The 288,358-nt window shown below is 39.7% G+C and overlaps 14 protein-coding genes across 27 annotated transcripts; 8 read left to right on the forward strand and 6 right to left on the reverse strand.

The window, feature by feature from the left end:
- Nucleotides 1-3,197: 3,197 nt before the first annotated feature.
- fahd1 (fumarylacetoacetate hydrolase domain containing 1) lies at nt 3,198-4,380 on the reverse strand. Its single transcript, XM_017705867.2, has one exon. It carries the CDS (start codon nt 3,989-3,991, stop codon nt 3,332-3,334), a length of 660 nt encoding a protein of 219 aa, XP_017561356.2. The 5' UTR covers nt 3,992-4,380; the 3' UTR covers nt 3,198-3,331.
- Nucleotides 3,304-11,699, forward strand: hagh (hydroxyacylglutathione hydrolase). 2 transcript variants are annotated; one of them, XM_017705866.2, is made up of 9 exons: nt 3,304-3,434; nt 5,900-6,075; nt 6,159-6,223; nt 6,376-6,493; nt 7,050-7,158; nt 7,431-7,534; nt 8,538-8,639; nt 8,712-8,791; nt 10,460-11,699. In XM_017705866.2, the coding sequence occupies exons 2-9, from the start codon at nt 5,971-5,973 to the stop codon at nt 10,557-10,559; spliced, it is 783 nt and encodes a 260-aa protein (XP_017561355.2). In that variant the 5' UTR covers nt 3,304-3,434; nt 5,900-5,970; the 3' UTR covers nt 10,560-11,699. The 2 variants fall into 2 exon arrangements, with proteins under 2 accessions (XP_017561355.2, XP_017561353.2); XM_017705864.2 differs by lacking the exon at nt 3,304-3,434 and adding an exon at nt 4,637-4,776.
- A 991-nt stretch (nt 11,700-12,690) lies between these two features.
- On the forward strand, nt 12,691-17,924 carry LOC108432196 (hydroxyacylglutathione hydrolase-like protein). Of its 2 annotated transcripts, none has more exons than XM_017705870.2 (9): nt 12,691-12,792; nt 13,036-13,170; nt 13,263-13,327; nt 13,599-13,716; nt 14,689-14,797; nt 15,282-15,385; nt 15,532-15,633; nt 16,365-16,455; nt 17,506-17,924. In XM_017705870.2, the coding sequence occupies exons 2-9, from the start codon at nt 13,066-13,068 to the stop codon at nt 17,808-17,810; spliced, it is 999 nt and encodes a 332-aa protein (XP_017561359.1). In that variant the 5' UTR covers nt 12,691-12,792; nt 13,036-13,065; the 3' UTR covers nt 17,811-17,924. The 2 variants fall into 2 exon arrangements, with proteins under 2 accessions (XP_017561359.1, XP_017561360.1); XM_017705871.2 differs by having other exon boundaries at nt 16,376-16,455; nt 17,506-17,789.
- Nucleotides 17,925-18,170: 246 nt separating this feature from the next.
- narfl (nuclear prelamin A recognition factor-like) lies at nt 18,171-27,436 on the reverse strand. 2 transcript variants are annotated; one of them, XM_017705869.2, is made up of 11 exons: nt 27,327-27,436; nt 26,338-26,433; nt 25,644-25,787; nt 24,941-25,070; nt 24,651-24,785; nt 24,325-24,443; nt 23,437-23,566; nt 23,272-23,344; nt 23,062-23,199; nt 22,763-22,920; nt 18,171-20,992 (listed from the first exon to the last, which is right to left on the reverse strand). In XM_017705869.2, the coding sequence occupies exons 1-11, from the start codon at nt 27,390-27,392 to the stop codon at nt 20,751-20,753; spliced, it is 1,431 nt and encodes a 476-aa protein (XP_017561358.1). In that variant the 5' UTR covers nt 27,393-27,436; the 3' UTR covers nt 18,171-20,750. The 2 variants fall into 2 exon arrangements, with proteins under 2 accessions (XP_017561358.1, XP_017561357.1); XM_017705868.2 differs by having other exon boundaries at nt 24,941-25,073.
- A 3,216-nt stretch (nt 27,437-30,652) lies between these two features.
- On the forward strand, nt 30,653-50,063 carry zgc:113333 (beta-N-acetylhexosaminidase). 3 transcript variants are annotated; one of them, XM_017705873.2, is made up of 15 exons: nt 30,653-30,703; nt 30,844-30,894; nt 36,969-37,052; nt 38,646-39,027; nt 39,115-39,224; nt 39,438-39,525; nt 43,373-43,537; nt 44,401-44,584; nt 45,467-45,538; nt 45,690-45,894; nt 47,994-48,076; nt 48,172-48,247; nt 48,416-48,514; nt 48,652-48,741; nt 49,487-50,063. In XM_017705873.2, the coding sequence occupies exons 1-15, from the start codon at nt 30,657-30,659 to the stop codon at nt 49,674-49,676; spliced, it is 1,926 nt and encodes a 641-aa protein (XP_017561362.1). In that variant the 5' UTR covers nt 30,653-30,656; the 3' UTR covers nt 49,677-50,063. The 3 variants fall into 3 exon arrangements, with proteins under 3 accessions (XP_017561362.1, XP_017561364.1, XP_017561363.1); XM_017705875.2 differs by lacking the exons at nt 30,653-30,703; nt 30,844-30,894 and adding an exon at nt 31,215-31,234; XM_017705874.2 differs by lacking the exons at nt 30,653-30,703; nt 30,844-30,894 and adding an exon at nt 35,109-35,252.
- Nucleotides 50,064-54,161: 4,098 nt separating this feature from the next.
- Nucleotides 54,162-71,086, forward strand: e4f1 (E4F transcription factor 1). Its single transcript, XM_017705872.2, has 14 exons — nt 54,162-54,399; nt 56,066-56,175; nt 57,412-57,499; nt 58,392-58,564; nt 58,712-58,832; nt 59,703-59,855; nt 60,073-60,194; nt 62,964-63,173; nt 64,045-64,159; nt 64,860-65,077; nt 65,650-65,848; nt 67,628-67,794; nt 68,403-68,465; nt 68,770-71,086. The coding sequence occupies exons 1-14, from the start codon at nt 54,306-54,308 to the stop codon at nt 69,121-69,123; spliced, it is 2,187 nt and encodes a 728-aa protein (XP_017561361.1). The 5' UTR covers nt 54,162-54,305; the 3' UTR covers nt 69,124-71,086.
- A 3,226-nt stretch (nt 71,087-74,312) lies between these two features.
- On the forward strand, nt 74,313-150,202 carry grid2ipa (glutamate receptor, ionotropic, delta 2 (Grid2) interacting protein, a). Of its 3 annotated transcripts, XM_017705876.2 has the most exons (24): nt 74,313-74,724; nt 76,002-76,043; nt 78,692-78,945; nt 79,923-80,255; nt 81,189-81,343; nt 120,058-120,330; nt 126,065-126,150; nt 128,720-128,789; nt 129,327-129,614; nt 131,148-131,299; nt 131,531-131,671; nt 132,773-132,879; nt 133,039-133,207; nt 133,806-134,188; nt 135,126-136,778; nt 138,408-138,495; nt 139,152-139,241; nt 140,562-140,758; nt 140,880-141,035; nt 141,320-141,406; nt 141,707-141,836; nt 142,038-142,156; nt 146,532-146,696; nt 147,994-150,202. In XM_017705876.2, the coding sequence occupies exons 1-24, from the start codon at nt 74,637-74,639 to the stop codon at nt 148,075-148,077; spliced, it is 5,310 nt and encodes a 1,769-aa protein (XP_017561365.1). In that variant the 5' UTR covers nt 74,313-74,636; the 3' UTR covers nt 148,078-150,202. The 3 variants fall into 3 exon arrangements, with proteins under 3 accessions (XP_017561365.1, XP_017561366.1, XP_017561368.1); XM_017705877.2 differs by lacking the exon at nt 139,152-139,241; XM_017705879.2 differs by lacking the exons at nt 74,313-74,724; nt 76,002-76,043; nt 78,692-78,945; nt 79,923-80,255; nt 81,189-81,343 and adding an exon at nt 106,540-107,310.
- Nucleotides 150,203-150,262: 60 nt separating this feature from the next.
- slc5a11 (solute carrier family 5 member 11) lies at nt 150,263-163,324 on the forward strand. Of its 3 annotated transcripts, XM_017705882.2 has the most exons (17): nt 150,263-150,381; nt 151,009-151,078; nt 151,906-152,083; nt 152,381-152,452; nt 152,583-152,687; nt 154,153-154,212; nt 154,343-154,447; nt 154,575-154,680; nt 156,158-156,238; nt 156,348-156,553; nt 157,171-157,306; nt 158,072-158,179; nt 158,273-158,423; nt 160,267-160,435; nt 160,895-161,110; nt 162,016-162,157; nt 162,899-163,324. In XM_017705882.2, the coding sequence occupies exons 3-17, from the start codon at nt 151,949-151,951 to the stop codon at nt 163,123-163,125; spliced, it is 2,019 nt and encodes a 672-aa protein (XP_017561371.2). In that variant the 5' UTR covers nt 150,263-150,381; nt 151,009-151,078; nt 151,906-151,948; the 3' UTR covers nt 163,126-163,324. The 3 variants fall into 3 exon arrangements, with proteins under 3 accessions (XP_017561371.2, XP_017561372.2, XP_017561369.2); XM_017705883.2 differs by lacking the exon at nt 151,009-151,078 and having other exon boundaries at nt 150,269-150,381; XM_017705880.2 differs by having other exon boundaries at nt 150,338-152,083.
- Nucleotides 163,325-166,855: 3,531 nt separating this feature from the next.
- On the reverse strand, nt 166,856-209,864 carry arhgap17b (Rho GTPase activating protein 17b). 5 transcript variants are annotated; one of them, XR_001858211.2, is made up of 22 exons: nt 209,472-209,864; nt 200,879-200,918; nt 193,336-193,440; nt 192,995-193,071; nt 190,513-190,624; nt 190,210-190,286; nt 189,818-189,935; nt 189,024-189,092; nt 188,726-188,807; nt 186,857-186,984; nt 184,129-184,240; nt 183,548-183,629; nt 183,071-183,151; nt 182,879-182,992; nt 182,547-182,638; nt 181,278-181,434; nt 179,285-179,503; nt 177,186-177,325; nt 176,076-176,465; nt 174,420-174,439; nt 169,985-170,032; nt 168,412-168,550 (listed from the first exon to the last, which is right to left on the reverse strand). XR_001858211.2 is itself a non-coding variant. In XM_017705885.2 (21 exons), the coding sequence occupies exons 1-20, from the start codon at nt 209,522-209,524 to the stop codon at nt 170,025-170,027; spliced, it is 2,256 nt and encodes a 751-aa protein (XP_017561374.1). In that variant the 5' UTR covers nt 209,525-209,862; the 3' UTR covers nt 168,412-168,550; nt 169,985-170,024. The 5 variants fall into 5 exon arrangements, 4 of the variants coding, with proteins under 4 accessions (XP_017561373.1, XP_017561376.1, XP_017561374.1 ...); XM_017705885.2 differs by lacking the exon at nt 174,420-174,439 and having other exon boundaries at nt 209,472-209,862; XM_017705886.2 differs by lacking the exon at nt 169,985-170,032 and having other exon boundaries at nt 168,425-168,550.
- Nucleotides 209,865-217,563: 7,699 nt separating this feature from the next.
- Nucleotides 217,564-231,413, forward strand: LOC108432163 (aquaporin-8-like). Its single transcript, XM_017705827.2, has 5 exons — nt 217,564-217,856; nt 219,841-219,967; nt 220,273-220,487; nt 230,617-230,751; nt 231,295-231,413. Exons 1-5 carry the CDS (start codon nt 217,564-217,566, stop codon nt 231,335-231,337), a joined length of 813 nt encoding a protein of 270 aa, XP_017561316.1. The 3' UTR covers nt 231,338-231,413.
- A 2,290-nt stretch (nt 231,414-233,703) lies between these two features.
- LOC119265149 (aquaporin-8-like) lies at nt 233,704-236,993 on the forward strand. The gene is made up of 3 exons (XM_037544906.1): nt 233,704-233,927; nt 236,601-236,727; nt 236,960-236,993. Exons 1-3 carry the CDS (start codon nt 233,704-233,706, stop codon nt 236,981-236,983), a joined length of 375 nt encoding a protein of 124 aa, XP_037400803.1. The 3' UTR covers nt 236,984-236,993.
- A 9,133-nt stretch (nt 236,994-246,126) lies between these two features.
- LOC108432168 (meteorin-like protein) lies at nt 246,127-254,871 on the reverse strand. The gene is made up of 4 exons (XM_017705832.2): nt 254,756-254,871; nt 253,061-253,437; nt 249,561-249,620; nt 246,127-246,807 (listed from the first exon to the last, which is right to left on the reverse strand). The coding sequence occupies exons 1-4, from the start codon at nt 254,845-254,847 to the stop codon at nt 246,488-246,490; spliced, it is 849 nt and encodes a 282-aa protein (XP_017561321.2). The 5' UTR covers nt 254,848-254,871; the 3' UTR covers nt 246,127-246,487.
- Nucleotides 254,872-258,180: 3,309 nt separating this feature from the next.
- Nucleotides 258,181-260,513, reverse strand: cbx8a (chromobox homolog 8a (Pc class homolog, Drosophila)). The gene is made up of 5 exons (XM_017705833.2): nt 260,391-260,513; nt 260,156-260,199; nt 259,727-259,792; nt 259,545-259,611; nt 258,181-259,279 (listed from the first exon to the last, which is right to left on the reverse strand). Exons 1-5 carry the CDS (start codon nt 260,457-260,459, stop codon nt 258,629-258,631), a joined length of 897 nt encoding a protein of 298 aa, XP_017561322.1. The 5' UTR covers nt 260,460-260,513; the 3' UTR covers nt 258,181-258,628.
- Nucleotides 260,514-267,431: 6,918 nt separating this feature from the next.
- On the reverse strand, nt 267,432-273,726 carry cbx4 (chromobox homolog 4 (Pc class homolog, Drosophila)). The gene is made up of 5 exons (XM_017705890.2): nt 273,361-273,726; nt 273,202-273,245; nt 272,519-272,584; nt 270,994-271,060; nt 267,432-270,525 (listed from the first exon to the last, which is right to left on the reverse strand). The coding sequence occupies exons 1-5, from the start codon at nt 273,427-273,429 to the stop codon at nt 269,200-269,202; spliced, it is 1,572 nt and encodes a 523-aa protein (XP_017561379.1). The 5' UTR covers nt 273,430-273,726; the 3' UTR covers nt 267,432-269,199.
- Nucleotides 273,727-288,358: the final 14,632 nt, after the last annotated feature.

Raw genomic sequence — 288,358 nt, forward strand, 5'->3', positions numbered from 1 at the left:
TCCTCTGTGGAAGCTGTGCTGAAAGCCTGGTAAATCACGGCGCACTTGGGAACTCTAGCAGGACGAACATGGCGCATCGGATTACGAATGGCACCACTGACATATAACCAGCGATGGGGTGATGGATCTTGGAGACAGAGAGGCTGAGAGCAGATGTGTAACTGAACCTGGAGCAGATGTTCACCAGACTTAGACGTAAATACACCCTGGGAGGAAGCATAGCAGCACACGTTTAATTTACAGTAGAAGAGATGCACGACCAGGCCTGGGACCAAATTTATGACGAGGATTAGTACGAAGAATACGGTCTTCCATATGCAGCAAATGACACGAGGGCTAAAGTTTGGAGAAGACATTGTAACAAATGTATTGTTTCAAGTTCTTTAGCTGGAGCCAAAATCAGTTATGGAGTTAAAAGAACGGGAACAAACTTTGAAGATGGATTCCTGAAGTGATTCTCACAGCTAAGGCCCATGGTTTAAATTAAATACTGGGATGAAAATGCACATGAAGCAAAAACAGCTGAGGCCAAAAGGGCAGCAAGGCCTTAAAAGCACTGGAACTGACCCAAAAAAATAGTTTGGGGTCTGAAAATCTGACGTTACTTTAAAAAGCTTTTAAATGTGTGAATAACTAAGATAGAACAATGACTGTCAATCCAGTAAAACCCTCATACTATTAAACATTGATGGAAGATTATTTGACTCTGTACTTTCATCGCTGAACTGAATCCTGAAAGTATTTGGTACTGAATCGCACTGCCCTCTTGTGGCCAAATCATTCTCTCAGTTACTCCAACACATTGAAATCTTGGTCCACACAGGTTATCCTGAAGGCAGATGAGTCCTGACTTGAGGTTAAAGGAGAAACAGATTTTATAGTATTTGTGTGTTATGTATGTAAAAAAAAAACATTCAGAGTGGTTTGACATGAAATGTTCCATCCTAGAGAAATTTCTCCAAGACAGAATTGCCCACAGCAGTGGTGAAAGGAACCAGATTGTTTGAAGTGTTCAGAGCCTGTAAAAGCTGCCTTAAAGAAAACTATCACATGAAATGGTAATGGAATAAAATGTTGTCCTAATACCTGAGACAGTGTTCTACAACAGTTCTGAGGTAAAATGTATTTTTTTTAATCTATTCATGGTGGAGAGGTTTATACGGGGTGTTGTAAGGCAAAAAGTTGCCCTAAAAACTTTTAAGATTTTCCACTATTTAGCAATGCTGTAAGTAAATCTGGGTCCGTATGTTTCGCTATAATTAACCATTTCACGTCACTCTGAATGACCTTGTTTACATCTCAAGATTTTTTTAAAGTGCTGTACAAATAAAGATCAACTGAAAGGTTCAATCCCAGCACTCAGGCGTACATTCAGACTGCATGTTTATCCTATTATTAGCTTATATGTTGGCATAACTGTTGTGGAGTTTTGGCAATATGTCATCTATATTGGTATGTCATTATATTGTCATACTGCTTTTCAGTTTTATATATATATATATATATATATATATATGTGTGTGTGTGTGTGTGTGTGTGTGTGTGTGTGTGTGTGTGTATATGCATATATATATATATATATATATATATATACACACACACATTATGTCAATGATATAACACCTATAAATTAGCAGAATTCCTAATGCTATTTGCTATCCAACCTAACAGTTAACAGCTGTGTATCATTTACTGGGTAAAAGTATATTTTCTCTCAGAAAATGTGTCTTGCATCTGGTTAATGTTTACAATACTGCGTAAGCCTCCCTTTGTTGACATTTTAAGAGAAGAAAACAGAACAGAAGAGCACAAGCAAAACAAGTTATGTGAAAATTAGGGACACATTCATTTTGCATATATAACCAGCACTGAATAAGCTTGAGTCTATTAACGGTACTAACAAACTTAAACATGGTCTGCTACCATGACACAGTCAGGACTTTATATTACTGATATATCATGCCATAATATCTTATGATACTTGAAAATATCATGGTATTAAATTGTATTAATAGAAAGAAATACTTAATACCACCATAATCCAGAAGGGTGTAATACTTCCAATAAAATAAAGAGAAAAACTGAAGACACTTTAAGGAAATGTGAAACTCTTTCGCTCCTACGATTACTGATCTGTAGAATCAACATTTTTAAATACACAAAATATCAAAAATAGAAATGATCCTGACCTCAGAACAGAAAACCTGTGTGAGACATGTATCGTTACAGCCCTGGTAATCTGACAGATCAAGTATAAACACATTCATGACCATTACATGCACTGGAACAGGACCTGTGGGCCAATTCCAATATCCAGTATTTTTCATGAAAACATCTGCTGATGTTGACGCATAAACATTTATAAAATGTACCTACCTGCATTTGCATCACAGGTAAATGTAACTTATATTTCCCACGTAAAAGGAATAAAATGCCGACATTTTAGCATAAAAGCCCAGTGCTGCCCAATTAGAATATAATAACTGTGTCATTAAAGGGAAACTCCACTGATATTTTCAAAAATTCTCTATAATTAAAGAATTAAGATCAGAATCATTCAGGGTGGTTTGGTGTAAAATGCTCTGCTCTAGAGAAACAGAATTGCTCACAGTGGTGCTGATAGGGAACAGGCATCCACCTTTAAAAGCTCCGTCACAGAACGTTATCACATGAAATAGCAATGAGTACGCTGCCTGATGTCTGAGACATTGTTTTATGATTGTTATGTAATAAAGTTTTGCCGTAAAATGTAGTTTAATCAATGCCGGGCATTGTGAGGCAAAATAGTGCCAGAAGACAATGTTTGGTTTTTTTTCTTCTTCAGATTTATGACTAACTTACCATCAACTTAATCAACTTAACATATAAAAACCCAGAAGATACAGGCTTACAATGGTCCTTATGGTAAATAAAATGGCTATATTTGTGCTGTAGACAATGGAGATCCCTGGTTCCTAACACCACCACTGCTACAATGAACCATTTTACACCACATTACTCTGAAAGACTTAGTTTACACCATAAAAGATTCATTATTCACAAATTTTGAAAAATGGTGGAATTGCCCTTTAAACAGGGGGTTTGATATGTCAGTCAAATCTAGATATCACTCCGATATTAAGAGTTTGAATCAATGATCTGCTGATAGCGATGTCATACTGCGTCCCTACTGAAGAAAAGCATCAGACATCCAAAAGTTTGAATCAAAAATTGAACTTTTAATTAAAATCGAGACACACATACGGAAACTACACGGCAATGCCTTTAGTAAAACCTGAGATTAACGCCGTTTCACAACACACGGCCGCTGACTCAGCCTCACTTCTTCACGTCACCACGTTTTGTCGATTTGAAAAGTCATGGTGACGATGCCGTCGATGCCAGCCTGCAGCTCATCGTGCTCCTGCACGGCGGAGACTCCTTTGGGTGTCCCGGTGAGTATGAGGTCTCCCTCCTCCAGCGAAATGACCTCGCTGATGTAGCTGATCAGGTAGGGGATGGAGAAGATCATCTGAGAAGTGCTGCCGTTCTGCCGCTCGACGTCGTTCACTTTCAGCCACAGCGTGACGTTCGCCGGGTCCGGGAGGCGCTCCTTGGGGATGAACTCGCTGACCGGACAGGACGTGTCGAAAGCCTTAGCCAGGGTCCAGGGCAGGCCTTTGGACTTGCACTCGTCCTGGATGTCCCGGGCCGTCATGTCCAGGCACAGCGCGTATCCGGCAATGTGCTCCATTGCCGAGCTCTGAGGAATAGCCGTGCCCGCTTTTCCGATCACCACCCCCAGCTCCACCTCATGGTGCAGGCTGGAGCAGTAGCGTGGCACCAGGATCGGCGAGCCCTCCTTAACGTAGGCTGACGGCGGCTTGAGGAAGAGCACGGGCTCGCTGGGCACGGCGTTCCTCAGCTCTTTAGCGTGCTCCGCGTAGTTTCTCCCCACGCAGATAATCTTCCTCCCCCATTCCCAAAAACGAGCTATGTTTCTCGCGGTCATGCTGAACTTTGCGCGTTTGAGCTGTTCGCCTAACTTACAGCCGCGATGAACGGCAACGCTTCCCCAGCGGTTCAATGACCTCTCAGACTGCCCCTAACACACCACGGAGCGCGGTTACTGACAAGAAAAGACGCGGTTTATATCAGGAAAACATGCTAACCCGAGGAACTTTTTCTGCAAAATGATTCGGTTCGATAGCGTTTAATCGGCATTTGGAAGACATTTATTTTGAATTGACCGTTTAGGGCTCTGTTCGGAATTGCTACCTGTAAGCCATTTTTGTGGCCGCGTTCCAATTCTCAAACGCACCCGAGACAACCTAAATAGAGGGTGTGTCTTGAGACCAAGAAAGTAGACCTGACCGAAAAAAAACAGATGGAATTTCGCATATAAATATAAGTAGCTGTCATCATTCCTTTTTGAACAAACAAGTAACCAAGTAATGCTGCTTATCATTTGCTACTTAAAGAAGGCACAGCCAGCAGGTCTGCACTCTCCCGCTCCATAGGGCACAGTGAGAGAGTACACGAGTGAACCATTTGGAACAGGGCGTGCCACAGTCGCGCTTGACTTCATTGATTACGCGAGACACTCCCCCGCCTCTGATTGGTCAGTGCTAAGGTTAGGGTTAAAAGTGGGCCGGGCTGTGTCTCAAACCGAATATTCTACTTCCTCCGTATTCTGTTGTAGCTTTGCGAGCAGCTGCAGTGTTGCTATGTTATTCAGGTCACTGGTAGCGAGTGCCTGCACTCTCGGTGTATTTGGAGCGGCAACGTATAAATTCGGTATGTCCTTATAAGGCCTATATTAAGTCTTTAATATGTACGGGCACAGAATGCCACCGTAAATAAGCTGTTTTAATGTGTCCGCGCTGACACGAGTCCTTTCGGCTGTTCTTTGGCTAGTGTTTTGGCCAAACTGCAGAGGAGTTGTCCCAATCAGACGAAAAGCGAGGGCGCTTACTGGGAGTATTTTCGAGTGGTCTCGAGTCCCATGTAACTTCAGTGTAGGCGAATATATTTCGTCAGTAAACTTTGAGCACGTAGTTCTGTAATCGAACTGGTCTTCATCAACAGCAACCACCACGGTAGCACAAAATGAGCAAGTCTTACTTTTGGTTGGCGCATCTTGCAAAGCGTTCCGATATTAAATCGAGTGACTTCCTCGTTCACTTCTATCTTACACATTATCAATGGTGCCTTTATGAAGTCGAGCGTCTTTGGGGCGCTATCACGTTGGACGAGTTACAAATGAGAGGGCCTAGATACGAAAACAGGTTCTTCCGTGGTCCTTTAGTAAAGGGAATGGGTCTGTTTGGAACCATGAGTTCTGTGTAGAACCATTTACATAAAGGATTCATTGCATGACGCAATGTTTCTTCAGATAAATGGGGAATGTGTTGTATGAGGTTGTATGCAGAACCTTTTAAATGTGGTTGTGCTGTTGTGACAGGCTTGACATGACAATAGTAGATCATTTTTTTGGTGCTATATCGAACTTTTTTATATTATTTTTATAAATGCTCTCTATATAACCACATGTAACACAATCCCCATCAATCTGAAGAATCATTTCATCATGCAAAGAACCACAAAAGCATGAAATTGTTCTATATAGAACTTTTGGTTCTAAATACAACCAGTTCCCTTTTTCTAAAGAACACTTTAAAAAGTGCCTTTAACCAGAAACTAGGTGTTTACAGACACAATCACATTATAAGCTTGCGGTTAAGTCTGCACACGTACTGTTGAGCGCTAAATAGTGCACACTAGTCACACTACATGACTGCAGGTCATTAGATGCTCTGATAGCTTAGGGATGTTAACCTAGGTAGGCTTCATATAAAAAAGCTAAGCTGGCTTTAGACGTAAAACAATGTATGTATTATTGTTTCATGTTCCTTTTCAGCCCCTACTAAGGTTCAAGCAGCCTTCCTTCAGTCCATTGTAAGGAAATCGGCTCTTGTGGAGCAGTCCGACATGAGGATAGAGCTACTGCCCGCCCTCACTGATAACTACATGTACCTCCTCATTGACGAGGACACAAAAGAAGCTGCCATTGTTGACCCAGTGGAACCTAATAAGGTAAAAGAATTTCACATTTTCTGCAGTAAAATTGATTAGTTTTTCATATGGATGATGTAATTCTCATTTATTTGTGTAATTAGGTAGTAGAAGCAGTTAAGAAGCATGGTGTGAAGCTTAAAACTGTCCTAACCACACATCATCACTGGTGAGAGAGGCTTTGATTTGTTGATAAATTAGGAGACCTTTGTAGCATACTATTATAGATGATTCTGAACAAGGATCATGTCCAAATGCAATACTGACATTATTCTGAATCCAAAGAGACGCTCTAATGATTTATGCTGGCTTTGTTGATAGGGACCATGCTGGCGGCAATGAGAAACTGGTGAAGTTGGTTCCAGGGCTGACAGTATACGGAGGTGATGACCGGGTTGGAGCCTTGACTAAAAAAGTGACGCACTACAACACTTTCAAAGTAAGTCCTCTATTGTCCATGGATCCCGAGCCAGAGATAATAGAACACTTGTACACTGTAGTGTAGTACTTAATACATTAGAAAGTGAGAATGTGCCCTTTGCACTTAAGAGTGTAACCAAAAAACATTTTCTATACGATTTACATGTAATTTCATTATTAGGTATTTAATTCCACATGTAAAGTATTTTATTGCATATTCATTAAACACAATGAATTACGTGTACATTCTGTATAGACAGCTTCTAGTCTGCAGTTCAGATTTTTGCTCTGATGTCAAGAAACAACAAAAAACTTGGCAAAAAAGTTTCTTCTTTCCAGAAACAACAACATTTTAAATTATAATAAAACATCTTCTCTTCTTTTATTGAAAGTATAGCATTCACACTTTTGACAGAACTTCTCTTTTCCTTCCAATGAAGGACGAATGAGGACCAAAAATAATATCAATTCATGTTTTTTTTTAAATCCCAAATGTTATCTTCAGTTTAAGTTGGTTGACGTTACATAACTTTGACAGTTAAATTCACTGTGATAACTGCTTGTTGTCTGTTTAGGTGGGCTCACTTAATGTGAAGTGCTTGTTTACGCCATGCCACACCACTGGACACATCTGCTACTTTGTGACAAAAGAAAACAGCTCTGAACCCCCTGCTGTGTTCACAGGTATGACACAATCATATGATGCAATGAGGCATGCTTCAACAATCACTTGGGGGAAGAAAAATATTTGACACTAACCTTAGACAACATTATATTAACACAGTAACAGATGTTAAGGATATAAGCTGGGTCTCATTTCAATAAGGTCTACATTTAATAAATGAAATTACTTTGAAATTGAATTGTAGTTTTCTTGGTTGAAAAGTAGTCTCTTACTTCAGTCACTGTCTGTGTACTGCAACATCACTGTGTTATCTTGTGGTCACTGCGTGTAGGTGACACCCTGTTTGTAGCTGGCTGTGGGAAGTTTTTTGAGGGTACTGCTGACGAGATGTACAAAGCTCTGATAGACATACTAGGACGACTTCCTCCAGAAACGGTAATGTCTATGTGCATCACTCATGTCTGTGGAAGTCACTCTGTGTCACTTGATTCAGTTCAGATCAGTTCAGAATACTTTCAGTCCCAGGAAAAGGCAATTCACTTGGATCCTTCTTGTCCATACACACGACTGTGTGTGTGTGTGTGTGTGTGTGTGTGTGTGTGTGTGTGTGTGTGTGTGTGTGTGTGTGTGTGTGTGTGTGTGTGTATATATATATATATATATATATATATATATATATATATATATATATATATATATATATATATATATATATATTACACTCACACATACTTTCAAACCCTTTCATGTCAGACACCAAATCCACATGCATAGGTAAATACATAAATAAATAATTGCACAGAGACAACGGATATGACAATTATTTAAAAAGACTATTATTCCTTCTGCTATCAAGCTATTAAATGCGGATAAAAGACTTGGAGTAGCAATTTGTTTTACTGAAGGGCATAATATAACGCCGACCTGACAGCATTACAGTGAATTTGCTGGACAAAATATGATCAGATTGAGTGATAATTCCTTTTGCTTTCTGAGCCACTTGTTTCTCCCACAGGGAGCCCAGGTCTCTCTGTTGGACTCCAATTATCTCTGAACTGATTTTTACAACGCCCTTCAGGCTATTCTTGTCCCTCACCGACAGTCCATTGAACCAACAAATAAACGAGAAATACTTTCAATAAATGACTTGTAGAAACTGCACAACACTGTAAGGCAAACATGAAAAGCATTCAGCTTACGCAGTAAGTGAGCTCTGTATTGACCCTTCTTAACAACCAGCTCTGTATTCGCATCAAATTTGATTGTCAGACGTTTTATGAGTATAGCAGTTTTCAGCTCAGTACTTTAAACATTTCTGTACTTTTCAGGACTTACAGCATTGCCATGCAGTATTACTGTCATTTGTTATCAAATATCACACTTATAATAAAAGGCTCTGTGTCAGCAGTGGAGTCACGTGGTGTGCTTGTGTTTTCAGCGCGTGTACTGCGGTCATGAGTACACCATCAACAATCTGAAATTTGCACGCCACGTTGAGCCAGGCAATGAGGCCATCAGGAAAAAACTGGCATGGGCTAAGGTAATTTATCATGTTGCTTTTCTGTTATTTATACTGTAATGTATTTTTCTAACCTTGTGTTGTATTCATTAGGAGAAATACGACAACGGAGAGCCCACCATTCCTTCAACTGTGGCTGATGAGTTCACATTCAACCCATTCATGAGAGTGAGGTATTCAAATTAAAGCCCACCTGCACGTAATGCTGACTCACACAGTGTGATGCAATGTAGTTGTTTGTTTCTAACTGGGGGTTAGTAGAGTGTTTGAGTGGTTTGAAATTGATGGGCTACTTTTAGGTGGTTATTTTAAAGGCATACTTCAGTAAAAAAAAAACAAAAAAAAACTAATTTGCAGTTTTCCACTTACCCAGATATATTTGATCAAAGACATGTTTGATGTTCAATTTATGCCCCTGGAGCTACAAAATTAACACTGTAAATAAACTCTGTAAGTCAATAGTCACCCTAAACCTTTCTGTAAATAAGTCAGCAAACCTATCTAAACCTCATCTAGGTGTTCATTAAGGTCTTCCAGACTTGTCAGTGTAGTTTACTGCACAGTATGACTGATTTATGAGTTATAAAAACAAACAAAACGCTTGGAGCAGCTAATGTAGACAACAGGTGTTGTACTGAATTCCAACTCTACATAATGATGGGTTTTCACAATCAGAATCAGAATACTTTATTGATCCCAGAGGGAAATTGCAGTTGGTACAGTTGCAACCATTTCTTTAAAAGAATAACCACTTTAATAATTTAAGACAAAAAAGAGAAATTTGAAATATGTTCAAGTTTAAATTCTTACAAATACAGTAAAGTGGTAGTGACTGTGATGATAAATATGACACATACTGCATAAAACCTCAGAGTTATTGTACACTGAGGGAGGAGTTATAGATTTTGATGGCCACAGGTAAGAATGACGTCCTGTAGTCATTTCGATAGAATGAGTCTTGCACTGAATGAGCTCCTGTGTCTCATCACCTTGTCGTAGAGTGGGTGGGAGCCATTGTCCATAATGGCCTGCAGCTTAGACAGCGTCCTCCTCTCCGACACTGCCGTCAGCGAGTCCAGCTCCACAACCACAACATCATCTGTTGGCGTCTGCCACCCTCAGCCTGTTTCCCCAGCATGCAACAGCATAGAGGATAGCACTCGCCACCACAGACTCATAGAAGATCCTGAGCATAGTCCGGCAGATGTTGAAGGACCTCAGGCGCCTCAGAAAATAGAGACGGCTTTGGCCCTTCCTGTAGAGGGCGTCAGTGTTCTTAGCCCAGTCCAGTTTATTGTCAATATACACTCCCAAGAAGAAATTTCTCCTGAGGAACAGAAATAACAAACATGATCTAGCGTCCATATGCCTCCAAAGGAGAGAAGGGTTCTGTAAGGAAGTCATAATTTGGCACAACACCTGTGTCCTAAGCCACATATGGGTGGCCTTAATGAAGATCTGGATGCAGTTTGAGGGTGGTAAAATAATTTATGTATTTTAAGGCAAAATTAGCCTTGTAGCCCTAGCACTAAACTATAGATGCTAAAATTTGGACATCAAGCATATTATAATATGGCTACTACATGTGGGTTAAGTGGAAAATGAAATGTCAAATAAAAATGCTGCCCAGTGAAGTGCTGCTCATTTTAAAGCTAAAGAAAAATAATTGGTCACTCAAGGTTTCCTATTAGAATCGAAAAAGAACTGATCTTGTACCTAATCTTAATCTGTTGTAATACAATTTAACATGCCAGAACTGATGCAGTTGAAATGCCATCTCTAGGTGTGTTTTAAACTCCTAGTCATTACTGAAATGTTGCCACTTACTTTTTTGCCTGTAGAGAGAAGTCTGTTCAGGAGCATGCTGGGACAAGCAATCCCATAGAGACCATGAGGGTCATCCGTAAGGAGAAGGACGGCTTCAGAGTGCCCAAAGACTGAATTTACATAGGTGTGGAGCTCACGTTGTCTTAAGGATATCTACCACTACTATGCGTCTTAGTGCACTTCATGCTCTTTTGAAGAAAAACTAGCAAAATCTAAGCTGCACACAGGCAATAGATACATTAGTGTTAATCCAAAATTCGTAACACTCTTAAAGGGGGAAAGATTTGATTTGACAAGTTTTTTTTTTGGTTCAGCCTTGGTCAGCACTTCGTGAAAGGGTAGTGGCACTCCAGTCCTGGAAGGCTACGGCACACTAGTTATGTGTTTTCATAACTCTGACTGCCTGATTCCACATATTATCAAATGAACCAGTGATCAACTAGTTATCAAATGAATTTGTGAAATGAACTGGAAGTTTTCTAGATGAAAAAAACACGAAACTGTTCCATTTGGCCCCTCATGACTGGAGTTTGATTTGGATTAGTGTTTATGTGGTAGAAGACTTGTTTTCAAATAGAAATGGCAAGAAAGCTAGCAGATGAAACACATTACACTTCCGTTTTCTAAGTTTAAGGTACATATTACTGGCACCTGTAGAATCTGTGTAAGGAATAGAAGCATAGGTGCTCATTTTTCTGTTCTTGCTTTGATAACATTCAGTTTGGCTTTTTTTGGAAACATTTGTTCCAGCTGACTGCAACACGTATAGATGTGGTGAGTATAAGGTGAAATGTATTTAAATCAGAAACCTGCCAGGTGAATGATTGACAGCCATATTTATGTTGTGGTTTTGAGAGCAGGGATTATTAATTACTAAATTGATGACTTATTGTGCAATGTTTAATTTTGTAAATTAAAGAGAAGTATTTTTAAGAATAAGAGAATGTTACACTATTTGTGGTGTAAGAGAGATTATATATGAGATGTACAGATCTCTAAATACTACTAGCATGTCCAGATATGGCATACTTATATCTCAGTAATACTGCTTTTAATTTGATTTTAGGGGTGTTTGTAGATCTCTTTATTTGGAGTTGATTTAGAGCAGTACTAATTCAGCATTTGTGCATTTGTTTGAGCAGTTTACATGCTAATTTCCAGTAATTATTTTAGCAAGTTTTGCACTTTCTATCCTCAGAAGTAACAGAGTTATGATTGTATTTCATTGTGTCTAATAAAGCACACGGGAAAGTCGAAAGTGTCCATTTTCTTTATTAACCTTTCTTACATCATTGGCTAGAAACATTCATTTTCTTGTTAAAGGGAAATTTTACCCATGTTTAAAAATGTAATTCACTTTCTTTAAAACGTATACGTTAATAAAACTGTTAAGTTGTAAAGAGAGCCTTTAAGAGTGGTTTGGTATGAAATGCTCTGTTCTAGAGAAAATGAAAGAAGCAGAATTTTTCACAGTGGTGTTGATAGAAGAGCTTAAGGCCTCTAAAAACTCCCTCACAGAAAGCTGTCACACAAAAAGGCTATGAATGCACAGTCTGGTAGTTTGGTGACTAGGTTTCAGCCTAAAATGTATTTTAACACATTATTAAAAATATCTTTATGGAGCGGATTAAATATAGGGTGTTGTGAGGCAAAATGGTCCCCCAGATTTACCATTATGTTACCATCAAAAACATTACGTTTAAAAACTCAGTTCACCGGTGGTTTTGGAGAGTTTATGAAAAGGCTGTATTTGCATTGTAGTCATTGTGACTCGTGGTTTTTAATCACCACCACTGTAAAGAAAGAGTTGATAAATTTCTCTAGAAGGGAACATTTCTCATCGAATCTCTCTGAACGACTTTGTTTACCTCTCAGCCACTGATGTTCATTAAATAGGTAAGATGCAAAGTCTCTTACACACAAACACACACACACTTGTATGAAAAAAAAAAAAAAAAAAAAAATATATATATATATATATATATATATATATATATATATATATATATATATATATATATATATACACATATACACACACATACATACACACACTTGTATGAAATATATATATATATATATATATATATATATATATATATATATATATATATATATATACACACACACACACACACACACACATTATATATATATATATATATATATATATATATATATACATATATATATATATATATATATATATATATATATAAAAACAAAATTATATTTCACTCAATAGGCTGCGCAGAAATGATTGGCCATGTCTGCAGCGCTCTGCTAGTCAGCCTGGTGCATCAGCAAAAACATTCCCCGGTCGAGGCACGACGAAATCTGGTCAAAGGTAAAATAAAACATCCTTTTGCACGCTTCTGTACACATTTAATAACTCATACAACACACATTTTCAGATGGTACTTAGTTAAAAAGCACTTTGCTTTGTTCAGTGTTTTAATCAAATAATCAGGAATGGTGATGTCGCTCAACATCAGCATCAGAAACTTGAACCAAAACGTGAACGTGCGTTAGAAACACTCACTCATTTCATTTTACTCCTTTAAAAAATGTCACTTTCGGTTGTGTGCAGAGTCTGTGCCTTGAGAGTTTGTAGGGAGCGATGAAGGTGAAGGTTATTTCGGTTTTGGAAGACAACTACATGTACTTGGTGATAGAAGAAGACAGTAAAGACGCCATAGCTGTAGATCCTGCTGTACCTCATCGGGTAAGAGCCCGGGACGAGCTTTGCGAGCGGTTTCAGCCCTGTGGTTATTGTGTCCTCTGAATTGTAATCGATACGGGTTCCTTCATCAACAGCTGCTCGAGATAGTGAAACGAGAAGGAGTGAGACTTACGGCAGTGCTGACCACTCACCATCACTGGTACGTGTCATTCAGACTTGAGGCTGAAGTTGGCTTCTTATTCGCCAGGTTTTGTTCAAATGTTCCCGTTCCACCTTAAATGTAGCTGCAGTTATGCGAATATTACTCAGAGACGTTGACTGTGACGTCACTGCTGCACCATTTAAGGTGGACTGGGAAAATTCGAGTTAGATGCTGACCTCATTTAAACTACATCTCTTCCTGACTGTCCCTGAACAGCTTAAACTGAATGGCTGTCACCTCGTCTTTAGTTGTTGTGTGGTGTGTGCAGGGACCATGCCCGGGGGAATGAGGCCCTGGTCAAGGAGATTCCTGAACTGCGAGTATATGGAGGAGATGACCGCATTGCTGGACTGACCCACAAAGTCACTAATGGTCAGGAGCTTAAGGTATGATCAGAAGCATGAGAGTCAGTTTCACCTTTCCAGTAGGCATGACATGAGGGTAAAAATGCTGGACCTCTGCAGTACACAATCTCTTGTGGGTACTGGGGGTATTTCATGTAGCAGGATTTCTGAACCGAATCTGGAAGTTGGTGACCGATCTGATTCAACTCTGATTCAACACATTTGATTCAACTCAGCAGCCTAACTGCCATGTATAGCAGCCGTGTTATTGCAGAAAAATCACCAAAAATGTGCAGCACACTGGACCAGCTCTCAAGGACTGCTGTTTGCCACCCTTGACTTAAAGGCGAATTGCACAGATTTTTCAAAATTTTGATATTTGCTGAAATAATTAATTTCTGAGAAATTTTTTGACATATTTCTTTACAGTGGTGGTGGTGGTAGGAACCAGGGATCACACAAATATAGACATTTTATTTTTAGTCATTTTATTTGCTGTCATAGAACAAAAGTGAACTTTCATGGTTTTATATGTAATGTTGAAAATAGTGATAAATCTGAAAAAAATGCATTTCCTTTGGATACTAAAGTGCCTTGCATTGTCCTGTGAGTGGATTAAAAGAAGCCTAAAGTTTGTTACAAAATCAGAATCACTTTATTTCACCAAGTTTGTTACATGTAATAATTCTGACTTGGCCGGATTTCTAGAATGGAGCATTTTACGTCAAACCACTCTGAGCGACTTGTATTAATTTCAGCCACTGAATTATACAGAAAATTGGTGGAGTTCCCCTTTAAACCCAAACACAATGAACCATCCAATTACACAAACCTCAAGTTTTCTAGCCTCCTGAGAAGTCCTGCTCTGTGACATACCCCCATATCTTCTCAAATAAGCCTCAAATACTGCTTCACCTTTATTTCAGTGTGGATACTATGGACTGAGACTATGTCTCAGATTTTGGAAACAATATGAAGGCAATTTCATCTTATTTGTTGTCCCTTTGCCTCTAGTTTAACACTATAAATGTCAGATGTCTGTTCACGCCTTGCCACACTTCAGGACATATGTGCTACTTCATGTGGGAAGATGACTGCACTGATTCTCCTGCAGTGTTCACAGGTTTGTGTCTCTGTATTTTGCTGACAGTAGTTTTTCAGTGCAGTGAATCTTTATTTTATAAATTATTATTATATATTTTTACATATTACACTGCCTTACTGACAAACTTCAATGCCAATAACCACCAAGTCTATTTGAGATTACTTAACAACTTGATGCTGTAGACGTTCAGTTCACATGATGCCTCCATTACTTGTTAGCTACATTGGCCTCATAGCTCTAACTTACAGAGGACACCAACTGTGTAGTGGCTGATGGACAACATCTCAGGTGTTTGATTTGCATAGGTGTATATTAATGTAGAGGTGCGGTTAATGTAAATCATTTTTATTCGATTTGCATAGATGCATATTTTTTTCATAGGCGCATATTGTCTGTCCTGTTCTTTTGGAACATGATTAGGATTCACAAAGTACAGATTAATTTACAGTTACAAATGTAGTGAGACTACACTTGAATGTTTGCTTTGTGTCCTGTTTGTCAGGGGATACACTGTTTGTGGGTGGATGTGGGAGATTTTTTGAGGGAACAGCAGAGCAGATGTATCACAACCTGACTGAAGTGCTGGGGACTCTACCTCTGGACACGGTCAGTCACTGCCACATTTCACAAACTGAAAGAGACGGTCAGAATTGGCCTTTGTGTCAAATTACACAAAGCCAACTGTTCCAGATTCTGCTATCTGAAAAGCATTTAAGCTCAAATATCTACCTTTTTGAATTTTTGTTTTTCAGAAGGTGTTCTGTGGTCATGAATACACCATAAAGAACCTGAAGTTTGCATCTTTGGTGGAACCAGAGAATGAGAAAGTGAAGGAGATGCTTAGCTGGGCCAGGGTACAGTTACCTTTTTCTGTATAGAATACATTACACATTCATTGTGGACCTACAAAATGACATACTGAGCATTTGTTAAATGGAAACTACACAGTTTATTTCAGTGCTGATGTTGTTAAGTACTTCACACTATCTACTAAGAAAACAATACATTCTCCACAACCTGTGCAAAATGTGGTATAGATCCTAACAAAGACAAAACAAGCTTATGACAGCTGCTCTGGTTATCTGTATCTTTTAGGCTAGATTTTAAAGTTGTGCCACTAGGTTTAGGGCTCTGAATGACCTTAAAGCACCTGCTTACTTTACAGAATGTCTGCCTGTTTATGTTCCCGCACGTGATTTTAGATCTGCAGATAGTGGCATTCTGCAAATAGCTACTGTGAAATACAGACAACATGGAAAGGCCTCATTCAGTTATTATGCTTCTAAACTGTGGGACTCAATTCACCTTATTAGACAGTCAAACTTAGTTCACACTTTTAATAAACACTTAAAAATCATCTCTTTAACTTAATCATCTCATTTAATTAAAACTATGCCTCTTTGGTATTTATCATTTACTTGATCTGTGTCATTGTCTTATATGATTTTAAATTAATACTCATAGTTTCTTCTATTATTGTTCAGCTTTATCACCTGTCTGTACATAAATATTTATTATTATTATTATGAAGTAGTTGACACTTTCATATTTCCTTGAACGTTATTATATAGTTTTTACAATGCAGTTCATTTTTAGGCAAGAGATGATGATGACAAGCCAACAGTACCATCAACACTACTGGAGGAATTTGAATACAATCCATTTCTGCGTCTCTCGTAAGTGTAACTTCATTCATCCTAGTGCCACAATAAATAAACTAGCTATATAAAGTTAACACATGAGGTTTGAAACATTTTACTACTTTTAAATTCAAAACCTCTGTGGTGCAACGTAGCTGTCTTTAAAAGTCAAAATGCTTTAATCATTCTGAAGGTAAAACTTTTTTTTCATGTATTTATTAATGCAAAGTTCTGGAGTTTTACAGTATCTTGGGTTTGTTGAGTTGGCATTTTTTCTGTGTTTCTGAATAAAGCACAAACTAGAATGGGACAGCTGTGGGCTGGTGTCCTTCTTCCCCTACAAATCAAAAGTTTGGAATCACTTGCCATTTATAATTGCTATTCCAACTTATACTGTAGATTCAACATAGTAACAATGATATTAAAATTATGTTTACACACACATACATACATACAGTAAACCACATTTAAAATATGAGGCATAGTGTGATGATTTATTGTAGCTTAATTCCCAGTGTTATACAATGTTCCCAATTAAGGAATCAATATAAGCATCCTGGACACATCTATCTAACTTCTTAATTCTTTAGGACTCATTAATTTATGTAGTACCAGCATCATATTACAATTGATGATGCAATTGGAATTCCTTCATACTTTATTATTCTACTTATTTTGGCTCATCTGTTTGCTATTTCTGAATGTGAGGCAGGTAAAATTTGATTGCTGCTGGTAAACCTGTACCAAAATATCACAACATATTTCTGCATAACTCACTGTGCTAGTTGCCTCTTGCATCCCATGTAGCATTGTATTTGAATTTATGTATTAATATTTTAAATAGCATACATATTTATTTAATATAAATATTCAATTCAAGTCAATATTTTATGTTGCAACTTTGGCTTGCAGACCACTTACTTGGACCAACTGGATTAATGTTTAATATGTTCCCATGCTCACACAATGTGAGCTGCAGTAACCAAAAAAAAAAGGTGAAAAATGGCCATTGGCATTTGGCTGTGAAGATTTCACAATCATTTTTTACATGCATATTAATGAACAGCATTTTTTTCTTTTGTGCAGTGAGGAGGGCGTGCAGAAGTTCACAGGGCAGACGGATCCTATTGAAGTTCTCCGTGTGCTACGCAAAGAAAAGGACAACTTCAAGAAACGCAAGGAGAGAGTTCTTCCACATGCCATGCTCGCCCTGGAGTGGGGTCTGCTCAGACCATAAACACAGAGGCACACTTCAAATACATGAAGCACAGAGGCCATCTCAATGGACACTGTCAGCTGACCCTTTTTTGGTTGCGGTGCTGTTATTGCTGAACTGGTGTCTATGGTACAAACAGATTGAAAATGTTAATGTACAGACTAATGAAAAATGATGTCATAGGCCATAAGACCTTCAGCTATTGCAAGTTGAATACATTGCACATTAACCACATATACTGTGCAGACTGAATAGAATGGCTAATTTTGCAGATATTCACTTTTGTTAGGATGCACATTTCTGTACCTTTTCAAGTGGAGAAGGAAGCTTTTGTTTCAATAACACTTATTTTATGCTTGTTTATACTTTTTGCACACAAATGATATTGTAAATAATACAAAAATATAATGCAGTAATACAAATATTTATTGCATTTACTAATGCCTTTTCAGAGGCCTTAATATGATATTTCAGTTTACATATTTAGCTTTAAAACAGTTCTTAATCTTAACTGAAATGATTTAGTCAATAAATCCACTGTTTAACATGAAAATGCTTTATTTTGAAATATATCCATTCATGTTTTCCCATAATAAATATGGTAGGAATGATTATATAAATATGATCATCTACTAATACATTCTGAACAGACTGTGTATGTCATTTAAAAAAATAAATATGAATTAAGTGCACACACAAGTCACAGTGGACCAGTTACTTAAGGCAATGTATGCTTTGGTTTGATCCTTCGGACCACAAATACTTGATTTTAGAGTCAAAAAGTGTGGAAACTGGAGGGTTTGGCCAGTAGGGGTCACTCTTTCTTTTGCAGGGGAATCCACAGAGCTGTGCAGGAAATTGAGCGTTTGCATTCTTGCCTCAAATGTGATAAGATGGTGAACAACACTACATGGATGTTGGCCTAAAAATATACCTAACATTTTTTAAGGAAAAAAAAAGTTACAGCAAGAGTGCAACTTTAGCATACTAAATATGGTAATTAAGAAATGAATCGAATCAGGTGTTTGAGCAAGGAAATCACCAAACTGTGCTGGACTGGAGGAGCTACAGGAGTGAGGAGTTACAGTCTTTGCATTACTGCCAGTACTGTTTAAAATGGGGAAATGCAGGGCTGGGAGTCGATCTCAAAAAGAGTTGATTCTCTGATTTTAGCTATCTGGGACCTAACTGTGGATCCCAAAGCTTTGGATTCGAGTCCACACTATTGCCCAATCTAAATCTCCTGACTCAAGGTGTGTTGAGTCTAATGTGTAATTCTGCCAGTCTGTGAGGTCTCATGAGGGACAAATTGGCTTTCATGAATAAAATGGGATTATCTCCAAAACAAATAACACATAAAATTGTATTATTTAGTATAGTACATAGTAGTAAGTAGAACACAATATATGGGCAAATGTGCAGAATTGGTAAGAAATATGGAAGTGAGTTGCAGAGGCATAGGCAGAACCTTGCCAATGGGGTGGCCTAGTCAGACCCAGAGACTTTAGGTTGAGGTTACTTTAAGAGATCAATATTTGGTTGGGTAACACAAAAAACTACGATAGCATTCTCAGGAACTGAAATTATCTCTAATGAAATCTAGTCTGCGTCATTAAACGTCCTCAGCTGTAAAAGGAATACAGTTTACATGACAAATGAGACACAATACCATATCATAGCAAATGTCAGCGGTTACTAATTTTTGATAGTTACTTCATCATATTATTGTGTAGCCTGCTTAATATATAACGTAGTACACAGAGCAGCACTGCTGAAGTGTAAGGTATTAAATTAAATTAAAGGGCAAATTGTTAATGTGGTCATAATTCTAGGAAGATTAACAAAATAAGTGTTAATCGGTTAGCCCCATTTTTAAATACAGTCACATCTTAAAAACCTGAATGATTTTCTCCTGTTTTCATTGTTATGTGAAAAATCTTGCAAATTTTCTTCCCTGTACTATTTTTTCTCTGTACTGAACTATGCTGATGTAAACATTTATTTAGGGAGCTTTTAATAGTTTTTCTAATATAAAAGGCCAGCGCTAACTGCTTATGGAATAATGAACAGGAATAACAAACATTTTGAGCAGCATTCACTCGCTTTGGTTTTCATCAAAAAACTGTTCACCTAAAGCCGCAAAGCTTCATTGTTGACCGCTCTCTGTCTGTCTTTGTTTAGCTGGGGTAACCCTTTCCTACACCCTCTGTAAGCTGGACTGAGACTAATGCGATGGCGTTGAGCAATGCTTTGAACATCACCAAACATTTGTCTAAAGGTCTGTGAGACCAGTGAGGCCAGAGTCCAGAGATTGAGATTGGGCAAAAGAACGTCTGAAAAATGCAGTCTTTCCCAACACCCACATCAAAAGTCTGGATGTTTTACAAAATGTGAAATTTGTAACATAACATCTCCACACCTGAAGGAGCTGATAAATGAGAACCAGTAAGCATTACAGTTTAGCTATCCCCAGTTAATCAGCCAACAGTTAACTTAGCAAAAGCTCTTCAAATTGCCCTGCTAAGATCTAATGGGTCATATAATCATACTGATGAACAACTGAGGTGGAAGCACATTGTTGCTGTATCAATAAATTATTGTGGCATATTATAAACTACAACACTGCTTTTATATTGTTGAATCTCCCTCCTGTTGTCATGATTTTTTGATTTGACAATCAAGAAAGTTTTTTGGAATGGACCCAATAATTTGAAATTGGAATCTGATTTTTTGGAATCAAACAGCTCTTTGGACTGGTGACAGTTCCATAAGATGAAAAAGAGAACATTTTTAAAAACATCAAGCGTCAGTATCTTTCTGCTACAGAAGCATTCAAGTTTGGAGATTTTGGAGAGGCTGAATTAAATAGCTCCCTACACAGTGCACCGTGCAGGTCATGAAATAATAGCTTCTACACCCAAATAATGAATAATTCATATTCTGCCATAAGCTGTACAACTCTGGCTCATATTCAGGGCTGAATTGTGGTGAATGATTAGGGAACATCAGCCGAACGCTCAAGCAGTGTAACTGACTTTGAAGTTTCCATGTCCATGCTCCACGTAATATAATATGTCTGACCAAAATTCATGCGACAGTGGACTTTCTGCTCCTTTCACCACTTGATGGTGAGTCCGTTGGTGCTCTTCTCCACCGCATGGTACTGTGTGTGAAGCAGCTGTCGTGCTGTTTCCTCTCCTACACTTTCTAGCCAGGTCTGGTAAAGTTCAGCCACACGTGTGTCCTGCTCAGGTGCAGACAGATGCTCCGCCTTGTACAGTTCCTCCACCTGCTGCAGCAGCTCCTTGTTGGACTGATCTGCTACAGGCTTTAGCTGCCCTCCTCCATTAAGGCAACCTATATACACATATACATATCGCCACTGTCAGAACTAGGCTTTGTACCTACACAATGGTAACTTTACAGGAGAATGAAAAACATTCCTATTTTACAACGGAAGTTAACGTAACAAGAGTCCTTTAGGATCATTTCTCCAGGCCCGTTCATCAAGAAATTTCAACACAATGCAAAGGGTAACGGGAGTTTTTACATTATGCAAAATATATATATATAATGTAAATATATGTATATAATGTAAGATACACAGTACAGTCTTTTGTTAATGTGAAAGGATTACAGATTACTTCCAGCATTCAAATTTATCTTAATTTTAATATTTTCTAATATAGATTATTTTTCATAAAAAATACAGTCCTGACACCTAGAACACCTAGACATATATGAAGAGTTTCATTCCAAAAGTCATTTTAGGCCTCTTTAAAGAATTCTCTTTTTTCTTAATATACATTGTTGGGAGTGGGGTTTACACATACAGGAAATATCAATGCTATATTCTGTTTACCATCTTTATTAGACAAATATAAATGTCTTTTCCATTATACATCAGCTGTTATTCTTTTCAAAAACTTGTTACGTCCAAAATTATTCCAAATGGATATACAGCACTTTGGAATGAAATTCTTCATATTTCTCTGGTTTTGGTGTCTCTGTATTGGAATGTGGTATGTTTGCGTGGTGTTTGTTGACTTTGTGGACATCATGGAGAGAGATTGTTCTTGAGAAGGTTATTGTGACATGAAATAAGGACCCGTTTACACATACCTCCAAACTATCCTACCGGACATGGATTGTGACGACCAAGGAAAAATGAACTTTGTTTTTCCTTCATTGTTGAACTGGTAATTGTACGCATAATCAGTTTAAATTCATTTGCATAAAGATACAGTTAGACGGCACTCTCAAACATCTACTTTGCTGTAAGTTGGCTTTGGAGATGTGCCATGCCGATTTTGTTTTGGGCTTTTTACTGAGGTGAACCCTTTGCACCTAAGATGTTGCTTTTATGAGAACATGTAGACCTGTTTAGACTATAAGGTATAGTCTATCTGAGTCTATCAGCTCATCTGCTGTACAGTTTGTGTTGGTCATCCTCTAGATCTTCATCATTTACATCTACAGCATTTGGCAGATGCTCTTATCCAGAGCGACTTACAATTTGATCATTTTAGACAGGTAGGAGAAGGCGGTGTTAGGAGTCTTGCCCAAGGACTCTTATTGGTATAGTGTGGTATAGTGTGTTTGCGCAGGTGGGGATTGAACCCCAGCCTATAGCCTGGAAGGCAGAGATGTTAACCACTACACTATACCAACTATATATGGATATTTTTGGTTGGTGGACTATTTTCAGTCCAGCGGAGACACTGATTTTGTGTTTAAAACTCCAGCAGCACTGCTGTGTCTGATCCACTCATATCAGCACAACACATACTAACATGCCACCACCACATCAGTATCACTATAGTGCTGCGATTTATCCACCACCCAAATAATACCTGCTCTGTGGGGGTCCTGACCATTGAAGAACAGGGCAAAAGGGGCTAATGATGTATGCAGAGAAACATATGAACTACAGTCTGTAGTCTACAAAGTGCACCTATATGGTAAATGGAGCTGATAAAATGGGCAATGAGTGTAGAATGAAGAATATACACACACACACACACACACACACACACACACACACACACACACACACACACACAGTATACAGCATTGGTATTTGAAACTAACTTGGTAAGTTACAGTAGCAGTTTTATCAATTCTTACCGGATGGACATGCCATAACTTCTACAAAGTGGTATGGTGACTTTCCTCTCTTCAATTTCTGTACGAGGTTCTGAATGTTCCGGAAGCCGTAAGTGGCTGCAAAACGCAAAAGAATTATACCATCTTTCTCTAGGGTGACTTCCTGGAAATCCTTGTTCCTGTTGTAAAAGAGAACAAAACCAAAAAAAGGGCACATGAAATTAAGCAACATATCAGCATGAAGAGATATATGAATTTTTATATGAATCACTTAAGGACAGTGAAATTACCTGTTTACAAATCAGTGTGTGCACACTTACTTGAGTGTCTTGTATGTGAGTTCTTCCACTTCAACTCCAAAGAGCTGTTTGGCAGCATGTGTGTAGACATGATGAAGATAACCCCCTGAACCGCTCCCAGCATGACAGAGCAACTCCTCCCCACACACATTGCTGAGCCTAGACCACACAATTTATCCTTTAAATCCTATATTACAGCATAGTGTTTTATTATCACAGAAGAAAGCTTACATTGTGTCTAAAGGTGCTGGTTCTATATCACTCAGGGACACGCCTTCCTCTTCCAACATCCTGAGCACTTCTCCTGTGAACAATCAAAAATGCACAGCAGCACATACAGTTAGGGTTTCTGATCTAAAGAAGGCTTCAGTGTGTTCTACTCAGTGTGTTTCTCACCTGAGGTAATGACACAATCTACTTCTCTGGTCTCAAATTCGTTAATGTAGAAATCTGGTCTGGATGCTTCAAGTTTCTTGTCATAGCAAGGCATCACAGTCACATGATATATCTTCTGCGGGTCAAGACCCTGTGCAAACATAATTTCACATTTTACGATGCATTTCTTCCCGTTTTAATTTTACATCGTAATTTATTCTCCCTCCAAACTTTCCATGTCTTAACCCAATTTTCACTCTGGCATGCTGGCGCCACCCACTTGGTGTTGGTGACAAAATTTATTACTGAGGTCCACGAGGCCCAAACTCAAGAAAACCAATGGTACATAAATAAAAAACTCATTCAGAGGAGTACAGATTAGTATAGCCAAAAGGACGTGTCATTTCTTTGGCCAAACATATTTTTATATATTCAATATGTAATACACAACATGCTATATGTATAAAAAAAAAAATACAGCTTTAGGATGAAGAGATGAAGGCTCTCCATCCCCATCTATATCAAGCACATTATAAAAAGCTTAGACTAAAAACATTTGAATTTTGAATGGCTGACTGTTATAATACATTCATATACATGCATGATATATATATGAAAATTACTGTAATTTATACATGGCTAACCCAATTTTCAAATTAAAGCTGAAAGGCTGTATTGTGAGCTTATTATCATTGTTTATCCATGACAGTTATTATTCTCACCATACAGTAAATGTGTTTTCATTACACAAGGTTTTATTCATCACTTTGGGTGAGGATGGGCCGATTTGGGTCAGTTTCAGACAACTAAACTCTGTTGAGCTTGGGTCAGTTTCAGACTCAAAACTTGTCAGGGGTCAGGTTAGGTTTGGAAAATTTCAGGCCTCATTACAGATCTAATTTGTGCTACCTGCTGCTTGGTAAAGAAGCTCTTGACCAGAGAGCCCATGATCTGCTGTGGTGAGCGGGTTGTGCTGATGTAAGGCAGGATGAAGTCACCGTGAGTCTTTTCAGCATAGCAGATCCAACCTGTTCTCAACCCAAAAATACGTATCACAGTTCTGCATGCGTAACACTTGCATGTAATTGTATTACATCATTCATATTTACTGCATTTTATTACTCTGATATTAATTCCTTGTTGGCCCGTCATTCATTTAGTCTAAGTCTGTGTAAGGGGCAAAAAAAAGTTTGATTTTATTTTTTTCAGAATTTGCAGTAGTGCCAAATGTTTACCAGGGCAGGCAGATGCCAGCATGGGCAAGGCTTTCTTGTCTTCCTCTTTTCGAGCAAATCTCTTCAGAAACTCTCGCTGGCTCTCCAATAAACTGAAGGTGCGACTGAAGCCAGTGTCAAACACATAATGAACACCTGAAAATCAGCACAATTTTTATTGCTATTAGCTAAAATAGAGGGACTACAAATTCAACAATTTAACAAAGCTTAAAAGTACTTTTGTATACATAGTTTAAAACAAATACTTTGTACAATATGTGTACGGTCTTGTCTCCTCATTGGCCTCTCACCTAGGTTCTTGAAGAAGGCAGTGAGCCTCCTGGCCGTCTCACTGCTACTGAGGCTGTAGCGTGCAGCTAGGGAGGCTCGGGACTGAGGAGATACTGACACCACCACAACCTTCTGTTCCCCACTGCTGCTCTGCTACAAAGTGTAAGACTTGTTATACTGTCATACTTGTACTGCATACAAAACATTACATTTGGGCAGGGTTGCCCTAACTGGTGTCCCAAATTTGGCCTCAGCTGAAGAAAGAACATGTAAAGAACAACTTCTAAGGCTCGTTTTACATAGTTCATGCATCTAGTTACACGTTGTGAGATGCAGCATAATTTCTGTGCATCTTCACAATTACACAAAGCAATACATGACAACATGTCGTTTTCTAATGATCCAAACATCTTAATGAACATCATTTTCTGTTTTTTACCTAAAGGATGTAAATGCAACCAATTTACATTCTGCTTGTTGTAATCTAGACGTATGATTGGGAAAGCTAATGACAGTGGAAAACTGCAGTTAAATAATTGTGAACCCACTACAAACATTACACTCTGTTCCAACGATACAAAAGGTTTGGATAACCTATGGAAAAACCTTCAGTGATGATAACACAGAAATAAACCAAGTCATAACATCACTTGAAAGTGGAAATTCTGCGCTTGTACAGTCCGGACAGTGTGATAACTGGCAACACTCATTGGACAGCAGTACCTTATTGAGGCGCAGTACTCTATACAGCTCCTCATGGCTCTGTTGGGTGATTAGGACGCTCTCAGCAGAGGTGATGCAACCACTGCACGCCAGACAGTCATTCAGAGTAATCTTGGCTTTCTCCAGCTTCTGCCTTTGGCCATCCTAGGGACAGGAAAAAAAAGCTGAATCACATCTATCATGTGGAAATAAACAGGCATGGAAAACATAGAAAACATTGAGATAAAAAATAATTCAACATGTTTGATTCGCTTAGTGTTTCCCAAAAGGTCTGCCTCATAATGAGTGTCCAAAGTGATACTGCTTTTACATACAAAGGAAATCATACTCTGCAAAAGTTGTAAAGGATTTTTACAAAGTTCCCGCATAATTAGTTACCCTGTAAACATAGTCATTCAGAATGATATGTTATGAAATGCTTACAAACTCAGAACTGTTCACAGCAGCCGTGAGATGGAACCAGGAACCAGTGTTTATTGCATCTAAAAGCTACATGAACTTTGTTTACATCCTGAATTATGCAGACAATTTGAAAAAACTGCAGAATTCCCCTTTTTAAAACCAAGCTTGGACCAGTGCATCACCTAATTACACGTATAGATTCTATACCTCAGTTGAAAACCTGCAAGTTCTGCAAAGAAATAGATAGATAGATAGATAGATAGATAGATAGATAGATAGATATTTCACAAACCTGATTGACCTGAAAATAACTGCCATCATCTTCAATTTGGATTTTGGCCACAGATTTCCCCTGCTTCTTGTCCACTTTCACTGGCTTCACACATTCCTGGTCAATGCGGCAAATCATGCAGAAGAAAATAAACTTTTACTAGAAGTTAAATTTGCCAATCATCCCAAACATCGATGCAATAGCATAAACAGCCTCATCTCAATTAATGACATGCAGTAAAGCAAACATGACTATGTCTTAAAAACACTACTACTTCTGCAAAAAAAATAAATAAATGATAGCAATACATTTTTGGTATAACATTACGTTAAAGGGCCTATATCATGCAAACCTGAAGGCTCCTCCTCGTTTTAAATTAAATGAATTTGATGTACCATGCAAACATTAAAATTGTTCACAGGGCACTACATTTGTGATGAATGTAATATATATGTCTGTGTTGGATGGATGGATGGATATGTAGATAGATAGATAGATAGATAGATAGATAGATAGATAGATAGATACTTTATTGATCCCGAAGGAAATTTAGCATAAACAGCAGGTTTAGCAGTAACATAAACATATTATTTTACTTCTTTTTTATTCTAAGTGATAAAGCAGTTTGGGGAATTAAGTTTTACTGTTCTCGGTAATTTACTTATAAAACCCCACACACATAACAAGCCTTAAACTGAAGTTCTCTCTCCCTTAACTCACAAAAAGCTAAACCATGTTCACTATGAGGTTCAGTTTTGGCTTGTTTTAGCTTTAGAACTGGATATAAACTAACAGGCTGACAGAAGTGAAGAGTCGGTGAAGACGCAGCGCAGCTCTCCGGGTTAGCTGTAGCGGAGCGCTGCTGTCAGCTGACCGCTGAACACCCGGGAGTGCTGGGATACTGCTGGCTAGCTCGCTAGCTAACTCGGCAGCAGGCGACAACGCGGCTGTAAATGCCTGGGGGGAAAATGCTGTCATATTCAGTATCAGCGAGGATTTTCCAGCGTTACCTGTGACGGAGTGATAAAATCGTCCAAGTCTGTTAACTGCAGGACGCCGCTGAAGTGTGAGGCCATATCGACTCGACCTCATGCAATGAAAACACCACCGCCAAGTGTGACAGTGTCGTAAATCTGAACCGGCGCAGTTAAGCACGACGGGACGCCTTTACAGTTTGTAGTTCTTCTACACCAATCCTGTAGTCCATCTGCTCTGTCGTTTTTCGATGTTCTGTTCTAAACTACCTGATTTTTAAAGGGTCAGCAGACAACGATAGCATTTCACGGCATTCTCTTCATTTAGTGTATCCGTGTGAGGACCGTGTGTATCTTTTGAGGACCTTAGCGCTAATCCACACAAAGCTTGTTCGCTAAAATGACCTCGAATAAAAATGACACGATTTTAGTTTTAATTCTGACAATTACAGTATCCTCAACCAACCAATCAACTGTTGAGTTAGTTCGGATGTCTATTTAACTAGACACAGTGATGTAAAGCACAACCAAGTCTATTTTTTGCCCATATTAACGTGTGGGAACGAGATCCTAATGTGTGGCCATGACTTAGTAAGGCATGGGAATAAGATGATTAAGTCATGGCCATGACTTAGTAAGGCATGGGAATGAGATCACGGCTTACTAAGTCGTGGCCATGCATTAGGATCTTGTTCGCATGCATTACTAAGTCGTGGCTACGACTTAATCATCTCACTCCCACACCTTGCTAAGTCGTGGCCACACATTATTTTTATTTGTACAGGGGGGCTCCGTAGGGTTCTCTAAATTTTCAGATTTTTTTTTTGATAATTTCATTTAGCTACTGTTTAATTTTGAATTTGTGGAAACAATAAACTTCTGTGTTCCTTGTCATGTCTGTCCCTCCTGCTCTTCGTGTTGGCAGCCTGAACCTGGACCATTTTGACCACGACCCTGGATTTGCCCTTAATAAAAGTTGCTCATCTCCGCTTATGCATCCGCCTAATGCATTACACACCGTGATGTTCCTGGAGGAATGTAATTTCACTCCACTCTTTACTTGTACATAGACAGAATGGCAATAAAAGCCTCTTGACTTGCCTCTTGACTTGACTTGAGCATAAAAGTTGTGGTTTTTTTTGGGTTCTTTTTTTTAAATGTTTTTTTTTTAACTAGTCTCATAATCCTTAACCTCATGTAGGAAATTAGTATTATCCCATAATAACCCATAATATTTTAACACCTAATCTGTTCATTGAAAAATAAATAAAAACATCTGAAACGTCCAGTGTAATGCAGTGTCCAGTTTTTCTTCTTACATGATTTTCCACATCAATCCAAAACACTTTCGCACTGGTAAATCAGATGGACACTAGTTTCCTTTTCTAAACCACAAAAGATCAAATAAAATTCATTAATAATTCTAAATCTCTCCGGGATTGGGATTTGGTTTCAGCTAAGAACAGAACCTACACGTATTCAAGTGCACAAAGGTGTGAACAATTCTTTGACCTTCCTTTACCTAAAGGTGATTGCTCTTGAGGAACGCATTCTTTTTGGAGCCTTTCCACAATGCATCTCTCGCTGACCTGGACATGAATCTGACGATGGTGGTGTGGCTCCTGACTCGGGCTTTCTTTTTTGGCTGTGAACCACATAAATGGCAGCCTCACCCTCATCTCTCTTGCCATTTGGCTGGGCAGCTCGCCAGATGTCTTTTATATTAGCTTTTATATTTTCCTCCATACACTCGCAGGGTGTAGCTTCAGCTGTATCTGCCCAGTTTGGTCACTCATTTTTGCATCTCAGCAACTGTTTTGTGCAGCTGTTTGTGCTTAGTTTTTCTTTTCCTTTTTGAGTTCAGCCACCTGATGGCAGTAATCTAAAGATATTTTCAGCCCTTCAATTTGCATCTTGTTGTATTTCACCACTTCATCCATTTGAACTGCCCTTTTGTTGAGATGAGACAGCTCAGCTAGAGAAGGCACAGCACTCACACTTGAATTTCCATTGCATGCCTTCTTTGTTTACATGGTGTATTTGAGCTTTCAACTGTAGACATAATTCTCATTGTTATTTGCTTTGCAGGTGTAGAAGTGTGTTTCCTTTATCTTTGTCTTTTTTTGTTTTTCCAAGGTAGCGTTTATTTCCATGTCCTCAAGATCACTCACTCAGTTTTTAAGCTAACCTTAAGACAAATATCTCGGACTGTTTGATTCAGTACTTTATTGAGTTAGTCCTGCCTAAGGTTAAGACTTGACATGCAGAAGCAGTGTTTAGCGGCAATGCTGCTCATAAATAGAACCAGTGGACAGAGAATTTTAGAAAAGGCCCCAACACTGGATACTTTGAATCAGGCCTAAAACGTTTCTATTTGAGCAGCTTTTGTCTCAGTTTAAACAATGTTAGCATTTCTAGCCCTTTTCTCTAGTAACGACACTTTATTATCCTAATTTCCCAATTGAATTTCTGATTTGATTTCTGATTTAAATATTTTTTTCGCTTCCAAATCCATTGTTTTAATCATGTTTTTCATTTCTATTCTCTCTTACTTTACTTGTTAAATGACTCTATTGTCTCATTTTTAAAGCACTTTCAATGACAGCAGTGAATGAAAGGTGCTATATGAACAAATCTGCCTTGCCTGAAGTCCCTGTAGTTACTGAATAATAAGCCTCAGTGTGTAATAAGTCTGAGATTGAACTTACTATTATTACTAACTTACTTACTACTTTTAAAACAGACAGTTTACTTAATTTTATAAGTCAAAATTAGCTTTTTTTTTTACAGAAATTACAAGCACACGTTTTCTCCCTGTCTCTCTTATTCTCTTTCGTGCACACAACTTATGCATACACAAGCACTCTTTCTTTCTCTCTCTCTCTCTCTCTCTGTCTCTCTCTCTCTCCACATGGAGATATAGGGTCAACCTATGCATTTTGAAGTGCAGTTGCAAGTGGCACACCATAAATAACACTGTGAAAACAGCTAATAGCATCTTTAGTTCTGCAGAGTATGATGTGGAGGCCTTCATGCTTAAGGTGTATATTGAATTCAGTTGTTCTGAGATTCTGAGGCTCGTGTATGGTGATGTACTCATCCTGAATTAAATATTTCACACCATTCCAAAAGACCTTACCCCGACAGAAAGTGGGCCTAGTTCAGGCAACTGAATCCACTAAACTGTTGGAAGTAGTTGCCTTTGTTTTTTACATTCTAGTCAGGAATGCCTATGCAGAGCGAGTATTCAGTCACATGGAGGATGTTTGGTCTGATAAAAAAAAGCACACTGTTAGTTACAGTGGTGAAGTGAAGAGTCCAAGTTATTCATTAATCAGAGACCACCGGTAGCTACAGCAAAAGGAAATGCCAAATATAAATGGAAAATTCGGTAGGGATAAGGTCTATAACAGGTATGCTTTCGCATTAGCTACGAGTAATTCCAGCCTCTGACTGAGGCACACTAAGCAAATAAAATGAAATTGCATTGTAGATAAGGTCCAAGTATGGTAAAAGCAATGTTGTCACTACCCTGCTTATTTGTTGAGTCTAGAGGGAGTGAAAGCAAGCATAAGCAAAGCACACAGCAGTATCAAGCAGCCAGGTAAGCAGTTGTTTCTTCTCAAAGTTTCTGAAGGTATTTAAATCATTCAGGGCTATGCATAGCCCTGTTTCACAACACCTACTCTAATTCTGTTATGCTTGTCTAATGGACAGGTGTTTTTGTCTGTAGGGAAAGTGAACCATTGGTTGTTGGTATGACGGTGTCTAGTTTTTTGGGCAGACATAGTTGGCAGCCTTACCACCACTCACGCCGTGACACATGCTGAGAAAATCACTCACCAGCCAAATAACTCCTTCTCTGTGTGTGAGACTGTTTCTAAAAAGTAGGGCTATACAGTATTAGCACAGGTGACTAGTTCTGTTTATAGAGTTCCATGCAGGTGAGTAACATGTAATAACATGTTAACAAGTGTAAATGACATGAATGTACACTTTTCTGTTCATGTTCAAATGATAATACTTTTATTTACAACTTAATTTCCAAAAAAGTCATGATGTTGTTTAAAGTGTAAACAAACAAAAAGCAATGATGTGTGAATCATTTAAACCCTATATTTCATTGAAATTGGTACAAAGACAACAAATCAAATGTTGAAACTGAGAAAAGTTATTATTTTTTGAAAAATATAAGCCCATTTTAAAATTCATGCCAACAAAGGGTTCCAAAAAAGTTGGAACGGGGAGCAACAAAAGACTGTTAAAGTTGTCTAATGCTAAAAAAACACCTAGTGGTTAATTGGCAACAAGTCAATAACATATATGGGAATAAAAAGAGCATCCCAGAGATACTTTCTTTCAGAAGTGAAGATGAGCAGCGGTTCATCACTCTGTGAAAAACTGCATGGGCAATAGTGCAACAATACAAGAATAACATTTCTCAATGTAACATAGCAAAGACCTTTTGCTTTTCATCATCTGCAGTACATAATTACATTAAAAGTTTCAGAGAATCTGGAGAAATCTCTGTATAAAAAGGACAAGGCCAGAAAGTAATATTTGCTGGCCATGATCTTTGGGCCCTCAGGTGGCACTGGATTAAAAACAGACATGATTTTGCAGTGGAAATTATTGCATGAGCTCAGGAACACTTCTAAAAACTGCTGCTTGTGAACACGGTTCATTGTTGCATCCACAAATGCAAGTTAAAACTCTAGACCAAAAAGAAGAAATCCTATTTATACATGACCCAGAAATGCCACCACCTTCTCTGGGCCTGTGCTCAGTTAAAATGGACTGAAGCAAAGTGGAAGAGTGTCCTGTGGTCCAAAAAATCAACATGTGAAATTCTTTTTGGAAATCATGGACGCTGTGTCCTCCGGACTAAAGACCGCTTTGCTCAGCATACAGTTCAAAAGCCAGCGTCCATGAAGGTATAGGGGTGCAATAGTCCACATGGCATGGGTCACGTGCACACCTGTGAATGCACGATTAATGCTAAAAAATTTATCGCTGTTGTCAGAAGAAAACCTCCTATCTCCAAAATGGTAACTTTACAGGAGAAGCAAGAAACATGCTTTACTTTTAATCTAAGTCAATGGAACCAGATATTTCAGTTATTTCAGTTATTACAGTCGCTTTTGGGTCAGTCTGTTTAGTCCATTCATCACGAAATCTACAGACAACATAAAGGCCAACTGTTATTCTCAAATTATCCCAAAAATTGAAAAATGTAAAACATTTTTGTCTGACAGCAGCGATATACATATTTTGACAACATATGTTGCCATCCAAACGACGTCTTTTTCAGGGAAGGCCTTGATTATTTCAGCAAGACAATGCCAAACCGCATTCTGCATGTACTTCAACAGCAATGCTCCATATTTAAAGAGTCTGGGTGCTAAACTGGACTGCAGGACCTGTCACCAGTGGCAGATTATGAAATGAAAAATACAACAAAAAAGATCTAGAACTGTCGAGCAGTTGAAATCCTATATCAGACTAGAATGGGAAACATTTGACTTTCAAAACTATAGCAGTTGGTCTCCTCAGTTCCCAAATGCTTACAGAATGTTGTTCAAAAAAGAGGTGATGAAACACATTACTCACAAAGAGGTGAGTAAACATGACCTTGTCCCAACCTTTTTGGAACGTGTTGCTGGCATAAAAATCAAAATGGGCATATATTTTTCAAAAAACTTTAACTTAATTTTCATCCTGCATTTTAGAATGTAGTTGCTAATTACTTTTTGGTGTGAAATTAAAACCAGTTGTTTTGCTTCAGAGCTTGGACTGCTTTGTGGTTGTTCACATCTCTCCACGCCCAGCAGCATTTTTTATGATTGAAAAAGACCCAGACTGCTCAAACTGGTTAAACTTGTATAGTGGTTTAGCCTGTTAAGCAGCATATGCCTATCTCTGCCTGAGTTGGATGGTTGGGCTGCAGTGTTGTTTTTTCCTCCAACCACTTAAACAGCTTAAACTGGTCTTTGTTGAATTTTTCAGCAGGGTCTCTATAGCAATAAATTCTGGACTAAGAAGTTCCATTGTGGCTCTGAACTGATCATTTGAGGAGTCTTTTATTAAATAGACCACATTACATCAAATAATTGTTGAATTGAAGTACACATCCCTAGTGCATGGTTAACCTGGCCTCTAGTTTGCTTTCTGACATGTCACAGCTGTACTGTGGTAGTCAACTGGTACTTCTAGTTAAACGTTTACTTACACTTACACTAATTTCCATTATGATATTGTGACAGCAATAATCTACACAAATGAAAGTCAGCTTTTACCGGAGAATGTTTGTGCTGCACAAAATTTAATAGTCTGTATGGCTCCCGTCCTCTCTGAGTGTTCTCCAGAAACACATCTGTTGTGTTGTGACTTGCTTATCAGTGTTTCTGAAGCATTTCCCATATTTGCATTTGTTCATGAAATGTCGTTATTCTAGTATTTCATGGCCAAATCTAAAATGATAAAGCTAACAGAGAAAAGAAAATACAAGCTTCACTTTGGCTTTGGCTTTTCTTTGTGAAATGCAGAATACGTGTCAAAACTAAGATAAAATGCAAGGTTTACATTCTTATTTCTCTTTCATGGCAATTTGCTGCATATCTGACAAAATTAAAATGAAAATGCAAAATGGATAAATCAACAGCCAAGTGACAATTTGTGGTTCAGTTTCCGGCGTGGACGCGCTTTAACTGTCAGAATGAAAAGGCAAATGCAAACAAACATCGGCACCACCTCCTGGAGATTCACTTTTCATTTGCCACTTTATGTTTTCGTTTTCAAACTGACCAACATGCAAACATATGTTGATTAGCACTAGTTGGGGCTGCGGGGTACATTTTAGGACATCCTCAGCCATCCGCATCAGAATTGCCATCATGCCTCAAGCTAAATGACTTCGAGTCTCAAGAAAAATGAGGAGCCTGGCCACTTCCTATTCCCACTATTATATCAATAATACGACTGCTAAACAGTAGAGGGTGCTCGTGAGTGAGTCCTCAATGAATAGGAGTAAATATAGCTCAACAGCTAAAAACGAAAAGTTAAAATAGTTTCTAATCACTTGTCCAGAACATTTCTTTAATTGTACAAAGTATAATTTTTCGACAGCAAACGGGTTTGGGGCAGCAGAAGGCAGGCATGACTGCTAGAACATGATGACTGATTGATGAGCGGAGCAGCTCATTGGCTGTATGCGCTCACAGATGTCATGGACATATACTCCTATAATTCGAGTTTAAAAGCTCTTAAAAACATAACAGCCGTGTTAAAATGTTTTATGCTGTTCTGTGTTCAGGAAATGATTGTATTCTTTTACACTAAAAATGTTTAAGCATTTATAAACTATGACTTTGCTCAAATGCTCCACATCAACCCATTCATTTTGGACTCACTTGGGAGCGCCCTCTATTGTTTGAGAAAAGCAGAAGACACTGCAGATTGGGAATTCTCCTCCTTACAAGCTCTCTGGTTAAAGGGCAGCCACGCTGAAAACTGAATCACAAACTGTCACTTTGCTGTTGATTTATCCATTTTGCATTTTTATTTTCATTTTGTCAGATATGTAGCCAATTGCTATGAAAAAGAAATACGTTTATTTTTGACACATATTCTGCATCTGATGAAGAAAAGTCAAAGCCAAAGTGAAGCTTGTGTTTTCTTTTCTCTATTAGCCTTTTCATTTTAGATTTTTTTTTCTTGTTCTGATAAGAGAAAACAAAACAGTGGCCCTGCGGTGGGTGTGGCCAAACACATCCCAGCCATAGAACTGTCAGAGAGTTAAACCTGTTAAGCCACAGCGCAGTGAAGAGAGGAGTGATTAAACTCTTTTCATACAAAGAGTCTCTCACATTCAGACTTGTCTTACGGCTCAGCGTTTCATTCACAAGCACGAGGTAAAACCTTTACTCACCTGAGCTGACAGCACTCCAGCACAGACACCTCACAGTAAGTAAAACATAGTGAATAATTTACTATGAATGTTTGACTCGCACATCATTGCGAATACCCTCAGCTGTTACCAGTTTGAATAACAATGTAGCACATTTAGGGCAGCTTCACTTATAAAGTCAACAGTCAGTATGTTGATGTGATTGTAAACCACAATTACCAGTTCAGCTGTTGAAATCAGAGAGAGAAACTACACAGGCTTGTCTAACGTTGTTTATGAAAGAGAGTACATGCTTAGCAATAAGGGTCCTATAAAGATTCTATGACTTCTAACATTAGAGGACACTACTAGAAAAACCAGCATAAACCAACTTGGCTGACCACCTGCAAAACCAGCTATATTGCTGTTGTCGGAAAAAAACCTTGTATCTCCAAAATGGTAACTGTTCAGGAGAAGGAGAAAACCTACTTTACTTTTAATGTAAGTCAGTGGAATCAGACATTTTTCCAAGTAATTTTGGGCTGTTTCTTTCAGTCCATTCATCTTGAAATTTACACACAATGTAAAAGGCAACAGGTATTTTGAAATTATGTGAAAAACTGAAAAATACCAAAAATGGAGATACGAGGTTTTGCCTCGACAACAGCGATGTTTTTATAGCATATATGTTTTGGATGCTGGCATGCTGCTATCTAGACCAGCAAGAATCATCATAACAAAGCATGGAATTCAGGTTGGACTGTTCTGTTACTTTACCACCAGTTGAAGCGAATGCAAGAGGTTTCCTATAACATAACCACTGAACTATGCAAATACTATTTATGCAAATGTTGCTGGGTTTTTTTTGAGTGTTTACAGTTCTCCTCTGTAGCGTTAGTGCCAAAGAAGATGTTGGACTCTTATTGCTTCCCAAGTGGGCCACTCTCTATTTGAGGAAGCATACCTGGGCGTAGCAGCAACGTAGGTGTCAATGAATTCAGTGAGCTGGCTCCTGTCTATGCTGCACTTGACCCAAAGTCTGTGTCAACAGCAATCTTCCTAACTGGTTTATCTGCTGGCCTTGCCTGATGTGGTGTCGCCTCTTTTGCACCACCAGCACACCAGTCGCTCCACTGCAGCTCACTCGGGGGTTTGGCAGGTTGCTTCCTCCTCAAGCTCCTCCTCCTGTGTGTACTGTGCTCGTCGCAGTGTCTCTATGCCAAGAATGAGTTCTCTGTCTTGGTGGCTGCTGTTTGAGGGCTGACTGGTGTGCCTTCTCAGCTCCTCCAGCAGCAGCATGTTCAAGAAATGTCCCAGCACCAACTCTTCCTGCGCAGATTTCTTGAGGTTGACTGCCCAACCATCATGTTCATTTCTGCTGCCAACATGCTTATCCACTCTCCTTTTAGCACTCACCGCTCTGAGGGCAGCCACTTGACTGATTACACATCCGGCACCTGCATGACACCATTATGCCATTATGTTGTTCTGGTGGCAGATCCACAAGCACCTGTATAGTGCTTTCCTCTCCATTGCCAGCCAATTAAGGGGTTAAACAGTTTTGTTGAGGTGTGCTACTAACATCCCCTCATTGTTCTGTTAAAGTGCTACCAGTGCTGTAGATTTCAAATGGTGTTAGCAACCAGTTTTAATCCACCAGTCATGTACAAGCACTAAAAAAGCAAACTGCATCCTGCTCAACCAGTCTGTAGTCAGTAGAAAAGTTGCTTTATCTTGTTGTTGTCAGAGTAACTGCAATCACATGTTTTTGGGTTGTTCTTTTGTCTCTTTAGGGACAGAGCTATGAACAGCTTCAAGTTGTTGAAACTGATAGTTCTCTTCTTGGTGACTCTTGTCATAATGAAATTTTTCTCCAGGTGAGTCTATGATTAACACATTTTTCTGAAACAGAGTGATGCTTCGTATTATAGTAGTTTCAGTAGTTTCAAAACTTGGGTGGGAGTTCTACAGGGAGCGGTGGTATTCTAATAACGGTGTCACGATATGCAGGTTAACATTACATTTTTTTGATTCAGGGGTTGCTGTGAATCAAAAACAGTTCCATTTCATGTTGTAAAATGCATAATATCTGGAATGGTTCTATTCTATAGTTCTATTTAACACAATCTATGATCTTGCTAAAAGTAATAACTGTCAATTTAAAAAAAAATAACACAAAACCTCCACTGTCCAGCTCTTGAACTGAGTAAAGTGTTTAGCCCACGTTGAACAAAGTTGAAGTTTGCTTCTAATTTGCCAGTTTTTTTAATGATCTAGTCTATCTTAAGAGGTATAGTAGTTACATTCTGGTGCATCAGTAAAACATTAATAAGCTGGAGAACAAGAAACTAACTTCAGCTTTGTCTGCCTTGGCTGGTTGAAGATAGTCAAAGACAACATTAAATGCAGAAAGAAAGAAATGTTATTGTTTTTTTTTATTTTTTTTATTTGATGCTAGCAGCACATTTTTAAAAAGTTAAAATGTAATGCTAAAAAAAACACAACTTGTGGAACATCTTACAGATAATAAGGTTAACTTGCAACAGGTAACTTAGATGGGCATGAAAGGAGCATCCCAGAGAGGCTGAATAGCAACAATAGCAACAAACTTTAGGCTTTCATCATCTACAGTACATAATATCATTGAAAGATTCAGAAAATCCGGAAAAATCTCTGTATACAAGGGACGAGCAGAAAACCAGTATTGGCTGACCGTGATCTTGAATTATGGCACTATTTGCCCATGCAATCTTGAGAACCTTTACCTATCTTTACTATTTAGCCTCATTGAGATGCTCTTTTTATAAACGATTTAATAGCGCTGAATAGCGATGACTCCATAAGAATGAAGAAAGCTGTACAATATTGTGAATGATGTTACAATAAGACTGTAAGAAATGGTTTCCCTTGTCCATGTCTGATCTCACCTTGACCTCTCTATCTGGTTGCTCTACGTCGGAGCTCCAAGAGACATGCATGAATGCTCTGAATACACTTAGAAGCAGACCTGGCTGGCAGTTGGTCAGTGCAGAGATAAACAAGATTTCTAAGAACAATATGCAGATGAGCCGAGGTGTGAAAGAAACAGGACACCATGGCTGAGCAAGACGTGGCTGCCAGGAAATGTAATTGCAGTGAATGTAGCATCTGAGAAATTTGTTGTGGTTTCAATCAATGTTATAATAATATATAATATCGCTGCTGTCGGATCGAAAACTTATAGCTCCAAAATGGTAATTTTATAGGAGAAGGAAAAAACCTGCTTTACTTTTATTGTAAGTCAATAGAACCAGAATTTTTTCAGTAATTTTGGGCCATTTCTTTTGCTGTATTGCTTCGAAATTTACACACAATGTATATCAGTAAATTGCAATATCTCACTCAGGCCATTTAAGGAACTCGCCCAACACTTTACATGAACTTTTATGTTGTTGTCTCTTATTTGCAATTTTGAAACTCTTTCTTTACAGTTCAAACAAGGGAAGAGTAAAAATAAACTCAAAAATCATGGACATGGATACAAATATTTTCTGGTGGAACAATTATACTCCTGAGCCTGAGAATTTGGATGCACCAAAAGAGCCTCCAAAAGCCGAAAAAAACCTTGAGAAAAAAATCATCAAGAAGGAACCGGAACCAAATCCAGAAGAACCTCACAATTTAGATTCACCAGTGGAGCCTAAAGAGGCTAAGAAGAAGCCTGTGATAGAAAACGTCAAGAAGGAACCAGAACCAAATATAGAAGAAGAGATAGAAATCATAGAAGTCCCAGTGAAACCATCTACAGGCCCTCTTCGTCTAGTACACTTAGACCTTAAGGGTGCTGCCCCCAAAGTCAGTTACCTTAAGCAGGTGAGGAAGTAGTCAAAAAGTCTGTATTTGTTGTGTTTTGATTCAAATGAGTAGGCTGGCTCATTTTGTGGTATCTGGCTATTGCAGATTTTTCCACTGTTCTCCTCTCTGGGCGCTCATGGTATTTTGATAGAGTATGAGGACATGTTTCCCTATGAAGGAGAACTTGAGATTCTAAAGTCACCGTTTGCCTACAGGTGGGCTTGTGTTATTGCTAAATGTCAAATTCAAAGTTTATACTCAGTCAGTGGTTCTCAGTCCAGTTCCCAGGACCACCCAGATGAGCCACATCTCAGCTCTCAACACAGATGGAGCAAAAAAATGTGGGCCATCAGTGGGGCTTGATGACTGGTTTGAGAAGCACTGCTGTGTTATTGTGCTTCTGACCTGCATCTGATTAACTGTAACAGTGTGGAGGATATAGAGGAAATCAAGACTCTGGCGAACCTCAATAAACTTGAGCTAATCCCTCTAATGCAGGTATTTGGGCATCTAGAGGTAAGTGAAGAAGCTTTTTTTCATTTTAATAATAACGTTAACAGATTTTATTTATATAGTGCCGTGCTTAAACTCAGAGTGGCTTTACATTTCAGTTGGACAAATACATTTACATTTATGGCATTTGGCTGACACTCTTGTCCAGAGCAACTTACAATTTGATCATTTTACACAGGGAGGCCAAGGCAGTGTTAGGAGTCTTGCCCAAGGACTCTTATTGGTGTAGTGTAGGGTGTTTGCCCAGGTGGGGATTGAACCCCAGTCTACAGCGTAGAAGGCAGAGGTGTTAACCACTACACTAACCAACCATAAATAGTTACTGACTGAACAAAATCTATTTTTTTTTTGTTTTTTTTTTGCATTATTCCAAAAGCCAGATTCTATTCACATTGTGTAACATTCACAATAATTAGAGCAATAAAATGCTGCAGAGTTACTCAAAATAAAATCTTGCTACACTAACATGCAAAAACACATATTACAGCTTAAATATGAAGAGTACAATTTAAAGCCTGTCTCTGAATATAACTGCTACAGCCTAGCTTAGTTAGTAGCCTGTTGACCAGGTCAGCCTACACTAATGTCATGCTGTACTTAAAAAGTGAAATGCGGTTCTGAAATATGATGCCATCAATCTATTAGCTAGTTATCAGTGTTAAGTTTGCTAAGTTTGGCCCTTACCTGGACAGCATACGCATCTGTGCATCGTTACTACAGCAACCAATGTGGTTATGCAAGCAAATGTGACTACAGTCTGACCATACAAATCAGATTCGGTCACTAGTAGCTTAAAATCTATTGAGCCCCGCTGGTGACATCCTGTATAAATAAAAATAATGCGTGGCCATGTCATATTAACGTGTGGGAACAAGGTCCTAATGTGCGGCCACAACTTAGTAAGCCGTGATCTCGTTCCCTCACCTTACTAAGTCATGGCCACTACTTAATCATCTCATTCCCACGCCTTACTAAGTCGTGGCCACGCATTAGGATCTCGTTCCCACATGTTAATAAGGCGTGGCCATGCATTATTATTTATACAGGATGTCATCAGCGGGGCTCTGTAGAAATCTAAGCTGTCAATCTGAAAAGTCAGACAAAAGAAACACATCCAATTTGCCCTGGTGTGTACAAAACGTTGTTTTGTCGTGTTCTATAAACATCCTGACAGAACACAATTACAGATGCTTCTAAGTGCATGTGATCCAACAAATGTAAACAATTTTGGCCAAAAACACTGCAGGCCAACTGTGTCATATAGAGGGTTCTTCAGTGTGTTTTTATTATATTGGAAGGCACATCAAAATTGCAATACTGTTTAACAGTTTACTGTAGGGAAGTTTTTCATAAGGCTACATGACACATAAGCTCATCATGATAACTGACATACGTAAACAATTATATAACCTTATTCCATTAAGTGCCGTCTGTTATAAAGACGGCTGGTAAAACTTTCTGTTAGAAACATTGCCCCGTATCTGGCCACCACAATTCTCAAAAGTGAGACCACAGAAAAGATTACTTCCTTTAGGGCAGTTATGATCTGATGCTACATTGTTTTTGCTTGTTTTGCTCAAGAAAGCAGCCACCATTGGCTTTGTACATTTGGAAAACATTTAAAAGCACGTAAATATTATTCTCTTGAACATTACCACACACTTTTTCCCATAGCAGTTTGCCACCCCAATAAAAGCACTGGGTCAACCTGGGCACCTCATTCCCAACATATTATAATGCAACCATAAGGCATTATAATATGTGGCTATAAGAAGTTATAAAAAGGCATTAGATATTACAGCCATGTTTGTATTTAAACTCAAGTATTACAGTACTGTTTGCTTCATTGTTAAGTTTAGGATAGAAACAAAAAGGTTAAAACATCTTGAAACATCCAGTGGAAAATTGGCCAATCCGGAATCATATTTCTCTGTGATATCTATGTAGATATAGCCAAGCAAGCTCTCTTATTGGTTAGAAATTTGAGCTCTGAAGATAAGGTCAAACATGTTAGATTAGGGGTTCCCAAACTTTTGCAACCAGTGGTCTACAGAAACGACCACAAAAGCTTCCACGACCCAATCAGATCAATCTGACTCTGAGAGATGGTGTAACTTGTTGGGTTTCAAAGCCTCATGTGAAAAGACCTCTGAACAAACAGCACGTAGTGGTCCTCACTTGTTTTCAGTTCCCACTCACGTGAAGCCACTGCTGTATTTTCTCCGTCTTTGGTTTATGCTGGATTTTCTCAGGATTCTTAGTCTGTGACATGGTGTCCGTTCCACTTATAGATGGCCCAGCATCAGGATCTTTCACTTTGAAAGACCCTAATTTTAATCATTTGTCCATGGTGGTTCCATATGACTGAAATGTTTTATGCTGACTTGAACCAAAAATGTAAACATACCTAACTTGCACTGTGGCATAACAATCAATGAGCTCGATAAAACTATGATGCTTAATTTTTGCAAATAATCAATAACATCTGTCATATTTAAAGGGTAATTGTCCCATAGAAGTATCATAATGGCCCACTGGAGTTCTGCAGCTCAGAGGTTGAAAACCATTGTATTAGTTCAACCATCAGCATAATTATGAAGTGACTATGTTAAATATCAATGAATCACGTATTAAATTTTGATAAGGCAGGACTAATTACATTGAGAAATGTCATTCTAAGCCTTCTGGAAATCATAGATACATCACTGACTCAGTATGAGCAGCAGCTTAATCAGGTTGTTAGTGAGTCACTACAAGTTAAACTATATGCTAATTATAATCACACTCTTCAAATAAAACATGGGATGTCTGTGTTCACTCTTCATGTTCAAAATGTCAACATATTTGTTCCATCTTCAACGGTGTAGCAGATACATTTTGGCGCAAAGCTACTTTCACATTACAAGCCCTCATTGCTCAGTTCAGATTTTTTGCTAGATACATGATGGTTCACAGTCATGCAATTTGCCATTAATGTAAGCGAACCTGTGACCGATAATGACCTCCATGCGCACATCCTAATGAGTAATGAGTAATGTGTGAATGAACCATGTGTGTCATGAATAACAAACAAACTACCCAGCAGAACAAATCTTCATCATTAAGGTATCATTTGCTCTGAACACAAATCTGATCTTTTTACCTACAACCGGAGGCATTCTGATTTGAAAAGATTTGATTTGCCTGTCCACACAGATCTGAGTTTACACATTAAGGCAAAAAAAATCCTGATCTGCACAGGCACCAGAATGTAACTGCTGCACCAATTAAGGTGAAACAGGAAACTGGAGTAAGAAGCTTAACCAGCTTGACTTTGCTGTGCCATAGTATCAGCATGTGGCATACACTGAGCTACAACATCTATGTCATTTCACCCTAGAAAATGTCATGGCACCTAATATCCAAAAAAAAAATTATATCACTTGACGTATGACTTGACTTGGGGCAGTCGTGGGCTGGAGGTTAGGGATCTGGCACTGTGACCGGAAGGTTGCCGGTTTGATCCCCAGGTAAAAGTCCAGCCAACAGTCCATGACTGAGGTGTCCTTGAGCAAGACACCTAACCCCCAACTGCTCCCCAGGCGCCATGGATAGGGCTGCCCACCGCTCCGGGCAAGTGTGCTCACTGCCCCCTAGTGTGTGTGTGTTCACTAGTGTGTGTGAGGTGTTTCACTTCAGGGATGGGTTAAATGCGGAGGTGGAATTTCCTTGAATTTCCTTGATCTCACTTGAGTATTGTTCTACACATTTTGTCCAGTCTTTCACACAAACAGATAAAAAGAGTGCTGGAAAGCAATAACAACACCTACAGGTTTTTGTATCTAACTGCCTGAATCTTTTTTTCTGCTAGTTTGTTCTGAAACATGAGAAGTATGCCCATTTAAGGGAGGTGCCGAAGTATCCCAACAGCCTGAACGCCCTAGCCCCTGATAGCCTGCCGCTGCTTAAAAATATGCTAAAGCAGATCTTGAAGAGACACCCAGAGGCACGGTTTTTCCACATTGGAGCTGATGAGGTTTGCGAAGCCTAACTTTATACTTTTTTTATTCTATGTAAGATCACAATATGTGAATAATTTGCAATAGTATAGAATATATAGTGTATTTTCCCACCAAAGCATTTCTTTCTGTGATGAGTCTGCCCAACATAGCTTTGCTTTGGTCTTATAGTAATATGTACTGCCAAAGTAATCGTGGATTAAGTTTATAGAGATGATGGGAGCCTATCCCAGCTGTCATCGGGTGGATTGCTATCAAACACAAAACTTATTTAAAATTGTGTCAAGAAGCTTAACTGAATGTAACATGTCAGTGGCTTAAACAAAAGTAGACAACAGAATGGTCATTCCAAACACAAATGTTCTTCCGTTTAATGCTCTGCAAAGCACAACAGGACTAAACAGGGGAACATTTGTGTTGTAGAATGGTCACATCCACACCTTAGACCGACTGCAATGATGTGAAATGACTTTAAGAGAGATGCTCAGAATTTTTATTTTTACAAAATTTAACAGCTTTGTAAGAAAACATAGCCTAAGAATTTCCCAAACCATTGTGTTAATCTAACCAGTAGCTGCAGTTTGGAGTTTATTGCTGCTAAACAAAGGATCTCAAATACTTTTTCCATCCTGGATTGTGAAGGTTTAAACTATTTGTTCCGTGTTGAGAATAAGAAGTGCATTAGTGTGCGAGTTCTTAGTTTAAGTAGACTGCCTTCTTTGACACTTTTAAGATCAGACCTTATTTTTCGGAGTAATTAAAGCAGAAATTCAAGTGATTCATGTAGCTTCTTTTGTAAGTATTTCATCCAGGTATACTTGTTTTGATTATAGCCCTGCAGTTTTTGAGGAATGAGACATTGTTTGCACAAAACATTCAGGTTTACGAGCTTGGCGAGAGCGAGGACTCAAAACGCTGGTTGGAGAAGAATAATGGAGACGTGGGAGCACTGTACCTCAGCCATGTGTCAAACGTTTGCCATCTAGTGACAGAGATGAGACCTGGAATGAAAATGATCTTCTGGGACGATATGATCAGAAAGATCAGCGTCCCCACCCTGCAAAGTATGTCTGGGGAAGGCTGCGGATGAAATAGCTTTGCTACCCGATTAAAGTGATGATTTAGTGATAAATCAAATGTACACAGTTTCCCCTTTACCCCAAATGTGGGAGCTAGGGGTGGGTGATATGGAAAAAAAGATTTTTCATGGCATATGAAACATATTACAATATTTTGAAACTGTATAAAACTTGCAGTTGGTGAGTATCATGATGACATCAAATGCATATTATGTATTTTAACTTATATTATAACAATAACGATAAAATATCATCATATCAACCACTCCTAAGTTGATCAGTCAAAACATTTGGCATGTAAAGTTTACTTCTTTAGATTTGCACTAGATAGATAGATTGTAGCCCCCAATTTTGCACTGTGCAATGTGCCTTTAAACATGCTGAATTGACAGCCAATGTTTTCTGACGCAGTATGACGTGCCTGTGATCCATAAAAAACGTAAATAAGAATCAGGTTCAAAGATGGCAGCTACTACCCTTAGATAAAAGCATGTCATACAGTGTCAGAAACCATTTAAGAAAGTTTATTTGAGATTATTTAAGAACATGTTTTGAGGTATGAGATGAATTAGACCATTGGCACAGTAGTAACTAGTGTGGTATAAGTTTCCATTACTTTGAGCTGAATTGGCTTTGTAGCTCCAGTGCAAAACTATTGAAGAAAAGACACCAAACAGGTCTGGCTGATCAATATTTGGGTAAAAGGAAATTGCATAAATTAGATTTGTCGTGAACTATTAAGCCTACTTTACTGGTTACTCTATTGTGGAAGACATGAGTGCCCTAATATTGTTTTCCCTTGCTATTATCTCTCATTGGTTGTAATGTAATTATTATAATAACTGCCATAATTGTTGTATTTTCTAGCCTCAGATGTACCAAAACTTGCATTCCCTATGATATGGAACTACAATCCACAGATTGATATGCAAAGCCTAGGTAAGGCTTTTATGAGTGGGTTCAGTGTTTGTTCTGTTTTTACTCAGTTAAATAGATGTAATCTCTAGACTTCAGCATTTTATAAAAGTCTTAGGCCATTTTTGAAAAGTGCCATCAGACGATTGACCAAAAACACTTTGTTAATTTGCAGCAAAGCTACTGGAAAAGTACCGGGATGCTGGATTTTTAGGTGTTTGGTTTGCGAGCTCATTTAAAGGCACTTCAGGGGTTGACCAGAGATGGACTCCACTGAAACATCACTTAGACAATCATCTATCCTGGCTTAAAGTCATGGACTCCATGGATCAGTACCCTTCTCTAACTTTTCAAGGCATTGCCATAACAGGCTGGCAAAGGTTTGCATATGATTTTTTCTCATATTTGCGAGTGATGTAATTTGCTGTGATATAGATTTTCTCAATTTCTTTAGTACTCTTTGTTTGCATGTATATAATACAGTCTACACTTAAATGGGAATCTCGTCTGTTCAAAAGTTGTTTAGAGTGGTTTGATTTAAAATACTCCTTTCTATAGAAACTTCCAGAGCTAGAGTTTAATGCCTCTAAACGCTACCCCACAGAAAGGTTTTACAAGAAATTTCTATGACTATGCTGCCTAATGCCTCAGACCTTGTTTTACAATAGTTTTAAAATGAAGTTTTTGCAAGGTGCTGAAGCAAAATAGTCTGAAGCAAAATGATCTCCAAAGAAAACACATTTTTTCATATTTACCACTAATTTGCCATTATCAACACTACATATGGAAAAACTCAGAAAACATGTGTAGGTTTACTGTTAATTTGGGGTAATAAAACGATGGCTGTACTTGCTAAAAAACAGCCCTGGTTCCCATCACCACAACACCAGGAATCTCAGGGGGAAAGTTCCTCTGCAATGAATATTTTCATGTCAGACCACTCTGAATGAGTTTTGCAGAAATGCCAAAAGAATTGTGGACTTGCTCTTTAAAGGACTGCTTTATACAAGCATAAGAATAAAAATCCTAAAGGGGAATTCCACTGATTTTTCAAAATGTCTGCATAATTGAGTGATTGAAGTATAAACAAAGTCCACCAGAGTGTTTTGATGTGAAATTATTCATTGTAGAGGAACTTTCCCCCTCAGATTTCTTTACAAAGGTAATGTTAGAAACAAGGGGTTCTGATGTCTACAACACAAGTATAGCCATTTTAATTACTATCCAAAACCACCAGTGAAGTGTAGTAATACAGTTTTTAAAAAAATATGTATTATGTCCTGGTGTTTCCTTCTGCCCAATGGCTGCTGCAATAGGCCACAGCTCCCCCTGCGTCACAGGACGATAAGCGCCTTAGAAAATGTGTGTGTGTGAGTGTGAATATAATATTGATAAAATAGTGGTAAATTAAAAATAAATAAATCTTTGTGGACTATTTTGCCTTAGAACAGCCTTCATGTACTCCCCCCCCCCCCCCCCCGCAGATTAAAATAAATTGATTACAATATTTTTAGCCCAAAACTTAGTCACAAATCTACAGCAGAGCAATGTCTCAGACATCAGACAGCATATTAATAAGATTCCATGTAATTACTTGTAAGGGAAACGTAGTTTCTATCATCACCACTGTGAACAGTTCGAACTTGGCAAGTTTCTCCAGAAAGGAGTGTTTTATACTAAACCGCTCTGAATGACTTAGTTTACATCTTAACCATTTAATTATGCAGGAATTTTTGAAAATTTTGAAATTGCATCATGAAAGGATTCTTCAGATTGATGGAGAATGTGCTGAAGCTGGTTCTATGTATAGAGTGCTAAACAATAGCAAAACCGCTGTAAAAAGTTTTTTTTATAGAAAAAAGGGAGCTGGACCTGTGACCGGAAGGTTGCCGGTTCGATCCCCAGGGCTGACAGCTCATGACTGAGGTGTGTCCTTGAGCAAGACACCTAACCCCCAACTGCTCCCCAGGCGCCGTGGATAGGGCTGCCCACCACTCCGGGCAAGTGTGCTCACTGCCCCCTAGTGTGTGTGTGTATTCACTAGTGTGTATGTGGTGTTTCACTTCACGGTTGGGTTAAATGCGGAGGTGGAATTTCCCCGGTTGTGGGATCAAAAAAGTATCACTTAATTAAACTTAACTTAATCTGAAGAACCCTTTCTTGATGCAAAGAACCCTTTAATTATGCAAAGGGTTCTTTGAGTGTTCATGTTCCTATATAGAACCATTTTCTTTACTAAAAAACCCTTAAAGCACCGTCTTTTTTTAAGCTTGTAGGCTAGCAAAGTTCACTAAAGAGCTAACTATGCATCACTAGAAAAAAGCAAAGTAAATGAGGTGTCAAAGTTTTTTAAAGTTTAAAGAACTTTCACACAATGTAATAAAAGAGCACAGACCTTTATAAGAATTAATAACTGAATAACAAGCGTCAAGCCAAAGAGGTTAGTCATTAACCTAATGATGGGTGGAATTCTTTTTAGATATGAACACTTTACACGTCTATGTGAACTGCTGCCTGTGGCCATCCCTTCTCTGGCTGTCTGTCTACAGACTCTGAAATATGGTAAGTACTAGAAGCACAGACAAATCATCTCAATGGATATGTGAGGCTTAGTGAGTGAAGCACCATAAACATCAAGTTTTTTTTGTTTGAGTCAGGTTCATTTAACGAAGAGGCCGTAAAGGCAGTACATCATATTTTGGGCTGCAATATTAAGTTGGATCCTAATATATGGTAAGCAGTTTTGTACTTTTTTTGCACTTGAATCATGTATGACATGTAAAACTGGTGAATGTGTTACATATATGTATATATGTCAAGTTATATAAGGGTGCATACTATATATGTAATTATATTGATAATGCCTGTCTGCTATGTGTCCCTTCTCTACACGAATTCCAGTGAAGGCAGTGGGTCATTTGTGGGTGCTGAGATTTACCACAAGGTGCGAAAGATCCACACTGAACTGCAGAGCTCTATTGATTCAATGATGACAGACCAGTGAGTGCTTGTAAAATGCACTGTTCACATCCATAATCAATTACTGCTTTTTTCTTTATGTTTAACGGATAGACTGCAATAATGCCGCCATGTTCCTAAAACTTCTCTTGTTTGCTTGCATGCGTGATGTCCTGCAGCTTTCTACGAGGTTCTCTCAGCAATTACCTGCGGAAGTACAACTTTGCAAACCCACGGAATTTAAGACAATTTAAAACCAAATTGAGAAAGTAGGTTTGTTTACACCAACATACTTTTATTCTTGTGCAAAATGTAGCAGTTACACATTTAGAAATCACTTTTCTAAAATAGTCTAAATAGTTTGAAACTTTGGAGCCAATTCAAGAGACACTACTTCTGTAAAGAGAATTTTAACATGAATCTGTTCATAAGACTAGGTTTATAAATAACACAGATTTTAGTTTATAAAACATGTACTGTATATATTCTATGTAGAGAACACTGAGCCTTGTAGATAAAGCATTATATGGTGCACACTTTGAAACTTGTACTTAGCGTTCAGTTTCACATGAACTAAATCATTCATATTTATAAGTGGGTAGTTAAAAGCACATCCACTTTAAAATTAGTTTGGGAAGTTGTTTCTACTTTGTCTCCTTAACCCATCCTCTAAACCTTTTAGCTTGGCATACTGGATTATATAATGAGGCATAGGTTTAGTGCAATACAAAAGGAAGCAGCTGTAAGAGAAAACTATAAGCTCTTGCAAATGCTACCCAACAATATAATTAGGTAACCACAATATAACAGTACTAAGAGCATTAATACAGAATTAAAATGATTTGTGCAGTCATGTGTGCGGTTTTAGAGTATTTAACAACAGCTGTGAACATGAATTGGCTTACCAGAACGTGGAATTTGGAAACACAAATGTCCACTTTACATATGTTCTTGGACTTCTGCAGGCACAATTCCCTTGTACGATAAACTACGGGTTTGTCTTTCTACTGGTAGGCTGCAGGATGATTGGGAGTCCATGCTGGAGACGTTTCGGAAGGAGATGGAGGCCATCTTCTATCCAGACACTGTGGAGGAGTGGATGGAGGATAACGTCAACGAACAGATGACTAAACTCCGCAGCATGGTGCAAGACACAGAGCGCATTTATGACCTTGATGGCCGTAAAAAGAGTCTTAACACTTAATACGGCTTTGACTAGAAGGAAGGTGTTAACCTACAGTGTCTAATGGTCAACTGATTTTGGGGGAACAGATCGCTTGTCCCTTAGCCATGCCCAATCAGTGAACTGTGAAATGTTCCCCATCATCACAGAATGCACTGTACCAGGTACGGTATTGCCGGTACATAAATTATAACTAATTTTAGTGTTTTGCAGCTTACTAGGCTAGCAGGGTTTACCAAAGGGCTAGCTAGGCTAGCTAACTGATCATTTTTAATAGCTAACTGCATTAGTGTGTAGGCCTGATCTACTAAGCCCACAGTACACAGTCTAGAATATAGAAAACCATCCATACAACCATAACACAAAAACATTAACAAGGATTTAAGGGCCAGACTCAAATAAAACACCCCCCCCCCCGCAAAAAAAAAAAAAAAAAATAAATAAATAAAATAAATACAAAAAAATAAACACTACAAGCTTATTAAAGAAAGTCACCAAATAAATTAGATAAATATAAGTGAACACTACATTCCACAAAAGAAACCCTCCAAGCTTGTTCCTCAACTTAGTTTAAATTACTGTGGTGAAATGCAAGCTACAGTTTTCCACTTACTCGTTGGCTTTACACTGTCTGAACTTCTAATTTAAATAAATATAAAACACTGGCTTAGGAAAGGTTGGCACTCGACTCAAACAAACCCTTTAATACGGACTACATGAAAATAATTTCTTTGACACATCTCATATCTATTAAAATATTAAAGGGAAGGAAAGAACAGGGATTCCATTTCACTGGCCGGGAATACCACTCCTGTAAACTTTTAAATGTTTAGTGTATCTGCCATGAAGAGGCTCCACTCTCCACTCATTACGGGGGCCGCAGTCCAATACCGGGTACTGCTACACACCGTATCTGGACTTGAACAGTGCATACCGGGTTCACTGGCCTATACAGCAATTCACTTCTCCAGCTCAGTTTACTATAAAGCCTTAACTCCAAACTGCTTGAATGAAGTACTCAAAGCCCTTTCTGAACTTTAACAAAGCTGTTCAAATACAGAAATCTGGTTTTAGTCGCTGACACAAAAGGCAATCTAGGAAAGCTTGAAAGGTCTGGCCAATCATAACAAGCCTACGTCATCAAACATAATCTATCTTTATCATTAATACATCCATTTAAAGGGGCTACAGTCAGCTTGCTAAAAACATCTCATAGCAGTGAAAGAAACTCGAGCTTGCAACAACGGCGGCACTTTCCTCTCTTTTTTGTCTTTACTGCCACTCTGGACTAACATATGCCAGTGAACTGTAATGTCTTTCCACAACTGGTCATCACAAGCCACTTTTCTGTTTTGTTTATCACACTGCTAGCATTGTTAGCTTTTTGCCCGACATTGCTAGCCTAGTTAGCGCTAGTAGCTACTAAACTGAAAGATGTTATAGCTTAGCAAATAAACCTAAGTAATACACTCCAGTTTGCCAAATATGTTGTTTAGCTCTGACTCAAGCGTGTATTTCATTAATAATTTTAATGAAACATGAGGAAAAACAGCTTCAAAAATCAGCACAAGTGGAGAACAATGCTGCGCTCTACCATGTTGGGGGTATTTCACCCATCACTCCAAAATCAGTTGACGAATAGAACATACAGAGGAATTATCCCAGACATGGATAAAGAAGTATCCAGTAATGTTCACGTCTGTTGGCACAGGATATTAACATATGAAGACATAAAAAGTTCAGTATGAGTGCATGCAATGTTATAATTTACTTCAAACTCAAAAACTTTAGTCTGAGCACAGCTTTCTCTGATGAAGAATTTCTTGTGCTACCAGTGCTAATACTATCAACTACAGGCATATTATTGAGATATTAATGTCAAGGCTTAGTGTTCACTTGGTATTCTGATACAAGTGATACAAGTGTGACACTAATGTGTAGGTTGTGTAACACGAGAGAGGAATTGATGCGTGGATCTGCCCCTTATGAAGGGCTCCTACACCCCCACCTGCTAGAATAGATTAAGGACTTGGGAAGGTTGATGAAATAAGTGTATTCTTTGTCAAACATTACAGAAATGGCCAGCACCCAGAAAAGGAATATGAGCAAATTGTTACTATGTTTTGGTTTATTTGATGTGGTCTATGTGATGTTTAAAAGACAAAGTAAAAAAGTACCTTTGGTAGCCAAGGGTGCGGTTGTGGGCATTTTGCTGTTTTTTCCAGTGTTTGTGTTTATTATTTTTGTTGGTTATAGGTAGAGCTTGGCAATATGGCCAAAAATGTTATTACGATAAACAAAATTTATATTGCGATAAATGTCAAACCTTAATTTCTTTCCAGACTGGTTTTTGCTCCCGAGTGGTTAAAAACTCATGTTTTTTTTTTTTATGGTTAAAATCTTTTATGGTCGGAACATGACAAACACTCGCCAAACAGTGGAACATTTTACCAATCTGTCATGGGAGAAAGTTTCTGATGAGCTGTTTTTACCAGCTGGAAAAGCACGGCTGCAATTTTTGTAGTAGTCATAATTTAAGAAAGATCAATCTGTCTGTGTACAAGTGATAGAGCACTGCTTCAAGTTAGACCGCTGCTAAAAACAGCTAGCCTGGGAAGCTAGCGTTCTCCCACTCTCCAATACCTCACAGCTTCCTCAGTTTACTTTCGTTTAAATCAGGGCTGTAACTGGAATGCACTAATACTAAAATATGACTGAGCGCTGTAACACAGCGTTGGAGTTGTGTGGAGCGGACATGATTTAATGCTGCTAAAGCTTGTAAGGATGTACAAAAAAGGGGAGAGTTTGCTGTAGGATAGTAGTGATGCCACATATCTCGTCACTGGAGAACAGATCGCTGGTCGCTCCATGTTTCAGCTGTTGCTAAAGTATATTTTGCGGCCCATTTTTTACTTGTTTCCCCCTCCCTCTCATGTCGAATAACACGGAAGTGCGCCCTCTCCTGCCAACAGCAGAGTAGTAGTGCTTTCCTTGCAGTAGAAAAGGCCGCCAGGGCTTTTGCTGAATGTGGAAGTGTGAATGGTGAGAATGGTGTATTATATCGAAAATGTATCGAGGAAAAGTTATATCGCGAATTATCATTATCGTTTTATCACCCAGCCCTAGTTATAGTGAACCTATAGTATAATATAAGCTCTATTTAAAGAAAATTTCCTTACTAGGTACCATTAAGCATTTATTAAAATACTTGGAGAACAAGCTGAATTAAATATTTGGGGAATGTCTGGTTCTGGTTATTTATATTTGGGAGCTTGAGAGGATTTCAGCATCATATTGTATTAAATTTTTACTCTTATGCTGTACTGTTGGTTTTGCTTGTTGTTTCCTGACAAACACTGGAAAGATTTTCTGTAATTTCTACAATAGAAATTACAGTACATTCAGATTATACTGTATCAAGGATATGGCAACTGTAACATTATTGAACAAGATGGTAATAATACATCAAATCTTACAGTATCTTTAGTGTTACTGCAGCAAAAGACTGACATCTCCTCTGCAATTTCATTTTGCTTCTCATTTATCCATAATTTAAATTAATTTTAATACTTAATAAATTAAAAGTATCACTAAAATGAGCGTCAGTGATGTCTGTGAAACAGGGTCAATGCCACAAGTCTATAGTTTTCCCTTAAACTAGTAGTAAAGTTAGTTAATGTAAGCCTCATTTGTACATGTCAATTTTCTGTGAATCAGTAACTACAATGTCAGTGTGACTGTAGTACTGAGAATGACTGACCATACAAATAGTCCCCGCTCAGTAGTGGCCCTGTGGAGGTCCTCACCATTAATGAACAGGGTAAATGGCTAACAGATCATATGGATTAACAGATGTACTACAATATTTAACTGTAGCACAAACATAGAATAAACACCTACAATGACCCCAGAAAGTGTTTGTGCATTTGTAGCACTTATGTATTAAAGGGAAAGTACACAGACCTTTTTTTTAATGTCTGCATAACTCAAACGTAATCCATATTGTCACTGTCCAAAGAACATGTATCTCCATTTTTTTAAAAAATCTTTTGATCATGGGAGCTGTCCTTAAAATGAGGGGAAATTTCATGATGCATAGAAACGTCAACAGAAATGATCCAAAATCTCTTGGACTGAAACCTCTGTACTAAAACTTACATTGAAAGTTAAGACATTTTTCTTCAACCTCTGGTAAATTTACCACTTGGGGATACACGTTTTTCTCTGGACGCTAGCATGCGTTTGTAAGATAAATATAAAAATGTTGTTTTTTACCTTAATTTGGAAAAATCTCCAATCTTTTGAAAAAAGAAGACAAAAATCTAAGACTAACGGTTTTGACTGTCGCGCTTAAAGGAAGCCAACCGCTCTGTTTAGGCAGACTGGCCCAGCTGTCTGCACTCATAGGGATGAATATATGTAGTAACACTCGTTATCAGTCGTTGCCATGCAGGGCTTTTAGCGATTTTAGGTGATAACGATGTTTATCCTGTATTTCTACAGTAGAAGTGCAGCTCGTGTCAGAGTCTGGAGCTCCTCTTCAGGACCCTCTCAGTCCTCCGCCCTTTTGTTGTTATGACGACGAGGTCGTAAATCCGCCATGTTTTCCCCTGTTGTAGCGTTGCGACAGAGACGGAGAGCTCGAACGACATGAGTGAAGAAAATAATAATACGGCAGAAACGGCGAGCGAGCAGCCGGAGCGCGGCGGGGTCATCGCCATCCACAATGCCCTGGGCGACGAAGGTAAACACGGAGAAAAGGGTCTAAATCAAACACTCCGGCTTCAGTTTTTTTCGACCTGTGCTGTCTGGTCGTCATTGAGCTACGGACGTTAGCAGCGCTTGACTAGTGATACTCGTTCGCTAAGTGGCTAACGCTAGCTAGCAAACTTTCCGCGCCGTGTTAGCTTAGCTAACGTTAGCGACGATAAGCGGCGCTCCACGCTTTGGTTTCAATGGCCTCATATTTACTTGATGGTCCATCATGGACTCGGGAACTATAGCGTTGTGGCGTCTTTACGTGTTAGCTAATGTAGTGTAAGTTAGCTAGGTTATTTGTCCTGAAGTACTCGCAGGGGAGCTAACTGTACATTAGAGACGTCAAACGGGGAATCACAACAGTAGGTTGCCCACATTGTCCTCTGCGCTCTTACGGAGACAGTGATGTCTAACGTGGCGAAAAAACGTATTTATTTAATAAACGATTTATACGTTGAAATCCTTAGCGAAATATCTGTTGTTAAGTAGTATAATATTTGCACACTCGACTGCCTACGATGTTGCTCTTTCCGTCCTGGGCACAGTGTTTTCCATGACTGATGTTTCCAAATCTGCAAGGAGGGAACAAGCCACAGGGTCCTGTGTCTCAAATGAGACCCTACAGCTAATGTGATGTGCTGTGTGAGTTATGAAATTGTGTTTTCTACACACAATATGGACTTGGGCACCCGTGGCTGAAGTGTTTGGTAGATAGCTATCAGCTATATTAAGCGCTGTTTGGGTGCAAAGGCCAGTATTTAAAACTGTGTCCACTCGTGCTCTGTGTAGGCAGCCCTTTGACTTTCAGCTCTGTGTTGCCTTAATCATGTTTGCTTCACATGGAAACTATGCTAATGTCTGCACCTCTGACATATTTTACAAACATGCCTATTCTGTGCCTCCTTGGAGTAGTGAGAGGATTGAGTTAACCTGTCAAGCTGTTGGATTTGCTCTGTTGATACTGTACATTATGTAGTAAACAGTTTTGTGTGTCTGCTGATGGAAGTCTGTTATTTTACTGGGCTAGCTTGCAAGTTAGCAAAATATGCAAGGGCCGTGCTTAAACCAGACAAAGCGTATTTTGTAAATATTTATGATTTGACTCTGTCTTGTGTTTGACCTCGGGTGAACCAAAGGACCCAAAGCATGACCGCAGGAACTCTTTCAGAGGTTTCTGTAATGTAATGTATTATATTGAGGCATGAAGCATCCTATAAAGGGCTGAGGGAGCATAGGATCATGGGAATGTAGAACCCTGCAAATGTAGGTATGCCTCTGTTTCTGCTGTTTACACTCGCATTTGCAGTAATGAGAGAAGACACAAGGAAGCTAACATGGCTGTATTTTTTCAGCTAATATCACATCTGACATTGATTCTAACTTGACTGTGGTCCATAGCCAGTTGTAAAGCTTTTACACAAAGTGTGGACATTTCTGTTATCAGCTTAATAAAAGAGGCTTGGAATGTAAAATTAGACAGCTCTATAAGCAGAATTCTGTGTCACTGGCCACTGACAGTTCTGTCTGTAACCTCGTTTTAGCTGTTTTAGAAGTTAAAATAATCAGATTGGGTAAAGTCAATGATGTGACACGGCTTGTTTAGGTTTTATTATTTGTACCAATGCTGTGAACTGGTTCCTCTGTCTCTATAGATGAAGATATTCACAAATGTGGCCGATGTGGAGAAGAGTTTTCCACTCTGGATACCTTCATTCAGCATAAGCTTAGTCGGAGCTGCCAACGTCCTGTACAGAATTCACAGGTATGTTTCACTCTTGGTGAATGTGTATGTCTGTCTGTCTGCCCAGCGATGGACTGGCGGCCTGTCCAGGGTGTATTCTGCCTTTCGCCTGATGACAGCTAGGATAAGCTCCAGCACCCCCCGTGACCCTGAGGGAGAAATGGCTTAGAACATGTGTGTGTGTGTGTGTGTGTGTGTGTGTGTGTGTGTGTGTGTGCTTGTTTCACTCTTGGTGTGTGTTATGTATATGAGTTGGGCAAAAAAGCACTATGTACTGTAAAGTCTCTTTTTGCTGTAGATAGAGCTTAAATGTTTTGGCTTTAAAAATGCAGATCCTGTAGCTCAAGTGGCCACTTATTTTGGAGATTTTACTGTGTTATTTTTCCATTTTAACAAACATGTTTGTTTTGACATGGAACTAATGGCATTATCAGCGTTCATTAACTATAACCATTACGATAGCTAACATGAGTATGTGGTCGTTGTATTGTCCGACTGCTGAGCTAGAACATCTGCCATAATAGTTGATGTTCCACTGGCTGAAATGTTCTTATGTCACTCTGAAATAAGGTCTTTAATAAAATAGTGTTAACTGGACTAATGTTACACTAAGATATTATCTTGGGTGTAGCTAAAGACACAGCTTAGATCACCATAGAACCACTACAGTCACCACAGTGGCTTGGACTGAAATGAATTCTGTTTTGAGGGGAAATGTGTTGATTTACCAGATCTACTTAAATGATACTGGTGTTGTTCTGCCTTGCAATGTTTAAGGAATTGTGTTAAAGTATTTGAGGAGAAAATACTAGTAATGCAGCAGATACAATATTTAGTAAATAAGACTTCAGTTTAAGTTTATGAATTCTTCCAAAAGATATCAGCTTGGCCTTATAAAGAACCATCAGACAATAAAGTCTGCTAAAACTTTTTAATGAGATTTGGTTACAAAAACACTCAGTAAAATATACTGTCATGCCAGCTATCTGTGCAAATCTTAATCTAGCAAAATTTGATAATATACATAATTGGTATGGACCTTCATTGTCAATTAGTTTGTTTATAGCCCTGGTATGTATTGAGCAATTGAACGGGAGCAAGACAGAAGTGATATTATTAATGTAATTTTTTAAAAGAAATACTACCTTTTCAAAGCATCACCTTGCTGGTTTTTGGTGTTAAAGCATGCTAAATGTCCAAGTGGCCAGTGCAAATTTGTCTGAACCTGCTTATATTAGTCTTTTTGTTTTTTGTCAGTCAAATGGTTTCAGTGGTGGTGCTGCTCCCAACGTAAACGCCAGTGATGATGGCCAACCTTCAGAAGATCGAGAGAAATCCAAAACGGGTAGAGCATTTGTTTTTCTCACCATAGATACTTTGAATGGAGCATTGTACTGTACACTGTCCTGCCACTTCAGGAAGTGCACCTACTTGTATTTATAGTCATTGTTGATTTTATCGGCTCCCCGTACCATGTAGAGGTGACTTGTAGTTCTACAATTACATACTGTAGTCCATCTGTTTCTCTGCATACACTTTCATCCTGTCCCTCAGTGGACCACCATTGAACTGGTATACTTTAAGGTTGTGGATCATTCTGAGCACTGCAGTGACACTGATGAGGTGTTGGTCTGTTTGTGTGTTCTGTGTATGCACAGGTGGATCAGACACAGCAGTGGTGCTGGAGTTTTTAAACACATTTTTTTTAAAAAACAATTTTAAATGCATCTGAAGTAGTCCATCCATCAAAAATTTCCAGCCAACAGCATCAAGTGATCACTGATGAAAGACTAGAGGATGAACAACACAGCAACAGATGAGCTATTGTTTCAGACTTTACAAGATCAATGAGGTCCAGTAGAGCGGACAGTTGAATGACCCTACACCCAAATTTGACCTGCTTTGTGGTGGTCCTGTGAGGGTCGTGATAATTAAAGAGTAATGTGCAAGGAGGCTAAGAAAGTATGCACAAAAACAAATGGACTCTGTAATTGTGGGACTACGACATGGAGCTTTTCAAATAGACAAAGGGTGTAGATACGAGGAGGTGTGCTTGATAAAGTGTCTGGTCAGTGTAGTCCAACAGACTTTATTAGTTTCTTTCATAGTGGTCCTTTGTTTGCCTAAGCCTTTAGCTAAGACCTATAAGCAAGTCACCAAAATTGTTGTAATCTTCATCTAGTTAAGGTAAGCTGCTCTGCTAATGTAGGCATTTATGTTTGTCTCTCTGACTTTAGATGAGGGTGATGGAGTGGTGACCACCACCAGCAGAAAGAGAAGTCGCTTACCAAAACACCATGTTGAGTCAGAAGATGGAGAGGACCAGAGTTCGGATCCTACTAAACTTATTGTGAAGCTTACAGCAGACGGACGCTACATTTGTCATATATGTGAGAAGACTTTTAAAACGGTATGTTGCATTTGACACCATTCTGTACGACTGATGAAGCTTTGTTGAATTGTAAAAGCCTTACCGTGGTCATTTTTTGATTGGTTCAGCTTTAAAACTGTTGTTTTTCCTGTTCTGTTGTTTTCCCTGTTCCACATCCCCATGTAGACGAATATCTTGAGGACACACTTGTTTACTCACACAGACAGGAAGGATTTTAAGTGTGAACTGTGTGGAACTGCATTCAGAACCAAGGGCTCTCTGATTCGCCACAAACGGCGGCACACAGGTACAGATAGGGGCTCAGAGTGGGGAATGTGGTCTAGAAACATACGGGAAACCTATTGCTGTCAAAAGATAGTAATTAATCAACTTTGTCTTATTTACTCAAATTTGACCCTAAAGAAGAATGTTATCCATTTAAGAAGCAGTGTTTTTGGTCTTATTAGATTCTTGTTATAGTATACACTCCTGAGCAAAACTGTAGCTTTCTACTTTGCTATGTTTTTACTTTGCTTTTGTTAGATTGTCTCTGGCTGTTTAATCAATGGTTCTCCCTCAAGCATGGTTCAGCGTAGGCCGCGTGAAGCGTCCTCCAGTGCTAACGTTATCACTATTACTGGTATTTCTGGCATCAGTGGTATGTTGCTTGAAAATGATTTCTCAGCCTTAATGTACTGCAGTGGAAATTTTTTTTTTTTTTTTAACTATGGCAGTAACAGGAATAATCCTGTCAAAAGATCCAATATATAGCAAGTTTCAGCACTTGGACAGCTCTGTTTCAGCTGTCTACTACAGGTGGTGTAAAGTGTCAGACTGCTTTAATGTTTTGTAAACAAATATTTGATTTTAATAATTCAACAGTTTTTGACAGCCCTACAGAAAACGTAACTGTGGCCTGGGCTGTGACCCACCTAGTTTGGTACTATGGGCCAAAGGGCAATTAATGTAAACCGTAGGCTTACCGAGTCCACCTGCATGTATTTTGATGCACTAAAAATAAACTTTACCTCTGCCAGTACTTGGCCTGGACAATCAATTATACATACTGCAGCCAATGCATCAGATCATCATGTGGCCTCACTAGATAGTTCCATGGAATGTACAAGCAGAACTGTCATGATCTGCCTCTCAACATTGACATTATTTTGTTTTTCAGATGAGCGTCCTTACCGGTGCAATCAATGCGGCCTCGCCTTCAGAGAGTCTGGTGCCCTGACTAGACACCTGAAGTCCCTCACTCCTTGTACAGAGAAGATCCGTTACAGCCAGTGCCAAGAAATCCTGGTCAGCAAAGAAGGCATTCGCACAGGTAAATAGCCCAAAGTTAGGTTTCAGTTTGTAGTGTTCCTTTTTTAATTTGTGCCGTTGGGCCAGGCAATTAACCCCCACTGCCCCAGGCAACACTGCTGTACTGGCACCAAGCTGCTTCCAGATTGGACATGACGTAACATAATGCTGCCTCACCAGGAAACCTGGGTTGTCTTGTTCTGAATCAGTGGTGCATGTGTGTTGTTGTCTTATTGCAGAAGTCCAGCAGACACCTGTTCTCTCTCCAAAAGAGCAGCCGATACCCATAATGAGTGTGGTGGAGACTGCCCAACCTGGCATTCATATACAGGTGGTGGAAGACCTAGGACAAGTACATCAGGTCTTTATGTTATTTTGTTTTTCCATGATTTGATTGGAGTTCATATTTCACTCTGTTTGTTAAGGTCACTGAACAGGCATTCTCTTTCCTGCTGCCTAATGGTACTTTAATGCTCAGTAAAATCTTTGATCTTCTCCAGACATACAGATACAGCTGGGATCATGACCCACAATATGCTCGAGTTCGCCGTGAAAAGGGCATGTTATTCAGTCACGGCCACTTCTTTGGTTCATGACCTCTGATTCTTTAAATGCTTCAGCCTCACTCTCCTCCGGCTGCGTTCAGCCGTTTCGGTCGAAACTGCTCCATGTTTGAAGAGGTTGTGATGAGTCTCTTCTCATTTTTGGTACAGAAACAAAAGCCTGAATATTTGAGTCTCAGCAGCGCGAAATTATGACAAATGTTGAGTTGGACCGCCATAAAAGTCACATGAATTATACATACATATCGGATTTCAGTACCACACATGAAAGTGTCTCAAATCAGAATTGAAAATGTCAGATTCAATGTGTTTTTTGCTGTTCACACAGTCACACAAATGACACATCTGTGTCACATATAAGGAAAAAGATCGGATTTGGGCCACTTTTACCTGCTGTGTAAATGTAGTTTAAGTGCACATATGCAGACTTTGCTGTCACCATCATCCATGGAAGTGGGTTGAGCTGAAGTGCCCTCATGTTAGTGCTTTCTACAGTCCCTGACAAAAGTCTTGTTGCTTATCCAAGGTGTAGGAACAGCAAATAATGACTTGTAGTTGATCAATTGAAATCAGAAATGCTTATATGAAAGGCAAAGCCCTCTAGATTATGCTTATTATACCAAAAGAAAGTTTTGTATCATTCATTGAGTTTTATCATTTAATTAAGACCGAAAGGTCAGATTTTGTTTACAAGACCTATGTTGAAATTATACATATGCTTTATTTTGAATACACAAACATGCTACAATATCATTAGATCATAAAGTCATGGCGCCTTGGAAAAAATAATATCGTGTATGACTTCCATGAGCTCGGAGGACTGCATCCATACGTCTTGGCAATGACTCAAGTAACTTTTTGATGAAGTTATCTGGAATGGCAAATAAAGCAGTCTTGCAGGACTCCCAGAGTTTATCAAGATTTTTTGGTTTCATCTTCCAAGCCTCCTCATTCATCTTACCCCAGACATGCTCAATAATGTTCATGTCTGGTGACTGGGCTGGCCAATCCTGGAGCACCTTGATCTTCTTTGCTTTCAGGAACTTTGATGTGGATACTGAAGTATGAGAAGGAGCGCTGCAGAATTTGCCCTCTGCATCCTGCTGCAGAATTTGCCCTCTTGTGGTTTGGAATGTAATGAGCAGCAAGAATGTCTTGATACTTCAGGCTGTTGATGTTGCCACCTACTCTGCAGAGCTCTCGGACACCCCCATACTGGGTGTAACCCCAAACCATGATTTTTCCTCCCCCAAACTTGACTGTTTTCTGGGTGAATCTTGGGTCCATCCAGGTTCCAACAGGTCTTCTGCAGTATTTGCGCCAATTGGGATGCAGTTCAATGGATGATTCATCAGAAAAATCAACCTTCTGCCGTTTTTCCACTGTCCATCCTTTCTGCAAGCTGTGGGCCTTGGTAAATGCGACACGATTTTTTTTTGTTGTCTTCTGTTTAATGCTGGTTTCTGAGCACTAATTTGGCCATGAAGACCATTGTGTGAAAGAATTCGACAAACCGTTCTTGTAGATGCAGCGTTTTCTGGTGACTAGTTCTCATGTTGCTCTGCTGCAGTTGAAAAAGGGCTGGACCTAGACGGTCGAAGTAACAAATGGTCCTCTCAAACAGTTGTCTTAAGGCGTCTGCCTGACCTGGGCTTGTCATGAACGTCACCAGTTTCTTGAAATCTTTTTCTTATCCTCTCCAATTGATGTTTGGATACAGTAAAGATGTCTGCCATCTCAGCAGCAGACTTGGTCTTCAAGGTCTTGATGATCAGTACTTTTTTATTTTGTGGGTGAATCTTTAGCATGTTGTCAGAGGTCAGGTTGCACTTCACATGAAAGTCTGGTGTGCTGGGGTTCTTTTTATACACACCTGGGAATGTGTTAATTACATTATTAGTCCCAGGTGAAGCTCTAATCTCTGATTGGTTGAGTCATTTAAAGACACGACAAGACTTTTGTCCTTGCAAAAACATGTTATGGACTTTACCAAGCTGTGGACATCAGGATACTTTTTGACAATATCATTTTGCACCCAGTTATTAATGTGAAAGCCCTTGACGTTAAAGTGAACCATTTATAGTAACGATTGATGATAATAAAGTTATGTATCATTTTAAGTTACTATGTCCTTATGCGACAAGACCTCTGTCAGGGACTGTATATGTTTGCAGCCTTGCGGATACAATGTGATGTTAGTTACTTTAGTGAACATCATGGAATGTATATTCGAAATCAGTGAAGTCTGGAGATTTACTTGGAACGATTATGTCTTATTAGTAATTATTCATCAGTTTCCTTATAATGCCCTTAATACATCAGTTGCCTCAGTAATGAAACTAATTAATAAGATGAGGGAACATTTGAAACCTATCTTGTAGGGATGATTCACTGGAATAAAAAAAGGGACATAATGTTTCTCTTCCCCCAAATACAGTTTATTGGCCATGTGAAATTTGCTTCATTAGTTTTGTAACAGAACCAGTACCAGTACAAGGTCAGTATAGCCAAAAAGCTAATTATTTTAGCTTCTTCTATTAGCCTGTTCTTTGTTTTTCTCTGGGCAGGTAGTGTCCCAGTCTCAAACTGAAGCTGTGGTCGAGGGAGACAGTTTGATCTGCCAGGCCATCATCAATTCAGGCATTGCCCTGGAAACCGAGGCCACAGAGGCAGCAGTGCAGGCAGAGGCACGGTCACCTAAAGGTCCTGAGGCTGAGGCAAGGCTTGCAGAGATTCAGGTGACTGAGGAATGTGTGGAGGTGGAAGAGGAGACCGTGGTGAGTGGGGAAACTGCTAATAGTGATTTTTTTTTTTTTTTTTTTTGCATTCAGATCCTGTGCCTTCGTTAACTGGGAACATTGATACATTGCTCAAAAGCTAGAGTCAGAGATACCAAAAAAAAAGTTTGTAATATGACTAGCTTAAATTCCTGGATACTTGCAGTACCTACATTACTATGCAAAAGTCATACACCACCTTTATTTATTTATTTTTATTTCTAGTCAAAACGATTATAAAATACAAGTTATTTATATTTTTTTACCTTCAGGAATAAACCAGGCAGCACAAACACACCAAGCACTTTATTAGGTATGCTATACTAATCCTGGGTAGGCCTCCCTTTGCTCTCAAATCAGCCTAAGTTCTATGTGACATGAATTCCACAAGATTTTGGAAAGATATCTTTTTCTTTGTGACGTGTTGCGTTATGGTGGGAGTAGCCATTAGTAGATGGCTGAATTGTGGCAATGAAGGGAAGGGAAGTTGTCTCATTCAAGCAATTATTGATGGCCAAGAAAACCTTCCCCATACCATTACGCCACCTCCACCAGCCTGGACTGTAGACACAAAGCAGTTAGGTCCATGGATTCATGCTGATGGTGCCAAATTCTGACCCTGCCATCTGTGTGCCTAAGCACCAATTGAGATTCATCAGACCAGGTTTTTTCCCACTGCAGGCTCAGTTTTCTGTTTTTGGCTGACAGAGGTAGAGTAGAGTTGGATTTTATCGGTCTCACAATCCAAGTAATTGCCCTCACATCCAGCAATAAAACATGAATACCTTGTTTTGACTGTTAAACAAATCAAAGTTGTTTTGTTGTTGGCTTCTTTTTGTTTTTTAGTTGTATACTTTCTATTTGCTTGAAGGACTCTTCAGAGAGGGAAGGGGAAGAAACAGCATCTAAGTCACACAAATGTCCTCACTGCGATCGAGCTTTCAGAACAATGTCTCACCTGCGCATTCACATCAAAGGCCATGTTGGTAAGCTCCAGCCCAAATGAAAACACTTTCTGGCTGTGACCGAAATGGATCTGTATTTTCGTTTTAGGACACCATTAAGAATGTCAATCATTTTTCGTTTAGTGACTGATTCATAGAACAAACGGGTTTTGAGGGCACTACAATGTCCCACAATGCGGTACTTGCTGAGCCTATGAAAACTAAATCTGTCAGACCTTCTGGTGAAACATGCACTGCAAAAAACAGCAGCTCTGAAAAGGACCCTAATTATGTTCATACAGGATAAACATTGACTGTTAATTGTGCTCCACTGCAGACATGAGGCAAAATGTGTATCAAGGTCAAGTTTTATAGTTTTCCCATGTACCCTGCATTTTTCTAAACATTACACCCATTTTTATGGTCTTTTTAACCTTGCTTAAGCAACTTATGCTGGGTTGTTTATGCGACTTGGAGGCTGGTGAGAAAGTGTCTGAATTTGTTTGTTTGTTTTGTGCATTTTTAATGCAATTTTGAAACTGTATAATTCTCCACTATAAAGTGCAACACTAATGAGGGAGTAGGGATCCATTTTGGTTGCAGCCTCTGTTCTTTCACAGTGTCCTTACTTAGCACTGTTCCATATTCTGGAATTACCCTTATTCATGTTCTCTACTGTAAATTAGGCCAGGGTTGGTGGGTTCCAGAAAAAAATTTAAAATGCTATTTTCTTACTTGGCAGGCTACAAGCCATTTAAGTGCCTCACATGTCAGAAAGAGTTTCTAACGGGCTATATGCTGAAGAAGCACATGGAGGTGCATGTGAGCGAGCGCAGGTATAAGTGTGGCGAATGTGGCAAGCTATTCAAAGCCATTGGGCATGTGCGGGAACACATGCGGGCGCATTCCAGTGAGCGGCCTCACCACTGCAACCTGTGCGACAAGAGCTACAAGACAAAGGTGAGCTGAGCAGGCACCATCACAGCTTTTGAATGGTCAGTTTTAGCTGACCAGCGAATGTTCAGTCTTGAAGACTGATGTTATTGGCTATAAACAATTGAAATAAACAGTTAACAAATACAAACTAATATCACAAACATTAAATTAGAGGTTGGCAATAGGACAATATTTAATTACTTCACAATATGCTTTAAGCATTTTGTGGATTTTCTCAGTGCATAAATAACACTGATTAACTGTGTGTTACAATACAGAGAGAGTGTAATGAAGTCAGTTTAATGTAGTGCAGCACAGCATGTGAATTGTTGAATAAAAATAACTCTTCAGTTGTTTTTGAAAGTATTTTTTATATGATGCTACTGGTGCTTCTTTCTGTATTTCAATTTCAAACCTCACTCCTAAAGGTTGGGGTCAGTGCTGGCTTGTGTGTTTGATTGATTGATTTATTTATTTATTTAAATGTTTTAGAAATAGCTTGTGATGTGTCCTAAAGATCCATTTCAATACATAGAAATAAAAGAAATAAACAAGTTAACACAAGTCGTGTTATGGTTGTTCCGATCTTGCGTTAGAATGCACTCCAGGTCCACCATCGCACACACGGAGAAGATAAGCCGTATGTGTGTCCGCACTGCTGTCGTGGTTTTCGGGAAAAAGGTGCTCTGGTGCGTCACATTCGCCACCACACCGGCGAGAAACCCTTCAGATGTTCCAAATGCGGCCGGGGCTTCGCTGAACATGGCACTCTAAACCGCCATTTACGATCTAAAGGTAGGGCCACTGGCTACAGGTATCAAATCATACAGGCTTGAGTCTACTTCATGCAAGTCTGCAAATGTAGACACAAGCTGCCTGTTTTTAATTTGATGCCATCACATTCCAAAAAAGTTGGGGTGGGGGGCATGTTTACCACTGTGTTTCATCACCTCTTCTATTAACAAACTCTGTAAGCGTTTGGGAACTGAAGAGACCAATTGCTGTAGTGTTGAAAATGAAATGTTTTCCCGTTCATGTTTTTTTTTTTTTTTTTAATAAACCCGATTTCCTCCTCTATTTAGTTGTTTCTAATTCCACCTGCTAGTTAGGACTTCCCCTAATCACACTTTGCTACCAATGCTAGGAGGGTGAAGGTTAGCACAGGTTTCCTCCGGGACCTGTGAAATCAACCACCGCTTCTTTTCGACCTGCCGCTCACGCAATGTCACGGGACACCCAAACATGCTCGGAGGAAAGCATCAACTGCCAGATCCGTTATGTCAGCTAACAGACGCCTGCGCTAACTAGCATCATGTTGAGTGATGGGAGAAGAAGGGGGGCCATCCTACCCACCTAGAGAGAGCTCTATTAAAAACAATTTAAGAAGTGTCTGAGTGTCTCAGAATCAAAGATGGGTAGAGGTTCACCAATCTGTAAAAAAAACTGTCTAAAAAATGTGGAACAATTTCAGAAAACTGTTCCTCAGCGTAGAAATTTGACTTTGGATATCCCCTTTGGATATACAGTACACATTATCATCAAATGATTCAGAGAATCTAGAAAAATCCCCGTACACATGGGACAAGGCCAGTATTGGATGCTTCTGATCTTCGGGCCCTCAAGCAGCACAGCATTAAAAATAGGCAGGATTTTGTACTGGAAATCCCTGGATGGCCTGAGGACCCCTCCTAGAAATCATAGCTTGTGAACACAGTTCGTTGGGCAATCTACAAATGTTTAAAAAGTTTAACTAAAAAAAGTTAAAGAAGAAGCCATATGTCAACGCAATCCAGAAGCGCTGCCGTCTTTTCTGGCCTAAAGCTCATTTAAAATGGACTGAAGCAAAATGGGGAAACGGTTCTGTGGTCAGATGAATCAAAATTTGATATTCTTTTTGGAAACCATGGATGCGGTGTCTTGCGGACTCAAGAGGGAACATCTAGCTTGTTATCAGTGCACATTTCAAAAGCCTGCATCTCTGATGGTATGGGATTGCATTAGTGCCTATAGTGTGGGCAGCTTACACATCTGGAAAGGCACTATCAATGCTGAACTGTATATAGAGGTTTTAGAACAGCACATGCTCCCATCCAAAAATCTCTTCCAGAGAAGGCCATGCATATTTCAGCAAGACAATGCAAAACCACATACTGCATCCATCATAACAGCATAGCTTCACAGAAGAAGAGTCTGGATGCTGAACTGTCCTGCCTGCAGTCCAGACCTTTCACCAGTAGAAAACATTTGGTGCATCATTAAATGAAAAATCTGGCAAAGAAGTCCCAGGACTGTTGAATCGTAGATGAGACATGAATGGGACAACATTCCCAAAATTGGTCTATGAGATTTGTAAATCTATCTATCTATCTATCTATCTATCTATCTATCTATCTATCTATCTATCTATCTATCTATCTATCTATCTATCTATCTATCTATCTATCTATCTATCTATCTATCTATCTATCTATCTATCTATCTATCTATCTATCGTGTGTGTATGTTTACATGAGTATGTTTCTTTTTGGCCTTAGAACTGATCGGTGTTGAAAAATGTTTGCGTATGTCCTTCAGGAGGTTGTTATGCAGTGCAACAAAAGGATCCAGATCAGGTATCGAGCACTGAGGAGCAGCAGGAGTCCACAGACAGTGTGGCAGCCACCATCATCACTGAGGACCCACACACGGTGCTAGTAGAATTCTCCTCTGTGGTGGCTGATACTCAGGAGTACATCATAGGAGTGAGTTTACTGCATTCTTTGTCTTTGGGGTTCCCTTCCCCAGCATGGTGACACTGTGCAATTTTTTTAATTTATTTTTTTCCTGGCTCTAACTACATCATAGGAGCAACTCAAACTCTGAACAAAACTAAATTAAGACCCCCAACATTGCATGTATGATTTGTTAGATATGCCAAAGTCATTGCTGCAGTGCCGTTCTTCTGTAGCTCGCAGCGGTGTCTGGTTCATTACAGGTACACATAACGAGCTGTCCTTTTGAGGACAAACTCTTAGTTTGATGGACAGAACCAAGCACCACATGCAGTAACTGCTGTTTTTTTATGTTACCTCTGCACAGTGCAGTGCCTGCAGTTCACTACAAGACTAAACAAAAACTTGATTTACTTTCATGTCTCAGAGACTTGAAACTCAACCTTTTGACTCTTAACACACCTGACCCAACACAGGAGACTCGAATTTTTTAATTTTTTATTTTTTTTTCTCATTATTGTTGGTGCTTAGTGGTGCAAGACACATTTCTGCAACAGTGGACAACAGAATATTACCTTATCGTATTATATGTACTCCTTTTAGACATTTACCTAAAGATAAATAAACCTGCTTTCTAGGCACCAGCTGATGAAACAGCCCAAGGGGAGGAGATGTCCATCATTCAGGACAGTGATAGCCAGGTAAATATTGTGTTTAGCCAGACTAAAGTCAACAATGATCAGCTTTTTTGTATATATGATTTTGTATCTAGTATCATGAGTTACTTTCTTTTTCAATAGACCACTATTGCAGTTCCTTAGGTATTAGTTAGGAAAAAAAGTGTAATTTGCACACAATTTTCCTTTTATTCTCTAGGTAGTTTTAGTTTTTAAACGTTTCATAGCTGTAATTCAGTATGTATCCCATACTTTGTTGTGTACTATATGTTACCTGTAGTGAGGAAACTTCTAAAGTCAATGTAATAATCATATCATTATCTTGTAGATGGACAGCCAGATCATGAAGGTTGTGCAGCATATTGTGAGTCAGTCGCATGGTAGCCACCAGATCATTGTGCGGAATGTGGGTGCTGACGAGAGCCCCAGTGTGTCCGACTGCGGTGACACAATCACCATCGCCACACCTGAGAGCCTCACTGAACAGGTGGCCATGACGCTGGCCAATGCTATTGGCGATGGGACCATCCTGACCACCTCCACCACAGAGGACGCCATGGAGACGCAGCATGCTGCTGTCACCGTGGTTGCAGCTGAAGACATGGCGTTGATGCAGCAAGAGGAGCAGTACGTCATCGCATCACCTGAGGACATGGAGATTCAGACGGTGGTGGTGGTCTGAGGCAAAGGACCCAAAGGAAGTCACCCTCTCCATGAACTCTGGGAAAAGCAGTCTCCTATGGAGCTGCTCATTTTATTTATCTTACCTGTGGTAGCAGTTTGTTCTCCCAACATGCCTTATTGTCTTGAATATTCCAAATAAGCTGCACTTAAAAGGAGGAAAATTGGCTTCTTGAATTGTGCAACTGTATAATTGCACTTATTTTTATAATCAATGTGTTGTATGCAGTTATCTGCAGACAATGATACCAAATTAGCCTAATTATTCCCTTCAGACCTGGTTGGCAATGAACAACAAATTTACTCTGCTTTTGATGGCCATTGTGCAGGATACATTTCTTTAAGGTTCTCAGGGCAAAAGTGCTGATCTAAGATCAGTGTCAGGACAACTCAGACTTTAATGCATAGGAATTAAAAAACTGTCTAAACACTTTTTTTTTTCCTGTTACAATGCATGTTTGTGCACATGTTGTTCCATGTATTTGTTTTAATAGATAAAAGCTCTCATTGAAAGCTGTTTTATTTCAGTTATTGGACTCTAATGCTGCATAGACGTAGAGGTGCACTTCTTTGTAGCCAGTGAGGACTAACATGCTACTATGTGACAAGTAGGCCAACCAGATAAATCTGTGTACATTTGACAGCTTATGTTCATTAGTCTGCCTCTCAGATTTCTATAAACTATATTCTTTTATCGTTTGTGGGTTTGTAGCAGATGAGGTGACGATGGATTCATTGGATTTTTGGCTTATTCTATCTTCCAGCAAACCACTTTATGTAATGCCTTTCATTTGTGGGACAGACAGACCATCCGAGCTATGATTGATGCTCTGTGTGGCTCACAGCTGTGTTATCAGCAGGTGATAGATGGACAGTTGGTAGAATCACTTACCTGGCAGATCTGGGCCACACCACAGCCTGGTTCACTTTGCCACCATTTTTTTAACGCGTCCCCCCCAACCCTCCTGTCTTCCCTCCTGTCAGGTCATTACTGCACATGCTGTTGCCAAGGATACTGTGGACAGTTGCACTGTTTCTAAACCCTCAGGGTCCTCTCATGTGCCCTCACATTGTGGTGCCCTTTTGAGCAGAAAAAAAACGGAATGCTGCCCCAGTATACACAACCCAGTGCCTCATCAGTTAATCACCCAGTGTTATATTAATAGAAAGCTCCACATTTACTAGAAGAGTGAGTATAGAGGGATTTCATTGCTAAAGAGAACTCAATGTAAGAACCAACAGTCAGCCATCTGTAATCTGCATATCATCCTATATATTCAATAGGTTTCAAAAGACTACCAATATTTTCTGCCGTGCGGACGTAAATGATTCCATTGTTTGACAACTTAAACTGTGTGGCTGTAATTCAGTAACCACTATGAAGCTTTATATAAAGCGCAGGAGTTATTGGAGTTTTAAGTGGATGGGGATGGTGAGGTCCACGTGAGAGTTGCAGTTTAATTTCTTTTTGCATGGAAGCCTGCAAAGATTGTAAAACATGCTTTGATGAGCCCTACTGTCATTTTTGGTGGATGTCGTCGTCCCCCCCCCCCCCCCCCCCCCCGATCCCAGACAAGATTTAAACCAGGGTTTGTATTCATGGAACTTCTCAGAGGCGTGCTGATCTGGGATCTGTTCATGTTTAAAGTCATGGTAAATGAGGAGTCTAATCCCAGATCAGCGCATGTCTGAATGCCTCTAAGTTACCTCACAAAAAGGTATTACATGAAGTGGTTGCAGATATGCTGTTTCTTGTCTCAGGCATGGTTTTAGAATAGGTACAAGTCTTTTGGCATAGAACCTTTTAAAAAATTGAATCTGTTCATGGCAGAGAGGTACATCGAAAGTAAGTACCCAAAGAAAATCTTTGCTACTTTTTTTTATCGTTCTCAACATTGCATCTCAAAAAAGATGTGTAGATACACAGGATGTTTTGGACTGTAAATAAAATGACTGTATTTGTATGTTGTAGACATTCCCTGGTTCCTCTCAACACTGCTGTAAAGAAATCCGATCATGCCAAATAACTGTTTACATCTCAATTATTGAATTATGCAGAAATTATTTTAAAAAGTGGATGGCACAAGCTTTGTTTGTGCTAAAAAAATATATTGAGGGAAAAAGGGTTTATGTGCCTCTTGTGTTTGTAGCATAAAACAGTTTTCAGGGTATAAGAGGCCGGTTTCCGTGAGGCACTGCTAAATGTTAATTTTAATCTTTGTTCATCTAAACATTACTCGGCTATGCTGAAATTCACTCTGGCCTTCATCAACACACAGACCTGGGATTCAAAAGTGAATTTCTGCTGCAGAAAGTCCAGTGATTAGCTATCCAAGGTCATTAGGCTCTATGGGGTAAACAAGTTTCCCGCTGCCAGGATCATCCTGCCAGGTAAGCCTTGGGGGAAATAAACGTCTGCTCTGCATTTTTGTGGAGATACCTCTTTGAATGAACAGCAAGCAGAATACTAGACTGAGCATCATATTTCCCCCACAAAAATGCTCTGACGTGGCCATCACTGCCAGCAAATTAGTATCTGTTTCAGATGGACATACATATTCATCTGAGCTATACTGTCCTTATGTAACTGTGCTTCACACTTTTATTTTATTTTCATTGTCTGCATTTGTGTTGCTTATAGCAATGACTAATATCAGTAAGTAAATAGGAATATGTGTAAAAACTGGCTTGGTGGTGAAGAGAGTTAATGCCAAATACAGACTTTAAACTATGTTTTATTTATGTCTCCTAGGCTGTACATTTCTAAAATTATCTAAGATTATATGCATGAGATTATTACTGATTTGTCATGCAGTAAAATTTCTAATCTTAATCTATGGGATTTATGTCCTTGAAGGATATTTTTAGAATAATTTAAACATAAAATGGAAACTGATCTGTACAACATACTGACGAAGGCTTGACAAATGGTTGTCCATGGACAGACAGTTGAGTGCGTGGTGCCTGTGGAGGTTCAGTGGTATGTCCTGATTTTAGCCAGTGTAAGGGCAAATAACTCTTAAACAGAAAATACGCGTATTGTTTGTCATTTTCAGACATGTAAATTGTCTATATTGCAAGTAAATGTAAAAAAACTTTATTCTGGCCTGGTATTTTTTGTCACTCACATGAAGTGGTTAACTCTAAAATTAGCCATATTATGCTAACGCAGCTAACGGCGTTTAAGACAAAAAAAACGACAAAATATGTCTTCATATTAATTTCCATCGCATCGTGTTTAGTGGAGGATACAGTTTATCTTGACTGTTAGCTTTAAGAGTATGAGATAATGATATCTGCATAATTTGACTGAGAAAACCTATTTTTCATTGACTGAAAATGAATAGGCGCTCCCAAAATGAAGGTGTTGATATGGCGCATTTGAGCAAAATCATAGTTTATAAATGCTTAAACATTTAATGTAAAAGAATCATTTCCTGAACACTGCATATCATAAAACATTTCAACGTCACTGTTACATTTTTTAAGAGCTTTTAAACTCAAATTATAGGAGTTTAAAACGGCGCCTCATGTGTGTCCATGACGTCAGAGAGCGCGAACAGCCAATGAGCTGCTCCGCTCACCAATCAATCATCACTCTCTAGCAGTAAAGCCCGCCTTCTGTTGCCCCAAAGCCGTTTACTGTAGAAATAATATACGGGTAGATTTCTTTGTTTTTTTAGTGAAATACATCCTTCTACTTCCTACAATTAAAGAAACGTTCTGGGCGAGTGATTAGAAACTATTTTAACTTTTCGTTTTTAGCCACTGAGCTTCATTTACTCCCATTCGTTGAGGACTCACTCATGTGCGCCCTCTGCCGTTTAGCAGTCCTATTCTTGATATAACGGGGGAAATAGGAAGTGGCCAGGCTCCTCATAAACCGACTCTGGCCTCATAATGCATGCACAAGCATTAAATGTTGTTCTTTAAAAAAAACAAAAAAAACAATACTTGATATTTTATGATGGTCTACATAGCTAGCTAATAACTTATTAACTTATAGCTAATAAGTTTTTTTGCAAGATGACACAATTAGATTTTTTTAGCACATAGGTTAACGTAACGTATTTACACGAGGGGCAAAATGTATGAGATTAATCATTAAACATTTAAACCTTTGGATGGAATCAAAATATTTAATAGAACTGATATTTGGTATTCGTAACTAGGCTTGCATTGAATGGGAATGATTCATGACAGTGACTTTATATCAATAAAATGTCATTTACTTTATAAAGCAAATCAAGCTACATCATGTCTTATATCACATTAACTTAACTGATGAAGTGACCCTTATTAGTCCTACAATGGGGAAATTTAACATCCGCATTTAACCAATCTGTGCAGTGAAACACCACTTGCATACTAGTGAGCACACACACTAGAGGTCAGTGAGCACCCTTGCCCGGAACGGTGGGAAGCCCTATTCGCAGCATCAAAGGGGCAGTTGGGGGGTTAGGTGCCTTGCTGAAGGATGCCTCAGTCATGTACTGTTGGCTCTGGAGATCAAATCGGCAACCTTCCGGTCACAGGGCCAGCTCCCTAACCTCCAGCCCACGACTGCCCTGGTAGTAACTTGTCAATACGCATGTAAGCTGTGCATAATTATTCAATACTTGTGCGGGTGCCATAAAGCCCGTTTGTAGGTAGCCTTCAAAATAAAGTCTTACCAAGTTTTCAGGACTAAAGGAATGGGTAGTTTAGTTCAGTACTTGCCATCCTTTTAAGAATAAGCTCTAATTGGTTTTTGTCAACTACCTGCAACCACTGGTACCACATGGTACTGCTCGTATTCAAACCCTGAATCCAAGCACAAGTGCTGAACCCTCTACTTTTGGGTAGTGTTTTCACTTTGGAGGCCAGCCTAAATGTTGTGAACATAGATTAGTGGTTTATGACAGTGTTTGTAAAGCCAAATGTGTTTAAACTGTGAGCTGTGTTTGACCTTGGCCTGAGGACGGGCCTCCTTCCCTCACGTTGCTCACAGTGTCTCTCTCCGACGCGAATCAGTGAAGCGCTGTCCTTCACTAGAACGCCAGCATTCGTTTCTGGGTCAGCTTTCAGCCCTCAGAGAGGGCCTGAGCCACCAGAACGAGAGAGAGAGAGCGAGTGAGAGTGAGAGAGAGGGAGGTATTTATAGAAAAATAGGGCTCCACAGTACCTTTTTCCTTGCGAAAGAACCATTACAGGGACCCAGCTAGAGTGTCCCAGATTTCTGATCAGTGCTCTGCATGAGGGCCAGGGCTGGACAAACTTAGCAGAGATGCAGAGCCCTGCTTGGAAAGAGCTTCGTGTTCTCCCGCACTCTTTACCTCCTCTCCACCACTCTTTCTGGGCTGGACCCGCTGGTGTGATGGAGCTTTGAGAGCTTCTGGCTCCTGCCACTTTGCTTTGTTCTATAATGACCTGTTGAAGTGGAAGTTGAGGTGGTCTCTCAGCTGCATCTGGTCAGGCCTTCAGCTTCTCTCACTCACGCATTCATAAATAGCCACAACTGACGCACCTGCAACCATGATGAGGAGATTTCTGAAAAGCCAGAAGGGCCGGTTCTCTCTTCGCCAGAGCCGGTCGGGCTCGCGCAGCGCCTCCAAAGACTTCTGTGAGTTTTTCTGTGCCTTTTCCGTTACTGCCTCAGCCTCACCTTTGCTTTGAGATTGAGTAAAACACATGGGAGCTTAAGTTAATTGTGCTGAATTTACTCAATGTCCTTCAGGTGTACCTCACTTCCACATGAATACATGAAATGCAGAAATGATGAAAAATGGACCACAGAATTGTGTTGATTTTATTTAATGAAATATTGATTAAATGAAAATGATTTACATATATTCAAATACATCATCTTTTTTTTACTGAGTGCATTCTTCATGATTGTTGCAGCACTCTACATTGTATTGAAGTGATATTTATGGCTGTGGTAGACAGTAAATGTAGATTTTCTTGTAACAGTTTAATATGGTGTTGTTAATGTGTGGTTAAATTCTGAGTATAATGCTAGACTGTCTTTTCTCTTTTTGCCTGTGCTTTTATTTTTATCTAGTGCAAATCTTCACTCCTATTCCAGCAAATTACACGTAGCCCCTTTTATTGCCCCAGATAAATGCCAGTACTTTGCACAGTATTCATCCTTAAGAGTTTTTTTTTTTGGCGACTGTGCACGGCTTAGAAGTATTTGATTCACATTTTCAAAGAGTTAGGTTCGTTTTTTGGCTCATTGTACTGTGCATAAGGCTTACAAATACACAGAGGAGACATTTGAAATGTGTTTAAAGGATAAGCACAGAAAATAGGGTGCTCTACATGGGTTCAAATAAATCTCCGTCGTCATTTGCTGTTTATGTGCATGAATTTGCTCCTATTCTACTAGTCTGTTTCTAAGTCAGTCAGACTGAAATTGTTCAATAACTCATTGATGTATATAGAGACCTGCTCATATGATCTATATGGTGAAGAAACTACTGCTGCTACTGTAGCTGTGTCCCCTGAGACTGTGGAATGCGAATGGCCAATTAAAATGATTTAGATGATGAAGATTTAAGACTTGGGTTGCAGGATAATCTTCTGACAGAACCAGGCAGAGTGACTGCAGTAGTAGAATTAGGCCAGGGGCTCTGTGGAGCTTTAGAAACACAGCCAAGGAAAACAGGTCTATAAATGGCCTTTAGAAATGGAATCATACTTCAAAATGTGAGTAAATAACATACACTAATGAGCCTTTTCATTTTTAAAACTTTTGTGATGGATGTTGGATTAGAAAGTACTGCAATATTGTTTGGTTGAAAAATGACTTGTCATAATGGAGTCTGAAATATGTTTTGACTTGGGGTTGTTTTTATTATTTATTTGTTATATAATGTTTGTGCTCTCTCCTCACAGACCCAAATCCTCAAATTCTCAGGGACATTCCCTTAAACATTGGTAAGTGAAACCTGTCAAAGGCAATTTATGGCACTTTTCTTATTAAATGCAACAATCTTTAAAATGTCTTCACTCTAATATGTTTTATTTCTTAAAATCTCTAGTCCTCTACTACTAAAATCTTTATTAGAAACACCTACCAATTTTTAGGTGTACAGTTACCTTCTGTAGCCCATTTGTTGCTGTCTGATATATCAACCATCCTGTCGATCAATGTGTGCTTGACCACTTTTAGCACAGCGTTGACACCAATTTGGTAGTGGCATGGTAGTGTATGATACTGCTGAGAGTGTATCAGGTACACCAGCACTGCTGATGTTTTTTCTAAGGCTGTCACTATTATTTATATTAACAGTCAAATAATTTAATGATTATATTGATGATAAATCATCTCATTACATACATGCAATTCATTCATATATATATATATATATATATATATATATATATATATGTATATATATAATATTGTGTGTGTGTGTGTGTCCATACAAATTTGGAATTACAGTGGGTTGCAAAAGTATTCATACCCCTTGAACTTTTCCATATTTTGTCACATTACAACCACAAACATAAATATATTTCACTGGAATTTAATGTGAAAGACCAACACAAAGTGGTATACAATTGTGAAGTGGAAAGAAAATTATACATGAATCAAAACATTTTTTACAAATAAAAAACTAATAAGTGCGACGTGCAAAAGTATTCAGCCCCCTTTTCCCTGAGTGCAACCAATTGCATTCAGAAGTTGCCTGATGACTGCTAATGACTCAAAAGGGTCCACCTGTGTGTAATCTAATCTCAGTACAAATACAGCTGCTCCGTGACGGCCTCAGATGTTGGTTAAGAGAATATTGGGGAGCAAACAGCATCATGTCCAAAGAACACACCAGACAGGTTAGGAATATGGTTTTGGAGAAGTTTAAAGCAGGCTTAGGTTATAAAAAGATTTCCCAAGCTTTGAACATCTCACGGAGCACTGTTCAATCCATCATCCGGAAATGGAAAGAGTATGGCACCACAGTAAACCTGCCAAGACAAGGCCGTCCACCTAAACTTACAGGCCGAACAAGGAGATCACTGATCAGAGAGGCAGCCAAGAGGCCCATGGTGACTCTGGATGAAATGCAGAGAGCCACAGCTCAGGTGGGGGAAACTGTCCACAGGACAACAATTAGTCGTGCACTACACAAATGTGGTCTTTATGGAAGAGTGGCAAGGAGAAAGCCATTGTTAAAAGAAAACCATAAGAAGTCCCGTTTGCAGTTTGCCAGAAGCCATGTTGAGGACACAGCAAACATGTGGAAGAAGGTGCTTTGGTCAGACGAGACCAAAATAGAACTTTTTGGCCACAATGCAAAACGCTATGCGTGGCGGAGAAATAACACTGCACACCACTCTGAAAACACCATCCCCACTGTCAAATATGGTGGTGGCAGCATCATGCTCTGGGGGTGCTTCTCTTCAGCAGGGACCGGGAAGTTGGTCAAAGTTGATGGGAAGATGGATGGAGCCAAATACAGGGCAATCTTGGAAGAAAACCTGTTGGAGTCAGCAAAAGATTTGAGACTGGGGCGGAGGTTCACCTTCCAGCAGGACAACGACCCTAAACATAAAGCCAGAGCTACAATGGAGTGGTTTAAAAAAAAGAATATTCATGTGTTAGAATGGCCCAGTCAGAGTCCAGACCTAAACCCAATTGAGAATTTGAGGCAAGATCTCAAAACTGCTGTTCACAAACGCTCTCCATCCAATCTGACTGAGCTTGAGCTGTTTTGCAAGGAGGAATGGGCAAGAATTTCACTCACTAGATGTGCAAAGCTGGTGGAGACATACCCTAAAAGACTTGCAGCTGTAATTGCAGCAAAAGGTGGCTCCACAAAGTATTGACTCAGGGGGGCTGAATACTTTTGCACGTCGCACTTATTAGTTTTTTATTTGAAAAAATGTTTTGATTCATGTATAATTTTCTTTCCACTTCACAATTGTATACCACTTTGTGTTGGTCTTTCACATTAAATTCCAGTGAAATATATTTATATTTGTGGTTGTAATGTGACAAAATATGGAAAAGTTCAAGGGGTATGAATACTTTTGCAACCCACTGTATATGTGTGAGATCCTGCTGGTGTGGGTTTCCTCTCTTTCATTAATGGCCACAAAACTCACTTGCTGATAAATCATCACACTGCTGAACACAGCTTTATAATGACTGCATGGATACCATGTTCATCCTTCCAATTGAAAAGCACAAATTCATCAAGAAAGTAAATATTCTTATATTTACTGTCAACTTCTGTTGAACCAGTTACCAGGTGCACTGCAGAGCTGATACACTCCAAGCTGACCATTCCAGCGCAACGCACATTAAAATGCCAATACTACATTCGTGCCATTGGTGCCACTTCTGTGCTGCGAGTGCTCCACCACCTAAACAATATCTGGTCAACAGTGGTTTTATGGTGGCTTTTTCTATTAATGGATGGGGTAGAGGTGAGCTGACAAACTATGTAACAACAAGTGGGCTAGAAATAGTAACTGTAAAACAAAGTGCGCCAATGTGTTCTTCATTGTCTTGTTCTTTATGCTGCATGTCCCATTCAGTCTTCATTGCAAGCATTGTCTGTCTTCTTGGCTGCATACAGAGCTGGCCCTGCCAACAACTAACCAGGGCTGGCCTGAGGACTTTGGCTTCAAGCTAGGAGGTGATGGACCCAGCTACATCCTCTCTGTGGTGGAGGGAAGCAGTGCCTATATGGCAGGACTTCAGCCTGGTGACCAAGTGCTGGAGCTTGATGGGCAAAATGTTTCTTCCCTCAGCACCAAAGCTCTTATTGCCCTGGCCCAAACCTTAAAGACTGTGCCTCCCAGCATTGGAGTGGTGTCCCGCATTGAACAGGTCTTTATTTTAATTCAGGATTTATAGTATTGTGATTGGTGTGGTGTGAAATCAAGATCAGTATCAGAATTAAAGTTCATTTGTGCTGCAAGTTAGCATACATTTACTCTCTCTCTGTTTGGTCATAATTGCTACATTCAGCATAATTGATATCTTTAATTTATTCAAATTATATTTACAGGGACAATGCATATTGAATGAGCATGTCTGTCATTTTCAACTGGTGTCTCCTGACAGCTTAAGAAGAGATAACAGCAGTGACCAAGACGCATATAATTCCGAAAAAATGGAGTGATGCATATTAAGTCAATATATAAAATAGAGCACAGTGTGAGCTCAGTAGTAAATACAGAGTTGTCCATATCTTGCATCAATAAAAATACTTTGTACAAAGCATAGAGCGTAATCTCATGCAGGCATCTAAATAAATAAAGATAGGATTTAAAAATTGGTGTAGTGGTTGGTGTAGTGTAGTGGTTAACACATCTGCCTTCTACGCTGTAGACCAGGGTTCAATCCCCCACCTGGGTAAGCCCACTATACCAATAAGAGTCCTTGGGCAAGATTCCTAACACTACCTTCGCCTACTTGTGTAAAATGATCAAATTGTAAGTCGCTCTGGATAAGAGCGTCAGCCCAATGCCATGAACGTAGCTGTATTGCAGTTAGATTGTGCTTCACAGTATTTTATAATATACTGCAAAATATACCGTGAGATGCTACTGTGAAGACAGTGTACAAGGATGCTGTCTAGCCGGTTTGATTGAAAAGATAAAGGGGAAATAACTATTACAGGAGTATGCTGTTCTTTTTGTCCAGTGCCTTCCTAATGGTAACTTATTTAGCAAACTTTCTGTTCTGAAAGTATTGTGCTGACCTGATGCAAATGCCTCTGAAGTTGTTGTTGAAGGGTTTAAATGGAAATTTAATCTTCTGTTCTTAACTAATGTCGAATTGTTCCTTTGGTTTGAACTCAGGTGGACATTTCCCCAGGGCCTGATGGGCGCTTTGGCTTTACTATCGTTGGAGACTCCCCACTGTTGGTGGAGGACTGTCTGCCCAACTCTCCAGCAGGCCGCAGCGGTCTACGGGCGGGTGACTATGTGATGGAGGTGAATGGAATTCCGGTGAAGCAGCATGAGACGGCGGCAGCCATGATTAAAACGTCTCAGGGACGAACGCTGCGTCTGGGCGTGCTTAGAATGAACCGCTTCCAGAAGCGCACCAGCAGCAGTATGAAGGAGACCTATCATAGCGGAGACATGATCCGGCAGGACCGCAAGCACAAGGCCCTAGAGTTCAACAAGAAGGTCAGCACTGCATCCATTGTTTGGGTATTTGGTTTGTTGCCTCATAGTTCTGTTTAAGCTGTTGGAATCAAGGTGGTAGTTGCTTATTGTTTAATAACTCAGTAATTAAAAAGCAAAGTGCAGTATGTCTTTAAATGCAATATCATCAGCAGGTAATTGCTTAAAAATATAAATCAGCATCAGACAGATATTTAGAATTGACCAGTGTTTCAAAATAATGTTTGATGATGTATTTACTGTACTCCAGAAGAGCATATGTTTAGGCATGGCCTGGCTACTGTGCATTTGCATTTTATTCACGCTGCATTTTATTAAAGTTACTGTTGTAGCCTCTTACCTCTTTATTTCTGCATATATATGTATTTATATATATATATATATATATATATATATATATATATATATATATATACACACACTCACCGGCCACTTTATTTTATTTACGGTTGCTTGTTAACACAAATAGCTAATCAACCGCTGCAATTTAGGCATGTAGAGGTGGTCAAGACAACTTGCTGAAGTGCAGACTTTGAATGTGGTGTGGTTGTTGGTGCCAGACGGGCTGGTCTGAGTATTTCTGATCTACTGGGATTTTCACGCACAACCATCTCTAGGGTTTACAGAGAACGGTTCGAAAAAGAGGAAATATCCAGTGAGCGGCAGTTGTGTGGACGAAGATGCCTTGTTGTTGTGAGAGGTCAGAGGAGAATGGGCAGACTGGTTTGAGATGATAGAAAGGTGTGCATATATATATGCATATATAGAAATATATAATGCTAATGAAAGTGTCATTGTCTTACTAACTCTCCCACATTAGGTCTATAGTATTATGCTAAATTAATCCAACCTCCAAGAGGTGCTCTAATAAATATTCTCAGTAGTCTTGATATAGAGAATGGCCAATATAGCTTCTTCCACTCTCTGTGTTTCCAGGTTGAGGAGATCTTAGGAGATGAGCCTGTGGTGAAGGAGAGGCTGTTTGACCTGCTGAAACAGTATGCTTCAGAGAGGGACGTGGAGGGGCTGGCCTCGACCCTGCCTGAGATACTCATCACTGAGGAGCATCAGCAGCTGATTGACAGCATCAGGTACCAGTCAGATGGACTAATTAATGTTTTCAGCATCTCATTATAAAATAGAAAGGAGGTCATTGCAGCACTTACAAAATGTAAGTTGAAATCTCTGAGCAATCCGTTTTAGCAAGAATTTAAATTATTCAGGAAATATTTCTGAGGAGATTAGATCTTTTAATCTATATTAATCTAACATTAAGATTTGGTTGCTTGCACAGCCATCTTACAGTTTTTTTCTTTTTTTCTCGTTATCTCAGTTTGAAGTGTGCCTCTGAAAAAAATGTTTGGAGGGTCATGTAGCCCCATTGCTTTGCCCTTCCCCTCTATTTCAACACAAATTGGGTCACCCCACCCCTAAACATGAATGCACAAAATGGAGGGGTAGGGCTAAGTGGTAAGCGCCAAACAGTGCTTAAAGCCTTCATCTTTGGGAGATTTTAATCTTTTTTTTTTTTTTTTTTAATTTGAGGAACCAAACAGATACATCAATGATAAACAGTAAACAAAACAATGAATAGCCTCCAGTAGCTCAATTCACTGGCAACCTCTTTTTTAAATTACATATACCCTACACACACACCACATACACACACACTCGCACACACACCAACACACTAAAACAAACAATACAACTTTGTCTTTGAAGGGGGAAGAAGGAAAGTAAAAAAAAAAAAAAAGACAAAAATTCCATCTGCCGGCATAATCTGGAGGGCATCAAAATACAAAATAAAAGAATTCCATTTAGCATAAAATGCAGCAGTGTTACCTTTTATCATGAATCTAATCTCTAAATCTCCGATTTAAGAAAATGCATAACATCATGGATATATTACATAATTGAAGGTGGTTTTGAGGACTTCCACAATAATAAAATTCAATGTCTTGCTAATAAGGATGTGAATGCAAGGATATTGAACTGAAATCCAGTGTGTGGGGGCAGATCAGTGGAAAATCCAAATATTGCAAGAGAGTGATTCATACTAACTTTAAAACCTAAAACCTTTGTCATTATCTCAAAATAGCCAGAGCAAAATTTATTTAGAGAAGGGAAAAAAAATTACATCTGACTAAGATTGCACATTTATCACACTGATTGTTGAGATTTAGATAAAATTTTGATCAGTAGAATCTGGATCTATGAACACTGTAATATCTTAAATTGTATCAAATGAGGCCTTGTGCAACACTTGAACGTACTTTATATATGGCTTTGTCTCACCATTACTCAATGAAAATAGAGCCCAGCTCATCTTCCTATGCGCTTTTGATCCTGTTAAGGGAGAAAACATCTATAGCCATGAGTTGTGAATAAATCCTAGATATAAGAGATTTCTGAGAAGGGTCAAGAGTCAGAATGTTGTCCAGTAGGTGTTCGGTAGGAAGGTGAGTGTAGTCTAGAGAAAAGGAGGAAGCACAATGATTAAGTTGAAAATAACATAACAAATGTGAAGAGGGCAAATTAAACTCCTCTACTAATCGAGCAAAGCTACAAAACATGCCATCTCTGTAAAGATCATGAAAGGATTGTAAAGACTGTATCATTTCCATATCTGTGCCATATCTTAAAGACCATATCATTCAAAGCTGGGGGAAATAAGTGATTTATCCAATAACAACATCAAGGACGAAGGTGACATTAATTTAAAATAATGTCTGAACTGGAACCAAATGTCATCATCATCATTAACTGCATAGTCCAGATAGGATCGCAGTAGCAGTAGAGAGAGCAGAGAATCCCGAGATGACCCTGTCCCCCACAATATCCTCCAGCTCATTCCCGGGGACCCCAGTCCGCTCCCAGGCCAACTTGGAGATATAATCCCTCTTGGGTTACCGCCATGACAGGCACCCACAAGCTTTTGGCCACAGCTATGCCTGACCGCTTCAACAATGGAGGTTTTGAACATGGTCCGTTCAGACTCCATGTCCCCTACCTCCTCTGGGACATGAGAAAGGCTGTCCTGGAGGTGGGAGTTGATATCATTCTTAACAGGGGCCTCCGACAGTCATTCCCAGCACAACCTCATCATTCGCTTGGGCATACCTAGTCTGACCATCAGTCTTCCCTGCCATCTGATCCAACTCACCACCAGATGGTGATCAGTTGACAGCTCAGCACCTCTCTTCACCTGAGCGTCCAGAATACGGTCCCAAGTCAGATGAAACGACAACAAAGTTGATCATTGACCTTTGACCCAAGGAGCTCTGGTACCATGTACACTTATGAACATCCTTGTGTTTGAACTTGGTGTTCGTTATGGACTATCTATGCCTGGCACGGAAGTCCAATAACAATTCACCATTCGGGTTTAGATCGGGCAGGCCATTCTTCCCAATCATGCCACTCTAGGTCTCCCAGTCATTGCCAACGTGAGCATGCCATAGTCTCCCAGTAAGACTATAGAGTCTGTAGATGGGACCCTTTCCAGAACCCTGCCCACTTGCTCCAAGAAGGCCAAATACTCTGACCTGTTGTTTGGTGCATAAGCACACACAACAGTCAGAGTTTTCCTCTCTGCGATTTTAATTCATATTGAGGCAAATCTTTCGTACGCCGAGACAAACTCCAACTGCACGGCCGCCAGCCGGGGACTTGTGAGTATCAACACACCCGCCCAGCACCTCTCACCCTGTGCAACCCCTGAGTAGGAGAGGGACCAACCCCTTCCAGGAGTTTGGTTCCAGAACCGACACTGTGGGTGGAGGTGAGCCCAACTATATCCAGTTGGTACCTCTCAACCTCCTGCACAAGCTCCGACTCCCCCCCCCAGTGAGGTTACATTCCACGCACCAAGAGCCAGTCTCTGCCGCAGGGGCCTAGGCCACCAAGGGCCCCCCTGCAGTCTCCCACTGCCTATACGGTACTGCTCTGTTCCCCCATTCTGGAGCTTGTGGGTGGTGGGCCCATATGGTCTTCCTACGTTGCCTCTTCAGGCTGAGCCTGGCCGAGTTACGTGGGCTGCCCGGCCACCAGGCACTCACCCAAGAATGTTACCCCCAGGCCTGGCTCCAGGGGTAGGTCCCAGTGACCCTCTCCTGGGCAGTGTACACAATGGTCTGTGTCCTTTTATCATGAAGTGTTTTTGGATCGAGTTAGTCTGTGTCTTCACTCCAGACCTGTTCGCCCTGGGAGACCCTACCAGTAGCATATTGCTCCCGACAACTTAGCTCTGAACGTCCCTAGACCACATAACCCCTTCTGCCACAACAAGGCCCCAATCCAGGAAGGGGGAACCAAATGTGAAGGGTGGAAATTGTTACTGGATTATCCATGAAATTGGAAAGCTTAAATGGGACAGAGGAGGTAAGCAACCCCAGTGCAGAGATCAGAGAACAGAAATAAGACAGAGAACAGAGACTCAGTCCAATAAAGAGCCTTTTGAATAGGGGCAGACCAGTAATAAAATAGAAAACTGGGGCACGCCAATCGAAATTAAATATGTGTAAGGAACTTCCTAGGAACTTTTCCATCCCATAAAAAAGAGATCGTAAGCTGGTCCAACATAAAAAATTTTTTCGGCAAAGATAGAGGAATTGACTAAAAACAAAAAAATAATTCTGGCCACAATGTTCATAAAGTTCTACCAATCAGTGATAAAGGAAAAGATCTCCACCTCTGTAATCCAATTTAAGTTTGTTGATTAACAGAGAATAATTGGTATGAAATAGAGAAGGTAGCGTGCAGGGCACATGAATTCCTTGATATTTAAACCCTGTTTGAATAAATTTAAATGGGATACTAGGTTGGTTAAGAGACAATGCAAGTGAGTTCACTGAAACACTTGCTTTTTTGTAAATTTACTTTGTAACCTGAAACAGAACCAAATCTCTTTAAAAGCACCAAAATTGAAGGAAGAGAACTCATTAGGTTAGTTACATATAACTACAGGTCGTCTTGAAAAGATGAAAGAGATTTCAATGTGATCTAAAGGGGTTTGATAGCAAGGGCAAACAGTAATGGGCGACATTCCCTGTCTGGTCCCACAAGACAAACAAAAGTTGCCAGAACAAATATGATTGATGTAGACACTAGCTTGGGGGAAAGAGTATAACAGCCTTATTTAAGAGATAAATTTGTCTCCGAATCCAGATTTATGTAAAACTGCAAAAAGATAATCCTACTCAACTTGATTGAAAGCCTTCTCCACACCCAATGAAATAACTTCAGGAGCAGAGGAGGAATGCTTTGTGAAAATTGTATTTAAAGAGTGTGGACATTAAAAAAGAGATGACGCCCCCTAATAAAGCTGTTTTGATCTGGTAAAATTATACCAGGGAGAATTTTATCCAGCCACAATGCCAATACTTAAGCCAAAATGATCACATTTACATTTAAATGAGATATAGGCCTATAAGAGGCACAATAACTAGGGTCCTTATCCTTCTTCAAAAGGAGGGATATAGTCGCTTCAGTAAGAGTTGAAGGTAGCATCCCAGATGTCAGGCACTCATTGTAAACTGTTAAGCTAACTTGTCAATAAATTTCAGATTCCACTGGAAAGCCATCAGGACAAGGAGCCTTTTTGATTTGCATAGCTCTGACAGAGATGGAGATCTCTTCAATTTTAAGGGCGAATCAAGATAATTTACGGCTGTAGGATTTACAGAGGGAAACACAAGATCCTCAAAAAATGACAGCATCTCGGCATTATACAGACATAGACTCTGAATGATAGAAACTAGAACAAAAGGATTAAAAGAGATCTGAACACAGCACACCTGTAGAGTTCTTGATATGTCGAATGCATCTAGAGGCACTCTGACTTTTTAATTGATGTGGTGAGAGTCTAGACGGTTTATCACCATACTCATAATAATTACTGCGTGTCTGCAACAACAATTGTTCAGCCTCAGTTGTGGTAATAAGATCAAATTATAGGCAGTCATGGGCTGGAGGGTGACAGTCATGGGCTGGAGGTTAGGGAACCGGCCCTGTGACCGCAAGGTCACCGCTTTGATCCCCAGAGCCGACAATACTTGACTGAAATGTCCTTGAGCATGACACCTAACCCCCAACTGTTCACCGGGCGCTGCGGATGGGGCTGCCCACCGCCCCGGGGAAGTGTGCTCACTGCCCCCTAGTGTGTGTGCTCACTAGTGTGTATGTGGTGTTTCGCTTCACGGATGTGTTAAATACGGAGGTGAAATTTCCCCGTTGTGGGACTAGTAAGGGTCACTTAATCTTAAATTCAACTTGTAAATCAAGTTGACGCTTCTATTAAGCAGGTGTGGGATTAACCGAGTTAAGAAAATCCAGATCGGCAATTTCTTTTAATAGATCTTGCGACTTACATTTATGCAATCTACTTCGGTGTGCTGTAAAGGAAATAATTTGTCTGTGTAAATAAGCCTTGAAAGATTCCCAAAAGAGAGAAGAAGAAGTGTTATCATTCTTTTTTGTAGCAATAAAGGATGAGAAAATTGTTAAATGAAACGTCTGTTAATAGTAATGAGCTAAATCTCCACTATGGGACTGGGAACAAAATCAAATGAAAATTTGAATGAAAATAAAATGAAAAATAAATGAAAATTTAATATTTATAAAGAGAGAGGCATGATCATAGATAACTATTGGGTAGTACTTAGAATTATCGACAGAAATATAATAGATGTGGGAATAGGTTTGATGTGGATTAGGGGTAAAAAGAAAATTCCTTAACACCTGGGTTACAGAATCTCCAAGGATTGATAATACCATATCTAGTTATAAAATCAGAAACTGACTGGGGCATTAACATGTGTACACGCACACGTGCGCCAAAGGATCACCCAAAGGACTATGAAACACAATAATGAAATCCTTTGAAATGCTTCCTTCAAGAGCATAGATACTCCAGAACTCCAACAATACAGATGTTCTTTAAAACTCTAAACAGACTCTAAATCAGAGGTATGATGTAAATTAAACATTCCCAAAATTAAAATATCTTGTATTATGCAGGATAAAACATAAATAAATTACAATATGGCCTAGCATATTGGAACAAGTGCCTTAAAACAAGTTTCCTTAGTAGGGCATAGTTCTCAAGGCCGAACGGCCAAGATGGAAAAACACCAGCAATCATGCTAGGGTGTGCTAGGATGTGCCTGGTACATTGTCTTTTTAAAAAAAATGATACAGATCGGACTTGGAGATATTGGTTTCCACATGGTTCCATAATTGGACATAATGATTCCATACGTTAGACGTATGGGCATCAATTTGTACATAATGGTGATGTAATGAGATTAGGAGATAACAAAAAAGGGGTGGGGTGACACCACCCCATCCTTACTGAGGGTATAAATTATGTGTACAAACCCTGTATCTGTGTGAGTGTTGTCCGAAGGCCTTTGGGAAGCATTCTCCATGCTCAAGAAGAATAAAAGACCTGCACTTCTGAAATCCGAAGAGTCTTCTCGTATTTTTTAGTTCGTTTGATTCTTTTATTTTCTTCAACAAATCGTTAAATTCGTCTTATTTTACAAACCATAAATAATACCTAGGCTTAGCAGTCAAACAAGTGTCAAGCGACGACAGGTATTTAATTTAAATTCAGTAAGGTGCAGTTAGAGAACATCAGTAAGGTCCAGAACATCATATTGTTTAACTTGCATCATGATTTAGTGCTATATACTGTTTACTGAAGTAGTTTACTAGTTATATCAACTTCGTATGCAGTAAACAACTGAATATTTATTTATTTATTAACAATATTGCCAGTTTTCTCTTTTTAGAGTGCGCCATGTGAAATAACCTCCCTCTGACTCACTTTCTTATCTGAATGCTGTCGCGCCTCCCGTGTGTGGAGTGCAATGCACAGATCTGATTGGCTGAGAAGAGTCACGTGTGATATGTACAACACATACGTTTGAACTGTGAGTTTCCCAGGCCACTAAAGCCGGACTGTAAAGGCTAGAAATGATACACTGATTAAAATAGGACCACCCCATTGAAATTATTCCCCAGAGTTTATCGGTTGTAGGTCCAGCAACATTGCAACATTGCAACCGTTGCAACCGTTGCAACACATCATCCGGACAAGTTGACAGAGAGTGTTCTATGTCCGTGACAGTAGACTTGAGATTGGTAAACTCTGACCTTCATATCATGGAGCTCTGTTTTAATGTTGGAGTAGTGTTTGTCCTTTAGACCGTGGCGCTCCATCACCACTGCTCAAACAATCTCGGACCTCAGCGCAGAAGTGTGTAAAGTTATATTGTAAGTGGGGCCATGCTCGCCTCTATGGAGCGAGTGGCGTCACCCACAGGAGAGGATGCAGCTTGTACAACAATCCAAATAAGGGACTATGAATGTCCCGGTGTTTTGTTCGCTTTTGGGGGCATTTCGATGACCAAAGTTAGCGCGGTAGTGACAACCAGGTTAGACTTGAGACCAAAAGCCAAAGAAATAAAACAAAAAATAACTTATGTCATAGAAGGAAAAACTTGGCTCAGTGGAGAGCTCCGAGCATACATCTACTCCATGCCATAATGACCCGGAAGAAAATCTAACTCCACTTTAGCTTGAGAGCTAAGATGTGGAATAAAGTTTTATGGAGTGATGAGTTCATTAAGTGATACTTTTTTAAATCCCACAAACAAGGAAATTCCACCTCCACATTTAACACATCCGTGAAGTGAAACACCCCATACACACTAGTGAATACACACACACTAGGGGGCAGTGAGCACACTTGCCCAGAGCGGTGGGCAGCCCTATCCACGGTGCCCAGGGAGCAATTGGGGGTTAGGTGTCTTGCTCAAGGACACCTCAGTCATGGACTGTTGGCACTGGGGATCGAGCCGGTTCCCTAACCTCCACCCCATGACTGCCCCCAGATTATTTCAGTAGAATTAGGATTATTTTAGTAGAATTACTTGGACCATATGTAGCAATTGCAATGATGCATGGATTCTGACTTTTGCAGAGTGTTATAGAAGACAGAGAGCATGCCACCCCCTTGCATTTTAATGGTTCTTACTGAAAGTAAAGTGTCTCTCTCTACTTCTCTCTGTCTCTCGCTCTCTCTCTTTCTCTCGCGCGCTCTCTCTCTATCTCTCTCTGTCTCTCTTTTTCTCCCTCTCTCTAATTATGCCCAAACTCATGTCTGGTGCAACTGGCAAAGCCATCTCCTATTTCTTAGTAGTATAAGGTCAATAAGCTCTGCCTACATCAAAATATGAACAACCAGAAAGACAAAAAATATATTTTTGAATGTGAACAAAGTACTTGCCTCATATGTGGTGACAAAAGCTGTCAACAGCCTTGTCATAATCAGGCCAGTCTATAAATATTTTAGAGCATTAGGTGTTGTGCCAAGTCCAATGGCAGCAGCTGCAGAAAGATTTGATGAGAGAAGCTTGATATCCTTGCATCTCTCTCTGTGCTGGTAGGACTCCTGCTATTTGGACCTGGGGAGATGACTGTTTTGAGTTATTTTCCCTTCAGGAAAAGCAAGTGGAAAACAAAGAGGTTTGTTTTGTTGGCAGCAATGTCTACAATCTTGTCTAATCAGGCATTTGCTGTTGGAAGTACAATAGCCTGAATGTAGGCAAATGTCTCTGCATTCGAGTGAAATGGCTTCATTTATATATTTATTGTTTCGATAATCATATATATGATATTACAGGCTAGGAACACAATAGTGTTATTGAGCGATCATGTTGTGCCTTTTTTATCCTGGACAATGTATTTTCTGAGCCCTTGTAGAATAATAAGACTTCACTCTCACCACAATGAGACGGAGGTTGTTTTCATTGCATTAATAGAACAGTCGTGCTTGTCAAGTGGCTATTCAGTGTCCTTCACAAACTGTATTAGTACAGGCTTGGGTGGCTCTATTTGACAACAAGGGTGGTCACTGAACTTGCTCATTGGGAGGAAATCAATTTGTAGAGACAAAGAGCCTGTCTCTGCTTTTTCACCGTTTTCTTTAGTCTTTGTGGAGTAACAGTATCCCTGTAGGGAAAGGACCTTTATTTTGAAGGGCATTTTAAAGCATTTTAACCAGTATATTTATGTATATTGATTTGATTTCATTTGACTTGTTGCTGTAATGAAAACAAGTGAAAGCTAAAATTTAAATGGCTGAGATTTCCCACTGTATTACTAGAATAATAAATAAATAAATAAAATGCAAAAAATACCACATTTTTTTTAAGTCATCATATGTTTACACACCTCATTGTAACTGCATGTATATATATATATATATATATATATATATATATATATATATATATATATATATATATATATATATATATATATTTCTCTTTCATACGCACACACACACAAACACATGCATATACATACAATATCTCACAAAAGTGAGTACACCCCTCACATTTCTGCAAATATTTTACTATATCTTTTCATGTGACACTATAGAAATGAAACATGGATATAACGTAAAGTAATCAGTGTACAGCTTATATAGCAGTACAGATTTACTGTCCTCTGAAAAGAACTCAACACACAGTCATTAATGTCTAAATAGCTGTTAATACAAGTGAGTCCACCTCATAGTGAACATGTCCAAATTGTGCTCAAAGTGTCAATATTTTGTGTGACCATCATTATTATCTAGCACTGCCTGAACCCTCTTGGGCATGGAATTCACCAGAGCTGCACAGGCTGCTACTGGAATCCTCTTCCACTCCTCCATGATGACATCACGGAGCTGGTGGATGTTAGACACCTTACGCTCCTCCTCCTTCCACTTGAGGATGCCCCACAGGTGCTCAATTGGGTTTAGGTTTGGAGACTTGGCCAGTCCATCACCTTTATCTTCATCAAGGAAAATGTCATTTTGGAGGTGTGTTTGGGGGCGTTATTGTGTTGGAAAACTTCCATGCGGTGCAATTTCCAAAGGGAGGGGATCATACTCAGCTCCAGGATGTCACAGTACATGTTGGAATTCATGTTTCCCTCAATGAACCGCAGCTCCCCAGTGCCGGCAGCACTCTTGCAGCTCCACACCATGATGCTACCGCCACCTTGCTTGACTATAGGCAAGAGACAGTTGTCTTTGTACTCCTCAACAGGGTGCCACCACACATGCTGGACATCATCTGAGCCAAATAAGTTTATCTTGATCTAGTCAGTCTACAGGATGTGGTTCCAGTAATCCATGTTCTTGGACTGCTTGACTTCAGCAAACTGTTTCTGGGCTTTCTTGTGCATCAGCTTTAGAAGAGCCTTCCTTCTGGAATGACGGCCATGCAGACCGAGTTGATGCATTGTGCGATGTATGGTCTGAGCACTGACAGGCTGACCTCCCGCTTCTTCAACCTCTGCAGGAATGCTGGCAGCACTCATGCGTCTATTTTTTGAAGCCAACCTCTGGATATGACGCTGAACACTGGGACTCAACTTCTTTGGTCGACCCTGCCGAGGCCTGTTTGGAGTGGAACCTGTCCTGGAAAACCGCTGTATGACCTTGGCCATCGTGCTATAGCTCAGTTTCAGGCTGTTAGCAATCTTCTTATAGCCTAGACCTGGGTGGCCAACCTGCGGCTCTTTGCCTGCACATGTGAGGCTCATCTATTTACAATTATATATATATATATATATATATATATATATATATATATATATATATATATATATATATATAGTATAGAACTATATATAGAACTTTGAGGACAGATTCCATGATCTACAGCTGAAAACAAATTATGTTCCTTGTTAACCCTTTTGCTGCTGATTCAGACTGTTTGAAAGCCCCATTGCTGACAGATGAAGCTACATCTCAATTGAAGATGATTGAACTTTTTGAAGATGACAGACTCAGGTCTGTTCTGAGTGAGGGAACCCTGGAATTTTGGAAAATCGTGCCTGTGGAGAAGTATCCCAATGTAAAACAAGCTACACTGAAGCTCCTGTCAATGTTCGGCTCAACCTATGTTTGTGAATCAGTATTTTCCACCCTGAAACATGTGAAATCAAAGCATCGCTCTGTTCTTACTGATACACATGTGAAAGAATTGTTTCGAGTAGCACCAACTGAATACAAGCCAGATTTGAATCAGACTGTGGAAAACAAAAAATGCCAGAAGTCCCACTAAACTCATCTACATGACAGGTAGGAAAATAGGTTTAAAAACTATAAATGTCTGTGTAAATATAGCCTGTGGCTCCTAGTAGTAATGAGCATTTTGTTCTGGCTCTTGATGTCTGAAAGGTTGGCCACCCCTGGCCACCACTGACCCTCGGGCCGGTCCATAGCTTCAATGCCTTCATCTTGCAGGAACTGCTGACACACTCCAGCCACATGAGGTCTAGCATTGTCCTACATTAGGAGGAACCCAGGGCCAACCGCACCAGCATATGGTCTCACAAGGGGTCTGAGGATCTCATCTCTGTACCTAATGGCAGTCAGGCTACCTCTGGCGAGCGCATGGAGGGCTGTGCGGCCCTCCAAAGAAATGCCACCCCACACCATTACTGACCCACTGCCAAACCGGTCATGCTGAAGGATGTTGCAAGCAGCAGATCGCTCTCCACGGCGTCTCCAGACTCTGTCATGTCTGTCACATGTGCTCAGTGTGAACCTGCTTTCATCTGTGAAGAGCACAGGGCGCCAGTGGCGAATTTGCCAATCCTGGTGTTCTCTGGCAAATGCCAAGCGTCCTGCACGATGTTGGGTTGTGAGCACAACCCCCATCTGTGGACGTCGGACCCTCATACCATCCTCATGGAGTCGGTTTCTAACCGTTTGTGCAGACACATGCACATTTGTGGCCTGCTGGAGGTCATTTTGCAGGGCTCTGGCAGTGCTCCTCCTGTTCCTCCTTGCACAAAGGCGGAGGTAGCAGTCCTGCTGCTGGGTTGTTGCCCTCCTACGGCCTCCTCCACGTCTCCTGGTGTACTGGCCTGTCTCCTGGTAGCGCCTCCAGCCTCTGGACACTACGCTGACAGACACAGCAAACCTTCTTGCCACAGCTCGCATTGATGTGCCATCCTGGATGAGCTGCACTACCTCAGCCACTTGTGTAGAGTCTGTCTCATGCTACCACGAGTGTGAAAGCACCACCAACATTCAAAAGTGACCAAAACATCAGCCAGAAAGCAGAAAGGTACTGAGAAGTGGTCTGTGGTCCCCACCTGCAGAACCACTCCTTTATTGAGTGTGTCTTGCTAATTGCCAATAATTTCCACCTGTTGTCTATTCCATTTGCACAACAGCAGTGAAATTGATTGTCAATCAGTGTTGCTTCCTAAGAGGACAGTTTGATTTCACAGAAGTTTGATTTACTTGGAGTTATATTGTGTTGTTTAAGTGTTCCCTTTATTTTTTGAGCAGTGTATATTCATTCATTCACCTGCAGGGTTGTAGCTGCAATAATAACAAGTGATAAGACAGAGCACAGCCATAGTTACAGCTTGCCTACCAACATGGCAGTGTGGTCTTCTTAATGATGTAATCGAATACTATGAATATTAAGACATTCAGTGAGAACTGTGGATCTTTCACTGAATGCTGTTTCTCATGCGTTTCCTTTGACATTGTTGTCGAACTACTGACTGAGACGAAAATGCTGACTGCAAGTAAGAAACATATCAGGGAACCAAGGGTTAACTTAGCAAAGCTGGCAAACAGCAAGGAAGGCAAAACTAACTTAGAGCTGAACCCAGAGCACGTAATTAAGATAAAATAGGCTAAACAAAGCTAAAGCTGAACTACACAGCTGAGCGAGTGGCAGCAGATGGGGCAGTGAGATCATCAGCTAATTTTGCACTCATACTTAGGTTGTGTTTTTGTGGTTAGCAGCAGAGAAAACACAGGGAAATAAGGCTTTGTGTTAAATCTCAGTTGCACAATATTGCTTGCTGCAAGTCTTGTTTCATTCATTCATGCATCCTCTTTTTATTTACCTCAACAGCTGCCATTCTCAGCTCTTGCTTTCTGTTCAAACATCTCAAACTTTGGCCTAACAGCTGACTGGGACTCAGGAGCCATGACATTGCTGTAATTCTGAATCCATTAGGCCAGATCATTTGGCGCGATTTCTCCGCAGGCCACAGCTGCGGAGGATGTGTTATACCTAGCAATGGTCCTTTAAATGAAGCACACCCAGTGCACAGGTCGGCGACTGGCCAATTATACCTTTTTACTGGGCCAGGCCATCAGGCCATTGCATATGTTGAACGCTGATATTTAATTTTCTTTCAAACACCAAAGCCTTTGGGAATATCATGTTTCTTTATACTCAGCACTGAATTCAAACCTCCAAAGCAAACCCCTTTTGCAAAGTCATCACTGCCCATCCCCTCTCCAGTGTCCTCTTGTTCACTGATCTGTACAATTGTTCTCTCTTCCCATTTAAAAAGGATTATAGTTATATTACACACATTTCTATGGGATTCTTATAAGAATCTTACAGTTACTGTAAATAGAAGTCATTAGTATAGAAGTCTGTGGGCAAGTGTTTATAATAGAAGGCAACAGCCAGATACAGTTTTAAGTCACTGTTTTTTTTTTTGCACTTTTCAAGGTACGGGAAACAGGCTGAAATTTGTATCATATGCTTTCTACAGGATAGGCTAATACAAAAATATTTAGGTTATGATACACTTTGTAAGGGTTTGTTTATTCCACAGTTACTATGTCTTAGGTTTTTTAGCCTAATCTCTATCCACAGCATTTGCTCTTGTGCTCCACCTGCAGTTACAGGTTTTATTTCACTTTTACACCGTTGTACGGATCACGCTGTAAGCCCCACCAGAATCGGTCCCCCCTTTGCGTGCATTCATGTCATGCAGGCATATGGACGCTACATATTACACTTGTAAACATATTTACACATGTAAACAACTGAAATCTCGAATGTAATCTGTAGCACATATGCCTGCATGACGCACATGCACACAAAGGCGAGTCCGTGAGACACTAGCTTCATCTTGTAGCTGGCTAAAGACCCATAGTTTTTGATGCATGACTTGGTGAAGCATTGTACAGTTCACGCCAGAGGTTTCATGCCTGCTCCTCCAAAGTTACATAGGGCTATAGCAGGAGTTCCAGGCCTGCTGTGGCAATGACAAAGATGCCGTTCTCCTTATTATAAGACAGTGTACAATCAAAATGATTTTCTAGCTGTTATTTTCAGGTACAATTGTCACAATGTTGCTTCAAAAATATTTCAAGCTGAATTTCCATTATTTTGTAGCTATAGGGAAATGATTGCCCATGGTAATTAATGGTATGCAACAAATGCTGAAGGCAGAGATGAAGTTGAAAACACAGGAGTACTTAATCTGTTGCTTTCTCTTTATCTCCCTTGCCCTCTCCTTCCCTTCTTCTCTCCTATCATAAAAAAGTCACACATTCCCCTCCCCACTCTTTATCCAACTCTAAGCTCTTGTTGTCATTTTTTTTTGTGCTTCCAAATGTTGCTGCTGGCAGCATTTGGAAGTACAGTTTCCCAGCTCATTCGCTGCCTCTGCTTACCCTTACTGTACCGTGTGGAGTACTTCGGAGGGGGTGTGTTCTATGCTTCCTGCACCAAGCTGTGAAGTTTCAGTGTCTGGGATTACGGCAGACTATTCTGAGTGATGAATTGCTGTAGGTGAGTGATGCTGTACTGGGTTCATTGCTGCTGGAAGGTTGTGTATTGTGTAAAGTGGTGCTTTGCTGTGATGTCCTGTTTGTTATTTGGGTCAGGATAGCTGATTATATGTTGCTATAGATACTTATAACACCGATATACAGAACTGAGCTGCAGTCAGTTTTATGTTTTTTGATATTACTGTGTGTTTTTTTCTATCTCACTGGCAACCTCACATCTTTGAGATGCACCATCTGGAGAGTGAGTAGAGGCATTTAATTGGCCATTATTTGTAAAATGGCATAATCTGATTCTCTGTACTGGTAACGGGCCAATGCCAGCAGAAAATTTGGGATCACTTATTGGAGGAAAAAGAGAAAATTCCAATTTTATATCAAATCTAGCCTGAAAAAGCACATAATTACTGGTGGTGCAACATAATGTAAAGCGAACTAGGTCATGTGATAACAGCAGTGTCCACATGTAGCCTAACACTGACATAAGAACAATGAGCAGCTAGCAAAGGATTATACTTAAATTACAATTGTGGGGAAGAAAGGTGTAATATTGTTGACTATGTATTTCTTTTTGTAGGGTAGTAGAGTGATTGAGCAGTTTGGACATGATTTTGTCGGGTGGGTAGGGGTCATGTTATATATGTTTTTTGTGCTTATTTCCAGTTGTTATCACATGGAGAGACGTTTCTTCATGCTGGGTCCCTCCCATTTCATGAGCCATGTGAGGCAGACTTGTGTGTGAAACATTCAAGGCTGTCTGAGCTGAATAAATTCAAAGTGCCTAAGTAGCCTTTTTCACAACCATTTTATTTTTGCTGACCAGTCAAATTACATGTAAGGTGGGCCTTAGTGACAGTTGTAATGGAGGAGAGGTTTACTGTTGTAGTCACTGAGTATTTTATTCTGACATAAAAAGCATTTTTATTTATTTTAGCTAGTTTTTTTTGCCAACTGCATTATACTTGCTAGTTATTAGCTAATCACCTTGTAAAGAGCAGATGCCAGCGCTTTCTGTCTAGGCATTGAAACAATAATTAGTTTGCATAGCTGACTGAGAGTTATGATGCTGTTGTTGTAGTGTGTCTCATGTTTTTAGCGTTCAGAAAAATGCAGTGAACCCTTGCTTAGATGATCAAAAATGAAACACGGTAATAGTAACAGATAACAGAACTAATGGTAATGTTAACAGATAACCAGGTTTGTTGATTGTTCTGCATTTAAGAAAATGAGGGAGAACAGCTTAGCTAACTAATCCAGACTGAGGCTCGGCGTTCTGAATAACTAGTAGGGAAATTCTACCGATTCTTGAAAATATCTGCATAATTAAATCATTCAGCAAAGTCATTCGTAGTGGTGTGATGTGAAATGGTTAATTATGGGGAAATTTACTGAATTTCTTCACAAAGGTGGTGATTGGAACATAATAATGTCTAAAGTACAAATATAGCCCTCTTATTTACTGTCCACAACAACCAGTAAACCCCACATGTGCCTTCTGAGTTTTTATATGTACTTTTACATACTTTTTATGTACTAAACGTTCAATTATACACATATTTTGGGGGAAAAAAAAAATTAAAGTCCCTTTTAAGCCTCATACAATATTGCAAATTTTGTTTAGGCATCCAAGTCCACTGTGGAGAAAGTGTGCTCTGCTGGCATGGCCAGAACTGAATAGATCACTTTTTTGATTTCACTCTAACTGGCTTAGGAACGTTATGTTGTAATAAAAACACTAAACAATAATGTTCTTTTGGTTTTGCTCAGAGTGAGTTTTTTTCGTTTAATTTCTGGGTCCTGATGATCACTAATTATTATAATTTTTAGCACTGCTTTTAGCTTTTCTGCCATATAACTGACTGTTTTGTACCATTGTGCTTGGAGCTAAATCTAGTTTAAAAATGTACAGACTGTGATGGCTCTATTTATTGTAGGAACTTTATCAAAGCTTTTAAAACACTATTGAATGGTCGGGAGTGGACATGCGGAGCAGACGCAATTATGAATCAGGGGAGTGTCTATAGCTTTTAAATGCATGGGGAAGCAATTAAGCACAGCTTGATTGTGAAGCAAGGGCCATTGTAATAATAAATCTTTTGAGATTCAGTGTAATATGGAGATGTCATTAGAATATATTCCTTGTCAACATTGATGATTGGTTTGTTTGTTAAGTTCTTAGGGAAATTAGTAAGCCCATGTCTGACATTGACAGAAAGGAGTTGGCAACTTTAAAGTGCACAAAGAGATGGACCACTTGCAGCCTACTTTCTGGTTCCTTGTGCATTATGAAGCATCTAAGGCCAGGCAGTAACTAGCAGAACTGCTCTCCACATCAAGCCTTCATTAAAGTCAGCTTGTACTTCTGAGAACACAGTGCTTATCACACGGCACACGCTCCATCAGTTCCTCATGCTCACTGTAGAACAAGCCGTTCTAATGGGTGCTTTTAGTTGCAGCATGAAATAGTTCCCAAATTTGAGCAACTATTTCCTTTTCATCTCTCACTTTTGTCTTGGGCTGCAGTGCAATGCAGGATGGAGCTGCTAGTTACAGCTGTGGCTGATTGCATTTGATTTAAATACGCTTGCATATTCTATGTACTTCCTTTTCTTCTCCAAATTCTTTGCTGGATTTGTTCATGGTAATTGGGAAATTATAACTGCTTTCAGCTCAGCAGCATTCGCCTTTCCAATCTCAGAATCCCTTCTTCCAAGTGGAAAAAAGACGCTTTATCCACCACATGTGCACCAAATGCATGATGACAGACACACTATATAAAACTCTCTGTAATGTTTATAAGGTTGAATTATGAGGTTGAATAACTGCACAGTTCTCTCATTTAAAGGGTTACAGTCATGTTTGATGTGTCAGATGGTGCTGCATTATGCCAGAGATTGGGAAAAAAAGTGTTTTTTGTACTGTTGAAACCAATTTAGAGAAAAAGCAAAAAAAAACCTTTGACGTCTTCAGGCATGTGCCAAACAGAGAGAGGACTCAGCTCCCAAGATTCAGTGCAGCTGCGTCATGTGCATGGTCTACACACTGCCATTCACTAGCTCGACCCCTTCAAACGCTCAAACAGAAATGATTCAAAACAATCTATTCACAACCACTTACAAACACCATCCTTTCAGACTCCCTGACACACACAAGAGAAAAAATGTGTTCACCTACTTCCATCCGCAACAGAACCAGCAGCATAATATTAAGCTAGAATTGAATATTAATATTAAATATTAATATTAAACAAGAGCAGTACAAAATCAGCCACAGCAGTTGATGGAGCGTACTATTTACACTGATGAGACAAAACATTATGACCTCTCACAGATAAAGCAAATAACTTTGATTATCTCTTATCAGTGGTGCATGTCAACGTCTGAAATATGTTTGATGGTAAATGAACAGTCCGTTTTTGTAATGAATGCAGTCAAAAGTAGTGTTGGATGCTGAGGAAATGGTCAAGCATGAAGACCTGAGCAACTTTAACTATGTCGTGTTCTTCGTTAAGGCCAGATGATTAGGAGCATCTGCGAAACAGCAAGGTTTTGGGGTGCTCCCAGTCAGCAATGGTGAGTGCATTTTGACAGTGATCAGGGGAAGGCCAAACCGTGAACCAGTGACAGGGTGCTGGGCGCCCAAGACTCATGTATGCTCAAGGTCTGAGCTGACAGAAGGAGATCCAGGGAGGAGTAAAAATAGTGCATCACAAGCTACTGCATATGGGGCTACATAGCTGCAGACCTGACACAGTACCAGTGCAAATCCCTGTCCACCATTAAAAGCGCCTACAGAGGGTATGTGTGCATTGAAATTTGGCTTTGGAGCAATGAAAGAAGGAGCAGTGGACAGCCAGGTATATGTGGGCTGTTTGCCTGGGCAAGTGATGACAGTAGGATGCCATGTGGGAAGAAGACAAGCCAGTGGAGGGAGTGTGATGCTCTTGGCAGTGTTCTGCTGGGAAACCCTGGGCATGGACATATGAATGCCAACGTTGCGGACCAAATATCCTTTCATGACAGTGGTATTCTCTGGTGGCAGTGGCCTCCTTGTCCTTCAGCAAGATAATGTGCTTGCCACACTGCACACATTCTTTGGGAATGGTTTGAGGAACATGATGAAAAGTTCAAGATGTTGCCCTGGCCTCCAGATTCCCCAGACGTCAATCCTTTTGAGTATCTGTGAGATATGCTGCAACAAGTTGATCTACAGCAGCACAACCTCACGACAGGACTTAAAGTATCTGCTGCTAATGTCTTGGCGCCTGATACCACAAGTAGAGATGAAATGACATGAACATTTAGTATCACAGTTATAGTGACCAAAAGTTCAGTTCAAAAGAGTTCAACTGTTCACTGAACTTTAGACTAATACAAATAATACTATCGCCTCACATCTGTGCTGAAATATCCATACAGACAATAAACTGGTCTAAACGATAGCATATCAGTGGTTGGTTAGTGTAGTGGTTAACACCTTTGCCTTCTATGCTGTAGATTGGGGTTCAATCCCCCGCCAGAGTAAGCTCCCTACACTATACCAATAAGGGTCCTTGGGCAAGACTCCTAACACCGCCTTGGCTTACCTGTGTAAAATGATCAAATTGTAAGTCGCTCTGGATAAGAGCATCAGCAAAATGCCGTAAATTAAATGTTTCTCTGCTTCAAGATTAAGCAAATACAAAGCTTAGCTAGGTGGCTGAGGCAAAAAATGTGTTTTTAATCGTAATTCAATACAGACTCCACTTACTATCACTACTTACCCCTGATAAGCTGATTTAGGCTGTCTTATTTTTTTAATACAGGTGACATTTTCTGATAAGGGCCTTCCCCAGCTTCTTGAGGCCTGAGGTGCCAGGCCAGGTCCAGCACTGCTCTGTTTAAGGTGGACTGGGAAAATTTGAGCAATAAGCTGGCAAAAGTAAGATGATTGTAGTTTTAATGCTGGTAGTGTTTTTTTTTTCTTTTCTTTTGATGAGGAGATTTAAGCTATCAGAACATCTTACCTAGAGGTTTGTGTCCAGAGCTTCCTGTAAATAGGTGCAGAGGTAGGACATTTCAACAAGGTTGCACAATTCCTCAGAACACATTCACTATAAAGTAGTGGGTGGTGATTGCAAAGAGTATTTATAAGATTTTAAGTCTTGCCTCCTTTCGCAGTAATTGTTCTTTGTACATGTTTTGCAGACAGCAGAGGTCTGCACAGGACTGGTCTCACTCCCACCTGCTCCTGTAAGATTTCCTACCACTCCTGGCCCCTCCTGCAGAAAATTGGAATAAATTGTCCCGCTTCTGCCTGCAAATTAAACGTTTTGGCCTGCTTTCGCTGGCACAGTTTCACCAAGGTGAATTGACATCCAATATTTGGCACAGTCTAATCACAAATAGACTCATAAAATAACATGGTAGCCATGGTCATCAGGCTTACTGTGAAGTAACTTCACCATATGCCATTTATTTCCAGTGAACACAAAGCAAAAATGACGCCATATAATGGTTATTTTTGGTGTTTTGCCGGACAGCTGTGTTGTTCATGTAATCAGTTGCTTCACAAGCCATTTAATTTCAATTGTTTCTATTGTTATTTTATATTGTCCACATATGATTGTGATCATTCTACTTTGTTTAGGCTATTCATTCATTTGCTGGATTTCTCTTCATGCATGCTTCGTCGCACTTCCCCACTGCAGGGGGCTGATAACCTGCCTGCTCCTGTGCGCAACAGCAAAACCTCCCCTCCCGCACTGCTACACTGCAGTGGGCCTCGTGGGTCCAGCAGGAATCCTGCAGGAGTGCAGACTTCTAGTATTTAGGGTGACCATCAAGCATGTTTCCCAAAATATGACCACACTTCAGACATAGTCCTCATAGAATGTTGAAAAATCTCTTGAGTGCTGTTCCTGGCTTCTGCCGTTTTTCCACGGACACAAAACAAACCCACAATGTGTGCTGCACCTGCTTGCCTGCATCTGGGAGGCTGTTGCTAACTTAGGTTGATTGTGAACTGCTGCTAACACAATGTCACTGGACAGCTGAACACACTTGGAGATGAACGCTAACCAATTTTGCTAACAGAATCCTGCGATGGCTGTCATTGTGCTGAGTGATGGGGGAAGAAGTAGAGCTATCCCACCCACCCAGAGAGAGTGAAGCCAGTTGGACTCCCAGCCACATATGGCTGTAGCTTTACTAGGGTTTGAACTTGCAATATTCTGATGTACTTTTCAAACCAAAGCATTTTTAATAGTAGCTAAATCATGTACATATCTGTCAACAATGCTAACTCATTTATTAACAGTTACAGCACTTTCCTCAGCTCTGGTTTTCCCCTTTTGGTGATACTTCTGGTGATACCGTTTCTAGAAAGAATTAGTTAAGGATGTCTAAAATTTTCAGTTCTTCTTGAAATCTTCTGGCTTAAAGTGTTTTGTTCACAACCATTACATCTAATGAGATGTTTTGGTGGAGTTTTTTTACCAAGAGTAGAGATACAAAACTCACCATGGATGACGGAGCGTGCCCCTGACATGCAGTGCAGATGTAGTCATGTCTCCACGAAGCTGAACCAGTGCAGATGTACTCTGGAAGTTGTAGGAGTCAAGCTTTACAGACTCTGGAACAAAACCATTCAATATCTTTGGGACTGAAAAACTGTTTTTGAATTTTGTTCTGGATGTTTATTTGAAGGGAAAATGGATCATGACTATTTGACGGTGTAACTGGTGCCCATTAAATAATATAGGAGCAAAGGTAAGCAGGGTTGGTATAGTGTAGTAGGTGTTTGACAAAGGTAGGATAAGCAATTCAAATAGAAATAAGTAAATGCTTGTAGCTAATAACACTGATGAATTAAATTTGTTTGCTTTCCACATAAATAAAATACTTCATAGCAACATTTATTGCTAGAGGTAAGTAAACTGAAAGGCCGAAGTATGATGTGTTCATGTGAAACACAGTGCATGTTTCAAGCATTTCTTTTTTTCACTGTGTCCACTTCTGCAGATACATGTTCATTTGCTTCTTAAGAGCTTCTGCTTGTCTTTTTAAATGCTCTGCAGCAGGAGCCCCAGTTTTACCCAACTAGACACTGCTCTCTAGGTCTAATAGCTGCTGATTAAGTTGGTTGTCGGGGGATTTGGAGGTGTCTTACTGCTGCAGGCGTTGCTAGCATTACATAATTGGAGTGGTGTGAGTGTTAGCCTGTGGCAGTAGAAAAGGAATTAGTTGTGTTTTTGTCTCATTAATAAAACATTTTTTCTCATTAAGCTTTTAACAGCATGTATCTAAGTTCCATGAAAGGGGTAGCAATAACAATGTCATGGAGGTAGTTTGTTTAGAAACTTGCAGAAATGGATCACCTTATAAAGCTTGCCTGTCTTCAGAGGAAGGAAGCTAGGAAGTAGAGCACCATGCTCCAAATACCTAGATTCATGCTCCTCATCCAGATTTTCATGTTTAACCCCTTATACTTCCTCGCTCACGTCTTACGTAACTGCTCTGTAGTCTGTTTTTATCAGGTGTGAATGTTTTTGCATTCCCCTGTCATTGTAGTTGCTTATTTCATCATTACATTGTGTCTTTTCAGTCATTTCAGGCAGTGCAGGCGGCCCTCTAGGGAACAGCTCTATTGCAAGCCACACAGAGCCTGTCTGCGGAATGGTTTTTGAAGAGAATGTAATACTTTCAAGCCATTCTGTCAACAGAGTAGCTTAGAATATGGCAAATTATAAAAGATACCAACAAAAAACGAAATGAACAACAGGAATAAAAAGGTTGTTCCAGAAATTTTAATGAACAGTCAGCAGTCACAATCAAGCCTCCTTCTCAGACTTCGGTCATGATTTTTGATTGGTTTCATGCATATAAACATATAAAAACATAAAAAATGACATATATACTCATATATAGATTCACAACTAAAAACAGAACATTCTGTGTGTTTTTCTTATATGTTTTACTGGCTTCGTTAACAATATTGTAGTAGTTGGTTTCATCTGCTGCCATAGCCCTAAACCATAAGTGTATGAAATTCTAAGTGGGAAGAGCCAGCATTTAGCTGGATCCGGGATGGGGCTTTCCACATACGAATAGGTTCATGTCAACAGCTTTGCAACTTGGCTTTCCTTTACATCATGTGGACACTGAATTTTAAGTTCAATTTTTTTAGTATTTTGTATATCCCCCTTCTGCTTTAATGATAGCTGCATTAAAGCTGACAGTGGTCTCTAGTGAGTGATCTGAACACGTTTCAGTGGAAGGTATACGTTGGAACAGTGAACTATAAATAGTGCAGAATTGTAAATATTTCTTCTTCATTTTACTTGTCATAACTTTTCATAATTCTTTGCATTTTTCAAAATTCTGAACATTTCTGTTGTTTATTTTGAAGTTTAAATGAAAAACGTTCCAGCTTTCCACCGTGGACTTATGACCGGCCACTTCATTAAATACACCTCCTTGTACAATTACTCTGTGTCCAGTGTAATCATCTCCACTTACCATACAGGTGCATTTCTTCTGTTTTTGTAAATTTGTCATGTTTTAATGTTTCAGATCATCCAACCAATTTTAAGATAAATTAAAGACAACAAAGGTAAACACAAAATACAACTTTTAAATGTTCAATCCATTTATTGAGGGTACATTTAGAATCTGTTACTTATGTAAAAAAAGTAACTAAGCCAAATAACTGGTTGGGCCACCTTGGTAACAACTGCAATCAAACGTTTGCAATACATTGCAGTGAGTCTTTTACATCACTGTGAAGGAATTTTGGCCCACTCTTAATTGCAGAATTGATTTCATTTGGTTACATTGGATGGTTTTTGAGCATGAACTGCTCGTTTAAGTTTTTGCCGTCTTAATGGGATTCAAGTAGGGACTTTAACGGTCACTCCAAAACCTTAATTTTGTTTCTTTTTAGCCTCTCAGAGGTGGACTTGCTTGTGTGCTTTGGATCGTTGTCCTGCTCTCTATCAGAAAACTTTAGGGTTTCGTGATAGAGAGCACAGTTCATGGTTACATCAATTGATGAAGTGAAGCAGCCCCAGACTATCACACTACCCACACCATGTTTGACTGCTGGCATGTTATGGTATGTTATTGTGGAATGCAGTCTTAGCTTTACCTGAGATGTAATGGGGCCAAAAGGTTCCACCTTTAACTCCTCAGGCCACAGAATATCATCCCAAAAGTCTTGGGGGTCGTCTAGATGTTTCTTTGGCAATTTTGAGATCAGCCCTTGTGTTCTTTTTGGTCAACACTGGTTTGCACCTTGCAACTCTCCCATGGATGACATTTTTGCTTAGTGTCTTATGGTGGAATTGTGTACATTGACCTTAACTGAGGCCAGTGATCTCTGCAGTTCTTTAGATGTTTGTCTGGGTTTTTTTTGTGATCTCCTGGATGAGCTGTCGATGCACTCTTGATGAAATTTTGGTAGGCTGGCCACTCCTGGGAAGGTTCATGACTGTTTCAAGTTTTCTCCATTTGTGGATAATGGCTCTTACTGTGGTTTGCTGGAGTCCCAGCCTTAGCAACTCTTCATAACCTGATGTATTGTGATGTCCGCGGTTTGTTTCAAAATGGAGTTATTAAAGAACTGAAGTTTGGGAGACGGTCCATGCCAGTTAAAACCTATAATGATGATGTGACCACCACTCTATCTCCTCTCTGTTCCTCAGTCCTATCTCTTCTACCTCCCTTCATCAAAAAAGTGTCCATCTTTTAGTTTGAAGCAGAAGCCGCCCAGAACTCCACATGTCCTCTTCTCCCCCTCCTACAGCGTCTTCTCATATTACGACCATGTGTGGAAGGCATGGTCTGAACGAGTAAATTGTTTTTGGTATTATATTCCATACATTTGCTATGGCTGTCGATGAAATTGCTGGTTCTTAGTCAACTTTGTGGCATAGTCATGACTATATGTCATTCAATAAATTAATTTGAAGGCCTAGTCAGAGATAAAAAGGCTCTTTAGCTAAGTTCATAAGCACAGAATTGTGTAACTTGCTCTGAGTTTACTGCACTGCTGCCACCCCCAAGTCAGAGGGAAAATTGCATTGTTTTGGCTAGCGGGTTACCTTCTATTAGAGAAGCTGGAGGCCAATTAAAATCTGTCCGCAGGCAGCATTTGGTGCAGGAGCCAGACTTTGGACACTTACACAATTAGTAGTCTCTGTACTCAGTGGACTTTTCCGAGGAGTAAATTATAACTTGTACTGCTTGTAACTCTATTATTTAGCATGTATGGATCTCCTTTTAAGTTTTGGTAGTGCTCAGTGTTTTATCGCGTTCTTAGAGAGTTTTTTCTGCTGTTGTTTTCTGCCGCTGCACCTTCTGTTAAGCTGCTTTGAGACAATTTAATCAAATAATGACCCTGCAGTCCTTGTTCACCCATTTAGGTCAGCAATTGAAACTTCATCAGTTCATGCTAGCTGTCCTTTAGCTTGCTTAAAAACTTGACCAGCTGTGCTCTGTTCTGTCCCTGTAAATCTGCACAGCTCTCCCTCCGGGTGCTCTCTATTTTTAAGCAGCCTACTTCTTTTAATAAATGCTTTTAGGTTCATGACGCACTAGAAGTTTGCACAAAATCCTCATCACAACTTATGGAAGCTGAAGTTATGGAGTTTCACTTGAGGACTGTAGATTCAGGGATGAGGATTTTATTTTCATCTTTCTGGGGGAGATTCTGTAGCAATTATGGAGGATTTGAAAGGGTTTGAATGGGACTTCTTCATTGCTTCGGCTTGAGTTGCTGAGGAAGCATGAAGATGATGCTGGTTTCACGTCACCTGGCACATGAAGGAGTCAAGGAGGACATCTGCTGTACGAAGTGAGTGGAACAGTTCTCAGTGACAGCTGTCCATCATTCTGTGTCATGAAGCTTTTCCTTTTTTTGGCCTTTTGTTGGATCTCCCACGTGATGCCCTGCCTATGAAATTCCAGAGGGAGTTCCCTCTGCTCTTCACACTCCTCTCTCCCTCCTCTCTGGCTTTTCTCTCCTCCTTTCTCTTTTCTCTCTTTCCACCTCCAAGGCAGTGGCAAACACACCTCTCTCCTGATCCTCTGTGGGTGGCAGCTGATGTGCGAGATACGTGCTGGAGACCAGCGGCAAGCCATGAACTCCCCAAGGACCAAGATATGGACAAGCTGAGACTAAATATGGGTCAAAGCTGACTTGACCTGAGTTTGATTGAGCTTCAAGAACTTTTCGGCTGATAGTTTCCAATATGGTGCTAGTTAGCATGCCTACAGCAAGACATGCAACAACTACACTAAAACGTCTGGCTTTTTATGCGATTCTTTTGCTCAGTTATTAATTATTTATGGAGACCAACACGTGCCGACTGTGCATAATTGTGCTTCTGGTCCGGAGTTGAGTGGTGAACTCATCAGCCATGGGAAGAGACAGGAGCTTCTCCAAGCATTTTAGGTAAGAGGATTCTGTTGCAATGAATGTGTAGTTGTCTTTTAAGGTTATTATTATTATTTTTTTTACAATTTTCTACAATTTTGAAGAAATGTCTTTATGCTATATGTCTAAGTAATAGGTGCATATAATTTGTTTTGCTAATATGTAGTAGAGTATAAGCTAGTGTTTCCCAGTCCAATCCCTGGGGACCGGGGCAGTCCGTGTTTTCGCTCTATCCCATGTCTTAGCACTGCTAAACTAAGCAATCTTGTCACTGAATATCTTGTACTAAGCTGAGGTAGAGCAATGAACTGTCTAGAGGTCCAAGAAAGCTAGTCTGGGAACTACCGGTATAAACAACTATTGCATAGTCACAGTAAGCTCTGTAATGTAATGAATTAGCAGTTCTAACAGTTGCTGTGGATGTTTATATTAACCCATTATGTGCTCTTTCAAGACGCTACATTCTCTTTCTACTGCTATTACACAGAATCTCTTGCCTTCATTTGATACATCATTTTCCATGGATGTCAACAGACGTGCTGTTTATATGCTTTTTTATTATCTAAAAACATACTTCTGTGAATAAGTAACCTTGCTATGTCCGTTCCATGGGCAAATAGGTCTTACATATGATTTAGGTTCCGCGTTAATAAGTTTTCCTCTCAGTCGTCATACACTCCTTTGAGTAGCGTGTCCTTGTTCTGCAAACCCCCCGTCTCTAGGTTAATTTTAGTCTTCTCATGACCTCCTTCTAATTGAGGGCATCCCAGTCTAAATGAAAGTTAAACAAGAATAATCTGGGCTTGACTCATCTCAGGAGCAGTTTAGAAAGGTTTAAGTGTACATATGATGATAACACAAGTTTTCAGATCTGGCTGTGCTTGTGTTTTTCTTCTGTGAGATCAGAATGTAATTCAGACAGCTGGTTCCTATGTTGTATTTGTGGTATTTACTAACATACAGGACTGAATAATCATCTTGATTAGTTTTATGCATAATCATGTGATGATGTTTGATGACTACATGTGGCTACATTGTGTCCACACATAATTCTTTGATTACAGATTATATGGCCAGCACACTCATCTTGTAAATGTGTCTTCCCTGTGAAAGATCGGGAGAACACTACAAAAAGTTGTGCCGTGTTAATAAAAAAGAGTAATCATTTTGCCTTTGCTTTTTTTTTTCTTTTTTGCGAGTATCACTTTTGATATCAATCGGATCTCAACCAGATTCTTTGCGGCAAGACCTTCTGACAAACTGGAGTTGGGATGGTTTAAAGATTTACATTCTGCATGGTGGTATTTTTAAATTGTTCCTAGTGGGTACCATAAAATTAGCTCTAGATTCTAACGCTGCTGTCAGGCTGTTGCCTTACAATTTTATTCATTGCAGTGTAGAAAAAATCAAGTGAATATAAGGATATGCACAGGTTCTAAAGTACTCAGTAGACCATTTGAATTGTCAGCATTTGAATACTGAAATAGGTGATCAAATATTTGTTGTGCTCCATCTTAGGAAGATGGTGAAAATAAAAAGTACTTACGTTATGTTGTAATATAACTCTACAATATGATACAATGTTTTGCAGGTAAGGATATTATGCTTACTACTACAAAATAGGAGTATCTGAATGTGAGCGTGAGTTGTTAAGGACGTGTAAGAAGAGGCAGCTTCTGTTACTCAGTTGATCTGAACTCTGCCGTTTTCCCATTGCTATAAAGTAAACCTAAAGACTTTTGCTAATTTTGGCTGAAGTTACTTGCCCCTCTTTGTGACCTTTTGATCCGGTTAACTGGATATCTATTTATTAACTCTTATGGGTGCTTGAAAATCAAAAATAGTCAGAATGCACGGGCAGTCCAGATATGACGGCATTTTGGTCGAAGCATATAGTTCGGAGAGCAGCACGTTAGTTAACATGTTTGTTTTTGTGGCCGAATGACAACTGACATCCTGTGAATTTCATTTCCTCTATTTGTTTTTCAGAAAGAAGACGCCGCAGTGACCTTTTGTTTTTTAGTGGCGCACGTTTCTGAGGTTCACAAATTTGAGGGGTTAAAGTTCACCTAAGTGAACTTGGTGCAAAGCAAAATTAGCAGCTACTGGAAGCGAATGCCTTTTTCAAATTCCCATACCTTATCATTCAGCAGAATTTTTTGGCAGGCAAATTTTACTCGCTTTACTTGTGACTGCCGCTTAAGGAGTTTTCTTCCTCGTGGAATTGTATTTGAAGTTTGAAGACATTTTCTTGACTCCATAGTTTGCAACTAGCAAATTCGTCTCAAAAGTGAAACTTGCTGCCGTTATTGCTTTGTTACCCACATGGGTTTTGGTTGAGATCAGGCCCAGCATGAACACAGGTGATAGCTTTGGCTGAGATGTCACTCCTCTCACTCTGCTGAGGGTGAGGGTTCTCTCAGCTCTTTGGAAGTAAGCCAAGCTCACGATCTGTGAACAGAGTGAAATTGCAATGCAGAGTGAGAAGAAGTGTGAAAACATGAATCCATGTTATATGGAGGGCTCAGGATGAAGAACATGTTCATGTACTTGCATGCTTTAAGGTAACAAATTAGCATTTCTCCTGGATGTAGATTAGGCTTTTTTCCTACAATTTCTCAGAATGAAGGGCCCTCAGCTCTTTGATGAAATATGGTTCATCTTAATAAACCTTTTAGTGGGGATCAAAGACCTCACAATAATTCATGCAGTGTGATCAAGAACTCATGCTACCCATATTCCTAGTATACAGTGGAGTGAAATAATTCTGCAAAAAAAAACAACATTTTTTTAGTCGATTACTCATGTGAATAAATTTACTAATAAATAATTGATTGGGTAAAATGTGGCCATGTTTCAAGCTCTTACAATAGATGTTTTGCAGTGTTCTGTCAGACTGAGGTACTGTTGGCAAAGAGCGAAATCACCACCCTGGAAAAAAAAATAAAACGCATGGTGCTTTATTTAACCCCTTAAATGGCCAGGACACACCAGTGGACCCAAAGTTTTATTACACACTTCTATATCCTAAGAATAGCTCAGCCAGTTCACATTGAAGTCCCTCTATTCATGTAGTTACTGAATAATAAGTCGTAGTATATAATAAGCCAGACATTTTAAGGGGTTCATCCCTTAAAAATTGTGACTACTTTTTCCTTCATTTTAATAAAATGCTTTCAGACTTCTTTTTTAACTTTTAGCCATAATTGTTCTTTATCTTTTAACATGTAGTTATGACACTAAAAGAGAATAGCCACCCTCTTCGGTTTAAAATGGCAGAAAAAATTGGCAATGGGAATATTTGTTGTAGATTTTTTTATTCTCAGCATTAACAATAACTCAACAAACAACAACACCAGAGGTGTGCACCCCTGATTTAAGGCCTTCGTGTAACACGCAGCACGCATGCCCAGTTTTTAAAATAGGGATGTGCATTCTGACTAATTTTGCTTTTCAAGTTAGTGAACGGATATTAATGACTGGGCAACAGGGAAAAAGAACACGGTATAAGCTTCTTACAGGCTAAATGTGGTTCTTATTCATAATGAAAACATGGTAAGCTGATGTGTAAGGTCATTAAACATGCTAAACAGAGCTGCATTCTTACTTTTTCAGGTGACTGCACTGGTGCTAGTACACTGAAAAGTCAGGGGCACAGAGGAAACTTTAAAGCCTCACAGAGAACACTTGAGGATGTCATACAACCACCTTACCTCAGACTTCAGTGTTGTCCTTGACAGTGAGCCCTAGGCAATGTGCTCACATGAGGCACTATAGGTCCACCTAATTGCAAATACAAATCCAACTATAGCCCTTATCACCTTGCTAAAAGTTGCGGTTTTAAGCAAGGTCAAGGAAAGTGTGCTCATTTTTATGTTAACAATTTGTCCTATTAAATGACTCTGAAACATTCTGGGACAAAGCGCAAAGTGTGGCAGTCACTACGGCCGAAGGAAGATGAAATTTCAGATGGAACAGCAGTGTTACGAGCATAAAATGCATAGAGCTTTGGAAGACATAATGTCACATACTCACATAACATCACTTCATAATGCAAAGCCCAGTTGTTAGCACTGACATCTGTGACCAGTACAAGCAGGTGACAAACTGCCAGTTGAACATTACTGGTCATTGCTAACAGACTTTCTTTAAGCCTTTTACACTTTATATATTCTCTGGCTATATTTTGCCACTAAAGTAGGCTGAGATACAGAAAACTAACCCGCTAACAGGCTAAAGCTATGACATTAAAAGACAGACTGCAAATTCAAGGCTTTAAAAGAGTTGTTAAAACTGGAACATACAAAATAAATAATGTTACTTCCATGCATGTTGCGAGCTAAAACATCTGTAAATAAACTAGATCTGGCATCTAAATAAACATAGCTCTGAGCTAACCCAGTTAGCTTGCTTCTAACATACCATGGTGAACATATAAGGTGCATTATTGAAGCACTGGTTTAAAAAACACATTTCTGCATTAGACATTGCTGTGTATTGGTATTGCTTTATGGTTTTCTGCCTGTACCTGACTTTCAGGGTAAACACAATTAAAAAGTTGAGATGAAATGACTTGATTAGCATGAATAATTGGTGTAGGCTATAAATAAAAACCTCTGACTAAAGCATTTCTTTCACACAAGTTTAGGTTTCTGTTGACAGATGGATTGAAAACATAAGCACACAAGCATTGGAGCATCTTAACAGTAAAGATTATATCTTTATTTATCCCCACATTTCAGTCATGCTTGGAAGTTATAATTAATGTGTTGTCTGTTTTTGCCTATTCTGTCTATAACTCACTCAAAGCATAATGGGGCAAGGAATGAGTAATAAGGTGGATACAAGATGGTGCAGTACAATTACACTACACAACTATGCTTAAAGCCTATTAAAAACAGCATAGTAAATATGCACAGGACAGTATGAGACAGACGATAAAGTGTATAAGAATGTGGGTTGTGCAAGAGTACAGCCCTGAGTATATCAGCTGTGCAAGTTGTCATAGTGTCGTTTGTTACAGTATTATTGAAATGATGAGTTTAACCCTCCCAAAGCTCAGTACATTCAATTCAACAATTCAACAAATAATCATGTGTAAAAATTACACAGTTGTTTAATGATGATACCATTAATTAAAAAGTTTGCTACACAATGAGTTACATTAACATTTGTAAACGCTCAGTAGTTGTAGTAGAGAATCAATACCTCGCAGCTACACTAAAGGCCGGGCTTATAAACTAACGTAAACAGGTCATATGATACAGAGCACAGATGCAAAACATTAGCATTCAGGTGATTGTGAAGGTGACTGGATGAAAGAGGAAGTTCCAGAGTCATGTGTTCTCCACTTGGATTCTGGGAAACGGAGTCCAAGTGTGAGTCCGAGCTGGAGGGCTGTGTGACAGTTGACAGGATTGAGTCTGGACTGCCTTTTTCATTTATTTTGATCAAGAAGTCCAAATGTGACAAAAATGTAAAAGATGCTTTTTCTTTCCTCAGAACAAAACTGTACAATAACTTTTCATCGAATTCACATTCATAAAGAAATATCCCCATACAAAAACAAATGAGGTGTAGATCAAAAATTTTTAATCTTTGCTTTCAATAGAGGCTTAATGAGCTACGATCAAGAAATAATTAAACAAAAAGACAGAAGAGGCATTTAAAGCCTCGTGTGCCATGGGGAATCTAGGAGGATTAATACTGTACATTTTTTGTTTAGTGTTTTAGTTGAATAAGCTGAATAGGCTGAAATTCTGAACTGCTGCAGTGAGCAATGGGTAATCATAAATTTGGCTGATTTCAGGTTTTGCTTGGGTGGATCTATGTGGAACTTTAATTTTATTTAGCTCTGTAGCTTACATTAAAAAGCATCTGTGCTTAGATGGTATTAGAGGTGCCTGTTTTGTTCCCCACATGAGCCTGTAGGTGGCAGTGAAGAGAGCTTTGTTGCTTTGGTTAGAAATTGGTCTGTTTGTAGAAACTCATTTCTGATTGGTGGTGTATGAATATCAAGACACCAGAACTGTGGCAGTTCATGAACATGAACCCCTACTCCCACTTGTCTGAATTTATCACTCTGTTTCCATGGAGACGGCACCTGAAGTGACCAGCTGGGCTGTTCATAATCTAACTTGTGCTCGACAGACTTCAAGTGTGACTCACTCTTAAACTGTTTGATGTCCTGGTGGACTTCCTGGCCTGATGAGGCACACAGCCATTGTAAAGCTGCGAACACATTGGCTGATTTAAAACGAAATGCCCTTCAGGTCATACAGGCTAAAGTTGATTCTGGCTGAGCTGAAAGTGATAAAACTTGAAAAAAATACATGTGAGTTGTAGCTACCAGCCCCCCACCCCCACCAGCTTCTTCATTCATTGAATTCTGTGAACAACACTGTCGTAAGAAAAGCTGAGTTAAATTCGGGAGTGAATCAATCTGAGGAGTAGTTGTATAGGTCATTCATGAATAGAGTGAACTATATTACAATCACTTCCATGGCCACAGGTGTATAAAACCAAGCACCTAGGCCTGCAGACCGTTTCTACAAACATTAGTGAAAGAATGGGTCACCCTCAGGAGCTCAGTGAATTCCAGCATGGTACCATGATCGGACGCCACCTGTTCAGTCATGAAATTTCCTCCCTACTAAATATTCCACAGTCAACAAAGTGGAAGCGATTGGGAAAGACAGCAACTCAGCGACAAAGTTATAGGCCAAGTAAAGACAGAGCAGGGTCAGCGAATGCTGAGGCGCATAGCACGCAGATGTCGCCAACTTTCTGCAGAGTCAATCGCTACAGACCTCCAAACTTCACATAGCCTTCAGATTAGCTCAAGAGCAGTGTGTAGAGAGCTTCATGGAATGGAATGCAAAGTGTCGAATGCAGTGGTGTAAAGCGCCGCCACTGGGCTCTAGAACAGGAGAGACGTGTTCTCTGGAGTGATGAATCACGCTTCTCCGTCTGGCAATCCAATGGACGAGTGTGGGTTTGCAGGTTGCCAGGAGAACGGTACTTGTCTGGCTGCATTGTGCCAAGTGTAAAGTTTGGTGGAGAGGGGATTATGGCATGGGATTTGTATTTCAGGAGTTGGCCACAGCCTCTTAGTTTCAGTGAAAGGAATTCTTAATGCTTCTGCAGACCAAGAGATTTTGGACAATTTCATGCTCCCAACTTTGTGGGACCAGTTTGGGGGTGGCCCCTTCCTGTTCTCACCTCACCTCAACCCAATAGAACAGTTTTGAGATGAATTTGAGGTGAATTAGAGTGGAGACTGCAAGCCAGGCCGCCCATCAGTGTCTGACCTCACAAATGTGCTTCTGGAAGAACGTTCAAAAATTCCCATAAGCACAGTCCTAAACCTTGTGGAAAGCCTCCCCAGAAGAGTTGAAGCTGATTTAGCTGCAAAGGGTGGGCCGACATAATATTAAACCCTATGCATTAAGAATGGGATGTCACTCAAGTTCATGTGTGTGAATACTTTTGGCAATATAGTGTATCTACCTACATACTGCACTTGTGTGATGTACATGTGACGTACATGTACATGGGTTAGTTGTGATGTACTGTTACATCTAAGCCTCCCAAAATAGGCCATGAGAGTTCATACTTCTCCATGTGGATTTTAAACAGTCAGTTTTTTGAAAGTTGTTATATTTTAAAAATAACGTAAACATGCATTCGACACAGCTTCTTTTCACTACTCATATTTATTTTGATGTTACACTTAGCCCCTCTGTTATACAGGTAACCCTGACTATGGGGTTAGTTTGCATTTTTGGCTGAGTTGGTCATGATTGATAAGTGCTGGAAACGATATTTCTGTTTTTAGTTTCAGCAGAATTAAGGATATGTAGGCTAGTGGTATAAAAATTATTAATCTTGCCCAAAAACTTTTAAGAATGTTAGGCATGAAACATAATGTTTTAGGTTGTGCCCTGATCTCCCATAACTTATGTTTGAAAAATCTTATTCTCTCTCCTCTCTCTCACTGGTTTATCTGGTTTGTCAGTTCTGTGAACATTCTCTGGAGAACTGCAAAGATAAGAATGTCCATGTTTGTCCAATCTGTGCACTTGGACCCTTAAAGTAATAGTTCAAAAAATGAAACTTGCCCAGTTTTCCCCCTAACCCCAAATGTAGTCAATCAGCCAAGACATGTTTCATTTCTTTACTTTGCATTTTTAGCTTTCCACTGGAGCTGTGAGGTTAATATAGCTAACAAGTAATATAAGTCTATGTCACAAAAAATCTCTAATATATTAGCAACACAACAAGTGCAAAATTAAAGGAACAAACATCAGACATCAAACATGTCTTGGCAGACTGACTACATGTGGTGTAAGGGGAAAACTGAACCAATCAGATTTTTACAAACATTAAAACTCCTATAATGATACTGATTAACTCGACACCAACTTGCTCACTGGCTCCTAGGCTCAGTATTGCTTACTGGTTGTTTCTGACTGGTTGTTTCATTTGCACACGTCACCCTCAAAACCGCTCTTAATCTTAATCCTTTAGCTAAAATCCACTTTGCCTTGGTGCTGAGTTACCAGAATAACGCTTCCTTCGCTTTGTCTTCTGCCTACACAGAAGAGGCAGAACATTCTAATCCTGAGGTATGGGGGGAGCCCCCCTACCGTTTAATCAGCCTGTGCCTTTTCACGGCTTATTCAGACGTCCCCACTCCACTCTCTATGAGAGACAGCTGCAGAGAGGGAGGGAGAGAGAGAGGAAGGCAGTTTATTTGATTTCATATGAGTGTTACCCATAAATTGTTTGCTTTCTTCATGTGGTGTACACGCTTAAACTAAATGGTTCTTGGCTTGCATGGGGCATTCTAGGAATCTCTTTAATGGTCAGAGATACTTTACATTATGTGGAGGTTTGTTTGTGGTGGAAACCATTTTTTTTAAACTTTACACTTATTTACTTCATGTTAAATCAAATAAATGGACAGCTTTTTGATCAGATGTAAAGTGTGGTAAGATCACATAATATTTGATGTCAAAGCCACTAAACTCACTCTCTTTCTTAGTAAGACTGGAGGCTAAAGATAATTATGTAAGTAGCCTATGTTTCTTTTTGGAACAGGCCTAACGTGCATAATTAAATGCTTTTTTTCCTTTTTTTTTTTATATAATAACGTCCCACAATGAAATTACAGGAAATCACATCTACCCCTTAAAGTTTAGCCATAAGTTCATAGCTTATCTGAAATCGCTTGAAAGAATAGAAAGAGAGATGTCTTGGTTAAGTGACTAGCCAACTAGCTAATTAGAAAGCTAATGGTAGCTTAGAATGAATATAATAATTAGTAACTGATGTCTGATTAACTTGAAATTGTTTTGCTTTTAATCTTGTAAAAATAATCAAAATTTTAAAATCTGGTCATCTTTTAGTCGGATTATTCCTGTACTTTACATTTAGGTTTTGTTTTAGAAAAAATCTACAGGGAGATTCACTCGAAAGAGGCCCCGATTATTCTGTTGTAACTCCCATTAGGATGAAGCAATCTGAACCAAAAAATATGATACATACCTTGAACTATTTATACTCGATTGCATTACATGCAATGCTAAAAGTGATCTCAGTTTTCTGACAGACACATGAAGGGGTACAGGGGTATGCACCTGGAAGTTGTAAACAGAGGTTAAATGTTGCGACGGTTGTCTGGCACCTACCTTGTCGCCCTGACAGAGGGGTATCCAGCTTTTTGAGGCTCAATATACTTAGGAACACTTTCCATGTTGTTTCGTTCTGATTGCTTCATCCTAGGGAGTTATTACAGAATGTTTGGGGCCTATTTCGAGTGAATCTCCCTGTGTTAAAGAGTCTGAAGCTGAACAACCTTGGTTTTGATTTTTTGGAGGAGCCAATTAATGTTTATAAAGAACATTTTAAAAGGTACTTTTAAGAACGTTTTAAAAAACTCATTGATTATTTGCTTTCACCAATCCAAAGTGTCTTTTAAGGAGCCATCCATTAAAATATTCCTTAGAGAAGTGGTTCTGAAACTGGTCTTCAGGGACCCCAGACGGGCCACTTTTTGCTCTGTCCCTATATTAGGAATTGACATTGAAAGGACCGGCCGTTTTTGGTCCGTTTATGAAGAGGAACCAGAGAGTGGATCACCTGTCCTGTGGAATCTCTCAGTCTCAGCGAGCGCGCGGCCGGTCCTTTCAGACATTGCTCACACTGCAGGTAAAAGTGGCCCAAATCTGATCTCTTTCTTCAGATGTGGCACAGATTTGTTTAGTGTGTGATACAATGAATCTGACGGTTTCATTTCGGATTTGGATACTGAAATCTACTCTGTATCCGGTGGCAATGTGAATTGTGTCTGAACTAAAAGATCAGAATTAATGTGATCATCAATCCAACTCGATCTTCACCAAAATTTGGCATGCAGCGTCGCAAAAGTGCATCACTGTGGTTAAGCTTTGCATCTTCTTTTCATTTGGAGGAGCGAGACAGACGTGTACAGTGTAGTTCAGTTAGGTAGCATGATCTGTTTGGACTGATGTCAGATATGGGCTATGTTAAAAACTGTGAACAGCAAAATGAGATTTGGGTGTTAATTTGTTTTTTGGCCACTTATATATGCTGTCAGAACCAAAAGTGATTCTTATATGGCATTATATGGCAAAGAGGTTTATTTTTATGAACGTATACCCTTAAGTGGCTGCCTGACAATCCACACTGTTAAGAATGAAAACATTATGGATGCTTTTCTGTAATCATCTATAGCACCTGCAGACATGTTCTTTTCACCCTCATGACATTTGGCAGACACTCTTATCCAGAGCAACTTACAATTTGATCATTTTTACACAGGTAGTGTTAGGCGTCTTGCCCAAGGACTCTTATTGGTATGGTGTAGGGTGCTGACCAAGGCAGGGATTGAACCCCAGCCTACAGCATGGAAGGCAGAGGTGTTACCCACTTCACTATACCAACCGCTTCCTCGCCGCGTTCCTTTCTCCAGTGGAATAGTGTAGAGACTCATTACATAAACATTATATTTGCATTGTTTCCTGTGCCGTTTAAATAAGAGCTGTGTTTTTTTGCTTACGCTTGTCCGTCACGTATAGCTGTTCCTTTCTTTTTAGATCTTCCAAACTCAGTTTGAGGGGTGCATGTGAATGTTTTGTGTGTATCTAGGACGCAGACATGGTGGAAGCATTGGTAGAATCAAGGCATACAGGGAGAGTGAGAATAGCGCTGCATTTGCATCGAAACTGTGGTCAGAGTGAAAAATGAGAAGCTGATCTCTGGAGAGGTCAAGGAATACTCTCGCTCTTTCATCAGCAAATGTGGTTTTAGAGTAATTTTCTGTTTTTCTCTCTATATCTCTCTCTCTCTCTTTCTTTGTCTTTATCTATCTCTCCCCACAACACACATACACGCATGTAACAGCCTGCTGTCCGCTCCCTTGTCCATCCTGGATGAATGGGGCTATTTTTACTTCTCTCTTGTTGTCCATGAAAAAAAAGCATCTGTTTTTCTTGCCTGAGTGCTACATTTCTACAAGCAGGGATTAGTATTGTCTGTTGTCTGGTGCCCCGGAAACTCATTTTTACCACTGAAAATGCAGAGCCTGTGGCCCAAGTGACCATCTGCCTTGGATTTTTTTGTTTACCTGTTTGGTCAGACACCACTAATCAGAAAAATCTGATTTTGTCAGGATTCATTAACTGTAACCACTGCAACTGCTCATCATGCTCTTGAGGTGGTACTATCAAGATGGTGCTAAACAAGATGGTATGTAAACACTGTATCAAAATGTACCATTCACTCCCTCATCCATACTACACCTATAAGGAAACTAAACAGCAATGACTGGGATACCATAGCAATGGCTTTGTCAAGCCAACTTGAAAGTTTGTTCACAAACTTTCCCTTTCTAGTCCATTTGTTTTGATTTGTTTAATCAGATTAAGAACTGATGATGTAAACCTGTTTACAGTCTGAATTTTCAGCTTTGTTAGATCACATTCTTTACATATTAAAATAAATTTAACAGCACTGTTGAGGAATTGCAGTTGCAATTCAATGGCAGGATTGGACAGTTTTTGGAGGTGATCTTAAGAGTTTAAAAAATAAGGTTTTAAATATGCTGACATTACATTGAAAGGCTTAATTTAGATCAGATGATGTCAGGGTCAGATTGGCAGTTAGACCAATACGGTTACCAAAATGAAAATGTTATTAATGTATTAATTAATGTAAATGTTTTAATGAATACTTCCGTTTTCAAAGCAACTCCTGACTGTTTTTGTTATTGAATACACACATATTTTGATCTGGCTACATATGTAACAGCCTCCTCATAGCTCACTTGTCTATCTGACATGAAAAAGGCTATTTTTTACCTATTCCTCTCTGTCGATGAAGGAACATTTGTGTACTTGCCAAACCTGAACTTCATAACATTTCCTACCTGAATGATACGTTTCTACAGGGCTGAATTCATCACTTTTGTACTGTATAATTATGGAATGCTTTCTCTGTAGTACCTCCACACTCCTCCTCTACGTGTGAATGTGTGCGTCCAGCCTGTCTTTGGGTGTGTGAGTGTATTGTCTCTCTCTCTCTCTCTCTCTCTCTCTCTCTCTCTCTCTCTCTCTCTCTTTCTGTGCTCTCCCTTCTCTGCTCTGCTTCAGCTGAGATGACTGTGGCTCCCACCATCTCCAGTGTCTCCTCTCACACCGGTTGTCTGTGACTCTCATCCTTATTTTCTGTCATGTTTGTCAGGATCTTCATCCCCAAGAAGCACCGGCAGCGCTTTGACGACGTGGTCTCACAGAGCCTCATCAGCCGCCTGAGGGGGCGCAGCTTCAGTGAGCACCGGCACAATCGCCTGCGCCGCAGCCGAAGCGAGGACCACCCTGAGCGTCTGTTGGTGTCCACCCGGGCTAGCTCCGTGCCCCGCGCTGCCAATGAGGACAACGTCCTCCCCCCGTCCCGCGGCCTCCGCAAGACCACCTCACTCATCGCTGGTCACTCCAATGTCATCACCAACCGCAGGCCAGTGGCAACTTTGACAGATGGTTGAGAATGTGTGCATGTGTCTGTTTTTGATCTAAAGGCTTGTGCTTAAACTTTATGCCAATTATTGAGTTGTTAATTATAAGATTTACTATCTAGCAACTATTCTAAATGATACAGAAACTACTTGGAAACTAATATGTAAGGTATGTAGTTATATGAGTGAGGATGGAAGGTCTGGAACTACTAATAGGTTTTTTTTTTCCTGAGGTTCACTGTGAAAAACAGTCATAATTTAAGTTTACACTACTATTTTTTCAACCTGTCTTTATACTTTAAAATTCAGATTGCTGTTTGTTAGTATGCCTTTAAGAAAGACTGATGTATGCTAAGCATGTCTGTGCTGATTGTTCAGTTCAGGGTGCCTCGTTGCAGGCTGAATACTTTATGAATCCTTTTTGAATCCTGAATCCTTTTTACTTTAGCATGAAGTATCAAAGTTAAGGTCAGAGATACGCTATAGTGCCAAAAGTATTCGCTCGTCTGCCTTCACACACACATATGAATTTGAGTGACATCCCATTCTTAATCCATAGGGTTTAATATAATGTCTGCCCACCCTTTGTAGCTATAACAGCTTCAACTCTTCTGGGAGGGCTTTCCACAAGGTTTTGGAGTGTGCTTATGGGAATTTTTGACTATTCTTCCTGAAGCACATTTGTGAGGTCAGACACTGATGTTGGCTGAGAAGGCCTGGCTCGCAGTCTCCACTCTAATTCATCTCAAAGGTGTTCTGTCGGGTTGAGGTCAGGTCTCTGTGCAGGTCAGTCAAGTTCTTCCACAACAAACTCATTCATCCATGTCTTTATGGACCTGCTTTGTGCACTGGTGCGAGGTCATGTTGGAACAGGAAGGAGCCGTCCCAAGACTGCTCCCACAAAGTTGGGAGCATGAAATTGTTCAAAATCTCTTGGTGCTGAAGCATTAAGAGTTCCTTTCACTGGAACTAAGGGGCCGAGCCCAACTCCTGAAAAACAACCCCACACCATAATCCCCCCTCCACCAAACTTTTCACTTGGCACAATACAGTCAGACAAGTACCGTTCTCCTGGCAATTCCCAAACCCAGACTCCTCTGTCAGATTGCCAGATGGAGAAGCGTGATTTGTCGCTCCAGAGAACATGTCTCCACTGCTCTAGAGTCCAGTGGCGGTGCTTTACACCACTGCATTCGACACTTTGCATTGCACTTGGTGATGTAATGATTGGATTCTGCTGCTTGGCCATTGAAACCCATTCCATGAAGCTAATCTGAAGGCCACATGAAGTTTGGAGGTCTGTAGCGATTGACTGCAGAAAGTTGGTGATCGCTGCGCTCAATGCGCCTCAGCATTCGCTGACCCCGATCTGTCATTTTGCATGGCCGACCACTTCGTGGCTGAGTTGCTGTCTTTCCCAATCGCTTCAACTTTGTTATAATACCACTGACAGTTCACTGTGGAATATTTAGTAGGGAGGAAATTTCACGACTGGACTTGTTGCACAGGTGGCGTCTGATCATGGTACCACGCTGGAATTCCTGAGAACGACCCATTCTTTCACTAAAGTTTGTAGAAGCAGTCTGCAGGCCTAGGTGCTTGGTTTTATACAACTGTGGCCATGGAAGTGATTGGAACACCTGAATTCAATGATTTGGATGGGTGAGTGAATACATTTGGCAATATAGTGTATGTACATGCATGCCATCTTAAAAACAATTACATAAAAACAGGCTGTTTTTGCAGCCTAGTTTCCATATAGTCACTGTATGGACTGGGCTGTAAATAGTGTATTTTTGAATTTTAAGTGAATTTTAAGTCATACATAAAGATTTTATTTTAGAAAAGTAAGGAAAAAAGTTTGTTGAGTCAGTTACTGCCTGGCACTCTAGATTTGAGAATGATCCTAATGTTTTTGAGCCGTTTTTTGAACTGTACATCTGTGTGTTTTGTAAGTGGCCATTTAGCCGAATGATTACTCATCAATCACATGAGAGAGGAGGGTTCAATCCCAGTGTAGTGAAGCACTGATTAGGTTTGTGGCGGCAATGTAATGACATCTCTTTGGCACTGTGTGTATGAGGTAATTTGATCTGTTCCATCATCACAGCTCTTAAAGATGTGCCTTCCACAGAAACTCATATCATGATACCGATAAATATTTTTTGTATCCGTAGATGGCGGTAACAAACACATTCCACTTGTTTATATTTTAGAAGGCTCACTGATTGGTGGTGTGAGAGCTCAGCATTAAGTGGTGATGTTAATGAGGAAAAATCTGAGCCTGGAAAATCCTCATAAAAACTAAGCATGATAGCTACACACCACAGAACACATTCAGTTGACAAAAGTCACTTGACTTGAACAGGTGTCATTTCAGTGTCAGTTAGCTGGAGCCCATGCTAATGGTGTGGCACATTTGACCTGCTTACAAAGCTATCAGTAGCATAGCCAAAATTCTACAGAGCACGTTTGATTTCGGCTGTCTGTCACTCCAACAACGGTCACTCATCTTTGTGCTCTGCCATTTCAGCTTCATTTTGCTGGACCCAAGCCTGTGGTATGTGGCATGTTTGGCCTGCTAGTGAAGCTACCTTGGCATAGCCAAAATGTAAAAGTGGCAAACACCACTGAAAAAGGTTGATTGCAACTTTCTGCCACTCCAACACAAGTCTATTGACTTTTACTCTGTCAGACATTAGTTTTTAGTGTCTACGTTTGTTTCAGCAGAGCACCTTTTAGTACGAATCAAACATGTGCCGTTATCATCTGTGGTCTATACGCTGAGCAGGCATTAACTTTCAGGCATCAGATGCAGACACCACAAACATGTTAAATTTCCCCTTTAACCCTAGTTGCTCAGCTTCACTCCGATACATCAGTATCTTCTAAACGTCAATTAGTTCTTTGGTTCCCCTCCATTAAGGCATTTTCAGCTTATGTTGAACTTCAAGCCTGTTAGATAAGCTCTACTTCAAGCTCCATATAAAGTTTCTTGAAAAGATATCAAGTATGTACAATGCTGCATGAAGGCAAAGGGGGCTACTTTAAAGGTTATAAAAGTAAATGATTTATTTAATAATTTTAGTCAATGTAGAACTGCATGTGTGTTATTTCATGATGTGGTCATAGCTGGTGTTTTCACTATTGTGGTAAAATGTGAAATTTGTATCACTAGTGTATTCAAACTTTTGACTGGTGCTGTAAATGTAATACATTTTTTAGGACAACTCTTTAGAAAGCATACCTTTTTATAGAATATGTGCATGTAGTTTTTATTAGTCTTTTGGATAGGGGTAAACCAAAGAAAGAAAACCTAAGAAATCCAAAGTTGGGCAGTAAATAAAGTTACAGCATTGTGAATCCTGTCATTGTATAACTGTGTACTGATACATTTTCAGTTGTGGTAGTCTGAAAATGCTGCTAGCGTTTCTCTGTGTTTCTTGTGTTATATTTGTGCTAGTTTGATGTCTCTTTACAGATTTCCGGACTTTTGCATGTCAGGATTGTGTGACACATCTTGTTCCCATTGTGCTATAAATGTAGTATACTGTGTAGTTCCTCACTGTTTTCATTTGAGCTAGGCAGCCAAAATGTGTCACATCAGTTTCAATGTCAAATCATACTAGTTAGAGGCTTAAATCCCTGAAGTCTGATCATTATGTTCAATCTCTTGTACAGTGAGAAAGTGCTTGTTTTATATTCTTGTTAAAAAGCAATTACAGAGTGCTAAAATTGCAACAGACAGCATTTTACAGTAACTAAGAGAGAATTCTTACAAGCTTTTCATTATCTAAGCTCCCCTCTGGTCCATTATGGTTCATTATAGTACATCTAAGATGGGAAATGATGGATTGTTATTCACCCAGCAACTGTGAGAGTACATTTTAAGTGGTGTGAACTTGAGGAAAACTAGGGCAGTATGCACCCCTAATAACAGATTCAGAACAGCAGGTAAGTCACAGGAGCTAGGTTGATATGTACTTGTATTTGAAGTGAAGAAGGAAGAATCTTAATAAGATTTTAGTTCAGTAAAGTTGAAAACAATACACAAATGTGATATTTAATGTTTTAAACTTTGATGCCTGCATCATACATGTAAAAGGTTGGGACAAGAGCATGTTTACCACTTTGTAACACTTTGTGATTGTTAGGAGACTCAGAACACCAAACGATCCAGTTATGAAAGTGTAATTTTTTGCCATTCTTCTATTATAAAAGTCTTCAGCTGCACTATATTAGTCCTTTGTTTTCATATTTTGCACTTCGTAATGCATCACAAGTTTTCAATGGGACACAGATCTGGAGTGCAGGCAGACCAGTCTAGCACCCACACTCTGATTATGTGATTATGCAGTCATGTTGTAACACATCAATGCTGTTGCAACGAACACATTTTACTTTTAATGAAAGTCAATGGAACCAGGCTTTTTTCCCCCCAAGTCATTTTGGGCCATTTCTTTTGATCCATTGATTGTAAAGTTTACAATAAAATTTATATGTCAAAAACTGTAAAACTACAAAAAAAATGGAGATACAAGGTTTTGTTCTAACAGCAGCGACATGCAGAATGTGGTTTGATGTTGTCATGTTGAAATAAGCATTGATATACCTGGAAATGATTTAATCTGGAAGGCAGTCTATGTTGCTCCAAAATGTGAATATATCTTTCGCATTAATTGTGCTTGTAGCAATGTGCAAGTTACACATGCCAGAGTCTGGATTCAGAATTTTACACTTGTAACAAGCTGGATGATCTTTTTCTTCTTTATTTATTTGTCAGTTTCTCCATACACAGTGTGAAAGATTGACTTATTGGACCACATCACATTTACGCTGTGCAGAAAATCAACGTCAGCATGTGAGACGTCAGTGATGTTTATGGGTGTTGTTGACATATGAATACTGCTGAGTATAGTATAGTCATTACTTTAAATAGGAATTAACAGTTTTTATTGACAGCGGTTTGTTAAAGTATTCTTGAGCCCATACAATGATATTCATCACAGAAGCATGTTGGCTTTTAATGCAGTGCCATCAGATGCATTGAAGGTGATGGTAGACATGAGGGACATTGTTCCTGTTGGATTATTTACTGATGAGTTTTATTTGCAAGCATGATTGCATCGCCTGTTTAAAATGTATTATTTAAAATTTTTTACAGTGTTCCTAGTATTAAATTACCCTGTAAAGTTGCCCTTCAACTTTTTTGGAACATGTTGCATCAATTACAGAATGAGTATACATGTACACAAAACAATGATGTGAGAAAGGTAAAACATCAGATATCTTGCATTTGTACTGCTTGTTTAAATACAGGTCAAATTAGACATAGAAATCACTGCTTTCTGTTCTTATTAACATTTCAATTTTTTTGAAATTAAGGTTTGTATAGTATTAAGCTTCAAGTGTTTTTAGCATCACTCCTATGTGCAGACCAAATCTATTTTCTTTTAGAAAAGATGTGTTTGCCTATGGTTACTTTATGTAACACATCTGGTGGTGCCCTAAAGAGTTACTATGGTAACAGAGATGTAGGGAGGAGGGGATTTAATGGGGATAGAGATGGATGACTGTTTGTGTGTACATTTCCCTCAGGGTCCATAAACACGCTTGTGGTCATACAAGAAAGATGTAACCAATAACTCAAATATATTTTTAGAGTTTAGTTTATGGCTTGAGTTTACATCTGGAGGCTCATTTAACTCTCTCTTTCTTCTTTCTGTGCCCTTATAGGACCGTGCGGGTCTATAAAGGGAACCAGAGCTTTGGTTTCACTCTACGTGGGCATGCTCCCGTTTGGATCGACTCAGTCATTCCAGGTGTGGACTTGTTCCCAAAAAACAAGTTTTTTTCTTCAACTTCCGCTTAAAGTTCTACTTCTAGACCTCAGTATTTTACCACCAATTTTGGCCGAAAAAGGACAAGTGACCTCATCAGACATGCTCTACTACACCTGTCACTATATACGCATAAAGCATTACTAAATTCATCCAATAAGTCTTCAGTATGACCGTGCGGACTTGCTAGCATGTTGTGAAGTGTAGGGGAAGAGGCAAGGCTGGTGTAATGTGAGTCAGTTGAGCTGACATTTAAGTCTTGGTCCAATATTCTTTTGTGAAGGTGTTGTAACAGTGACATGCTGTTCTAGGTTTGTTTGTGTCAGGGCAAGTGAAATTATGACATTACTTGAGAAATTGCTGAATATATCCTTTAAAATATGCAAAAGGCCATTACTCAACTTTTAAATTTTGGGTGAATTGTGTGGGTGTGACATAAAAAATTCATATCAGTTATAGTAGCACTGGTACCAAAAGCAAAGACATCTCACAGAACGATGCACACAATTAGCAGTTAAGATCCCTGGTATTAGAAGATGCAATGTAATGTCATTTGAAACGAGGCTGAGTGCTTCAATCAGTTTTAGTGGCTTCAAATTGGAACTATATTAGAATGACTATGTTTTAATATTATGTAATAAGCAAATTATCAAGTGACAGTTGCTATGCAGCTTACAGTACTGTGCAAAAGTCAGTGACTTTGTTCTTTTTTGAGGAAATGCTTCTGTGGAGAATATAAAATAACTCCCTTCCAAAAGGAAGAGGGAAATCAAAGGAAAATGTTTCCCAAGTTTCTAAAGTTTCTGGACCTAGGGTTCTAAACATTATTAAGAGATACAGAGAAAGTGGAGCTCCTAACAACCGTGCAAGTACTTAAAGCTTTCATCTTTCAGAAATAGGATCAAATCAAGCACCACTGTGAGACAGCTGAACATAATGGGTCTAAAAGAATGTGCTCCTATCAAGAAGCTGTTATTAGTTAGAATAAAGAAGCTGCTGTTATCCTCAGAACAATGGACTGGCCGCTCCAGAGTCTAGACGTCAACGTCATTGACTGTGTTTGGAACTGCCTACATCATGAGAAGCAGAATAAGCAACTGATTTCTAAGACTGAACTTTGGAAAAATATCTTTGTGGATTTCTTTGAAAATCTAAAAGGAAGCCTTCCTAAAAGAAAGGAAACTGTAAAAGGGCAAAGAGTGAACACACTAAATACTAACAATTTTGAAATTATATTTAGTGGTGGAGGCTTCGGTGTAATTTTCTTTTAAATATGTTTTCTGCTTTTACTCTGATGCTGAAAAATTAATAACTCATACCTCTCTTTTGACTGGAATGAAAGATGATCTCTAACTTTTGCACATAACCTAATTCGAATGTAAGCCGCTCTGACTTTTTTGTTGAACTCTGTTTGGTGGTCATGATTTTATTTGTCTCTTTTATCTGACCCATCCTAAAGAGGATTCCTGTTCTAACTACAGCTTTTTGTGGCAAGTGCACCATCAGTGACGATGAAGACAGCTGAAGAGTGGTTTTAAAAAGTGTCTGAGTGGTAGAGTACTGTCTGAAGTGTTGATTTTGTGTGTGCATGTGTGAAACAGAGAAAGAGTGCTCGGGAAAGAGCTCCACTTGATCTTTAAGCCTGTTAACCATTTCTGGCATTCTTCAGTCATTTTGTTTGTACATCTGTGTATGTGTGTACGTAGTGCAAACCCTGGAGCAGTCACCCACGGCAGGGCTGAGTCAGAGGGGCACAGGTGGTGGAATTCTGTGTTCGTCAAATGTTAATCCTTCTCCATTTGCACTTCCCACAACCGTCCTTTGAATAAACAGCTTTCAGGGAGGAGGGAGAGAAAAAGAAAAGAGAAAAAGAGAGAAAGAAAGGGGCAGAGAGGAAAGGGAGAGAATGAAATGCCAACAGGATGTGTGTAACGCTTTCATGCTGGGACACCAACGCCTTTTTGTCAAGCCTCATGTCCCATCTTACAAAATCGTGTCTTACCAAAGAATACTTTTCCTACTTAGAAGCAGGTGAATTTGTTGATACTGCGTTCTTCTGACCTTGTAGTCTTAGAATAATGTTACTTGAGCTTTGCTACATATTTTTGACATGACACGTCATGATAAATGGGCGAAGAGACATGCTTGTATCAACTACCATTACCATTAATTGTCAAGACAGATGGCATAATGTCTGATGTCATGATAGCTTAATCATTTTTACTGTATAGCAATCATGACATCAAACATTATGACAAATGACAGTTAATGGCAATGGTAACATGAGATGTTAAATTACTGGACATAATCTGTCATGACAACTCCTGATAGCATATGATATGTTTGTGTCAGCATTAAATAGCAGGTTATAAGTGAAGTGTTACTATGTAATGTTGGGTCCAGATACAGCAGCTTAGCATAATGAATTGAAATCTGTGAGAACAACTAGCACATCTTCTCGAAGGAAATGGACCATCTAACCTCAGCTTAGTTTCATACAGTCTGGTCTGTGGTTACAACCTGTGTGACCTGTGTGTGTGTGTTTTTTCAGGTAGCCCCGCTGAGAAAGCAGGCCTCAAACCTGGAGATCGCATCCTGTTTCTCAATGGGCTGGACATGAGGTGGGTTGTTGTAATGCTGGTGGATTATATAGATCGTTGTTGCCAAGTCAAAACCTGTGCTCCTTTCAGTTCTGTTTTTTTATTGTTCTACATCATTCAAGAACTCTTGCTGGCCTTTTTACTGGGAGAACATTTCATCATGAATGGACAAAAACAGTTCAAAATCTATATTGACTCTAAGTGCATTTTGTCAGTAAAACAGTATATAACATTAGAATAAATACGAATAAACAAACATTACAATAAAAAAACATTTCAGAAAAGGTATTAATATTATTATTAATAGAAGAATACCTTGTTTTTGTACACTGAATATTGTTTCTGACTTGCTGAACTATGGAGTTTATATAGATTTATTAAATTCCGTCGGTGAGCACACCTGATTTAATTCAATGAGGAACTTGTTAGCTGAAGCAGGTATTGACTGGTAAATGTAAGTACTGGATTTCTTTGAGAAGAGCTTCAGAAATGGACAAAGGGGGTTATAAAATGGCAAAAGATTTGATATCATGGCATTCTGCACTTGTGTCTTGTCAGGAGTTGTTCCCATGAAAAGGTAGTGTCCATGCTACAGGGCAGTGGGGCCATGCCCTCGCTGGTGGTTGAGGACGGGCCTCCAGTTTTCACACTGGCAGAACCTGAGCCTCTGGAGGCGTCTCCGCGCTCTCGTTCTCCTGTGCTCAGCTCCCTGCAGTGGGTGGCGGAGATCCTGCCGCCCAGCATCCGTGTGCAAGGCCGCACCTTCAGCCAGCAGCTGGAGCATCTGCTCACCCTGCAGGAGAGATACACCATCTGCAAGGCTTTGGAGGCCTTCTTTCAGCACAGGTGAGAAGGCTGACCCTCACCTCTCTGATAGCGTCTGGTAATGTGATAGCCTTTAGTTGTGTGTCTTTAAATCACAGTCTCTAGCGATTTAGTGAAAGATTTGTCACATATTTCAAGCATGAATAAATGCATAGAGAAATAAAAGTATGAAGAAGCTTCCCGAAAGGTGTACTGCATGATGCAGTTAAACTATTAACATCCTACCATGCTGAGCAGGCCCAGCTGACGTTAATGATTGATTAAGCTGGAGAGAGGAAAAGATCTAAGTGTCTTTGAAAGAATTACTGGGGCACGGATAGCTGGAGCTTCATCACAATGACTGCTCAAGTGGCTGGTATTTCTTTGGGAACAGTGACTAAAGTGACTTCTACATGTAAATCTATGGAAAAGACATCAATGAATCTGAAATTATGCTTGAAAGTGCACATTCAATGATACTTGTACATTAGTGCAATATATAAGGACCAACTGTTCCTTCGGTCAGTGGTTGAGAACTACTGCCTTAGGTGACGGAGAATGCCAGTGCAGGATGTACTCAGATTATGTCAGCATGAACAGTACATCCACAAACACACAGAGAGGGATATTATAGTAGGGCTGCAACACATAAACCCCTCATTATAAAGATGAATGCTCATTTGAGAGTTCAGAAATGCAAAAAGAACTGGTCTAGTAAGATGAGTCATCCTTCCCCACCTTCTCCACAAGTGGCTGAGTGTGTGTGTGTGTTGTGAATAATACGGCTGAATATTTAATAGCTAAGCAGGGGAATCTGATGGACTTTGTTATGCTGTGGGGGGAGGGGGTGTTGCTTGCATGTTTTGTCCCTGTATAGGGAAGAATCCCTACAAATCAGTTATTCTGACTGATCACCTCCTGATCCTGATGGTAGTGGTCTCTTTCAGGATGACAATGCCCCCCGCGGTAATTTGTCACTCGTCTGTACATTCATATACTTCCTCAAAATGGTGGTTTATTTTAAATCTGTGCCTTTTCAGTTTTATGAGATGATTTTCATTTAGGTGTACACATGATGACAGCATTTAGAGGTTGACTTACTTAATATTTGACCTGTGCTTGTAACCATAAGCCAGAAGTGCCTGATTGGAAGGGCTAACACCTCCATCCTTACTGTTCTTGAGGATTACTAGAATTTTTGCTTTGATCTGGGCTTTTTTTTTTTAAAACAACACTGTATTTTTTTGGGCTCCAGCACCTCAACCCTGGCTCTGTATTTTCTCATTTGTAAAGCACTTTGAATGACAACAGTGTATGAAAGGTGCTATATAAATGAACTTGTCTTACCTTGCCCTGCTTGGCTTTAGGACTAAAGTCTTTGAAGAAGCCAGAATCCTTTTGGATATATGGGCCTGAGATTTTTATCTGGATGTTCAGCCAAGACCTTTACAGAGTTTATTGTTGGTTTCTGAATGCTTATATAGCCACTGAGGATATAGGTTGTCCAGAGATGTTTAAGAATAAGGCTGAGGTGATGTAGAGAAGATGAGTCTCTTGAGTTTTTCCGATTTGCAGGAATGTGGATACTCTGATCGTGGATGTGTTACCAGTACTGGATACTCCAGCTAAGCAGGTGATCTGGCAGTTTATTTACCAGCTGCTGACCTATGAGGAGCAGGAGCACTGCCAGAACAAGATTTCACGCTTCCTTGGCTATAAAGTCACACGTGAGTCACACCTCGTTTGAGGGCATGTGTGTGAGTCGCTATGTGTGTTAATGTGCGCTGCTAAATTTTGCAAATAGTTGTTCCTAACCTTTCCAAGCTTTAGTCAGTCAAGATTTTAATACCTTTGCAAGCTTCCACTAGTACCCGATAATATTATCAAGTATTCCATCACCAACTTATATATTTTACTCTCATTATGGTGTCTTTGTTTTTCTGTGTGTTCTACGCCAGTGTCCGTGGCAGAGCCCGAACACCCAGCCCCAGAACCCCACCGGCGCAGTAGCTCTATGAAGGTGACAGGTACCACCTACCGGAGCAGCGTGAGAGGACGCAGCTCAGATGACCTGGTCATTGGCACTCACCTGGGAATGGGTACCACACTGAACTTTACTACCAAATATTATGTAGTTGTACTGTTATGTTATATTGATGCTGTCTCAGACTGATCCTATGCAAAGATTTGGGCACACTGGTCAAATTGTTTTGTAGATTTGAAGTGAAAAAAGTACACATTCTCTATGAAGAACACACTTTTGCTAGACTCTGTAAATAAACAAAGTAAATTGTGTACTGAAATTTGCAGAAAAATGTCATATTTAAGTTTGTTCCCCATAGATGTGATGAACAAAACATGTGATTTGACTGAAGTTGTTCAAACATTTGAATACTGCACATAAGGTACACCTACCTCCATTTTATTAGATCCACAATAATACCAAATACCAAATAAGTGCACTTTGTAGCTCCACAATTACAGGCTGCATTCCATCTGATTCTTTGCAAAACTTGTTAGCCTGTTTGTCAGTTGTCAGGACCCCCACTTGACCACCATTCTCAGCACTGCAGTGGCACCGATGTGGTGGTGTGTTAGTGAGTGTTCACTGATATGAATGAATCAGACACAGCTGAGTTTTTAGACACTGTGTCTACTCACTGTCCTCTTTAATAGACACAGTTTGTGTTACTGAGCCTCTAGTTCATCAGTGGTCACAGGACACTGTTAGATGGATATTTTTGGTTAGTGAACTATTCAAAGTCCATCAGTGACCATGAGGTGTTTAAAAACTCCAGCAGCACTGCTGTGTCTGAGCAACCAGCGCAACACACTAACACACCACCACCACATCAATGTCACTGCAGTACTGTGGATGATCACCACCCAAATAATACTTGCTCTGTGGTGGTCCTGTGGGTATCCTCATCTTTGAAGAGCAAGGTAAAAGGGGCTAACAATGAATGCAGAAAAGCAGATGGACTACAGTCTGTAATTGTGGAACTACAAAGTGCACCAGTATGGTGAGAGGAGCTGATAAAATGGACAATGAGTGTCAAAACAAAGAGGTGTACTTAATGAAGTGGCCAGTTGGTATATTACACCATAATAAACTAATAAGCACCAAGCTATAACTTTAACTTTGTTTGGAATTTGCGCAGTTTGAATATAGATGACCAAGTGTTGCTTATCTGTTTCAGGGATCCGCACTGAGCCTGTGGAGCTTGCCCCAATGAGACTGGCTCCTGGAGAAAGACAGTCTGGAGATGGGACATCTCTACCAGAGACACCCAACAATCTCACTAATGTGAGCTCAAAAATGCACCAAATTACTTTTTAAAAGCAGCATTCTTTTTTTTTTTTGTTTAATTGTGGCCAGATAGATATGACAGGTATTTTTGTGTAATTATATTTGTATCTGTCCCTCATATTCATCTCTCATATCAAGTCTCTTTCCTTTATGTAGCTGTCTGCTGTGTATGCTGAGCTGGAGAATGTGTACGCAGGAAAGAGATCCAAATCCCTGAAGAGCCGCCCTCCTCCTGCTCCCGAAACACTGCTGGATGCCTACCCCCACTCTTCCAGCCAGTCCATCAGAGCTCACTCCTCCTCTCCTTCTGTACGGGCTACTTCAGGTACTCAAAAACTGCTAAAGAAAATCACAAACCTTCCAGGATACAAGATTTGTAATTAATTTCATAGTTCAGAAAAAAATATCTCATTTTCAGTTTTCCCTTTACCCCAAATATAGTTGTTTGGACAAGAAATGTTTGGTGTCTGAACTTCTTTAGTTTTGCATTGAAGCTGTGAGGCTGTACTCTACCAAGCATTGTTAGAACTGCATGCCTAAATCATCACACAGTTTACTCAAACCACATTGTGATAGTAAGAAATCTCTAATAGACTTGCTTAAGTATTTTCTGATGCTCTATGACGTACTGATATGCATAAAAATATATGAAAGATTTCAAGATTGAAGACAACTACTACTTGTATTTATAGCCATAAGATACATTTTGTCCACCTTATATAGAGTGTCATATAGCAAGTTTATTTGACATTCATTAACAGCTAGACGTGTTTTGAGATGAGTGAGATCATTCAGTCATTCAGTTTGCACAATGATAATAATGATGGGGTATAAGATTCAGTTACTAATCAGCTGTTCAAACCATTCCTTTAACACAAAGGATGAATGCTTTTACATTAGTTCTGTTCTCTTTAACATCACAGGCAGTCGTAAGGTAGTGACGTCTGTCCAGCCTCCCCCTCCTCCTCCTCCTCCGCCCCCACCTCCCCAGCCTGTAGCCTGGACAGAGCCCTTACCCAGTCCTCAGTGTCCCTGCTATCCTCCAGAGCCTCCGTCCCAAGGGAGTATAGAGTCCAACCCCTACATGAGCTTGGACAGCCCTCCACTCTCACCCCCCTCTCCCCCAGACTACCCTCCAAGCCCCCCGGACTATCCACCTAGCCCTCCCATACGTAAGAAGCGCTACACGTTCTCCCGTCCCCCCCGCAGTGCTGACACAGACCTGTTCATGGAAGCCCTCACTGAGCAGCTGGGCCAACAGCTGTCTGTGGACGACTTCCTGTCTCCTGAGAACGACTATGAGGAGGTATGTGTCACATGACATGTTCATCATGTGTTACTAAACATTCTTTAAGAACTATGAAATATTTTTTCACAGTTAAAAAGTTAAATAAAGCAAATTGAGCATCCTGCCCTGGTGATTTGTTGTTTAACCCATGTATCACTTGGGGAAAATACTGTCCCTGAATCTTAGGCTTTATTTACACAATAAAACATTTTTGATGTGAAATATATTTATGATCAGTTTTTGTTGAGTTTTGTTTACATGTGGAAATAATTGACCAGTAACAGGGGGAACAAGGAGTGGGAGTAAGGGGTAACCCCAAATAACAAAGCATTAAAAAAAAACTTGATGTTTAGAAACAGATACATGTGTACTGAAGCCTTGTTTAGTACAGCAATGACAGTAGAATCAAAATCTCTATATGAAATTTCTAGTAGAAGATGACATTTCATTGGTTAGCCTTGTAGTCATACCTTCAAGGATCAAAAATGTATTAAATGTAAAACTCTAAAATCTTTTTTTATTAAAATTAAAATGAGTTTTTAGCTGCAGTAAAACCAGAGAATATCTTCTGTGTTGATTACATGTGTTAATATCATAATTTGGTAAGCAAACATTTCATTAAAATGGTAGTAATGCACTTTCAAAAGTCTGTAATATGTGCACATTCCCAGAACATATTTAAAAAAATAATATGACAGTTAAGTAAAGCAACAAAAAAAATAAAGTCGCATGCAACACATTCAGTTATTCCACTTGTGAGCAAGATCAGTAGCTAATATTTTTATATTTCATTTTTATATTTAAGATGGTTTAATTAAAACCTACAGAGTTAATTTAGATTTAGTTTAACTCTGTAGGAGTTAATTAAACACGGATGATTTTACTGTGCAAGGTTAAAACAGGCCATCGGCATGAACTTTGAGTTGTGTGCCCATCTGCTTAATGATGACTCCAGGATGTGGTCCAGATGACTCTTCAGGATGAAGAAGAGGAAGTGGATGAGGAAGATGAGGAAGAAGATGAAGGCCCATATATCCCTCCTGAACTGAGCAGTGCCAGCGAGATGCACAGCAGCAGTGAGGATGCTAGCTCGCTCACCTATTCGTCTAGTTCTGAGCACATCCCTCCTCCACCTCTCACACCTCCTCCCCCACCGCCAGTCCAGTTTAATGACCCACCCCCACCAGCTGGATACACCCCTGATCATGCACCTCGACAGCTCACCTTCCGCCGTCACCCAGGACCTCCTCCTCCTCCCCCTCCTAGGGCTAATCTGCCCCTAAAACGGCAGTCTATTCACAAAGTGCTCCCTACTCGGGAGGACATCATGGCTCATCAGATTCTACAGGAGCACCAGTCTCTACCGGCTCAGCCCACAGCCCCCAGCTGCCACACACAGCACCCTTTACAGCAGATGCACCAGTCCCTGCCCCCATTGCCATCACCAGATTTGTCTCCATCATCAGTCCCTAGCCATGCGTTGTACCAAATGCATCATCAGACTAATCATAGTCAGCAGGCTCAACATGGTTATCAGATTCATCCAAGTCATCAGGCTCAACAGAGTCACCAAGCTCAACACAGCCATCATGGTCATCAGGCTCAACAGAGCCATCAAATGCATCAAAGCCATCATCAAAGCCATCATCAAACTCGCCATACTCATCAGACTCAGCTCTCCAGCTCCATGGACAGACTTGATAGGATTGAAAGGATGGAACGGTCTGATAGACATATCTATGAAATTCACCAACCTCAACCCATGCATCCTGGTCAGCAGCCTCAACATGCTCATCATCAAGGTCACCAAGCCCACCTCTCCAGCTCCATGGACAGGCTGGACAGACTGGAGAGGATGGAGCGCTTGGAACGGATGGAAAGAATGGAACTGATAGAAAGGTTGGAGAGAGCTGACAGACAAATGCATCAAGTTGACCTGTGTCAACCCACCTCTCAATTGAGTCACCATGCACAACAGCTCCATCAGGCTAATCAGCTGCAACATGTTCATCCCAGTCAAAAGCACCACCAAAGCCACCAAATCCACCAGACCCACCAAGTCTACCCACCAACCCAACCTCCTCCACCTGTTCAACAGCCTCATCACATCCATCAGATCCACCACATCCATCAGACTCAGCCTGTGCAGTCTGCCCCTCAGTATCATATCATCCACCAACCCCATCAACCTCAGCAACCCCACCAGATCCTTTCCACCTTCCAGCCTCAGCCACCACCCCAGCCCCCACCTCAGCAGCCACAACAACAGCAGCAGCAACATCAGCAGCAACACCCAACCCATCAGGTCCACCCTTCTGCCCAAGCCAGACAGAGTCCTCATCCTATGCACCACCAACATCACCAGCATCACCATGACACTCATCCTCAACCACAGGCTCAACCCCCTCCTCACCCCCAGCCTCAGCCTCAGCCCCACCACCAAAAAGCGTCCCCTGTGGAGCCCCCTCCACCTCCACCATTACCTCCTCCATGTGTGCCCCCTCCTTTGCCCCGATCTTCACCGCAAAAATCAGATTCTAGCCACATGAGTGTGAAGAGACTGCGTTGGGAGCAGGTGGAGAACTCTGAAGGAACTATCTGGGGGCAGGTGAGCAATACAAACACATTAGCATCTGTCAGTAGTTTCACAATGAGATAGCAAATAGTGGGTAGCAAATGAAACAGCTTTTACTGAAGGTAGAACACCTTTGTTCACACTAAGAATCATGGCTATAATTGGCGTAGAACTTTTTAATGTAACCCAGGGTTAACGGGTCAATATCATATGTTGTTTTGTTTTTTTTGTGTGTGTTGGTTTGTGTACCTAAAAAGTCATAGTTCACCTTGAACTAATGATTTTTCAGGCTTTTTTTATCCCTTATAATTAAACAGGCTGTTGATTTCTGATTGGCAAGTAAATACAAGCTTTTCATTTTTAGAATAGATATAACAGAACCCACTTGTATAAGGAATTAAAAGTACAAACATTATGAAAAGATTACAGAGAAAATGGAACTTAAGTGCCTGGGAGACCACCAACTTTCCCCATCAGATAAACAGTACTGAAAGCTTTCATCTTTGTGAGAGAAAATCAAGCTTCGCTCCGCTCTTGAAAAAGCCACAGGTGTTTCTTTCCATTCTTTCACTGTGAGAGGGATTCCACTTGTTAATGATTCTTTGTAATATTCTGTTAAACGTATTTTTCTGCTTTGTCCTGATGCTAAAAAATTAAACTTGGACATTTTGAATGGAAAGCACATGGAAGAAGAGTGGTCTCTGACTTCTGCAAGTCAAGTCAAAGTTGTTTATATAGCACATTTTACAACAGGTGTTGTCACAAAGCAGCTTTATCTACAATCCAGGTCCAAGCCAAAGCATATGAGAAACCAAAGGTTTCTGTAGAGTAAATGACCTCCTTTGGCTACCCTGTTATTCCTCATTCGGAAAGCAGGTTGAAATACTCCATATAAATAGGCAGGGCTAAACTGCTTTATGCTTAATATGCAGATAAATGTAAATGTGCTAGTTTTTGGTACATCACAAAAACAAAATGGGTTATTTTTATCATTATGCAGCTTAAGGAGTCTATGGACTGGCTATATTTGGAATTCTTAACACTGAATATTTATTTCTTTACACAATAAGGGACTTTATAATGTTCTTTTCCACTGTTTGTTTATACTCCATTCTATTATTTATCACTTATCGTACAAGCTGATGGAAAGCTTAAGAAGTTTCAGAATATTTCGAGGGAGTTTATCAAATTTATGACAGCTAATACACAGGAGATACACAACCTGTCTAGATCAACAGACCTTTTCTCCCTTTGAACTTTCTCATAGAGTTGTGTCCTTGTTAGTCCTCGTTGTGTTTCAAGTTCCACTCCCGGGACGCATGAGCCAGTGAAGGCACTTATACCCAACTCCACGAGCAGTCTGAGTGCGACATCCTGGTAAAATGTTGAAAGAAGAATAGTCTGCATCTTTTCTGTGTGTTGATGAGTTTGGGATTCAGTGACGTTAAAGGAGGAGCTGTTGAAGGGAAATAATGAGGCTTTTGGGACACCTGCATCAATGTAACACCTATAATAATAGCAAGTGCAGAAGCCCTAATGAAGTCCACTAGGACTGAAGGAATTTAGGCCCATTAGGACTATGTGAGTTGTCCACGAGGGCTGTATGTGTGAGTTTATTTAAGTCTTGAGTGTGCTAGCAGTGCTTTGCTTTCTTTATTGCAGCTGGGAGAGGACTCAGATTACGACAAGCTGAGTGACATGGTGAAATATCTGGATCTGGAGTTGCATTTTGGTACACAAAAGACCCCCAGTGAGTAAACAGATATGTATATTTGTGTGTGTATGTGACAGAGAGCAAGGTGTTTCATCCCCATCTTATAAATTATGAAAACCTAAAGTTTTAACTGTCTTGCTGAGAGTGAACAAGGAATCTGTGTTATTCCTTAACACATAACCAACGTTTTACTAGTTAAGAAACCCCTAAGTGCTGACCTTATTGTTGGCCACCTTGGGTACAGATTGTTGCTTCGTGCTGCTTTAAAAAGCCTTTGATTTATGTGTCTGGAGACCAGTTACAGCTTTGGTGCTGCCAGCGGCAACGATATGACACACTTTTGTTTTTCGACTTAATCATATTTTCATATCATCTCGTCATATTCCTCCCGGCTAATGCTTGACAGTTTGTTATTTCACAGTGTAAATTGGTCCCACTGTAAGTTACTGGGTATATCTAGCTGTTATTTTCAGTATTTTAAGTTGTTTTAAAAAACCCAGTTATTCGCAAAGTCCGTTTGAGGCCCTTTTGGATTTTTTTCTTTTGCAAGCCATGTTGTGCAAAGCCATGTTGTTGTGTTGGGCACTTCATCCATCCAGCTAACCATTCATCCATACATCCATCCATCCATCCAACTATTCACATGTTTTTTGGGATAGAGAGCACTCCCTCACTCTTTGATTACGTGTCAGTCTCTGTTCCAGAACCCACACCTCAGCCTGAGACATTCAAAAAGAAAGATGTGGTTGAGATTCTTTCCCATAAGAAAGCCTACAATGCCTGTGAGTAGGATAGGCAAAAAAACAAAAAAGTCTTATTTGTATGTTGAGCTTTGTTTGGTGGTGTCCAGCTTGTGTTACAGTTGTTCATGTAAGACTATCCTTATAGTTCAGTGCTGTTTTTAACATGCCCTTATCAACTTGACTTCACAATTTCATTTTAGGGGCTGTTCCATTACTGTATTAGTTAAGTTGACATTATTGTACACTTTTCCAGCAGCAGAAATCCAGAAATCATTGGAATTTGACACAGTTCCCTTTTCAAGCCCAAAACATTCCAGACAAAGCTTTAAAATTACAGTCAAGACTTTTCTGTTCTCTATATTTAAACTCAGCTAGCAACAATGTTTGCAATTTACTTACTCTGAATTTGAGACCTCCAGGTAAGAAAAAACTACTGCCGAAAACTTCCTACTGGTGACCTCCACACTCCTGCTCACTTTAAAAAACAATACTACTAACAGTGGTTGGTTAGTGTAGTGGTTAACACCTCTGCCTTCTACACTGTAGACTGGGGTTCAATCCCCCACCAAGGCAAGCACCCTACACTATACCAATAAGAGTCCTTGGGCAAGACTCCTAACACCACCTTGGCCGACCTGTATAAAATAACCAAATTGTAAGTCGCTCTGAATAAGAGCGTCAGCCAAATGCTGTAAATGTAAATAAAGTACTGCTTCTAATTTTGTTAATTAGATTTTAGTACCATTTGTTTTAGATCAGTCAACATACAGACAAAACAGTTGGTTAAATCTACAACACTGCTGTTTTGAGAAGGTAAATATATCATGAATGTTAAAGGTACCACTTATATCATTATTGTTATGTGGCTAAGTTGTTACTAATAATACTCTTTCATGTTTTGTCCCACTTTGTATCTGGAATGTGCAGAGATCGAAAGTAATGTAATTCTGAGCTTCTCACTTCCAAATAAAGTTGAATACACCATAAGTATTCCTGTTGAACTATCTACTCCTCATTGTCCAGCCTTCGCCTTGACTTGTGTAACATTGATGCTGTGCTCTTCTGAGTTGTGACTTAGGTTGAAATCAATGAGGGTGCATTGAAAACAGAAACATCGAAACAGAGGATTTTCTACATTTCTTTAGAAATCATAGTCTTAATAACCTTATTAGGCTGTATCAACTTCCTGTAGGCTTTGCTGGCATGTATCTAATGTTAGTCTCTGCTAGACTGCATCTGATGCTGTCAGCTTATGCTACCTTGCTGAATGTCTTAAGCACAGGTTAAGGGCTGTTAGACTTTGCTAGCTTGTCTAGTATGCTGACCTTTGTCCACCTTTCTGATCCACTCTTTCTGTAGCTATCTTGATTGCCCATCTGAAGCTGTCTCCAGGTGAGCTGCGTCAGGTGCTGATGACCATGTCGACCGAACGCCTGGAGCCGGCACACATCAAACAGTTGCTCCTATATGCACCGGATGAGGATGAGGTCAAACAGTATGAGCAGTACAGCGATGACCCCAGCAAGCTTAGTGAGCCTGATCAGTTTGTCCTTCAGGTAACAATGCAGATGGACTTGCTCGAATGAAGCAAATTGGATTTTCTTAGCAGTTGGGTATTTGCATTCTTGAATATTCTTCTGAGGTGAAAATCTTGTTTATGGTCATCTGTATCTCTAGATGCTATCAGTGCCTGAATACAAGACCCGATTGAAGAGCCTGCATTTTAAGAGCACACTGCAGGAGAAAACTGAAGAGATGAGAGGAGGCTATGACTGCATCTACAAGGCCTCCCTGGAGCTCAAGAACAGCAAAAAACTGGCAAAGATTCTGGAGGTAGAACTGAGTCCCTTTACTGCTACACTGAAATGTGTCCAAAAAAAACCCCCCTCCACTTTCAACATACCAACACATTATTCAAATGAGATAAGACTGATTAAAGATTTGCTCTTTAAACTTCATTGCTGGCTGAACACATCTAGTCTTCAGACTCATTTCCTCATCATAACTCAGCACTCATTATCATGTCCTTCAGATTTATGCTTTGATAGAATGCCACTCTGCTTCTCATTGGCTCTGAGTCTGTTTTCTTCCTATCCTTCCTATCTGGACTTTTTCAGTTTGTCCTTGCCATGGGAAATTACTTGAACAATGGCCAGCCCAAAGGTAGTAAGACTACTGGCTTCAAAATCAATTTTCTCACTGAAGTAAGTACATTTTCTTACTGAAGTGAGTGCATTTATTTGTTAGCATTTTTCTTCAAATGGTTTTGCCGCTTAACAAGCTTGTTATTTAGATCTGTGTTTGAATTTAAAGGGCCCATAACTTACTTTTTTCTAACTTCATGTAGTTTAATGCACAAACAACCAGGCCAAATTCAGTTTTCAAGAAGTTTCTAACCTCTCCAATCAAAATCTATGTTGGTTAATAGCATGGGCCCTTTAAAGAAACTGAAAACCTTTCACACTGAGGTATAATTAAGCATATGTAACATTCCTGCCTTGTAGCTTGGCACGACCAAAACAGTGGATGGAAAATCTACTTTCCTGCATATACTCGTCAAATCATTGTGCCAACACTTCCCTGAGGTAATGGACTTTGCCAAAGAGCTCAATACAGTGCCTCTCGCGGCCAAAGGTGAGCAGCTGATCTGTAGACGCAATTTAAGCCAAGTTACGGAGATCAGTTTAAAAAACCTTTTAATCAAAATCCTCTGTTGAGCTACTAATTAATGCCTATTCTGAATCTAAGGAGATTAAATGAGCAGACTTTCTGGCATGGGTACAGAAAGGATGCCTAAGTAGGCTTATCATTTTCCTTTTTCCTGTTTGTCTCTAGTGAATCAGAGGAACATCACCTCAGATCTCAACGACCTGCACAACACCATCCAGGACATCCGCTCAGCCTGCCAAAAGATGCCGGCCACTGCTGAGGACCGCTTTGCTGTTGTTATGAGCGTATCCTTCCACCTAAAAAACTTGAGGCACTGCGTAGAGCTGCAGTATAGAAGTATTGTATGGTGTTTGAGCATATCTGGGCACCTTATCACTGGATTTCATATCTCGGTAATAACAGCTTTAGAGCACTAGAACAAGACACTCATCTTTAATAAGTAGCTCATCATACTGTATTATAGTGTTCATTAGGCTACATGACGCTCTTTATGACAACTGAAATAAACTTTCATAAATAAATATGACTTATTAAATAAACATTTATAGCTTATTTTAATAGGTGTCGTCTGTCATAAACACGACTTATAAAATAAAACTAAAAACTTATATTACTGTCATAAAAAAAACATATTTTATTGTATTGCACTGTGTATTGTAGTTTACTTTATTGTTGAATGCACCGTGTATTGTAGTTTACTGGTATTGTATTGTATTGTATTGTATGACAGAGTTCTGTGTCTTTCTCTCTAACCTACTGGTAACTAGCAAAGATACTTTCTCTAGACAGACAAAGCGCTTCTTGTAAGTCACTCTGGTTAAGAGCATCTGCTAAATGCTGTAAATGTAAATAAAAGTTTCTTTTGACTACTTTGATGTCAAGTTGATGTAACACTTGTGTCAGGTGACTTTTTTTCTGACACTGGGTTGTCATGACACTTTTTTGGCTGAAATGACTTGGCATGTTATCAAAACTGACTTTGTAGTTTAGGTTATCACAGTAACATAACACTAATATGTGACTGATTCAATCTTATAAATGGTAAAATGATACTCACTTTACCTCTGTGTAAATGCCTTTCCTCGCATTCAATACTATCAGCATTATGTCACTGTGACAAACACTAAGCCAAAACACCTTTGTCATTTCACCCTGTGAAAAAAACACAACGGTATCACCAGACATACATAGATGTTATCTCTACTTGACGACAAAGCTGCCAAATGTAGGTGTTCATGTAGCCTTTTCAACTGTTACCTTCTAGTGTGTCTTAATATAATGAAATTTTATTCCGGGTAATTTAGGACAGTTTCATTCGGTATATTCAACATAAAATGATGCACCTGACACTTAAAGTGATGTTAAAAAATAAAAAGAGATAAAAGCACACTTAACAAACAACTTTAGACAGCAACAATCTGAGCATACCTATATTTAATAATGTGATGGAAGTTTGAGCATAGTGCGCAGACTCATATGTAAAAGAAATATGTATAACAAAACTAATAAACAATTCCCTTCAGTGCCCCTTCAGAAGCTTCTTGTTCAAATTTTCCCATTCCACCTTAAATGGTGCAGCATCTGCCAGAATGGAACTGCTGCACGATTAAGGCTGAACTGGAAAATGTGAACAAGAAGCCAATTTCAGCCATGTCAACTTTGGGAGGTCATTACACGGTTGAAACACCTCACTGTCAGTTCTCCGTGGATTCTCACACTTCTGCTATGCCCAAGTTGCATATAGGCTTATGTCCATTTGGGTGGAGTTGTATGCCATCAGATACAAAATTTTGTTACATATCTTAATTGGTGCGTACAGAATTTTCCGCATGTGTCATGCACATCACAGCCAAAATAAATGTAAAATAGTAGGTATGGCAGGCCATAGGGAGCAATAGACTACGCTTTGTACATTTAAGTGGATTTTTACAATTGTAAAATATATATGATGTGTAAAAGTCCCTGTTATTCATTTAAATTCCTGTCAAAATAGCCATTACATACAACTTTCTCATTGTTAAGAAATCCATCCATCCATGCATCCATCCATCATCTTCCGCTTCTCCGGGGTTCGGGTCGCGGGGGCAGCATCTTAAGCAATGAGGCCCAGACCTCCCTTTCCCCAGCCACTTCCACTAGCTCTCCGGGGGGGATTCCGAAGCGCTCCCTGGCCAGCTGGGCAATATAGTCACGCCAGTGTGTCCTGGGTCTTCCCCGGGGTCTCCTCCCTGGTGGTCTTGCCTGTGACACCTCACGAGGGAGGCATCCAGGAGGCATCCTAACCAGATGTCCGAACCACCTCAACTGGCTTCTCTCGACGTAAAGAAGCAACGGCTCTACTCCGAGTCCCTCCCGGATGACCGAACTTCTCACCCTATCTCTAAGGGAGAGTCCAGATACCCTGCGGAGGAAACTCATTTCGGCCGCTTGTATTCGCGATCTTATTCTTTCGGTCATTACCCAAAGCTCATGACCATAGGTGAGGGTGGGAATGTAGATCGACCGGTAAAATGAGAGCTTTGCCTTATGGCTCAGCTCTTTCTTTACCACAACAGACCGGTAAAGAGCCCGCATCACTGCTGACCCAGCACCAATCCGCCTGTCAATCTCCCGCTCACTTGTACCATCACTCATGAACAAGACCCCAAGATACTTAAACTCCTCCACTTGAGGCAAGAGCTTATCCCAGACCCAGAGAGGGCTCTCCACCCTTTTCCGCCTGAGAACCATGGTCTCGGATTTAGAGGTACTGATTCTCATCCTGGACGCTTCACATTCGCCTGCAAACCGATCCAGCGAAAGATGAAGATCACGGCCTGATGTCCCCAATAGGACCACATCATCTGCAAACAGCAGTGATGTGACCCTGAAGTCCCTTAAAGTCACTTTCCAAGTCCACACCTGTGGATGTTTTCAGATTGGGAACAAGAAAAGAGCTTAATTTACTGTTATCTCTAAAAGATGAAAGCTTTAAATGATGTTTATCTGATGGTGAGGTCTTGCACAGTTGTTAGGGGTTCTATTATCTCTGTATCTTCTAAACATTTTTAAACTGCTGTTTTTTGCATTTTCCTTTGACTCTCTCCTTCTTTTTGCAAGTAATCTAATATCAATCTCTCTAGAAATATCTCCTTTAGACATCTCAGATGTACATGAAAGAGAAACTTACAAGGCAGCCAAGCTGAGTTTATTATTGTCTCTTTGAAGAGGTACATAATGTGGATTTTTCAAAATGAAAACAATAAAAATGAAATGACTGACCTTGTATACTTCAGTAGTATACACTGTATATTGCATGTTACTCTTCACAGTAGTACAATGTATAAGATCCAGTATAGTCATGTGCAAGAGTACAGAGTAGGGGCACGACTAGACCGCAAGCATCAAGAAGTGAACCAATCAGACTGATCTCAAGACACAGCCCATTTTCTCTTGTCTTCCTATCACTCCTCAGCAGTTGTTGCTAGCTGCTTTCAGCTCTTTTCAAGTCAGATCTTTAGCAACTTGTGTGAATATGTTCCAGTATGTTCTAAATATGTTCTAAAAAATCTTTTGAATCTGTGTGGTAATCCTGTCTGATATATCATATTAAATATAGAAGGTTGATATGGGAACAGCTTTTGTTGGGAGCGCACAGCTATATGTTGTTGGTTGTAAGATTGGAAGGATGGAAGAAGTTACAATGTCAGTAAAGTGCACAAAAATAAAGAGAGGACATTAAGTGGTGGGTAGCGCTGTTGCCTCACAGCAAGAAGGGCCTGGGTTTGACTCCCCGGCCGGGCGACCAGGGTCCTTTTTGTGTGGAGTTCGCATGTTCTCCCCGTGTCTCGTGGGTTTACTCCCAAGGTCCAAGGACCTGCAGTCAGGCCAATTGGATGTGATAAATTGCCCCTAGGTGTGAGTGAATGTTTCTGTCCGCCCTGCGATGGACTGGTGACCTGTCCAGGGTGTATCCTGCCTTTTGTCCGATGACAGCTGGGATAGGCTCCAGCACTCCCCGCAACTCTGAGGAAGAAGCGGCTTAGAAGAAGAGGTTTCCTGCTAGGGTTTGGCAAAAAACAAATTGCAGTATATTTATTTACACAAAGGCCAAAGTTTCAGTCTTTTATTATTTGATTTTGATTATCATGTTTAATTACTAATAGATTTCTAAAATGCAATTCTGTCCTAAGTTCAGACAATGTGATGTTCTTTCTGGTGAGAAGAAGTGTTTGTCACTAAAATATTTGGAACAATTAGATAGAATAGTGGATTACATGCTCGCAGTAGGTGGGATAAGAGGCTTCCTGCAATTGTAGGCTGCTCTTTATAAAGACTTTTTTAAAGAAAGTTTAAAGAACAAAGCCTGTTTTAAAAGTACTTCACAAGAAAAAGCATCTGCTAAGTATGTAAGCTGTTTTTTGATGTTGGTAGGTCAGTTTTATAGTTGTGTGTAGCTTTTATAAAAATGATTAAATTGAGATGAACAAAGTATAAACTTTGTTAAATGAAAGTTTTCTTTTGGAAGAATAATTAGGAGTCAAATCGTAATATATAGCAGTATGTCACAGCATATCACAAACCCTTGAGTGGCTCAAGTATCGTGATAACATTGAATCATGGTGTCTACAGCATTTCCCTAATAAGATGTGTCAGGCCTTAACTGCGTGGTGTTTGTAGGGTTTTCTGGAGAACAGCCACCCTGCAGTACAGTCTCTGGAGTCACTACAGCAGAGGGCTATGGAAGAGTTCTGTAAGGTGGCCTCTTTCTTCGGTGAAGATGGCAAGGCCACCACGACGGAGGCTTTCTTTGGCATTTTTGCCGAATTCATCTCTAAGTTTGATGTGAGTTGCTCAAACAATCTATAGTTTTTTAAAGGCTTGCAGTTACTGTGTTATAGTGTTTATGTCTACAAATTGGACTAATCAAATAACTGAAGTTAGGGAGGAGGTTTAGGCAAAGTCCTATAAATTTCCACCTCCACCTTCTGTTCCCATGACAAGGTTTCTGTGTTCCACCAACAGTCCTCCTCCCTGTTCCTCAGTCCTCTCTGTCCTGTCTCTGTTTATGAAAAGAAGGTGGTCTTCAGGCCCAAGAAAAAGGCACCCAGAGTTCTAACTCAAATTCTCAGAGTTCTCTTTCTTACTACAATCACGGTATAAAAAGCGCATCCTAGATATATTTTAGTCTTTCACAAGGAAAGATGAGGATCATGTCATCACTTTGAACAAGGCTGTGTGGGCAAATACTGTCCAAGAATACCATTTCTTAATGAAAAATATCAAAGAACCTGGGGATTTCATCATTTATAGTACGTCTCACTAAAAGATTCAGAGAATTCAAAGAAATCTAAGTACATGAGAGAAAAGGCTGAAAAACTGTATGTACTGGCCATGATCTTTGGGCCCTCAGATGGCACTGCATTAAAACAGTCACAATTCTCTAGTGGAAATGACTGCATGGGCTCAGGAACACTTAAGAAAACCACTGTCTGAAAACACAGTTTGTAACTGCATCCACCAATACAAGTAACAACTCAACCATATATGTGTAGAAAAAAATAATATAAACAGGATACAGAAACGCCACTGCCTTCTGTGGGCCCAATCCCATTTCAGGTGGCCTAAGTTAAAGTAGAAAAGTGTCCCATGGTCCAATGAATCAAAATTTTAAATTCTTTTTGGAAATTGTGGACATTGTGTTCTCCGTGCTAAAGACAAAATCCAGCATCTGTGATGGTATAGGACTTTATTAGTGCGAATGGCATGGGTGACTTGCACATCTGTGATGAAACCATTAATGCTGAACAGTATATTCAAGTTTTAGAGCAATATGTGCTTCAATCCAGATGACATCTCTTTTATTTCAGCAAGACAGTGTCAAACCACATTCTGCACATATTACAACAGCATTGCTTTGTAAGCGTCCGGATGCTGAACTGGCCTTGGTCACCCATTGAACATTTGGGGGATTATGAAATGAAAATACAACACAGGGGAAAGCAACTGATCTCCTCAGTTTCCAAACGCTTACAGAGGGATGCAGCACAGTAGTAAACATACCCTGTTTCCAACTTTTTTGGTACATGTTGCTGGCATCAAAATTGGCATATTGGTGACACCTGGTGTGTGTGTTTTACAGAGAGCTCTAATGGATAACCAAGCCTCTGAGAATCCTCCACGCAGCCCCCGGAGCCCCCGCATGGCCTCTCCTCTGGCTTGGTGAGGAGATACACATACATGTTCACACATTTACGAATATTAACTTCCATATAAATATTAACTTCCCCTCTGGATTTTTGAAACACAGAAATATGTTATACACACAAGTGAAAACAAATGCGGGCAGAATACACACCAGACAAACTGTTAATCTTCACAATTGTACATATAAGTTTATAGTTCTGGCCTAGGCTACGTGGAGTTTTTCAAGCAAATCAGTATTCAGGTTTAAAAAAGAGGAAATGAATGGTATACAGCGGAAGATTGGTGTATGCGGCATAGACAAATCAGGAACATTTCTCAAATCAGAAGCGTGCCGTACATATGTATTTAGATTTGCATTTAGGTGTGGTAAGTTATGTGAACAGAACTGTGAGTGAAATCTTTCATAAATGACACATCTGGTCAAAGTGTATCTGTATAGTTTTGGGGATGGACATCCTTTTTGCATTAAGAATTCATGAGGGCTTTGTTAAGCTGATTCAACTGATTCTTCTAGAATGTACTTACGTAGAACATGGACACTCTGGGTAGACCTTCGAGTGTTATAGAGATATACTGCTGATTTAAGATTGTTCAAATCAATGTTTTAAGTAATAAAGTGAACTCTCACAAGTGGGATGTTTAGATGCATTATAATATGAAATGAATTAATAAGAGGTCATAGTTTATAGATCTATTATAAAACCACATATTTATTGATTTTTGTTCTTTCTGTACTGCTTTGCTTTTTTGCGGGCATCCATAATGAATGCATATGCAATTTGTGGTTTTACACAGAAGTAGTTCAAAGGTTTTATGTTTGTCAGTGAAGAAAATCTTTCGTGCAAACTGTTGTTTATCTCTGTCTGTCATCACACTGAGCCTGGGATCATGATTTTGTTATGATCTTGCAGATATTGTGCTTTAAATGTAAACAAAACAAGTTGCTGTGTTAAGAATCCTTTATGTTCCATTAATAATTTAACCTCTGTGGAAATTCCAAGATGGGGGGAAAGCAAATGTAGCACCGGTTTTAAAAATCTATCTTTTCTTGTTTTCTTCATTTTTTTTTTTATTCATATATTCAAAACATGTTAATTCTTTCAACCTGTAAATCCTAAATATGGAGTAGTCTTTTATTTATTTATTTTTATTTATTAGATTTTTTTTTCCTGTTGGTGTTCCCTTTATGTCATAAGTAAATGTACTTAAGTCAGTGTAAATGTTATATGTATTGTCCTTGTTGTAGCTGTTTACAATCAGATTTAGGGCCCCAGGGGGGGTTGCAATAAAAGCAAAAATGATTTTGATCACATGGTTGTCAGTATTAGAAATAGACCTGTGATCCACTGTATTCATAAAATATGTCTTAATTGTTTCTTAAAAGCAAAAAAGGAACATTTCTGGTATGTCCTATATGATATAATAAAGTATTTGTTCTAAATGTTTTCTGTTTTTTGTTGGTTTTTGTTTCTGCCTTAATAGTAGTTGCTTTACAGATAGTTTACAGACCCTTTCCTGGTTTCCTTCATAAAGCTCACCTGTTGGCCTCATATTTGTTATATAGACATCCCATTTGTTGCTGTTTTGAAGCAAACAATAGTGGTTGGTGTAGCACAATGGCAGCATCACTGAGTGGGGTTCAGGTTCCCTGCCCTGACCACCAATCCTTGAACAAGACTCTTAACGTTGTGTTCATCTACCACTGTAACTTTGATCAATTTTACGTTGCACTTGGTAAGAGCATTTGCCAAATACATAAACACTGTAATATTGTTAATAGCTCCTGAGAGCAGTGTTTATCTTGCCTTGGCCCTGAGAATTTTCCTGGATGTTCTAAATTGGGAACGATGCCAAGGAGTTGATGATTGTAGTTGGCAATGATTAATGTACTGTAATACCACGCACTTGTATACAGAGTTTTAATATGCAATCTTTTCAGCTGAGTATCAGTACCACAAGCAGTTTGATGTGTTATATATATATATTGCTGTGGTTTAAAAGAGTTTATTTAATGGTTTCTTTGCTTTATGCTCAGAAGTTTTCTTATGCTGCTGTCACTGTACTATGTATAACTTACTGTGGATAATTGCTGTTGCAACATTGTTCTGTTACCTTTGCGATAATAAAACCTCCTTACATTTTAACCAGCGTGTGTGTGTGGTCTTGTATAACGCATGAAGGAAAGGTGGAGTTTGATCCCTTCATCAGCTTCCAGAGAGCTATGACAATATTATAAATGTCTGAAGGGTGAGACACTTGGCTTGTGGAGCCATGCATATGCCCCAGGGAGGAAGATTCATTCTCCAGCGCTGACCGAACGCCGGTGAGTCTATCTGTCCGCTTCCCTTCACTGCATGTACTGATAGATGCCAGATGGTATTGTGCAAACCCACTTTTCTGCACCTGTCTAACGAGTGTGGGAGATTGCTTTAACGGTAGAGAGTGAGTCAGTATTGAAATCTCTTCACACAGAGGCATTCTATTTTATAGTAACGATGTATTCGAATTACATGGTATTGGTTGGTATTATTTATTTGTAAAAGTTTATTTGTAAAGTTAAGTGCATGTAAACCACACATAAATTGTATTTTAACAGTAATAGAATGTAAATTCACAAGAACAAATGATCACCTTTATTTCTCAGACATTTGCATTTATTTTATCCATTGTTACTGAAACTAAATACATGCTTTTAGTGTTATTTAACAGGCTGTGTCTGGCACCCCTGCTGCCAAGCTTCTTGTTGCTTCTTTACAGATGAAAATGCTTGATTGTACATGACTAACAATCACAGCTTTGAACAATTGTACACATAAAATCATAATATATTTCATTAAAACCCAGCAAAGTGTGTAAATGTGTAAATTGTGTAAATTTGTGTATGTGCTGCAAAAAGGGTCCTTTCTGTGTGAAGTTTGTATGTTCTCCCCGTGTCTGTGTGTTCCTCCAGGTGCTCTAGTTTCCTCCCACAATCCAAAGACATCAGGTCCGGCGAATTGAAGATGTTAAATTGGCTCTAGGTGCGAGTGTGTATATGAATATGTATGTCTGTGTGTCTGCCCTGTGTGACTGGTGACTTTTCCTGCCTTCCGCCCAATGAATGTGTTTTGACAGTGGCAGCTCTTAATGTTACACACTGAGTTTCAGATTTTGGGGCCAATTTACTTCAAAACAGTGGGATCTAGCTGCTCACTATGTGGCCATGAGGGGCTGGGATGCAGTCTCACTTCCTGCTCTAAAATGTGGCTGAAATAAGGCTCCTCCTATGGACTAAAACTGCTTGTGTTTTGGTAGTGACTTGAAAACATAGGACATTTTTACGTTTTTCAACCTCACTTTAAAAGAAATAAAATATTGCAAAGTATTTTTAAGTATTATTTTACAAGCTGAAGTTTAGAGGTTAGGGTTTAGGACAACCACCTCTAAGTAGAAAGTAGCCTATGAATGGGGATTTTGTATATATATGTAATCATTACTATGTCAATGAATGCCTTGGGTTTAAATCGATACAGAACATCATTCTTGTAAATATCTAAGTATCTAAATATCTAAACAACAACTCATTTGGCAGAATGGTCCATATGAATGTATGTAAGGAACTAATTGGCCAGCTGCATTTGTCAAAACATAAATAATATTACTATTTTTTATTACTAATAATTTTTGATGTCAGTTTCAGACACTGCCGGCTGCCGTAACTGGCTGGCTTGCTGTGTGAATGTATGACTAAACAATGCTGTAAATGAATGTGCAAATGGAACATGTAGTCTGTCTTGTCATGCTGACAATAATGACTGACCATGTTTGAGAGTCAAAAAATAATAACCAGCTTCTGTTTTTACCTTAGCGTGAAACGCTTTTGCTTTGTGATCCACTTGACCTTTGACCTCATGGCTAGCACCGAGATGCCCAGTGTCTCCCCTGCACCCACAGAAGGGGACTCAAAGCAAAAACAGACCCTGCCTGCTGCTGATATCGTGGTGCTTGTTGTGTATTTCCTTTTGATCCTGGCAGTAGGAATATGGGTAGGTTTCTTTAAGACAAGCCTTGTATCATAAATAAGGCCTTATAACTCCTGTATTTATTTTAGTGAATAAAAGTGGATTTAAAGTCTTCTGAAACCCATCCATTGATTCTGAAATGATTCTGCAGGGGCCGTGATCCTCTACTTTTAAATATATACATACTGTGTTGATTTGTTTGTTCCTGGAGAGATTTTTTTTGCCTATGATTATTATGACTGTCTATAATGTAACATGTTTATGTCATTATATCTGTTGAATATTATTTGTATTTTAATGTCGTCCTTGGCTGATTTCTAGTCTATGTGGAAAACTAAGAGAAGCACAGTGAATGGATATTTTCTAGCAGGCAAAAACATGTCTTGGTGGCCGGTGAGTCCTAAAATTAGCTATAATCCACTTTTAAAAAAAATAAAATAAAGAAATAACAGTGAATTCTAGACCTTTTCATGAGCTTTATGCACTGGACATGAGTGAACAGATTGCCATGTTGTGTCTGCAGGTGGGCACATCTCTGTTTGCCAGTAATGTGGGCAGTGGTCATTTCATTGGGCTGGCTGGGTCAGGGGCTGCATCTGGCATCGGCACTACAGCATACGAGTGGAATGTAAGACTCAAATAGCCACACTTTCTAAAAGCGTAGCGAAATGTGCTGTGTTCCCATCTTTTTGAAGTGAGTGATGGACTGCAACAGATATAACATGGACTATACACTGTAAATACTAATTTAAATACTCCTGCAATCGTATTTAAAGTCTAATCAAAAACGTCCACGTTTTTAAAATATTTGCATAGTGATTGGCTTGTAAACAAATGCTTTCAGGCAGTTTGATGTGAAATGGTACATTGTAGAGAAACTTTACTGACTCATTTCTGCACAGTGGTGGCGATAGGAACCAAGAGAAAGCCCAAAGTAAAAATCACATCTTAGCAAGTAAAATTGTCTAGTGGATGTATCTAGTATTTTTTATTTTGAGGTTGTTGTAAGTTTATTGTAAAATTATTTAACTTTTTTTTTGCATTTACAGTTTTTACTTACATCATTTTAGTAAGTTTAACTATATATTTTAGTAAGTCTAACTATATTGGCAGATGAATTTGCTTGTTTCAAGCATATTTCTCACAGCAAACAAAATTACCTGCCAATATAGTGAAACAATTTGGCCTACTAAAAGCACTAAATTACTAAACTAAAGACAGTTTTACTTGCCAAAATACCATTTTTTTGCAGCATACAATGCAAAATTAGCATTTTACACAAATTTTGAGTATTATATGTGATGATTGTGGTGAAATACTGTTAAATCTAAAATAAAAAACATGCTTTTTTGTTGAGTGATGTTTTGCCTGCTTGTACCTTTCTGTCATGAATTAGCTGCAAAAATACAATTCAGGCGAAAAACATATCACAGAATTATTACAAAACAGTGTCTCAGGCATCAGGCAACATATTCATCACTATTTCCTGTGAAACACCTTTTAAACACTTCATTACACACTTAAGACATCTGGTTCCTATTACTGCCACTGTGAAAAATTCTCGTTTAGGAAGTGTCTGAATTTTGCAGACTTGTCAAAAAATGTGTGGAACTTGTCTAAAATAAATAATGACTAAAATAAAAAATATGTTCACTAAACATTATCTGTACTTTGTTAATGATATTGTGGTTAGATTTAGTTGCAGAACTTACTATCACAAGTTAAATAAATAAAAATAAGTGTGTAGGTTTAATGTAATAAGGATGTCATTTTTACAATATATAAACTTCAGCATTGTAACTAAGACCTAGAATTGTGGGAATGGATGAGGAATCCCAACCTCAAACAGCTTTTAAAACTTTTTTATTTAGAAAAGTTTATGAAGTACGATGATCTGAAACATGTTATTTGACCACTGTGGTAGAAAACACACACGATACACATTTTAGGCATTTTATAGAAGTTTTTGGGCACTTGAAATGAAATAACCGAATCAAGATGATGCATCACCATCTCATTCGTGCTAGAACATTTCCTGTAGAATTTCACTGAAGGTCAATGACATTAACTTACCTCACCATTCTCACTGGCAGGGTATGCTAATGGTCCTGCTCTTAGGTTGGCTCTTCCTGCCCATCTACATTGCTTCAGGGGTGAGACAGTCCATCTACACTTCCAGAATGTATATTACAACATGTGACTGACTTTATATGTCGATAAAGCAGACTGTCTGTATTTCCTGCATACTGCATGTTCAACAAAGCCATTTAAATGTTCTTCTAGGTGACAACTATGCCTGAGTATCTCCAGCGAAGATTTGGAGGCAAAAGAATACAGATTTTTATTGCCGTCTTGTATTTATTTATTTACATCTTCACAAAAATATCAGTAAGTGTGTTGTGCTTTTGAGGAGTTGTTTATTATGCTGATATTGTAAGATATGGGGGAATAGCACCAATGGGAAATCAATGAATTTCCACTGGTGGAATGCCTAAACTCTATTGTTGCCTTGCAGGTGGATATGTATGCCGGTGCTGTGTTCATTCAGCAGGCTCTTGGCTGGGATATTTATCTAGCAGTGATTCTTCTCCTTGTCATTACTGCACTCTACACAGTAGCAGGTGAGAAGGCCTTTAGTATTTCACTACAGGGGGCTCAACATAAGACAATAAGCTCCGTTGATTCTTTTAAAACAACATACAGCATATTAGTTTTAGGAACATGAATTGTTTTATGAAAGTAAGCAAGGCTCCAAAGCAGTCTGGGTAACTGAAGCAATTATAAACATATGGAATTGATCTAGGAGCAAACCTAAAAACGTCACTGTTCTAGAGCAGCTAATTTGAATGTGTAATCTCTGCTGCTTGTTAATAATTACTTTTTATTGTTTGCAGACAGACAGTTTCAGTACATTGGCTAATGATTAATCACTAGCCTACCCATCAAATGAGAAGGAATATTGTTTACACACGCTTTTTTTTAGATGAACTTGAATTTCCTCTGAGCGCCAAGATCATGATTATTACAGCGTCATTCCTGAATCCCCCTGAGCTTCACCTTATTTTCTTAGGTTTTCAGTCACTATTATGTAATGAATGAAAACATTAAAATATGTACTGCTTCCATATAATATAATATAATATAATATAATATAATATAATATAATATAATATAATATAATATAATATAATATAATAAAAATGTGTTTTCACAATAATATACATAAAATACTCAAAAGCTAAATTACTAGACATTGACATGCCAGACTACTGTATTTAAATGTGGACCCATAGTAAGGTTCATGTCTGTTTGTGTGTGTGTGCCGCTGTTCATTAATGTAACATAGTCTAATTAGTGTCTCCACTATATGTTAGCCTCTATTGTAGGTTTACATTCATGTACGTTGCTACTGCAAAACACAGGTGATTTAATAGGGCGCTTGTATTTGACTAGTACTCATTAAACTGATCCTTCAAGCATAGATATTGGCAGAGATGAGTAACAACTAGTTCCATTTAATCAGTTTTATGTACCCTGGTAATGTTTGAATGCATTTCTACTTTCCTGGGTGTTTTTAAATGGAATTTAAATGAATTTCTTTCTGTTTTGTTGGTTCAGAATCAGTACTGCTTTGTGATTGATTACACATAAGAACAGTGCCAGGTTCCACTGCAGTTCCATAAATTCCCAAGTAGTTTTTGACCTGCTGCTTTTATATTTGTAATCAAATTGTTTTTTGGAAAGATTCTTCAACTTTTACTGGAGTTGTTATTTCATCAAAATAACCAGTTTTACTTGAGTATGGTTTTAGGCTCCATTACCCACCTTGTTGGATTGAGGTATCCATAACTCTAAAACTCTAAAACAGATGGAAGCAGTATGAACAGCTGTGTTGCATGCTTGCTGTCATTTATACTTATTCTTTTGTAGCTGATGGTAAAAATGTGCTGCAGCTGTGGCAGCATGTCTATGATTATTGATGTATTTTTAAATAGTTTGTCCTGTTCAGGCAGAGTACAGTGATTTATCTTGTGAACAGGTTTTAACAGTGACCTTTGTGCACCATTGTGAAGAAAGCTAACCTGGATGACATTTCAGGTGGTCTCGCAGCGGTCATCTACACTGATGCAGCTCAGACTGTCATCATGCTGGTGGGAGCCCTGACCCTCATGGGCTTCAGTATGTACCACTTAGCGTCGCTGATTAATTTGCTGCCACCACTTGTCTGTTCAATGTATTATCCTTTAATCTTCACATTTGCTTTTCTCTCATTCTTCCTTGTGTGGAGGTTTTGTGGAGGTTGGGGGTTGGCAGGCTGTCTTTGATGGCTACAGTAACGCCATCCCCTCAGTCAGAGACCCAAACACTACTTGTGGGATCCCTCGTGAAGACGCCTTCCACCTTTTCCGCGATCCAGTGACCTCTGACCTGCCGTGGCCAGGCGTGCTGCTTGGCATGTCTATCCCCTCCATGTGGTACTGGTGTTCTGACCAGGTGAGCGAGGAGACTTATTGAAAAATACTGAATTTTAGTTCAGGCCAAATTAATATTGTGGGCTTTACAAATATTCACTTTAAGGGACTGAAAATTCTAATTTAGATGGAAATGTGTATGATTTACAAAACCAGAAGTGTTTTTTATGCTGTTCTGTCCGTTTTATCTGGTTCTGTCTGGCCATCTCTGTGGAGGAGTGTAAATTGTTCTCACCCCTCATTTCTCGCTAGCAGCTCAACAGAGAGCCACAGCATTTCACACACAGAGAGCCATCAGTGTCCTTAATCCCCCAAAGTTTTTTCTTATTTTTTCCCATATACAAAGGAATATATCACTGCTGTTGGAAGAAAACCTTGTATCACTTTTTTCAGTTTTTGATACAATTTGAAAATGCCTGGTCCCCTTTACGTTGTGTATGAAGACTGAGCCAAAAGAAACGGCCCATATAGTTTCTCTTCATAGAAAAATGATTTCTATAATAACATGTTATTCTCATGCAGATATATTTTACATGTTTTTATCATTTTAACCTTGGTGGTGTTCAAATCTGAGTCTGTTATTGTGTCTATAAAATAGCTTTATACAGTTGATATATTCCAGTTTGTCCATGTGTCCAGGTTATAGTGCAGCGTTCACTGGCTGCTAAGAACCTGCTGCATGCTAAAGGAGGCTCTCTACTGGCTTCTTATCTCAAAGTCCTACCCTTTTTCATGATGGTGCTCCCAGGCATGATCAGCAGAATCCTGTTTCCAGGTGCTCATGCTAACACTAGCTTGCTTATTTAGCGAGTTTTGATGTTATAGTTAGAGATGGTACTGATTAGATCCAGTTAGAAGCTGGTTAGATCAAGTCCAATCAAGTATTTCCTGAAATATCGCACACTTCTGTTTGGTGAAATGATGTTGTTAGCTGTGTATTTCTTCCTGTGGGGTAGTAGAGTGTGAAACCTTAGTGTGTCACCTTAAGTGAAGTGCCTCAGCTAAAAATAACTCATTTTAAAGCAGTTGTAGATTTTAAAGATAAATTATTGGATTGGTATTAGGGTATTCTGAAGGTTTAAGTGTCAATATTGGTTTTGGAAAAGAATAAGTGGTAATTATAGCATATTCTTCAGAATGTTTTATTATTATTATTTAGTAACTACACAGACTACAATGCAGACTAGCTGAGTGATTCTCAGTTCTGGGACTGTTTGCTAAAACACAATAAATATGGTCATGTTTTTAAACTTCATTTCACATTATAATGTCCTAATGTTATAATATTGAATATTCTAGCATGTTATGACACATTCTGTTTGATGTAAATTACCCCAAAAATTAACATGCAAAAAAGCTCCATGCTATTTTTGCATGACTTTTGCCATGTATATTATTTTATTTTATTATTTTATGCCTCTTAAAATTTCAGCACTCCCATCTACACATTTAAACACACAATTTCACTTGGAAAAACTGACTATTATATCAGCAAAAAGTGAAAGATATCATTGTATGTTTTCATCTTTCTGTGATGTAGATGAGGTGGGCTGTGCAGACCCTGAGGTGTGTAAGGAGGTCTGTGGAAATTCCGTGGGCTGCTCAGACATTGCTTACGCCAAACTGGTCATGGAGCTCCTTCCTTCAGGTGAAAAGTTTGGTCTTTTGCCATTCCGTTTAGCAGTATGTTTTGGTGATTTTCTTGGTACCAGGAAAATTGACAGTTGAAGTGTATGTGTAGGTTTGCGGGGTCTGATGATGGCTGTGATGCTGGCGGCTCTTATGTCATCTCTGACTTCCATCTTCAACAGCTCCAGCACTCTGTTCACCATGGACCTGTGGAGACACTTCCGCCGTGCTGCCTCTGAGTGGGAGCTCATGATTGTGGGCAGGTGAGAAGCCACTTAACGCATATCGCACAATTACTAACACTCAGGCTATTAAAGAGGAGAGCTTTTATGAAAGAGCTGAGATGTTCATGTGTCTTTCTTTAACACTTAGACCTATACACATTGCTGTTTTTCTGCTATGTTTGCTATCTTTTTTATTTGCCATACTAATTACTACTTAAAAATAATTAAGTAATTACCAAATTAAGCACTTGGTGTGTTATGTAATGCATTGCATTTCACTCACATACTGTATCAGGTTCAAGTCTGCGCTTTTGTCTCACAATATATAGACAAAAGTATTGGGTTCAGGTGTTTTAGTGACACCCATTGCTAACAGGCGGATAAAATTGGTGTTAAGCATGCTGCCTCTGGACCCTGGAGCAGTGGAAACAAATTCTGTGAAGTTACAAATTGCACATCTCTATCTGGCAGTCTGATGAACAAGTCTGGGTTTGGCGAATGCCAGGAGAATTTTACCTGCCTGATTGCATTGTGCCAGCTATAAAGTTTGGTGGAGGAGGGATAATGTTATGGGTTTTTTTTTCAGGGGTTGGCCTAGACCCCTTACTTCCAGTGAAGGGAAATCTTAATGCATAACAAGACATTTTGGACAATTCTATGTTTCCAATTTTGTGGGAACAGTTTGGATAAGGTACAATTTGGGTGAGTTTGGCATGGAAGACCTTGACTGGCCATCACAGAGCCCTGACCTCAACCCCATTGAACACCTTTGGGATGAACTAGAACAGAGATTGCGAGCCAGTCCCTCTCATCCTACATCAGTGTCCTCACAAATGCTCCTCTGGATGAATGAGCAAAAATTCCCACGGGCACGCTCAAATTCTTGTAGAAGGCCTTTCTGGGAAAGGGGGAGCTCCATATTAATGACTTCGAATTTAGAATTGGATGTCATATAAGCTTGTGTAGGTGTCCCAATACTTTTGTCCGTATAGTGTATTTTGCCTTGTTTTGATTCATTTTGACTTAATTATTTGACTTATTATAAAAGACAAAACTGTTCATTCCTTGTCATCAAATTTCATTCAGTTCAAATCAGTAAAATATTTTATCTTTATATTTGCTGAAAGTTTAGAATTTGCCCTTCTCTACTTGGTTTAATGAGCTGCTAGTAAGAAGTAAAAAAGTTTATGTAATATTGTAATTTTTTGCAAGCTCCATGCTAAGCTTTTTGTTTATAAAAGCATGTTTTTATGATGCTACCATTCCTAAAGCTGTTAGCTAAAGAACCATGAGTGAACTGCCTGTGGAGCAGAAATTGCCCAGCTGACGTTTCCTCAGTGGCCTGACTTTTCCCCAGAAGGTCATCAAAGCCTTTTTTTGCTATCGTTGCTACTGACAGTGCTAGTGAAATGACCAGTTTTTGTTCACAAAAAACTGTATGTGATGTTTGCATTCCCTTTTAAAGGAATACTGGGAAAACCTCTTCTGATGACATATCTTGAAGGGTGGAACTTTTGAAAACCATGGCTTTGGAGTGGATTTTTAGGGGCTGTACAGGAAGTCTTGGAAGGCTGCATGCGCATACACACTTTTGTGTGTTTGAATTTTTTTGCTGACTAGCTGAAAAAAGACAGATAGTTAACATTGCTTCCATTTTACACCTCACCCCCAAATCCACCCCAAAGCAGTTTAAAATTTCCAAAGGTCTCTCACACCTTCATCAGAAAGGAATTTTCCTAGTCCGGCCGGAGTGCCTCTTTAAAATCTGTTCCTCTTCTGTTTTTCCCACGTTCGCTCTTTCATTTATTCTTAGCAGCTTCACTGCAGCTTCATGCTGGATTGTATCTCATTGTACGAGCGAGGTTTTGTGTTGTGTGTTCAGAGTGTTCGTGCTGGTGTTAGTGGTGGTGTCAGTGTTATGGATCCCCCTGGTTCAGTCCAGCCAGGGTGGTCAGCTCTTTATCTACATCCAGTCCATCAGCTCCTACCTGCAGCCACCTGTGTCTGTGGTGTTCATAGCTGGCTGCTTCTGGAGAAGGACCAATGAGAAGGTATTCTAAGGCATTTTTGTGTAGATTGTAATCATTTGTGTTGATCATATAATAGAATGACTGTGTAGATGAACTGCGTTTACAGACCTTGAGGTATGTTTAAGGAACTTTAAAAGGAAATTAACATTAAAAGGATAACTTGATGAAGTTGAATTAGGTTTGCAAGCTAAAAAATGTAATTACATGGTTTTTCCTTTCACCCCACAGTTGATCGATCTCTATGTAAATGAAATTTGCAGCTGAAGTTAGCATTATGCTAATTGCATGTCTGAATCATCACCCCCATCTGAAACTGCATCAAGTAATCTCAAATAAATTTGCTTATGTGGTTTTTGATACTGTACAAAGGATCTAGGTAAAAAAGGTATATAGCTAAAAACACAGCATTTAGCTCAAAACCTGTCCATACTTTTGTACATTTAAATATGTTACAATTCGCTTCTTGTGTGTGTGGTGCAGGGGGCATTCTTGGGTTTGGTGCTGGGGCTGCTGGTGGGAGTTCTGCGGATGATTCTGGATTTCATCTACCCCCTCCCACAGTGCTACGAGACAGACAACAGACCTGCTGTTATCAAATACATTCACTACCTATATTTTTCCATTATCCTCTCCTTGTTCACCCTTGCTGTGGTGGTGTGTGTGAGCTTGGCCACAGAGAAACCCAGAGAAGCACAGGTAAATACACGCACATACACAAGTAGACAAGAAGATAAAGAAGAAGCACCATAGTAGGCGGTGGGGAATGCTGTCTTGAATATGAAGTTATAAAGACTCTACCTCAAAATGCACCACTACTTTTAGTGTTTTCTGCATAATTCAATTACTGAGATCTGAATTTATTCAGGCTGTTTTGGTATGAAAGGGTTCACTGAAGAGAAACTTTTTGACTTCTGTACTGTATTCTGATCCAGGTGTCACAATGTTCACATCACAAATATAGTCATTTAATGTATTCTCCAAAACTATTAGTAATCCCACATGGCCTCTGAATTTTTATATGCAACTCTAATGATGATAAATAGTGCTAAATCTGAAAAATAGGTTTTCTTTGGGGGCTAACTCCCTGCATGTACCTCTCCACTTTGTACAGATACATTTTAGGCCAAAACTTAAATCTTAAATCTATCGTAAAACAATGCCTCATGAATCAGATGTTCTGTAACTACTTCATGTAGTAACTTTCTGTGCTCATAGAGGCTTTAAGACATTGGGTTTCTTTTACCAACACTGTAAGCAAATTTGATCCTAGAATGCAGCAATTTACATCAAACCACTCTAAATGACATGGTTTACATCTTAAAGATTATGCAGATTAAAAAAAAAAAAAGAGTGGTGCATTTTAGGGTAGAAGTCATAACTTTATATCGAAGTGAGTGCTCCTCTCCACCTGCTGGGGTGTGTTTTTATGACTTTATAATCAGCACAGCTATCAGTCTTTTTTTGCTTACTGGAGATCCAGTTTACTGCCTAGTTTAGATGGTAAAAGTCGTTTAGTATTAACAGCAAGTGACACAAAGTTCATTCTGAATACTCCTTATTTCACATGAGCCTTTTGAGTTAACGTGTGCTGTTTGTGACAGATAAGTCGGCTGACGTGGTTCACGAGGTTTGATCCTGTGCAGAGCAGCGAGGCAGACAGAGAATCTGGAATCTTTTCACTTGAGAACCGAGTACATCTCGAAAATAAAAAGAGCAACAAAAACATAGAAGAACACTCGAAAGGTATGGTGACCTTGTGCTATCTCAAATGCATGATGGACTTCAACCAGCAGGGGGAGCCAAAAAGTCATAATAAATATATAACAATGACATGGGTTTAAAATAATTACAAAATAATAATAATAATAATAATAATAATAATAATAATAATAATAAAAGCACTCAACATAAAAATCCTAGGGTATATTTAGCAGATCCTGTGACAGACACGCATGCTAATTTATTTTAAAATGCTGAAATATACACAAATGGATTGGGCAGGTGTTGTAGAGAATGACACTTATTTATGTTGAGCTTTTTTATAGTTTTGTTTACCTATAAAAGAACTCTCTACAATTGCGTGCAAAAGTTTGGGCACCCTGGGTTAAATGACGTTGGTTTGATTTTCTCCATAAAAATGAGTTAAAACATCCTCCACAGAGAACAAACTCTGCACATTTTAATGCACAATTTCTGTTTATTTGCTGAATTTAACACATTGGAGGAAAAGTAAAAACATGGCCTGTGTGAATGATATGGCACCTTTTCTATTGTATTTTTTCCAACTTTATTTTTTCTAAACTCTGCAAATAAATTGTGTAAATCAAGAATTTGCGCCCTACAGTTAGCAGAAAATTGTCACATTTTAATTTGTTCTCTGTGGAGGACGTTTTAACTTATTATCACTCCGAAAATCAAGAAACATAATTTGACCAGGATTTGATCTTCAAACTTTTGCATTCAACCATATCGTTCTGTTTTCAGACCCAGCTGGTAGGGCTCATGCGGAGAAGCCTGTAAGGTCCAAGCTGAAGTCTACCTTACTCTGGCTGTGCGGGATGGATCAGGGGTCTGGAGAGAAAGCCCCTCCTCCTCCGTCTGAGGCTGTTGTGTGTTCCCTGGAGGAGGACCCCTGCCTGAAGCATGTGGTCAATGCCAATCTTATTGTCTGCCTGTCAGTTGCAGTGTTTCTCTTTGCCTACTGGGCGTGACAGGTCTTCATACCACTGGAGCCAACAAAACTCAAATTTCAATTAATTAGTCAACCTTTTTTTTTTTCAACTTGAAGTACATTGAGTGAGACCCCCATTTTGTAGATGAGCCAATACAGAAATCAGGGATGAGAACAGAATTGTAAAAACATGTCAAATGCGAAAAAAAATATAAAAATAATAATAATCACAATAGATACATTAAAGTTAATCAGTCAAATCAGAAAAAAATAATTACAATATAAAAATGTAATAAATATAATGTAAAAAAAAATATACACCGATCAGTCATAACATTTTGAGCACCTCCTTGTTTCTACGCTCATTGTCCATTTTATCAGCTCCATTTACTGTATAGCTGCACTTTATAGTTCTGCAGTTACAGACTGTAGTCCATCTGTTTCTCTGATACTTTGTTAGCCCTCTCTTACCCAGTTCTTCAGGGGTTAGGACCCCCATGGACCCCCACAGAGCAGGTACTATTTGGGTAGTGGATCATCCTCAGCACTACTGTAACACTGACGTGTTAGTGTGTGTGTTGCGCTGGTCTGAGTAGATCAGACAGCAGTGCTGCTGGAGTTTTTAAACACTTCAGTGTCCCTGCTAGACTAAGAACAGTACACCAACCAAAAATATCCAGCCAACAGCTTCCTGTGACCAATGATGAAGGACTAGACAACCAACACAAACTGTGCAGCAGCAGATGAGCTGTCGTCTCTGACTTTACATCTACAAGGTGGACTGACAAGGTAGGAGTGTCTAACAGAGTGGACAGTGAGTGGACACAGTGTTTAAAAACTCTGGCAGCACCGCTGTGTCTGATCCACTTGTACCAGCACAACACACACTAACACACCACCACCATGTCAGTGTCACTGCAGTGCTGAGAATGATCCACCACCCAAATCCTGACCACTGAAGAACAGGGTAAAAGGGGGCTAACAAAGTATCAGAGAAACAGATGGACTACAGTCTGTAACTGTAGAACTACAAAGTGCAGCTATACAGTAAGTGGAGCTGATAAAATGGACAATGAGCGCAGAGACCAGGAGGTGGTCATAATGTTATGACTGATCGGTGTGTATAGTTAATGACACAAATAAAGGAATAGAAGATAATGAAAAATAATAAAAGAAAAGAATAACAGAAGTGACACAAAAACATACCTAAAACATATTAAACGTTAACTAAAACCAAGTGAAACAGTTACAGCCTGTGTGGAGGTGGTTAGAGCCTGAAAGTTGAAAATGTTTGTGACACCAGCAAGCAAAGCTTTAGTTTCCTCTAATGAGTTCCAGCTTTTTCCAGTTCAGTTAAAGCTCTTTGCACTTAAAGGAACGTGCTTTATAGTAAGTGCTTTATAGATAAGAAGCCAGTGTGTCTCTCAAAGCACAGCCTGAGACCAGACAACCTTTTCATACAGTACACAGTGATGGGTGTTGTATACATCTCTAATTATGATTCTTAAAGCAGAGCACATCCAGAGTCTAAAGATCTGAGAGTAGTTGCAGATGCATATCTGTATATCACGACACCATAATCCAGAATAGACAATAGCATTACTTCAACAATCTTTTGCCTCATGAGCATCGGGAAACATACTTTGTTTCAGCCCAGGAAGTCAGGTTTTTGCCTCAAATTACATAAATACATGTAAGCTTGTTAATATGGTATTTAAAAGTGCATTTGTTGTCTAGCCATAAGCCAAGGTGTTTATATTCACTAAGTCTTTCAAAGTCAGAGCCTTGAGGGTTATACCTTAAAATCAATATTAGATGCACTGGAAAACATCATCCATCCATCCATCCATTTTCTAAGCCGCTTCTCCGTCAGGGTCGCAGGGGGGAGCTGGAGCCTATCCCAGCAGTCTTCGGGCGGAAGGCAGGATACACCCTGGACAGGTCGCCAGTCCATCGCAGGGCAGACAGACAGACACTCACACACTCACTCACACCCAGGGGTAATTTAGCATGTCCAATTGGCCTGACTGCATGTCTTTGGACTGTGGGAGGAAACCGGAGAACCTGGAGGAAACCCACGCAGACACGGGGAGAACATGCAAACTCCACACAGAGAGGACCCTGGCCACCCGGCCAGGGAATCGAACCCAGGCCCTGCTTGCTGTGAGGCAACAGCGCTACCCACCACGCCACCGTGCCGCCCTGGAAAACATCATATATTTAGTTCTCAACATTTAAGACTAGTTTATGACTGTAAAAAGCTGACTGTAGGGCATTGAAATATTTCTGTTGTTTATCCATTGCAGTACCAATATAGTCAGCTGAGCAATGCAGTTGGGGGGTGTATCTATGTCATTGAGAGGTGCTTCCATATTAGTTTTAAATAAAATTACATAAATAAATGTCCAGGAGCTGCAAGGTAAGCATTACATGCTCAGCAGAGCTCTCTCTGATCTGAAATCTGTTGATTAATAGGAATAGATTACACATGCACACTTCTAAGCTTCTTCTCCTTCTGGGGCCTATCCCAGTGGTTATTGGGCAAAAGGCAGGATACACGCTGTTGCCAGTCCATCGCAGGGCAGACAGACAGACACATTCACACCTAGGGGCAATTTACCATGTCCAGTTGGCCTAACTGCATGTCTTTGGACTGTGGGAGGAAACCAGAGAACCTAGAGGAAACCCACGCAGACACGGGGAGAACATGCAAACTCCTCACAGAGGACCCTGGTCACCCGGCTGGGGAATTGAACCCAGGCACTGCTTGCTGTGAGGCAACAGCGCTACCCACCACACCACTGTGCCGCCCCAGGAATCAATCAGTTTTCAGCAAATTAACTGTCTTCTAGAATTTTAAGGCGTGTGAAGCTAATTTAGTAAAAATTCTGGGGCTACTTCAGGGTTAGACACAGATTGTTTTAAACAGGATTCAGTCAAAACTACAATATCTAGATCGGCTTTTCAGATCGTCCAATTTATCGTGCTGAAGAGGCTCCTAATGTTTAAGCACAGGGGTCTGTGAGACAGTTTGGGGTGGAGGGTGAGCAGGATGGTTTAACACTGATAAGATTAGCTGGGCTAATAAAAAAAGCTACCATTCCGCTTTATTCCCATGTCTGAGTAGCTGATCCTAGATTGATCGCTAATGATTGCAAGGATAGCCACGTACTCATCTCTAATTTCAGGTAGTCATTTCAGGTTAAGAACAGAGTAAAACACAGTGACTTTAAATCTGCAAGCCAAGCCTGCTAGGATGAATCCCATCATTCCTGGAAAAGGATGGACGGTTCCAGAAAAGATTCAAATTATTCAGAAAATAAGTTACTGTTCACTAGTCAAGCTTTCTGAAGCCAAATATGGAGGTTTAAATATGGGCTAAACCGTCTCATGCCTTCTATAGTTATCAACCAGTTAATAGGTTGAAAATGAATTCCATTACCGGGTTTGTTCCGTTTTAACTCTGAACTCTGAGCACGGATTTCACATTTATATGATGATTCCATATTGGAATGAGGCTGTGTGGCCCAAAGCCAAGCTTTGCCAAGATGACGGCCTCCTGCAGAATGTGAAGATGAAGCTGTGCCAGTTTTATTTATTTAGAATGACTTTGTACATTTCTGACAAGCAACTGTTACTGCTGTGTGTCCTAATTAGCCTAATAATGAAAGAGGAGGTAGTTGTGGGGACCTGTGTCTTTTTAAACATATTGTGTGTTTTCTTCGGTTTTGTTTAATACACGCTCATACAAAACTGACACTACTCAAAGGTATGTTTTGATTTCAGGTTTATTTTCTTATTGCCAGGCATTCATATGATCAATAAACTTGCTGTGTAAGAATAACAGCAGCGATCTTTGTTCACTCGAGAAGTGTGCAGAACAGACGAGTTCAGCTGCAGAAAAGGTGCACACAAAGTAGAAAAGTACATAAAAATAAAGGATTAAGAAAAACAAAAATCAACATTTACAAGCCTGTAAAAGTCCTTTAGAGGAGCCTGTCACAGAAACAAGGATTTTGCAAGTCAGTAATGAATTGGATGAACAGCTGTTGGTGTTCCAATTGACTATTTCCTGAGTTTAACTGATCCATTAAAGTTTTCATCCACATTTTTGTTGAACCATGATTTTCAGGCTGAGAGCTAAAGTAACTCAGCTAAAAGGAAAAACTATGGGGGGGGGGGGAGCCATCATAAAATGTGCTAAAAAAAGAAACAAAAGGTTCTATCAACAGTTCTTTTCGGGAATTCAGCATTGTGCCCTTTTTGGCAGTACAGGAAAGTTGTGCAGCTTTTCCTCCTAAATATCCCATCGAGTTTATTAAGAGATGAACACAGCAGTTCTGCTAGAACATTTCGGTTTCAAACTGAGGTAATTTATTAGTGACCAAACACAGGGGTGGGTGCATTGCTGTTGAAACAAAATGTAGAATCACACCTATATGAGAGACATTAAAGCAGAAATGTGGTAATTTTATTCTTGATTGACTTTGTTTCATTACTGTATGCTTTGGTCCATCAAATTAAAGCCAGTGAAAAAAATTGAAAAATGATTGACTTTACAGTAAAATGTAACTAGATAAAAAAAAAGCAAGTGATTGTCTAGATCATAAATGAAAAACATACTAAAATGCTAATAATATTGCACCACAGGCATAAAAATATTCTAAAATATGATATTTTGTCATATACTGCATTTCCATGTGTGTGCCATCTGAAATCAAGTGTTTCAATATGATCAGCCGGTCTATTTCCTATGATAAGTCTTTGGTCTTTTTTTTTAAAGGAAAAAAAAAAGTCACTCCAGTATAATCTTTCAGACACTGAAAATGAAATGTGGCGCTCTAGCACAGTGCAAACGATTTAGCTGAGTGGAATAAGACAGAAAGACAGCATAGCCTACCTACAACGTGCTACACTGACATACTCAGAGGGTCCATGTGAAAAGGCCATACTTGGTTGCTTTGGTTTCTCCCTTCCCTTACAGCCCTGCAGTAAAAACACTTTCAAAGGCACAAGTAATAATACACACATGGGTATAGCGCCAAAAACAAAACAAAAAAATTTCAAAAGTTAAAGCTCGAGCCACAGGAAATCCAGCATGAGAGAGAAATGGGAGTTTATGGCCAGAATATGGTATCGGTACAGTTTACAGCATGTCTTCTGCTTGCTTCCTGGGACAGGATTACAACACGAAATGATGAAAATGGAAACAGTAACAGCCTCAAAGAAGCTCCATCAGTGCTCAGGAGATTTGGTTCAGGTCCAGGCCCAATAACACTAGGACTGACTGTCATGTGCTTCTAAACAGGATTGAGTGGAGTGGTAGGTTGCAGGGTGAGGATCTTCCCTTCACAGCATGGTGCTCTCTGAATGGTGCTCAGCTTCAGGGGGTGTGGCCTCAGGCTGTTCCACAGCTATCTCAGGGACAAGGACCCGCCCTGGCCCCTTCAAAGACACGCCCCCATCTGCACAATCAGAATATTCAGTCAAACTTCAGCAGCTTCAGCAGAATACCTATGGTTCCTATTAACACTGTCCTTCAAGAGTTTGAAAACATCTAGCTTTCCAAACTTTTTTTTTAATAATAATTGAAGATGTTTCATTTGTCGGTCTGCAACTTGTAGGGTAAAATGCTATGTATTTTAAAGTATTACAGACAACCGTGTTTATTTTGAGAAAAATAATATCACAAACAACAAAGATGCACCAATATAAGAAATCTGAATCAGTGCTGATAGCCGGTATTCAAAAGGTTGAACATTCTTGGTAAAATGGCATGTTTTGTTGATCTAAGTGGAAAAAAATTAACACATCATCTACAAAGAATGAACTTAAATATGGCATATTTGTGCATACTGTAGTGCACAATTTCTATTTATTTTCTGAGTTTAACATGTTAAAGAAAACAATGTAAAATATGCTGTAACATTTGGTGTGTAAAGGATGTGTTAACTTCTTTTCACTTCAACAAAACATGTCATTTGACCAGACATGGCAGAACTTTTGCACACTATTGGATACACACTAACAACTAAATTTGGAATCACAAACATAGTAAGAAAACTTTAGTGATGAAATGCAGCTGTGGATGATTCTATAAAAACTGCTAAAGAATAAGAAATACACATTATATAACACTGATATAATGATGTAATTAATATGAAGAATGTCTCATTCTCAAAAACATAAAAAAAAATGGTGTCCACATCTCGCTGATCAAATAGCTAATCATAGTGACTCTGTGACAAGAAATGACTATAAACACAGTTTGTCATATAAGAACGTTTACTGTATTGTTTTTACCATATCCTAACTTTTTGCTTTTTCCAAATTTATTTGAAACTGTGAACAAAGTATCGGTTTATTTTTTTGGTGTCTCGTTTCTAGATTTTACTTACTGTTTTAAAAATGTACATGGTTGATATTATTTTCTCTTATTAAACCAACAAAGAAAACATTAAAGTCCAAAAACTTTTGAAGGACAGCAAACATAAAGACAAAACAAACCAAAAAAGAAACTGCTTTACAAGCACACAAACATGTAGCACACCAAGAATCTGTCCTTCTTTTAGATGCATTTAACATGAGTTTCACTTCTTGACCATACGTGATATATACCTAGTTTAAATGTATTTATTCCTTTAATAAATTAATCAAATTATGGCATCTTCAGACAGTATCCGTGGTGCAAAGCCCCTTTATCCCCCCTTACTCCGTACTCTATATCTAAATGTGGGGAAGCAGCAGACAGTTTTCTAAAGCAAGCATGCTAATATGGATCTCATTCCACATGCAGGTTAGTGGTTAGCCTTTTAGCTTCAGGAAAGCAAGGTTAGTGTGCAGACACATTTAGACTCCCAGCAACACTGTACATTAGCTTATAGGCCTGGTGTTCTTACCATAGCCTGCCATTCAACTCACAGTTCACAGGCAGGAGGGTCACACATCTGTAACAGTTTAACAACGCCATCATGCATCAAGACACCCATTTCATTTATTCACTTACTCTAATACCAATTACCTCTCCAGCAATGCATTCTGATGATGGTTAATCAAAGCTCACACTACTGCACTACATCAAAACAGACACAACGGATCGTCAAAAAGAGATTAAACCCCCAAACAGTAAAAGAGAAAATGGTGAGAGCTGGAAAGGAGAGGAGGTGATGAGCTTGAGGTGCTGAGTGTTATAGCTGGATCACAGTGCTCGTGCACATGCAGATGAACAGCGCCTGAGCCATGTGGAAACAGTAGAGCGGGCTGATGTTAGGGTTGGAGTGGGTTGGGGACAGCTGGTAGCTCCTGAACTTTCCATTACCACCAAGGAGCTTTCACTCTCGAGCAGCATGCAGTTCTATTGACCAAAAGCCTTTCCACTATCACACACTGCACATACCATGATTCCATAAATTCAACTGCTCAGATCTGAGGAGTACAGGGTTACATAAATATTTCAGCAAAAATATACATAAAAACATAGAATAAAAAAAATCAAATGTACAGTTTTCCCATTACTGAAAACAGTCAATCAGCCAAGGCATGTTACCTGTTTTTTTTACTACAAGTCTAAAGTAGCTAGCAAGTAATACAAGCTTACAACCCGTCAATTAGCATAATGCAAAATGCATGTCTAAAGGCTGAATTACAAACCTGAACTCCACAAATGTTGGGACAGTGTGTGAAACGCAAAAGCAGAATACAGTGATTTATAAAACCACTTTTGACCTGTATTAAGTACAAAAACAAGATATTCAATGTTTTACCTTAACTGCATTGTTTGTTGCTAATTTATGATCATTCTGAAATTGATTACAAAAAATGTGGGGGGAAAGTTGAGACGGGGCAATTTAACACATTGTGAAATCTTAAAAAAACAAACAAAAACACCACCTTAAACAAGTGATGTCATCATGCATGATTATAAAACCAGCGTGTAGGAAAGGCCTAGTCCTTTATGAGCTAGGATGGGTTGAGAGTTACCACTTAAAAATGTGTCAGCAAATAATCCAGCAGTTTCAAATTTTTTCTCAATGAGTTACTGCAAGATTTTAGGTATTTCACCCCGTATGTTGCCTAATATCATTAAATGATTCAGGAAAGCTGCAGAAACCTCTGTACACAAGGGGCAAGGCTAAAAACTACAACTGTATGCCTGTGACCTGAATACTGTGAAATGTGTATTGCGGTCTGATGAGTCAACCTTTGCAACTGTTTATGGAAATAACAGAAATCATCTTTTCAGGGATCGAAAATGAAAAGGACCATCCAGCCTGTTACCAGAAGAAAGTTCAAGAGTATGCTGTGATATGATGGTGTATTATTGCCCATGACATGTGTAGCTTGTACTTATGTGGCAGCATTAGCACTAAAAAGGATATACATATTCCGAAGAAACATGTGCTGATCTTTTTAGAGACATCTGTGGTTATTACAACATGACACCACCAAGCCACATTATGCATGTTACAAAAGCATGGCTGTGTAATCTGAGAGGGTCAGGAGTTCAGGTCTTTCTTCCCTGAAAAGGTGTGGCACATTATGCAGTACAAAATATGACAACAAAGGCCCTTTACTGTTGCGCTGCTCAAGACAAAAATTCTGCTTTCAAAACCAGATCACTTGGTGTCTTCAGTCTCCAAACGATTAATACTTGTTGTCAGAAAAGGAAAGGTAATGGAACACAGTAGTAAATATACTCCTGTATTGTTTTTAAAATGTGGTGGTGAATAAAAATCCCCAAATAAAGTTAAGGTAAAATATCAAATATTGTGTTTTTGTACTGTATTTGAACAAGAGATAAACAGAATTTACTTATTACTTTTTAATTTCACTTTTTTGCTTTTTTGAATTGTTAATGTAATGTTTTTTTTAGCATTTCACATACTGTCCCAACTTTTTTGAAACTGAAGTTTGTATGCTTCTGTGACTTGGAATGCACAGAAAACCAACAACAACAACAAGAAAGTCTCATGTTGAGAATTGATAGAAGGAATAAATACTAGATACCATAACATTTTTTGTTTTAACATTCTAACTGAGCATTAACTGTGACAATATAACTAGTTTTGGCGTGGTTTGGGACTTGCATTATAAATATGCCTTAAATCATCACACATATTCCTCAACACTGTCAAGCTGTTAGGAAGAAAATTCAAGCCTCATGATGGCTGCTACTATTGTTTTTAGATATTTTTATAGATTTTTACCATTTATTTTTACTGTTTGTCATACAATGTCAGAAACCAGATAAGCAAGTATTATTTGTGGCTTATTTGTAGTGTACTTTGCACACCAAATATGTCTTCATTGATTGACTACATTTAGCTAAAGTGAAAAGTGCCCAAGGTTGTCTTAAATATGCACACCTGGGTAACTGTAAAAAAGTTTGTCTTTGGTTAAAATCCTGTAATATAAATAATTAAAAATGACGGAATGACAAATATGTTTGGTACATCAGTACATTCGGATTACCATTCCGATTGCAAAAATGGCCAGACATGACAGGTTAAAAAAAAAAAAAAAAAAGACAGAATGACGAGAATGTTCCATTCATTCTAGATAATTCTCCAGTGCCTCTTTTGGTACTGGCCATAGCAATCCATATGTTTCCTGCAGCTGCTGGCCTTTACTTGGCTGCATGTTAAATGGACAGACAGAGCGTCCAAGCCAGGTCGGTGGAATTTTTCCCTCAGCAATGCTTCACATAATCTTGCTGCAATGCTGCAGTTTACTGCTTATATCACAGCAACCACTGAGTATTGAAAAAAAAATACCTATTCCAGTTGAACTGTATTTTATAAGGATACACAGCCAGACGTTACAGGAGTGTCAAGTCCAGGACTACAAGACTGACAAACAGTTTCTATTCACAGGCCATCAGGCTGGTGAACACATCACTCACTATCTCTTCCCCCCTCCCATTCTGATCTGGTTTAACTTTGGCCAACCTTGCACTCAATGACTGCACCTTACATACACTGCACTGCTGCTGTGAGAACGCTACCATTTACATCTGTTACTTGCAACATGCACTTCATGAACAGCTGCTCTACATACTTGCACATATGCATATGTAGCTTTTTCTTTCAACTTTGCACATAACTACTTTTTAACTTCTGTTTTTAGTGTTATTCTTATATTTTCTACTTTTCTATTTTTTTATTTTAAGATTATACTAAGATTATATTTGGTGAATGGAGGAACAGCAAAGTATGAATTTTATTGCACAGTGTAACTGCCTGTTTCTGCTGTGCGCAAGACAATAAAACTCCTGAATCTTGAATATGGGCCCCTAACTAATTGTAGGCCCCTCCTGATATCCAATATTGTTCATGTACCTATCTGCTGATGATGATGCATAAAAGTTTGTTGGGACTCAATCCACCTTTATTGGTGTTATTGCAGAAATATAACATTTATTTCTATAAGCTTATCAACACTTGAAAATGATTCAAATACAGATATTTTTACATGGTAGCCCAGGATCACGTAAACATTCTGATCTGATTAGTTTTAAATCTGTCATCTGCCAATACCAATATGATTCTATCAACATGTGTTCCTACAATCTTATGGAAGTGGTCTCCACTATTGCATTGTATTAGATGAGGTTATGACTTACAATGGATTGATTTTACCAGTTGGGACCACAAGGGGCACCAGCTACCAAAATAAACTGAAAGGCTGTAAAGAGATTCTTTCCATTTTCCTATCATCACTTCCTAAAAGAACTGAACAACAGTAATGACCCTGGTTAGCTTCACCATGGCCAACAGGGCCATATTTCATCTGTAAAGATCAGCTACACATTTTTTACCAAGGCCAAGTACAGTTGTTTGATTGGTTTAATAAAACATTTTTAAATAATCAGCAGCTGGACCCCAGCTGTGAGTCAGATTTGCATTTGAGCTATATCAGGAAAGTGATTTGTTTTTCACAGTTTTTTTTTTACTGGGTAAAAAAGAAGAGTGAATGTAACAAGCATTCAGACTCACATGGCCCAACTAGCTTTTAGCACAGTATATGATGGTACAACTCACTGCTGTGTCATTAAAATTCTTAAATGGTCCTCTCTCTCTCTCTCTCTCTCTCTCTCTCTCTCTCTCTCTCTCTCTCTCTCTCTCTCTCTCTCTCTCTCTCTATCTATCTATCTATCTATCTATATATATATATATATATATAGGACCATTTAATTTAGTAAAAGTATAATGCGTGAAGTGGATGACTAATGGAAGTAAGATGGATTGTGAAGTGAACAGTGGCTGATGATATGTGATGGTGATGATGCTAAGAGCTGTGAGTTAATAACAGTAGAACAAGTTTTCTGGTTACTACCTTACACAACGATCCTCAACCTGTGGAAATATGCAGACACCGGTCAGTAATACATGTGAACTGTGTTTTCATGTTAAGATGAAGAGCTCTCTCTTTCTGCTACTTTCCCCATATAACATGATGTGGGGACAGATCTGTGGCAGCGATTTGTGGTTCGGGACGTTGGGTTATTGAATAATGAGATATTAATGACCTAGCTGATTTTAAATGCACAAAAACTAAACCCCTTAGCTCTTCTTTAAGCCTAATATGCACTCATTTGTGTGCATGTCCCACATTCGGCCTTCTCAATATGAGAAAAGACAAAGCCTTACTATCTTTTTTATCTTTAAAGCAAATTCCCTCCTGAATTTATTTTGTTGGCGATTAAGAAGAGAGAATATCTCTGGGTCTGTTTCTCCAAATGGAAACAGCTTATAAAAAATAAGCCCCAGATCAGCCTTATCTTATAACATTATATAAATAATCTATGAACGTAATTTCAATGAGCAGACTGTAAAGTTACTTTAGGTCTAAGAAGGTAAAGGATAAAACGAAATCAAGGAAAAGAAATCAGTATAATGGACTCATGTTTGAATATTAAAATAAGACAGGTGGGTGTACATGGTTGCTTCCCAGAATTATGGCCTGTAAGAATCATAAACATTACATCACCACTGTGGACTGCAATTCGCTCAATCACAGAACAATGACAAATTGTACAATGTGCTGAAGTACACACAACTGTGGAGTACAGCATAACTGTTGTAGAAAAATCTTTTAAAGGTTAACTTTATTAACTCCTTAAATGATTATTTTGTCTTCTTATTTTGTTATTAATCTGAAACAAACAGCTCAACCCAACATAAATAAAAATGAAAGAAAGTGAGGAGACGCCAATTAGCATGATGTCAATTCCACAATTACTACAGACGGTCATTTGCCATCATTCATTATTTGCAATATTAGGATTTTTGACATTTTTGATATTTCAGACATTTCCTTTAGTAATTATTATTCACCTACTACAGATAAGCTAACATATACAGACATACGTAAAAGTTTGGGCATCCTTTGTCAAAAATGTTTTCTTGATGTAGAAAATATGTTAACATCTTCTACAGAGAACATACTTCAGCACACTTTAATACACGTTTACTGGGTACTTGTTGGATTTTACATATCAGAAAAATAAATAAAATGTGTCGTGCAAGTTACATTTAATATGTTGTGTTTTATTCCAACATGTTATACTACCAAATATACTACTATATAACCAAAAAAAGAAACACCCACAAACTGTTCTCTACATTGCAGAAACATGGCATATTTAAGTTTGTTAACTGTGGAGGATGTGTTAACTTATTTTCACTTAGAAAGTCAATGAAGAATGTAATTTGCCTAGGGGTGTTTAAATTTTTGCATATAATTATAGGATATAGTTACGAGAGTGAGCAACTCAGTGATGTCTTGAAGTTGAATGGATTTAAAAAGTTTAAAAATTGTGCTTTTTAATTTTTATTCTGCTCCATTCATCAATGAATGTCTCCACTGCTTGCATTTTTAAATGCTGTAAACAAAAATGATAAAGTGCAAACCAACTATTTTTGTTATGCACTTTATCATTCATGCTACACAAGATGATCAGAAGAAGGAGTGACGCATCTTAGTTCTTACCTGTGATAATCTTGGATGCGGAGCTGCAAACTCCATTAGAGCCGTCAGGCTGTGGGGGCGGGGGAACGCTGGGCCTGGGCCGAAGTCTGGGGGTGGGCCGGGGGCGAGTGAGAGAGCCAGAGTGAAAGGAGGAGAGTGGAGCAGCCTGGGAGCCGTCGTGTGGAGGCGTGTCTGGCGGAGTGGGGCTGCTGGGTGGTGATTGCTCTGGTTCGGCTGCGCTCTGTGCAGGGGGTTGTGGAGGAGGGTGACTCGGGGCCTGGATGGGTAGCTGGTTATTGGAGTGGCGACGGGGCGTGGGTGCAGGCTGAGTTGTGCTGGACACCAGGCCCGGGACTGGGGTGGAAGGGCTGGGGGCTATTTTGGGTGGTGCCGGGGCCTGCTTCTTTGTACCTGTTACCATACAGCATATGGTTTAAATGCACCGTCTATTGATATGAATAGTTATAGTTATAGATATGCCAAAATCTTATAGCAAATCTTTTTTCACATCACACAATAATAGTTATAAGATAAGAAGAACATAAAGCTGATCCACCTATGGTGGTGTAATTACATGTTTTGTTGATTTTTGTTGATTTGTTGAAATCAAAAAACTGCACTAAAATTTGCAAAAGAATGAAATAATTGCATTTCTAGACTATGTACATTCAACATTCAGCATGCAAGATTTTTAAAACAGTCATAATAGTCAACAAAAATAGGAACTAAAAGATAAAAAGATGTGATCTTTCCTTTGCCACAAACCTTTCTTATTAAATATTTTTTTCTGAAGCTTAAAATCTTTTTTTACTTTGCACCAACGATGGAAATAGTCATCTAGCTAAATTTGCCAACTGTCACACTAGGTTGACATCGCTTAGTGCGTTGGTGCAAAGTAAAAAAAGATTTTAAGCTTGAGAAAAAAAATTGAATATAAAAGGTCTAGTGTCTAAAGTAACAAGTTCAAGTTCAAGCCTTTCGTGCTTATAAATGAGGATTTGGCCTTTTCATTCTCTTAATCGAAAATACCAAAAACATGCAGATTTATAGCAAAAAAAATTTTTCACTAATGTTTTATCAGCCAGATTTAGTTACAGTTACTAAGTTACTACAGGGACATTGAAGTCTTACCTCTGCGCATCATGTGTGGACTCGGGCCCTTGGAAAGAGACATTGGGGTTCCCACAGTCAGCTGACCAGGCATTCCAGTGGGGCCTCCAGGCCCATTCCTGAGGGACGGTGGTGTGGAGGCCGGCTCCCGAAAGACACTACTGTTGGACAAAATACAGTCACCATTAAAAACACAGAAAACTGTATTTGTCAGAGCATGATGTTAATGAATATTTCACTTCTCATGCTTGAAAGAATGATGCATTTTTATTTAGATGACTTTGTTTGTGATGTCAGTGCCAAAGTGGAAAAAAAAAAAAAATCACTGCTTCTATTGATTTCAAGACAACACAGGAATAGAACATGCCATGCAATGAATTCTTCTGCAAAGAGTACATGGAAAGTGGAAATGCATTTAATCACAAGGCATTTTGGATGTTTAGAAAAGTCAGTTAGTCTCCAGACAACAGCAGGGACAGTGATTCAGACATGAGTAATAGAGGAAACACCAGGAAGGATGGAAGGAAGGCGGCAGCCACTGGTTGTGAGGAGCCACTGTGAGAGCGTGATCAGTCTGAGCAGACAGCTGACTAAGAAGCTTCCGGACTCGGACTGGCATCTGAAAGCCCTCAAGATTCCCGAATATCTCATTTGACAAGCTTCATTATGGATCTCTGAAGCCACAAGGTAAACTTCTCTATTCTGAGAGATTTTACTTACTTGTAGAGGCTTTAATGATGATTTAGGACAATGGTCACCAACACTGCCTCTGGAGATCTTTGTTTCTGGAGAGTTTATTTCCAACCCTAATCCACCATACATGATCCAGCTAAGGACTCTCTCTAAATCTCCAGGAGCAGAGTTGGTGGACTTGACAGATTTTGCTTACTTGTTGAGGAATTAATGATAATTTAGGACAGTGGTCACCAACCCTGCTCCAGGAGATCTACCTTTCTGCAGAGTTTTGCTTCAACCCTTATCTACCACACCAGCTAACCAGTTTTCAGAAGTCTTGACTACTTAGACAAGATCTCTATACAGTAAATTAGTCCTTAAAAATTTTACTTTTACTGAGGATTTAACAATGATTTGGGTCAGTGGTCAGCAAATCTGCAAATGGAGATCTACCTACCTGCAGAGTTGTGTTCCTACTATTATCTACCACAACTTAACCAGCTAACCATTGCCCTCAGACGTTCATAGCTGCATTCCAAAATTTAGGCTGCAACTTAGAAAGGTGGGTCCTTGGTAATACTGTCCTATGAAGGCTCCTTATCTGTATTACATAATGCAAAATTTAACAGCAGCCTTGATAGATTGTTTCATTTTTTATTATACTATTAAACTCTTCAAAAGCAGGTACATTTCATACCCTGCATTCAATTTACACTCTCAAACAGATTCACAACTAAAGAAATAGCATACTGTATATGTTACTATATATTTTACTGGCAGCATTTCTTCTGAACTCTTATTGAGTCAAATGTGTGCACAGAGGATTATGGGTAACACAGGAGTGTAATGGACACTTCAGTAGAATCAGTGAAAACATTTTTTGCCAATATTCAAAAGATCCTTCTGATATAAACAACCTTGAATGACATAATGGTCTAAAAAAATGCAAGCAACTAGACTGCAGCCTAGCCTTCAGAACGAAGCTCATGAGTACTTGGATATGTTACATTTGTTTTAAAGGCAGGCAAATCTCCAGGAGACGGGTTAATGAACATATTCTTTTCTGAGAGACTTCACTTACTTGAGCGGTTACACTTTTGTTCCTGGACATCTATGTTTATGCTGAGTTTAGTTCTAGTCCTAAACCATCACTCCTAAACCAGCAAACAATTTTATTCAGAATTCTAACAACCAGATTTGAGTTGAAGGTGAAACCTCCAGGAGAGCAGACTTCCTGAAGGAGGGCTGGTGACCAAGGAAATAGGTGATTTATGGAGAGAGAACAACATTGGAGAGAGTTGCGCTGAAAGGCTGTTTTATCCAGTGTGAAATCATCTGACAGCTAAAAGGTAGGGCAGAGAGAGAAATGCTCCTGATTTCTGATTGGCAGCTGCAGCATGGCGGTGGCAAAGGGGGTCTTTTTCGCGTTTTCGAGCGGTCCTTACCTGCTGTCCTCAGCAGAATGCTGCTGGCCTAAAGGCTGCTGGTTCTGAGCCATTATAGCTCCTGCCAGGCCAGCCTCTGGGCCCCCTACGGGTGACTGAGGGGGTGCCTCCCCCGCCTCCACTGGAGGTAGAGGGGGCTGGAAGGAAGGGGAGGAGTGCTGCTTTCTATTTAGAGTGATGGCTCTACGAGGTGCGTGTTCCAGCTGTTTGCTAGCGGGGCTATGGGGGAGAGGGGAGAGAGGGTGAAACACACACACCTGACAGAGCTCCACCTGCGGTGACAGAGAGCCATTAGAGCCCAGAGAGAGAGAAACCACCACAAAACACACACACACACACACACACACACACACACACACACACACACACACACACACACACACACACACACAGCAACCATGGCAAGGGGAGGAAAGGCGGGGTAGCGTACCACTACAAAAGATGCAGTTAGTCAATTTACAGTGTGTTAAAAGAAAATAAATTTGGGTCGTGGCTTTGCTGTTTAACCCCTTAAACTACTTAAAATTCCTCATTCTCATAACTACACTGTGTACAGTGCTATGCAAATGTCAGAGACCACCCTCAAGTAGAAGAAGTAATTAATTTTTCAGTATTATGAAAACAAGCAGAAAACTTACATTTAACAGCAATTTACAAAAAAACATCTGCACTTAAATGTCAACTTTTTCAGCATTTAGTGTGTCCATCCTTTGCTTTCACTAGAGTCTCCATTCTTTTCAGGAGACTTCAGTGTTTGTTTTTTTTTAATAGAAATAGACAGAAACACCTGTGGATGTTCTCAAATCTGAAGCAAGAGTGGAGCTTCATTTTCTCCTCTCTCAAAGATTAAAAGTATTGTTTATCGACAGTGGGAGTTTGGGTACTTTTCCAAGTCTTGTACGATTGTTCGGAGTCCCATTTTCTCTTTAATGCTTAATCATTTTTTGAACTTCAGTTTTGGAAACTCCTGTTTTTTCACTTATTCTCCTTTCCCTTCCTTATGCAAGTGGATTATCTTACATATACTCTATTCAGAAATATCTCCTTAAAAATGAATTACCTAAAAAGTGGTCTCTCACATTTGCACATTACAATAAATCATATTTGTTAGCAGATAACTGATAACAGTTGCTGTATAATAAGTCTTGCATTCTAAGCCTGCAGTTCAAGGGGTTAAGTACTTTTTTTTTTTTTTTTTAAAGTACCACCAAACTTAATCCAGATGTTCCCATTTACAAGCTCTCTTGGCCACTTTTGAAGGTATTCACTAGCAACTGGCACACTGTAAAAGTCTTAAAGTGTGGGTGTATGAGAATGTGGCTGTTTGTACGCTGTTACCTTTTACCACAGTTTGTGAACAATTCTGTGCACTTTCTAGCATTGCACCTTTTGTCCGTTTAGTTTATGGTTCAAACTCACTCAACAAGCCATTTTAAAGTTCTACTAAGGAAGCACCCTGCAGCACAATACCACATGACAAAAAGACCTTTCAGCTTTTCAACCTTTAAACCCTAATTTAATTAGCAGGACATGAGTGCCTGAGGGTGTGGTGCAATTCTAGTCATACTTCACATGTTCCAGACAGGCCTGGCTACGACAGTAGATTCTGGAACTTGTATGCAATTTTTTACAGTTAATAGATAACATTATCAAATCTATTCGAGACCCAAGGGCCAGACCAGGTAAGTCATATCTAAATCTGGATGAGTCTATTACTCATTAAGATCCATAATAACCACATGATGTCACTCGTTTTACAATGTTAGACCAGGAGAGAAAACCATTTTTATTGATTCAATTCAGCATACACAAAATGATAACTGGAAGACAAAACACTGTGGAAGAGGAATCATGCGCAAGTGACTACACAGCCTCTTGTGGTGGAGATGGACTGTCTGCTTTGACTGTGACAGACTCACTGGCCACTACATATAAAGCAGACACAGCTGTGGATCTGGAGTCTTGTCTGTGAAGGCGAGGGTGGGATGGGTACCTGTCTTTACGGGGGCTTTCTCCCTCAAGCGCCCCCATGCTGCCCGGGCGCCTTCTGTCGATCGTGGCTGGCTCAGGCTCGGGGGTGCCTGGGTAGCTGAGCTGGTGCGTGGGGGCGGTAGGCATGGCAAACATGCCGGACACATTGAAGTCCACTTCTGAAAGACAAGCAAAAAAGGGAAAAAGTGAAGCTTAACTCAAAGACAAAGCTGATCAAACCTACTGATCAGTGTTCTCCAATTCTACCTCTTGGAACTGTCCTGCACTGTTTACCCTGATCCCAACACAACTGACTCAACTGACTCAATTTTGACTTCTACTAAAGTTGCATAAGACTAGCATTATAGCTAGGCAATGTATCAACTATGCTGGTAGGCCATGATGACATAATGTGATATTGCTGTTAAATATTAGCACTATTCCTAACAAAAAATGTCATATATAAAATGTTCTCAATATTGCCCAGCCCTAATTAGAAAATGTACATATTATACGTTTATCCACAAAAAAATTTGTTCATAATTTATTGATTGGTTTAGCATGTGGTTTCAAATTATATCGAAACCATATCAGTGTATGTTTGATGTCATATTTATTTTAATCCAGAAAAGCAGAATTTTTAGGAGATGCATTTATTCAATCTACCACATTTTTAGAAATAAAATGTTCTATTTTAAAAATCTAGGATTTTTAAGTTGTAGAAATTAGAAAAAAAAATTAAAGCTATGAAAACTAAAAGAAAAAAAGAAATATTCAATATTCTGCCCACTGCTGCAATACTGTGAATTTCCCTGCTGTGGGACTAATAAAGGATTATCTTATCTTATTTCTAGGTCACTTTTCATATTCAAGAAAATTTGTAACACTGACCATGTTAAGGCCTTTGTACAAAAAGGTCAGTTTGTTTTACACTTGTTCCTTTCAATGAAGTCATGAGTTTTTTTTTCCATTGTTAATGATCAGAGCCAATTCGAGCTCAAGTACACACTGCCATTAAAGAAAAGGAAGCACATACTAAATACTAAGAAATTCATGTTAAATTTTCAAAGATCATATACTTAGGTTTTGCTGCTGATCTAATTTGTGAAGAAAAACTGTGTATTAAAGTATAAAAAAATGCAACATAAAAGCATTATAATTCCTTACTTTATACACATGAAAAATATTGGATATCAACATCAGCCCATATCAGTGCATCCCTAGTTTCCAATATCTTTCCACAAGTCTTAGTGCTATGCTTTCAAAGAAGTGCAGAAGTATATGGCCTTACCATCTGGGAAGAACCAGTCTGCATGCTGGATGATGGGTTCAATTATGGCCACTACATGGACAGAGGTAGCAGCTGCCATTTCAGCAAGGGATCTAGAGACAATGCACAACAAAACACATCTCAAAAGACAGAACAGAATCTGAAACACTGGGTCTGCGGACACTCCTCAAAAGGTAAAGTTAAAGGTCTCTAATAACTGTAAATCATTAGCAGTTGCATTGTTGTTGCATATGTTCACATGCAGCTACATGGTTATTAGAGACACTTAATATAAAGTGGAACCAAGTTACGGTAACCAAGGCACGTAAATGTAATAACTGATCTGAACTCACCCCTCAGTCTTGGCCCACAGCAGGTTGGGTCCCAGTACAATGGCAATGTTGCTCGGGGTCATTTTATTGACTTCACTCTCCTGAGCTAGCTTGGCAAGAAACTTTACTAGATACCTTTAGAAATACAAGATAAGTTGTGTTAATGACAAACCAAATGCTTACGAATTACATAATTAAAGCCACTTCATTTACCTCAAATTAGCCTTGTTGGCCTTTGGCAAATTGTCACATGCCACCCACAGAGCCTGCAGCCTTTTATCTGGGTCAGAAATGCTGCACAGAGGTTGACAGAAAAAGGAAGAGGGGTTTTAGAATAAGCAGCACACTTAGTTGCGGTATGACTCTGAAGAAGTGAACAAAACTTCATGTGGTTTCTACCCATCTGATAGTGTCCCTGTTTGCATAAACATATCACTGTTGTTGGAAGAAAACCTCATCTCCAAAAAGGTAACTTAACACGAGAAGGAAAATCATATTTTACTTTTTAAGTAAGTCAACAAAATCAGCGTTTTTTTCCTAATTATTTTGGGTCATTTCTTTTAGTCCATTCATTATAAAATTTATATACAATGTAAAGGGTAACAGGTATATTGAAATATATAGCTAGATAGATAATTTGACCATTTAATATGTGTGCACTGAACAAATACGATGCCATGTGTTATTTACTTTGATGCTTGAATCCACTCGTCATACATCTGGAAGCTCATCAGAGGCTCAGGCAGTTCCCTCAGGTAAGACTTCAGGGCTCCTAGACATGGGAAAACAACAAAGAACAAACATGGAACACATTCCAACGTTTCCCATGGCAAGACTGAACCATACTAGAGTGCTTGCAGCAATATGACAAGCTTCATGTTTCCACCATGAAATCAGGTTAGCCTGGTTTTGGAACAATAAAAAACCAGATATATACAAATAGCAAAAATGTAAATAATGTTTTTTGTCTTTGTAATACCAATAACTCATCACATTTCAATTAGTGTAACCATAGTATAAAGTACAACAATAAAATAAAAACAAAATGCACATACACAATATTAAAAAACATTTTTAAACAACCAAAGTAGTACAAAACAGCATAGATGTTGCAGGAAATGTTGTTCTAACTAATCTCACAGACAGACCAGCAGAATTAACACTGCAAACATATTCTGGAGCAAGGAGCAACCTACAACCCCAGGGCTTCACATGCTTCTTTAATTTCCTCTTTGAGCAGAAGACCAAACGTGAACAAAAATGAAATATACCAGCTACAGCATGGGGATCTGAGTAGAACTCCTCCAACTGCGAAGTGGAACAGTCCAGTGCTGCCTTAAGCTTTTTCAGTTTAGAGGCTCCTGCAGCGATACGGAACAATCCCTGCAACAAGACAGTCCTTAAATGTACTACTCAAATATTTGCATACATATGAAAACTACAGAATGTGGAAGAACATTGCTGATTATATATCAAATATAGAAATATTTAATTCATTTGCACATAGAAGGAAGTTTCAAAATGATAAGAAAAGGTTTAGAAAGGAAGTGGCTGTCTTGTTTCGGGACTATTATTAGACGCAGTGGTCTGTGTGCAAAAGAAGAAAGGAGAAGTAAACTATACATTAAAATCAACACTTGCGGTCACACTTCCACAGTCTTAAAGCCTGAAGCTAAAGTAAGGTTCCTTCATTGAAGGAGGTCTGAACAAAAGGGCGGCACGGACAACACGGACAGAAAATGCTCGAAAAAGCTTCATCTGTTCAGTGAAGCTGTCAGAGATCACAATGGTTATATGAAAAGTGATAGAGTGCCCCCTTGTGGAGAACTTGTACCCTGTAAAATGTGAGATCCACGAGATGCTTCAGTCTAAAACCAGTCAGGATTCTCTGAACAGCTTTTTTGTTCATGTTCGCGGTCAGGTTACAAACACAAATAGTGTATATTTTTATTTTCAAAATAGGCCCACAAAATGAATAATTGTACTGTTGCTGTGAAAACAAAGTCTCATCTCTTAAATGGTACATTTTTAGGAGAAACAAAAAGCATTGCTAGTTTGTAATGAAGGTTCTGGAAAAAAGCTTCTTATGATGATGCAGATTTGTTGTGACAGTAGCCGTCACCGCTTTACACATTTTACCATACAGTCTATGCATTTTACAGACAGTCAACACAATTTAAGCATTTTTGCAGGCTAGTGGTTCAGGAAAGGGTAGTTTTTGAGCGTAAGTTTTTGAATGTAAGCTTACTGCAATATAGCCAGATGGTAAAGTTATTCATTCCACATTTGGGAGAGCATAGTTCAAGACCATTGCAGGGAAGTGCTTGTTGGGCTTCTAAAGCTACAACCTACTTTTGTCACATTTGTGCTCAGTGTGTAAGGTAATGCTGCTACTGAAGCACTTAATGATGCATGCATCACGTTCAATCAATCATACCATGATAAAAATACAATTTATTCTGCAGTCCTACTAAACAATACTGGGAAACTATTCCCAAATATAGCTGATAAGTTTCTGAATGAAACAATGAAATAGAATTTTTAGAAGGAAGTTAAGACAGCAGCTGAATATAACACATTTCTGCATAATGCAAATGTGATATATTCTAACATATTTTAACACAATCCTTGATGCACTTGGTCTGTGTTATTGTGATCAAAATGATGTGCTAGTTGATGCCTTGATTTATCCAAAGATCATCTGAGATTAGTCAGGATGCTCACAGCACATAATAAAATGTTCAATGCTTGTTTAAGAGCTCATTTCCATACTGCAAACTTCTGTGATATCAGAATTGCACATATAGACAACGTGACAACAATTCAGGAACAAAACACCGTGCTTCCCTACACCCCTGCAGCTTTGTGTTTTTATTTTTCCCTGATCTAATGCACTTGATGTAATTTACCATCAGATTATTAAGACTTTATGACTTGAAAGAGATGTGCTGGAGCAGGAAAAAACACAGCTCATTGGATCTTCACTCAAAACAGACATCAGGTATGTAAAAGGGAAAAGGCATCTTGGTCTATTTCTGGAAAATGTTATCAGAACTGAGATGCTATAACAGTTAAATCTAGGCTAAAAATGTAAGATTTAATTGAGAGACAGCTCCATGAACTCTTAACTGTTCCTTGACTGCATTTTTTTTCAATTTTAATTAGATTTCTTATTATTGTATCTGAAATATTTATTAAAATTGCTAAAGGTTTAAAGGGTTTTGTTCCAGCAGTAATGATACTTTACTATACGTTCTATTTTTTTGTATACTACTTTTGTTTACTTAGTGTATAAAAGCTTTGTGATATTTTTATGTCAGAAAGCCACCACAGATGCAAAAGTGATGCAAAAGTTTGGGTGCCCAAATTTTTTTTTAGATTTTTTAAGTGAAAAGAGGTGAATCCATCATCTACAGAGAGCACACTTCTGCAGAATTTAATGCACAATTACTGTTTATTTGCTGCATTTAATATATTGGGAGAAAATGGCACATATGGCACATATGATACAATCACTAAACATATTTATTTCAATAAATTTTGCAATATGTATGTGTTCTCTGTAGAAGACGTTAATTTATTTTCACTTAGAAAATCAGCAAAACACAATTTCACCAGGGGTTTTCAACACAACTGCAAATTGGTGAATCTACAATCAGTTATAACAGGTGGAAGCATGGTTTCAATGTTAACTGTTCAGCAAATAAACTTTCACATTGGCAGAACTGCTTTGGGTACAGGACTCCTAACGTTACATTCACCTACTACTATGAATCACTCTATGCATTACAGTCACTGGATTTTATTTATGGTTTATGGTGTGAAGTTCTAATGAACAAAAAATAAAACTATGTATTGGCCCTAAAATAGCATTAAATGTCAATCATCATTAACAGTGCTGAAAATTACAAATCAGTGATCAGTGAATCCTTAATCTCAAGCCTTCATTTATGCCCTATAACATGTAATTTCATGTGTTTTAGATTCTCTGTTCAGTACCTCCTCTTTCATGCCAGTCTCCAACAGCATCATCACACATGCCTCTATAGGGAGAGCAATCTCTCTGCTACTGCGCTTCAAATGCTCCTCCAGTGCTGTGCCAAATGCTGGCTTCTCAGTCCACGTGTCTGTACAGCAGAAAGAGAGAGAGAGAGAGAACAGGCTTAGGCTATGTTTCATTGTCTGCCAGCACAGGTTGTATGATTTGAGTTATGACAAGAAGCAGTCAGAAATCATAACAGGCGAGTGTTTCCATTAGGATCCAGACAGCTTCACAGCATGAGCTGATTTACACTCAGTATTGGACATGGACACTATCTGAACAGAGTCTGATGGGCCAACTGTTTGCCAAGCTTTGAGTGATTGACTACGATGCCTAAACCTCATGGAACTATGACAGCATTCACCACTGTTTAACTCTCACTCATAGTAAGTCAAGCTGAAAAGAACTTTAGGAACAGATGGCGAGAAGTACTTCTGCATTACACTAGAGTGGAGCTGCCAAAATACCAACCGACTCCCTTTCTAAACCTGTTCATTTTCGTTTTAATCATTACTGTTAACAGAACTGATGCATGTTCTGTTTTCATCAAGGGAATGTAAGCTTTGGTGAAAGCTCCACATCTAGCAGACCACTAGCAGGAGGATAAAGCAATGATTCCAAGGACTGAAACAGGGCTGTCACAAATACTGAGTTCTGTTTTTATGACATACATTTCTATGACAAAAAATCATTTATAACATTTTAAAATGTTATATTTTTAAATTGTATCACAATAATGCATATTCTACATTATTCCACATGCGCTTCTTACAAAACACAGAGCCTGACAGACTCATGTATATGCACTGTATATGCCCATATTCCACATTTTTATATGTATATCGCAGGTCACTGGCACACTCTCAGAAACATTATTTTCTAATGAACTTACTGCACTTCACGTTTATCAGAAAAGAATGATCCACACAGATCACCAAATTACTGTAGAATAAGAGTTCATTTCACACAAATGCATATCCACTTGACTTTTAGTTAACATGAAATCTTTAGAGGAACGAATTACATTAGACTACATTGTCGATCAAAGTTGTATGTAGCTAACTTAATTAGAAGTTATTTATAATCACTGTGCATGCTGACTTCTTTTCCATTACAGGTTTAATACTTTGTGAAAACAAGACATCCTGTTCAATACACAGATTACAGAAAAACAAAAGAAGCAGAACACAAAGTTCCTGTTAGTGCGCCGACACTCCATTTACAGTCAAAAGTTTTTGAAAGTATGAAAAAATTCACAAACAACCGTGCCAAAGTGCAACCATTCTTGAGAACATTCGATTTTGTGATGGATGTTGTAATAATTTTAGTAAGTTGATTTTAGTTATTTATCATTATTAATTTATTTATCATCAAATTTTTCAGTTTGTGTTTTATCAGTGTTTTTTGGCTTCTGTTTCTGGCCCAGTATGTCCTGCATTTTGGTTTCAGCTTATTGGTTTAATTTAGATAGCACCATTCATACACTAAAAATGTAGCTTGAAGTGTTTTATATGGCAGTGTTAAAAAACATAAAACAGGGAAAAAATAAAAAGATGTACAAAAGACAAATAAAAGCAATGTCAAAACTTTTTTTGTGCAATTTATTGTTTTACTCATACTCACATGCATATGTATGGTGCCTATATCATGTGGCTAGTGCAAAACCTATGACACCTATTATATGTTTTTGGGTTATTTTGAGCAAATAAGTAGAAATAAAGTACAATTTACATAAAGCCACATTTAAGTGTCTTCTCTGTAGAGGATGTGTTAACTTATTTTCACTTAGGAAATCCACAAAACATGAGAAAAGATGCACTTTATACCTTGCTGTGATCTGATGGTGGGCAGAAGGCTTTCAATGGAGACCAGAGATCTTCTGTGGTAGTCAGCCTGGGCCTCTAACAACTGACAAACAAAACGTCATAACCCATAACAATCACAAAAAGAAAATTCAAAGTCCTGCAATAACATTTGATTAAAGCCAACTCTGACAATTAATTCCAGAAATTCTGCTGCCTTTGAAGCAGTAACTCCGCTCTTAAATGGGAAACACTAGAAAAATGCTTGTGCTCAAGCTCCAGTAGGCTTGTGGATCTTTAGACAGCAAAGGAAGAAACTCACCATGACATAATAACGAGCATATTCTCCCTCCTTGGAGGAGAAACTGTACATGTCAGCAGCCAGCTGATCCTAAAGAGAACAGATGGGTTAACACTTAATCAGCAAGAAAAGAATTCTGCAACGTGAGACAGTTCATGTTTAACAAACACAATCTTAACAAAAACATATCTGGCTGCTCAAGCTATGTAAGATCACAGCAGAATTAGTCATCCACTGAACTAAAGCCATTTCACTCATACAAGCAGGTGGGCAATATGGTGATGTTATCATTTCTGTAATAAATCACATTATAATACACTACATCATAAAGAGACCAATTTAGATCACTTAAAGGGAGCCTGTAAATAGTAAACAGTAACAACCTGTGTAATTTAACTGCATAAACTGTATATTAACTGTGAGCTGATTGGATGCCAGTCCCATCCAGGACAATCCATGATTTTCCTCTTGTTCTTTCTTAAATAATTTATATTGCTAGTTTAGTTTATGTTGAATAAAAAAACCATTTCACTCATACATGCCTGAATAACTCTTCAACCAGCTTCAAATTAAACAACATAACAATCTTGTATAAATCTGCACTGCCTGTGAAAGGTTGTCTTTCTACAGCCAACCTACTATAAGCACTTTGTACATTCCAGTCATAATCTACCATGATTATTGCGGCACTGGAAGAATGTGCTGGTGTAAATGCTCCTCAAGCTCCCGCCTTTCACACATCGTACCTCAAGGTCATGAGGAGATACTGAGACCCTCCCTCAAAAGCGAGATAAAGTGAAACCCCTCTGCCATACCTTACATATCTCTACTTTGTTATGGGCTTCATCCATCTCCTCCTTGAGCGAGTCAGCTTTGGCAGCCATCGCCTGATTGTTTGTGGCTGTGAGAATCGCCTTGGTGGCCTGAAGATACCTGGATTACGCAATGCCAAATGTGAAATGTGCACCATCAGAACCTAATATACTGTAATCAATGTAATACATATAGACACATTCTATGCTGCATCCATGGTGTAATGAAATTTGTAATGTTTGTGTATAATTGACATCACATTTGTCTCACAACCTTTTATAGTCTCACAACCTCTGTTTCTCAAAAAAGAATATTAAAATGCAAATTGTAACACCATAGTTGTGTCAGATGTTCACATCTCATTATGGAATGAAAGGACTATCCTTGTCCTCACCTTGCTCTTGCAGAATCATAATCCAGTACAAGCTTAGCTAGCTGCTTTCTCTGCTTCAAGATATTAGGAATGTCAACCTGTTGGCAGAAAAGGGTGGTAGAAAAGGGATGTAGAAATGTGGACTTAATATAAGGCTCTATGCCAGGGGAGTAATTCATAAAGCAGGATTTTTCTGATCAATACGAGGACTGTCCAATAGAGATTGTCCATTGTGTCTTCTGTTGGACAGTCTTGACCTTTGACTTTTATTATTTGTCTAACTTCATATATTGGGGGCAGTTTGAAGTTGGTAGTTATGGTCACCTCTGCTAGCTGATTGAGTGGGTCCAGAATGTCTCTCTCAAGCTGGACCTCGTGTTGGCTCTGCTCATAGGCAAGCTTATTTTCAGCTTCCCCACACACCTCCATCATCTTCCTGTATGGGAAAACAGATACACAAACACTGCTAATAAAATGGTAGATAAAGTACTTGTGGAATGTGGAATGATCTTTTTTTTCCACTCTCAATACAATGAAAAACCCACTGAGCTCAAGAATTTCCACCCCTGGTCATCTGGCACTGTCATTCTTGAAAAAGGCAATAAAAAACTAATATAAGAAAAATTAGAGCCTGACCACTATGAATATTTTGTAACCCTTTTTGGGAGCTAAACAGTCTTATAACTGATAACAGATGCAACTGTCTTAAGCATTGGCCCTATTATCAGCACAATATTTATAATTATAATTATAACACAACAGAACTGGCATTTGGTGCGTTCCTCCAAACGCATTCTGCTGTCCAATGACGCTGCATTAGCAGCAGCTCGCAAAAATACAGTGGCTCGTTTCACAGGTCTTGGAGGAAGCCTGTGCCAGCTTTTGCCCCCCAGAACTGGTAGTATTGTGTGACTGGGGCAGTCCTAACTAGAATCAAATATCCAAACATCAGTGCGTCATTTAAATGTGGCAATGCCACACCAACCAATCATCACGCCTTACTAAAACTCATAAATTCTTTCCCCATACTTCTATAGCAGAAGGCAAAAAGTTTGCAAGCAACGCTTGCATGTGCTGACATGACTGACTACACCAATTTACACAGGAAGATTTCCATGCATCTGTGTCATGTATCTTCATACTGGCTGTATTATGTTCTGGCTGGCTTAAAGCTGTATGTGGCCATGATATGTCATTCACAAGAGAGCCATCTCTTTTACTTGAATGCTGTGTACCAACACACACTGAGAGCAAATGAGCTGTTTTTTTGTAAATGAAGATAAAAATTAGGCGGTTCTTGACAATGTAGATGAAAATCACCACAGGACCTTCCCTCCTAGATCCCCTTGGAACATGTCCCTCATGTCCTCCTTGGCTCTGCCCCCTCATTATCTCCAAAAACCTACTTGTGCTAGTCTGTCTTTGGTTTTGTTCTGGGAGGTTTTCGTGTAATTCTTAGCCATGTTTCCAAGGGTGCCTCTGATTTTTTTTACTTTTATCTGTGTGTTTACTGATGACTGGCTGATGGATTTGCGTAGACACTGTCCATTCTACCTTGTATCTTGTGATCCCTGCCTCTCGAAATTTGTCAAACATCAACATCTGACTTATTCCACTTTTTAATTGATCGATAATATTGCTAACGTGGCTCATTTTGGTAAAAAATAAATAAATAACAATGTTACTTAATAATGAACCGTTTGGTACCGTTTGGTGAAGCAGTGCTTATTTGTGAGCTAAGCGTGCTTGTTGGTTTTAACCAGTGACAGAACTTTCAGTAGTAATCTGTGGTAGCAAACAATATGGGTTCTCCATATTGCAGTAACTATTTCAGAAACAATATATAAATACTGTAGTACAGGTAGAGAGTCTCCCTCAATTCCTAGCAGCTTTACTAGGTCATTTTGATCATTTTGGTTATTCTTATTTCTCCGAAGATTTACTTTCTTTTATCTCATAAACACAAAATATATATAAGGGTGTTCAAATCTACCAGAGCAGCAGGTGTTGCTGTGTGCAAGTGGTAACTTAAGCTTAGAATGCTCACAAATGCCTCACCTTGAGGTATCTGTTAATATTTATCCATCTCATTTCCATCTGTTGAAATTTCACAGACAAATTTACAGGACACGAATATCAGCCAGACTATATATCAGTTCAGTTATACAGAATGAAGTGATGTACTGCTCTTCTGCTTCTGTATATATTTGTGCATGTGCAGAAACGTAATCAGCCTGCTTTCTATTTTGACAGCTTCTGGTCCTTCTGTATTTTCTGGATGTTGCCACACTGTACAGCAAACACACTGTCTGCCTACAATAATACATGACCTCACAGCTGTCATGCTGATTGTGTGGGTATGTGATCATCATGGGAGTAAGAAATCAAAGCAAAAGAGTGCACAGATTCTGTTGCCATAGCTGTGGCTCATTCAGATTACTGACCAGCTACACACAGTCGTTATGGTAATAAAGCACTGTTCTAATCAGGTCTAGTGATTAAAACTACGTTGCTCTTGAGAACTTTGTGCTTGCAGAATTAGCTTATCTTCCGTTTTTTTAGAGGGAACTACAAATAGATGGACACTTCAGTTTCTCGCTTTCCTGCAGGCCTAGGAACACTCTAAAAGTGCTACCCAGCAGTTCCTAAAACTCATATGCAAAAATGGCCTTCGTCTGGACTGTCTGTCTGCACTGTCAAAAAAAGTAAGGTAGTTCCTTTAAAATACACTAAAAAATTACAAATGCTGCCTAGTATTAATCTGCACACTTGGAGCTATTTCCTCTAGGGCCACAGACGAACTCACGCAATCATAGACTCGTCTCCTAACTGGCTCCCTCCATCCAGCATAGCCTGAGAAAGCCCTGTCAGAGGCAGCTTTTTCTGAAAAGAAATAGACATAAACATGAACCACATCGCATCATGAGCAAAGGAATTCTACTGAACCCTAAATTTATCATTTAGTTATTAATCTTTATTCATTTAATATTCTATTGAGTAACTACTACGAATTACTTGATAACTACAATGCAACTAAGTGAGTGTTGTAGTCACAACACTGAGAAACTGGCCCACACAAGTACCCCTGGGGCTTAAGAGACTAAGACCCTAAACGACCTGGCAGTCATGTGACTGCTGTTTACTCACATGTCTCTTTTCCACATCTGTGCCCACGTGACCCTGCAGACAGGAGACCAGTTTCTTGTGTGCATTATGTGAGACCATCCGCACCGTCTCCATGCGGCGCTCAATCTGTAAATAACATGTACAGTTTGCTGAACAAAAATCAGAGACCCTTCACTTATTTAATGTCTAGTTAAAACATTCATTAAGCACAAACTATTCCTTTCTCAGGAGAAATTACTGAGAAGATTATATATGAAATAGTCCACTTGTATAGAAAGGAGAAAGTAGATAAAAAAGTTCCATAAGTCTGAAAATGGGACCCCTAACAACGGTGTCTCCATCAGACAAATGGCACTTAAAGCTTTCATCTTTGAGAAATAGAACAAAATCCTGTCCTTCCTTCCACTGTGATAAGACAACTCAATATTATGGTTCTAAAAGGCTGTGTGGCTGTTAAGAAACTTATGAAGAGAAGGAAACCCTAGAGTCCAGACCTCAACATCACTGAATGTGTTTGAGATCACTTAGATCATGCAAAGCAGAAAACGTGTGGAAAAAACATTCCTGCAAATTTCTTTGAAAAATTAAAAGCAGGTTTCCTAAAAAGGAATGTAAACTGTATTAAATGCAAAGGACGGGCACATTAAATACTGAAAAGTTAGTAATAAATGTGCTATTAGTTACATAATTATGCCTACAATTAAACAGTATAGCAATGGCAAATGACAATAATAACTCTGCACTTCAAACGGTTAAAGATATAATGTGTTGTACACGCAATACAAGTAATATATATTCAGTCCAGCTTGCATGGTACGCTAACATGTAAAGTCATTTTAGTGGTCATTGCGTTGGGTCTGGACAAAGATATACCCTGTATTTGTTTAAGAAATGTTTTAGGAAAATGACTATTCTATCATGAATGTCTAGTCATATATACAGGGCTGTAGCAATGCAAACATGCTAATGAACATTGACCAAAAAGGAAAGGCCCACAATATGTGTGCGTGTGTGACAGGGTTTCAGTATGACTGGTACTTTGTGGCGCATTTTCTGGTCACTTCTCTACCACTTTGTTTTACCACTGCACACTTTACAGTAGTCAGCCTCTTCCTACTATTTGTTTGAACAATAGTCCAGTGTCTGTTCCTCAAAATCTGCACCCTACAGCTGTTCCTCTCTGGCTAGCTTCTACCACACAGGAACCATGAAGCAGTTCATCTTTCACCCACTGATCAGCATGTCATAGGGTGTTTTCAGACTTGGACCATTTCAGCATCTCAAGTGGACACAGACAGCTGAGTCACTGTTTTCTTTGCATATATGAACATGCCATATTAACTCAGAACGCTCTAAACAGTCCCAAAAACTAAACTAAGGCCACCTCTCGTTTTGTGGTCCGACTGATTCCTGCACAATGCAAAAACGGCTGCTTTGTGTTTTGCTTTCTGGTTAAAAGACCTCAAGGCTTATAGTAGATAAATAGTCAAAATTCTTCCACCACTTTAACAGAAAACCAAATATTACATATAAGACACTAATACTAAAGCCTGCCCTTGATCCTGTGACAAGATAGCAGCATTGACTTACAACTGTTAGAAACCACATAAGTGAGTCTATCTGAGACGTGGTTTGTGGAAAGTGTGTGATGATTTAGGCAGTTTGCAAGACACTTATTAGTCAGGTATACGGTCTTTTATGAATATATAAGTTAACATTCACGACAGAGAACAAACTTAATTCTACTATTTCTCTGCACAGTTTAACATACTAGGAAAATTAAAACATGAAATAGAAAATGTGCCATAACCTTTGTACTTGTGGCCTTTTTTTTTTTTTTTTTTTTTAGATACAATATTTATTTTCAATATGTTCCACAAATTTCACAGCAGTTGTGAATTAAAATATTCAAGAGTGTGTTCTCTCTAGAGAATGTGTCAACGTTTTTCCACTTAGAAAACATGTGATTTGACCAGGAGCAAGCAAGCTTTTGCATACGCTTCTGAGCAAAACTAAAGAAAAATAAAAAAATGATAGAAGCAAACTTCAGGCACTAAAAATATATTAGTGGAAATAGGCATCAAGTTGGTAATATATTTCCATTACTGCCAGATGTACATCAAATACTATGACTATCCACAAATGAAGTGGACAATGTTAACTCATATCAACAGCACAAATCAAGGTTTGGGATATATTAGATGGTAAACTCGTAGTAGAGTTTGTGTCTAGTAGTCGATGCTTGGCACTTAAAGCTCATTGATAAGCGAGGGTAATAAAGGCTATGCCGTCTGATCCAAAACAAAAGAACAGCTACTGTAGTACAAGTCACAGAAATTTTTAATGTTTACAGAAGGAATGTATCACAGCACACAGTGCATCACACCCTGCTGCATTATAGAGCTTCGTAGCTGCAGACTAGTCAGACTGTCCATGCTAACCCCTGTCCACTGTTGAAAGCACCTATTATGGGCACCCTTGGAGCAATGGAAGAAGGCTGCCTATTCCGATGAGCTCTGTTTTCTTTTACATCATGCAGATGGCCAGTTATGTCGCTGTTGTTGGAACAAAACCTTGTATCTCCAAAATGGTAACTTTACAGGACAAGATGAGGACAATAGAGGACTTGTGGGGTGTGCTGCAACGATGGCCTCTTTTCCACTGCCAAATTCTCAGAGCTGTACTGTGCCAGTCTCATGAGACCGGTTACAGTTTCTTTTTCCATCTGTTGTGCCGATAAATCAGAACCAGGAAATACTGAAGGAAAAAAAAACTACAGAAACGAGTGGATAACTACTACCAGTCTAGCTAAATAGGCAGAACTCACTACAAAACGTTTGATTCCATCAGTCTTTCAGTGCAGACACAGATTATTTGTCCTCAAAACAGGTGGGACTTGAGCATCGGTTACCGAAACAGTCCAAACTGCTAAGAATTGAACCTGTAGCCAGCTAACTTCACTAGCATTAGCATCTCCTCAACTTAAAACACCACAGAACAATTACATTTTGTATACTTCTCTGACTTCCACTGCAGTGGGAAGCATCACACACTACTAACTTAGCCTAGCAGTCTACGGCTTAACACATTACTGAACAGGTTTCATTTCTGTTGTATGTCATTACAGCATCAATCGGTTAGCCACATCATTATATCATCCCACAGAACAGTTCTATGGCCTGCGTATGGTTACCTAACCTCGCCGAAAAAAAACGTGCTGAGCCCGGCTTTTAAGAGCTCTGTGTCGAGTTGCGTCTGCGTGGAAAAGCCAATAGAAACTTCTTTCTTGGTGCTCAGAACCTCAGGCCTGCAGCAGAAAAGAGGCCAATAAGTACAATCTGCAACAACTCAAGGATTTGCTACTAAGGCCTTGGTGTCAGACACCATTTGGCACCTTCAGAAGTCTTGTAGAGTCCATGCCTCAATGGGTCAGAGCTGTTTGGGAGGACCAACACCACTTAAGAAAGATGGTCATAATGTATTTCACCTACATATGTTCATATATTTCAACATATTGGCATATACATATGCATATACTGGCATATATCTAGCACATACGTTTTAAAAACATCAGATATACTGCACACACATTTTTAAAATGAGCAAATATATGCATGAAGGGATAAGAAGACTTTACGTCTTACTTTTTCTCTATATTAATAGCAGATGCAGCCTGTCAATAGGACTGGGCTGTTGAAGTGGACCTCTACAGCGCTCAGCTGCCAGGAGGCTTCAGTCATGGTCATGGTCTACTGTATGCACCTGAACCTACTTTGGCAGCAAGGGGCCACAGAAAAACTAGTTTTCTCATGCACATAGTTGGCCCAGGAACCAGGAAGTGTTTGCCAAGATTTTGAATGCACATACAAGAAAATCCCATACAGTGCCTGGTAATCCTATAGTTTCAGTCAATCAACAGTGGAACTGAAACTGAAGAAGTCAGGGTTGTTTTTTTAAGGCTCCAAGTTCTGCTTTCAGCTAAAACTCATTGCCCTTTAGGGACAAAAATTTAAACAAAACTTTATGCAAGAAAGAGCAATCAGTTACTACACAAGATCCAGCTGTTGTGTGCATTCAGTGCATAGCCTATAAAAGAAGGAGTGAAACAGCTAAAGAAAAGAAAGAGCAAAAAAATAAGAGGAAAGAATAATGATCCAATGTAAGCCAGTATTTCCACAAAGAGAGGAAATGATGATGAGCCTTAAGCTGCCTGAGGCAGCACTGTCCATGCAGGGGTCAAACACACAACATCCATCACAGAGGCACGGCCCATTACTGAACACACCTAGAAACAAGATGATCCAGGGTCAGTCTCCAAACCTTAAATCCTCCACAAGGCCGACATATCATTTGGATAAAATCACCTGTTAATAAGGTTGCATGGATTTATAGACATGGGAAGAAACTCAGCAGATAAAGCACAAAACATGTCTAAATTTTACAGAAGAAAAGCATATTCAGGAAAGTGATGCTCTTTTGAGCAGCAACCAAACAGTGTTGAGCATAGTGTTGAGGTATGTTTGTTCTAGTGTAAGTACACTGGTTGCTACTTTACATCAGTATCATGTTTTGGTTGTGCACTGATTTGTACTGTTTTTGTGTATGTTTCAATGTTACCACGCTGGCTGAGCAGTTTGTATCGGCTAAAACAACAGTTAGAGAGTTACTTCACCCCGTGGCTCAGACCAGCCCCTTAAGAAACTACATACTGCACCTTATGTTAGGTAAGACTTAGAACTGAAATAAATGCAGATTAAAACAACCATGCTAAAATGACTGGATATTACCATAGGGCAGCTAGCTCCAGCCCTGAATACTTCAGAAGGAGAGAAAGTTCCCCTGATGAAATTGTAATAGTATAGGATTTCCCAAAAGCACCTATACCTGAACTTTAGGTGGGGCTATGTAATCAATAATTGTGATATGTCAAGCTAACTATTTTAAATATAGGCCCTACCTACTCTACACCGTGCCTACAAGGCTTCCCAAGAAGTGAGGAAATGTGTGTCTCTTTGCGTGTTGTGGATTGCTTTGCGTATTGTTAATTGTGCATTTTATTAGTATTCCAACGTGTCCTTGGGTTCAAGAAAAGAATCATACAGGACAAATAATAATAATAATAATAATAATAATAATAATAATAATAATAATAATAAGAAGAAGAAGAAGAAGAAGAAGAAGAATAACATTATTATTATTATTATTATTATTATTATTATTATTATTAAGGAACCTCTTATTTGAAAATGATTCGGTTGTTTTCAGGTTTAGTTTAGGGTTAAGCTATAAGGTTACTTATACACAACATGTTTTGAATTTATACCACTTAATTCTATGTGAATTTTTTCAGTTTATTTGAGTTTTAAAAATTTCATAACAGAAAACTGATGTTTGACAATTCAAAATTGACAACTATCAATCATATCAATAAAGCATCATTTAACTAAAACTACTGGAGTTTTTATTTTATTTTTAATTACTGGATAAATATTTTTGGCCATATTAAATGATACCAGCCAATATTTTTGGTTATTCACATTCTCGTTTCCTTAAAATCAGTATCAGTCAAGACCTAGTTGGAACAGAAAATGCCAACCCCTTTGATTACTCCATGCCTAGTCGTCCAGTATCAAGAGGACACACTACACCTCCTGCAGTTCTGTTTGACTTGTCTCGACAGCGTAAGTTTATGGAGCTGTTACTGGCCTGCCTTTCTACACTGGTGCACCAGAGGCGAGGCGAAATGGAGAGTGAGCAGGCAGTTAAACTTCGACCCTTGGACCTGAAACGCATGAGTGGAGCGCAGTGTATGAGGCTTGGCCGCGCTCTCAGGTCTGGCAGGAACTGTTACTTTCCCTTTTGTTAGGGGAAAAAAAACTGGCAAGGCCTTCTTCAGTTACCACAGCCAACATGTTTGAACCTGAGTGCCATTTAAAACCTGTTGGGTTTGGACAGATGGATCTGAATGCATGTTTCAGTGTCAGTCTTGCAGCCTGTGCAAATATGCTTGTGGATGACATCACTAAAGATGTACTGGTAGGAATAGCTTAACTGACGTTACTGATGTCAGTTGCAGTAATTTTTTAATGATCTCAATTATTTGTACTCCCCAGGTTTTAGATCATGAATTTTCCTTTTTCGTCATGATATATGTTGTTGGTGGTGGGCTTTACACACACTACAAATCAGTGGTATGAGTAATACCACCTTTTATTAGAGAAATAAAAACAGATTTTATGATAAAGTGTATTATGTATCAGCTGTTATTTTTCCTTATTCAAACCACTCCTTGTTACAAACGCATATATAACAAACTGGAATGAAAATCCTCAAATGTTCTTCATATAGGAAGGAAGCTACTACAGTTTCTAGATAACAGTTTTGGCTAGCTGCCCCAACTTAGCCATTTGATTTTGGGACACAGGCAGTGTGTTTCTAATTTAGTCATTTTCACTTAAAACACACAGTCACAGAGAAATGTCCAGGCTAACTGCTGCTAAAAGTCAAGTCTGCTTTCTTATACATGATGGGCATAACCAATTGGACTCCTTCACTCAATTACACAGTGACATCATGGCTAGAATCAGATAACCAATGACAGCCTAGACTGCAAACGTAACCCTAATGTGTAGATTATTTCAACATTTACATTTTAATTGGCTTAAATCAATAACTAGCATGCATGCCAAGAGGTGTGTTGAAGAATTTTCAGGCCTCCAGGCCTTCCAGCCATTCTAGGTTCTGAAAGGGCTGTGAGCACTTACGTCAGTATGGCCTTAGTGGAAAAGGCTAGAATAAAATCAACCAGCCATGCAGAGTAAATGTGTTAAGTGCTGGATGATGGTGGCCTTGTGAACAGATCCACATTGGAGATTTTATACTTCTCTCTGTGAGGTATGCAATGAAGTCATGCAGAACTATGCAGAAGAAAGAAGAGGTGAAAAAACAGAAAAGCCATGAGGAGAGACTGATGGACAAAGGTCAGCTGCAATAGGAACGAGGGATGATTGCACTGAGACGGAGAGGGGTGTGGAGATCGGGCAGATAAAGGTCTGGACTATTTCTTGGCAGCAGTGAGGAAAGCACCTCAGAGAGTGATACGATTTGTAACTCAACATTTGTGATCTACATTTTTCTTGTATTTAATTCTTTCCCCTTTTGCTACACCTTTAAAACTGATGCATGTATAAGAGCTCTGTTCTGACTGACTGTCCTAAACTGTGCCTCATTCTGGACTGAAACACTCCTTGTAACATCATACTGAATGGGCAGAACTAAACTGCATGAACAGGATGATGTATGTAAATGTGTTGGTTTTTGTGACATCACAAAAATGAAGAACTTGAAATGGTCCGATTTTGCAGTTTGTGTTATATATGGATCATAAATAGTGGTGAGTGAATGGTAAATTTTGAAACAACGCTCACATACATCATCTAATATGTTTTGGCCAAAAACTTGGAAATATTCCAGGATATAGGGGTCGAGCTGAAGTAGATAGTGACTAAGAGTGACAGGTTGACATACTAACTAAGTAATAAACATAAAGAGAGAGAATATTTACCTGTAGAAGGTCATCGCTGAGAACTTCTGTTTTCTCCGCTCTGAGAAAAAAAGAAGAGCATAAGCAGTTAAATGGAAGTGAAATTATAATACAGACACAAGAGTCTGAAGGGTCACTTCTGGAAAAAAAAAATCTGACTGAGCTGGTATGTGTCTGCATTACAGTGTGTGAATAATGTTCCAAAACAGCTCTAACTATAACTCATACCACTGTATTTGAAGGTCTCAGTGCAACATAATAAGTAACTTCAGTCACCAATAAACCATAAGAATGCGAAAATCGCAGAGGCACAAATTAATCCATGGCAGACCCTGTCGGAAAATCTCAGACGATGAGAAACGAACACAGTAAAGATGGTCAGTTTTATTAGCATCGGTTTTCTTTTTGCCTTTCTATCTTTTATGTCATAACAGAGGTGGGAGAGCTGGCAAACTGACAAACGTTTTGACTTCTGATAAGCTGGAAAAGACATTTAAGACATTTATACTATCAAAAACTATAAATACAATAATGTGCAATAAACATTTCACACACTGAGCTACACTAGCTCCAACTGAACAGGGCTCATTATGCTCTCTTTGTAATCAAATACACAGTTGGGGAGTGTTTAAGTACTGACAATGCCCACAATATGCTCACAAACGCATGCTGTGATATAGTGTGACATAAGTTATTATAATAACAATAAATATTGTAATCAGCCGAGCCCTAATTTAGAATGAAAAACTGTCAACCGTCCTCTCTCATTATTTAAATACAACTTTCAGCCTCTCTGCTCAGAACTTTATGGGAATTTGCCTATAACATTTTGCTGCCATTATGCAAAGCATCTGTTAAAGGCCTTGCAGACCACATCATTTTCAACTACAGCTCACAGATCCGCTTAAGACACTCTCCTGTCAGAAAAAAAATCACTTCCTGCTTTCGGCATTCCACACTGTTTGTTATGGCAACAGGGAGAAAAGGGGTGGACACACTTTTCTCATCAGAGAAAGTAGATCTTATAGAGGATGGGATGGTATAAAGACTAGCACCATGCAAAGAGGAATGTCCTTGGGGTGGGTGATATGGCAACTAGACAAATTATGCTCTATTTGTAATAAAAACAAGCTCAGTGTTGTTTAAGTACTGATGACAGCCATGATATGCTTAAAAAAGCAAATTGTTACATAATTTATAACAATAACAACAAATATTATAATGTTGCCCTGTTTTAGAATGCACAATATCAGATTAGAAACAGGAAGCACAAAAGCACATTCTTCTTGTATGTATTTTCCCCGAGGTTTATTTCTTTATTCATTAGAAAATATTTTATATATATTACATTATACACACACACACACACACACACACACACACACACACACACACACACACACACACACACACACTTTCATTGATGCACAGAAAAATCATTTTGGGTTCCCTAACGAATGTTTCAGTGGACAGTTCTTTAAAGAATCGTTTTGTAAATGAGACGTGTGACTGAAGAAAACATTTCCACATAATGTGGTCTAGGAAAAAATGAATTGGTGTGTTGATCGAAAAATATTAATAAAGTGAAGAAATCAAGACTCGATCCACAGTAACCCAGCACACTGAAGTTCAACTTGAAGTACTGTTCCACAGCGCACTAAAAAGGCCAACAAACACTTTTCTTGAAATATGGGTCAAATCTAAACATCTGCCCAATGCTGATATAATTTTAAGCAAATATCTGCCAGTACCAATATGATTCTGATAATACTGCGCATCCCCAATACAGTGCTGTTACATTTACATTTAAAAAGATTTTTTCACTTAGGCACCTTTATTTTTAAGAATGTAGTTGCGCTAATGTGACGACAACAAACTTACCACATCCAACAACTAGCCCACAGCAGCAAGACCCCATGCCATTTATATCTGATATCAGCATGAGAAGCACACAGGGCACTGCAGATCGTTATTCTGGGCGCCAGAGTGTGAGAAACTGTTCTTGTGCTTAAAGCCAGCTCCATTTTACATCTCCCATATTACCAATCATTTTCCTCAAGCACTAAAAGAACAGCAGAGGTCTGGCCAACACACAGGCACACTTACACCAAATTCTGCTCTGCTCTTTTAATGGGGCGGTCAATAGGCTCCAGCTGCAGGTAAGAGATCATGTGGTTTTTTTTTCATTATAGCAGGCTGGGTGATGCAACAGTGCTGGAGCAGAAGTATATATGATGCTGTAGTTATGAGCCAGCATGCTAGTCAGCTTCTCCTTTAGGCTTCTACCTTTGCACAAGATCCTCTGCTGTCTAGATCAATGAATTTAAAGTCATTGCCTAATATTCACCTAACAGAAATAAGTAATGCACTTTGAGCAGCCCTGCTTTAGACCATTTGGCCCACAAGAAATTTTTAAATAAATATTATATATTTTTTGTTTTTTTTTTAACTCATTCTGAAGCCCTTTGGCCCTTTTCCCATTACAAACACTGTACACCCCATCCCAAGACAAAGTTTGGGCAGCCCTGGACCAGAGTGTATGGGTGTCTAATACAGCCCACATTACTATACACAATAAAAAATATGGCAGTTTAAATTTACATTATTAAAATGCGGCAAGTAGTTGGATACAAATAAAATGTGTTGATGTAATACATTTGTGTGCAACCACATCCCAGATTTTAATCATGTAAATTCAGCATGCCATTTTTTTCAGTGCACTTGAGACAAGGATATTGATACACATTGTACATTATTGCTTTATTATATATTATTGTTACTCTGACCTAGCAACTTTGTGGGATTACTAGAACAGCTTGATTAATGAAAAAACAATCACAGATCCCCACCTTTAACTGCGAGTGCTCAAGCACATAGTAAAAACGCAGTGATAGATCACAGTCCTCTGTAGCCTCATTTGCACTGCAGAGCTGAATGGTTCCCACCAGGGCAGCGCGATAAATCATATTTTTATCGCTATCATGATGAGTTTCTGTGATAAACATCGTTGAGAGCTGCGATGACAGAACTGATTAAATTACTTCACACACGCAGTACCAGAGTAATAACCATCAGATAAGGCTAACAAGCGCTTCTCTGTGCTAAGCTTGAACCTTGCTCTCCCACAGGGAGGATGAGTGACTTAACTATTCAGCTATATAGCCAATCACAAAACACACAGGTGTACAGCTCAAAAAATGACTCGATTCTGAACTACAAGCTGGTAAAAATGCATCAAACATTAGGATTGTTCTTTTTAATCAATGGTGCTTTTGTAAATTTATATGTTGCTCTTTGTTTAAAGAGGAGGCATCTCAAATTTCCATTTACACATCCAGAAAAGGTGTCTGTACTTCACATCCAGTCAGAGACAGACTATTTTAATGATCATTTATCGATAAATGATATCGATATAACATTTATATTGCCCACATCTACATACATCTTTCATTATTCTGGCTGAATTCACCGCTACCCTGACCCTGAAATGAGCTCTGCAATCAAAGCGATTGCTCAAATGACTCTGAATGTGAACAAAAGGCGAGAGCTATCAGAAGACGATCCATGTACAGACATGAAGGCAAAAAGCCGCAAAAGCTGAACTGATAGCCATGGACAGAGCAACATGAAAATATACCCACAAGATCCTGTTACACAGGCAGAGAGCAGCATCGCTTCAGGAGAGAGAGAATTTTTAGATTCCCATCAATATTAAATTAGCATTGATTTGGTGTGCAGCAAATGGATGTCAGGCTTTGCGTAGGCCTTCGGAAAAATCCCAAAGCCAAGGCTCCATATGCCACTGTCAGAGAGTGCTGCTTACATAGGCATACTCCACATGAGTATGATTAAATCAAATCAGTACAATCACATATATCTAGCCTGAAATGCTTCTTGGAACACTTTCCCATGGTAACATTAGAGTTTAGCCAGTCCAGGCAAGCAAGACTTAACGATAAATGGACGTAAAGAACGGATAATTGTTTAGAGGTCTGTAATTCAAGAAGTAAATCAAACTCCAAAGCACTAGTATACCGTGTTTTGTGGAGTTGTGATTTTGCCTTCTGGTCAGAAAGAATCTTTTATGCTGATCTAGAAAAAGCTTTTCCTTGCCCCATTTTCATTTGATTGGTTCATTGAGCTCTCCAGTGTCTTTTTGTTCCCCATTTCTGGAAAAGCCTGCATGCTTTATTGGAAACTGCTGCTAGGAAATGCTGTGGTCATCAGTGTGTTGGAAATGGCACAAGCAGCCAACATTCAGTGTGCCAGCCACACAATCTGCTGTGTTGAATATATAGAGTTGGATGAGGTGCAGAGCCCTTCTGTCATACCGGTGCAAGTTTACACTTTTATCGCTGCTCTCCATGCCAGGTTCCAGGACCAGAATTGAGTCTTGTATTGGTCTGAGGAGGATTACTACTGTTAAAGACAGTCCAGAGATTGTCAGCATTGGAATCATTTCTGAGTCCATGTCTGTCTTACTGGACTGTAATCCAGTCTGAAATTTTCAGTAAAAGATTAAATTAACCATACTGGATATTTAGAGTTAAGAGGACTTAAACATATGAGCCATGAATAGACTGCATGCTTCTTCATCACAAGGTTCTGATAAGCCTAACCTCTGATGGCTATAAGGAAAGATAGGGTTTAAGGAAAACAGAATTGACTGTTTTCTCTTTACCCCAAATGTATGTGATTGGCCAAGACATAACACAACACTTGGCTATTGCTTGGTCACACACAGAACTAATTGCATTAAATCAGATTTTGTCAAAATCACAGTTATGGTCAATGTCATAATGTGGTGACCATGGTGGTCCCTCCTGCTGAGCTGGTCTGTCTGCTGTCACAGATTGTGCGCCAGTAGCTCAAGTCTGCTGAAATAAGATTTCACTTAATGTGTCGAACAAGTTGGTGCTTTACTGCGAGACCACAGTAGCTGAACACTATATAATGACAATCTAGATCGGACGACTTAGACCAGATTGGCAGGGGTAAACGGCACACACAAAAACATCCATCCATCCATCCATTTTCTAAGCTGCTTCTCCCTCAGGGTCACAAGGGGGGGCTGGAGCCTATCCCAGCAGTCATCGGGCGGAAGGCAGGATACACCCTGGACAGGTCACCAGTCCATTGCAGGGCAGACACAGACAGGGGCAATTTAGAATGTCCAATTGGCCTGACTGTATGTCTTTTGGACTGTGGGAGGAAACCGGAGAACCCGAAGGAAACCCACACAGACATGGGGAGAACATGCAAACTCCACACAGAGAGGACCCCGTCACCCGGCAGGGCAATCGAACCCAGGCCCTCCTCGCTGTGAGGTGACAGCGCAACCCACCGCACCACCCACACACAAAAACAATGTTCTTATAATGTAATGTTTAAATTAACACTTTCTCTTTTTAAAGTAACACGACTTTTGTTACAGATGATGATGGTAACTGTAAATACAATGTATATATGATAAACACGTTTCTGTTAAATGTGACCACAAACTTTTAAACATCACTTCATTCACAATGACTGAACTTGGAAGAGAGCTGTCAGATGTTTGTGAAGGTTTCTGGTTTATTTATGGCCGTCCTCCATTTGTTTGGTCACCCCAGTGTGTGATATTTCTAGCTAGCAATCTAGCACATGCTTACAACAGTAACGGCAGAATCAGTTAAGTTATTCATACTCATCCAATCATACTGCATGTGCTGCATTTGCTCTGTTGCATCTCCAAAACTAATTGAAGCCATAACTCATCTGGCTGTATCGAAACGTGGCAGTGAACTCCAGCCTGGGAAGCAGCTACAAGAGCGGATCCTGAGGCAGACCAGATCTGCATTCTGCATTATACTCGCTGATTTACTGTATCAAAGACATGATGACTCTAACAGCAGTCTCTCTTTACAAACCACAAATATATGAGTGGAGACCTTTTACAGGCAGACTCCAGGAGAGTAGAAGTCCTCTATACTGGATGTTGTTGGAGAAACTGTTGTTTTCAGGCTACACAATGTCTGCTACAAGTAGTGAAATTACCAAAACACTGCATCTTTTATCTGTTTCTGTTTCATTGATACCACTTCTCTCTTTTCATGAACAATTGAATCTTTATTTTAGAATATACTGGACATGCACCATGTTTTGGGATTTCTCTTCTCATTTTCAATGAAGAGACCCAGCTATGAGTAGTGCTGGGGCAATACTGATCAAATTAAATATTACAATATTATAAAAATATATCATAGTATCAGATTATATTTGTGTTTGCATTAATAAAGTTAATGAACCTTTGCTTCCTGAGTGCTGGTACTGAGAATGTTTTACAAACACAAACATGACACAGTTTGTTTTGATTGGACTACTTTCTACTACTATTAAAATTACACCCACGAGAAACATATTGACTGGATTGCTGCCTTTACTCTTCCGTCTAGTGGATAATACCTCACTTTTATTAAAAATCTAAGAAAAAATGTAAAGAAAAAAAGTAATAAAATAATAAGAAATATTGGACTGACATCCAATCAGCTTCTTGCTACCATGTAGTTTATGCAATTATTATTTACCGCTTGTTATTGTTCACAGGTTCTCTTCAGACCTGACGTCATGCGCCACTGTGTAATCAGCATTATGCCTAGTTTAGGAACTCCAGGTTTAAGAAGATTTGCCCTATGAGAAAAATGAATGGCACTTTGCAAAAATCTGTTTTGTCGTGTAAACATAAAATGTCCCATCGCTGTTTCATTCTGTAACCCACCCACCCCTCCCCAGAAAGGGTACTGTGGTCTTATTTATCACAATAATGATAACATATCATTGTACTGCATACCCCTAGTACAGATGATAAATAGCTCAGCAATGGCTACGAGACACACCTTTGGCATCGGACATCCCTTTCCTTCCCTTCATCACAGGTAGGTGGTTGTTTATCCGACTGGCTCTTCAAATAGCCACAAAAGAGACTACAGTCATGTTTCTCCACGCTGTTTATGATAGACTGGTTCAGTGATTTCCTTAATCCACCCAAACAAATGTCTGCTGTGGGAAATACCAACCAAACAGACATCTCTGCATACACACAATGACCCTGTTCACCCCACCTTCCTGTTTATATAGTCCTGTTACATAATTGATGCCTACTATTGTTATATCTATATGGCATAACCATGAGTAGGTTTCTTCTTTCCTTGGAATGTCGAGTAGGTGTATATGAAAATCTACACCAGCTTAAAAAAGCCTAAAAAGAAAAAGCTGATGGGACTCTCCTGGCAAGTCGAACTCTGCAGAAACCACACAATCTTCCTGACGAAACCTGAAGCACATTCAAGTCTGCTGTAGGTCCTCTTGACTCATGAGCGAAGAGCAAAAACGAGCTCTTCCACATTTTTCCAAATGACTTGCCATACTCTCCAAAACTTCCCAGGCAGCTTCAGAGCACTAAAAGGCACAAGAGGCAATGAGAGCTACAGCGCAAAAGAAATGGATCACGGCTTCAGCCATGAGCCAAAATGAAAAGGGATCCATGCACTAGCCTGAGGGAAGCCCCTGTGGAGTGCTCAAAAGGGGCCAAAGAGAGGGGCTCCCAAAGTATGGGATTTCTGTCACCACCAAGTCTTTACAACAACAAAACATAAAAAATAGGTTAGGTGGCACTTACAGAAGAGGCGACAGGAAATACACGGGTGAGATTTCCATTAACAACCCTCAGGGCATCTTAGAATGGGCTGTGCTCATTATGACTGTTTATAAAGAGTGTATGCACACTTTATATCTAAAACTAACACAACAATTCAAGAGATACATCTATACTGCTGCTAGGATCAGTATCAGGCCAGTATATGCATGAGTATGCATATGCAATGATATTACTTCAATTCCACTGTATATGACACTGATAAAGTGGGTCTTTTCAGGAAGAGGACATGCTGCCCAGTTTCAGAACAGTCAGTTTAGAGGGAGAAAACAAAATGGTTTATTTAGTTAAGAAGGAAAGAAAAAGCCGTCTCCAGCCCTGAGCACAAGCCATATCTGTACTCATCTCCAGGCGAGCACCATTATAATGTCCGAAAAACTTGACAACCTTGCATTCGGGAGAATATGTAATGATAAAAAAGCTAACTTTGAAATCTATTCCAAACATGAGACTAGGTACTCATCTATTCGCAATAGTTTCAAGTCTCCCAAATCTGCTGTGCTTGTAGTTATTGTTTATCTTACACTTAATATCTCGTAGTAGGCCCATTTTGTCAGACTGCTGTAAGTTCTAGTGCCTTTAAGCCTCCATTTCTAGTGAAGTGATGTCAGAAACACTGCAGGCCTGCATCTGCAACCTGTACTGGCTACAGTAAACTAGACCACACCTCATCTTCAGGCTATAGATGGGCTCCATGCATTACATTCTTCCACACTGGCTGACTCTGACTCTGATCTCGGTCAGATTAAACGGGTTTAAGGGAAAATGCACACAACGTAACACGTTTAGGTACCACAGAAAGCACTACATGGGCGGTTCTCGTGGACTTACACGGGCTCCACAGGCAGGCGCTCCCAGCAGAGTGAATGCTTCTGTAAGCTACTCCTAACCAAAACAGTTTTCTCTCCTGGAAGCACTCACCTTCCAACCGTCTGGTTGGCGAGCTGTTTCATACGGTTGAACTGCTTCTTCATGTCGACGCTTCTTCGCGCGGTGTCCAACTTTCAGAAGTTTCGAGGCCCCCTGTAAAATCCCTCATGCCGCTGCCATTCTGGCCCACTGCACCGTGTCGAGCTTCCAGTCCGAGCTGCTCTCTCCCCCGACGCTCATTCCCCGGACCACGTCCACGAGCTGAGAAGGGGCTACAGTGGCTGCAACGAAAGCTCTCCTCTCGGTTTTCCTCTACTCCATTCCTCTCAGGCCCTCTCACAGTGCTTGAAGTAGGAAGTGCTGCTCCCTTCCCTGCTGTAAGCGAGCTGCAGCCGTGCGGTGGGCAGGGCCACAACGGCACCTTTCTCAAGCGGAACTGCTGCACTAATTCGCAAACTTTGCACTGTTAGACATACACTGTAAAACATGCTGTAATTAAACAGAGCTTTACAGTACAGTGCAGTGTAATCTTATGGCTGAAGTGCTTTCTTAAGTTTACGCTATTGTTTAACAGTCAAACGGGAAAGCTAAAGCTACATTTACAAGAATTAAGGTGGCCATGGCCTCAGGCTTGGCAGTCTGACGGAAACATTCCTTATAACTTCGGTATAAATGGGTGGAGCTAAACTAGAATATGCAGATATATGTAAATATGTTGTATTTCCTGACATGAATAATGCACCGAAGAACATTTCCTAACATTTCTACAAAAGTGGTGGGGTGGTGATATCGCACTGAAAAAAAGTTTTTCAGAAATTTTAATTGGAAATGCATTTACACTGGTACTTTGGGAAATTTCTATGACATGGGTTGTGTGTATGTAAAGTTTAAGTGCATTAGTTACATAAGAACCATGATGTAAATTGGCATGGCTTTGCTGGCTTACACATAACAGGCAGAAGCAGTAAACGTTTTTGTGGCCAGTGTTACAGTTTCTATATTTGTACAATGCAGCCCCCAAAAGTCTAGTATGGGTTGCATGGGCTTCCTATGTAGCCCAGAGTGCACAGTGAAGTACCAAAGTACCTCACACTAGTGAGCAAACATCATCTGTATTTGTGGGCAGTAAATACTGTTAACTGACTGGGCCTTTACAGCAATAACAAATGTCTAGTGTTAGTCTAGACATACTGTTAGTCATTCAAAATGTATAAAATTACAGTAACGTATCATACAGTTTAGTATTGTATATCATCAATACTATACTGGCAACTAAGCTGCCAATAACTTACTGTACAGTCCATGGCAATGCCTTGCCTAGTAATCATCATATTAAAATCATCATATTAAAGGGGTTTGTAATCCAACGGAAGAAAAATAATAAATGTGAATTTCAAATGGCCTTATTCTATCTAGTGCACTCCACAGGATTCAAGTAGCATGGGAGATCATTTAAATTAGAATCGCATGTATTGATATGGTACAGTGTTTTATGTAATGTACTGTTTCAGGGCCTGAATGAAAAGGCCATTAAGCCTAAAAGTTACTTTTTAAATGTAAAACAATGAAGCTAGAGTAAAGTCCTTACTTGTATGGTGTTATGGCCAAACAAGTGCACATACATCTAATAGAGACCCATTTCATCCACTGTGGGAACATATTTTTCCCTTCCAAATATTTAGACTGTAAAACTGGAAGAGTTAGTAAACCTGTAGCTCATTTGTCAGAGCCATAAATCATACCTCTAATGCATCTGGTGCATTTATTGCTTATAGATTGCAGTCCATGGTTCTGTTACACTTTTGGCTTGAAAAGGAAGACACAGGGATGAGAAGGTCTGAAAGCTGATCTGGGCGAGGAAAAGAGTCATGATTGAGTATAAAAGTCTCTTATATAGATCTTTATTTGCGTACATGATCGTGATTTCTCTTGTTGTCTTTGTGGGGAATATGGCCAACTTTGTATGTTCAGGGAATGTGTTTTGTGGACATTTGGGGAAAAAAAAATAAATGCTTGATATTTTGCATATTCAAGCTATTCTACACTGCATTTAGTGTGTTCTGCTCATGCAAGACATACAAACAAACCACAGTACAAACGTTCTCACTGCATAATACATAGAATGTAGTTTGCTGCCACCTGGTGGCTGCTTTTGTTCCTACAGACTTGTGAGAGGATCTGAGGACAAAAGCATTAGAGCAGGGGTGTTCAATCTTATCCACAAAGGGCTGGTGTGGCTGTAGGTTTTCACTCCAACAAAGCAGAAGCACACATGATAAGTTGTTTACAAACAGACTAACAGATTGAACAAGTGTAAACAGGTGTGCTCTGTTTTGTTTGGGATGAAAACCTGCACCCACACTGGCCCTTTGCTAATAAGACTGGGCACCCCTGCATCGGAGCAATATGGTTCTTCACAAAGACAATAGCATCAACTAAATGCAAGTAGATGGGAACACACTTTGCGGCACTGTTTCATTGTGTCTAATCTTGAAAAGCTTGATGTGTTTGAGTAATTTGAAAGTTGCCTAACTTGAATGAAATTTTAGAGCAAGACTTTCTTGGGTGGCTTCCAGTGTCCATTTGTGCCTCTCGTGGCAGAACCTTGAACTTGAAGGTCAACTTAACAGACTTTTGCAGCCTGCCCTTAAATGTTTTCAACCATCCTGAGTTAACCATTAATACATAGGTTTTCCTGGCAGTTGAATTAAAGGAGGCTTCTCACTGTTTTCTATAGAAGCTCTTTGAACAAGAGACATGAAAGCTTCACTTATAGAAATAAAGGTTCTTGGCTTGGAGGTATGGTCAGAATCTTTAATTGATGCAGAGCCCTTATATCATGTAGATGTTTATCATAGTCTAAAAGGTTCATCACCCTCCATTGAAAGTTTCTTTAAGGAAGCAAAAGTGGTTCTTTTATAGTTTTGCTCCAAAAAGCCCTTTTTATTTCCATCTGGCATGTTTATGTTTGAGAGTGTACCATACAAAACAGTTAGTAAGTTAGTACTTGAATGAACTGTGGTCATCTGTAAAGGCTCGTTTCATTAGGCAAGACAACCGCTGCATGTCCAAAAGTTTGTAGAACCTGCTCATCCAATGCTTCTTCTGAAATCAAGGGTTTTGTCCCCTTTACTGCAGTAACAGCCCCTGCTCTTCTGGAAAGGCTTTAGACAAGATGCTGGAACATTGCTGTGAGAATCTGATTGCATTCAGCCACAACAGCATTAGTGAGGTCAGGGACTGATGTTAAATCATTAGTTCTGGATCACAAATGCCGCTAAAACTCATCCTGTAGGTACTGGATGGTGGCCTTCTCCACAATGCTGGGGAGCTTTGCTTTATAGTAATCAATGTTTGCAAAAAATGACCTCTTTAAGAAAGAACATCAAAATGTAAACAGTTTTTAAAAATACAATCGTACATCATTGAAATAGCCACAGTGAACTGACATCCAACCATCCAACCACTTGCAATCTATACAGTTACTCCTAACACTTTATTTTAAAGAACATATGTTTATTCAATAAAGCCCAAATTAGATACTTGTATATGGTTTATTCACTGTGCATTAAGCTTCATTCATTACAGCCAGTACATAAATGGAATCTGTTATGTGAAAATCACTAATAATTGCATTATAGTTGCTATTATTCGGTGAAGGACTTTGTCGCATGGTGCGAGCGGAACCACCTGCAGCTCAATGTGACAAAGACAAAGGAACTGGTGGTGCACCTGAGGAGGGACAAGGCACTGGAGACCCCTGTGTCCATCAAGGGGGTCAGTGTGGACACGGTGAATGGATATATTGACAATAAACTGGACTGGGCTAAGAACACTGATGCCCTCTACAGAAAGGGCCAAAGTCGTCTCTATTTTCTGAGGCGCCTGAGGTCCTTCAACATCTGCCAGACTATGCTCAGGATCTTCTATGAGTCTGTGGTGGCGAGTGCTATCCTCTATGCTGTTGCATGCTGGGGAAGCAGGCTGAGGGTGGCTGACGCCAACAGACTCAACAAACTGATCCGCAAGGCCGGTTATGTTGTGGGTGTGGAGCTGGACTCGCTGACGGCAGTGTCGGAGAGGAGGACGCTGTCTACTGTAATAATGCAAATTAAATTGATTAATAATGCAAATGAGATTGAACTTTGAACCTAACATATTGGGGAAAAATATATCAAATGTGTCCTGTGGAAAACGTATGCAACATTTAATGTTTACATATATATATCTATTTGTTGTTGGAACAAAACCTCATATCTCCAAAATGGTAACTTTACAGGAGAAGAAAAAAGCATACCTTTCTTTTAATGTAAGTCAATGGAACAAGAGTTTTTTTCAAGTAGTTTTGGGCCGTTTCTTTTGGTAAATTCATTGTGAAATTTACACCCAGTGTAAAGGCCAACAGGCATTTTCAAATTATGTCAAAAACTGGAAAACGACAAAAATGGAGATACAAGGTTTTGTTCTGACAGCAGCGATATATATATATATATATATATATATATATATATATATATATATATATGTTTACAAGAACATTCAACTGACAAATAGAGTAGCCATTCAAAGTTATTCCTGATTGAACCAAGATTAGGAGTGCTAACGTAATACATCAAACTCCAAATATTACACACAATGGGAGCAAAAAGTCGGAAAATCAAACAATCTCTTTTCAAAAGCAAGGCCACACGATTAGCAAAAGCTTGCAGTCGTTCGTCCGCTATTCTGTTTGTTCAAAGTTAATACGTAATATGGATTGATAATGCTACAAATGACATATGCAAGATCTGTTAAGTCTTAAATATGGCAAATAGGTTTATAAAAGTTATCTAGGTCTAATGATAACAGAAGTCAGTACACCCCCAAGCCAAAAAAAAAAAGTACACCTGAGTACATGTTAACAGCATACATACACAGAAACATCCATTATTTCAGAAATGTAGGTCATGCAGCTGTTTGAGCAGTAAGTTGGGGGCGGGAGGGGGGTCTTTGGAGCAGAGAGAGTCGTGCCGTCTCTCAGAAATACAGCATCAAAATATTGCTGTTTTATAAAAAGTTCAAACACCTTTACCTTTAACAGCAGTCTTCAATCAACTTCTGTTACTCGTCTAATCTGTTTCTTATACAGCCTTCTGTTTGTGCGATGAGTAATTTCAGGGGTCATAAAGGCCATTCGGGGCTACAAACAAGACTGCAAATGCATTAAGAATGTATGAGACTTCACTAATGCACTGCTGTGGATGTTATTTCAAATAGCTTGCTATGTAATCATTATTGTTTGCAGAAACAGATTTAGAGAACTACACTTGATTAACTCTGTGCTGCAGCCATACTGGCCAACTTTGTTGATTCGTATCTATTTCGTATCTATTTATATCTGACTTGCATATCAGTATTAATTATTGTTATAATTAGATATTTGCATCACACTGTGGTTAATGTTTATATGAAATTCCATATTCATTTACTTTTTTATCATGATACAGGTGGACAAAATAACTGAAACACAACAATATATGTCAAGTTAAAAATCTCTTGATCTGCATTTAGAATGTTTTCATTCCAAACTATATCATAATTATTCACATCTGCATTTCATACAATCTGCATCCTCTCTTTACCAATGTAACATCACTGAATCTTCTCTTATAATGCCTGATGATACTGGAGAATGCAGAGGACAGAATCTGAGACCAGAATCTCTCCTGGGTTTTCTCTTTTGGACTCTCCTCCTCATGCCACAGCACAGGTTTTCAGTGGAGTTTAGGTCAGGGTACTGGGATGAACATGTCAAAAGCTTGACCCTGGGGTTATTCAACCATTTCTGTGTGGATTTGAATGTAGAGTTTGGATCATGGCCCTGCTGGAAGATCCAATTACAGCCCAGTTGTAGCATTTTGGCAGAGATGGGCAGATGTCCATTTAAAATTTAATGGCACTTCATGAAATCTTTGATGCCGTGTATCTTAGCAAGGTTCCAGTACCTTAGGTGCAACAACAAAAAGCCCCAAAAGATCACAGATCCTCCACTATACTCAATGGAGGTTCTTTTTCTATGATCAACCTTTTATGCCAAACACACCTTAAAATATTTGTTTCATCTGACCATAGAACATGATTCTATCCAAAGTTCCAGTAGTGCCCAGCCAACACCAAGCACTTATAGTTGTGGTTAAATGGAAGAAAATAGTTTGTTCACATGCAGGTTGTAGTTTTGGACACTGCATAATGCTACCATTGTCTGCAAATCTCCAACTGCAATTCTTGGACAAATGTTTGCCTCTATCATCCTCAATCTACATTCTTTTGCAGGCAGGTTCACTACAGTTCTGGTTGTTTTAACCCCTTAAGAAGCCCACCTGACCAACGTTTTATTATGCACTTCTATAACCCAAGAATAGCTTGGCCAGTTTGCACTGAAGTCCTTGTAGTTATTGAATAATCAGCCTTATATAGTAAACCTGGGATTTACAGGACCTTTAACGGAATCTAATTTATTGCCTTAACAGTGGTTATGGCCATTGTGTGTAGCATTTTTATAGATATTTCATGATTTATGGAATTCAATACATGTTTGTCTCATTTCATTTATGTATTCTCTTTCCCTGCTGATGAACGACAAAAGCTGGACCTTCTCCGCGTGATTTTTAGCCTGATTTTAACCTTAATTTGCCCCTTCCAACAAATTTTCACAATTGATTTTCCAGGTCGGAAGCTGAATCCAAAGTGATTCCTCGGGCCTAGTTTTATTCGTCAACCTGGTCAAAGGCCTTTTTTTCTTCCCCTGTGTTGTGGCCATGTGCTTTTTAGCCCTGTGCTTATGCTTTTGTTTTGTTTTCTTCGCTCTGCCCTTTTCCCCGCCTTCCCTATTAGGATTCTCACCTGTTTGTAGTCCCTGTCTTCTCCCTCTCCCTAGTGTTCCCTATTGTCTGTACCCTATGTCAAGGCCTTGGCTTCAGTTCATGGTTGTCTAGTCTACACACTGCCCAGTGTTTTGTTTGCTCAATATGTCTCTTTGTTTAAAACCTTGCAGTTTGTTATTTTGTGCTCAGTGTTTCTAAAAGTGTTTCTTATTAAAGTTTGCTTTATGTTCACGTAAAGTTCATGTTCATGGTCATGTTACGTTTATGTCCAGTCTCCTTACTCACCACACATCCTTATGTTTGTTATATGCTCTCTTTGCCTTATCATCTAATGCAACTTTTTTGTTTACCAAGGAGTTTACAAATGTTAGAAATATATTTGTATTTAACAACCGCTATGGTTTTGTTGACTATGCAACATTTCTATTTGGTATATGTTGTCATGATGGCTTTAAATGCTTCCATATCAAAGTTCTTATTGGAAGTGCTTTCTCTTATAGCTAACACATACTACTAACTGCTACTGAATCTAATGTGACTGCATAACTGCCTTTGGAAGTGTGATTTATTTGCTTAAACTTCAGGCTTATTGTTCAGTTGTTAACCTTGAGTCTTATTTTGCACCTGCTTTGAAGTATTTTATTAACTATTACGTAACTAATATGTTATGTAGTTATAAAAATGTGAACCTATATACAGTCAAATGTTTGGGCACCCTTAGTAAAAATGACATTCCGTTGAGTTTCTAAGTGAAAAGTTAATATCCTCTAGAGAGAACACACTTCCATGCATTTTAATGCTTAATTACTGTCTTTTTGTTGAATTTAACATTATTGACCAAAAAAAAAAAAAAAAACACAAAATGTGGCAAATTTTATAGTTTGTTTATAAATAGAAAATACAAACCATGCACTAAATTTTGCAGGAAAAAATATAAATTTGGTCTCTGCAGAGGATGCATTAATGTTAAATGTTAAAATGTTAAAAATCAACTGTCAATTTTTGTTCAAATTCCAAACAACTATATGGGTTATTTGAACTTTAATGGTTTAAGTCTTCATTTTCATGTGGTGTTTCTGTTATTTTGTCCACGCCAGTATTATTTAACAGTTAGATGTGTACATTTATTGTGTGTTTTACTCTGATAGATGACTTAGCAGTACTAAAAGTCTACAAACCAATCAGCAGAGAAGATGGTTCCTCCCTCTCTCCTCCTCCTTTCTAACGTTTTATCAGGCCCTGCTTATCCGCACTGCAAACTCCGTCCATCTACAGCCACCATGAACACACCTGACACAAAGCCCATTTCCAAGACAGAGCCCTGGATGTGGAACTCAGGTAGCCTGTCCATCACAGAGTCAGTAAAGGATGAGGAGACCAAGGTCCACCGGGCGGTCAGTGTGTTCCAGTTCTATGTCCAGCCCTGGCTGGCCGAGCTGGTGGGCTCAACACTTTTCATCTTCACTGGGTGCATGTCTGTCATAGAGAATCCACTGGACACTGGGAGCCTCCAGCCTGCTCTAGCACACGGCCTGGCCTTGGGTATCGTTATTGCGCTGTTCGGAGAGATCAGGTATGGCATTAGATTGGCTTGAATGCTTTCAAGGTGTGATGTGAGTGTTGGGGTGCATGCTATTGACTTTTAATGATATCCATCAAATTACTGATCACCGTTGTTTATTTATTTTCCACTCAGTTCTTATTAGGAAAACAGAAGAGGACTAAAAACGAATATGTGCTTTGCATGACTCACCTCAGATTATATTTGCAAAGATTAACCATTAGTATCAATATACAATTGGTATCAGCTGTAACACAACCTCATACCTCTAGAAAGAATACATAGGAAAAGGAAATAATGGGCCTCATTCATCAACCATTCTTAAGACGAAATTTCTTAAAAACACTTCTCCACATTGATGAAGATTTAAGACACATCTAAGAAAAAACGTAGGAGGTGTGTTAGTGTAACAAAATGTTATTTTAAGTAATTTTTAAACATTTGTGTTGATCGACTTATCATAAAATGAAACATATTATCAAAAAAAATAATAAATTATTAAAAAAAACTAAGATTTAAAACGCGATGAGCATTGCAAAAGACTCACCTAAGCCAAATTGTTTAAAACCTGCACTTATGCCTAAACAAACATTTTAACTTTAGAATAAACACAAATAAACTTCGGAAAAAGTAGTTAATGTCTTTTGAGCTGGTTAGAGGTTTGGTTCCAGCCGTCACGTGGATTTGACAAATACCATGTGATTTCATTTAATGAAGGACTGATTAGATTAACTAGGGATTGCATGATAACTACAAATACTCTTGCTTTCCTCAAGGATAACCAAGTAAATAAAGGCATACTGCCCAAATCACTGTATATGACATCAAAATTAAAACCTTTGTACAGGCCATTTTTCTGTTTAATTTTTTCCCAATATGTTAAACAGTAGTTATGCATTATCTACACTCAGTATGTACACTTATTGTCCATTTTATCAGCTCCACCTACCATAGAGGTGGGTTCTACAGTAGCTCTGTAATTACAGACTGTAGTCCATCTGTTTCTCTGTATACTTTGTCAGCCTCCTTTTACCTGTTATTCAATGGTCAGGACCACCACTAGACCACCACAGAGCAGGTATTACTTGGTTGCTGGATCATTTTTAGCACTGCAGTGACACTGGTGTGGTTGTGGTGTGTTAGCGTGTGTTGTGCTGGTATGAGTGGATCAGACACAGCAGTGCTGCTGGCGTTTTTAAATAACGTGTACACTCACTCTATTAGACACTTGCTGCACAGTTTGTGTTGGTCATCCTCTTGTCCTTCATCAGTGGCCACATGATGCTGCCCACAGGACACTGTTCGCCAGATATTTTTGGTGGGTGGACTATTCTCAGCCCAGCAATGACATTGAAGTCATGGTTGGTTAGTGTAGTGGGTAACACCATTGCCTTCTATGCTGTAGACTGGGGTTCAATCCCCACCTGGGTAAGCACCCTACACTATACCAATAAGAGTCCTTGGGCAAGACTCTTAACACCACCTTAGCCTACCTGTGTAAAACAATCAAATTGTAAGTCGCTCTGGATAAGAGCGTCTGCCAAATGCCATAAATGTAAATGTAATGTAAATGAAGTGTTTAAAAACTCCGACGGCACTGCTGTGTCTGATCCACTCAGACCAGCACAACACACACTAATACACCACCATCATGTCAGTGTTACTGCTGTGCTGAGAATGATCCACCACCCAAATAATACCTGCTCTGTGGGGGTCCTGAACACTGAAGAACAGAGTAAAAGGGGGCTAACAAAGTATAAGAGAAACAGACGGACTACAGTCTGTAACTGTAGAACTACAAAGTGCACCTATACAGTAAGTGGAGCTGATAAAATGGACAATGAGTGTAGAAACAAGGATGTGGTTTAATGTTATGGCTGATTGGTGTATATGTGTGTGTATATGGTATGTATGTATTTACATATTCCACTAACTGCTGTTCCACATTCCAAGAAAAGAAATGACATTATAACTTACACAAAGTTCTCCTCTTCAGTGGAGGCCACTTCAACCCTGCTGTGTCTGTGTCTGTCTGCCTCATTGGGGGTCTCAATGTCATCCTGCTGTTGCCTTATATAACAGCACAACTATGTGGAGGACTCATCGGAGCAAGTCTGGCCAAAGTGCGTAACGTAATTTTTATTGTTTTGCTGGCTTTGGAACAATCTCACAGAAGCTGAAATCTGAAATCTCAGAGCGTCTCAGCTTATCTGGATTTTATCACATATTTGTCCATCCTGTGCACACATACACTGCGCGGCATGTTATCATGTCAAATAGGAAACTGAGGAGATTGTCGAACTACAGAAAGATTTGACAGAGATTTTGACCATTTTGTGCAAAAATGCTGATAAAACTTCTGTTCTGCTTTAAGTGGTAACAGGACTAAATGTAGTAATGTCAGCTTTAATACTTTCTCTTCTCTCAGGTTATCTCTCCACCCAACAATTACTTTAACACATCCGGCGGTGCGTTTAACACAGTGAAAGACAGCGATCAGGTCGGGCCCGCTGTTGTAGCTGAGATGGTGATGACGCTGTTCCTGACCATGTCGGTGTGTATGGGGGCAGTGAATGGCAAGACACGTACCTTACTGGCCCCATTCTGCATTGGACTGACCATTACAGCTGATGTCCTAGCAGGGTAAGTGTGAGATGATTACACATATACTATGACTGAGATTATGATTAAGATTAAGTGACCCTTATTAGTCCCACACTGGGGAAATTTCACCTCCGCATTTAACCCATCCGTTCAGTGAAACACCACATACACCAGGGGGTCAGTGAGCAGACTTGCCTGGGGCGATGGGCAGCCCTATCCACGGTGGCAGTTGGGGATTAGGTGCTTTGCTCAGATGGATGGATGGATGGATGGATGGATGGATGGATGGATGGATGGATAGATAGATAGATAGATAGATAGATAGATAGATAGATAGATAGATAGATAGATAGATAGATAGATAGATAGATAGATAGATAGATAGATAGATAGATAAGCATTATTCAGAGGCACACTGTCTAACTGCCTCACTGTCTGCCTGGCTGTCTGACTATTTAATTTATTTATGCAGTGATTAACTTCCTTGAGTTCCATTGAGCTTTGTTTGGGGTCAGTTCACCTTGTAGGATGTTTGTTTTTTTACGTCTTTTCCTGTTGGCAGCTCTGATATCTCCTCTGGCCTACACAGTTGTTGACATTTGACTTTTTTTAGTGTTTCGGTGCTTGACAAAGCAGCCACATGACATGAATCAAAAACCACAAATGCAATAGCACTGCAACCTGGACTGGAAGTCCTCTCACTCACTCTGGGAGGTGAAAATCTCTGACTTCCTAATATTTTGATCCAATTATGATTCTGGAGAATATTTACATGAATTTGATCATTTGCTTTTTAAAAATATACTCAATATACAAATGTGAATGCACTAATTGCACAGTAGTAAAATATAAGCAATATAAAATGATACTCTAATCCAGAGCTGTCCAAAGTCTGACCCCAGGGCCAGATGCAGCTTTTTGACAGATTTGAATTGGCCTGTGGCTTCTGTTTAAGAGCATGTTATAAGTGGCCCACCAGCCAGTACATTGTAGTTTTTCCTTTCACCTGTTGGTGGCAGCACCATAAAATTACAGGGTAATGCACCACTGTGCTAATGAATTTAGCTAAAGCAATAGACCCTTTCTACTTTGAATTAAGTTAATTTAGTCAACACTACAGCCATAAAACACAAACTTAACACTGAGAACTGACGATTTAGCTAAGATGGAAATTTGAACCCTTTTTCCATCAAGAGCCAAAGGAAATGTGTGAGCCTTGTACATCAAAAGACTCTCATGAATTTTACATCAATAGACCTGAAACAAAGCATAGATGTTACAATAAATATTCAGGAATTGTGGCTATTTATGCTGTTTAACCTGCTCTTCTTGCTTTATAAAGTTATTTCTGAATGCGGTTGCTGCATTTGTTCGATATGTAAAGAACATTATCTAACAAAACCAAAATTGTATAGATTTGTGTTAGTCTGTCTTACAAATTTATGAACAAGCATTTATTAACATAATAGATGTTTTATTGTTACTCTTATAATAATGTTATAAACACTCACCTATTCAAATAGCAGAGCAATGCAACAACAAAAGAAACCTTGTGCATGTTTTATACAGTGATAGGAAACATAGTAGCTAAGAAATCTTAGATTCTATGTGCTGATATTTTAAAAAACATAATATTTTAAACCATTTGAGAAAAATATTTTAGCCCTCAGCTATTTTGACTGGGTACGATCTGGCCATCTTTGAAAAACGTTTGGTATAAACTGCTATAAGCTTTTTTAATGTTACATTGGAGCCAGATTATTTTAATTCTTACCAAAAAAAATGAGCATACACATTACTAAATATTGGTATTGTCTATTAAAATTAATTCTAACAATCTAAAATTGATACCACTGAAGCACCTTCAGAACAATGCATCATGATTTTTATACCCCACATACGGTGCCCCCTGCTGGACCCAAGGCACCTTAGCACTGAAAACTTCATTTTCACCCACATTGTTTTGGTTCTTTAAGATCATGACATCTTTAAGATAAGATGTTTTTGAGACACTGAAGAGTGTTAAGCAAGTAATATTTGCCACTTCTGAGTTCCATCAGTGGCTGTTCATTTACAGCATTTTTAAACACATAAATAAGTCATAGACTTGAGTTAATGTGTTTATTGTGTGGAAAATAGCCAAATGAAGCCAATGAACAGTTTATAAATTTCCACATGGCACAAATGACTAAATGACTTCTTCAGTCTCTAAAGCTGCTGAATCCACCAGATTAACAATAAAAAGTTCAGTGCTAACTTCTTTTCCTTCTTTATCTCTCACACCATCAATGCACAGATGCCCATCATGCGAGCAGTCAGGAAATAGTTTCAGCAAGCTCAGTTAACACACTTTTAAAAATAAAGGTGCCAAAGTCTTCTTTGGAATGATACCATAGAAGAATTCATTTTATTTTGTTAAGATTGAAGTTTTCTCTTTAGGTTGAACCCAAAGTTTAGGGTCAGAGTTAGAGACAGGCTTAGGGTCAGGGAAGGGTATAGAAGTGTCATCAAACATGTCTGTAAATAAGATATATAACCATGAAGTATTTTATCTATGCTTTAAAAACCTCTTACATATGCTCTTTAAAATAAAAGGTGCCATAAAGTCTTCCTTGTGTGACTCCATAGAAGAACCACTTATACTTCTCTGAAGAACCTTTCGGTGGATGGTTCTTTATCCCCCTAAAGTCTCAGGCTTGTTACATACTAAGGCTTAATATTCAGTAACTACAGGGACTTGTTGTACAATGCAAACTGGCTGAGCTATTCTTAGGTTGTGTAAGTGTATAATAAACCTTTGGGCCTGTCAGTAGTCCTGGCCATTTAAGGCCATGGAGAACCTGTTGTAAATAAGGATGTGAATGTGAAGACTCTTCCTGAAGTTCAAAGAACTTTCACCTAATGTAAAGGTTCTAGGAAGTGTCCTAACATTGGTGTAGAACTTTAACATTATGTGTACATTGGAAAGGCTCTTTATACTCACCTCTTTTTCAAACATGGTTCTTTAGGGAACCAAAAGTGGTTCTTCCATGACATTGCTAAAACGTTTCATGGCACCTTGATATAAATGATATAGTCCAGTTGAAGGTTTTCCATCAAACTGAAAGTGTACGCCAAGAACAAGTTAGGAACCTTTATGTTTATTTTTAAGAATGTAGAACATTAAGCACTAACCTCAACTTTAGTCTCTACTATTTTCTCCAATGTGAATGGAAAATTAAGCATACGAAAATATGAGCTCCAGGGGGGCAAGTCTGTCAGCAAGTATCTGACTATTGTTATTTTCATCATTATAAATTGTCTTGCTGTATTGTCCTTAAATAACCTTTTATTTGTTTACTTAAATGTTACTTAATAGAAGCTTTGCGTTATTTATACAACACTGGGAGCAAATGGGTGGCTTTCTGACTCAGTACATAATTATGGCTGAGTCCACTACGACTTCATAGCTGTTCCAGTCTGTAACAGTACTTATTCCAGCTCTGTGCAGCAGCAGCTATAACCTCCTCCTTGTGGTCCCGTACCTTCAAAATCTTGCTAAAATCACTCCCTGATGGGAAAGCTTTGAAAATGACCACATGTTCTCTGCTGTGGTAGATTTCATCATTTGGAGCTACAGCAGCTGCACCGGCCTCAGCAGGACGAATGGACAATGCTATCAGTGAGCAGTTGGCACACACAGCTGATAGGGTCACTGCCCTCGTGGTACAAAGCTATCAGCAGGTGTAGGCCTGAAGGACTGATAGAATCAAAGCCTTTTGTGCCAGGTGTTCGTGTGTTTGTATGTAGGAGCAAAAGAATAACATTTTAACCACAGTGGTGATGAATCAACTGTGATATGACCGTTTTTCATGCACAAAATCAACCTGTTTCAGAATGACATAGTGCTTTTCCCTTTGAATCCTTTATCTGGGCTGTGGTGGAAGTATTGCTTTATATGGATGCGTTAGACCTGAGGTAAAATATTCCTTTCAGGGAAGTCTGAACAAATTTGTTAGCAACTCTAACCCACAGCCAGAGATGTCAAATGCCAAGATATTTCATCTGTAGATTCCCATCACTCCAAGTCTATATCAATATGCATATATTCTTAAACAATCATGTGCAAAGCTTGGGCAACCCTAGCCAAAGTATATATATATATATATATATATATATATAATTTTTTAGTGAAAATAAGTGAACAACTTCTTCAGCAAACTATTAAAAAATAACATTTTCTGCAAATGTTAATGCACAGCTACTTTACATATGATTAACTGAAAAGAAAAAAACAAAAATAAAGAAAATGATAATTGTCCTATAATAGTTTGGACACTCTTTCAGTTGTGTAGCCTGTAAACATCATTAATTTTTTAGACCTTAATTGACTCATTGACTCATGATTAGCAATCCAGAGCATAATAACTACTCTGACTCTTTAAACATTGAACCTTGAACAGCCATGGACTTATAAGCAGCTGGCTGAGGATCTGAAAGTGATGCTAATTGATATATATGTATATATATATATATATATCCATCCATCCATCCATCCATTAGCTTCCGCTTCTCCGGGGTTCGGGTCGCGGGGGCAGCATCCTAAGCAGTGAGGCCCAGACCTCCCTTTCCCCAGCCACTTCCACTAGCTCTCCAAGGGGGATTCCGAGGCGCTCCCAGGCCAGCTGGGCGACATAGTCACGCCAGCGTGTCCTGGGTCTTCCCCGGGGTCTCCTCCCAGGTGGACTTGCCTGTGACACCTCCCGAGGGAGGCGTCCAGGAGGCATCCTAATCAGATGCCCGAACCACCTCAGCTGACTCCTCTCGATGTGAAGAAGCAGCGGCTCTACTCCGAGTCCCTCCCGGATGACCGAACTTCTCACCCTATCTCTAAGGGAGAGCCCAGACACCCTGCGGAGGAAACTCATTTCGGCCGCTTGTATTCGCGATCTTATTCTTTCGGTCATTACCCAAAGCTCATGACCATAGGTGAGGGTGGGAACGTAGATTGACCGGTAAATCGAGAGCCTTGCCTTATGGCTCAGCTCTTTCTTTACCACAACAGACCGGTAAAGAGCCCGCATCACTGCTGACCCAGCACCAATCCGCCTGTCAATCTCCCGCTCCCTTGTACCATCACTCGTGAACAAGACCCCGAGATACTTGAACTCCTCCACTTGAGGCAAGAGCCTATCCCCGACCCAGAGAGGGCTCTCCACCCTTTTCCGCCTGAGAACCATGGTCTCGGATTTGGAGGTACTGATTCTCATCCCAGCCGCTTCACACTCGGCTGCAAACCGATCCAGCGAAAGCTGAAGTTCGCGGCCTGATGTCCCCAATAGGACCACATCATCTGCAAACAGCAGCGATTCTATTCATAATTTTTATGGATAGAATTTCTAGGCGCAGTCAGGGGATGGAGGGTGTCCGGTTTGGTGACCTCAGGGTCACATATATATATATATATATATATATACACACACACACACACACACACACACACACACACACACACACACACACACACACACACACACACACACACTATATTGCCAAAAGTATTCGCTCGTCTGCCTTCACACGCATATGAAATTGAGTGAGATCCCATTTTTAATCCATAGGATTTAATATGATGTCGGCCAGCCCTTTGCAGCTGTAACAGCTTTAACTCTTCTGGGAAGGCTTTCCGCAAGGTTTAGGAGTGTGCTTATGGGAATTTTTGACCATTCTTCCAGAAGCTCATATGTGAGGTCAGATGCTCTTTTATAAATGTTTGTAGAAGCAGTCTGCAGGCCTATGTGCTTGGTTTTATACCCCTGTGGCCATGGAAGTGATTGGAACACCTGAATTCAATGATTTGGAAGGGTGAGTGAATACTTTTGGAAATATAGTGTATACACACACACACACACACACACACACACATATATATATATATATATATATATATATATAGCTGTGGCAAGAAGGTTTGCTGTGTCTGTTAGCGTAGTGTCCAGAGGCTGGAGGCGCTACCAGGAGACAGGTCAGTACACCAGGAGACGTGGAGGAGGCCATATGTGCATGTGCATGTGTCTGCACAAACGGTTAGAAACCGACTCCATGAGGATGGTATGAAGGCCCGACGTCCACAGATGTGGGTTGTGCTCACAGCCCAACACTGTGCAGGACGCTTGGCTTTTGCTAGAGAACACCAGGATTGGCAAATTCGCCACTGGCTCCCTGTGCTCTTCACAGATTCACAGGTTCACATTGAGCACATGTGACAGACGTGACAGAGTCTGAAGACGCCGTAGAGAGCAATCTTCTGTATGTATCTTCTGTAATGTTCAGCATGACTGGTTTGGCAGTGGGTCAGTAATGGTGTGGGGTGGCATTTCTTTGGAGGGCTGCACAGCCCTCCATGTGCTCGCCAGAGGTAGCCTGACAGCCATTAGGTACCGAGATGAGATCCTCAGACCCCTTGTGAGACAATATGTTGGTGCGGTTGGCCCTGGGTTCCTCCTAATGCAGGACAATGCTAGACCTCATGTGGCTGGAGTGTATCAGCAGTTCCTGCAAGATGAAGGCATTGAAGCTATGGACTGGCCCGCCTGTTCCCCAGACCTGAATCCAATTGAGCACATCTGGGACATCATGTCTCGCTCCATCCACCAACGCCACATTGCACCACAGACTGTCCAGGAGTTGGCGGATGCTTTAGTACAGGTCTGGGAGGAGATCCCTCAGGAGACCATCCGCCACCTCATCAGGAGCATGCCCAGGCATTATAGGGAGGTCATACAGGCACGTGGAGGCCACACACAATACTGAGCCTCATTTTGACTTGTTTTAAGGACATCACATCAAAGTTGGATCAGCCTGTCGTGTGTTTTTCCACTTTAATTTTGTGTGTGACTCCAAATCCAGGCCTTCATTAGTTATAAATTTGATTTCCATTGATGATTTTTGTGTGATTTTGTTGTCAGCACATTCAACTTTGTACAGAACAAAGTATTCAATGAGAATATTTCATTCATTCAGATCTAGGATGTGTTATTTGAGTGTTCCCTTTATTTTTTTTGAGCAGTGTATATTATTTTAATAATAATTTTTTAAAATTTTAATTTAACAGATAAGCACCTGCAGTCACATAGCTTTGTGGAGCACCACAGGGAGTTTCAAGGAGACCAAGTGTAATCCAAGAAATGCTGCCAATGAACTGCTTCCACTATTATTACTTAACCAATACGATATCAGAGTGCTATTATAATGGTGAATCTACATCTGTAAGGCAATAGACATGACTATCAGTGAGGCATAGATGCAGATATGTTAACGGCTCATAGAGTGCATGGAGAACAAGAACACATACAAGCACGCAGATACACGCTCACCCACTCCCACACATGCGCCCAACTGTGTTATAAAATTTGACGTAATCAGTGAGGCTTGTATTGTATCTGCATTGTTTAACAATGTTGCATAATAGAAATTGACCTGCATCATGGTAGCTCCTTCTGACTCTCCTATCTCTCTCACTGGTTAAACTGTGCATGTCACACATTGCATTATTTGCCTGATATAGAAAAGATAAATTATTTGCACGCTACATACTGGGCAAGCTTCCCAGAGTAAACTGCTAAGGAAAATATAATAGGAAGCAATGCACTCACGTTCACCACGTTCACGTTGAAGGAATATATGACACTTGCATTTTTAATAAAGCAAAACAGAAATGCAATTCAGTACATATTTTATGCCATTTTACATGGTGTAGAAACTAATCTTACATGTGACAGCTTATAATTGATAAGTAGTAATGCTTAATGTAAGTTTAGATATACCTTAATGAACGATGATCATTCATTACGTTATGGAAAAAGAGGAAAATATGTCTGTTGGATGTTTTCACAAAACACCTATGTGAGACACTGTTATAATAGCAAAACATGTATTGGTTGCTATTCAGTGTTAAGCAGAGGAGGATGAGTCCCCCTTTTGAGTCTTGGCTCTTGTCATGGTTTCTTCCTCTTGCTCTCAGGGTTTTTCCAAGTCATTGTCACCTTTGGGTTGCCCATAGGGGCTCAGACCCAGATTTTTTTTCTGTAAAGGTGCTTTGTGACAACTTCTGTTGTAAACAGTGCTAGTAAAAGGTTGGACCCCCTTTTGCCTTCAGAACTGCCTTAATTCTTCATGGCATACTTTCAACAAGCTGTTGGAAACGTTCCTCAGAGATTTTGGTTGGTTATTTGAGTTACTGTTGTCTTTCTATCATCTCGAACCAGTCTGCCCATTCTTCTCTGACCTCTCACATCAACAAGGCATTTTCGTCCACACAACTGCCGTTTACTGGATATTTCCTCTTTTTCAGACCGTTCTCTGTAAACCCTAGAGATGGTTGTGCGTCAAAATCCCAGTAGACAAACTAGCAGTTTCTGAAATACTCAGACCAGCCCGTCTGGCACCAACAACCACGCCACGTTCAAAGTCACTTAAATCCCCTTTCTTCCCCGTTCTGATGCTCGGCCTGCACTTCAGCAAGTTGTCTCACCACCTCTACATGCCTGAATGCATTGAGTTGCTCTGAAAAAAGTTCTGACTGATAAACCCTCTGTTCCTTCTGTCTCTGTCGTAAAGAGTTTTTTGCCTGCTGCTGTTAAGCTGCGATTTTGGAGATACTTGTTTTCTCTTTGAAGAGCAACAAAGTAAAGTTAGGGTTGTTCTATACCCCTTATACAGTCTTCACTATGAGCTTTACATAATCAAGCATGATAGACACCCCTGGCAGCTTCTGTGCTCAAATGGTCTTATAGTTGTTTTATAGTTTTGAAAAGGATCTGTCTGAAACCTTTGCTCCTTATTCTACTATCTTTGTTCTTATAACTACGTGACACTTATCTTACACCACCAATTTATAAAGAGGCAAAGCTGTTTGAAATCAAACACAAGATCAGAATATTTCAATAGTTATATAATGTAATAGAGTATGTCATTAATGATAAGATAAGATAAAAAATCCATCTCAGGCAATTAAATTCAGCTTGGAGTCCAATCATATACTCTTTAAATTTACCCACTGTTTATACTGACTCGTTGTTTAGTGTTACGCCCATATAGCATACAGGCGCACTGAGCTTTACACACCCATATAGCATGCATACATCCACAGTGCTGCACTCTGTACATATACACTTGTATATGTACAATATTGTACACTTGTACAATATGATATGGATATGGATATGGAATGAAATTCCAATGGGATGTGGAGGGTGAGAAATAAGCAGCAAGTCAAGCAGCCTTGATCTGTCTCTCTTCGTCTGAACATCTTTGTACTATATGAAAGTCTCCCCATGAGCTGTGTAGCTGTTTGATCTGCTCGGCTGGGATGGAAGGTGATGGCTTTGAAGAAGGGGAAGTGGTAAGGTGGTGGGGGGTGGTACTGATATGATATGTTTATCTCAATGTAGGGTAGAGGAACCTCACTACGGTACATGCTTCATAAGAACTTTGGTCACATTGTTAGAATAGTGTAAGTTTTGTGTTTTGGCTGTGACTCGGTTTGAGCCAAGTGCACATGAAAGAAGGTTGGCATCAACGTTTGCACAGAGCTGAATACATGTGGTTGAATCTTTTTTTGTGAGAGTGTTTAACATAAGCGACGTAGGTTTTATCATTATAATACAGGCCTAGGATAAAATGTACAGCACTGTGCAAAATTCAGAGACTAATGATCATAATTTTGATAATATTGATCATATTGATGATATTGAGTACTGGATAAGACTACATATATCATTTCCAGTTCTGAATCGGGAAAAAAAAACACTGTCCACCATTTGCCTTTATCACAGCTTTGATTCTTTTCAGGAGACTTGCTTTCATTTTTTTAACCTACAGGGATATTTTTCCACACCTTCAAATTCCAGGCTTAGAAGTCGGTTGCATTTTCTGTTTCTCACAGTCCAAGTAATCCCAAACATATTTAGTGATGTTGAGGTCTGTACTAGTCAGTCCATTGCTCTAAAAACATCAGCAGCTTCTTTGTTTGATTGGCAAATGTTCTTCTTTTTTTCTCAGTAAAGAATTTTGACAGCTACACATCCTGAATATGAATGAAATATGTAATGAATAATAATAAGAACTGTAATGCGTATGAAGGTAACTGATATTGTACTCATTGATTGTGCTCATTTTTGTCCTTCAGAGGATTGATCTCTGGAGCCTGTATGAACCCGGCCCGTGCATTTGGGCCAGCGGCAGTGGCTCATTACTGGACCTATCACTGGATCTACTGGGTTGGGCCGATGGCTGGAGCTGTGCTCACTGGAACTCTCATTAGGTACATATTCAGTGTATTTATTTACATGAAGTCCAGTTGCAAGTATTAAATGGCCCATATCATACATGTCTTTTCCTTGAGGTCCGCTTATTGTGCGGGTTTATGTACCATTCATTTTAGATGACCATTTACATAAGACTAATATATGTAAATTGGCTCTATTTTGACTGGCTGCCATGAGTTGTGCTATGTTTAAAAAGCAATCAGGGTTGAAACACTACAGTGTAAATGCTGTAGGCTGAAGAGGCTGTTATACATTAAAGGTAATTTTCTGTAACCTTACAGTAACCATGAATTAAAAATGGGCTGTTTTGCAGGTTTGTATGGACTTGAGTGACCAGTATGTTTTAAAACTATAGCAGTGTTTACATACTACATCAAACTCATTTACTTAAAAATAATGAACAAAAAAGATTTTTCATGATATGGGCCCTTTGAAATGACTGTATTACACAATTGTTATTCATTTGTTTGATTCATTTGGTTTTACATTCAGCATGTCTTAGGTCTGGATTTAACACTGTGTTGCTTTTCTGTGTCCAGGTTGATGCTCGGTGATGAGAAGATTAGGCTGCTGCTGAAGTGACCTGCTGATGCTGGAGAGGTCAAAGAGCAAAACTTAATAGTACTGAATAGTACTGGCATTTTGTCATTGCCAAATGGTCAATCATTCATTTCAGTTTTAATATATTCTCAGGACATACAGCGCCAGTCAAAATGTTATTGTTTTCTAATCAACAACATTTTTCTTACGTCATATAATCTTTTAGAATGCCTGAAAAAGAAAATATCTCAGTACACAGAAGCAAAAGAAAAAGTGATCAAAGCAGTGCGAAAGAAAACTGAGAGACAGAGATTCAACAAACAGCTTGGCAAAGGCTGGTCTGTTGTTCTTCTGTAGCCCGTTGCGCAAGTCTGAGGTCTCAGTCTGACTGACTGAAGTCAGTTCTTCACAGGCAGTGCGTGTGTTCTTTGATTCTTGCCAGTCTCACCTTGTTTGAAGAACGTCTGGGTCGTAGCAAGATACAAGCAGTTTATCTTAAAGATCACTTTTCAGTCCTTACACAAACTAAGATTGTCTTCTTTGCTTAAAGGTGCAGTGTGCAAGATTTAGGGGGGTATGTCTAGTATTCAAAACCATGTTTTCATTAGTGTATAATCACCTGAAATTATGAATGAAAAAATGAATTATGCTTAGGGAACAATTTCTATTCCAATGTTTCTATAGCAGTCCAGAATAGACAAACCAAACACTGGCTCTAAAGACTGTCTTTTAGGTTTTTATATTGAAGCGGCAGCTTGAATTTGGTGGTCTTATAACATCAGTTGGAAGACATAGAAAGAAGAAGAATGCCAGTGCTGGCTAACTATTTGGTGTCATGAGATGTTTAAGAACCCACATTTTGACAATAATTGGAAGGCCATACTTTATTATTTAGCACAAGGAAAGGCAAGAAAGGGTGAATTCTCGTTGTTAAAGAAGCGAAAACATGACAGCCACCATAAGTCAGAAAGGGAGGGGGTAAAGGAGGGGTATTTAGTTGTTTGTAATCTGCAACCCCACCGCTTCATGTCTTACACACTGCACCTTTAATTCAGCACAATTTTCTTCTTCTTTACATTCAAGCATAACAAACTTGCACCAGTCATATCTATATTTACAACTACCCTTTACCCTCTCCTGTCACATAGCTGATCACAGCACTGTATAATGTCATTAAACTCAAATGTGTGAAGATTTTATTAAAACATGTAAATATTAAGAATGATCTGCTTATATATGTACTTATCATATAGTGAAGATTAAATGATTTAATGGCTTAAAATGTAGATAATCAAACTGGTGTACTGGATGCATCTGAGTTTGAGAGTGTAGTGCCTCTTACACTTGCCAACAGTGTAATAATCCAGTGTTTAATCCTGGAATTTCTAGGACATATTCTTTTCTTGATAAAAGAATGGGTGTGGGATGAATGACTACAGCATCTCTATTGTCTTCCGAAGTTCATGATTATATTATACGATTATGTAAATTATATATAATGAATTTATGTTCATGGCATCTTTTTATATTATTCATTTTTCTGTGTACAATAAACATCATCTTCCTATTCTTCAAAGTCCCTGACCTGTCTTTTTTGCATTTAGCCATTACACTCAAAAAAGATGGTTCTTCAAGAGTTCTTTAATGAAAATAAGGCCTCTATATAGAACCATGAACACCCAAAGAAATGTCTGTATGCTTAAATGATTCTATGTTGAAATGGTTCTAAAGATTGATAGAAAATGTGTTGAAAATTGCTCTATATTGCACCAAAATGGGTTCTGCTGCTGCTGCAGTGTCAAGCCTATAACAATAGAAGAACCATTTTTTGATCCTAAATAGCACCGTATACAACACATTCTCCGTTAATCTGAAAAAAGCACTTCACCATGCAAAGAAGAATTTAAAGATGAAATTGTTCTATATACAACTTGTGGTTTGAAATAGAACCCTTCCCTTTACTAAAGATCCCTTGGCAAACCATTTCTAGTGTAAATAGTAGAGTCTAGAGTCATTTTTCTTAACCGGGGCACCCAAACTTTCGCACATGTAGATTTTATTGATTCCACTTTTCATTTGTGTGTTTGTGCCACTGATGTAATTGTAAATTTCAGTTTGACCACAAATGTAGCACCGTATCAAAGGTGAGAACTAAAAACCACACCTTCATACTTCAAACTGTGCACCTAACTCTCTCAGATATTTAAGGAGGTCTTCCACTCCCTGAATGAACCACAAAGGTCACTGGTGCAATTTTGTTTTTATGCTTTTCTCAACCCGTAAAAGTTCAAATGATTAGCAGAAGCCCAGCCTAGATATGGGGACACAACAACATTCTTCCCCACAGTTCCTCAGATTACTGCTGCTACTGGAGCACAGTGGCAGAGGAAAAGCTTGAGCTGGACAACATGGAGACTCTGATGGACAAACCCAAGAAAGGATCTGCGAGAGATTTGAACAAGTATGAGCGAATCGTCCAGCCCAGTATAGCTGAGTTAGTTGGAACCGCTTTCTTCGTGTTCATCGGCTGTGTGTCGGTCATTGAGAACGTGGAGACGGCCGGCAGACTGCAGCCTGCGCTGGTACACGGGCTGGCAGCAGCTGTCCTGATCGCATGCGTGGTGGAGATAAGGTGAGAAGACAAACATCATTGTTATGTAATGCATAACAGGGAGCTTTAGTTGAACACCTCTCACCCATTGTTACAGCCTTTAAACACGTTTACACATGATTAAACCAAAACATAGATAAAAATAAAACGTTTGGTGGTCACATATTTGCACATGTTTAAATTTTCATCTATTAAGCACAATAATCTTCAAACCCTTTCTACAAAATTACAATAAAAGGTGCTTGAAAGGTTCTTTGCATGATGCATAATATGGTTCCCAATGGAACCTTTCACTGCCTGGTACTTCAAGGGACCGTTTTTTTGTAAACATGAGTTTGAAGACTCCACAAAATGGTATTAATAATTTATTAATATTAATTAATTAATATTATTAATATCATTATTATATTAACAATATTAATTATTCATAATTGTTCATTATTGCATTATTAATTAATAATTAATACTTGTCAATGTCAATGTCAGTTTTATTTCTAGAGCACATTTAAAAACAACAAAGTTGACCAAAGTGCTTTACAAGTTTAAAATTAAGCAATAAATCCAAAAGTCAATAAACTAACAAGAATAAAACATAATATAATGCAACAAATACAATAAATAGAATACACTAAAATGAGATCAGAGACAGAGACAAAGAACCTGAAAGCTCAGACTGAACTTGAATTAAAAGCTAAGGTAAATAGATTTTTAAGGAGTTTTTAGTTTTTAAGGAGGATTTAAAAGACTGTGTAGACTCTGAAGTACGGATATGAAGTGGGAGTTTATTCCAGAGTCTAGGGGCAATAACTGCAAAGGCCTGATCCCCTTTGTGTTTAAGACAAGATTTCGGCTGCTCCAGCAACATCTGACTAGATGATCTCAGTGATCTATAAGGCTTATATGGTTTGAGCAGCTTAACAAGGTAGCTGGATGCCTTGCCATTTAAGACTTTGAAAGTTAGTAAAAGGATCTTAAAATCAATACGAAATTGGACAGGGAGCCAATGTAAAGCAGCCAAGACTGGAGTGATATGATTGTGCTTTCTGGTACCTGTCAAGAGACGTGCAGCAGCATTTTGGACTAACTGTAAGCGATAGAGAGATGACTGATCAAGACCGGAATAAAGGGAATTACAATAGTCCAACCTAGAGGTAATGAAAGCATGGATGAGTCTTTCAAGGTCCTTACGAGGAAGATAGGATTTCACCTTGGCAATTAGTCGCAGCTGATAAAAACTGGACTTCACAACAGAATTAACTTGTTTCTCAAGTTTAAGGGAGCTGTCAAAGTACACTCCAAGATTTCTGATAACTGAGGAACAGTGAGAAGCAAGAGGGCCAAGGGTATCGGTTAACTTGTCCAAAGCGAAACGACTTCCAAATACAATGGTCTTGTTTTCATTTAATGTAAGAAAATTCTGAGTTAACCAGTCTTTAACATCATGAAGACAGTTAAATTGAGGCTGGAGAGGGACAGAAGCATCCAGTTTAATAGGAAAATAAATTTGGATGTCATCCGTATAACAATGAAATGGAATGTTATACTTCCTAAAAATCCCCCCTAAAGGGATCATATATAATGAAAACAAGACAGGACCTAGAATGGACCCTTGCGGTACACCACAACAAATAGGGGCTAAGGAAGAGGAATATTTACCCAACGCTACAGAAAAGGACCTATCAGATAACTAAGATTTAAACCATGATAAAACTGTGCCTTTGAAGCCCACAACGTGTTCAAGTCTGGACAAAAGAATGCTGTGATCAACTGTGTCAAAGGAAGCAGTTAGGTCTAACAGAACTAAAAACAGCGGGACAGCTTGAGTCAACAGTTAAGAGAAGATCATTAAAAACTTTTAAGAGTGCTGTCTCAGTGCTGTAGTAAGATCTAAAACCAGACTGAAACTCTTCACAAACGTCATGGGTATTTAAAAAGGTTTGAAGTTGGTTAAGAACAATCTTTTCCAATATTTTTGACAGAAATGGTAATCTAGAGATCGGCCTATAATTAGATAGGACATTTGTCTCAAGATTTTTCTTTTTAATAATAGGCTGTACAACAGATTGTTTGAAGGCAGCTGGTACACAGCCAGATGACAGAGAGGCATTTAAAATGAGCAAAATACTAGGCCCAAGAATGTGAAGACTTTCTATAAGAAGACAAGGCAGGAGGATATCTAGAGGGGAATACTTATTAATAAAGACTTATTAAATGTAATTATTCTATGGCATCATGCAGACAACATGTGGCACCTTTATTTTTAAGGGTGTAAGATCAACACCAGTATTGAACACTTTTAGCACGAAGAGTTCTATATAGTACCAAAGAAAATGTTTTGTGACATTAATGGAAGCCTTTTTGGTTCTATAGCAAGTGTTTTTAAAAGGTTCTTGAAGGATCCATACACAGCAGGTTTTGTTTCTTCTGCCATCAGATCTTCCACCATGTATGCGATCAAATGGTTCTTTGAGTTGTCACGGTTCACAGAACAATTAGGGTTCTTTATTGAACTCAGTGATTACATAGAACCTTTTCAAAATGATTGGTTAAACTTGAAAGTCCAATACATTCTATAAAGGCATGGACATACATTGGACTGACCATAATATTCCACTTCAAGTATGTTGAAGATGCTAAGCAGATGTGCCAACATGTTCTAGATATCACTTTACTCCTTTTTTCTTTTTTACAAAGTGGTTCCCACTTCAATCCCCCATTCACCATGGCCATCTACCTTTGTGGCGGCATCAAGTTATTCCTGGCCGTGCCTTATGTGTCCTGTCAGCTAATTGGACGCGTGCTTGGTGCTGCAATGGCAAAGGTGAGGCTTTTGTAGGCTTGCATCATTGCTGTGAGTTCACAGCCCTCAGTATTTGTGTCAACACAGCAACAAAACAGGTCGCAGCACCTTCTAACACTGCTGAGGGCAGTGAAGGACGTGAAGAACCCTGGCTGTAAAGTGAGAATGAATAGGCTCGTAAAGTTATATAGAACACAAGCTGAGCTGAACTGTTAACATTTGCTTAACACCTCTTTTTATGCTCTGTTTGCAGCTGATGACAACGAATGAACACTAAGCCAGAGCTCATGGAGCAGCTTTCACTGTCCTGCATTCGGACGAGCAGGTACTGCAGGCCCTCTATGGAGAGATTGCTATGACATGGCTGATCACCATGGTGGTGCTGTTGGGCGCTGTTAATGCCAAGAGCAAAACTCCATTAGTTCCTTTCCTGGTCGGCTCTACAATTATAATTAATGTACTGGCAGGGTGAGTTAACAAAAGTGTGACCCTGTGGTCATTACAGTGGTAGAATAGAATAGAATAGAATAGAATAGAATAGAATAGAATAGAATAGAATAGAATCATATAAGCATGGTATGACATTGTTTGATGCCCTGTATTTAAATAAAAATGTGACTAAAATGTACGGAAAGCATAGTTTGAATATAAAAACCATTTGAATATAAAAGGTTGTACAAAATAAATTGAAAATAATTGACAACCCAAAAAAGTGGAATGGTTAATATGTTTTTCGTTGAATGGGTTCAAATATATACAGTACCTTCCAGAACATTTATTTAATTTCTTATCAAAACATCAAAACTTACTTGCAAAAAGAAAGAACAGGATATTTTTCCACACTTCCAAAGTTCAGCCCATTGTTCTGAGAACACCAGCAGCTTCTTTTTTTGCCTCCTTTAACGGCTTCACATCATTTCAGACTCATAGTGTCGTGTTCGCACTGTTTATCTGATGAGGGCAGTGACGGTGTTGGTGGTCTACCAGGCGTTCCATGGTTGTAAAGAGTCCTGTTTTCTCTGTATCTTGTAAGCATCCTTTGAGATTCAGTTCTGGACAATCTTTTCTTTGACTTTCTCCTTCTTTATTTGGATGGTTTATCACATCTCCTCATAAATATCTGCGGAATGGTAATTCAGTGAACGAAGGGTGGTCTCTAACTTTTGCACAGTATTCTGTATATCATCTGTAAACAGCAGATGTGGTTGCGAAATGACTTGCAATATATTAGAAAACATATGTTGCAATATTTTGACACGGTAAAAGATTGTACTGCCTTATTTTGGGGAAAAAAAGTCAAATGTCACATGCTATAAAAATTAATGTGAAGTTGTTAAAGATATTCACAGCACATAATGAAATTTGTTGTGATTTATCAAAGGGCTTAATGATAGACAAATATTATATTGTTCAACCCAAATATACTGGATTATACTGTAAACCTAAACACAACATCACTCTTCAAAAACAGTTAAATGTAAGCCAAATTACTATGTGATGTAAATATGTTAGTAATTTCCTCATTTCTTGAAGTGGCTTGTCATTGTCTGATATTGGTCTTGCGAAAGTGGCCTGAGAAGAAGGACAATATTGTGTTATAGCATATCTTAACATGTGTCCCTGATGTGTCCAGCACATGTCTGAATCCTGCCAGAGCAATGGGACCAGCACTAATGACCGGCCACTGGACCTACCACTGGGTCTACTGGGTTGGGCCCATTGTTGGATCAGTAATTGCAGCTGCTTCAGTAAACAACCCATAAAACGCTCACTGTTTATCTCACTGACATTATCACAGAATGCTGAATTAAGCTTGGTGTTCTGTGCTCTAGAACTCTGCTTGGAGATCAGAAGATGCGAATCCTGTGGAAAAAACGTATCATTTAACACGTCTCAGGTTTTACATCATTAACAAAGACTCATTCTTAAACATCGCTGCTGTTGGAACAAAACCTCGTATCTCCAAAATGGTAACTTTACAGTAGAAGGAAAAAACCTTTACTTTTAATGTAAGTCAATGGAACCAGACGTTTTTACAAGTAATTTTAGGATGTTTCTTTTGGTCCACTCATCATGAAATTTACACACAATGTGAAGAGCAACAGGTGTTTTCAAATTATGACAAAACCTGAAAAACGGCAAAAATGGAGATACAAGGTTTTGTTCCAACAACCACAATATACATCTTGACCTGAACACAATCTTAGAAGTGTATGAACAGATTTACGACAACTCATCTCAAAAAGATCCAAATCTGCACCTCGGACTTCATATCCACCTGGAGCAAGATTCATTCGATGGAAATCAAAAGGGGAATTGCTCAGATTAAATATGATGTATTTCCTCTATGAAGAAAACATGACAAAAAGGCAAAACTTTTCTTTTTTCAGAATCATTTTCATAATCACCAAGCACTTTTAATCTGTGAACAGCTACATATACTGCAGTGTAGTCAGAATGATGACATTATAATGTTAATTTGTTTGCAGAATATAGGATTCTAATAAAAAGGAGAAAAAAGACAATTATTTGGCCATTTTGCCACTTTACCTGTTTTATATACTAGGATTTCGTAACATTCAGCATCCATCTTCTTTTACTTGAGTGATTTTAAATTGAGGCTGGAGTGGTGTTTGGAGAGAATAAATGGTAATGCTCAGGTACATGTTTCACTCATCAAGGTACAAACTATGCAGACGTACCCTCAATAGTACAACAATGTTTTAAGGCCAAAGGTTTTTTCCTGGAGGAAGGGTACAGTTGCACCTTTCCATAACCTAATGTTTTAAAACAACAAAATAAAATAAAATAAAATAAATAATTAAATAAATTAAATAAAATAAAAAAATAATAAAATAATAAATATATATAATAAATAAAAATCGAGAGACAAGACAATGGTGTGTCCATTCAATTTGAAAATGTAACTACAAAGCATTACGATACAATTATGTATCCTCCCTAAAGCTATATAAAGCTCCCTATATCAATTGTGCTTTTTTCTGTTTTTCTTTGTCATTCCTCTTTTTATGTGATCAATATTACACATTTCTAACAATCAAAACACATTGGTGGAATGTCAGCCAGTTAGCCTTTTTAATATAATCATTCTGGATATTTTAATTCTGCGTATTTTAGCGGTTTTAATGTTCTTTTAATGATTATGTTTTTGACAGTAGCAAGACAGGTGAATATAGGTGGGATGCACTTCAAGACGAACCCCACCAGCTTTTCAAAGTTTCGACACAGCTCAATCCTTGAGATGTAAACAGTCGGAGCAGTTTGATGTGAAATGATGCAGTGCAGAGAAACTACCTAACTTTAACCTCCGCAACACAAATAGAGCAGCCCTTTTATTTACTCTTCAAAACCACCAGTGAAGCTATAAGTGAGTTTTTATATGTAACGTTGAGAAAAGTAAAATAGTGGTAAATCTGAAAACACCTTGTTTGTGCCTCTATGCCATGTACTTAAAATATGTTTTAGGCCAAAATCCGACCTCTAAACTTTTGTAAAAGAATGTGTCAGGCATCAGGCAACATGTGTGCAAACATTGTGTGTAAGCCAGCTTTAAAGACTTTAAAGACGTCTGATTCCTATCACCACCACTGTGAACAATTCTGAGTGGAGCATTTCATAGCAAATCGCACTGAATGACTTTGTTTACATCTTAACCATTGAATCATGCAGTGGAATCAGCAGAGTTCCCCCTTAAATTCGAAGATTAAAAAGGTTAAAAACCTTGTTATTTGTCTAGCATCTCTGTCTGCTTTCTATTTGAAATGAGTTTCTTTACAAGGTACTGTATATCCATTTGTAGCAATTTTAGATATTAGACATTTTTAAAAAGAATAACGGCTGACGTACAGTAACAGCTGCACAACACACATACGTTTCTCTAATAAAGATGGTATCAATCATAAAATAGCACTGACATATCTTCTGTGTGTGAAGCCCACCTCACCCAAACTCCCAACAACATAGATCATTAAAAAAATAAAAACTTGAAAGTGATCTATAATGCATGTTGGGGGAACTACTTCAGCTATGTCTGTGAAAGTTTGTCAAAAGACAAAAATGATAATCCTTTGATGATAATTTTTCCACTTCTTCTATTCGAATACAATTACTTCAATACACTGTGTGTACACATCTGCTCTACCTTTTATGATGTCCAAACCACACACACAATGGAGAAAAAAGCCTTTTCGGGTGGTTAATTGAGTTTGTAGGGTAATGCTGATGAACAAAGAGCCAGATATTGCAATTCATCTGCCTGGCTTTGTCCACATTGTCTGAAGTTAAAGGGTTTTGACGTCTGAGAGCTGTGGCAGGACTGCAGAAGTCTCAAAGTGTGGAAAAGATCAATTCCATCAATGGTCTTAGTGTTAGTGGTTACTAAAATACCATGGGAGCTAATGCCTTGCACTGAAAACAGAGCCAGGTGTAGCCAATAAGGCTGACAGTCATTTTGTGTCATGTTTATGGGTGAATTCTACTCCTCATTACGTCTTGAATTGAAAGAATAAATGTATGTCAATGAAGTTGCACCAAAACTCAATTATAAAAGCCAGGCAAGAGGAGAAAGGAGGCATTTTCAGCTGTAGGAGTGGAAGGCAATATCTGATTGGGCTTTTGTGTGGCCTATAGGCTGAGCGCTGGGTATCATGCTGTTCCATATTGTGCCACAGCTCAGCAGTGGCCCACATGGGAAAGCTTGGCAGGCGGTGCTTTAAACCAATTACCCGGCCTGCTGGGAGATCTCCCGCCGGCCTTCCGGGCCGGGGGCGCGGCGCTCCCCTGAGATCCCTGGCCCGTTTCCCCACAAAAACCGCTGCCTCCGTTGTGGGAAGTCTGGCAGATGGGGCTCAGGCTAGGGTGAAGTGCCCCAGGCGGGAGTCGACAATAGTGAGTGAACATACACTGAAAACTGAATGAAGTCATTTGCAGGGCTGTCCAGCTGATGCATACAGATTTTCACAAGCCTGCATCGAGTAGATTTGTATTTCATCACAGTCACAACAAGACACTGGTGGTGGAATTGGTAACTTTATAGAAGAAGAAAAACCATGGCAGCAAATTCAGGCTTGCATTGCTTGTAAATGTTTCATTTATGCAAATCAAAAATAGTATAACTCAGTTATTGAGGTGTAAGCAGAGTCGTTCAGAACGGTTTGATGTGAAATAACTTTCTATGTAAAAAAAAAATGTACAGAGCCTTTTACTATAGTAGTAAAAGGAACCAGAGGTCTCAATGTGTACAACAGAGACACGGTCAATAATTTATTTATAATAATTTAATAGTGGTAAATTATCTTTTTTGCCTATTACATTGCCTTGCATTACAATTCCTTTGGGCCACCTCTCAACCATAAAAATCGAAAAATACATATTAAACCTTTTGCTGTAATAACTCTCTATGAGGTCAGTTTCTTTAAATTGGTACATTTCACATCAAAACAAGCTGAATGATGTCTTACGAACGACTTTAATCCTAATGATTTAATCATACAGAAATGTAATTAAATCAGTGAATTTTTAAATAATACCTCAGTTATCTCATCAGCATTTTTTTCCAGGGAGTGAATAATAAGCCTTATGACACTATATGCCTGGAATTTATTGGAATAAAAACAGTTTTTAACTAAGGTTTTTATGCATGGTGTCCACATAGGGGAGCATATGATTTAAGGCCATTTTCTTGGTCAATGATTTTAAAGCACTTGTTGGAGACCCCTCACTTCACAAATCAAATTTATGCTAATTATTGCTGTCGCTCCACACATCAACCAGAGCTACACAAAAATCAAATCTGGCTGTTTCTACATTCTCTATTCTATACATGCTAGTCTAGATTATATATTTTCTTTTGAAACTGCTTATACCAGCTGCAAGATTATTTAGTTCATAATCTTTATTTAGTATATACAACTATCTGAAATTTTCAGTAAATACTATGAATGTAACATATGAACCTTTCCACAGAATTTATCCCAATAACGAAAAAAAAAAGTTAAACATTCAGACCTTCAACATTTACAAAGATTACACCATAATCTAAATCCAAGGCATTGAGATGATAAGCTAAATATGTACAAAATCATTCGATTTTAATGTGAAGTTAAAAAAATAGATTTCTTATGATTTATTATTGTGCTTATCATAAAAAAAACTTCATGCTGTCCCATATTTTCATGTCCTTACTGATACCATTACTGATTAGCCATACTCCTGCATTGTAGAGCAAGAAGTGACTGCATCCCTGTCCCTCATGGCCACATGGTAAGCAGTTAGATCTCGATTGTTTTGAATTAAATGTGCCCCAAAGTCTGAAAATCAGTCTGGAACATTCAGAATTGTCACTACTGAAACACATATTTCCTGCTTTGTTGTGTTTTAATGAGCCATTATGATTTTATGTGTGTACAGCTGTTCAATGCTGTGTTTGCTGAGTTATGAACAAAATGAACTAAAGTGATCACTACCCAAACAGCCACTACCCAAACATCTGGTAAAGTTTATTATTGTATTGGTAGAACAGAATGTTCAATCATTTATTGGAATAAGATAAACCTAATTAAGGTATACGGTCATTCAAAGCAAAATGATTTTAGACTAAAGTACAAGGTGGTTAAAAGTCTGAATTTTATAGTATGACCCATACAATTTATGTAGTTAAGAGTGAGAGATTTTAGTTTGGCTCACATACCAGACTTTAGAGATTTTAAAGATTGAAAATAATATTACATGTTTTATGCCCATCTATGTGCATATAACCACATATTTGCAAGCAATGGTTAAAAATGCGATGTGGTATAATATGTTCAGCTAATAGGAGATGCTGAAGAAGTGGGCTATCACTGAAACTGAGGATTAACTTTGTTAAACTGGCTAATCTCCGCTGCAGTAGGTAATAGAAGCAATCGCTGTCTTCTACTCCTTCCCTCAATTCACCCTTCTAGATTCATGGGCCCCCGAGCCTCCTGGGCGACAGCCGTGATGACAATGATCATTATGTCGGCCAGAGGCTTGCGACGGTGGTGCTATTGTGAGATGTGCATTCACTCCAAGGTCATTTACACTTTCATTGGCAGCTATTTAGTCGCCATAAAAAAGCCTAAGACAGCAATTTGTGAATCCTGCTCAGCCAAGTAGAAGTGTGGAGCGGGAAGAAAAGAAGTTGTTTTAAAAGTCAATTAATTGTCCCCCTTCAGGGAGGGGCCCACTGACGGGGCCTTTAGTCTTCCATCCAGAGTTGCTCACATCTGTTTAGTCAGCTTCCCTAAACCATGACTTCAGAAGAATGGATCAATTCAGCTCTGAGCTTTCTCTATCTTAGACACATTTGTATATCATTTTCTGCTAGGTCTAATCTGTTCACAAAGGATCCGGCTCAAAAAGAGATGTAGGCGATAACAGAAAAAGGCCCAAGTTAGCGCTGAGGACAGAAAAGTCTGACTCCTTCTCTTGTCAAGGGAAAGCCCATTATGCAGAAGGGTATTTCAGAGCAGACATATCAAAGAAGACAAAAGACACTCGCTGCAGCAAGGGGTTTTAGTGGAATTCCCCTTTAACACCAAGCACTTAATGTAGTTACACGGTGGTAAATTTTTTTTAAAAATCTTTTTGCTTTACAACTTACATCTTACGCGTCCCTCTCCACCATGAACGCATTTAAATACGTTTTACCCCAAAAGCTTATCTTAAACCTATCATGAAACAACATCTCAGACCATTGGCTATGTATCTTTTTTTGTTTAAATAACTTTATGAGGTAGCTCCTAAAGGTTCTTCTCATCACCGCTGTGCACAACTCTCTCTCTCAGGAAGTTTCCATAGAATTTTTGTGTTTCACATCAAACCACTCGATTACACAGAATTACAGAATGAACTGGAATTCATGTTTAAAATGAGGTCTGATGTTCTGATGGACAGATTCGACATCTAAGGGCAAAAGAAATTGATCGTTTACATGTTATTGCTCATTTCCCGACAGTCACAGTCTGGAATATTGTTTTCTGTGAAAGTGAAAGTTTTACTGTTCTAAAAGAATTTACAATATTGAGAAAAAAAATAATATTTAAAACACAAAATGTGCCTGTACTTTTGCACAGGCCTCCTTTTATATCATCCCCCCGTTAATCTAACAAATAAATGGTAATTGTCTCTTACAATGAACAGAAGTGTGCACTCTGTAGAGGGTGTGTTAACTTATTTTCACCTAGAAAATCAACACACCGTATCTTTTGACCAGGGGCTCCCAGACATCTGCACATGATTGTGTCTAACTTTATGCCGTTCAGATAAAATGGGTCATGATGATTTTGTTCTTCCATTTATTTAAAAATGAATCATCAGTTTTTCAGATGTTTACTACTGAGCAAAATGAAGCACAGCTTTATGACAAACACGCACAAAGGTAAAATCATGTGACATGCCGTTTTAATTAAAAGCTAATGGACATTAAAGAGCATTTTCAGTTTCAACTGACTGGAAAATCTCCATACACAAATGCTTTCATACCCTGTATAAAACCGTATATAAGTCAGTGTGTCTTCACATGTGATCACACTGTATGTTTTGGTGAACTACAAAGCTGGTTTAAAAATTGTATATAAACCTTCAAATTTCATATTCACACTCTCATACAAACCTTTTGATAAGCTGTACTTTACAAGCATAAAATGGTTCTTCAAGGGTGAAGACAACTAAAAGAACCCATGGTTCTCTGCAAGGTTAAAAGTTTCTTCACTATGATGGAAAACCTGCTGTTTATGGGTTCTTCAAAGAAAAATCACCATGACTGAATTAACACCTACTGTTTAAACAAGATTAACAAAACTGTAGGTGTTAATTCAACACTGGAGGTGTCCTTTAACACTGAAGGTGCTAATTTAACACTTTGTGGTGTCTTTTAACAGTAGCACCCAGAGCAGTGGGTGGTGACGCAGAAAAAAAGTTGGAGTTGCAACGTTCTCATTTAGTACAATAGAGCACAAAAAACGAATAGATATCTATGATGTGATTCCTTTGGTTTGCATTGAGCATTAAATGTCTCTCCCTAAATTGGTCATAACAGTTCCCAAACTGTTATATTGCCACTGTAGTATCAAAAAATCTTAATTCCATTTTTATTTTTTCTTGTTGAGACACTGTTTGAAACGTCCAGCTGCACTTTGGACACTGATAAATAGCAAAGAAGTCGTCCAAAATAAAATCTCGTCTTATAAGCACACAAAGTTAAGAACATTTGTTCCTTCCTCTTTAAATAGGGATTTTTTTCCCAAAATCTCTACATAATTTCGTTGTTGAGATAAGTAAGCAAAGTAAACGAATAAGCGAAGTCAGTCAGAGTGGCTTGATGTGAGATGGTTCAGTGTAGAGAAAGCTATTGACTCAGATTTCTCTACAATGGTGGTGATAGGAACCAGAGGTTGTGATGTCTACAACACAAAAATGATTATTTTATTTATTATCCATGTTTTAGGCCACAACCTTCTCAAAACTATAATAAAACAACGAATCATGCATCAGGCAATGATAATCATTTCGCTTAATAACTTTCTGTTAGGAGGCTTTCAGCGGCACTAAACTTCTTCAGACGTCTGGTTCCTATCACCACTATAGTAAACAATTCTCAAAAAGGGAGCATTTCATATGACATTACTCTGAATGATATCTCAATCTTTTCTATATGCAAACATTTGGCGGAAGTTACCATTTCAGAGATGCAAGGTTTTGTTATTACAGCGAGGATGTATACAACATAGCATGAATCTTATCAGTCGATTGGAAATTCACAGGTTATGTGCTGTGCTGCCCTGGCTAAATAATACAACTCCTCAAAGTCTTTGAATCTGGGAGCACAGCTGAGCCAAGCCTCACCAAAGTGCTCAGCTCCAGTGAAGAGGAATTGGCCAGCTCCGGCTTTAACGTGGCACTGCAGGGGGGTATGGATGTGACCGTGCCAGTGGCCAGACATGATCGGCTCTCTCTCAAAGATGCCGCTGCGCTGTCGGTATACTCGGGCCTCCTCCACCTCGATCACAGATGTCTGCCGCTCAGGATGATGGGATACACTACGTATGGAGCCACGGACCACTGATAGAACAGAAAAAGTGTCCAATGATTCAAACAAAGTCCTTATTACAGTCTGTAATGCACTGCCGGGCAACAAGATACATCGATACAGTTAGAGAAAGCTTAAACAACCCATTAAGAATCCTAAAGACTATAAAGACAGTGGTGTAACTATGGGCCCCGGTGCACCCACTAGAACCTAAATATGAATGTTCGACTACTTATTTGTGGATCACAATAATTAAACACCATATTTAGCTATCTGACAATACACAGGCCAAATGTGATTATGCAGATTCCTGAGAACCCTAGCTGTGCAACATACATATATTTTGATTAAATAAATATTTTGATATATGATTTGAATATTGGGATTATTTTGATCTTTTAACAATGTGAACTGACAAATAATGAACACATCAAGTTGAAGCAAATTACTTTGCTTCATTTTCATATTCATTCTAACTGACCAACTTAGTTCTCAGGGAGGCTGTAAGTTGTCAGGCATTCATCTTTGGCAGCTGTGAATTCTCTTGGAAGAAACTGTAAGCACAATTTGCTAAAATTAGGCATGTAAAAATTGGGGGCTGATACAAAAACAGCACATAATGCGTTAAGTTTATTTAGATTAATGTGTTGTGGACGCCGAGCCTCCCCTGACAGACTCCCACATTGTTCCATGGTGAATTATGAGCAAATAACCTTCTGTAATATGATGATCCTGGGTTCCCTCAGCAATAGTAGTCCTGAACAAATCAACGTCACTGTAATGTAATCCCAAAACCTGGTAATGATCATGGCTGTGTGCTGTATTGTTATTGTTATTGAGTTGAGTGTGGCGCTTGCTGGCGTGAATAACAGGGTTATGAAGTTTCAATCTGGGTTAACTGCAGATACTATATCCTTTATCAAGTGAACAGTCAAATCCCTTACAAATGACCCCTTGTAAAAGAACCTTGAATAGGGCTTATATTACAACCAATCCTCATCCAGTATTACCCACGCCCTGCATATTTTAATGTTTTTCCTATGGTAAGGCATTCATTTCACCTCACCATGGGCTTCCACGAGCGAATGAGAATGATGCGTTTTCTCCTTTTGAATAAATCCTGCTGAGGATAAGGGTCCTTTTCTACCACTCTCCCTCCAAAACTTCTCCCATCCCCCCACACACTGCATCACAGCAAGGCAAGTAAAAGCCTTTTTCACTCCTTGCCAGCATTTACACTTTCATTAGCCAGCTATTTTCCCTCATCAAAAAGTGTCCGATGGCGATTTGTGAGATTGGGGTGCTAGGGTCAGCCTATAAATGGAGGGAGTTCAAAGCAGCCGTTGCTTCTGCTCTGTCGCTGGCCTTAAAGCCATGTGCCTCCCATTGTGTGTGCCAGAGCCCCCACATCTGCCAGGCCCTCAGCAGAGGCTGAGCAGCAGCTTGCTGGGAACAGATCAGGCCCTCGCCCTGCACGCAGCTATTCAGGGAATAAATTAACCTCAGCGTCCAAGAGAGAGACTGACTACTCTGATAAATAGGGCTGATTCTTAACGCTCGAGAACGGTCAGTTTCTGTGTTATTATTGGTATTATCTTTCATGATTCATGATGCTGAGTTTGCAAAACCTACTCTTTTTTTATAGCACACACACACACTGGCACACAAACGCATATGCGCACACCCACACAAAAGAGTAGAGTGATCTGAAGTGATCGAATAGGGGTCATCTTTGAGAGTACCTCATTTATCAGAAGGTAATCCCAGCTTGCTATTTGCAGAGGGTTCTATTGTATTTTTATTTCAGAAAAAAAGGTGATGGAAACATTCACAATAATTTTATACGATTATTGATATGTATCATAAAATGAGCTTTTTCTGATTTTTGCAACAAAATTGAAACAGATGTTTAAAAACTATGAGTACAGTGAATGTACTGTGTTTTCCATTTAAGAAAAAGTAAATTAATGAACTAAGAAAATGGCATCCAGTCTTATCGAAATGAAGACGACATACAGAAATATTTGGACTTTATTTGGACCACTGGATAAAGGTACCATTGCTAAACTGTAATGAGAGGAATGTTTAGTTTACTTCATAAAATATTTCCCAAAATGATGATTGTTTGAGTGAAAAACACTTTTAGCACAAGTTCAAACTGCTGATAGACTCAGCCAGGATTTTAATTCCACCAAACTGCATTAAGAGGACTGTTAAGGACAAAGCCTGAAGCCGTTTTTTCTTACAATGGTGTTGGTGAGCTTGTGTTTACTGATGATATCGTGAACTCAGAAGTAAACAAAGGCATTCTGAATGCAAACCTGCAAAAGTCTGCAAAGCAGTTACTCAAACAATAACAATTTGAATCACACCAGCAGCCCTTTAAAAGAAAACTCAGCCAAAGAGAAAAAAAGCAGTCTTGGAATGGTCTGTTTAACCCTTTATGTCCTCTCCAAGAAAAAATGTTTTTTATTTGTTTGGGTCAATAATTGGGTGGTTCTTTTATTTCGTTTTTCTTTACCCGACAATTTTTTTAAATATTCACGTCTAGCAAACGGTTGAGATGGCACTTTATGGCATATATAGTGACTCAAATGGGGCTCTACCAAATGCTTGAGCAGAACATTAAAGGATTAAAATAAATGCCACTTGGTCTGACATTTTGTTTCTTAACTCAATGAACTTTAATGCATGTTAGGTACCGCACAAATGTCCAAAACCCTTTTGAAGCGACTGTGTGCAGTGTGAACCTATTAAAACACTGAACAACGTCAATGGCACTCACCAAAGTCACTGGTGCAGATGGCCTGGAGGATCTCAGAGTCACTGCATGGTCGGCAGGCAGCTGGGAGAGGAAACAGATAGACAAATTGGACAAATCAGCAGAAGAAATCGTGGTCACACAAAACACACTTTGTTGGGAGCTGCGGTTCATGGCAAGACAGCAGACTAATTAACTTTTAACCGCACTTTAGTAGAGTGGTCATCATCTGCTATGAAAGAATCCAAGGAGCCTTGAGGGGAATGTGAAGCATGTGGCGTATAATCCCAAATGTCAACCTCTGTCCATCTGTGAAGAAAAAGAGCTGGTCTTGAATTTAGCTTATCCTCTTATTGTATAGAGTTAATTGAATTGCCACTGAGGAAGGAGGCATGTGGGTGAAATTTGAATTCTTCTCTATCAGCGTTGAGAGAGCGGGGTCAGGCAAACACGGCCTCCTGTCTCAGCTTTTGTCGTACGCTCATATACTAAGAATGATTAGGAATCCCTGGAATTTAAGAAGCGTTTGACATCTTTATGCAGGGGCGAGACTGCTGACCTTACTTTTTGACAGGGCAGATGGCATTTTGAATCAGTAAAATGATTAAAAACAGCCTATAAAACTGTGCTTTTGTTCTTTGTCAAGCATCTCCACTTGAGCTGGGCCTGATGAGAGAAAATTTGCGATCCTTTTACTAACCTTTACAGCTAACAGTGCTGAGTAAACTCCAGAAGTGTTGTGCGTTAATGTACACTATAAGCCCAAATGTGTCCTTCTACATAGTGAATTCAATCAGTTGAAGGAGCACTGGTGCTTGTATAATCTCTATAGAAGACGTTTGCCAATAACACAGTTGCACATGAGTCTTAGGTCACTATTCCCAGTGCCAAGTGTTGGGTAGAGTGGTAAAAACAAAAACAAAAACAAAAACATTATTGGATTGTGCAGCAGTCGAATTGTTGTGTGTTCTCTGGAGGGACGGAGCTCCATCCAGTAGCTTTGAGATGGATTAGATCAGCATCTATGATCCAGAACTAATTATCCAACATTGGTACCTGACCTTCGTAATGCTCAAGGTTGTGATGTAGTGGACTGTAAGCATTCAAAATACAAAAAATGAAGTATCTCAATGCAGCCCAACATAATATATTTTGTAAAGACTGTATTAAGAATAAGGTCATCTTTTATTTTTGGAGGATATTTTTAGCATACGAAAATTAAAAAATATATACCATTTTTTAAAGAGACATCATCAACGCATGCTTGACAATTATCCTAAAACCACCCGACATGTAAAGAAGGACTCCAAAGAGCTTGAATTTCCTGGTAAAGCCTGAGCAGACTAGCAAATTAATAGGCCTCATCCACCAATCGTTCTTAAGAAAAATAAATCTTCTTATAATCCACTTATGCAGTTTTCACAAAGATTCTGACATTCACATTCATGTTTTGTTATTTGTGATTTGTTCTTAGGCAACACAAGAATCTACACACAATCAAGAGCACAAAGGCGCGGACAATTCTATGGTTTAAGAACGTTGTGTATCTGACGAAGTTTTTTTCTTAGGACCCTTCTCAAGAAACAACTTGAGAAAAACTTTGGAAGATGTTGGTGAACGACGCCCATTGCTATTAATCACAGTTATTAACTTCTTTTGAGAGATGAAACAGGAGAAGGTGGAAGACGTGTTCAGGATCAATAAGCTTAGTGTTGGTGTTGTACTGGACTCCATGGCAAGGTACACACATTCAGTTAACTGAAATCACATAGCTAGTCGAATTTTTATTGGGATATGGTCAATTATTTGCTTAATTACTGAGATGGCAGTAGGGTTATGGGACCAAGAGTGGACTGAAGCAGACGATGAGCCTAAAAGAACGCAATGAATTGTAAAACCTCGTTTAAGTAACCAAATCTTTCAAGAAACACATTAACATCAGAATTATATGAAGAAAACTGCCAAGCAGTATCAGTAAGGCATTTCCAATTTCCCATGAAGGTGTATTAAAAATGTGTTCTGAATATGTTTCTTTTGTACATATTGTAACGGAATATGTTACGGAATACATTTAAGACAATGTAGTTTGTATCCAACCAGGCCTACTTTTTCAAAGTATTCTGCCCTGTTGGTGGCTGAATTCAGCCAAGTGCTCACAGCAACGTTCCATACTGTAAAGCCTTTCCAGAAGAGTAGAGGCTGTTGTAGCAAAAGGGGACACTCCCTTTAATTCCCTTGACTTCAGAAGAAACCTTAGATGTCTACAAACATATGACTTCTGTTAGACTTAACCAAAGACTGCAGTGTGACAATGAAGGAATTCCTTGTTTCTACACTCTTGGTCTATTTTATCAGCTCCACTTACCAAGTAGGTGCATTCGGTAGTTCTGTAGTTACCAGTGGTGGACAGTAACTAAGTAAATGTAATTCATTACTGTATTTAAGTATTTTTTGTGTATCTGTACTTTACTTAAGTTTTTCCATTTTGGGTGACTTTTTGCTTTCACTCCACTACATTTCAAAGTCAAATATCTTACTTTTTACTCCACTACATTTGAGAAATCTGTCGTTCCTTTTGGTTTTTTGTGTACAAAAACGTAACATGTCAAAACAAAAGAAGCGCAAAGCAAGACCACCAATGATGGAACTAACCTAACCTGTAAATAGACCACAATATAGAAATATGTCCACATATGCAGTCGTGACTGGTGTGTTTCTTTTTTTCTGAATTCATACAAACACTTTCATTTTATAGTAAATTAGTTTAGGTTAGTTTATGTTTATGAACAGAGACCTACAGATCAACACAGTAAAGGAAAACTTTGTGATCCTGAGTTTAAAGCCAGTTTTTATTCAACTTGTAACTAAGTTACAAAGTGATCTTAAACTGAAACTTTGCTTGTGTGTAAAAAGTGATTTCAGAGCCACTCGGTTCTCCCTGATGGAAACTGTTTACCTTCAGTGTTTTGTTCTTAGGATCATTTTAATAGACATCAGCGTCACTAATTAATGACGTTCTATTAAAAGGCTGGTTTACCAAGAGAGATGCTGGAGGACTTTCACCTGAAATGAGTTCATGAAGCCAGTCTGGTTATAAAAATGATAACAGGACATCAGAGCCAGAATTACTCTTTTAGTACTTTTACTTTTGATACTTAAGTACATTTGAAGGTAAATACTTCAGTACTTTTACTCAAGTTGAGGTCCAAAGGGAGAAACTTCTACTTATACTGGAGTAATATTTTACCTTGGCTGTCTCTACTTTAACTCAAGTACATGATTTGTGTACTTCATCCACCTCTGATAGTTACGGACTGTAGTCCATCTGTTTCTCTGCATACTACTTTAACCCCCTATTACCCATTCCTCAGCGGTCAGGACCCCCACAGGACCACCCCAGGGCAGGTATTACTTGGGCAGTGGACCAACTACACAGTGCACCAGGTGTACCTGATTAAGTGAGTGGAGAAACCAGTGTGTGGCTGTAATGTTATGGCAGGTCGGTGTCCACCTGTGTTCTTCACCTTTGCTCCCGATGCTCTTTTCCTGCAGCAGCTCGTACCGGAAGCTCACGGCTCGCCGCCGGAAATCGCTCTGCGGGTTGGCTTGAAGGAAGATGGCAGCTCCCCGAGCTCCGTCCGTCCGGACACAGTGCACCTGCTCGGACAGCTCTCCGTCCTCCACGAGCAGCTGCAGCTCCCCGGCGCGCTCCGCGTACACAGCGGCGCCGCGCGACGCGCGCGAGGCTTTAATGCAGAGCGCGGCGGGGCGCGCGGAGGCCACGTTGGGCTTCAGCAGGAGCCGCAGCGCGAGACGCGGGAAGAGCCAGCGGACCGAGCCGGTGGAGCAGCGCAGACTGACCTGCTGGACCGGCCCTGAGAGAGGATCCCGCGCTAAGCCGCTGACCGCACATGCGCACAGACACGAAGACAGAGACGGGGATGAATGCATGAACACAGCGCCGGCGGGCCAGCGGCCTCTTACCTTTCCCGCGTTACTCTGCTGGACCAGAGCAGCAACTGCGAGATATTCTGCGCGCGCTGTTTACTGAAGATTTAATGTGTAAATATTATATAAACATAGATTTATCTGTTGTGACCAAAACACCAGGATCAACTCCTAATACACGCTAATGGAGGTGACTAATAAACCCTGTTCTGATTAATGAGTGAGTGAAATGAATACACAAACAAGTAAATAAATGAATAGTGAGTAATTCAGAGAATAGATAGAATAGATAGATAGATAGATAGATAGATAGATAGATAGATAGATAGATAGAACAGATAGATAGATAGATAGATAGATAGATAGATAGATAGATAGATAGATAGATAGAACAGATAGATAGATAGAACAGATAGATAGATAGATAGATAGATAGATAGATAGAATAGATAGATAGATAGAACAGATAGATAGATAGATAGATAGATAGATAGAACAGATAGAACAGATAGATAGATAGATAGATAGATAGATAGATAGATAGAACAGATAGAACAGATAGATAGATAGATAGATAGATAGAACAGATAGATAGATAGATAGATAGATAGATAGATAGATAGATAGATAGATAGAATAGATAGATAGATAGATAGATAGATAGATAGATAGATAGAACAGATAGATAGATAGATAGATAGATAGATAGATAGATAGATAGATAGAACAGATAGATAGATAGATAGATAGATAGATAGATAGATAGATAGAACAGATAGATAGATAGATAGATAGATAGATAGATAGATAGATAGGATACATTTAAATATACATTTATTAATTACCAAAACAAAAATATATTTAAAAAGAGCTTTAAAAATGCCTAAAAACGAGCAAATAAAAAACGTGCGCTCGGAATGCTTAAAAACTATTGAACAAAGTGTTTAAAATCACTAAAAAGTGCTTAAAAACAGCCGAACTGTATCAGCCCGTTCTTTCAGAACCAGTCGTTTTGACTCTGTTACAGTAAATTATCGGGATTCATCCTCCGCCGAAAATTGCTGGAATAAACTGACCTGACTTTGTCTCGGTCCGTCTCGGTCTGTCTCAGTTTATCTGAGTTGGTCCCGCCGCTCTGATTAACAGAGCTTGGATAACGTCTTTAAATGCTGACTCAGCACTAATTCTCTATCAGTGTATTTAACATAATCTAACATCACAGATTTGGATTAGTGATCCAGACAGAGTGACAACCGGCGCGGGTTTCCTACCTTCCACTAAAGCTGCACACGTCTGCTGAACAACACGAGAGGAAACACGCGGTTTGTATAAACTGCAGTAATCCGCCTCCTTTCGGCGACATCTCAGCGAAACAGAGGGTCTCTGAGTTGGAAAGTGAGGCTACACATTATTCTGTACTGCATCTGTTCAGGAGCGCTGAGATGAGCTGCACCGCGTCGACTCAGCGAAGAACTAACTCTACAGGCCAAGGAGGGGGCTTTAACACTTTCCCCTCAGGGGGAGGTTAGGGGGTCGACTCCACCCTCACTCGGTGTAATTTATGAGGTTAACACATGGGCTCGCGATCCTCAATCCCACCCCTGCTGTTCTCCCAAACAGATACAGGATTGGACATGATGTAATATTTTAAATGATCGATTTCCTCGCTTGTAACTAAAAACAGGTTATTGAAAACCACAACTTTAACATCTTCGAACAGGGCACCAGTCAGCTGGGCTCTCGAGATGCGGTGGATTTTAAAATGATGCACTGGCTAAAAGACCTTTGTAAATGCGGGGCGGAACAGGTACGGAGCCCCGCTGGTGGCATCCTGTATAAATAAAAAATAATGCGTGGCCACGTCTTAGTAAAGCGTGGGAACGAGACAATTAAGTCGCGGTCACGACTTAGTAAAGCGTGGCCACGAGATAATAATACGTGGCCATGGCTTTGTAAGCCGTGATCTTGTTCCCACACCTTACTGAGTCATGGCCACGACCTAATCACCTCATTCCAACGCCTTAGGTCGGGACCACGCATTAGGATGTCGTTCCCACGCATTACTTTATTTATACAGGATGTCATCAGCGGGGCTCCGTAACGGGGGAGGGGGGGGGGGGGGTAACAAAGACCAACGCTATTAAACTGAGGTGTTCCACTTCACCTGAACTCACCCGGGGGCGATAGCTAAATATGACCGTTACCTCTAAACTGAACCCATTCGCGACCAACTACGATGTTTAGTGAAATAAAGAAAATAACACAGAACCTTTTTCTGGTTGGTCTGCAGCTACTAAATTTTGCATAGTTGCACTGTTAGCCAAAAAGACAGCAGTGGAACATGCATAGATTAATTTATTCAAAGGTTCTTTGAGGAACCATATACAACAGGCAAAGGGAACGGTTTTATTTAGAGCCATGAGCTCTATGTATGATAATTTCATGATCATGCTTAAATGGTTCTTCAGATTGATGGAGGGAGAATATGCTGTATATGGTTCTATATAGAACATTTTTAAAATCGCTTTTAAATAGCACCAATATGGGTTCTGCTATTGTGACGATGTCAAGCTTGTAACAAAACTTCTTCAAAAGAGGTTCTATACAGAACCATATGCAACACATTCCCCATCAGTCTGAAGAACTTCTGCACTAGGCAAAAAACATTTAAGCATAAAATGATTCTACATGGAACCATTCCCTTTACTAAACCATTTAACCGTTCAAACTGTGCATTACTCAAACTTTTAAATGGTTCTTCGACTTGTGATCGCTCTATACACAACGTTGCCTTGACTAAACAGCCAACGAAGAACCTGAACAGAACCTGTTAAAGGATGTACAGCTTGGATGAACATCTGAAGAACTTCGCATTTTATGACATTTATTTCTCGCACTTTTGCTCTGAATCGAGTTTCCAGCTGCTCTGTTAAAATCGGGTGTGGTTTAAATCGGGTTTAAATCTGATCTTGTAGAGACTGTTTAACCGATTTTAACAATAATTCTGCAGGTTTATGCTCAGACAAGAGCTTAGGGACCAGAGGACATGGAAAAGTTTACATGTGGACATTAACGGGTTAAACGTCTGGACAAACAGACGCGTTGAGTTCAGACGTCGTGTTGATCGCTGTATCTTTTCCAGCCGGAGAAGGTTCTGGAGTCGCTGGAACCTTTCTACCCTTCATCCGATGATGGTTAGTCTATACTGGAGCGCGCTATAAGTTGACATGACCGCCTTTAACCGCTCGTTTTCGGTTTCAGTCACGACTGCTGGCAGGGAGACGCTGATCCAGCGCTGGGCCTGGAACGGACGGAGGCCTGCTCGCCTTTTGGAGCTGTCGGCTGGCAGATCGCTCTGTAACAAGGTCATGGCGACATCTTGTGGATTTCTGTGGTTTTTCTACACCTGTCTGGGAAGCATGTCTGGAAACAATTCTTTCAACCGCAGGATCGTCTGTACTCTGACTGACCGGCGAGGAGCGCTTCCCGTGAAGGACACCAGCCCGCGCGCTCAGCTGCTCAGCTGCTCGTGCTCTGAAGCTAAAGCAGGTTTTTAAAGACCTCTGTAAACGCAAAGTTTTCCTGTGAAAACTCAGCCCGACGTTTCGTTAAATATCGCCCAGGATCCATCCGTTCCAGGGTTTCCTTTATCCAAAAAAAGCCCACCGCGTTTTTGGAGCCCGGTGTCCGTTTCTCTAGATTACTGTGCATTTCAGACCCTATAAACTATGAATTACTCGTAAATTTCGTGCCGTATTAAATTTAAAAAGAAATAACGAGCCACGCTGCAACGCTGGAAAGCTTTTTTTTTCTTTTTTTTTAATAATAAAAGTCCTCGTTAATTTTATTATTTCTTTTTTTTGCAGCGAGAAAAACTGAGATACGCATAAACAAAACAGCAACAGAAGGCGCAGCTCGCGTTCATGTCAGAGATATAAAGGATCTTATATTTTCTCCTCTTCATTTGATTATTTTTTTCTGCTGAAGTTCAGGATGTAGGTGACCTTCAGCTACAGACTAACAAACTACTTCAGCACAATGTTTCATTCCAACCGCGTATAAACGCACTGACTTCACTGATTACACACCTCGCATACATTAAGGCGCGTGTTTACTCCGGGATTATTGGGACGCTCAGCTAATACTTCTGACGCCTTCGTTTTAAGCCAACGGTTAAAAATAAATTATAATAATACAGAAACAAAGCGATATAATAATCAGTAAAAATGTAGTGACACTATAATGAAGCGATTAACACTTTGCGGCAGATAAAAAAAAATTGCCGTTTTTAATGTTTTTTAAATTATTTTGTATTTATTTATTCATTTATTTATGCGTTTATTTATTGCGAATCTCCTACAACACAATAAGGAAAAAAAATAAAATGCTACTGTGCGCCAAACAAGAACGACGACGGACCTCAGCGTCCGTCTTAAAATACAGCGACAGCTTCATTGAATTTAATTGCAAACTGGCTGAACTAAATAAAGCAAACCACGGCCCAACTGCAGCAAGGCCTTCATTAAAATTCACTGCATAGCAACAGTCAAACATTCGGCCAAATGCAGATCTCAGCGCATTTTTCTTTCCCTTAAAGCTACACCGAAAGAAAAATGTCACTAACGTGCGCTGAAAGGCTGGACAGGTCCAGGAAATCCAACACGTTCGCATTAAATATCTGGGCCACACACACACATTTGTATTTATATTCGTATTTTTACTCTGTGCTTTAATACAGACAATGTTAGACCTTCAAATATACACAACAGTACAATAAAGAACAATAGCAGATAATAATAGAGGAACCGTCCGGGTCCTCTGAATAAAAGGTGCTGGAAGCTGAAAGAGTGTTATCAGCGATCTGGGCCTACAGTCATTACAGCTGACCACGGCGTTTAGGAAAAAAAAAAACAATTACACAATTAATTGCTGCTGCACATTACACAAAACCTCGGAAAGTACAAAAATAAATTTCATTTTCATAGAAAATACGAAGGGAAATGTATATGCAGACTATTCTTTTTGTTACATATATACACGATTGCGAGACACACTGTACAGTTACAGACTAAGAAAGGATAGAAACGAGATTGTTGGTTAGATAATACCGTTTCAGAGCTAATCTACATCAGGCCATCATCTCATCATCTCTTTTCCCTGAAGAAGCCTTTGTCTGTGGAGCTCTCTTTGATGGTTACAGTCAGAGAGTTACTGGTGATGTCCGTCACGATCACCTTCTCCATGTTCCTCAGACATGGGCTCCACGACTCTCCTGCTTCCTCCTCCACGTCCAGCGGCTCCGGAGACAGCGCGTCATCGTCGTCGGCCGGATCACTGGATCTATACAGGCTGTTTCTGGAAAGGTGCCTGTGAACGTCCCCGCTGCGAAACTGCTGCGTTAGCTGCATAAGGCCGTAGGCAGAGGTCTCCCCCATTTTAGCGTGGCTCAGAGAAAAGCGCTCATCTGCTCTCCTGTGAAAGGACTCATGGGATGCACAACCGCCAGCGCTGACAGGGAAACGCAGCTTTGGTTTCGGTCCTCTCTTTTTGGGCACGTTAAAGAAGTCCACGGGGCCCTGAACAGGCCGAGCTTTCCTCTCCGGCTCCGGGGGGCGAACTCGAACGCTTTCGCCCCTGTTCACGGTGCTGGGGGGAAAGATGGTGGGCACGACCGTCCGAAGACCTTCACGCGCACGGGGAGTGACCACGGGCTCCGCCACGGGGAAGGACACTCGGATCTCTCTGGACATCTCTCTTCTAAATTCGTAATTTTTGGCACTGGCTTTAGCTTTTGCCTGAAATGATGATTGAAGAAAAGATCAGCGCATGCGCCCTGTTACTGTGACCCGCGTTTATTTGAATACAACGCATAAAGATTCTGATAAGCACTGAAAATGAATCACTTTATAATTGGGTGCGTGACAAGTCTGTACACCTGGCCATAAAATAAACCTCTCACAAACTAACTTCAGACAGCGAACGGATCGTGGGCTTCAGAGAGTTAGACAGATTTTAACGAGCCCACTGTAATAACGGGAGCACCGAGCTCCACTCGCCCACCTTTAACAAGAAAGTCTCCGGTTTCGGCCCCCTCTTTTTCGGCCCGTACAGTTCCCTCTCGCGCTCTCTGTAACGAAAAGCGAGAAGTGTAAGAAGCCCGCAGCAAATCTGACCGGGACAAGCAGTTACAGTATGAAAAAAGGTAAATCCAGTGGATGTTCGTGTGTCGAAGGTGCACGAACCTCTCCTCAAAAGCAGCGAAGAGACGCTCGTCGAGAATATTTTCCTCCGGTTCCCAGGTGCTGTATCTGCAACGAAAACCAACGAAAACGGCATGCCTGAAGAGAACACGGTCTTAAAAGTGTGTCATCCAAGTTTTCGTTTAAATCGCAAGTAAACGTTACAGATGAACCAGAAATCAAACAGGCAACCTGTGAATTTTTAAGAGTTTCCACGAATTAGCGCCGTTGCTAACCTTCTGCTTGGCCTTAAAATGCCAGCTAACGTTTTAGCACCGAGCACCGAGGAGCCCGTTAGGCAGCAGCAGCAGCGCACGGCGCTCGGGCACTGACCTGCTAGCATTCGGCTCGGTAGCAGCAAACTAACGTTAGCTAGCATTGAGCACTTGTAACTATCGGCGCAACGGGGAGGAAAACAGAGAGACAGCTCACTTTTGAGACCAGCCTTTCCACTTCACCAGATACTCCATTCGACCCTGCGGGACAGAGAGAGAGAGAAAGCGTGACAGCGGCTAAAACACGGGCACTCAATTAGCAGACTAGCCGCGCTAGCTAGCTAGCCTTCAACGTTTAACTTGCCAAAAACCAACAGGACGCGAACAAATCTCCAGCTGCCCCTCTAACGACGGCAGAGCACTGTAACAAATTAAACAAGCCATACACCTACTCTTCTTATGCGTCGCTTGATGATGGATTCGGCCGCAAAGACCCGCTCCCCGACCGCAGACAGCTCCATGTTTACTTCTGTCCCACAGCGCGTTTTTTTCTGCCACAACCTCTGTCCGTATAATCCACGGCAGCCCATAATACTCGGCCGCGGAGACGTCATCACGTTCTAAACTGTTGCCATGCGACCGGAGTCGGTGGGAACGTGTTTTGTTGAGGCCATTGGTCGAGCCGTTGCTACGCGAATGTAGTTGCTAAGGAGGGGCGGAGCCAAGCTGTCTTTTCGAGGAAGTGACGAAGCCGACGACAAGAGCCTGAGGAGAGAGACACAGAGGGAGGGAGAGAGAGAATGACAGAGAAAGAAAGAGAGAGAGAAAGAATGAGAGAGAGAATGAGATAGAGAGAGAAAGAATGAGAGAGAGAGAATGAAAGAGAGAGAGAGAATGAGAGAGAGGGAGAGAATGAGAGAGAATTAGAGAGAGAGAGAGAGAATGAGAGAGAGGGAGAGAATGAGAGAGAGAGAATTAGAGAGAGAGAGAGAATGAGAGAGAGAGAGAGAATTAGAGAGAGAATGAGAAAGAGAGAGAATGAGAGAGAGAATGAGAGAGAGAAAGAGAAAGAATGAGAGAGAGAGAATGAGAGAGAGAGGGAGGGAATGAGAGAGATAATTAGAGAGAGAATTAGAAAGAGAGAGAATGAGAGAGAGAATGAGAGAGAGAAAGAGAAAGAATGAGAGAGAGAGAATGAGAGAGAGAGGGAGGGAATGAGAGAGAGAATTAGAGAGAGAGTGAGAGAGAGAGAGAATGAGAGAGAGAGAGAGAATGAGAGAGAGAGGGGGAGAGAATGAGAGAGAGGGAATTAGAGAGAGAATGAGAAAGAGAGAGAGAATGAGTGACAGAGAATGAGAGAGAATGAGTGACAGAGAATGAGAGAGATGTAGAGAATGAGAGAGATGGAAAGAGAGAGAGAGAGAGGGAGAGAATGAGAGAGAGAGTGAGAGAGAGGAAGAGAATGAGAGAGAGAATGAGAGAGAGAGAGAGAATGAGAGAGAGAGAGAGAGAGAATGAGAGAGAGAGAGACAGAGAGAAGGAGAGAATGAGAGAGAGAATGAGAGAGATAGAGAATGAGAGAGAGACAGAGAGTGAGAATGAGAGAGACAGAGAGAGAGAGAGAATGAGAGAGACAGAGAGAGAGAGAGAGAGAGAGAAAGAGAGAGAGAGAGAGAGAGAGAGAGAGAGAGAGAGAGAGAGACAGAGAGAAGGAGAGAATGAGAGAGAGAATGAGAGAGATAGAGAATGAGAGAGAGACAGAGAGTGAGAATGAGAGAGACAGAGAGAGAGAGAGAGAATGAGAGAGACAGAGAGAGAGAGAGAGAGAGAGAGAAAGAGAGAGAGAGAGAGAATGAGAGACAGAGAGAGAGAGAGAGAGAGAGAAAGAGAGAGAGAGAGAGAGAGAGAGAGAGAGAGAGAGATCATTTCTGAATTAAAGAAGAGTCAGATCGCGCTGCTGCAGGTCTGACAGCAGAAAGAGGGAAACACGCATGAGCAGGCGAGCGATGTCAGAGCCACTGACCGTTGAGTCAAATCAAACAGCTGTTTAACTCCCGCAGTTCTTCAATGGTTCTTCAGTAATGTCAATGGTTCTGTTTAGAACCATGAGTTCTATAAAGAACCTTGCTTAAATGGTTCGTTGCGTGGTGAAATGGCTGTGTTGTGGTTCTATAGAGCACTAAAAAGGATCCACTATAGTTGCTATGTCAACGTAACCATACAAACCCCTTTTTGGTGCTGTACAGAACCAGGGCTCATAGCGGTTCTGTACGGTCTGCTCCGTGCCAGCTGTAAAACTAACCACCCTATAATGTAACAGTCCGTGTTTTACGGCTGATCATCCACACAGTCAACATCCTCACACTGACCGAGACCAAGCGCCCTTCTGTCAGCCGCGTCCTCCGCTCAGAGAAAACAGAGCTAAATCTGTTTGTTTTTAGACTTGAGCGCTAATTAAAACGAGTTTATAAAACGAATGTAAACGAATCCGCACGACCTGCGGTTTTAAATAATTTTATTAGGTGCCTCCACGAACAGCCTCATCTCAAACCAAGACATGCCGGGACTGCCAGGTCTTTAAAATGTATATTTACATAAATTAAAAGCTCCGATTTCTGTTTGTATCGTTTAATTAACACCATAAAATATATAATAATAAATTCCGAGTTTATTTTAAAACAAAACAACTTTTTATTCATTTTTAAATTATTTAAAATTATTATTAAAGCAGGGCAGTAATAAAAAAATATGAATAAATATTTATTCTCAGCACTAATGTTGACCGGCAAATTAAAGCCCAGCAACAACAATAATAATAATAATAATAATAATAATACATTTGTGTTATTGAAAATTAATATAATTTATAACGGTACTATTTAATGCATATCATTCTTCTATTTACGTCTACACGTTTTAAACGTTTAATTATGTTTTTACTTTATTAATATGAAATGGCTCCAAGCTTCAGACCGTGTCTGAGCACATAATAAAGTCTAATGTAATGTAGTATTTAAAACATCTCGACAGATGTTTGAATTGGAAGTACAGAAAAGACGCGCTAATTTATCCCATCTGGGAGAATTTAATAATTACACCGGGGCTAAAATCAGAAACATTTTAATCTGATTTTATGAAGAAATTTTAAGCCGAGTTTACAGTGAAAGACGAATGCGCTGCAAGCTCGCTCTGATCAGATTAGCCGATGGGCAGAAATGTGTTTGGTAAGCAACGCGAACTAAATGACCGTGTGAGTGAATGTAGACTGTGATTCAGACCCAGACCGCATTTAGATAAAAGACTCTTTCAGCTCAGCCGAGAATGAGAATAATTCTGTAGGACATGGTTCCACATTTCACTCATGTCTATTTGGCCGTCCGTGTCAAATTGGTCATCTCACTGGCCGCTCGTGCCAACGCAAGAATTAAAGGTGGGAAAAAATAATTGAAAAATAATGCTTTATTATTATTAATAATAATAATAATAATAATATTTGTAAGACAAATGCAGAAAGGGAAGTGCGAAGGTTTCTTGTCTTCTTGGATGTCTTGTCTTCATATCAAGGCAAAACATTAAGAGAAACCGAAAGGAAAAGGAGAGAGGCCGGTTTATTACCAGCCACGCAAGCCCGGCACACAGATAACAGACCTAAATAGGAGTGAAGGAATAATTGGGTCTGAATTCTGAGTGGAGGTCGGAGCACTGAATGAAACCATCAGCGCTGCGAGCCCACAAACCAGCAAACGGGCCGAAACGGAAACACAACAAAGAACGTTAGAGAGCCGATCTGCGCGGCGGTTCCGAGACGCGCAGTGTCGCAGCAGCGCGGCTCCGAGGAGCTGTGTGTCGGTATTAAGCTCTGCCGTCAGGCGGAGGACAAACAAAGAGCCGCGCCGGACAAAGAGGACGTAAAAAGCGCCCTCAGAGACGCGACGCCGGACGGGGGACTGGGGCACGGGGCTGAGAGAGCTCTACCAGCTGGATGCTCACCGTGTCTAAATGTAAAATAAACTCGTATTTTTCTCAGGGTGGTCGTACGTGTGGGGGCTGCTCGTTTGCCGTCGTTGATTGGCTTGCGCGTGTCTGCAGAGCTACAATGGCGCCAGACTCGCGCGGCTGCAGCCCTCAGCGCGGCTCGACTTGAGGAAAAAAAAAAACACAGTGGGTTCACTTATTCACCTGCGAGGAGAGCCCACCCCTCAGACCCCCTCCAGAAGACCGACAACACAGGCGATGATGTACACAAACGGTCAAAAAAACGCAAATGGCGCCAACGCACGTGAGCCTCGCCTCGCCTCGCCTCGCCTCGTTTGACATTCCAGTCAGTGGGACGCTGAGAACCCACTCACCTGTCAGAAACAGCGTCCAGGTGGCTGAGTTTCTTCTGTCATTCATTTATTTATCTCATTTATTATGTGTCTTTTTCAGTTGGGGTTAGTATTTACAATAGTGATAATTTGATAATAATATGATAATAAAGTGATAATAAAGTAATAATAAGCTACCCCCCCCACACACCCACACACGCACACACACACCTCATCCCCCCACCCCCCCGCGCCCCCCAATATCATGACGACTGCCGAAATCGCCAAGAGGGCGAAGAGGACGAGTTCATGAACTCAAACAGGAGATGACAACGGAGTGACACGAACCACACAGCACGGCCGAGTCCTCCCGGCTCGGCCGCTTACATAATACATCATTTCAGGCGGACCAAAGGCGGGTTTTGATGCTAGGAGGCTACGGCCGCTCTTTAGTCGATAATCTATCGAGCCCTTCGACTGTCGGCTGTGAAAGTCGTGCCCCTGCGAGCTCTCCAGCCGCCTGATGTGCATTCCGGGTTAATTTAGAGCCGGACCCTGGCGTCAGCCCGCCGCGTTATTTATACAGCCTACGTGCCGTGATCTGAATAAGTGGAGGAGGAGAGGACAGCCATTTTCTTTTCTCCAGCTGCGGGGGAAACGTTTTTCGGCGGCTTTAAATGGTCGCCCTGATTAACGTTTCGCCAACGCGTTGCCGTGTCGGAGGTCTCGCGGCTCTGAGAGCCCCTCCACGTGTCCGGCACGATGACACGTTAAAGCCGCACGGGAACGAACGAGCAGCGCAACCGTTCAAACGGTGCTCGCTGAAAATGGAGGTAAACTTTTGGGCAGCCGCAGCAGAGCCGCTCAGTCCCGTCCTAAACCGACTCGGCTTGAGGAGCTGAAGTCAACTTCACTCTGAGAAAAAAAACGCCTGACAGCCGTTTAACGACGCGGCTTCACACCGTCTCAGCCTCAGCTCACAGACTCAGTCCCAGTTTACACCACTTCAGATGCCTCACATACTTGAGTCAGGAGTCAGAGTTCACTGGGGAATTAGCGTCCTATCTGTTGCCTGCGCCCTTCTCCAGAGCTTTCTGTAGTGAAGGTGGCGATTAAATGTCTTCAGCCGCAGACTGGAGACTCATCTCTTTACACAGCGCTTAAATGAGCACTGAACTGTAAGCTGCACGTATATATCATATTTTATTGCATTGCACTGTGTATTGTGGTTCACTGTATTGTATTGCATTGAATGGCACAGAGTTCAGAGTACAGTGACTCTTGTTTCTAGCAGTATCTGAGCTCAGGACTGTCTTTCTCTCTAACCTACTGGTAACCAGCAAAGACACTTTCTCTAGACAGACAGAGCGCTTCTAAAAGCGTCTGCTAAATGATGTAAATGTAGAACCACGTCGACTTGTTTAAATACGTGCGCAGTGAAAATGCTTCTTCTCCGGGATGGAGGACTTTTAAAATGGTTTTATAAAGAGGATCACGGTTTTACAAGTGCTTAGAGTGCATGAAAAAGAGCTTCCCCTTTTTTTGTTGTTATATTTCTTCTTTTTTTTTTAAATCATGCAAATGCACACTTTAGATAAGAGCACAGCCTATGAAGCAGCTCCACTTTAGCAGTGCATTTGCATACGTTCATTTCAAGGTAATTAAAACAGAGCCGCCCTGGGGAGCGTCGTTTCGATTTTCGTTTCATTTCTCACTCATCTTGCCGTGTAATTTTGGTCAGCTTCTCGTTTCGATTTCAGGGATGAGGCCTTTGTCCACTTAAGTTACTCTCCTCAGCTAATAGGGAACCGAAACGGGTTAATATATGAAGACTCTTACGGAGCTCCTCGGCTTTGTGTTTGTTTCCGAGGGAAAAGGTCGTTTTTCGAGTCGTTAGCGGCCCGAACGTTGTAGCATGTCTGCTGTTTCCAGCGAATGATTTCAGGGCAGAGTTCATTTCTAATCGTTGTAGCCGTTCATTTACACGAAGAGAGTTCTTTTATTAGACGTATACACGTCAGACGGTCTGCAATGACAGTGTTATAGCACAACCAGCTGCAGGCACAAAATATAGGGGCCGAATAACGCCAGAGAATAAAAAGGTGCATTGAGAGGTCAAGCATTGGTGGTTAAAGTATATCCGTTGTATATCTATTGTAATCAATGCTTATTTCCACACTTTGAATTTTGTGTCAGCGTTACTGAACATCAAATCCTACCAGCAAGCCATTAGTTCAGCCATAGAATAAAGTGGCTCTGAAAGGAATACATATATTCCAATCTCTAGTTGTGTTAGTGTGTCAGTGTGTTTTACAGGCAACATCATTGCCATAGTAGAAGTTACACTGAGGTCTACTCTTCACTCAAGTGTGTGGACTGCACAAATAAACTGAAGACATTTTTTTCTCAAGGCTGCTTCAGTACACTGACTTCAATTTATACTACATTAGTAAGTGTCATTTAAAGAGTATGGCAAATTAAGGAGCAGCCCTTACATCCTCTCTGGCCTTGCGTTTCACAAAGAAATCTAAAGATCTGAAAACACATGCATGCGCGATGGCAGGGTGGCATCATGCGTTGGAACATATGTTCACCATTACACAGCAATTAAACATTAGCTGCTGATGTTCGGAATCTACAGTACATTACCACATGTGGATGACGTGCTGCGGAGGATATCACATTACAGACCCCTGCCAGAAACAAAGCAGCTCTCTTGAAAACCTGCAATTGAACGGCCAGGTGATCTTAAACTTGTGTCCAGCGTTCCCGTCTTTTATAGACATTTAGTGTGAGAGTTAGACCCAGGCATCGTTCTGAATGCCAGACTAAAGGCTTTACACCAGCACGTTTTGATGAGGCTTCTGAATCACTGTTCATTAAAGCTGGGGCTTATCAGGCTTGCATGCCAAGCAGTGTGTAACTACATGTTCTGAATATGATGCTGTCACTGATAAGCACTTGACGTTCAGTGGAAACTGAACTCCAAATGTCAAGAGAAGGTGAAGGTCACACTAGACACACGCCGTGCTTGTAACTCTTAGAGTGAAATTCTAAGGCTGAGGTAAAAAAAACACATTTCGTGAGGTGTGTCTTTGTCTTAGATTATCCAACCCAGATGGCCACAGATAAACAACGGCCTGCCAATTCCACAACACCTGTTAAAATAAAAGAGCCGAACACAAGTTCTGAAACTTAGTCCTTTATTTCTACACCCTTATAAAGAGTTTGTTTTTCAATAATTCCAAGTTTTGGGTGCATTTGAGGTCATTTCTGAAATGAACAACAGTTTTGTTAGCTTACATGCAGTGAGTAGTCGGCTCACTCTACTTTTATCTCTTTATCCCAGGCACAAGATATCAAGATGAACAGATCTAGACTGCTGTGTGAATTAACTGAATCAACCACTGCACTCTGGATTTACCCAATAGCTTTTACTTTTTGTAAAACCATCGATGGTTAATGAAGGCTTTTGCATGGATACGTTAAGCTTCCATTTTTGTTTTTAAAACATATTTTGACAGAAGAACAGTATTATTCAGTTGTGCTTTCAGCAATCTATCTATGAGGAATAGGCATTCCAAATCTGTCACCCATGCGTACATAAACAGGGATTTGCCAATTCTGCCAAACCTGTGGACAGATACTGCACTGTCCGCATCATGGTCACAGTCAGTTCCATTCAAAAATCCTGCTACACGGAATCTCTGACTAGGATATTAAGCTTAATATTAAGATCACGATAAGCTTTGTAAATATTTGGTTCCATATATCGCCACTGTGTACTCTGTATCTTGTTTTCAATTAAGGCAAATTTAGACTCTAATGTAGACTACATTAAATTCAGCATTTTCTCATGAAAAAGTTACAACTAAGTAAAAAACTTTAGCAGCAGTTTTACAATAGCCTGTGCTACAGGATTATACATTGTCTAAAATATATTGATTGGTCATACCTTGCTATTAGCATGTCATGCCCCCCAGTCAGCAACTGGTTTAAAAAAGCTAGGATGACAAGCAGTCTAAACATTTAAATATGAAGAAACATCAAGACTCAAAAAAGTTCCAGTTATTCTGTTCATTTGAATGTCACGATGAATACGCCAGGAAACTCCAGCAACATGTGATGGTATATAACAAGGTAGTTAGCATGAAATTCACCACAATAGTATGAAAGAGAAAATTCATCCTGTTGATCAGTGTAAAGCCAGCATTGTTCACTTTCGATGACAAAGCATTTTAAATGACAACAAAGTGCAGCTTACACATTAAACAGATAGGTAAATATAACCAATCGACCAAACTCAGGTGAGCATAACTGAGGCTACTTCAACATTGCACAACAAAGACCTTGGAGGCTAACACATCCAGCAGATTTGTGCTATATCATATTTCTGATAATGGAATCAACTACTCTTCAGTAATGGCAATGTGTGGCATTGGCGTCGGAATACGAACATAATCTTAAAACACCCTGAAGGCCACATGACTTTAAAAGCCCAGACTGACCTGCTTTAAATGACACACACATATTTGCATGAAAGGTGTAATTGTAAACTATGCTTTTGCACTGAGGGAAGCAAAACAGGAACAGATTATCAGGGATGGTCAAAGTTTGTAACATCAAAGTACAAATATCTTGTCATTTCCATTTAGTGTGCAAGGTCTGGGTACAAAGTAAGTGCTTTGTCAGTGATGCTTTAACAAACCTTTAAGCTCAACTCTTCTATTAATTTACCCCGAATAGATGCTGTATATGTCCTTAAACTTCCAAAACTTTTTACACTGAGCATTTACAGGCCTTCAGATATTCCAAATGAAAGTAAAAACTACACTGTAAAGAAAAAATATTTGTTTCATTTCTATACATGAAAAATTATAGTACATATGTACACAATTCTCAGTATAATTACATATCTACATATCCAGAAGTATCAGCAATGCAGCAACAGCCGTTAAATTGAGACATATTCCTTAAAGGTCACAGTCAGACAATTTGTGGTGACATCTGTAATGATGATGTTCCCCGCAAATGGCTTAAAGTAGGAGATTGGTTCTTCCGATTTCTCTGAAGTCTCAGGGGTGTCCTCCACTGTACTGTGGGGGTTTGCAGGAGGTTCTGCTTGTAGTCTAGTCTTTCCACAGCTCAAGTCAATGGGTTCTTCAGGAATAGCATCAGTAAAGTCATAACTATAGGTCCTCCTGGTGCTTTTGCCAGAGAAATGGAGATCTATAGGTTCCCTCTGAGGGGACGAGAATACAGCACTGGGAGCACTAATACTCCTGGAACTGAGCAACTTCTTACAATCACTACCACCCTCATTAGGTTCTGACAGATTGCGTTTGCGATGATTGGGCTGGTAACTTGTTGAGTCTTTCTGAGATGGAGCATTTGTCACAATTGATTTGGGTGAAGAGCTGGGTTTGCTGGTCAGTTGCAGAGGTTCATCGCTGCATAAATCAATCGTATCCGTCTTTTGTTCTGTTTTTTGCTCCACCTCTGTGTTAGTTTTTGCCTTTGAGAGCTCAAATCTATTGTGAGGCACTTTGTGAACATATGAACTGTTAGCAGAGGTACTGCTCACACCATTCTCCTGGCCTGACGTCACTGTTAGAACATTGCCTGCACTGCCATTTATAGACTCCTCAGTTTGGTGCGGCCTCTCCATTCCAGAAGAGTCTAAATTTTTCACTTTGGATGCTTGGACCCCATTGTCCATGTACTTGCTCATGACAATGACAATTCGGCCATTTTTGTTTTTATTCCTGATTATCTTCATCTTACTGCTAATGCCGCTGGAAACTGCAGCCTCCTTTGAACTGATCTTCAGTGTCTGTTCTTCTTTGTTAGCAGTAACTGGCACCTGTTTATGCTCCAGAGCCAGATCTTTTACTTTATTTAGGCAGCCAGTGTCCTTGTCACGTGCCCATTTCTGTTGCAAGGCTGGAGGGAGGGCCCATCCTTTAATAGAGGGGTCATGTCCTTTAACCTCTTTAGGCTTTGTGGGTTGCTGGTCATACATCTTGGGGTCTGGCTGATAGTGGTGATGCTTTTTGCTGTTAAGCTGGTAGAAATGTTTCTTCTTGCCGTTGATGTGTGGTTCTGCTGGTATCTCCTTGCTGTTGGGCTGGTACTGGTGGTGCTTTTTGCTGTTGAGCTGGTATTGCTGAGGCTGGGACCTGTGCATTTGAAGTGAATCCATTTTGAGCTGGTTTTCATCATCCAGTGACGTCTCCTGAAGACCGGCAAGGATGCTGGACCTTCGCGCAAATGCAGGCAGCTGGAATACAGAAAGCAAAGGTTAACAAAACAAAGAAGCCGGGAAGTGAAATCTGACATGCAGATTTGCCATTGAATTTACCATACATCTGGCTTTGAATCAGATATAATGCTAGACACAGAGATGGGCTGAGAGAGGTTATCCGTTTATGTTTATCTATATATTCTGACACTCCTGACAGAGCTGCATTGTAAGTATTAGCTGTGCAACGGTAGTTATATATTATGTATCCATGACACTATCATTTATCTTCCAGCAGCTCGGGACATTAGGAGAGATCCAGACAGAGAGGAGCCTTCAGCATACAGAATTACCCATTCATTATAAAATGCAATACTCTGCTCCACAGATAGCAATAAAATCATACCTTAGTAAAGAAATATATAGAATACATCTCCACAAAGTTGTCTTATTCAACAATCAATATCCCTGTGACTCTGCAATAATTCTGCTATATCCAGTGTTTACCTGAATGAGCAGGTGCTTGGGTTTAGGTCCCCGTTTGCGATATCCCATCTGCTGCTCCTGTCTCTCTCTGAAACCAAACAAACATAAAAAATAAAACATTAGTCTCCAAGGACAAACAACGGCACCACACAACAACTGGTTCCACTAGAGGACCAAACTGGGGCATTTAAAGAGTGGGCTTACATATATTTCAAGAGGCCAACTGTCATTTGAATTCAGGTTAAAGTCCTGTTTTTAAACTTGGTAACTCAGCAACCTTGATATATTGCGTGCATTGCTGACATTACTAGAAATAACACTGAATGTTTTAATTCTATTGTCATTAACTGCATATTACCCAGATGAATACCAGACATAAATGAGCTCAAGGCCTAACATTCCTGAGATCCTCTGTGCATTGTGTACAAAATACTGTTGCCTTATCACCACAACATGTAATGGCCCTGCTATGTACCTACATTCCTCAAGAACAAGCAGTACCACCACATCGCTCTGTCTCAGAAAGTACACACGTGCATGGCCAGTTCTAAAACGAAAACTGTTACTACACAGATCAAAAGCTGTTTAAAGACCTTTAATCCCTGATGGCCGCATGGACAACATGAGAAAGAAATGATTTGAACATGGGTGGAACTCGGGAACTATGGACACAGCTATATCACACAACGTCTGGCGACAGCAGCACCAATGAAAACCAACTCTTATGGCCCGAAAGTGTGCATAGAAAACTCAACATCTTAACACGGTGGCAGTACGGCTGGGATTTTGCCCTTATCTAGTGTCGTTAAAGGCATCACCAGGCCAAAATTGAGCTGATATGAGGGAAATAACTGGATGGGTCCTCATGTCTTCTTGTTCTCTTGTGTAACTCTTGATCAGGAGCCTTCCCATCACTTTACTGAGTGCCTCCAGTGCAAAAAAAGAGAAGCTATCATCTTTATCTACTGTTAAAACATTTGCTGCTCACATTTCAGTGCAGAAATCAGTTGATGTCTCAGCTTGGCTGATGCCTCAACACCAGACTGGAAAAAAAAACTTTTTTTTCTCCAGCTCAAGCTTGAGATCCTTACTTAGCAGGCTATTTTGATAATGACATTATAGTAAGGATTTATGACTAAACCATTTACATCTGATGTAGCGAAAACGGTACCATTATAGTAAAATAATCTCACGATACAATCACATTTTACACTTCGCCCTTCTTTTTCATACAGGAGCATTTCATGATTCGCATGATTTCCTTCATCTTAAGCAGCAAAGAAACGTTCCTCTTCATCCTTCGTCCATTTCTATTGGAATACAATTAGCAGTTGGCATATAAACAATGTGAGGGTGCTAAGAAGGGCGAGCATCAAGAGAGGCTTTGTAGTCGTTAGGCCTTCGCCAACGGGGCTGCAATCAATCTTCAGCTCCACGGCGGAGCAGGAGCAGGAGCAGGAGCAGGAGCAGTGAGCGTGCAGCGCCCCTCCTCCCAGCACCATATAAGGCCATTAGCTCAAGTTCACCTATTCGCCTTCAGCCTCACCTGTTTTGGAAAGCGACGAGAAGACGAGGGTCGAGGATGTTCTCCTCCGGTTCCCATGTGTTATATCTGTAAAATGAAGAGGAGACAGGTTACCGCGCAGCTCGGTTAAGCGCAGAGGAGCACAAAAAACCGCAAAACGTCCACAACGTGTTCTTAAACGCAACATATGCTACTAGGAGTCAAGGCGGCAGGACCAGCGTCCAGAAACGGCACGAATGCTTCGCAAATGACACGACTTTAAATACTTCAGCAACGAAAAAATACACGCGAAAACTTGGTCACGAGCGTGATTTCTAGCGCAAGCCTTTCGCTTAAGAGCACTATTTGGTGTAGTCGACCAAAAAAAACACGCTACGGCGGTGGCCATTTTAACAGCACTGTACTTTCAAGTGGAACCGCCAGCTATGCAGAAATAATTAAAATCGGATAACATGGCAGAACGCCCCCCCTGCTCTCGCATAAATTAGTGATGGAATCCGCGGCTCCATCTGAAACACACACACACACACACACACACACACACACATTCAAACATACAGCCATCCGCGCCAGCGCGCGCGCGCGCACACACACACATACACATTCGCGCACTGCACGCTGCTAGATTTCCAGAAAAAAGAGAGAGAGAGAGAGAGAGAGAGAGACTGCTTTCAGTCCGCACAGACACAACATTTAGGACTTACTTCGGGGACCACCCTCTCCACTTCACCAGATACTCGATCCTGCCCTGAAAATGTGAAACATTCGTCATGAGTTTGTAACGGATCAAAAATGCCCCGCACGCACAATTGCACAAGCACACGTCTTTCGCCCCGCGGTTCCAGTTGGCGGGTTAGTTTTACCTTCCGTACGCGCTTCTTCTCGATGCTCTCCACCGCGAAGACGTGCTCTCCGACGGCAGGTAGGTCCATTCTCGCTCCGAGCCTCGCTTTCACGCGTTTAGGAAGAGGACGCGGCCGAATTTCGGCGACTTTCACAGCTGCCGTGGCGAAGACTCATTCGTTTCGCCCACCCTCTCTCTCCCTCTCCACCCTCTCTCTCTCCCTCTCCACCCTCTCTCTCTCTCTCTCTCTCTCTCTCTCGCTCTGACCCTTGCTCGTATTCCGGTCCTCGTTAGCGGTAAGCAGTGAGGCGCTCTCGCTGCTGCTGCTGCTGCTTCAGAAAAGAGTTCCTGCCATGGCCAGGCAGGCTGGTGACGTCAGCGCGGGGAGGAGGGGGGAGTAAACTAATCCCAAGAGTGCAGAGGAGACAGGCTGCTGTGGAGGGAGAGAGAGAGAGAGAGAGAGAGAGAGAGAGAGAGAGAGAGAGAGAGCATGGCAAAATAGTCCTCTATCGCTGCTGCAATGCAATCTCCATCTCCAGAAATGTGCATATAGGCGAACACCAAACACAGCTGAGAGCACATGGAGGGTCATCTGCACAGTTTAGAGTACAAAAAGTCACCCCTGCTTTTTTTTTTGGCAACCCCCCCCCCCCCAACACCTTTCCTCCATCCTGAGATCAGAAATCGCCAAGTGGGAAATTAGACTCAGTAAACTTGAACTATTTAGCCCGTTAAGGTAGAAACAGTAGGGGTTGGAAAGTGTGACTCGGATGATATTACAGTTTAGTTGATGTCTCACAGTAACAGACTGACAACACCTTATTCTGTCAAGTCATGATTAGGATACTCACTGGACATTTCGCAGGGCTATTTACGACTAATGACCTATGGCATATTTAAAAGGGGTGTGTGTGTGTGTGGGGGGGGGGGTTATAAATGAGCCGTTCACATCTAATATGACTGACATGGAACATGATATGCAACATTAGACGCAAGAGAGACGTGGACTTCCAAGTTTTCACCTATTTTGTCTTGTGGTGAGTTCTGACACACACAACATGGCCATTAGAGCTGATCATGTCGTATGCACGTTGTGCTCTGTGGACGAGCTTTCCTCCCCGAATTTCCCATTTTTTTGGCTGGGAGAAAGCCCATTAACGGTACCAGTGAAATGTAGGTCAGAGAATTCCTTCGCTGTACCGACTCCATTCCCTCCGGAGTCTCCCAAATCCAATTTTAACGCAGTCAGAGCACACCAGGACTGCTGACTTCACACTCGACGATCAATTAAACTACAGCGCTGCGTAGAAACGGCTGGATATTTCATGCAACGAAGTACCACAGGGACCAAATCTCCGGGAAGCGCCCGCCAAAAAACGCGCGGCCAGGCTCGGACTACGCTTTACAGCTCCGACACTGACGTTGCATCGCGATTACAGCCGTTTGTGGTCGTCGGTGACACGTGAAAGACATATTTGGGAACGATTAATTTCGTGTCACGACGGCGGGCAACGAAAAAAATTTAGCAGCTGAAGGGTTAAAGTGGAGCTCGAGGCGGCAACAGCCAACCTATGGCAAGGCGAGCACGCGATAGCGCTACCCTTCCTTATATGGTCATGAAAAAGAACTGGCGAAATATCACCATTACTGGCGGTTAAAAAGCGCGAGTTTCTCATCCAAACCACGAAATATGTCGAGCTAATCGCGCGTCCGTGGCGGGAGACGGCTCACAAACGAGAATAAATGGACCGCCGTCTCATTTTTTGCGTCTTCACATTTGCCTGTGAAGTGAATACGCCCTGCTGCCATTGAGGCGAACAAAAAAAATGTACCACAGCGCTTCGTTTGAGCTGCTGATGTTACACATTCACTTCTTAAACGAACCGTGTCGTTTGAGGAGACGGTCTACTTCGTGTGGTTTGCTAATAGCGAACAAAAAATGCTTTCGGCCGACCCAACTGTGCATTATCTCCTCTGCGATAGTACCAGGAATATATTTCAGGGCTTGGAGACACACATACACACACCCACAGTGCAGCTTAATGGAAAATAACCGAAAGCCAAACAAAACCTTGCCTTTGTTTTGACCTTGGTATATTGGCTCAAGGTTTAATGCACGGTGTTGAGGGCTAAGGCTGAGGAATTAACGTGCTCAAACCTTCACATTTCACGGTGTCCTCCTGCATGACCAGTCTTTCCAATTTTACACTCGAAGGTAGAGCTTCTAAAACGAGGAGCTGCGACCTGCCCTTAAAACCTTATTTTCTGCTCGGTTCCCAGGACTTATAAATTGATCCTGAGCCTCTGATTATCTTGTGTCAGTCTTGGTCCAACCCAATTTCGTCCAGTTCTTTTGGGAATTAAAGGCACACCATTATTCTTACCATTAAACGTGCCACTCAGTGATGGGGCAAGACCTTGGGAAGCAAAACCCTACCCATAAAATAACTGTGTATATATTTGTCCCATTCATTTGCCAGCCAAGGACAATGTCGCTCTTCGGTAGTGCGCTGGATTAACAAGGCTTTCACTGTAAACAGTAATCAGGATTTTAATAACCATGCACACTTAAAGCCACTGATCTTGCTGGTTCAATAAAACTGTCCATGACTCAATTTCCAACCATGCCCCCTGATTTAACTGTCCAAATCCCTCTTTTGGAGGACCTCCAATAGCATCATGCCAGTTGTTCGTAAGGCAAACCATAAGAAACTGTGTTGACCATGATTATCTGCTCCTGGTACAAACGGGCTTTTGTGCTAATACTGGTCCACCTTCCCTTCCACGTCTACTCCCACCCTATCCTTAACTGTTACAAGAGAATTTGCAGAATTGCTTTCCAATCAGCGGCAGACTTTGTCTGACCTCGGGTAAGGGACCACTCAAGGAGATCTTAAACTGTAACCTTTGCACAGCGTCTCCAAGTATGGACTCTCACAGGCTCTTTCACACAAAACAGGACTCCGCTCATTGAGTGCCTGGCACCAGAGTGCCAAAGAAAGAAAGGGGTGAGGGAGAGAGAGAGAGAGAGAGAGAGAGAGAGAGAGAGAGAGAGAGAGAGAGAGAGAGAGAAGCTTCCATTGCCCAGCCAAGCGTCACATTTATCCTACCATAAAGGGATAAAGAAGAGGATTGGTGGAGAGCTGGAGGGGTATTAGGAGAAAATGTTAAGAGGGGCCTGCAGCGATTCTAACTCAGCTTGGTGGGAGGTCATTATGTCCCAGTCACCTAACAGACAGATATCACAACTGCACATGATGGGAAAGAGGCTATATTTTAGAGAAGTGTTACTCTGTAAGCTTTGTTATCCAGCCTCATTAAGGGTTAGGTTTTAGTTTAGCTTGGAGAAGGCCATTCGTGAACTTGAAATTAAGAAAAAGAGTTTTTTTTTTCTCACAACAAATTAATTTCTCATCTATTATACATTTTAGCCATATCTTTCAGTTAAAGAAGTAATATGCTAGATCCCTGTACATCTTTTGAGAATTGTTGATAATGACTGTTGCTGGTATTATCCAGTATTTAATGACATTCATGAACCTGAAAAAAAGCAAGGTCGTATTTTTTTAAGCAAATTCAGTTTTCAACTATAATTTATTTCAGCAATAACCTTCAGCTAAAGCATCAGTGTAATGGGGTCACTCTTATATCTGCTCAGTATTGGCTGTAGTTAGTGAGGCTTGGCTATTGCTGGTATGAACTGTGTAGCTTCAATCAAGCAGAGTTTTTGGGTGCAATTAAACCAGCTTCTCTCACTGTCAATGTCATTATCAAGCTGGTGAGAGTGGCTGCTCAGAGGAGAGGACCCTCCAGTACCACCACATGCTGCTTTGCTAACCCCCCCTTCCACCCACCCTTCCCTAGAGCAGGGGAGGGGGGTTGGGGATAGCTGAGCAAGGGGGAGGGGGGCTGCCACAGACAGTGCAGCTCCCGGGGGTGCAGTGGGATCCTTCAGGATTGCAGTAGAGAACTCATCAATACAATATCGAGCACTGGCTCGGGCATTTTCCTGTTTCATTGTCTCTATGTTTTGAAATAACAGCAGCACAGCGCTTGACAAAAGCGAACCAGCGAGAACAATAGTGTTGCGCTTGTGTTGGACCATCAAGGCCTTTGAGTGGTGAAACAAAAACATGGTCCAGCTTTCAATGGTGCAGTGTTAGGATTCCAAGAACTGTACAAGATCTGCATTGAAGGCATCTCTCCTGCATCCTGTTTTTGCTCCTGCTCTTCAGCCACTGACTCCAATGTCATGCAAATCGAGAGTGGCACAAGCCCCTCCGTCTAAGCACCACAATCTCTTGTCTTTCCCCCTCCTCAATGGCATCTCTGGGGAGAGCTTATTTGCCTGTTTTAATTGCATTTTAATTCACACTTGCCCATCAGCGGAGCACAAGGCTACCCTCCCTCTTTTGCCCAGACGTGACAGCAGACTACCAGCTCATTCCTGCCAATGAAGCGTGATTCATACTGCAACCTTGAGCTGTAAACACCTCGCATGGCGCTAGCACAGTTTTGGCCCGTTCAACCAAGGTTACCCCCAATTCACAAACAATAAAGCAAGCACTGGATACGTGAGCCATGAGGTCGGGTGGGTGAGCAGGATGACACAGACGAAAGGAGCACCTTTCAATCAGCATTTAAAGGGAAGGAACGGAGGATGCTGCAAATGCAGGCAGACAACTTTAATGTGTCGGTCTATCTATATGGAAATTCAGGAGCGCTGGAACCCACCCCGCTGCTTCTGGGGAATATGAGCGCTACCATTCGTGGGGAAGCACTGTGTGCTTGAAGCAGAGATTTAAAGATAATACAGGGTGTTTTATTTTAGATGAAAGAACAATGACAACTGGGGATTGGTATTAAATCTGGAAATAATAGAGTGAGAGCAGAATGCTGGCTGTTGTTTTTTTTTCCACAAACGGAAAACAATCACTTAAAAACAGCAATCTGCTTTATTTACAGATCAAAAGGCAATCTCGTTCTTGCATGCTCTGTGTCTCCACTTGATACCCACTCCAGTATATGAATAATGGGGGCACAGAAACAACATGCAATATGAAATATATGGACTGCATATGTAACAGGCATTTGCAGGCAGTTATCTGGTATTAAATCCTGTCACTCATCTCTTGAAATACCTGCCATGCGTGCTGCGCTGCATTTAGGCCGCATTAGCTGACGGCATACCTTTGGTACTGATTTGTCAGCAAGTATCAAAACAGACTACAGCGAATTATCTACGCATCAGACCTAATCATGTGGTCACTACTTTCCCTGTAGGTACCAGGGAAGAACGTTTTTATTATATCTGTGAACCGGAATATAGCATGAAATTGAAAATCATAATCAGATTCAGAAACAGGCTTTATTCAGCAATCGTGTTTGCACATTTCAGAATTTCATGTCTTTTACAGCACTGGGTCTTTGAAGACTCTTTCTTTAGAAGGCTCCTTACTAAACCAAGAGTGGTTCTTCAAAGGCATCATTCCAAAGATTGAAGGTTTTTTTGTTTTGGCACTTCATGCAAGTATGAGGGCATAAATTCCTGCACACATATTCCCTGTCACATGGACATTCAGATATCCACTTACGTAATATTCTATATAGACACTCATTGATAAATGAAATGAATGTGCAAATTATGAAGTATGAAGAACCAGCTATTGAACACAGCTGGTTGTCAAAGAAGGAGCCCCTGTGTTCGCCCTGACGTGATTTTTGATGAAGTGGAACGGAGCTGAATGGAGTGTTATGTTTGTGAAATGTGAGGGGAAAAGAATCACATTAGGTAGCCTGTCATGTGTTACACTGAGGATCTAATCTTCTATGGCATAATTCCATCTGAATGTATTGTGCATGCCAGTGGCTGATGGTTATTTAAGAGGAAGGTTATAGATTTTTTCCTCCCATTGAACTTAATGGTAAATCAATAAGTCGGTCTATAGAAAGCAGGTTTTGAAACAGAGCTGCAACGCTGAAGGTTGTGGAACAGACAAAAAAAAAAGATGCATAACAGGAAAGCATTTTTTTGTATGTCAGACTGGTACCCTGTAGCGATCAATTGTGTTCATACAGAAGTGAATTTCCTGGATCTAAAGCTGCTTGGGGGATCGGGGGGTCCACAGTCTCACGTAAATCAGTGTTTGACTGATGAAGGGAACAGACTCGTAGCTCTGTCCCAGGGCGAATGCCTCCGGTATCTCTGAGAAGCATGGGTGGAGGTGTTTTGGTTGGCTCTGCACGTGTGTATGTGCGAGTGCATTTCTTTCCCATGACGAATGCTTTCTGTCAGCAGTACTTTGACATCAGGTTCCGGTAGCCAGATTTCCACTCCTCTGGGTAGACGAAGAGAGCTGATAATCAAATGTAATTTATGGATTTGGAAGGATTTTCCAATTCTCAGGAAGTGAAGGCACCAAAGTGGGGAGCTGCGCTGACTTTCTCACACACACACACACACACACACACACACACACACACACACACACACACACATGCATTTATATATCTTGCCAGGAAATATATATATATATATATATATATATATATATATATATATATATATATATATACTTAATTATCTATATGCAATAATAATGTGTCCCATACCTAAATCCTAAATTATCCAAATGTAATAATAATATAACACGCACAAACACACACACACACACACATAAAATTATCTATATGTAAGAATTATATGTCCCATAACCTTCTTAACCTCAGTAAACAAATTGCACAAAAAATTCCATTTAGTATTGAAACATGCAGCTTCTGTTCGCTGCTTGTGAAACAGTAGGTCCCTCCTGTTGATCTCTGGTGTTCTCACACAGTAATGATCTTTTCTTCCTGAAAATTTCCAAAAACATCAACACAAGCGTACTGACACATCACTCACATCAAACTAACAGTGAGATACCCCACGATCCCACTCATGTCTTCTTCCATTTCAAATGTCATGCTGTGCTGTTGAAGGTTAAAATGCTCTCCCACTGCAAGTGCCCCAAAATAAGGAAACATGATAGGTCTCGCCCTTCTCGCAGTGCTTTTACTCTTCTACCTTTTTTCCCCTGTTTTTCCAAGCCTCCCTGCAGATCAGACGATGGTAGCAGCACACTGAACTGATTGACTGCATGACTCAGGTGTGACGCAAAATACTGCAACATATCCATTGTTCTCAGCACTCCATCCAGAGACCTCAGCACCTCCCCTGTGCTCCACTACACAGCTTTCCTCTATCAAGGGCTGACAGAAAAGAAGTAAGGACTGGGGCTGCTGTTTGGAGCGCTACTGATTCCAGACAGAATCTCAAGTTAATATTAATAGTTAATAATCAGTTGATGGCATTTATATTTTGTCATTAAGCCGATAATCTTATCTAGTGCTACAAAGAGATTAGAAGAGTCAATCAATAGAACCGCTAAGTATGATAAGCATGTGTTTTATCAATAAATTTGCTGTTTATTTAGTTCAGCTGTAAAAGCAGTCAAAGCGATTTAAAATGTCTACCACTGAACATTTTTCAGTTTAAAGTTCGTGGTTTAATCCTCAAAGATTTGTAGAACATCTGCAGTGTTTTCTACTTCAGTTAATCAGTGGCTTACCAAATAAAACAGATCAATTTTGACTGATCAAAGAAGGTTTTTTGCCTTGACATGCAAACTGGCTGTTGAGTGTTCCCCCTCTCCCCACTGCTACTGCTCACAGAGGTGTCACATGCTGCAAAAGCAATAGATCAGTGACGAGCAAAGGGGTCAGCATGTCTGTGAAAAAGCTTGACATGACAGGCTGACCTGGGTCTCCACGCAGTATCCCCTCAATCAGTCGCCCCAGCACTTATTGAGATACTGCGGCAGCTTCCCAGGCCCTGAGCCGTTCATCTTCCCTGCTTTAGCCTCTGCGTCTGAGAAGCTGAAGTCGAGAATGACCACAGTTCTCAGTCACACTTTATTCAGATGGTCCTTGAAATTCTGAAATGTTAAGGTTGCTAAATGGCTTTTGGCTTCGTGGAAAAAAAAAACAACTTTAATTGTGTGAACATTTATATATATATATATATATATATATATATATATATATATATATATATATATATATATATATATCAGCTGAAGGGTTCTTTAGGGAACCAGAGTTGTTCTTCTATGTTTAATGATGCTTTCCGCACTTTTAATTTAAAGAATGTTACTGCAGTTTTGCTTCACATTTTGAAGTACGGTGTCTAAAAATGAGCTAAAGTTCTCATTCAACTATAGAAAGTGAAGCTTATGTTCTGCTGTAAATTATTTTGCTGGAAAAAAAAACTTTGGAACTTTTTTTTCTTAGTTGCCATGGCGACCGTTCTTCGCCTTTATATGGCCATTTCGCTTTTCCACAAATTCTCTGATACCTGGTGAACCTCAAGCTGATTATCAACAGTGTTAGGGTTTGGCTCAGGATTAGGAACAGGGTTAGAGTTAAGTAGGGTTAAGTTTAAATAGGAATTCCACCATTCTCTTTTTTGTTTGGTTTGTTTTGTTTTTTAGCCAATTAAATCATTAAGATGTAAATAAAGTCCTCCAGAATGTTTTGATGTGAAACGCTTAATTTTAGAGAAACTTCCTGAGTCAGAATTGTTCACGCTGGTGGTGATAAGAACCAGATCCCAGGGCATTTATTGCCATTAAAAGCTCCCTCACAGAAAGCTATATAGCTATATATAAGTATAAAATGTACTGGAAAAAAGTTTTAAATTGAAAAGGTAAGTAACTTGGCAGCTTTAAGGTTTTATTTTCATTGAACTTTAATTGTAGTTTACTATTTGACGTTCTAAGTTTACTTAAGTTAGGTTGATGTTTTTTACAGTGTGATTATTTTAGTCTGTTGGTCGATGCCTGAGACATTGTTTTATGATAGTTTTAAGATAAGTTTTTGGTTTGAATATAATTTTTATGGCACAGAGGCACAAACAAGCAGCTTTTTTTTTCTTATACCACTATTCAACTGTCATCTATGTTGCATTAAAAAAAAACTGGTGTAGTTTTATTGATAGTTTTGGATTGTAAACAAAATGGGCTGTCTTTGTGCTGTAGACATCACAACTTCTTGTTCCTATCATAATCATTTTAAAGATTTCTATGTTGCTAACTTTCTCTGCAATGTCCCATTTCACACTAGACCTTCTGAATGGCTTTGTTTGCATCTTAATAATTGAATTATGCAGAGTTTTTGAAAAATTCCTGGAATTCCCATAAAAATTTGCCTCATAGGTTGCTTTTGGTTTCGAGTCAGCTGGAAGTTAATGTGAATTTAATAGACATTTTGAAAAATGTAGGTTAAGACAAGGCGAACATCTACAACTACATCTGAAGGAGACCATCGGGATGAAGTGTTCCCCAGTTTTCACATAACTTTAGATCCTGATGAGACCTCATTTTTGATTGGTTTTAGTCGATCATGGCCTCGATGTATCTCTTCATGTTGACGAGGGCTCACCATCCGCTGTGGCTGCCACTATTATTTGCAGAATATTTCAGGCATTCGTGTCATGTGCGGTAATGATGGTTTCAGCTTTCACATGCGTCTCTCTCAACCTGCACGTGCGTCTGAAGGCGTCAGAGAGGAGGAAGCACTACATGGAGGAGCAACAACAATCATGCTCTTCAGATTACAGTGCAGGTTATCATTTCGCCTCACATGCTGGCTCATATATTCTCAATCTCTGTGAACAAAAACAACCTTCATTATATCAGCATCATCAGCACACTCATAAAAAAAACAGCGTGTTTATTTGATATGGCAGAGAGATTAGCGCCTCGTGTTTGACTGAACATATATTGTCAGACAAGCATTATAAAAATGCTGCTGATAGGAGGAAAGGCTGAACAGTGGGTGACGAGAAGCATCTACCGCTGAAAATGTGAAGGCTGGTGAAAAGCTTCATGGTGAGGGGAATGTTGCAAAATATTTCTGAAGCTTTAAGAGGCTCTAAACAATAATAACACCGTCGAAATCTTGTGATCTGCAATGAATGCAAATGCAAAGCTAAGTGGAAGGTATGAGGGGGGAAAAGAGGACTGTGGTTACATACTAACCTCAAATAGCTTTTTGAGTCATTGTGAAACAGTTAGAAAGGTGAGTCATATGCACCATGCTTTTGTACAAACTGATGTGCAAATGAAAGCATTTTCAGTCTCTATTTGGCATGCTCTGGATCTTTCCATAGGAGAACGGCATTCAATGAAGTAGTAAAGGCTTTATCAATCACCATTCCATCATCAATTAGTTAAGACGATGGCTAAGGTGCTAGGACATCACAACAGCACATCAGCTCAGCTACCCATATACACTAAATGCAGTAAATGATGTTCAAAAAGAAGTCAACTGATTACTGAAACTCTATTGTATGATTAAAGTAAATGTGAAATGAATCTCATATTTCCGAGTGAAACACAGTACCAGGGAGGGTCTGTGCCAGGCGAGCATATTGTGAGATGATATGGAGAGCTCCTGAAACATGATATTATTGGTTAATATTATTTTCGCTGCAAACTGCACATTTTAGAGGCAAGCAAACTACCACTACATTTTGATAGAAGAATATGGAAAATTACGAATTTACTTGTTTAGATTCTACAGTCTCACAATGTTCCACACCTGATGAGACCAAGATAAAAATGATTGCATTAGCCTGATGACATTAGGAATCACAGCCATTTATTACATAGTCCTTCTATTTTCATAGTATTTTCAGAGCAATTAGACAAATGACTGATGAGCAGTTTCATGGCCAGGTGTGGTCTGTTCCCTTATTATTTCGTGACAAATGAAGGGTTAATGAAACATCTGGAGCTCTAAGTGTTGAGCAGGTATTTATTAGCTGTTTACGGGAACTCAACATGCAAACCAGAGGTGTTAATGCAAGTGCAGGGGGCCGTCATTAGCCTGAGATAGCAGAAACCGGAGAGCAGAGAGGCCAAATCTACAAATTGATACATTCTTTGAAAGGACTGCACTGGTGAGCTCAGCAACACCATAAGACAACTAAAGTGGATGCTTGCTGAATCCTTTACATGGAAATTAAAAACCCCTTCATAACATCTAGTCAAGTCAAAAACGTTCTACAGGAGGTTGGCGTATCACTATCAAAGTCACAATCAAGAGACGCCTTCATGAATGTTAATACAGAGGGTTTACCTCAAGATGCAAACCACCTGTAGCACCCAAAACTAACATCTAAAAAAAGCCTGAGCAGTTCTGGAACAAAATTCTCTGGAAAGATTGTGTTTTTAACACCGTCCACATAAATACTGTCCAGTCAATCCACACTGCAGTCCACAACAGCCCACAATTTCTCCGTAATGTCACTGAGGTCATGTCATCATGACCACATTTCCTTTCCAGCCTTAATGGGTATCTTTTATGTACAACATTGTTAAATCTACCAACTACCAGCAATGACCTAGAAATTCCCAGAAACAGCACTGCAGAAGCAGAGAGAGAGAGTGGATTACTGTTAGCTGAGCTATGACATCACTGGGCTTCAAGATGAGTACGGTTCTCTCAACAAGCGGCTATTAGAGTAGTTTAGATTAGAGTATTACCCGTTCAAGATGTGACAGATGTAGCAATTTGTTACTGCACTTTCTACAAAGTAAAAAGATGTGTACATGCATTCTTATAGAAAAAAACATTGTGTGATTCATTTGCAACTGAGTAATGGCTGAGACAAGGCCGTGGACTGGGGGGGGGGGTTTAGGAATAACATTTTTCAAACTTTCTCCATTTTTCAAACGTTGGGATGCACACAAAGTCTTTTGCAGTGGTTTTATTTAAAATGGTTTATTGTAGAAAATTTGCTGATGCTGATAGGAACCAGGAGTCATGATGCCGACATTTTATTTACTACACAAAGCGATCAATCAACCTATGCATGTTGACTGAGTTTCTATTATGAAATGCTGAGAATGGTAAAACGGTAGCAAATCTATATCTACATCAAAGGAAAACCGTTTTCTTTGGAGACTACGTTGCCTTTTGTACCTCTAGCCCATTTCAAGAATAACTATAGTAAACCAATGTCTCAGGCATCAGGCAGCACATTCACAACAACTTCATCTAATTGTTTTCTGTGAAGGCGTTAAATTCTTCAAATGTTTGGTTCCTATTATCACCACTGTGAACAGTTCTCTGTAAATTTCTATGGAACTGAAGATTTGATGTTAAACCCCTCTAAAAGACTTTACATCTTAAGATGGACAGTTTTTTGATTAGTGGAATTTCTCTTTAAATAAAAACACCTCTTTCCAGTACTCGGGATGATTTTGTCTTACTTCTGAAGTAAGACAAATCTACTGTTCTTCAGGAGTTGTGGTATTATTTCCATGTTATAGCAAGACCTGATAAAGTACAGAACGTGTGAAGTGATGTAACTATCCTGAGGCTCATTTTATGGCTCTGTGATGCATTTCCATATGTCATCATTTTCCACTTTCTTCCCTCTCAGGCAAGAAAAATGAACACACAGAGTACTAGCTGTGAAGCTACCAGATAAATAACATTTTCTATGCTAAATAACTTTGGGGAATATGTTAAAAGACTCATTCATAATGTACACAACGGGCCAAGGGTGTGATGTCTTTGAAGTGTTTAATGCTTGTAGTTATCGCAGATTTCCAACCTGAAACTGGATGTAGTTCGGTTCCCACTGGAGGACTAATTTTAGAAACATATCTCACTTCAGAAGCACACGTTTCACAAAAAACACCAAAATCCTTTTTCTTTTTTTCTGAGGGAAAAAAATGGACCATTCCTTTAATGATGGATGAAGGGGCTTATGATTGAATCATACCTTATGGGAACTGTCATCAAAGAACACTTCATCAGAGCATCGCAGCTATGGGCTATATGGCTGGTTAAGCATTAGTGAGTGCTGGGATAGACACAGGCTTTCTGTTGTGATTTTAAATTCAAATTTGATTGACTCTCTCATACGTTTCCATAAGTGCTTTCCCCTCAGTGGTGCTATGAAGGCTGCATTATTGAATGTAAAGGTCAGCAGGGTGTGGATGACGGTTAAAAGCGTGAAAACGCGCTCAGCCACATGCCAGCCTCGCTGGAAGAGGGACCTCAGTGACGCAAGACACTCCAACCATCCTCACTATCCAATCTTATTAAAATGCACTAGAGCAAATGAGATTTTACGAGGCCGCTGAAAATGATGCGTATAATCTGTTTTTCTCCATTTCATTTGGGCAGGATTTCTGAGGCAGCAGCGCGGCCCCTCTGCCTCCCCCGCCAACTCATTAATATTCATTGATGATCCTTCCCTCGCCGCGAGCGCCAGGTATTGTGATGATGAAGAGTGAGACGCGAGCCCACACAGGGAGAGAGAGGGGGGGGGGGGGTGTGGGGGGGGGGGGGTGAGATAGAGATAGAGAGAGAGGAAGAGCATGTGAGGGAGAAACTGGTGAGAAAAAGATAGAGAGAGTGAGAGACAGAGGGAGAGAGGGTGTGAGGGTGAAAACGTGGAGACAAACAGACAGTGAGGCAGAGACAGAAAAAAGGGAGAGAGAGAGAGAGAGAGAGAGAGTGTGTGTGAGAAAAGGGACAAGAGAACGTGGTAGAGAAAAGAAAAGAGTAGTTGAGAGGGGAGACAATGTGAGAGAAAAAGAAAGACAGGCAGAGAAAGAAGAGAGCGGAGGAAGAGAGAGGGAGAGAAAGGCAAGAAACTAGAAAAAAAGGGAAAAAGGAAAGAGAAAGGGAGAAAGAGTAAGAGAGAGGGAGAGAGAGAGGGAGAGGGATGAATGAAAGTGCTCTGACGCTCATGAGGTGATTAGGCTATTCAAAAAAGTGAGTCACACATAACACACATCACCTGTGTGCGTGTGTATGAGAGAGAGAGAGAGAGAGAGAGAGAGAGAGAGAGAGAGAATGCGTCACAATAACAATTTGATCCCACGCAACCAACAACATATTGCATAAGCTATAATCAGTGGCCATTACACAGGATAAAAATACATTTTTTGATGGAGATAATTACAGCACCGCTCTGTTCTATAGCTCCAGTTCAGGTGAACCACCTCACTGTTCTAAAACACACTGAAATGAAGTCTGTCTGTCTCAGTGAAGTCAATTCTATATAATTCTAACAAATAAGGTCATCCCTAATAACATGGTTTATGAAAATCCGCCCATTCAGCCCACTGCCGTTTAGCCCTGATTATGTTACAGTAAGAAGAGTTCCAACCAGGACTGCTGCATGAATGAGGCACAGTACAGGACAGCCAATCAGCTCATTTACATAAATCAGCCTTAATCACAGTCGCAAAAACAGCCTGTTCATTTCCAAGACAGAGGCAGTAAAACCGTCATGTATAAATGACTCACTGAAAGCTATTTTTTCTACATGAACCCACACAACTGTTGTAAGTGGACATGGATGTTCACACTGAGGTAAACAAATGTCATTTATCATGAATAACTCAAGAGATAATAGATTAAATCTTGGCGTTTTTTTATTCACAAAGAGCAGAGGAAACAGTAAATTACATTTATTATTTATATGTTCACAAAGTTTTTACACAGAAAATCTATTCAGCTTACAGTTTACACACAGAAACACACACAGACACACACACACACACACACACACACACACCTATACACACAGACACACACACACACACATATAGACATACACACACACACAAACACACACACATGAACCTGGGAACATGTGAAAAAGAGAACCAGCTGCCAGCGGCTGCATATGCAGAGCCAGCTGTCCACTGCAGAGAAGAGCTTTTCATTTCTCACAGAGACAGAGAGAGATAGAGAGAGAGAAGCAAAGCAGAGAGAGAGAAAGAGACAGAGAGGCAATACAGGGAGAGCGAGTAAAAGAGGAAGAGAGCAAAAAAGATATGGAGAAAGAGACACGAGGAGGAAAGAAAGGAAAGAGAAACAGTGAGGTAAAGAGGCTGGGAAGAAGGGAAAGAGTGAGAGAAAGAAAGATAGAGAAAGTGAATAAGACGGGA

The sequence above is a fragment of the Pygocentrus nattereri genome, chromosome 14 (genome assembly GCF_015220715.1).
Source record: "Pygocentrus nattereri isolate fPygNat1 chromosome 14, fPygNat1.pri, whole genome shotgun sequence".
In the NCBI taxonomy this organism is placed as follows: Eukaryota; Metazoa; Chordata; class Actinopteri; order Characiformes; family Serrasalmidae; genus Pygocentrus; species Pygocentrus nattereri.

Bases quoted from the DNA above. Each gene is read 5' to 3' on its own strand.
- e4f1 (XM_017705872.2), top strand. From the start codon at position 54,306: ATGAGTGAAGAAAATAATAATACGGCAGAAACGGCGAGCGAGCAGCCG. The intron at 56,176-57,411 runs GTATGTTTCACT...GTTTTTTGTCAG, and splicing joins GTCCTGTACAGAATTCACAG to TCAAATGGTTTCAGTGGTGG. The intron at 64,160-64,859 runs GTAAGCTCCAGC...CTTACTTGGCAG, and splicing joins TCACATCAAAGGCCATGTTG to GCTACAAGCCATTTAAGTGC.
- LOC108432196 (XM_017705870.2), top strand. From the start codon at position 13,066: ATGAAGGTGAAGGTTATTTCGGTTTTGGAAGACAACTACATGTACTTG. The intron at 13,171-13,262 runs GTAAGAGCCCGG...CTTCATCAACAG, and splicing joins ATCCTGCTGTACCTCATCGG to CTGCTCGAGATAGTGAAACG. The intron at 15,386-15,531 runs GTCAGTCACTGC...TTTGTTTTTCAG, and splicing joins GGACTCTACCTCTGGACACG to AAGGTGTTCTGTGGTCATGA.
- LOC108432163 (XM_017705827.2), top strand. From the start codon at position 217,564: ATGAACACACCTGACACAAAGCCCATTTCCAAGACAGAGCCCTGGATG. The intron at 219,968-220,272 runs GTGCGTAACGTA...CTCTTCTCTCAG, and splicing joins TCGGAGCAAGTCTGGCCAAA to GTTATCTCTCCACCCAACAA. The intron at 230,752-231,294 runs GTACATATTCAG...TTCTGTGTCCAG, and splicing joins CTCACTGGAACTCTCATTAG to GTTGATGCTCGGTGATGAGA.
- cbx4 (XM_017705890.2), bottom strand. From the start codon at position 273,429: ATGGACCTACCTGCCGTCGGAGAGCACGTCTTCGCGGTGGAGAGCATC. The intron at 272,585-273,201 runs GTAAGTCCTAAA...TTCATTTTACAG, and splicing joins TGGAGAGGGTGGTCCCCGAA to ATATAACACATGGGAACCGG. The intron at 271,061-272,518 runs GTGAGGCTGAAG...GTTTGGTTTCAG, and splicing joins CTCGTCGCTTTCCAAAACAG to AGAGAGACAGGAGCAGCAGA.
- zgc:113333 (XM_017705873.2), top strand. From the start codon at position 30,657: ATGCCAAATATAAATGGAAAATTCGGTAGGGATAAGGTCTATAACAG. The intron at 30,704-30,843 runs GTATGCTTTCGC...TGTTGAGTCTAG, and splicing joins AGGGATAAGGTCTATAACAG to AGGGAGTGAAAGCAAGCATA. The intron at 39,225-39,437 runs GTGGGCTTGTGT...TAACTGTAACAG, and splicing joins AAGTCACCGTTTGCCTACAG to TGTGGAGGATATAGAGGAAA.
- fahd1 (XM_017705867.2), bottom strand. From the start codon at position 3,991: ATGACCGCGAGAAACATAGCTCGTTTTTGGGAATGGGGGAGGAAGATT.
- arhgap17b (XM_017705884.2), bottom strand. From the start codon at position 209,524: ATGAAGAAGCAGTTCAACCGTATGAAACAGCTCGCCAACCAGACGGTT. The intron at 186,985-188,725 runs GTATAAAGTGCA...TCTGCTGTACAG, and splicing joins CACCATCAGATCACAGCAAG to ACACGTGGACTGAGAAGCCA. The intron at 184,241-186,856 runs GTACTGAACAGA...GTCTTGTTGCAG, and splicing joins AGACTGGCATGAAAGAGGAG to GGATTGTTCCGTATCGCTGC.
- LOC108432168 (XM_017705832.2), bottom strand. From the start codon at position 254,847: ATGTCGCCGAAAGGAGGCGGATTACTGCAGTTTATACAAACCGCGTGT. The intron at 253,438-254,755 runs GTAGGAAACCCG...ATGTGCGGTCAG, and splicing joins GTGTGCAGCTTTAGTGGAAG to CGGCTTAGCGCGGGATCCTC. The intron at 249,621-253,060 runs GTGAAGAACACA...TTCCTCTCCCAG, and splicing joins AAAGAGCATCGGGAGCAAAG to CTGCCTGCCGACCATGCAGT.
- hagh (XM_017705864.2), top strand. From the start codon at position 4,707: ATGTTATTCAGGTCACTGGTAGCGAGTGCCTGCACTCTCGGTGTATTT. The intron at 4,777-5,899 runs GTATGTCCTTAT...GTTCCTTTTCAG, and splicing joins AGCGGCAACGTATAAATTCG to CCCCTACTAAGGTTCAAGCA. The intron at 6,224-6,375 runs GTGAGAGAGGCT...CTTTGTTGATAG, and splicing joins CTAACCACACATCATCACTG to GGACCATGCTGGCGGCAATG.
- narfl (XM_017705868.2), bottom strand. From the start codon at position 27,392: ATGGCCTCACACTTCAGCGGCGTCCTGCAGTTAACAGACTTGGACGAT. The intron at 25,788-26,337 runs GTTTGTGAAATA...TCCTGTCCCTAG, and splicing joins GTTATTTTCAGGTCAATCAG to GATGGCCAAAGGCAGAAGCT. The intron at 23,567-24,324 runs GTAGCACAAATT...ATGTTTGCACAG, and splicing joins GCTTCTTTACCAAGCAGCAG to GGTCTTGACCCGCAGAAGAT.
- LOC119265149 (XM_037544906.1), top strand. From the start codon at position 233,704: ATGGAGACTCTGATGGACAAACCCAAGAAAGGATCTGCGAGAGATTTG. The intron at 233,928-236,600 runs GTGAGAAGACAA...TTTTTTACAAAG, and splicing joins GCATGCGTGGTGGAGATAAG to TGGTTCCCACTTCAATCCCC. The intron at 236,728-236,959 runs GTGAGGCTTTTG...CTCTGTTTGCAG, and splicing joins TTGGTGCTGCAATGGCAAAG to CTGATGACAACGAATGAACA.
- slc5a11 (XM_017705880.2), top strand. From the start codon at position 151,859: ATGTTTGAGAGTCAAAAAATAATAACCAGCTTCTGTTTTTACCTTAGC. The intron at 158,424-160,266 runs GTGAGAAGCCAC...TTGTGTGTTCAG, and splicing joins GAGCTCATGATTGTGGGCAG to AGTGTTCGTGCTGGTGTTAG. The intron at 161,111-162,015 runs GTAAATACACGC...TGTTTGTGACAG, and splicing joins AGAAACCCAGAGAAGCACAG to ATAAGTCGGCTGACGTGGTT.
- grid2ipa (XM_017705876.2), top strand. From the start codon at position 74,637: ATGATGAGGAGATTTCTGAAAAGCCAGAAGGGCCGGTTCTCTCTTCGC. The intron at 126,151-128,719 runs GTGTGGACTTGT...GTGTTTTTTCAG, and splicing joins GATCGACTCAGTCATTCCAG to GTAGCCCCGCTGAGAAAGCA. The intron at 141,837-142,037 runs GTGAGCAGCTGA...GTTTGTCTCTAG, and splicing joins AGTGCCTCTCGCGGCCAAAG to TGAATCAGAGGAACATCACC.
- cbx8a (XM_017705833.2), bottom strand. From the start codon at position 260,459: ATGGAGCTGTCTGCGGTCGGGGAGCGGGTCTTTGCGGCCGAATCCATC. The intron at 259,612-259,726 runs GTTCGTGCACCT...TTTTCGTTACAG, and splicing joins TTCGCTGCTTTTGAGGAGAG to AGAGCGCGAGAGGGAACTGT. The intron at 259,280-259,544 runs GTGGGCGAGTGG...TCATCATTTCAG, and splicing joins CGGAGACTTTCTTGTTAAAG to GCAAAAGCTAAAGCCAGTGC.